The sequence below is a fragment of the Anser cygnoides genome, chromosome 5 (assembly GCF_040182565.1).
Source record: "Anser cygnoides isolate HZ-2024a breed goose chromosome 5, Taihu_goose_T2T_genome, whole genome shotgun sequence".
In the NCBI taxonomy this organism is placed as follows: Eukaryota; Metazoa; Chordata; class Aves; order Anseriformes; family Anatidae; genus Anser; species Anser cygnoides.
Window position 1 is genome coordinate 36,334,830 of NC_089877.1, and position 269,978 is coordinate 36,604,807.

Here is a 269,978-nt window from a genome sequence, read left to right on the forward strand (position 1 = left end):
CCTTCCACCCTTGACGCAGAGGAACACGTCAGAGCAGATGAAGCACAGTGCTGGACCTGTTTAGGGTACTGGGTGGGAAAAAAATAGTTCCTCTCTCACTGGGACTTCAGAGAGGGCAGCCATGGTCATTGCCCCCACCTGGGACATCCACCTTCAGCCACACATCCACACATCTCTTCAGTACCTCCAGGGATGGGGACTCCACCACCTCCCCAGGCAGCCTGTTCCAATGCTCAACCACCCTTTCCGTGACTAAATTCTTCCTGACATCCAACCTAGACCTCCCCTGGCACAACTTGAGGCTGCTTCCTCGCATCCTATCACTTGTCACCTGAGATAAGAGACTGACACCCTCCTCACTGTGACCTTCCATGGAGGTGCAGAGAGCGAAGAGGTCTCCCCGCAGCCTCCTTTTCTCCAGACTAAACAGCCCCAGCTCCCTCAGGCACCCCTCATAACTCTGGTTTTCTTGTCCCTGCACCAGCTTCATTGCTCTTCTCTGAACACATCCCAGCAACTCAATGCCCTTCTTTTAGTGAGGGCCCCAAACGGCAAAATGCACGAAATGCTCCTCATGCTGGGCAAGACCATCTAGTGCCCAAGCTGAGAGTAACAGAAGCTTTTGTGAAAGGGTTTACAAAGATTTTCAGTTTGTTTTTCTGTGTTTGCCTCTTGTGAAGTGACCCCTGCTAAGCTGGATGCTCCGGGCATATTTTACTTTATGTTATGCATCCACACAGACTTTTACAGCTGAGAAAAAATAAATAAAATAAAATAAAATAAAATAAAATAAAATAAAATAAAATAATAAAATAAAATAAAATAAAATAAAATAAAATAAAATAAAATAAAATAAAATAAAATAAAATAAAATAAAATAAAATAAAATAAAATAAAAAAAAAGTTGGGTTATTGTTATAACCAATGCAGTGGTTATGCTTAGGTCATGATCCCCATGGACATCAAAATAAATCACAGTCACTCAACTATGTAGCATCTTGATAAATACACCAGAGTACAGCACGTACACTTACTGCCCTCATCACCTGATCACTCAGTTTCTCTGCTCCCTTTCTCTTCCCTTACTTTCCACGGCACATCCTCCTGGAAGAAAATGAGATTATTTTCTTGTAGTTTGCAGAAGTGAGGCTTTTTTTGGTTATACCTCCACAAAGCCCTCCAGTTCTTGAGCTTGCTCCTGGAGGGATCACTGCTTGAATTAGTGCAACTTCTTATGAAACTAAGGCTAAAAGGGAGAATCCTTTTAAGCTTATTTTTACCACCTTCTCTGATATTACCTAATTTCTGAATAAAGCAAGAGGTGACAAGGAAATGCTTATGAGACCCATGGAGACAGGATGTTGGGTAACACGGAGTCTCTGCAAAATTTAAAGCAGGGTTAAAATTTGCTGCGTCTGTTTCTCTACAAGTATGTGACTCCTTACTACTCTGTAGAGCTGATACAAACCTCTTGCTGCTTTCCTTTTACATCAGCTGATAGGGGTCAACTTGGTCAGTGGGCAGCTCGCAAAAATGATTTTTGCTGTGGCTCTTCTGAGCACATCCTTGACCTCCTTGTTCCTCAAGCTGTAGATCACAGGGTTAAGCATAGGGACGACCATGGTGTAGAAGACTGCAGTGACTTTCTCCATTTGCAGTGAGTACTTGGAGCCCGGCTGCATGTGGCTGAGTCCGGCGGGCACGTAGAACAAGGCGACGGTCAGCAGGTGGGAGGCGCAGGTGGAGAAGGCTTTGTGCCTGCCTCTGGCAGACCTGATCCTCAGGATGGAGACGAGGATGTATGCATATGAGATGATGATGGCGAAGAGCACGGACATGGAAATGGTCCCGTTGAAGGTTACGAGCAAAAGCTCATTGAGGTGGTCGTCAGCGCAGGTGAGTTTCAGCAGAGGGTTGGTGTCACAGAAGTAATGGTTGATGACATTGGGCCCACAGAACGGCAAGGGCAGCAAGCAACACGTTTGGGTTAGGGAGTTCAAAATCCCCCCCCAGCTACGACCCAGCCACCAGCTGCACGCAGACTCTCTTGGGCATGGAAACAGCGTAGAGCAGGGGGTTGCAAATAGCTACGTAGCGGTCGTATGCCATCACAGCCAGCAAGAAAACCTCTGTGGTCACGAACACAAGAAAAAAGAAATGCTGAGTGAAGCAGGCAGAGTAAGAAATGGTTTTATTTTCGACCAGGAAGACAATAAGCAGCCTGGGACAAAAGACAGAGGAGTAGCAAAGATCAACGACAGACAAATTGCAGAGGAAGAAGTACATGGGAGTGTGCAGCTGGGGGGTTGTCATGATCAGTGTGATGAGTCCAAGATTGCCCATCAGGGTGAAGAGATAAATCACTGAGAAGACTATGAAGAGAGGAGTCTGCAGCTCAGGCTCACTTGTCAGTCCTAGAAGGATAAACTGGGTCACCACGGTGCTATTGCCTTCAGCCATATCACCACGTATCAGAGTAGCGTACCTGTTGGAAGGAGGAAAGACTGGGAAGTACAAAAAAGCAATGGCATGGCTTGCATATGATGCTGCTATCAGCAAGTACCTTATGTTGACTGCCCACTAAATGTACAAAGCTTCAATAGTCGAGGCACCAGCTAACTCTGGTTAGGTTCCCAGCAAGCCCCCACGGGCAGAGCAACTCACCCGAAGCCCTTCAGAAGCTGCATTTTGTCCTCTTTAGTCATGAGGCTGAATTTAAAAATGAGTTTTCGTTTTCAGAAAAAAAGACAGTAATGCATGATTCGAAAAAGCATTTGGAGATGCTGTGGTATATTTGTGAGGACTTTACAAATGTGCTGCCTCCTTTCATTACAAGTGGCAGCAGAAGAGGGGAACATGCTGCTTTGCCCCACGAGAAGGCTGAGTGTGCCGGGGTCATGAAGACGTGGGACAGAATAACTTCTCCCTAACTTCAGAGAGAGAGGAACATCCCCCAGCCAGTGTGGGAATTCAGAGAAACGGGGCTTTGTTACACTTAACGCGTGTGTCTGCTCCAGCTCAATTAGCATTTAAATGTTTTTTCTCCACTCAAGATGGGCATTTTCAGGCTGGGCTTCACCATTGCAGGACTAAGACGTGACTTGTACGTAACATGTATTTAGTAGAAATCTGTTAGTTGTATCCATGGGAATCCAGGAGGTGAGGAACAACAACAAAAAATAAATCATGTATTAGAAGGGTCCATACAGCAGAAAGAAAATTGATGCCTTCACTTTTCAAACCACAAAACACTGTGCACGTAGTGTTTTTCTAATCAAGACCCTCCAGTCCCCATTACTCACTCTTTCTAGTGGAGCACAGCAGATTTCAGGAATCCTTCCTATGCCTGGAAGCCTGATTTCTGGTATAAAAAGCTGTTCTCCTGTTAATTAACAATAACATGATTGTGATAAACTGCAGTGGAAAACTTTGTGTAGGGACACGTAGGGAAAAAGAAAAAGGTAGTGGAATGAGATGACCCAGAAGGCAGGCAGGTGGGTGGCACTTGAGATGAACAGCAAGGAAAGAGGGGCTCTAAATCAGAAGCTCCTGGAAGCAAACCTCTATCACCGCATCAGGAAAACCTCCACTGTGTGTCTCAGCACCCTCGTACCCCTCCTTCTGCTTCTCTGCAGTACTGAGACCTCTCCCTAATGCTCAGCTGTCTCACAGTTTTCAAAGACCCTTGTTCTCCCTTATTAAAGGCATGATTATTACCTACCCAACTCGAGCGTGCTGTTCTCTCTACAGCACATTGCCCCGAAGGGTGGCAGGATGCAGGGGGCAATGCCTGGTGGTTCTGCTCATGCACCAGGCATCAGTGAACGTGTTACTTAAACACCTGCGTTGTAGTGCTTCCCACCAGGGAAACCAAATTTGGGAGCCATTACCACATCCCACTTTTCCTGTATGCAGCTAGAGTCCTACTTACAGTTCCACAGCAGATACCGTCCTCCGTTTACAAATCCCTTTGTGAGTTGCCAACAACCACAGATAGCTGGTAGGATATTTCTCAGTTTTGACTGCAGCTGCTTTTCCCTTCCACTAAATGAACATCTTCCTGAGTGCACCTGAACACCCTTACCATATAGAAAATCCACCCCACCCTAATGCTGGGACCAAGTTCTCTCTTTCTCAAGCAATGATCAATATTCCATCGGGAGTTGCTCCAGGCACTGCTGCACAGTTTTATTCTGCTTAGAGAAAAATCCCGATGGCCAAAAATCCCCCAGCACCAAAAGTCGTGCCGATTCCTCACGGGCTGAGACCTGTGCAGGTCTCCCAGACTACACGGCTCCTTCATAGCATGCTCCTGCCCTTGGCTTCCCTCTGTCTGCTCTATTCATTTTATGTGTTCAGGGCAGGAGAGCAACTCTTCAAATGTTTTCTCTGAGATTTTGTCCCAATGAGATGGTGACACCTACACAGGGAGCCTCCAGGTAACACCTAGCCATTAAAATTTCAGATGTACGGAAAATGTAGAGTCTAGGTATAGTTTGCTAATAAGCTTTTGCTATGTATCAGTAACCTTACAAACTTGAATGCTGTGATTTAACCCTACACTGGATTTGAAGCGTGTGCCTACAGTCCTGCTTTCCCTGCGTAACACCGCGCTCTTACCCAGCATCCGAACGTGTTTCTGCGATTTACACACCAAACGTGCATGTTGTCCTAAGGTAGAAAGAAGAAACACGATCCATTTTTCTCCATTCTTAGAAACATTCTGATGTTACACGCGGAGGGAAGTTTGCAGACGCGCCGCTGAGAAGCGAGGCAGAACGGCCATGGCAGCCCTGCCAGGCACCAGCCTTTTGACCAGGGCGGGTTACGCAGCATCCCCAAGGGCTTGTGCAGGGGGACAGCTGCGGGGTTTATTTACTCCTTTGGCCCTCATTGATAAAATCCCCAAAGTAAGTCGCAGCTCAGCAAAGATTTTCATGCCAACCACAAAGGGGATCATTAGAAACTCTCGTAAGAGTCTGGGTAAGCATGGACTTAGGTCTGGTCTCCCCCGGCTAACCATGTGGAAAGTGCTCATTAACCTTCGTTTGCTCAGTGCTGGTGTGGATGGGGTGAGATGAGGTGGGGGGAGGAACCTTCATTTTGGCAAAGCCACAGGGGGGAAAGAAGCCATATGAGTATGCCAAAAGAAGCTTAATGGGATGCCAAGGTTGGGCAGGTGTGCTCCCCAATTCATGTGTTAGGAAGGTGGCTCCTAGAGAAGTGGAAGTCTGCTCGAGATGAAAGCGACTACTGGGTGCCTGCCTGAAGGCACTGATTGGTGACGTAGGTGCCCAAGCTCCTTATAATCTAATCGACAGTCTGATCTAGCTCTCCGAGCTGCTTCTGCAGGCAGCGAAGGAGAAACACATTCTGCCCTGAAAATGTGCATCAGAAGATGCATCCCATCTGCAACTGCAGATCAGGTTCCTAACATTTAGACAAGCAAATGAGAACAGATTTGTAATTGCTAATAGGTGTGGGTTTGTTTTGTTTTCTGTAGCTTCTTCATTTTCGGACAGCAGTTACATTTGTTCCCTTCAACATGAAATCTTCCCCGTGATTTAAGATAGCAGTGCCCACAGCCAAGGAGATTGGCACTGGAACCTTTGTCAAATCCCCCAGACACTATGGTTTTGAGCACACCAAAGATCACGAGTAACAAGGCCTTTCCAGCCCAAGCAGTGGCTATTTGGCAGCTATTAGGTATATCATTAGCTTTGAGCACTGTACGTAGCAAGAGCACTTGGAGCACCTGAAGCTTCAGATTAATTTCCCTACTGAGTGTTGGAGGAGGCTTAAAAAACAGGGTTATCTTAGCGATGTTAATAGAATCCCCCTCTGAAACAAGCCTGGCTTCTTGTTTTGTAAGTCTGCAAAGAGCTGACCCACAGATCTGTTGTCTACAAATCTTTCAAGTCACTGTTAATACCTGGATTAAAACATGAATTTCCTGTATTCAGGCCTGAGCTTGATTTGTCAGCTATTGTCAGTAATGGGTTTCCTTTTTAAAACTGAGGTTCTACTTTAGCTGTGCAAGCTTCAGCAACAAGGTTTAAGCTATCACTCCAGAGAATTTGGTAAAAGTATTTGTATATAAATTTTATTCTGGAAAGAAAAAAAAAAAGAAAAGCACATTGCTTCTACAAGTAAAAGGTTACGCAAAATACAGAACAAAATTTAAAAAAAAGGCATCTTTTTTCTCCTTAGTCTGGGATCTATGTCTCTGTGTGCACAATGTAGAAGGATGTGTTAAGAAATCAAGAGGGTGAGGAGGTTTCCATTTTAGGTTTATTGACATTTTTCTTTTTAAACATAAAATTGAGCCTAGCGGGAAGATTTGGGGTTGGAGAGCTGCAGTTTCAGGTCAGCTTATCCTCGGTTTATGCATTAAGAGCAGGCCAGGGCTTTGGAATCCACAATACAGCTTTTTTTTCCTTTTTTTTTTTTTTTAAACAAAGAAAAATGACTACAGTAAGAGAAGGAAGCCAGTACCTGAGGTCCTCACTAAAGGGAGAAGCTTACGTCATTATTTCAAGTCTCCTCCCAATTCCACCTTGCCTTCCATTCATGTCTCCTCATTTTCTGACTCTGCCGCTTGCACCTTACCTCTTTTTAGATGAGCTGTGTCAGGGAGAAACCTCTCCTCCAATACCTGTGCCTGATTCGCTCTCTAGTGTTCAGCTTTTTACCTCTTAAATCTGAAGGGATTTGTGGTTGGGTGTCACCTCCCATCCCTGAGGCCTCACTGTCAAAAGCCTCCAACCGACAGAAGCTGCAGCTGAAATGCTGAACGCAGCCCCCTCATTCCTCACCCACCAGCTTCTTGCCCCTGCCAGCTCCCCCAAGCTGCAGATCTCAGCCCTCTTTGCCCCCTAGCCTTATGCCTTACTACTGCTGCTGAAGCACTCGCATCTTTCACTAGCCTAGCCTTGTTGGAAGGACTTTGACAGCAACCCGCACAGCATCCTTCCAAGCAGTGACACACAGGACAGAAAGACGACTGTTTGTTATTAGCCAAAAATTCCCAGTTGAGCATAAAAACTAACGGCCGGGGTTTGAGTCTGCTTATTTCCCCTTTTTGAACTTGGCTGCGGCATTGTTGGTCTTGGCTTTCTTCTTCGCCGACCCCTTGGACTCAGGCTCCTTGCGCTTGGCCGACGTGATGGAGCCCGTCACCTTGAAGAAGTCATCCAGCCGGCCCTGCGTGCTGCCCTGACGGCTTTTGCTCAGCCTTTTGACACCGTTGCGGACGCGCTCCTCGTTGAACTGTTTCTCCACGCACATGAACTGGACGAGCTGCTCTTCGTTCGGCTCCGTCCACTTCAGCTCGATGTCGTCAGGGTTGACCACGTCTGGCTCTAGAAAGAGCTTCTGGGCCTCCTTGTGCAACCAGTTCTCGGGCAGAGGGTACTTATTGGTGTCTATGTGCTGAACGATCTCCTCAATGGTTTTGTGCTGCCTGATGAGCTCAACGGCACGCTTGGGCCCGATGCCACGGATGCTCTCGCAGTAGTCGCAGCCCAGGAGGATGCATAGATCCACAAACTGCTCCCAGGTCAGATCGAGGTCCTGCAGGATACGGTTCAGGTGGAACTCCTGGATGGGCAGCTTCTTAGCCTCGCTGGCAGTAAGATGCCGCATCAGCACAGGACTGCCGAAGGTGAGGCAATCCATATCTTCCGTGGCGGCCGCATAGACCTTCCCTGCCTTCACCAGGGTGGCGCAGCTGGCTTCCGCCTCCCCCGGGGCCTCCACGTAGGGGATGCCCATCAGCATGAGCAGCTTCTTGCACTCGTCAGTGTGCTGCTGGGTCACCTTGACCAGCCTCTTGCTGAACTTCTCGATGTTGGTCTCCTCTCCGGCCTGCTGGGCCTCCTGCAGGTGCTTCTCGGCCTCAGCCCTGCGCTCGGTCCTCTTGGCCAGCTCCCCCGACTTCAGCTGCGGCGGCTTGCCGTCGAAGACGTACACGGGCTTGATGCCGTTCTCCACCATGCGGATGGTGCGGTAGAACATGCCCATCAGGTGGCTGGTGGTCTCGCCCTCCTCGTTCTGCAGCACCTCGGCGCCCTGCCGCACGGCGATCAGGAACTGGTAGATGCTCATGGAGGCGTCGATGGCCACCTTCCGCCCGAAGTACGCCTTGATGTCGTTCTCACGGATGGCGCCGGGCGCCACGTCGGCGATCAGCTTGGCCAGGCCGTGGATCCCCATCCTGCGGGGCACAGGGGCTGCGCTCAGCGCCCGCAGGGGGCTGCGGGGACCGGGCAGGGACAGGGAGATGGGGACGGCTCCCCCCAGCACCGGGAATCCGTGCCCCACAGGCTGCAGACCCCGGCACCGATCCCGGTTCCAGACCCTGGCCCTGGCCCCGATTCCATTCCCGGTCCCTGGTCCTGGTCCTGGTCCCGGTCCCACCCCTCAGCCACAGTTCCAGGCCCCGTCCCCATCCCCGGTCCCGGTCCCGGTTCCAGCCCCCGGCTCTGGCCTCGGCCCCGCTCCCGGTCCCGTTCTCGGCCCCGCTCCCTGTCCCTGGTCCCGGTCCCGGTTCCAGCCCCCGGCCCCGGGTCCAGCCCCCGGCCGCGGGTCCAGCTCCCGGCCCCGGGTCCAGCTCCCAGCTCCCAGCTCCCGGCCCCGGCCCCGCTCCCGGTCCCTGGTCCCGGTCACAACCCCCAGTCCTGGTCCCGGTTCCAGCCCCCGGGCCCCGGCCCCGGGTCCAGCTCCCAGCTCCCAGCTCCCGGCCCCGGCCCCGCCGTTCTCCCCCCGCCGCCATTACCCGCCCCGTTCCGCCGCCGCCGCTCCCGCGCTCAGCCGCGACGCCCGCCGGGAGCCGGCGGAGCCAATGGGGCGCGGCTCCCCCCGCTCCGTCCCCCCGTCCCGGCACGCACCGCTCGCGGTTCCGCTTCCGGCGGGGGCGGGCAGCGGCGGGAGCCGGGGCGACGTGTCGGGACGGGACGGGACGGGACGGGACCGGGACCTGGGGCGGCATGGTGGGGCCGGGACCGGGACCCTGAGGAAGGGAACCGGGACCGGGGGCTGAGGAAGGGAACCGGGAACGGGGCCGGGGCCGGGGAGGAGAACCTGGGGCGGAACCGGGAACGGGAACCGGGGCCGGGAATCCTGAGGAGGGGAACCGGGACCGGGACCGGGGCCGGGGAGGAGAACGGGGCCTGGGGCGGAACCGGGAACGGGAACCGCAGCCGGGAATCGGGGGCTGAGGAGGGGAAGCGGGGACGGGGACCGGGGATCCCGGGAACCGCCAGCCCCGCTGCCCGTCGCCGTGCCCCCGCAGGAGCTGGAGGCGATGAGCCGGTACACCAGCCCGGTGAACCCGGCCGTGTTCCCGCACCTCACCGTGGTGCTGCTGGCCATCGGCATGTTCTTCACCGCCTGGTTCTTCGTGTATCCTGCGGGACCGGGGACGGGGACGGGGGTGGCGGTGCCTCGCTGTGCCCCCGTTGTCGCCTTAACCCCCGGCCGGCAGCTATGAGGTGACCTCCACCAAGTACACGCGGGACATCTACAAGGAGCTGCTGATCTCGCTGGTGGCCTCGCTCTTCATGGGCTTCGGCGTCCTGTTCCTGCTGCTGTGGGTCGGTATCTACGTGTGAGGCCGCCCGGCGCCCCCCCGACGGCTGTAAGCTGCCCGAGACCTTCGTGCCGTGCGTGATGTCTGCGTGCAGGGGGTGCCTGGAGACCTGCCCCCAGGGCAGCTGCTCTGTACAAAACCCAGATTTCTTCGGGGGCAGATTTAGGGCATGTAAAGGGCCGGGCCCTGATCCCAGCCTCCGCAGGGCAGCCCCGGGGTTTAAGCAGTGCAGCTGCCTCACAGCACACACCTCTGCCCCCTCCTGCTTTTCCTCCATCAGCTGCGCTTCTGCCAGCCCTGAGCTGCAGCACAGCCACTGGATGATTTTAGTGGGGAGGGGTCCTGTGCCCCTCTGTTAACTGCGGTCAGAACTGGTGTTCATCCCAGTTTGAGGCAGCGAGGAAGTGCGTTCGCTGTGCGCACTCCTCTGCTCAAGGCGTGTTTCTGCCCCAGCAGCATCTGGTGGGGGATCTGCCCCCTCGCTGCGTGAGGCTTTCTCTGTGCTTGCCTAGCTGCACAGCCCCGGCAGGCTGTGGTTTGAGCAGCTACAGTAGCGTCCAGGGCTGCTGTGGGTAAAGCTGTCTCACCTCCTTCCTCTCTCCTTTGGTTCTAGGTGGGAGGCCCTGCAGAAGCTCTTTTTATATTTCTTTTACACTTCTACAAGGAAGCCTGTGTCAGGCATGGACTGTGCTCCTGTCAGGTGACTGCTGCCAGCACAACAAACCAAACCTGAATAAAGCTGGCTTTGTGATGTACCTGCCTTTGGACTTGCGGTTTGTCTTTCAGATGCTTTTCACCTGGCTTTTTGAAACAGCCTTGATTTCTGCACAAAATCCATGAGCCCTGGGATGGTCCCTGTATTGCACCTGAAATTCCAGCAGCCGTCTCCTTGGCTGCTTTCAGCAGCTGGAACAGCTGTTTGTAAGGAATCGAGCACAGTTTGTATTTCCTTCTAGGCTATTGAACACGCAATTGGAATTGAGCTCGACTTCCTACTGCAGAGAATAGTTAATGCTGTGAAACTGCAGCTGGTGGTGTGTGACACATCCCTGGTGTCAAACTTAGGCAGCTTGACAGTGGCTGTCTTTGGTAGTGGAGTTCCTGGGCTACAGCGAGTGTGGGAAGCCAGGGGAAGCAGCTGTCAGATGTGGGCAGATTTCAGTGGTGAGAGGGTGTTATGTTGGGGAATTCGTCAGCACTGTGCTGTGGCCCCAAGAGACTGGGGTCACTGATGTGACACGATCAGAAAGGTGCAGCACAAAGACCGGTTACTTCCTTTCAGCAGCATGAGGAAGGTAAGGAACAGAGGCTTTCTCTCCAAAAAGTCGGCTTTTCTTTGCTAGGTGGGTGTACTTACCTTCGGGCTGTGCAAGAGGAGCCTAAAGTTGTAGTCCAGCTTTCAGAGCAATTAAGAGTTCAAAGTTGGAAATTCAACAGATTCTGTACAGATTTAAAGCCCTAATTTCCTATTTGGTAAAGAAGCTTTCCCTCTGTAAGTATTCTCGGGTGCCTCTGGGTCTGGACCTGGCCTTTGAGGCATGAGCCATGACCTTACATCTGGTCAAAAGTGTGCTGCATAGCAGTGAGCAGCCACAGCCTGCAGTTGTCCTGACCCCAACCTGTGCACGTCTGGAAGCTCACGCCGAGCAGGTGGCGCTGGAGTTCCTCGGTCTTGTGACAAGCAGCTTATAACTACTGACCCGAAAGGCTGTTTTTTCATAGCAAGGGAGGAACACAGCCAGGAGCCATCCTTGGATACAAAGCAGTATTTATATATTTATTTATATGGGCATATTTACCTCGAGCATAAAACAAAGTCTAAATAAGCCAAACAAAAAAGTGGGGGATCCGGAGACTCAGCACTCAAATTCGGCAAAATATAAATATAAATCAGAAAGAAAGGAGGGAAACCACGCTTGTTTCCCACAAATAAAAACCGATAATCAATAATACCTGCTAAGAAGGCAATTCTACAAACTTGCTGGCAATATACAGTGATTAAAGCTGTGACAGCAACATTTAAACCAAACAAATTAGTGCTTTACTTTTTTTTTTTTCTTAATTCTTGCAGTGGTGGCATAGTCTCTATTTACAGGCTTTAAGCTCTAACAGTAGGACAGAATGTTTGTGAATTTGCTTTTGAAACAAACTCCGAAACAGCCAGACTTTGGCAAGTGGCCTCGTATCCATGCTCGTCTTCCTTCCTGCCAAGAATGTCTAGAGAGATGAAGCATCTTGTTTCCAGCTGAAGAGAGGGTTTTCCCCAGGCTGTAAGGCTGGAGACATTGGCTCAGAGCTCCCTCCGTCTCATGCAGGGAAAGGCCTGATTGTTAACTCTCTTGTTACTGATTGGGGATGGGGAACACATCTGTAGTTACCGGTGGGTAGGGCGGGAACCTCTAGGGGCAGTCTGTGCAAACAGCTGTTTCTGTGGCCTTAGAAGCAATCCTATGACCCTTTCATCGCTACAAAACCCTTCTGAGCTCGTTCCTGCCTTGCTGTCATACTGCTGTGCAGCTGCCTGTGGAGCTGGTGTATGATTTGTGATGTACTTTAAGACAAAAGATACGGTTTTCAGCAACATAAGATGCCAAAGATGGCATTCTGAATCTCTGATACTGTGGATCGCTGTCAGCCCATGTGTTTTTCTGCTGTAAAACAGCTGTATGGGGGCTCGGACCACCCCTTGCACGTTAGGTATTGCCTCCCCTCATTTATTGAGCTAACTGGCCACTGTTTTTGAGGCACGCAGCATTCAGTACACGCATGGGAAACCACCGTTCCCTTGTACAGTCCTGTTAGCAGAAAAAGGCACTAGAGATGTTCCCATAGCCCTTAGGCACTTGGTTCGCTGGGGCCCTCGTAAACCCCTTGGCTAAGCATTGCAGGGACACCTGAGAGACTCCATCTCCTCCTGGGCCACCGCTGCTAGCGTTTCCAGTGATTGATTGCTTCCTTCCCCCTCGGAGCAGCTTCCCTTGTGGCAGGGGAGAAGCTCGCCTGGCTCTCGGCTGCCCTCGGCCATGACCATCAGTGAGGGGGGTCGGTGGTGGGGATTGCAGGCAGCGCTTTCAGCTCTGGCCCTCACGGCACCGCCCGTTGCCTCTGTGGGGGCTGAAAAAGAGCACGGGCCTCAAGCCCAGTTTGGCAGTAAGGGAAAACAGTGGCTGGGTCTGAGAAGGCTACCTCTCAGCTGAGCAGACCTCGAGGAGCACAGGGCATCGCTCGCCTCAGTAAGGACTTGCCAGCCTGGGCCACTGATTGCCGACTGGAGAGTAAAAGCTGCCAAGAAAGCAACTTCACGGGTTAAGGCTGGGCAAAAATGCCTAGGGCAGGTGGAGAGAAGAGCATCGAGCATCCTCTCTGGAGCACTACGGAGGGTTTCCCTACCAGCTGCTGGCAGCAGAAAATCCTGCTGGAAATGGAGCTGACTGACCTGTTTGTGCATAGGTACTCCCATGCCTTTGGACCTCTTGCTCTCTCTCCAAGCTCCCCAAACTGGGGCAGAAGGCCTCCGTGAGCTTCATTCCCACTTGGCTGCCTGGCACTCCCTGCTCACCCTCCGTTTCCTGGCTGCCCAGGCTTCAGTGCATTTTAGTAACTGGAGCGCATCACCGATGTAGTTCACTGTTTGCTGCCCACAGGCACAGCATGGGAATGAAGGCCTGACCTCGAATCTGCCCTGCAAATAAAGGAAAGGGCCAGGTCCTCTGGAGGCAGGGACACAAACTCACAGTGATGCTGCAAGGAAGTGCAAGGCTATGGCTGCTCTGCTGGGACAAACTCAGAAGGGAGCTCTGAAGCAGGCTGGGGAGGGAAGGCAGGGTAGGGTCCCACGAGGTGCACGCAGGAACCATCTCTCTATCGGCTAAAACATCTTTGCAGCTTCTTTCTCTGGAGCAGCCGAGCCAGCTGGTGGTGGCAGAGGGATTGCTGCATCCATCTCCACTGACGGGAACAAAATGCAGCAGCCAGAGCCTGATGCAGTTTCCCAAAAAACAGTTCGGTTTGAGCTGCCTGCGTCCAGCGACGGGACCGCAAGGGCCAAGGTTGCTCTTCTCTGAAGCCAGCTTTAGAGTTTCCTTCAGGACTGGAGAGTGGTGTTTCCCCCTCTCTGCCCTTCCACAGCAGTGGCTGCTGCTTTCTTAGAAAAATGAGTCACGGCTGTATGGACCTGGTGGTGGCTCAGCCTCCAGGAGTGCAGAGGGCTCCTTCTTCAGCGAGAGGGGCTGGGGCAGGACGCATGAGCGCTGGTCGCTCCGACACGTCCCGGCACCGCTGTAGCAGTCAAGCTTTAAGGTGGAGCTTAGCAGTGGCCCCCTTTGGTTTCCTATGTGAGACACACATAGCTCAACAGGGACAGGATTAAGAGACCCATTTTTATACGGCTTAAAAAAAAATTCAGTAGTTTAGCAAGTTAAGAACTTGTAACAGTAAAAATACCCAAAGTACACTCAACATCACTGCTTTCTGAGAACGGTGACAGCGAGGACCCACAGTCACTGCTGTCTCCTCCTTAGTGGGAGAAAATCAGCCTCTTTTTGCCAGTGCCTGGCAGAGATCCGTTAGCCTGGTGGTGCAGTGAGACCACACCATGCATCCCCAGCGACCCAGCCTGGCTCTGCAGGGCGCGCTGGGTGTTGCCGGTGGTCGTTCTCAGCACATCTGGGTGGAGTGGCTGCGTTGACTCACGAGACAACTGGGCAGCTGCACACGCACTGTGAGAGGCCACATGCTGCTGGCAAATGAAGGAAACAGGTCCCCACGACACTTAACACAGGTGGCTTGGGGTAATTTTTCTCCCATGGGTTGATAGCAAGCGTCCCCACGTGTGGTTTGGCCTGGGCACAGCCTCAGCAGCATCTTCAGTGGGGTTCTTAGGTTTATCCATCCAGACCTGGATACGGTGACAGAGTACAGTGAGGAGAGGGGGACAGGCAGGGCAAACGTGGAAGCTGCGCCTTCTCTTGCTGTCCGCAGAGAATGGTCTGTTCAGGGGTCCTGGGGTCTCCAGGGGTCTGTGGAGGGGGGCTGCAGGGGATGGCCCTGGGCCAACTAGAAGGAACAGAACTCCAGTGTACAACTTCCAGTACGTCCAGGCACAGCCTTCCTTTCCTGGTGAAACTCCAGCGTTTCCCTCTTGGAAAGGGCTCCAGTGTTGAGCAATTCCAGTGTTGCGGAGAACTGATGTGGCACATCTGGGACCACTAGGCCAGTACAGGATGGAGCTCCCATCTGTGCTCTGGGATGTGGCAGCCCTGTCCACATTCAGTCCAGCGAAATGCTTTCAAATCCAGTGTCAAAGGGGGCAGGAGAAGTGACGGGAGACACAAGCGTCCCCATAAGGGATGGAGAGGTGTTCGGGGCGTTGTGGGGTGGCGGGAGTTGGTGCTAGGTGAGCCCAGGAGACACTGCAAGGCTGGTTGTGTTTCTGTGGCTTAGGTCCTATGTTCTGTGTGTGCTGTGCTTCAGTGTCTGCATCACCAGCCACAACCAAACCAGCTCCACGCCTGAAGCAGGTGATGGGGGTAAGATGGGGCTGGGGGCTATTGGAGGAGGGTGTACGGGAGTCTCCCCAGTGTCACCAGTCCCCCTCCTCTCTCCAACCAGAGGGCACTGGTGCTGCCAGGACTCACTCACAGAGCCAGTAAAACTGAAAATAATAGTCAGTGAAAAGGTGTCCCATCTGTTCGGGAGTAGTGCTGCAGTTGGCTCGGCCCTATGTGAGAAAGCAAGAAAAGAGCTTACAGACAGAGGCAGGATGCATGCTCCAAGGAGGGGGGGGGGAATTGTGCCTGAACTATGTGCTGGCACAGACAAAGATCATCATCTGTTCTAGGCCTGTGTGTGAGCAGCTGGCTCTATCGCACCGCCCTTCCCCATGTGTGGCTAGGCACTTGTTCCCCGCACCCCCCGAATTACATCTCTCTACTACCTGTGTGCCTTGGAAGGGAACAGCCATGATAGAAAGGGCTGTGGAAGGCTCTCCACACAATGTGGACACTAAACCTGTGCCATGATGATGCCACATTCCCATTGTTCTCCTTCCACTTAGCCCTGGACAAGAGGAAAGGCAAAGCAGCTGCTTGTACTCACAGGCTGTGCTACTCTGAAGTGGTAGGTGAACTCCCTGAAAGACATCATCACGAGAGGCCAACGGTGCGTTGTTTCCTGGGGAAGAAAACAGAGCGGGGGGGAGGATAAGACCAGGGCTGAGCATCCCAGGATGTCCTCCTAGGGACTAGCAAGGAAATGCACAACCCCTCTCTGTCAAGTGACCCTACAGCTGTCTCTGGAGCAGAAGCAGCACCTCCAAGATCAGCAATAGAGCTGGATTAAGAGTGGGGCAAGGAGGCACTTAGACATTTTATCCAGATCCACAGGCATCAAAAGCACTGAGCACTACGTGATCAGCTGGTGCAGGGATGTCTGAGGTACATTTACATTTACATTTACAATAGTCAGTGCAGAGTACGGCTATCAGAGCACAAAGTCCCTTCAGCAATTCTTGCACTGCCCTAGCCAGACTGCTATAGTCCCTTCTGGAGGCATCTGTGTTGTGTTGGGGTGACAATTCACGAGTGTGGATTCTGTAAGCCCAACCCTACCTACCTGCGTGTCCGTGGCATTGGTGGGGCTGTCTGTGCTCACGGCATCCTGGCAGGGGTCGCTGTAGACAAGGCCACAAAGGGAGACGGTCAACGTGGAAGAGGAGCTGGGGAGACAAGATGTGGTGAGACCCTGGAAGGCACCAGCCTCTGCTGTCTCTTACCCAGGATGGGCAACAGACACCACAGTGACATGGCACAGTATCCTGCTGACTTCAGGGGTGCAGAAACACCGAAGAAAGCAGCCCTGCCCACTCACTTCATCTCCAGGGTCAGGTTGGTGTTCACTGCTGTGAGCTGGCTGACAGGGATGCGGTAGGTGAAGTTCCCAGTCCTAGGGAGAAAGAGAGTGCATTAGATCAGATCACAGCATTGCAGCTGGCTGTGAGATGGCCGGGACAGGACCCAAAGTCTCTGTTGGGCTCAGACTTCAGAGGGGAGGGCTTCCCAGGCTAGTTCCCAAGGGCGAGCTCATCATCAAATGCAGTCTTCCTGCACTCTGGGTGAAGGAGCAGGGCTGGACCCCGAGCCCCAGCTCCTCTGTCCAAGGAGCGGCAAGGGCTGCCTCTGGGTGATCGTAGGGAAAGGCCCAAAGCTCCAGGAGCTGCCCACCTGCTTCTGGAGCTCCCCAAGATGCCACCGACGTGCCAGCAGCTATCCCAGCCTTGCTCACCTGCATGTGTTGCTGGCTGTGCAGTACTGGGACTGGATGGCCATGTCGATCTCCACGATCCGGATGGAGTGCAGCACTGGGCTTGGCCCTGCAGGTGGGAGACGGGCAATGTAGGAACGGCAAAGGGATGACAGCTGGGGCAGCCTGGGTGAGGAGGGCTGGCAGGGACGCCGGGCACTGAGACTGTCTTTCCGCATCCCCATGCCATCAGAGAGAAGGCCCACACTGCCGCAACGCTGCGCTAACACCACGACCAGCCACAGAGAGGCAGGAGCAAGGCTGCCTCAGGCTCTGCCAGTGGCTGGTCAATGAACTCCTTTCCCTCTGCTACCAACATGACTGAACCTGTGTGTTTCTTCCTCTAAATCTAATTTGGAAAAGGCTGATTGGTGGGGCTGTGAAGGGAGTTGCCTAACGGCAGCCTCAGAAGGGAACCAAGGGACTAACACGACCAGAAAGCGTAGGGCAGCAGGGGAAGGAAGCGCAGGGCTGGAGGTTGAACCTGGCTGCACTGGAAGAGCTGAGGGCGAACAAAGCCACAGCCCAGGGACACATCGAGGGAACCAGATGATGGAGGATACCCCAGAAGGCTGCCCAGGGGTACGTGCTGCTGTGGGGATGGAAGAGGAGAGGGCCCACCTACCATCTGTGCTGGGATCCTCTGTGCGGGGCCACTCGCTCACCGGCTGCTTGACGCTGCGCTGCTGCCGGGCCTGCCCCAGCGGGGAGTTGCTGCGGGAGAGCGAGAGGTTGGAGATGTACTTGGATTTGCCCTGGAGGTGGGTGAAGGGGGAGGAGGGGCTGGCATTGGGGCTGCCGAAGCTCTGAGACCTGTCAGGCGTCTTTGGCCACTTGGTGTAGGAGGTCGCTTTTCCGGTGACGCCCCTGGATTTGGCTTTGATATTTGTCACTGGCAGGAGTGAAGTCTGACTTTGGTCTGCAAAGGAAAGGGAGAGAGGTTGCGCTGAGAGGCAGAGGCTGGCAGCATTCCTGCCTCCAAGGCCAGTGCAGAGAGAAGGGCTGTCAGCTCTGGGCTCGTCCTGTCCCAGTGTCACCTCCGGCATTACACCCCCATGTGTAACAGCCTCCATGCCTGGAGAGAATGGTGCAAAATCCTTGCAGCACAGGGAAGCTGTGACAGGCTGTGGGAACAAAGAGCGGGCACCGCACCGCCCTTGCATAGGGCAGTATTTAAGGCATGACTCCAGGGCTGTTACAGCTCTGCTCTGACTGCCTGAGGTGCTGTTGCTCCTACAATGGTGATAGAGTAAGAGAGCTTGCAAAAGCCCTGTTTGGGCAGCCAAGAGGCAGCACAGCTCCTGGCCTGCCAAAATCCTGCTCAAAGCAAACACAGGCCTGAGGCCAGACTGCAAGGTATGGCTGCTCGGGCACACTGGCCAGCCTGGCGTAGCCTCTCATGGCCCTGTCCTGGCTGAGCTCCAGAGACCTTCCAGTCCCCACTTACCCTGGCAGTGTGATCAGGGATGTACAAAACCACACCACAAAGGAAGCAAAGGCTGCGCAGCCTGGCAGTCCCACTTTGTCCCCGGCTGCCTCAGCCCCTCCAGGCAGTGGGTGTGGAGGAAACCGGGTACCTTGTGGAGGCTGCATGTCATTTTCATAAGGTGCAGAGAGAGGTGAGAAACCAGGTGAGGGATCTGAGGTGACACAGTGGTGGGACGGACAGCGCAGGGTTGTCCCAGCACCTCCTGCTGGGCTGGTACTTACCTGTCCTGTTAGTGGCATGAGTAGGGCTGGTCTCAGAGAGGGCAACGGAGGAGACGTTGGTGGGAGCAGCAGAGCAGCACATGGAGAAACAAGGTGGGTTGAAGCATGCTAGCACACTGTGACCGGGTGAACTGCTGAGCAAGTCAAGCACATTTGCTGTGACTGCAGGGCAAAGAGGAGAGATGCTTGGAATAAGCCAAGGGAAGGAGCATCACACGCCGTCAGCATCCCGTCCATGAAACCACAGCCCGAGGACCTCCCAGCATGAAGACAGCTCCATGTCACTGAGCCCGTGGCATGGAGGTACAGCTGTGACCATCACCTAGCACCACAACCCCTGTGTGTCTGCTGTGCCCGCTGCTGTGCTGTGACCTACCGTGCTGTGTGGGGGTCTTGCTACTGGCTCTGTCTGATGCAGCTGTGGATCGCACCATCTGCGTTTTATCAAAGTTCTGGCTTGCCCTGAAATGTAGGGAAACACGAGTGAAAACCTCTACTGCAGGGAACCATAGTGTCACTTGTACGTGAAGAGAGAAGCAGCTGTAGCAGTGAGTGGGTCGATGGGACCAGGTACACAGAGCAAGAGCAGGCATAGAGTGCAGTGGTGAGGAGCAGTAAAGACTGGAGTGCTCTGGGAAAGGAAAGCAAGGCAGGAGAGAGGCACACAAGCCACAAAGACAGCTAGGAGAGCTAGGAAATGTCACAAAAGATGGTGTGGCTGTCCCATGGCATGGACAAGCCTAATCTGGTTCAGAGGACACGAGCAATGCTCCCTTGGTGCTCACTGTGGAAAAGACTACTCAGTGAATTTACTTTCTAATAGTGATCTCTGGGGTGGATTTACATGCCTGGGTCTCAAGATATGAGATACTTCCTCACCTTGTGTTTTGTGTTGTTTTTTGTTTTTTAGAAATACACACAATCCCACCTAGATTTGCCCTACTCAATTTCAGGCATTTCACTGAAGCTGAGGAAGCCACAGGCACCTCATGTGGATGGTGGGGCAAATGTGAAAAGTGAGGAACCACTGCCTGGTGCTGTTTTTCTCCCCTTTTTTTTTTTTCCTGGCACCAGCTACTGCCTGTGGAGAGATGGGATAAACACAGCCTCTTGCCTTCACAGACTGCAGCTGCCCACCAGGCAGAGATTCCTACTCAGTTCCTAACAAAGAAATTAAAGATTTCACCTGTCCAGTCCCTCCTCGGTTCAGTTTGCTCTGTCCCACGTTTTGCTTGTCCTGAAACAATGTCCTATCTGTCCCCTTAGCATTGCTCAAGGTTTATCAAAGATAAATGGAGCCTTTGTTCATTTAGAGAAACCCAAATACCACTGTCACCTGCAAGACTTAACTTATTACATATACTTTTTTTTTAGTTAAAGGAGACACAATAGTGGTCTCCTGGAGGACACGTGGACACCAGCCTCTGGAGCCAACCTTTATCCCAGCTGAAGATCTACCTCTATCCCTCAAGGTCCTCCACTGCCTTTGTCAACACTTTCCATGCCTGGTTTTATCTTGCGTCCCACGAGCAACTACTTTTTTAATAGCTTCTTGTGAAATACTGCTGTGTAGTTCTAAAAAGAACAAATTAACATGCCTTCCACTGCTCTTTATGCAGCACTTTGTTCAAAGGGTGCTGACAGACAAATAAGACCTGTTTTCCTTTAAAGGGAAGTATGTTGCTGCAGCCCTGCAGATCACATCAACAAAGATGCTTTAAGTGTCTGTTCCCAATTAGTAGCTCAGCCAACTTTCCTGGTGTTGCAGTAAGATATTTAAGGCCATACCTCTCAAACATGCTTTCTATTTATTTTTCTGAAGATATTGCTTTTCCTGCAGTGGCAAAATATAGGAGTGGAGTTTATAGACCAGTTGGACACTTCAGTAACTTGCCTGTTAGTGAGTCAGACACCAGGAGAACTGAGTCAGTAATTCTCAAGCACTCCCGGTAGTAACGGCTCATATAAAGAAACAATTAAGGTTTTGTTGTTGTTATTGTTCTTGTTGTTTTTTTATGTCCTTCTTTTGCACACTAAGCTGTCCTATAATTTAGAGTGACCCTTCATAATAAAACTACTCATATATGAAGAGAGGGTAGGAACATCTTTTGGGCTAATTCTTCAGTCTCCATCCTTTTCAAATACTCCCTTCACTTCTTTCATACTGCCCACTCCTGCTCTACCTGCAGTATGAAACTTCTTTATTTAGCCTTTGATTCACTGCTTCTTCAATCCACTATTCCTAATTTCCCTTTCATATTGCCTGACAGGGTCCATAGTCCTTCCTCCTGGAGCTCCAGCTGCTGAGCTGTATTTGTATCCCTTTCTTTGCCTTCACGTTTTGCCTAAGATTCTTTGTCTTCTGTGGTGCAGATGGGAGAAAGAAGAGGAACTGAGAGAAAGGATGCAACAATTAAATAACAATAGAATGAAAGAGTAACGTACCGTGGGCATAGAGCGACCGGGACCCCAGGACCCCTGTGCCGAAAGAGGGCCAGGAGACAGGCAGTGGGCACAGCAAAAGAGCTATAGGGCAGTGAAGGGAGAAGGGAAGAAAAGGAGGGTTGGTAGAAGTGAGGAAGGGCAAGGGGGAATGAAAGAGGGCATGGAAGATAATGGAAATGGAAAGACAAGAAAGGGAAAATTAAAGTGAAAGTAGAAAGAAAATGGGTTGGATGGGAGATGTAACCAGAACAAGAGGGAGAGAAGTAGGACAGGGAAAAGAGAGAGAAAAAGAGACTCATTATCTGGTACTGTGAGCTCCCAAAGGAGTGAAGTGTGCTGAAACTGAATGCCCAGCACAGGCTAACCGTGTGCACACTGTGCTGGGGCCATTCCCTCGATACTCTCTCCACATTAAGGACACTGCTTGCAGTCTGCACCCTTGCCTCATGACGGACTGGTCCAGCCCCACCAGAGGCAGTGGGACTGTGCTGTTTCAGTCCAGCAGAAGAGGCATCCAAATAACATTCAGACAGGCCATGAGTATGTGAGCAGCCAAACATCAGGACATTTTCTTTTTCTTCTCCGTTCCTCACTTCTTGCTGTGAACAACGTAAGGCTTGGATGCATGGATACATTTGGCTGGCTTTACAGCATGGCTCACTGGAGCTGTGGTTAGTAACCCCATGGTGGCTGCTCTTCCTGCCTCAGACTGCCCCAGGCACCACATCCTTCCCACAGAGCCCAGAGGTACCTACCCATCGATGTCCACAAGGTCCTCCTCACTGCGCAAGCTCAGCACATAGAGCGTGGACATGGACACCACACTGAAAAGACAGAGAGAGGTACAGGCTGAGGACAGGCATGAGGATGGCACATCGCATGATGCTGACCTGCTTCCAAGGGATTTCAGCCCATGAAAGAAACTGGAGGTCCACAGCCCCTCAATGTCCACTTCACAGATGGTAATAAAAGCTAGACGTCCTTGTTCTGAGGCACCCGTAAGCCTCCCTACCACCCCATGGTGCTGGGAAGCCTCCAGGAGGCAGTAAGAAGTGAGACCACTCCTTGGAAATGAAGCAAACTGTGTTTCCAGCACTGCCTGTTTGGTTGGCCCAGCCTAGACCAAGCCGATGAGCTGGAGGGAGATGGTGAAGCAGAAGCCTGGGTGCATGGTCTCACCTGAAGGCCATGATGATGACCAGGGCAATGATGGTGCCTTGCAGGAAGCGCTGACTGATACAGGCCTGCTCCGGGACAACCGATGGTGACTACAAGACAGAAATCCCAATGTCAGCTCAGGACTCTTTATCACTCCGGTCCTCTCTGCTTCTGAACACAGATCCCACCCATCACATTCCAAACTTTCCTTCTGCTCCCCTGCAAGCCCTGAAACCCCTCAGAGCAGAAGCCAGATAATGCCTTCATTAGGCATGGACAAAAAGGAAAGAGAGATGAGGAAAATGGGAGCAGTCCGGGTCTCTCCCTCTGCAGCATGTGCAGGAAAACACTGGAGAACCATGCAGAAGACTGATCCCAGGCAGACCACCTTCCCCTGCACAGCAACGCTTGGTTGGGAGCAGTCCCTTACCTTGCTGGCTACTTTGTGGGGCCTCTTTTTGTGGGGCATGCTTCCTGCACGGCTGAACTGGCTTCCTGCTTGGCTGCAAGGAGAAAGGGGGAATCGAGCTGAGCTGTGCAGGGACAGGCCCTGCCACTGCACCTCGAGTGGTTCTCAGGCAAAACCGTGATTTCTTTCCCGCCAGGGAAGAAATCTCTGTGTGACACGACAGTCACAAACCCTTGTCACTCAGCCTGCTCTGGGGGGCAGGTGGGTGCTGGTGCATTGGCCCAGAAAGCCTGAATTCTGCCCCAAACCTTCATAAGCTGACATAGGTCAGTATAACGATTTTGGAAGCGCAAGAAACTCTTTGCTCTGAGAATGCCACTCACTAACTCTGGAAAAACGTGGTGATGATTTCATAGCGTTTTTTTTGGGGCTGGTCGGAGAGCAGGATTTTGGTATGTGTATGCCAGATCCTTCAGCTCTCTGAATCTACTGCAGACCACATAACAACTTGCCAATGCCCCACCACTCCTTCCCATCTCCTCTTTCCCCAAATGGGCTGCCATTCAGGGCTGCCCAGGCTTGAAGAAGACATCCCTTTTGGCTCCCTTGCCCTCATACCTGAATGTCCCAGAGCTCACAGTTGATTTCATGCTGTCAAGCCGTTTGAGCTTGGCCAGTTTGTGACTCCACCTCTCTAGCTCATCGATGCGAGTCTCCAGGTTGTCTGTCAGTTTGCACAGCTCCTTCACAGCTCCCACGTTCTCCATAAATATGCGCTCCTGCCAGGGAACAGGTCAGAAGTCTGAGTGGCCAGGCACATGGAGGCACTCCTTCTCCCCACTATGGATCCATCCACTCTGACTGCTTTCCCGTGCCCTGTTTCACGGGAAAGCCTACACAACACCCCCCCAGCACTGGGGGAGTGGAGACAAGACCCACCCAGTAAGGCACACAGCCCCTGGATGCGAGAACAAGAGTTCTCTTAAAATCCAACCCAAACAATAAGTGTTAGCTCATTGATCCCTGAGAACTGTGTCCTCTGCTGGTGTTACTCCAAGGAGTCCTCCTCAGTCACAAAGGACAGACACAAAGTACTCATCTTCGTCAGGAGCCCTTGGTTAAATTAAGAGAGGAATTCTCCCCACTTGCCCCTTCTCTGCCCCTTCCCAGCCCTCCAAGACTGTCTCCTGCTTGTGGTGCAAGCTGTTGGAGCTATTTTGCATCATTATCCAAAAGCCAGTGGATTCAGACCAATGGAGAGCCCAAATTCAGAAGCTTCTGGAGAGCAGCCTTCCCCCTGCAGCCCCTCTGGTAAAGGCAGGGCTTTCCAGCACAAGCACATCCCTCTGGCGCAAGCACAGCTACATCCCACATACTGCTGCTGGCACTGTGGCATCACCCATGCCTCCTATCCACCCTCAGGCTCTGCTACTCCATATCCCTGTGCAAAGCTCCCCGAGGCGAGGCAGCACATCTCATTGGCATGCTGGTACAGCACTGAGCTCAGAGGGTTTTGGACACTATGGAAAAGTCCATGGTCCTGGCTACTGCTCGTTAGTGATGTAACTGCAGGGATCTAGGCTTCCACAAAGGATAAACATGGCACTAAGGTCAGTCCTGGCGATTCATACTCTGGGCACTGAGGACAGAGTGATGCAGGAGAAAACCGGCAGCTTTGGGAGAACTTTAGGGATGTGTGCTATAGGAGGCTGTCTCCTCAACGCCCAGAGCAGCAAACAGGCTGCCACAGGTTATGGTGAGGTCAAGTAGCCAGGTGCTCCTGGTTATCTTGACATAACCACCTTATCTTATCTAGAAAGGAGAGATTATGACTAAGAGCCTCCCTGCAGGCAGCTGCCAACAGGGAGTCCTTCCCGAGGGAGATGCTGCCAACTTTCACCAACATCAGGCTAGTTCCTCCCTGCAGATGTCTGCTGTCCACTCAGGTCTGCTCCTGACATCTGAAAGATCAGACAGGTCTGAAACTCGTACAGGTGGTATTGGCTTAGGAACATTTCCCAGGCACCATTCTTTCCTTCTTCCACTTCCAGCTCCATAACTCCCTTGACCCAGGTTCAACAACCTCCCCGGCTTCCCCACCCTTCCTGTCCCTTCGGGCTGCCACTGACCTTGTTTACTACCAGGAAGTTCTCGAGGGTCTTTCCATTGGAAAAGACCAGGTCCCCAGTGTCCTTCACAGCTTCAGGAAGGATCTCCTTTACCTCCTGTGCAATGACACCTGCGTGGAAATGACACAGTGGGTCACAGGGATCTGGACAGCGCTCCTCCTGCCACAAATCTTTTTCTTGCCAGAGCAGTTGTTGGCAGGAGCCCTCTGTGCTGGGGATAAAACAAAGGCTGTCTTCCCCTTCACCCCAGCCTGGGCAGGGCCAAGCAGAGCTCATAAAGAGGCCTCATTGCCTGGGCAGCCCATAGACCACTGAGTCTCAGCTGCGGAAGAAGAGGCTGTTCAGGCAAGGCTGGTTCCCAGATCATGTGGATGGGTATGTGCATTACCCTGCTGTAGCACATGGCTGTGTCCAGGCTCCCTGTGCACCCCTGGAGGGGTAGGTACTTGGAGGAGCCTTACCACAGCCCAAGTGAGGGGCTAGAAGCCACCTATGGGAAATGCCACCTTTTTTCCAGCTCACTAAATAGAGAGCTTTATTAAATGCCTATGCTTCAGAGAGGCCCCCCCTCTCCAGCCCTGTGCCTGGCGGGGCTGCCCCATGAACAAAATGCTACTGTAGGTCATAGAATATAAGGTCTGGTGCTGCAGATGTAAGCAGGGTACCACAGCAGGGTGACACAGGGCCTGTACCTGTCTCAGAGGTGTTGTCAATGCCCACTGTGGCTGCAAACTCGGGCTTGTAGTTGTAGTGTACTAGTCGCATACGGGAGATCCTCTTCAGCTGCTCTGTGGTGTCCACCTGGCACAAAACAGACATGTGCAACTCCTAAGTGGGGTGTTGCTCCTTAAGATCCCATGACTCTGACCCCAGGCAGCAAAACCCACTACAATTCATGTTAATGCCTTTACGACAGGTCCCAAAGGCAAGAGGTACTTCGTGAAACAGCCCTGAACCCTACTCAGACCAGCCATGGAGACAAAGAACATTTGCACTGGGATTAATCTCCAGTTCTCATCATTGGATATGTTCCTTGGGCAGAGAAGCCAGGAGGAAACCGAGCCCCATCGCACAACCAGGCACAGGGCAGAGGCAGTTTTCATAAACATGAGACACAACTGGACCAAGCTTTCCTGTACAGAGACATCCAGCTGAGAGGACTTTGGAGCAGAGCTGAGCCTCTCAACCAGGCTCTGGCAAGCCCCAGTGTGCTGCCTGAGGTATTCGTTTGTTTTCAGGTTTGTCAGTTTTGCATGTGCTAGTTCTGGTTAACAGTGGAAGTGCCAATATTCTTTAAGACATAATGGACAGGCTGTGTTTGGGACATACAGAGAAAGACAGACTGCTAATGTCATTTCTGTCCAGTCAATAAGAGCTCAGGCTTCCTATGACTTTGTCAAAATTAGCTGCTGAAACAAGCTCACAAGGACACCTACGCTTTCTGCAGTGCCTTTTCAGATCCCTGATCAGCCAAGCCTAGCCTGGTTTGCCTGGCTCTTACCTCCTGGATGTCCTCCTTCACTCGGACGTCTGACGGGTGCATCAGCGAACCCATGACCTTCACATTGCCATGGACCACAAGGGCTTCATCGGGGCGGTCTGTGTTGATGCCAACCCGGCCATGGTGAAAAACAGTATCAGGGAGCTGTGCCCGCTGCCAGAGCACGTCACTGTCGCTCTCAAACTGGCCAGGGTTGGAGGCCTGTAGAGAGACAGGAAATTGGGAACTGGAAAACAGCAGTAAGTAAACCAAGCAGCAAAATGCTGCAGTGCTGCCGGGCAGAGGCATTCTGAGACATGGCCAGAGGGGTGACATCGGGAGAGCCCCACAGTCCTGTCCCACTATGCACCTTGCAGAGGAACTGGTTTGAAGGGAAGGCCACAGGGAACTGGTGGACATCAGAGAGCTCCAAGCACACTGTCCCCCTTAGTGTGGGTGGGAAACAGCTAGGAAACAAAGCTGGGGATAAGCAGAAGCACCCCAACAGCATGGCTGTGTCCTTGCTCTGCAGAAGGGAGCCAGGAATAGGGAAGATCTCAGCTGAAATTGGGGCATGTTGATCCAGGTGGCCTGAGAAGCCAGAGGGGACTTTTGGGATGAAGAGTCCAAGGCACAGGATCTTGGCAGGGATGCCCTCTCCAGCCCGCAGCACACCACATTATGGCCCCAGGAATATCTCAAGGCCAAGCTGTGACAGCACCAGCCCCGCAGGAGGGACAGCAGGCAGTTGGGCAGACAGTCACAGCAGAGCCAGAAGAGGACAAGCAAGGCTACAGAGGTGTGAGAGAGAGCTTTGCAGCAGCACAAAGGAAAGTGGCAGGGATCCACTGTCAGCTCTGGGAACAGATCCCAGCCTGCCCTTGCAACCTTGGCATTCATCTGCTTGTCCTGTCTAAGCCTCTTCCAGCAGGAACCAAATTTATGCCCACTCTGCTCCTCTCTCTAAAGGATAGTCCTTGCCTTTTTGAGCTGCCTGTTATCTCGGCTTTCAGAGCTCTCCCAACAATTCCAACCAGAACCATGCAGGACAGCTGGAGACCATAAGTGATATCGCTGTTGCTCCTGAGCCCCAAATCCTGGGGTTCTGGTCTGCTGCCACAGTTCTGTGACCCACTCACAGGTTGGGAGGGGGTAGTCCAGGCTGCCTGCAATTCCCTGAAGTTCTGGGCACCCTGGAGGCTGTTTAACTCATCATGCCCTTGTCTGCAGACTCCAAGGCCCCTCTGTGTGTGTGTATTTTACTCCGTGCCTTCAGGCCACAGAGCTGACTGCTCTCCTAACAGAGCCCTGGGAGGGTCTGGGGATGGTGCCTCTCTGTTCCTGCTCCTCTACATTCCCAATTGAGCACTCCACCTTAGTATGTGCAAAAAGTGCAGCCCTGAGAAGGCACCCCGTCTTCCTGCACCTGGAGGTCTTGTCCTTGCTACGAAGTCCTAACAACTGTTCTCCCAACAGCTGTACCTGGCACAGGGCAGGGCTGGGACAAGGGGACACCCTCCCTGTCCTGCACCAGGTTCTTGCATGCCCTGAAGCTGCTCTCACCAAACAGATGTGGAAAGGCCAGAGTGAGAACCCAGGTACAGACAGGGATAGCTACAAGTAAGGCAGTGACAGTTTGGAGAAGGTATTCAAGGGCAGGGTGGGGAAAGCCAGAAAGAGAATTGCCCAGGTCACCCAGCGAAGGGCTGGGGACACCCACAGAGGCTGAGGGAGGAGGGAAGGACTTACTCGGACGATGATGCGCTCAGAAATGTGGGCTGCGAGCGTGTAGTTCTGGTTCTGTGCGTGTGCTTGCAGGGCTACCACGAGCATGAAATACCTGCCAAAAGGGGGGAGAGGTCAGCGTGTCGTCCTGCACTGGGAACTGCTGAGTCTGCCCCAAGGCCGAGGCACCAGGCTGTCATAGTGGGCTTAGCACATCCCCTCTCCTGTCTGCAACCCCTCACAGAACGGGGACAACCATTCCTGTGGCCACAGCAGACATCTCTTTTCCTCCACACAGAAAAGGAGGGCCAATGCTGGACCTGCCACTCCCCACGCTGGGGACTGGGACATCCACAGGCCTTGAGAACTCAGAACAGCTTGAAGAAGGTGTCTTTGCTCCTCACCTCTGGTCTGGGTTGGGTTTGCCTTTCTTCCGCATGTTGTTGGCTGTGGTCTCACTGAAGTGCAGCCGCCCCACAGTGACCTTGGTGACCTGTTCTGGAGGCAGGTTGACCCTGGGGAAGGGGAAACAGAGGAGAGAGTGAGGATACTGCTGGAGAGGAGGGTCCTTGGGGAATGGCCATCTCCTGGCCTGTTCCACCAAGGTAGGTCTATGAGCTGGGCACAGAGTGGAGTAGGGAATGTAAAGAAAGGAAAACTTTGCCGTGGGCAACAGAGGATAAAACTGGAGGGTGTGCTACCCACAATACTGTCCCTGAGGCCTCCAGCTCAGCTCCCTTCCCCACCCTCTCCTGCTAATGCTTATTCCCCAGGAGCAATTCCCCGACATGAATGCAGCCTGGGCAATACTCACGTGACAGGGTTGAAGGGCCGTTTGCTGCGGTCTGACTGCGACTGCTCTATGTTGATTGACTGGTTCAAGGCCTCTAACTGAAAAGAAAGGTTTGGGTACGTGACAAAGAGCCCTTCCCCTTCCCGCCGCCTCTTCCCCAGCCTCCACACATGCCAGCTGTCTGCCCAGCCCCTCTTGTGACTCAGCACAACTAAGGAGCAACGCCAAGCTTGGGTGCCATTCTTGTCCAAGCACAGGTGCCTCCCTTGGCAGGGATGAGGTTGAGGGTGAATGGATCTTCCCAAAGTGCCTGCAAACCTCTGGAGCCAAAGGTGAGTGAGAGGCAGCCCTGACGACACCCAGGGGGCAATTGAGTCTGTCTTAGGCCTTATATTTCAAGGTCTGCCTTGTTCTGGCCTTCAGCACTCTCCTACAATCACCCTTATGACTTAGCACGTGAAAGACATGGTGTTGCCTGACCCCAGCTGTTTGCCAAGCTCCCCTTCTCCCTACTGGATTTGCTACTGGCCCTTAGCTCCTGCTTGCCTTCACTCCGTGCAGCTTCAGGTAGAAGCACTCTAAGGGTTTCAGGCCCTCAGGGGTCTTCACATACTTGGGATCTCCAAGCATGCCGATGTAGACCGTGACCTGGAAGTGATTCTTCTTCTGGCACACAAAGGCGTCATCACCCACTGAGAAGTTGAACCCCTTGTCAGCATCGACGCGGTACGTGAGCATGGGGCTGTGGAAAAGGCAGCAGGTGTTAGACCAGATCCCCGAGCACACCACGAGAGGCTTACGTTTGTTGGGGGCAGGATGAGCCATGCACCCAGAAACAGAGGCAACAAGGGGTCTGCAGGGCACGGTACATGTCCCAAGTAAACCACCCCGCCTGGGAAGGTCCCTGGGCTCACCTCCACGTGCCACCACAGACGAACAGTGACTGTTCATGAACGGTCCCACCTCAACAGACTGAGGCCACCTCTACTTACACATATGGCCACAAAATAATCCTGAGGCACAGCAAGCACAAGGGAGGAGAAGGAGGGTGTGTTGGGGCAAAGGAGAGAGCGTCACATAGCTGCAGAGCACCAGCACGTGCTGTGCCAGTTGTGCAGGCGGTCCGTCTTGCTCTGCACCAACACTGCTCTGGGGTTCCCAGGTTCAGACATGAACCCAACACCTTGCCCAAGCCCTGCACAGCAATCTGTCCTGCCATGCAGGATAAGAGGCCTGAGAAGGTCTCTATCATCCCCTTAGAGCTGCAAGCATCGCTTGGACAAAGCTTGAGTCTTCAACTGGAAAGAAATGTGGTTCCTGTGACTAGGATTTGATGAGGATGCTGGGGTAAACATCCCTCTATATGCTAAACTACAGTACTAACACAATAGAAGAGAGAAGTATACAAGAAGTATAAGAGAGAATAAAACAAGCAAACAAAAAAACAAAAAAAACATGACAGCCATGAGCCAGCAGCCAGCATCTCCTTAGCCCTGGCTCAATGCATGCTGGTGACACCGAGCACAAAGCAGCAGCCTGCCCAAAGCCTGGGGCAGACCCTGAGCGCTGCTCGCTGGTGCAGCACCTCGGGCTGGTCCCACAGCTCCGCTCACTCCACCACCGCGCTCCGGATGCTGCCTGTGCTGCGCCGCTGCCAGCCGGTGCTGCCTGTGCACCAGCCTCCTGCCGACACCGCCGACACCTGCTCCGGCTGCTGCCAGCAGCTTCCAGCTCCCACTGGCACGGCCAGAGGAGGAAGAGGGGGCCCTGGCTGCCCAGCCAACACGCACCAGCTGGGGAGGTTTAATCTGCATCTCCCTAACAGGCTGGTGGCCATGGGAACGAGGGAAATATGTGGCCTTTGCAGCAAGTCCCTTTTCTCTCACCATCCGAGAGCCCTGACCTGGGCTGGTGGGCCCCCGGGATGTGCTGCCTGCCTGGAGGAGATGCCTCTCGGCTTGCCTTCCCATCAGCAATTTCTAGCAGAACACCAGAATCCCACCTTTTTGCCTTTTTTTTTTCTTGTGCCTAAAGAAATATTCAGGAGGTGAAAGGTAGCTCAGCCTAGCCTTTGACATAAGTCTTAAAAATTACTGAGTACTCTTCCATGAAAACAAACTACCTCTGACTTCCACCTCTAGGTCTCAGTACAGACAGATGGACACTGGGGAGGAGTACAGACTGACAGTGATGGATGGGGCAGACCGCAGCGAACTCCAGGAAGCAGAGACATGCAAGGGCTACTCTCACCCCCCCCACACGCCTGGCTGCCACCTCCTTTCCTCTGCGACAACAGCCCTCCATGCCCTCGCACGGTTACTGCCAGGTGAAGTCTGGGGGGACTTTCCAGGCTGTCATGGATGCCCGTGAGCAAGCAGTCATCGCTTGCACCCGAGGGACCGAGGCCGCCCGTGCCGCCCCTGAACACAAACCAGACGGTGGGAGCAGAGCGCTACCTTAGCCTAGAAGCACGAAAGGAATTCCCCTTTGTGGTCGCCCTCCTCCTGGCCACAACCCCGAGTTCTTCATCTGGCTCTTCTCGCTTGGGCTGGCCCTGGCACCTTCTGTGCTCGCCCGTGGGTGCTGGAGCCCTTTTCCCAGCTGCTTCCACCAAGACGCCCTGCCCCTGAGCTGCCTCCGCATGCCCAGGATCCCAGGCATTAACCACTTGCCTCAGGGGTTTGTAACAGAGAAAGCAGAGGAATGGGAAGGGCTGGCCGAAGTTCCAAACCGTGGATGCTTCCAAAACATGCTCTGGTTAACGTCACTCAAACTGATGGCTGCTAAACACATGCCGAAAACAAGACGACAGGCTCCCCCTGTCTCCAGAAACACTCGGCCCCTCCACAGGCCCGTTCTCAGAGGCCCCCTTTCCCCGAGCTCCCAAAGGACTGAGCTGTCCCGATGGCCGTGACCGGTGCCAACCTCCAGAGTGGGGTCCCTGCTTTCAGAGTGCACCTCACTGCAAATGGTGCACGGGCTGGGGTATCCACCAGATTGTAAATCCCTCCTGGAAGCAGCAAAGCCATGTCCCCACTGCCATGCAGCCTTTCTTTTGCCCCAGGCCCTATCCTCAGGAGGCAAGCTGGCAGCAAGTCTCTCCCAAAAGATGCTCTTCGGTGGGTGGCTGCTGCGACCACAGCGGGCGGAGAGGGAAGGGCAGGTGGCCCCGGGCCAGGAGCTGTTCCTGGGATTAGGGACAACACCAGTCAACAGCTCGGGGACCGTTCCTGGGATTAAGGATGACACCAGTCAACAGCTCGGAGCTGTTCCTGGTATTAGGGATGACACCAGTCAACAGCTTGGGGGCAGCCAGAGCAAGGCTGGCTTTTCCCAGAGAGACCTCAAGGGCCAGAGGGCAAAGCGTCAGGAATAAAAGGTCTGGGGTCAAATGGATTATTTTAGCCAGAAGGTTCCCACTGACAAAAGCAGATTACCGCAGGATTCAGGAGGCCGGGATCAGAGGAGGGGTGGTTTCAGAGCTTTCTCCCTGTGCCAGTTGAGGGTGAGAAGTTACAAACTCCCCACGGACCATGTCTGGCATCCACACTTGGAGGAGCAGGGAGTGCCCACATCCACTACGTGAACGTGCAACACTAAGGGAAAGGAAGTGCAAGGAAAAAACATGTCTCTGACAGAATGGGACCTGTATTTAGATCCATGGCAGAGAACGGGATTGTCAGAGGGATGTTCTCACCCCATCAGCCGTTCCCCTTCTGGAAGGAAAAATCTCCCCCATCTCTCTCCTTTTACGGGTTCCCCAGTATCTCAGCCACTCCTAAGGCATGATGTCTGGAGTCCCCCCTAATTCAAGGACCACGAATTTCACAGTCTCTGCTTTGTTTCTCTTCCAGGACACAAGCACCAGGATGGAGGACAGGAACCCACAGTCGAGCAGCACCACTGTGCCCTCTCAGCCAGTCTGTGTCAGACTGATACAGCCACGGCCACACTGGTGTGGCCAGGGCTCAGCACCCATGGATGGTCCCTGAGACACACGGCGTGAGGAGGTGAGACTCAGTGACCCATCACCAAGGTATTTCCCAGGCTGGCCAACAGGACTTGGCCCAAGCCACTTCTGTCACTCAACCTAAAACACACCCAGCAGGACGGGACCGTGTCACACTGCTCTCTGTCCCCTGCGGGATCTGCAGCAAGGATAAGCTCAGTGCTGTTTGTGAGGACGGTTCATCCAAATGAGGCTTCTGAAAGCCTGTGGGCATGGAGAGCACTGGTCTGCTTGATGGGAAGGGAACGGCACCAGCCCAGTTCCCAGAGCACAGAGGCAGTGGCCTCAGTGTAGAGAGGTTTCTGTTGAGCGCTGCACTACCCTTCCCCAGCTGCCTTACCTCAAACCGTAAACAAATGGGGAGAGGGAGGAGGGAGCCTGCTGGCATTTATCAGAGCACACTGTCAGGGAGATGAATTACTCCTGCTCCCAGGAGTAAATTAGTGAACTGCCTGGTTCCAGGCCTCTTCAGCACCGCTGCTGGAAACTAGCTAACCCTTTTGAAGGTTCAGCGAGTCTGAAACCACAAGACCAGTGCAAAAGGCCAAGGAGAAACATACTATCAATAAAACTAATCCAGAAACTTTGGTCTCCTTCAACCAACACAGATTCCTCAGCCCACATAACCAAAGCCTGAGACATAAGCCCACCATGCCAAGACACAGATTTCCAGACACTTCCACTTAAATCCATGCTGCAACCCTTCCTTCCTTTCCTCCCTTTGTCCTCTCCTTCACTTCCTTGATCTAGCCTGCTTCTAGGAGGACTGTATACCGAAACGACACACGTGCAGCCCAGGTGAGCCTGGCTCATTTTTGCTCTTCTCCCAGCAGAGAGGGCTGCTGCAGCCCCTGCCTGGGCATGGGCATGTGTTACCATTAACAAAACAATATTCACTGGTGCTAGGTGGGTCTCAGAAGGCAGAAATGCTACCCAGGCAACGCAGGATTAGTTCCAATTCCCCCTGTGGTGTCCCCATGTCATCAAGCTTAGTCAACGGCTGAGAAGGAGCCTGGCCCCAAGGTATAGCACAGAACAGCAAAAAAAAAAAAAAAAAAATAGAGAAATAGCTGAAAGGCCCCTACTCTGCAGCTTTCTCCAGGAAAAAAACTGAACAGAGATGAATTTTTCTACATATTTATAAGCAAGAGGATGCAAATATGATCTCATGTGACAGCGTCCACTCACTGCAGAAGAAAAAAGAGCTGTTAAATGAGCCTGAATGGTGCTGATATGAGCTGGAACAAACTCTCATGGGGCTACTGATCATTACGAAACATAGTAGGAAACTTCTGAGGAACAAAAATCTTTCAGCATTGGTTATTAGAGCCTTCACCAAGAGCAGCATGAGTAGGGAGAAAAGGTCTCCTCATGTCCCATCACCAGCCAACACTAACGGCAGTGCAATCAGTTCTTCAGGAAGCCTCTGCGCAAGGAACTGGAAAGAAAGGCCAGAGTGGCATCCACATACGTGGAAGGACAAACAAGTGGAAGGGGGCGGCAAGTGGCTGCCGGTAGATTCATAGGTGAGCCTGTGCAGCTAGAGCGCTGGATGCAGCTCCTTGTGTGTGCAGAACACACTGCATGACAAGGAGGTTGCTGTGAATTGTGTGCAACATGCACGTGTTACTCATCCTCAGCCAAAGAGTCTGTGACCACGAGAAGAGGAGGCTCAGAGGCGACCTTATCGCACTCTACAGGTACCTTAAAGGAGGCTGTAGCGAGGTGGGGGTTGGTCTGTTCTCCCACGTGCCTGGTGACAGGACGAGGGGGAATGGGCTAAAGTTGCGCCAGGGGAGGTTTAGTTTGGATATTAGGCAAAACCTCTTTACTTAAAGGGTTGTTAGGCATTGGAAGGGGCTGCCCAGGGAAGTGGTTGAGTCGCCATCCCTGGAGGTCTTTAAAAGACGTTTAGATTTAGAGCTTAGTGATATGGTTTAGTGGAGGACTTGTTAGAGTTAGGTCAGAGGTTGGACTAGATGATCTTGGAGGTCTCTTCCAACCTAGGTGATTCTGTGATTCTGTGAACTTTTATCTGTTCCCAGGAGACACTGCCAGATCAGACAGCTGGTGGGCACAGTGAATGTACGTGCAAAGTCCTGACAGAAGGCTGGCAAGAGCCCAGCAATTTGAGTTCCTCCCCAGAAAAGCAGTACAGTCAGAGAAGGTGGTACCTTTGGTTGACACAGACAGACTGCTGGATCTCCAAGAAACTCCCAGATCCCACCAGGTTTCAGCATCTCACAGCAAGACGTTCACAGCAGAAAGACAGTCTCATCTATATCTCAAATCTGGAAAAATCTTCTCAGCTAATCAACCTCCAAACATAACAGACTTTGAGACACTTCTGTCCTGCTGTTGGCAGGGGGACCTGCTAAGGGACCCAATTTTGTGAGCACAAGAGGAGCAGCATGGAAAATCATTTAGCTGTATTTTTTGCCCTGTAAGATTGCACTTAGCATGGAACATTATACATAAATCCACAAGCATTCTATTCTGTATAGGTTCAGAAATATACTAGAGTACTGACAAAGCAATCACTGCACTAACCCAACAGAAAGTGTTGTACTTAGATGCAGGAGCAGAGCCAGGAGCAAAGCCGGGTCTCTTCCAGGCAGCAGTAAGTGCTGGACTGGCTTTCTCTGAGGCAGAACAGGAGGAAGATCAAACACTATGAACCAGAGAAATTTGCCCCCATGGAGGCTGTGAGCAGTTGCCCTGCCTCGTGGAAACACTGTGGGTTGGATGCAGGTTCTTCTCCCTTACGTCAGGGTGGATTAGAGTGACTGCTTTTGAGAAGTCAATCTCCTGCATATGCCAGGGCTCAGAGCTGCTCTTTGTGTGCAACAGTCACTGCTGAAACACTGGCAAGCTCTTGACTGGTGAGAAGCCATGCCAGGGTAAGAACCTGAACAGCTTCCTATGGGCTCGTGGCTCAGTCTCTCTCCTTAACGTGCCTTTCTGGTCTCTTTTCTTAAGAACAAGAGTAGGAAAAATCAGATGATTCAGATGATTCAAATTCCTGGGGCTGTGAATAGGTTGCGGGCACCTGGATGACAGGGGGGAAAATATGTTCCCTCTAGGGGCAGGAAACTATAATAGCATATACAAACTGCAGGACAGCTTCCAGCAGAAAACAGACCAGGAATGGCTGGTCTTTGCTTAATGATCTCAGAGGGAATTAAATTGTTGAAATATTCATGGATCTCAAAGAGACACAGATGCCTGCTCATTTGCTGAGTATACCCAACAGGCAGAAAGGAAGAAGGAGACTCCTACCTGCTAAAACATGAGTTGGTTGACCAAAAAAAGCTCTTATAGAAGAAAGAAGGGAAAGTTGAGCTTTTGCAGTTCCTCACAGATCTATTCTGGTGCAGCGCTGTACCAAGAGAACTGTCTAAGTGACTGTCCACTTCGAAAGAGATGTAAGCTCACCATGCACTGCCTCTCCTAGAGCTCCCTGACTGCTAAGCCACCAGAAAAGAGCTGGAGCCCACTGAGGTAGTGCATAACAAAAAAATGTAATCGATCAATCCTTGACCTTAACTTTTTATTTGGGTCAAATCCAGCTCCACACCAAACCGCATGTGAGTTCCTAAAATCTACATGAAGTCATTTCAAAGGAATTTATCCATTACACAACTGGATGATGACCTAAATGCTGCAGAAGTAGGTTTGTTCTGGCTTTCACCCCAAATCCTAAAAGCAGGTATTAGCAAGTGACCCCAAGCAGAGATCCAAAGAACACAGCAGTGCAGAGCTGGGTTTGTGGGAGTTAAAAGCTGTGGTTCACAGCAATCCAGCGACTTCTCTGCACCCAGCAGTAAATACTGTGTAGTCTGCATCTGCCATTGTGTCTGTACAATACCGGGGTGCGTGGCAAATCTCTGGAACAGGAACCGTAACATCTGCAAACGGTCTGTGACAAGCTGAAAGAGCTGTGACGCGTTTCAGATGAGAGACCGTTTACCCAACACAGGTAAACAGTGAGATGGAAGGAAAAGGGGGACTCTTTATGTCAAAGAGAAAAGTGAGGCCGTGCAAGAGGTCTGCTCCACAATGCGTGGAGCTCTTTGGACCCTGCTGACTATAAAAGGTGCATTCATGCTTCTGCCACACAGTAAAAACCATGCTGAGACTGACAGTGGAGGAGAGGCCACTTCAAGGACCAACAGGTTGTGACCAAGCATTGCCCAAGTCAGAGAAGGGGAGATCACCTCTCTTGATCTCCCTTCTCAGAACCCCTTTGACATGGGGTAAAGACACTGAGAGGCAGTACTGGCACAAAAACAGCCCGTGAGAAGCAAAACAGCAGCAGAAGCCAAAGGTGGCTTTGTCAGGTGGCAAAACCTCAGCACTGTAACTGCCCAGTAATGGCCAGGCCCTGGTTGAAAACCAGGAGACTGAGAGGATGTGTCCAGGCAGCGTGCAAGGTGGTGGGGGCCAGCTACAAACACTGCCCTGTGCAGAAAGCAGGAGCTTGGTATGGGGGCTACAGCATGCACATACGTGGTCAGCGAGAGGTGGCCGGCTTCCCTCGTCCCACAGCCTGCAGAAAAGCAAAGTGAAGGTGGAGAGCAGAGGAAGGGCTGCAGGACTGGACTTTGGAGCTACTCACGAGTTTCTAGAAGTAGCCCTCACATCAGTGCAACACATGACAGGAAAAGTTCAGCACTTCGGCAGGTGCCAGGCCATGGCACCCTAAAGACAAGATCTCACACCATGAAGGAAACACTGAAAGTAGAAGAAAAGCTCTGCAGAGGAGTTGCCCACTTCAGCAAACTACCAAATACACTGGGAAAGAGGATCCCAGGCTACGTCACGGATTTAAAACTACCGCACAGGCAGAAACCGCATGAACTTGCCTACACCACACAGTGAAACACAGTCACAAGGTAGAAAGCAGTGGAGAAAATTACCAGGGAGGGAAGAGGAGCAAAGTCTAGTGGGTAGCAAAGAGCATGCTGCTGTTGGTGAAGAAGGCAGCCTTGCGTCTCAGGGTAGAAATCACTAATTATCACGTTATCTCCCTTTTTCTCCTTCCCCCACTAGGAATAGGTCAATTGGGGTGTTGACATTCTACCTGAAGGTGGGAGATGCTTCTTTTATGGAAACAGTTTAGCAAAATGGAAGCAATCACCTCCCCACATTACCCCTCTCCTGCTGTGCTTGCGGAAACAACCACAACCAGAATCTTGGCAAATGACAGGATGTCACCAAAGAAGTAACCACCTAATGGCCACTTCTCTGCAGGGCAACAACCCCCAGCACGCTATGTTAGCAGGAGTCTGAATTAAAGGCGGTATGAAGACGAGGGCAGACTGAGATCTCTGAGCAGGAGCTCTGGGGCTTGCAGCTGCAGCCTCCCTGCACATCACAGACCCTTCCCTGCCTCCACAACTGCTCTCGCCAGGTATCCTCGGCTCCCACCCTGAGCACAATCTGGGCAAGCTATGATCATAGTCTTGGGTTATTTGGTATCACAAACAACAGAGCACCCCCTCCTCCACGTCCCCTGAGAGGACCCTACCAGCCCCTGGCTGTCCAGAAAGAGGAGGAGGGGAAATGGGGGTGTTTGCTCAGTTCCTGGAACCCAGCCTGCTGCTTGCCAGCTCTCTGTCACCTCTGAGGAATGCAGGGAGGATCCACAGCGGTTTCCTCCTGAGCACTCTTTCCTACAAGGCTCATCCATGTACTGCCCCCACCCTCCTCTGCCCCAGCTTCTCCTGACAGCTCCTGACCCCCCCTTCCCACCCAGCCGCTCTCTGCTTCCCCATCTGCCTTGGCCACCCCAGGCTTTCCTCTCCGCCTGCTCCTCTGGCCTCTCTGGCCCTCTGGCTTCCCTCAAAGCTCTCCTCAAACCCTTCTCTCTTCCTTTCTTTCTCTCCTCTTCTCCTCTTCTCCCCGACTACTCCCACTCCTCCTCAAGCTCCTTTCTGTGCTGCTCTCAAGCTGTGCTGAAGTGGCTCTGGATTACATCCAGTCTTTCATGCTATCTATTGTCCTGTAAATCCTAACACACATTTTAAAATCCAGGACATTTTGTAAGCCTGGGAAGGGGAAAAGTGTGCTGCGGGTCCAAACCATGCTCAGGCAAGGCTCTATTTGCCAAAACAACCCCCCATGGCAACCCAAGGTCTGAGCGGCTGCTGAACTGCTTTCTGCTGGCTCCTACAGAACAGGCCCCATTTCTTAATACTCCACCATCCCTGTAGAAGTGCAGAGAAGTGACTTTACCAAAGGCACCGCAGGGAGAGTATCTCCACCACAGTGCAGGCAAGCAGAGATCAGCATGTGATAAAAGACAAGGGGAAGCCCAAGGTGAACTTTGTGAGTGGATCCTCCCAGCCTCAGTCCCTTGACACCGATAAATGAAAGGTGAATCTGACTTTGGCTGAATTACTCACAGTTCTTTGTAGTTGGCATCATAGAGAGTTGCCCATTTGTTTTGCTGATGCGGCTGCCACTTTATGGACTGGTAGTTGGGATCCAGGTAGGAACCATTTAAACTGTCATTGTCCTGAATCAGGCCTGCAGCGAGGGGGAAATACGTGTTTCAATTGCACTGACACAGCATCCACTCGGGTTAGAGCACAAGGAAGCAGCTTGCATCACCCGTGCTGCCAGCCTCCTGATGGCCAGGGCACTGCCATGGCGCGAGGTCTGGGCCCCAAGGGATGCAGTGCCCTGCCCTCCTCCTGGGGGCCCAGCTGGGAGGAGCCCCACTGGCTGGCACCCTGTGGCCCCCACGTGCCCTCCCACTGGCACCCTGGCCCAGCAGGGTGCCCGGGCTGGCAGCAGGGCTTTGCATGCCAGGGGTATTAAGGGATGGGGGGGTGAAAACCACATACCTGGTGAGAGCGGTCCCGGCTGGTGCCAGGGAGGCGTTTGGACTCTGTCAGGGTTGAGCGGCACGGACCCCATACCTGGCTCCTGCTTTATCAGCCCATTGAGCATCTGTGCATTGAGGGTGTTGGGGGGCGACTCAGAGTGTTTCCTCTTCTTGGCAGGGTGCACCGGGAGGCTGCGAGACCAACAGGAGAGCAAAAGCTGAGCGGGAAAGGAAAAAGCTGCCATCTCACACAAAAACCAAGAACCTCTGTGTCTGGAGCCATGGGCTCTTTCAGCACCCTCACCTCCTTCTCCCACCAGGCTCTGCCCACCCGCCCAGTGACGGCCAAGCCCTGTGCCAGGCGTGCACTGAGCCACATCTTGGCTTTTCTCTCGTCTCTCCCCACCACCCAGCTCCAAGCTATGCACTGCAATCCCTGCCCCACATTCTGGGTCATCTCCACCTCGACACCTCCCCAGCCCGTTCCCAGAGAACCAGGACACGCCGGTTAACTTGTGGTTAAACCCAGTGGTTTTGCTCACGCACTCCACAAGCCTTCATCTCCCATTTCCCCCCACACCGCCAGGTCCCCAAACCTCCCCAAGGACACAAAGCCCCAGGGCCCCGAGGCCTTACTCTGCTCCGTGCTGCTGGAGTAGCTGGTGCAGCATCTGCGACTGCTGGGCATGGTGCAGGTCGGCCGGCGCCATGCCCTGCCCGATGCCGTAGGGCGGCATCAGGGGCTCAGCCTTCATGTACATGTCCCGCTGCAGGCTGGGGAAGTGAGGGTTGTGCTGGGGCTGGTGCGGGTGGGGAGGAGGTGGGGGGGGGCCCTGCAGGTGGGGGGGTGGCGGCGGAGGCGGCGGCGGAGGGGGGTGCTCCAGGCGAGATGGGGGAGTCATGTGGCACATGTTCTCGGGGGTCATGGTCCGAAGGAGGTGAGGGTCTCGAAAGAGAGAGAGAGAGAGAGAGAGGCACGCCTGTTAGAGCAGCAGGCAGGGCCACCACCGTGCGTCCAGCCCGTGTCCAGCCTCTGCTCCAAAACCACCCCACCAGAAATTGTTACCAAGCACTCCTCTCCCCTCAAAACCATCCCAACCCTGGCTATCTTCACCAACCCATACCTCCCTACCTCTTCTGCCCAGCCTCAGCACGGCTGCATCCCCGCAGCCACCCTGTCTGCTTGCAACAGCTGCCTTGCCCTGCGCTGACTTCTCCTCTCAGGCCCCGCAGTGCTCCTGGCATCCCAGGCACCTTCAGGGATACCCAGCATGAGAACTGGAGCACATCTTCCCTTCTCGTGCCCACAGCACTGGCTCGGTGTCAACCTCAGACACTGCCCAGGCGAGCGTGTAGCCAAGTGCTATCTCTGGTGCAAGGATGCAGCAGGGCACTGGCTGGCCAGCTGACGGGGGGACACACAGCCCCACCAAACCTGCTGTCCTGCACTGTCCATCTTCTGCAAGGAGGTGAAACTGGAAGCACAAAGGAAGCAAGCAAGGCCCAGCATCTTGAAGCTCAAAGAACCAAAACTCAAGGGAGAAATAGGTTCTCAGGCTGAGGGAAGATTTTCACAAACATTCCCGGTATTTCCTAAACCTAGCTACCCTGCATGGCCGTTCTGTAGGGAAAGCATGCCTTTAGAAACTCCCAGGCAGCTTTTGTGTTAGCTTTGTATATCCCTTCAAGCAGAACAACCACCAGGCACAATATTCCTGCAGCACCAAGGAGCTGCACAGGCCAAGAAAGTGCAGTGGGGGATAAAGGCCCAGCAGTCAGCAAAAGGCTCTGCCCCAAAGCCTGTGCCTGGAAACACAGAGCTACAGAGAAAGCACCTGGACTTTGCCTAATTTTACTGGTTCTAGGAGTGGCCCAAGGAACGTGCCCAGCAACATGTGCATGTGCCAAAGGCCAACAGTGCCCAGGGCTGCCCAGAGAGCACGGCCCCTTGCACAAAGCCAGCCGGGCTGCCCAGAAGCCAGGGGTGCCTGGACCGACCCCTCCATAGTCCCTGCAGAGAGATGTCCCAGGGATGTCCATACCCTGCTTGGGCCAGGGGCAGCAAAAAAGCCTTGTTGATGTGTTAGAGTGCTACTACGCACTACTAAGGACACTCACTGTGCTCTTCTCCGACAGCCGAGGCAGACAAGGGAACAACTAGAGAAGAGCAGGGACAACTGAACACCTCCAGCTCATCAGCATCACCAGTGAGGATTTCTATGGGGGCAGCACTTGCTTGTTTTTTATTTTTTATATTTTTAATTTAAAACAGAATGAGACTTCGATCTCTAAATTTAAATAAACAAAAAAAAGGCATTCAAATGTGATCCTATCTTCCTCCTCCTCTATGAGAAACTGGACACTAAAGTGATGCCACGATTAGGGTTGATTTGACTATATCACCATCAGAATAAATGCTTGGTGTCTACAGTGGCACGCAAATCCATCTCTCTGCAGCTGCTTAACCATAACGTCAATGCCCAGCAATGCCAGTGCACAGCAGAGGGCTTTAACTAAAACCAAAACCCTTTGGGATCTAAGAGCAAAAATTAAAGTGTGTAAAGTAAAGATGGATGATTGAGTATCACTCAACTTGTCTACGGAATGCCTAGAAATTGAACAAAGTAAACAGTACTCATAGCTGTACTAAAGAAAACTAAACACATTGGTAAGAAAGTTGGTGCACTGGCAAACCTGAACAAGTTCAGTGCTCATCTCAGAGCAGAAAATGACTTCTGTGTTCTCTGAGCCCAGGTGCGTTTGTATGACACTGCCTTCAGAACAGTCCTTCCCTTCCATCATAGCATTGAAACAGAAGATCTTAGGTCTGCTCCAAAAGCCTGTACTTGCTAAGGAAATCAACAACAAAGCCCTTGAAGTGACAGCAAAAAGACCACATAAGCTCAGGCTGCCCTCCAGGGACCTCCCCAGAGCCCAGCCCACCAAATCCGCCCCAACACAGCACACGCAGACAGCTTTGGCTGAAAGCTGCGAGCAAGCCAGGTGCCGATGTCCGGCTGAAGCACTCCACCTGAGAGAAGCTGGGACTGAAAGGCCCCAGCAGCCCCAAAACGCACAGCTGAGCCGCTGATGGAGAACAGGAGCCCTCTGCTGGGCCCCCGCCTGGGGAAACGGGCGGCCTGTTCCCCAGCCCCACAAAACCAGCCCCCACTGACCTCTACAACAGGACAAAGCTCCTCTGTTTTCATAGCCTGTGCTGACAGCCGGGGGTGTCTCTACATTGGGCACGTCCAGGTGTCCCCACAGGGTGCCAAGGTCCCTGCGGAAATAAGGCGCTTGGCCCCAGGGTGGGAAGGGACAGTGACTTCCAAACACCAGACAAAGCTTCTCTGCACCCTGCTCTGGACATCTGGACATGTAAGCTAAGAACCAGCACGTTGCACAAGAGAGAAAACACATGCAGGGACCAGCCAAGGCTGTTACAGGCCACTGGGACACGGCGGGGATAGCAGGGAAGATGTCTGCTTGGTCTTTGCTAGGCTGCTCCCCTAAGCAGGTGCCACCGGCCAGCCTTGAGCCGGACACTGAGCTGGGTGGACTTTGGTCACTCAACCACCAGCCAGCGGCTGACTAATGCGGCCCAAACACTTCACCAGAAATCAGAAAACTCCTCCCGCTGCGAGGTCTGGGAAGGAAAGGTGCACTTGCGCAGAGCCCTCCTACCGAAGGCTGCTGGGAGGAGGGCTGCTGCCCGTTCTGCTCCCTTCAAAGGCTTTCTGCTGCTCGACGGGATCCCAGGGCCTTTCCCAGCACAGCTCCAACCGGGCTGCTCTGGCCAGGCTCACAGGCAGCGCTTGTGCTCCCCTGCCTCGCTGGGGCCGCCTCAGGGACAGCCCAGCTGAGCAGCAGGGCCCTGGTGCTGCTGCAGACAGGCCGGGAGCTCTCCTTCCTCAGGAGCCCAGGCCCAAAAGGCAGGCTTGCTTTAACACAGCGGCTGGGGCTGACAGGTGACATCCCTGGGACGGAGCATCACTGCTTTTCAGCTGAGCACAGAGGGCACCGGGCACGCCATCCCCCTTACCCAGCTCTGCCCCTGCCTTCCTGACCAGCACTTGGCTTCCAGCAGTGCCACCTGGGGCACAGACCGGCACGGCTCAACGACGCAGCCACCAGGCAGCTTTGGTACCGCTCAGCCGATGGATGAAGCTTCTAGGAGCCTCCCAACAACCCGCAGACCGAGCCCCTGCAGACAGACAGCTGCTTCAGGGCTGGCGCAGGAGCCTCGCACCCTCCCCACAAAGCACTGCAAGGAGCAAACAGGTCTTCACAGCGTCCTTAGTGACTGTCCTGTCCCTGCGGCGTGGGCGGCCTTGGCACTGGCAGCTGGGAGGCCCGTGCAGCTTTCAAGGGACAACCCGCACCCGCGTGTGCAAGAACATGCCCTCACGGCAGACACTCTGGACACCACATCTTCACCATCTCCACAGCACATTGCAATTTCCACGGGCTTCCAACCCAGGGAAGGGACCGGGGCTGATGCGTTTGCTGAAGGCAGGACCTGTGCTCTGTGCTCCCAGCTCGGGTGCTCTCCACAGCCTCCTCTCCTCCCCAAGCAGAGGTGCTGCCGCTCCGCCAGTACGTCAAAGCAGCTCTCCCCGTGGTGAGCAACCCGGCCTCTTTGTTATATTTAAGGAAGGGCCAGGAGGAATTCCAGGGATTTTTTTTTAGCAAGATAAACAGAACTCTTGACCTCTTCCATCGAAAAAAAAAAAAAAAAAAGAGCAGGCGCTGTTCCTGGTGGGGACTGGGCTGGAGCCTGGGGAAGAGGGTGCTGCTGATGGGGGGGAAGGGAGACCAGAAGCAACTTTCCCTCCTCACCAAGGAGTTTCTGCCACCAAAGAGCAGTGAAGGTCACCACAGGGACTGAATAACGCTCAGTGGCTTCCCTGTGGGGAGCCGGGAGGGCCTGGCAGCGCCTCTGGCTGTGCCTGGCCGAGTGGGAACTAGCTCTCCCTTGCCCTTTGCAGGGGCAGCAGAAGACCCCCGGGATCAGCTGGCCCCACTGGAGGGGAGGGAAGGGCTGGGAAGGAACTTACTGCTGAACGGCGGGTTCATTTCGGTCTCCCCGAGCCAGGCTCCATTTCAGGGACGCGCTCACGCTCCTTGCCTTTTGCTCACCCAAGGCAGAGGGCAGGACAAGGAGGCTCGCAGGCTCCACATCCCACCCTCCTGGGGACAAGCCACACTGCCGATCTCTCCCCACGTAAGTGGATTCACACCTCGCCTTCTCTCCTGTTCCCTCTCTTGCTCGCTCTCCCCCCTTGCAAAGACTAGCAGGCGAACAATAGGCGAAAGTCTAGGGATATTTACTAACTGATAATATCCCCACGTATTGCAGCCGCCTGTTTTCTCCCGTCTGATAAAGATTTCAGAGCCAACCACTTTCACAGAACAAGAAGGGGGAGGATGTTGGGTTTGGGGTTTTGATTATTAAACTTTTCCCCCCTCTCTCTCTTTTAAGCACTTACCATTCACCTGCTGAGGGGAGTAGGCTTCTGATCCAGAGTCCGGGGGAGAGTCAGGTAAAGTGCTGCAGAGCGATCGGGAAAGAAAAGGGAAGGTCATTTTAAACCAGCTTCCAGCACAACCGATAGGGTCCAGTTTGATAAAGTCACCCTCCAGGCTCTGGTTGGAAATCCCAGAGTGGACCCCCATCACCACGAGCGTGGCCAGCTGGCAAGCTGGGGACTGCCATCGCTGGCACCACTGCCCTGCTCTCCGCAGTGCTGCCCTGGACCTTGGCCACAGGGACAGACATTATGTTGGCATGCCTATGAGACCGCTCCTCTGCTCAGCGGCTCCTGTCCAGTTGAAAGAAGTCAAACAGAAATGCATCTCTTCCCCTGAGAAAGACCCTGTGCTTCACCATGGGTAAATGGGTGGCTCTGGGGGAGCTGGGATCTGATGCACGAAAGCAAAAGCTGGGAAGCCTGTGGGCTGGATTCTGCCGTACGACCTGTACGCACCTGAGCACCACCACAGCTGCCGGCTGTATCACCCTGGCTCTACTCCACTGGCATCAGGAGCAGGATTTGGCCCTGACTGCAAAATGCAACCAAATAAAAGTGGGAGCTCTCAGCTGCGTTCTACAGCACACCCACGGCTTGGAGACTGCAGGACTGATGACTAGATCCCCCTGTGTGCAGTGTCAGCACAGGTGCACGGCAGGGAGCTTGTTAGCTTCTGCTTCCTCCCTTATTTTACCTGAAGCCAGAGCACACTCCAGGCAGCTGGGCCCTTTAGCCATTTCCAAAGCCCCTTCAAAATTAGTCTGAACCATTTTTTTCCTTTTCCTTTTCCCAGCCCCTCCTCAACATGCATGCTCCTGCAGAAGAATCTTGGGCCTCGTACATCTTCAGGCCAAGATAAATCTTCCACTATGCTGGTACACAAGTGAACAATTTGCTCGTCTCAGATACCAGTTCTTCTTTGGTAGTATTTTGCAGATCAAACGTATGGAAAAAATTGAGGCCCTGACACCAGCTAGATTGAGCCATGGTCGCCACAAACCGAAGCTGCAGCAGGGATGAGCAGGGAGAAAGCAGCTCTGGTGGCTGAGCAAGCGTTGTCTATGCTGTAGAGAAAGCCCATGCAATGTGCTCTCTGCCCCTGTGCAGGTCCTGTGGCAGGGAGATGTCGTGGCAGGGAGATGTCGTGGCAGGGAGATGTCGTGGCAGGGAGATGTCGTGGCAGGGAGATGTCGTGGCAGGGAGATGTCGTGGCAGGGAGATGTCGTGGCAGGGAGATGTCGTGGCAGGGAGATGTCGTGGCAGGGAGATGTCTTGTCTGCCCACTCTGCATCCTGGGTGACATCCAGCCATGGCAAGCCCTGCCATGTTTCAGCAGCCCACCGCTCTGGCAAAGCCTGTTCTTTCTAAGACAGAAATGGCTGCTTTCCTCCCTATCTCCCAACGCCAAGCTCCTCATCACAAGCAGATTTTACATGGGGATCCTTTTCCATTCCCCCATCTTACAGCATCAGCTTTGTGGCAGCAAAACAGTCCCAGACAAACCAGTGCTTCTTGTACAAAAGCTATCCAAAAAGCAAGCGAGAGGCTTAGGGCTGCAGGGGAGGAAAGCTACAGCGCACCATGCACACACCATTCTGAAACCAGATCCCGCTGCCCCTGAGGGCACCCACAACAGCTGTGAACCAGGACACCCACCAGCATCTTCCTGCACCAGAGGAGTCCACGACACAGTAAATGGGTTCTCCATGACCAGCTGGTGTGCAGCAGTTGTTGGAGAGGGATGGACTGAGGTAACCCCGACAAAGAGCCCTCAGTACACTTCCCTCATGCTCCACCTTCATTTAGTGGCACCTTTCCATTCCCCTCCTATGCTTGGTCTAGAGCATCCATCACCAGCCTTATTTTCAGGCCCTGTCCAAGCTGTCCACAATGTCCTATGATATTTCCTGTGAATTTATCAGGATTTGTGTCTCAGCAAGCCTCGTTTTGGACAACAACAAAAGGGTGAGGGACAATTCAGGGAACAGTAGAGACTGGAAAAGGAGTTGGAACAGAAAGATGGGCACTATCAAACTCACGCAGGCAGGTTGTGCAGGCACAGCCAGCCTATGGACAGAGTTTGCTGGTGTTCAACACTGAGACTGCTTCTCTGGGAAAAGCTTAGTACAGCAGAATGAGTCATTCTGTGATGCTGAAGAAATGCTGCCATCAATGCTGAACCAGTTCATCTACACCCAAACCATCTCCATCTCCAACAGTAAGGATTTGCTATGAACCCCACTTCCACTACATGTGATGATCACCAGGTCCTGGTGGAGCCCACTCACATAGCCATATGATCCACCACAGACAAAGCTGCATCTGTCCCCAGCAAATGCCCCAGTGACAGCCTTAAATGATTACAGCGTTCTTCTCTTGGCCACAGCGGTTCCTAATGTTTCCATGAGAGGTTTGCTGTCCTGGTGCAAGTCAAGATGACATGTAGCCAGCAGACAGGTAATCTGGCCTGGTTTATGAATGGAGGAGAGCTATGATCTCACTCATGTATTCTCACATCCTGGAGAATGCCAGATGTATGCAGAAGAAAGGGATATGACAAAGGCATCCCGTCATACCTTTGGGTATAGTTCCCCCTCAGCCAGATGCAGCCTTCTGGGTATACAGCAACTGGAATTTATTCTGGGAATAAATTACGTGCAGATTTTGTTTAGATTGCCACATTCTGGAAGATCTTTTCAAGTTCATGCAAAGGGCCAAAGTCATCCCAGTGGAGCTATGTTAGAGCTGAATCATTCGTTCAGTGAGCTGGTGGCTTCCGAGCCCGGGAATCACCACGCCGTACTGGCTGGCAACACTAGAGGGCACACAGCAGAGGGAGAAAAGCCAGACAAGGGCTTGTAGAGATGAGCAGTCCTGGGCCCATCCTCGCTTCTGTGTCCCTTACACCCACAGGCTCCACTGGAGAAGGCACAGAGACTGGCTATGCAGAGAGCACAGCATGACCACCCACCTCCTGTGCCACGGGGACGGGTTGGACCACGACACTGTTCCCTGAGGTACAACCACCACCAACGGGCGAGGCCTCCTGCTGATGGATATGCTGTGGCATGCTTTAATTTCCATCTGCCCTGTTTCAGATCACCTTCTTGTTTTGCTCCCCCGTGGCTGGGGAAGAGCAGCATGGACCAGAGGGATGAGGAGGAAGAAGACACAAGACATAGTCTTCTGTGTGGATCTCCAGGCAGCAAAACTTCATGGAAATGACAGCAGCCTTAGAGAGGTCCCCCTCCCACCATGCCAGCTCCTAGCCCAGATGCTACTGCTATACTCTCCTGGCACACCACGCCGAAGTGCTCTCCACTGAGGTGATCACTGCAGATGGCAGCTGCCATGTCACCATGCTCTCGGCAAGGCCATCACACGGAGCAGGAACCGCATCCTTCCTCCTCCCAGGACTAGTTCTCCAGTTGAGTCCATCAGCAGTACTAAAACTGTTATTCTCTTCCCCTTCACCAGGGCTGCATCCACAGCTTGTTGCAAAGGAATATAAATCCAGCTCAAACACTCTCTCCTCTTGAGTGGAGTATCTAAAACATCAGGCCAAGAGAAATGCATCTCTCTGCCCAACTTAGTTAACACCTTTCCCTGGGATAGTCATGGGAAAATCCTGGAAACTGAGTTTTATTTTGTTCAAATGTATTCTGCATCTCTTCCTTCTTAAACTGGACGGTACCACAATATTCTGATTAGTATTTTTTTTGGAGGGTAGTCCTTTGGAGACCCAGGAGTTGGACTCAACGATCCTTGTGGGTCCCTTCCAACTCAAATATTCTATGATTCTGTGATTCTCCCATCACATGCTTGCAGGTGTAGAGCATGGACAACCCAATCATCCGTCTACCTGCAGAAGTGTGGGATGTCACTGATCCTCCCTAAATCCATGCAGACAGACAAGACCAAAACTGAACAACCTGTCATGAAACTTCAGGACATACGCTTGTGAAAAAGCCTCTCTCTGTGAAGCAAGGGCTTAAAACAGACCGATGAGGTCAGCAGTTAAGGCACTGTGGGAAAAGCTACCTCAGGCCTCCGAACACCACCAGCCTGGAGGAACGCCGGTACCACCACATGCCCTCGTTCTGCCACCCCAGCCCCACTTACCCAGGTGCGTAGGAGGCCTTGGGCTCTGATTTGATTGGAGGGACCACGTTGTTTAGGCAGTGGCCACCAAGGTAGCCCTTGGGCACCACCATGCCATTGTTGTTATTGCAGTTGAGGTGAGCACCGTAGCTGGGTCCGCAAGGGTTGGCCAGAAGAGGACCATGACGGATCGGGATCTGGCCGCCCGGGGGAGGAAGGTGGAGGGAACCGCTGGGAGCGGGGTTGGTGACATGCCCAGCGCTGGCGACGGAGCTGGGAAGAGGCGCGCTGATGGCAGCTGAGCTGGAGGGCTGGGGGTGCGCATAGCCAGCTGAAGCAGGGATGTCAGGGAAACAGCTGAGAGAGAGAAGGGGACAACCTCAGCAGCAGGACAGGCAGATGGTATTTTCCACCCGCTACCCAGCCCTTCAGCAATGGGGACGGAGCCATTCGGGTGATCTGGGACACCCAGAAGATGAGTGAAACAGCCAGCATTGTGGTGGCACGAGCAAGAGCGTACAGGTTGGTCACCCAGGTCAGTGGGACTGACGCAGCCCCAATGCCAGAAAATCCACCCATGGAGCTGTAAAGGCCAGAAGTGCCCAGGAAACCAACCTCAAAGCTTTTGAAGGCACCGGGAGACAGTAGGATCTGTGCTGCACCTTATGGACCAGCACGGGAAAGCTGCTTTGTCGCGTCAGCCCAAGACCCTGCTCCCAACCTATGGCCCAGACCCCACTGGCTGCTGCCCAGGTCTGCCTTCCCCCCCATTTGCCAGTGTACACAGGGAGACCCTTCCCTTCTCCACACTCATGCTGCACTGGGGATTTAATCTTTCACACCAAGCTGCTAGTGCTTGCTTTCACATTGCTCAAATTCAGAAAAAGTCTTTTGCAGTGCCCTCAAGGAGGGAGAAGAGAGGGGACAGAAGACACTGGCTAAGAGACAAGAAACTCAAAGGCAAGAAGCAGGGAAGAGATAGGAAGAACTGGAAATAAATAAGGGAACAAAGAGCTATAAAGGAGGACTCTAGGAGGGACAGTAATACAGCTAGAGCACACAGTGATTTCCAGATTATTTCTCACATTGCAGGACTGGAAATTGCTCAACACCTCTCCACAGAAAACATCAGTGAATACTGTTTCTGTTGTGGAGCAAGGGAAGCACTTACATATCTGGTGAGTCCTCCTTGCTGATGTACTCTTCCAGGATGCTAGTGTCGATGTTAGATGGCTCCAGAGCTCCATTAATGTCATGGCCTGCAAGGGGAGAGGAGGCAGAAGCAAGAGCCATGAGAAGGACATGAAAGGCAAAGGCCCTCACCATGCAGGTCAGAAACACCACCAAAGACCTTTGCCAAGTCAAGAAACCAATCTGAGAAGATTAGTAGATCCTTTGTTTTGAAAAGGACCGTCTGTCCATACCCATTTGCACCCCAGCGTAAAACCAGACAGGGACAGCGCGTACGGGACAAGTCAGGGTGGTGACACAGCCTGGGAAGTTGGACACACAGGTGGGGCTCATCTGCAGCATCCTGCGGGGCACACTCCAACCGTGGGTCAAGGGGGCTTTGTAGGGGCTGGGTTCAGGACACATGGGAGAAGGGAGGTCATGGAACCAGGCCTGAGCTCCACGGAGCACGAGACCTAGTTCTTGCCCAACCACCACCAACTTGGCCCTGACGCAGCCCGCAGCAGCTTTGTCAGCAAAGCTACAAGAGCCGCCGGCCTTGCCGGGGCTGCAGTTAATGGCTGATGGAGGGGCCACAGCAGAGAGCGATCTGTGCAGAGGCCAGGGCCCTGAGGCAGGACTCGGTGGTGCTTTGGGAAAGCTGGAGTCCTTCCCTTTGGACCCTTGCCTCCGCTCTGCAGAACGTGCTGGAATTTCTCCACCGCTGCCATGATGGCCCTGGAGCAGCTCTGGATGCTGCAGGAGCCCTCCTCCCTCTCCTCTCTCCTGCGGGGGCAAGCAGTGGACTTCCCTCTCCTTTCTCCTGGAGGGCTCCTCCTCCCCTCTCCTGCTCTGGGGAAGCTGGGCCGGGTTTTGTTGACAGAAAGTGCTTTCTTTATCTGTCTCTCTGAAGTGGGAGTCTGCAGCCCTCTGGGGTCGGTGCCAGTCCTCGGTGCCAAAGACACTGCCAAGAAAGTGGAAGAGAAGGCCCGCCCCCCCCGCCGCCCCCAGCTCCGATAACGAAGACGGGCCCTTCCCAAGAGGCCCGAATGCTTCACGTCCAAGCACAGTGTCCCCGGCCCAGGAGGAGACCCGCTCACGGCCCCCACCTCCCGCAGGCGAGGTGGTGGGGAAAGGTCAGCCACTGAACCGCAAAACCGAAAACGGGGGGTTTCAGCCCGCACCCGGCCAATTGCAGCACTCCCCTCTGCAAATCCCTTTCATACCAAGACAAGCAAATCGGCAGGAATAAATCCAGCCAGGAATTCTGCCAAACGGACAGGGTGTGTGTGCGGATGGGGGAACTCTCCTTTAGTAACCCTGCCTAGGGGGGACAATCCCGGGCATCCGTTCCCTTGCAGGACACCTAACACTTTGTGCACCATGTGCCTCCACGGTAGAGCCCGGGGACTCCGGGGACAAGGAGGTGACACTCTCCCATGTGAATCCTTGTTACAAAGGGACACATCCAGAGCACAGACATGCAATGCTAGTGCCGGGCTGGCAGTGCAGTGGGACGAGAACAAGGCAGGCAGAGCCTGTGAGGTCCTGAGTTGCACCAGCACCTCCCTCGTAGAGCTGCAGATGCTCCTTCATGACAGCCATGTCCTCTCAACTCCTGAAGCGGCAGAGATGTGGTAGTGACCATGCAGTTGTCCTCCTTCGAGTTGTGGTTGGCTGGAAAGGCTCATCAAGGGCCAGCACCACGGGTGCTTGTGTCCCTCACTCAAGCCCCAGGACCTTCACTATACCCTGCACCTGATTCTTCACCACCTATGGCTCTACCAAGGCACCTCTTGTGCTAGGAGCCACCCCTCGGCTTCCCCCCTGTGAGCATCATCATTGGCCAAAACCTTCTGCCAGGGGTGAGCACTGCCCCTCTCCGCCACCTCGCCCTTGGTCAGACACCAAGCTATAAATCACGATGTGTTTGGCAAACATCCACCTCAAAAGCTATTGGAAGGCCCATCTTCATCCCAAGGCTTAGGGTGGGGACCCAGATTCAAGGAAGCAAAAAAGGCACTTGACCGATTTTGCTGCTTTTTTTCACAAGCTACTGAGCCTGTCCATAAAAAGATCTCAAGATGTCTGACCCCAACAGGATCCCCTCACACCTACACACTCCAACAGCTTCTCCACGGTGGAAGAAGAACCTGGGACCTGTCCAGAAAGGATGGGAAGTCCTCAACAGACAGCAGAGCTGCTGGGCTCACATATTTTTCTGCTACCTTCTCTTAAAAGTCACCTTCAGGAGCGCTCAGCTGAGACCCAGGCAAAGGGTGCGATAAGCAACCTGACGCGAGAGGTGCGTCAGCTGTGCCGCTGTGATAACAGCGTGGCGGGGGGCCGGCTGCGCATGTGTGATGGGAAAAATCTGAAAATAAAGGACTTTCCTCGGCCTGCGGATGGAGGCACTCACACCAGCGACAATGAAGCAGGAACGTTGGGGTAGTGGGACTCGCCGGTGTGCCCGCACGAGGAACATCCCACCACCCGTAGCTTCCATGCAGGCCGGCTCTAACCAAAAGCCAGCTTAGGTGATTAATTAAAAGCTAATACTTCTCCACAGAGTCACGAGCTCCTAATGACACTAACAACACTCCCTCCCCCTCCAACGTGGGGATTAGGAGGGAGTAGGAAGCCACAAAGCAGGGACCCTGGGAAGCATAACACCCACACGGCCCCACATGAGACGGACTCCTGCATCCCCTTGTCCCAGCAGGAGAGAGATGGAGGAGCCCAAGGAGGCCCCAAGTGCTCCTGTGCTGCCAACATTCACCTCCTTGCCACGGGAAGAACAACAGCAATGCCCATGTAGCACCTCCTGCCCTACGGCCCTGCCTCTGCACCAGCACCCGCTCCAAAATGTTCACTAGAGCTTTTGTCACCTGTAACCCCGCCGATGTCCCTGAAGCTCAACAGGACAAATTCTGCCCTCCAGCCTGGAGCAGTGAGCCTGGAGAGGTGCTGCAGTCCCCCGCAGAGCTGCCCAGAGATTACCTTCTTGCAGAGCAGCTTATTAGCATGCTCTGCACACAATGAGCATCGTGGGGCAGGAGGGCACCAGGGCCAAGTAATTCAGCCACGCTGTACAACCCCCCTGCTAACATGCTGACCTCCCTGTACAGACACGGAGAGGCTCCTCAGGTCAAACTCTTACAGGAAAACCTTCCATTTCACCACTCCTTCAGTCGGTGCTGCAAACAAACTCCCAAACCTGCCAGATCCCTTTGTCCTGCCTTCCTCTTGACCCCCACATTTCCACCCCTTCCTCACAAGAGGAAGGAGGAGACCCCAAAGGTAAACTCTGCCAGAAAAACAAGATGTTAAACCCGCAGCACCCTCCTTGTGAGCAGCGCTGGGCGAGCAGAGGCCCCTGTACGTGTGAGAATGTCAGGAATCCCAATGTTTGGACTGGTTTTCTCTGCCTTCCCCAAACCTCCAAACACGATCGACATCCAAACGGAGGTGCTTCCTGCACTGCCATCTCCCCACTGCTCTGTTTGAATGGCGTGGGTCTGCCAGCTCGTCTCTTCTACTGACATCCTCTTGGCTCAGGGTGCTCCCTGTCCCCTTTTCAGGTGCTCTGCTGCATCCTGTTTTCGATCTGAGATGGGCATGCAGCCTTGGGGCGCTGAAAGAGTTAAAGGTGTCTGGCCCCTGCAAGTCGTCATATTTACAGGTCTGAGAGATTAAACCCAGAATTTACCTCGAGTGATAGGCTGATAAGTTTATGGTATTTCTATTTATAACAGTCCCTCCCCCACCTATTCTTGCTCTGTTGCCTGTCTTCTAATCGCCCATAATCCTGCCTGGGTCACCTGCGGGTGGGAGGAAGGGAGAGAGCTGAGGAACTTCATCCTGGGATCTGCTAACGAGAACCAGATGTGGGAACCTGGAGATGACAACGAGGTCAACTGTTTTCACGGGCTGGGGAACATCAGCGAAGGGTGGGGGAATGCCAGCGATGAGGAGGAAGAGAAGAGGTTGTGCCAAGCCGAGGGCCTCCCCGCAGCACTGTAGCTGTGCAACAGAGGCTGAATTTTTGTTCTCAGTTTCAGGGACCCACCGCAGGGGTGCTGGTTTGAATTAGAAATGAAGCACTCTGCTCTGCCCTGAGTGCTGTGAAAGCCAGTGAGAAGAGGACTGCAATGAAGACAAATGAAAACCCACAGACACTGGTGAGTGTTTGCTGCACGCTTCCATTCCTCTGCTGCCATCTCAGCACTGTTTGGCTCCCAAAACAGAAAGGCTCAGGAAAGGTACCTGCGACGGCCTCCGCCACGCCTGCACTGAAGGTCTGCCTGTTTCCCCAGACACTTCTCCTGAAGTGCCGCAGACGTCAGGGCTGTAGTGCTGCTGTGCACTCACTCCAGACAGGACAAGGAGCTCCCAAGGCGCTGTGGAGGCCAAGCCCTGACCCCATGGCCAGGAGGGGGGCAAATACCTGTGGTCTCCAGCATGCGTTGGAACAGGCGCCGAGCCTCAGGAGCACACCAGCCTGAGCAGGACAAATGCTGCCGGGCACTGCTCCCAGCAGCGAGGCATTGCCCGATTCAGCACAGCATCACTCACAAGCTCAGCAGCGGCACACCATGCCCAGGCGGTCAGTGCCGCAGCGAGGCGAGGCGCGTGGCCCAACCATGTTCCCCCCAGGTTGTGCAATCGGCAGGCTGGGCTGCCGCATCGGCACATTCCCGGGGCCCCACGCCGCTCTGCACCCCCTTCGCCTTCCTCCCGTGTTTATCCTTCGGCCCTGGAGGATTGGCTGCCGGCCGGGCCGCGAGCACGAGGAATCCAGGCCACGGCTCGCTAACCAAACACCGCCTAAGCCCGGGGAGCTGTGGGGCCAGCGCTTGGCTTCAGATCCGCTCCTTCCAGCCGGCTCTGCCCAGCACAACAGCTCTGGCCCACTCTCGCAGGGAATGGCATCCCCCTGTGCCTGCACTGCTCTGGGATGGGACACTGTGAGGGATGGGAGGCCACGACGGAGTTCTGTCCCTGCCCAGAGGCCTGGGTGACACAGTGGCCAGCTGGGGACAGCGCGCGCCTTGCTGAAGGGACAGCGGGATGAACTCCCCCTCCTGCCACGCTCCCAACCCAGAGCTGCCCAGAGGGTGCGGAGGGGGGACACATCCCCTTCGGCAGGAGGGAACGCGACCCCGCAGCCCTCGCCTCCCCCCAGATACCGGCCCAGCATTCCTCCTTAATTAATGCTCTTTATTACCTGACTGTAACGATAACCAGTCACTCCCGGCAGAAGTGGCTCCTGTAACCCGAGTGGGACGCCAAGCCAGACCTCTCCCCCATCTCCCCTAAAGAGCTTTCGGGACCACCCCGGAGCGAAGCCTCTGCTGCCCACAGCACAGAAAGGGCCCCTGGGGCCCCCTCCCCGACCTGCAGTGCGGCTCCCCCCCGGGGCGAGCCCCTCCTGACACATGGCTCCCCTTCAGCCCCTCCAGGACAGCCTGCTGGGGTCTGCACAGGCTGCCAGTAGGGGAAACATTTATGTGGTACCAACCCACACAGCTCCATGACTTTGGGGACCTTCACTTGATCCAAGAGCGACGGAGCTGACCTGCACCAGCTGGTTACTCACCCCAACGTGCCATCACCAAGTGGCTCCAGCTGAGTTAAGACACCCTTCTCTGGCACACACAAACCCAGTGCATGCCCCTTCCCACCACAAAGGGCAGCACTGCCTCAGTCGATGCAGAAGTACAGCCGCTACCCCACACCTCCTCCCAGGGACATCATGTTGTCAGCCCACCGCCAAGGACATCACCTGCCCTCCTGAAGCAATGGGGCAGCTCCTGCATCCGCACTGATACAGAGGTGGGGTTTAGCTAAGGCCCCAGATTCCAAGAAAGAGCTGTAGGGTCTGCAGTGGCCAGAAGGACCCTGGAGCAACAACCGGGCTGAACGGCGAGCCAGTGGCAAACCTCCCAGATTACAAGGTGCAACCAAACCATCACTGGGCTGCAGCCCAATGCTGAGGCAGCAGCAGCATCGCCAGCAGCATCCCCGCATCGCCTGGAAAGACCCCCTCTGCTCTCACACAGGCCCACATCTCTTTAGCTTACGTGCGCAGAATAGATCTTACAAAAGTGCCTTCGGATAAGCCAGGAAGCGTCCCTAAGTGTTTAACATGTCCTGTCTCAGGCCCACAGCAACCCTTCCTCCCATACCTGTTGCTACTCCTGACCTCCTAGTAGGGAGGTGATACGAGCCAGTATATGAAGCCTGTACAGGTATACAGACAGAGATAATGCCCTCTCTCCCAGGCCCTGGGGAAGACAAGGTGTGTGGTCAGACATCCCAAGGCAGAAGAGGAGGCAAAGGAAAGCATCACGCTACGCAACAGCAGGGCAAGGGCATGTCCCTCAAGGAGCCTTGCAGAAAAAGGCAAGTGGCTCCATACAAAAGAGGTGAGTGAGCCCCATCCTCCCTCCTGAACCCTCTTCTTCCTCCTCCCGCCTTCCTTCTGGCCTCTCCACCAGACACCTGTCAGCACCTTCTCCCTCTTCCAGGCCCTCCCAAATTTCCCCAGCTCCCATCTCTCCTTGTCCGTTCCCTCTAAGAGCCGCTATCCCTCCGGACCCGAGTCCCTTCTCCTTCCGGCTCCCCACCCTGGTCCTGGCCTCTCCTCCGCCCTTGCCAGCTGTGAACCTTGGCTTGGATAGAGCCATTGTCCTCCGGGCATCGGGGCCGAGGAGGAGGAGGGGAAGGTGTGAGAGGGGACACAGTGGAGCGTTTGTGTGTGTCCCCGCTGCCGTCAATGCCCTGCTTGTCAATTCATGCACTAAGATGGCAGAAACAGCAGCACCCACACAAGCGTCGCCATTTGGCGGGTCCAAGGTGCCTGCCCAGGGGGGCACATTGCCCTGTTTGTTTGGAGAACCAGAGGCAGAAGATAACGCCTTTATCTCCCTCCCCAGGCTGAGGGTGCTGGAGGGCTGGGAGGGAGGACAGCAGGACCAGAGAAGGCCACTCCATCTGAGCGCGCTGGCGGCTCCCACAATCGAGCTGAAACAGGGGCACCGCCATGTGAGGCTGGCTCTGTGTCCCTCGCGCCCCCGTTCCCTGCCCCAGGAGGAAGATGGAATGGAGAGAGGCCTTCAGCCTCTGGATGCCTTCGCTGAGGCTCCTCCGTGCTGCTGGCTGACCGCCCCACGGCCGAGCAGCACCGCGCGCCCTCCTGAAGCCCTGCTCTGGCTAGGGTTACGGCACACTGGCCACATGGCCGCTCTGCTTGGCCAGCCTCAGGTGAAAGGACAGGGCAGAAAAAAGGAGACCTCTAAGCCAAAGCTTCCGCTCTGGCACAGAAACCCCAGCTGTCCTGCTCCTCTCGGCCACTGGCTATACATAGATTGCAAGTTTTGGGGACAGGAGCTTCTGCCGGGTGACGTCCGTGAAGGCCTGGCTCAGCTCTCCTCCCTGTCCATGTAAACTCTCTTCACTGAGAATTATTATCTGAACATATTGGTGATACGTGAAAAAAAAAAATAAATAAATAAAGATTGCCAGCTACATATTGACATTAAGCAGAGACTATGACCCACTGCCCCAGGCCACGGTCAGCAGTGACTGGGAAAGGAAATAAAGAGTCAGGGAGGCAAAGGGACTTGACAAGAGTGGCAGAAGGTGCCTGTGCAATGTCACTGCCCTGCTACCGCCAGGCAGAGCGCCCCAGGGACACAGCCCCGGACACTGACCTCGCTGCTGGGCCACTGACACTGCCGGGCTCCTGGAAAGGCTTTGAGGAAACTCAGTGGCCTGGGAGCCACACTGGGGCCCACTTTCAGCCCCGTTGTGAAGACCTGCACAGGAGACTTGGGACTTGGAACTGCGCTGCTTCCCCTGGAAAGCTGCCCCCCCCAGCACAAAACAATCCTTGGGCGTGAAGCTGAACAATCAAACAGCAACAGAATACAAACCTACAGGCAGCCAAGCATCGCCAGGAACACCATGTCCAGATCAGGCGTCTCGTTCCTCCCTTCTAGCTGGGAGGCAACAAGGTCCCTCCTGTCCAGCCTGGACAGCCTCCAGAGGAGGCTGAGTGTACGAAGGCAGAGCTCTTTATCCAGATGGGACTTCTGCCAGGGATTGGGGAGGGCCATCACTGCTTTTGTGCAACCAATCTTTCACAAACAGGAGCATCGGGTCATTGAGATCTTCCTTCTCACACTGCTGGGACATGCAACTGTGCAGCATTTGCTCTTGGCACTACATGGCAATAGCATTTGCTCCAGAAATACTCCTGCAAACACCACAAAGGGCACCAAGAGCTTCTTTTATCACTGGTTTCCCCTACCATCACTTCAGGAAGTCCTCATTCACCTCTGCTTCACTGGTGGCACAAACCTCCCAAGACCCAATACCACTTCCCAGCATCCAAGAGCAGAGCAGCATGACCAAAAGAAGCAGACCAGTCAGGCAGACAGGTTCAGGGCAGTCATTTCTTTCCCCAGGAAGGAAAGAAGAAGATTCACGCATCCTGCTTCAGCATCCCAAGTCTTGCTTGGCAGCCACGGAGTATGAACGGGATGTTTGTAGGTACTGCCATGGGTGCACGCTGCCCTAGAGAGCAGTGGTGGGGTTGCCCAGCGTGAATCTTCGTGCTCTGCCACTTGGCTCCAGTTCAGGACTGGTTCATGAGCTGATGTGCCGTGCTTGTGAGTTCTTGCCCTCCTTGTGCTCTTGAAGGAGGGATGGACTGAAGGACACTAAACACTACTTCTCTGACTTCATCCATCTTAAGACAATACAGACTTATATCCCTGAGTCCACAGAATTTTACCCAGTGTCCCCCATCAAACCCAGAACTTCTCGCTGCACTGGACGCATCCTTTGGACAGATGCAGTCCTGAATTAGGCTTCAAAGGATCAATTCATCTCCTGAGAAAGGAGAGACACTAATAAACCTGCACCCTTTTTTTCCTTGTCCCAGTTTGCATGATGCATCTCCATTCCCTTACCTACTAAAGAGCCTTCTGCTCTAAGAAAGCTACTTTTCAGCAAGACGTTCATGGACTAGCTCAGTCACCTTCATACTTTGCCTTTTCCTGAGCTAAACTAAACTTCTCTAGCCAATAATAATTTAAAAAAAAGGCTCAATTAAAATGGTTATTTAAAAAAAAATCTTAGAGATTATTGCCATACTGGCTATTTCCTTATAGGCTTTCAGACAATGTTGTTTTTGTTTTGTTTTTAATTTTATTTTATTTGCTGTTTGCATTTTCTAACTGTGAGCTTTCTCCTGCACTGGAACATAGCTCCTGCACCAGGGATTTAGCAAACAGTTACCAGACAATACAAATCAGATATGAAACGTCCCGCTTGGATCCCATCCACCCTGCAGGCTCTCTGTGTGTTCTGGGTCTCACTTCAAAGCAGCACGCTGTCCGGAGCAGTGCAAGCGAGGAGAAAAAAGGTGCCTGGCATGCTGCTGGAGGACGTGGGGTGGGGAGGGCAGTGCAGAAGTATTCACACGGACTGGAGGACGAGGAGGTCAGCCTGCTGGGAGGCACTGGCTGCACGTGTGCCTGGAGGCAGAACGGCTCCACGGGCTCTCAACGCACAGAACGAGCAGTGTCCATGCAAAAGACAAGTGGAGGCAAATTCCGGCACTGAGAGGAGGGCGAGATGTACCCAAAGCGGCAGAACTGTGAGACGAATGTCATGGCAACATGGCCTGGGCTGCGAGGGGCAGACAACAGCAGATGAGAGGTCCCCACCAAGTAATGAGTGCAGAAGAGATGCACAGGGAAGGTCAGGGACCTGGGAACCAAACCGAGAGCCCTCTCCTGGCACCTCAACCTGGGCAGACCTCTGGGAGCCATCCCTCCTGTCCTCAGCACGGAGGCCAAGCGGCAGCAACAGCGGCTGCTGCCCAGCGCCGCTCACCCAGCTCCTGCCACAAGAGCAGAGTTCACACGCAGCTCCCGTGCCGCAGCACCTGCTGGGAAAAGCAGGTCACAGGCGAACCAGGCAGCCCGCTGCCAGTGCTGTGACAGAGTCAAGTTACGACGGAAGGCAAATCACACGAATCGCGTGAGTCATTAGATCAACAGATTAACAAAACTCTTAGAGCCTTCTGTCTAGGCCAGCACAAGGTCACTCACTCCCAGCTTGCCCTGCGGGGCTCCGTGCCGTGCGTCTGGACTTTCATCGCTTCCATTTGGGAGACAATGCCGCAGGCCCACACTCAAAGTCTGGCTGCTCTCCTCGAAGCCTGACCTGAATGCTCCCTTTCTTATCTCCATTCACTGCCAGTGCCTAAATAGCACAAGGATCTCACAGCTGGGCCATTCACTATCTCCTAGCCACAACTGCTCACAGGCCAACTCCTCCGGTCTCGACTGCCATCAACCTGACATCAAAGAGCAGTGTAGTTACTGTCAGAGCCCCCCAGGACTGGTACCAGCACCAAAGCCATTCAGCATTTCTTATTGCTGATCTCCGCCTGGCAAAGTTTGACGGTGGCACACTGACTGGTGGGATAGCAACAAAAAGGAAAAAATATATATATTCATTCTTACAAAGCGTCCTGAATCACCACTTGAATGCAGCACGTACAGGCTGGGAAACACATAAAAAAAATTCCTAATAGAAAGGCTCCAGTATTTAGGACTAACCACAGCCGCACGAGCCCTTGACATGACATGGCATCTGTGGCGGTGACTGCAGAGTTCCCTGCGCACAAGCAGGCCATCGAGCAGACATAGGAGAAATGGTCCTGGCTTTCTGCACACCACGGCTGGAGTCCACAGCCCGCTCGGTGCAGAGGAGGATATGGAAATATTGGAGAGGTTTTGGAAAAGATTGAAGTAATACTGCCAGGGATGCATATAAGAAGCTTTACAAAAGCAGGTCCCCGCCTGGGCTATTTGCTGCCGGGAGGCCGAGTGGTGGTGGTTCGGTCCTCACATACAGGAGCTCACATTTGGAGAAAGCGGTCTGCTGGGGGCACGTTGCAGCTTCACAGAGAGGATATGGCAGCTGGTGTGGGAGATTTGACAGTGACAGCCACGAAAGGAGATGTTGTTCCTGGCAGGGAAGAGCAGCTCTCCACGAGGGGTGAAACCCATGGGTCGGGGCCCATCTGCTCCTCCGTGCCTGCTGCAGCCGCAGCAGGCCCAAGGCCCTCGTGCATGACTGCAGTACAGAATCCTAACGTTACTGGTCACCATCTTGGGACCTGTCAAAAACTACCCTCAAAGAGTTGCTCTAGGAGCAATTATACTTCTCAGATATCGTAGAGGCCCCTTCTACTTGCAGGGCCCACAGAGCCCTGAATCCCAGACTGCAGAGAGGCAGCAGAAAGCTTCTCAGCAGAGACATAAGAAGTTCAAGGAGACAAGACCAACCTTGCTCAGCACAGAAGGCCACCACCATGGCCTGCTCACTGACTGTCCTTCAGGTTCCTCACGTCACTGGGTAAAAGGTTTCAGAGGTAACTTGGTGATTACAGGTTAATTTAGGATTTTCCGCTCTACAGGAACAATCTGGAAAATATTTTCCTATTTCCTTATCCCCACTGTAGCTCACCAGTCCTGCCAAGGGACTACTGTTGGCTAAATTCATTCAAAGCACGTTACTGCAACTCCCAAGCTCACAAACTGTCCATGCAAGGGGAGCAGAGTGCGCTGACTTCGTCCCGCTGCCCCCAGTGCCAGCACAGCGCGTGGGGCTTGTCCCTTGCCCGAAGGCTGCCAGTTGCCAGCTGTGACGGGAGCTTGCCTGGTAGCTGCCACACAAGTGACAAAAACATTCCTTCACCTCACAGGAGAAGTGCTAAAATCTACCACAGACCTAAGCTCCCTCCAAGGGCTGCAGGACAACTCCTCGCTGTCTGTGAACAGCAGCAGGAGCTACGAGTGAAAGGTGACAGAAGAGGCTGGAACGGCTGCGGTGGTGGCTGTGACCAGTTCTGGGGGGGAAGCTGAGCCAAGAGCATAAGCGATGAGAGTCAGCCACCCACCCCCAAGGCAGCACAGCCACTCTGCTTTATTACCCCACTCTCCTCTCTTTTGTGACAGACCCCAACACACCTTTGGAACAGCACTGGTGTAACCCGCAGCCAGGCCCTACCCCACCAGTGAACTTCTGTGCTTCCTTGGGGGGCTCACTGCGTGCTGGGCTCTGTCACTAAACAAAATGCCCCTTTCCCCTTTTGCAGGTTCCTGGGTCTCCCCTAGCAGTCCCTTCACACACTAGGAAAGAGCAATACCACATCACCAGTTGTGTATGTCAGCGCTTTTGCTTTAGGTTGAGAGCTGAATTAAATCGGACGTTTGGCACGATATGCCGCCCTCTCAGTGCTCAGGGAACTCCCCGGAGCCCTTCCACCCAGCTGCACCTGCAGATTGGAAGCAGGATGCCTTCATCCCGGAGAGGCTGACCATCCTGCTGCCCCCCCCCGTGCCATCCGTCCCTGTCCTGCTTGCCGCAGCAGGAGGGCCACGAGCTGTGCGGGGACAGCAACTGCTGTCCAAGGTACCACTGCTCCCGCACGCCCGCCGCCGCGCTGGAGGCGAGAAATGAGATGTCTCTTTCCCTGGACTGTCCGCACCCACCGAGTGAGCACAGCGATCTCCATAGGTTGTTTTTACAGTACTGGCTCAAAGAGCGTCGGACCCCACGATGTCTCTGCTCACAAGGGGAGAAAGCAGTTCCCAAGATCACTCACCTCTCAAGTCTTCACAGGGGACTACACCAATGCAGGTTTTTAAAGGTTACTGCAAATGAATATCTGACGGTGTGTGCTAAGTCTCTTTGACTCAGTGTCCCCCAGAGAAGTCCTCAGCCCAGGCAGACTCCCAGGGCTGAGCCAAGGGCAAAGGCTATTTTGCATAGTCCAGTGGGATGTATTCGTTCCTGTAAAAGCCCCCAACTACAGCTATATTTTTATTTATTTGTTTGTTTTGTTTTTTAACAGCTGAAACACAAACCCACAAACACACATGATGAGAAGTCCCACAGTTCTCCCAGCAAGGCTAGGATGTGAAGATCAATCTCATGGGTAAATTCTTACTGGCAGCAAAAACAACCATCCCGTTGTTCTTCCACTGCTTTACCTGGAGGTTGCGCTGCTCAAGGCTGTTGCATGGGTCAGGCTAGAAGACCTGATGGTCCTCTTTGGCCTGAAACTCAGTTAAGCCTCGTTATTTTAAGAAAGGTAATTCCAGAAGGTAATTTCATCAGAAGATGCTGCCACTACCTGGGCCTTATGAAATTAGCAAGGAAAGAGGAACAAGCAGTGCTAAGAACAGAGGCAAGAGGTCACTTTACCCCAGGCAGTCCTCAGCTGCCTCTGTAGGTGGGGAGGCCCATCCTTCCACCCAGACCATCACAACTCGAGGGCAGAGCCTGCCTCTCACCACCAGCCTGAAGAGCTGCTATGCAGCCAGCGGTGAGGGCAAGCACCTCGAACTTCCCAGAGGCTCGCTGACACGAGGCTGCTGGATTTATTAACAGTCCCATGACATTGCAGAACAGCAAAACGAGATTTAACACTGCTCTCCTGTATTGACAAAAACCAACAACCAACACCCTGACCCCTTTAAACAACAGGTCAGCCAAAGCACAAATTCTACAGAAGTTGGGCTTCAGCCCTGCCGAAAGAGAGAGCTCCACACATTTCCTTCAGTGACCATCATCCGGGAGCAGCCCGCGTTCCTGAAGCTCATGTCCCCTTCCCATTTGCTAACATGAATTGTTCACTGGCTGGTCTTCGCCAGCTCAAAGCACAAAATAGGGACACATCCGACCAACTTTCTCCATCCTGTTCCTATCTAGCTCTCAGCACTCACTCTGTGTGGTTTAGTTTCCCAAACTGCAGAGAAGAGGGCTGACATAAAAAGCTAAATAAAGCCTCACTACCACTCCCGCTCAGAGAGCCAACTGAAAGCACGCCAGCCTGTGTATGAGGGGCCAGACCTCTGCTAGTAAAAAGCACTGTGAGTGCCTAGTGAGGCACTGCTCTGCAGCAGGGGGGGCAAGCGTTTGTGGTGTCTGGTACTAGGCTTGCAAGCCATCACAGCTCACTGTCACCAGTACCATCCTCATCTCTTTCAAAGCTAAACTTGGCTTGGGTGAAAACACTGCAGGTTCTGGACAGCCCAGTGGTACAATCACCAGCTTATTTGTGCCTTGGCTATATTAAAAGAACTGCGCTGAAAATTCACATAAAAAACCTGTAAAAGTTCAGTACAAACATCTATCAGTGATCATCCATGATGTTTCAACCACAGATGCCTCCTGGGTATAACAGGGACATAGTGTCCGTGTCTGAAAGCAGGGGAGCAGAAAAGGTCCCTGCCCTGATGTTCCAGAAGAGCATCCTGTTAGACTGCGTTGACTTTTGACCAGTTTCCCCTCTCAAGCCCCTGCACAACCTCCAGCAGCTGAACATTTCATTCTGGGACAAGAAGCCCTGTCTGCAGGTCCCGCATTGGTCTATCTGGTGTCCCTTCAGGCCCCGCAATGCCAACAATGAAATTAGTTTTGAAACATCACTTATCACCCCTCTTTCCCCTCTATGTTTTCCACTATGCTGCATGTGAAAACTCATCACCACCCAGCTGTCCATCCCAACAACCCCTCATGAGGGCTGAACTAAAACAGGGGAGATGGACAGATGCTCTCCTACTGCCCAACCAGAACTCCCCACTGACCTCAGGTTTCGATTCGGATGGGATCTCATCAGGGAAAGGACTGTTTCTGCTCTTACACTGAGCTGAGCATGGATCATATTGTCAGCAAGCAGCCAACTGTGAAATGGCTTGATGGCCCTTATAATGCCCTTCTTAGGCTTTTGCTTTACTTTAAGCAGGTGTTTCATTTCCAATAAAGTCAAAGCGCGCTTTTTAGTGCTTTATTGAATCAATGTCCATAACCATTGCTTGTCATAACAGAAGAGATAAGCCAAGATCAAGCTCACTGATAAATTGTTTGGTTTCCTGTTTATCTGGATTTCCAGCAGTTAGCTGTAATCCGCACAACGGAGTAAAAGTTATAAATGATAGCTGCTTATTAATAAGTATTTTCAGGCATACAAAATAAGTGAATCTGCATGTTCCAAATTAAGTTTTATGCTCTCATTATGCAACGTTCACTTCTCAAGGCTGCAAGCAAGAGCAGCTCTGCATGCCCTACAGTCCTTGCCATTAAAACAGACAGACAGCTTATAGGACCTAGGCTTCCAACTCTTTGGGGAACCCTGCCTGTGTCTTCCCCAGATCCTGTCCCATGCCCACCCCACACCTTCTGCATCATCACCTCCCCATCAAGTACTACCATCTTCTCTTTGGAGAAGGAAATCGGATCTGTTTGGCACTCCAAGTCTCAGGAGGCAATACACCACTGCAATGTTAGGGTGATAAGGAGACCCTACAGAAGAAAAATTCAGTCCCAGCAAAAACTGCTTTCATCACCCTTTTATAAAAATCAGAGACATTAAAGGCTAGACCACGGCTGTTGGCACTGCATGTGCCTATCAGCTCCTTATTTACTTCTGGTCCCTTCCCACACTGCTTCAGCTAGCCTGTTCAGTCTCTATTCACACTATGCACTGGTTTGCAATCACAGCCCCACTTGTTTTGCTCTTCCCAGTGATGCGGTTTGTGACTACTTAGGGCATAATTCAGTACATCTCCTTCAATACACTGCAAATGAATAATGAGAGCAGCAGAAGAAAAGAGGATTTGATAGAGCAAAAGGGATGAGAGATGGGGAAAGGGAAGAGTGGGGAAAAAAGTAAAAGCTCATGCAGTCTAGAGAGGCTAGGAAAACCTTAACCCCTGAAGACTGATGCCAGCTCTCCTTCTACTAAGCCCATCACAGCAACTGGGGTGTGAGAGAGAAGCAATGATGCAGCACCAGAGGGAATGGCTCCCACCCCTGCCTGCATCCCTGCACACAAGCCCTAGCCCTGGACACGTCATGGGTTATAATCACAGCCGTGCGGCACCACACCAGGACCTCTTCCCCATGGTTCTCCCTAGCCTCTGCCCTCAAATCCCGACACCAAGCCTATTTAAAACCCCAGTCTTGGCCCTTCCAACCAGCCCTCCTCCCCAGCAAAGCCAGTGAGTGTTTGCTCTCATTCCCCAACAGGTCTGGTACCTCTGCTTTGCCACTCTCTCCAGCCCCGCGGCCCTGCTCCTAGACCCCCCTTTCTCCATTTTCCGTAACCGCATCAAAACAGACGAAGTTCAGGGAGATAAGCGCGGACCCTGAGTATCACGTTGCACTTTCCCTCAGGAAGGAAGCCTTTCATTCAAACACGCCTTGAACGTGCCCTGGGGCATGCTAGAAGGAAGGCATGCTGGATGCGCAAGAGTTTGCCAAAGCATGCCAGTCAGGAGGAGCAAGAGGTTTTATCCATAAGACCCAATGTGGGAGCCAACAGGTAGCCAAGCGCGGTGTCCAAAGCAACCCACCCCCTACATCTAGAAGCACCCCTTCCCACGCACAACGGTCTCCTCCATGGGCTCTGCACCTCCCTTGCTGATCCGACAAGCTCATCTCTCTCTGTCTACCCCGAGCTCTGGAAAAGCCCAAGGCGTCACGGTGCAGGATCTCTCTCCTGCAGGATGCTGCCCCCTGAGCGGGCGCACAGGAGAGGCACCCAGCAAGCACCAGCTTGGGCCCAAGAGCCACGAGCCCCTTCCTGTTTGTGTCTCCAGTCACAGCTGCTCCCCTGTCCTCTGGCAACGCACATGCTAGTTAATCATTCCTCAGACACATTTAGCTTATCGGAGAGTGCAAAGTCCAAGCCCCTACCAGTAATACCACTGGAGAGAGGCAAAGGGGTTACCCAGTGAGCTCTGCCACAGCAACACCACCCCGAGCAGGGAAATCCCAGGCAGAGGTGCACCGTGAGTACACCAAGCCAAGGCCTGGGACCCTGTGAGGGTGGCACCAAGGACAGGCAGACTCCAACAGCACTGCTGCAGGCCAGGGGTCCGTAGGTCACACAGCCTTGCACCATCCTGGCACAGCTCCCAGCTCCAAGGAGTGTTTCGGTCTCACCCCAGCCACAAGGCCGCAGAGCAGAGCAGGACAAGTGCAGCAGGGTCCCATCTCACTTCCATCTTTAAGAGGCCTCTTCTGGTTTTATTTCTCACTAAACGACCAGGGGTAGAGAGTGACAGCAGGGTAGAAAGTGGCGTGGAAGCAGAAAACAAGAAGAGGCCACAACCGCTCAGGTAGGGACGTACGTCTGGGCAGTGCCCAGCTCTCCGCAGCGCTAACCCAGCGGCCGCTCCGTCCCAGGGTCCTTGCAGCCAGCAACACAGCAACCGGGCTGAGTCCGGCCCCAGACAGCCAGCCCCAGCAAACGCTTTGCTCTAGCAGAAAAGTGAGAGACAGCAGAGAGAAACCCTGCCTCGCCTACAGCTCTGTGCAGCTGGCGGGTCGCTGGTCACAAGAGGCGGCTCCAGGGCTCCACGGAGGCTTTCATCATCTCTCCTCAGCCCCCAGAGTACATCAGGAAGCTGCTGAGATGCTCTGCACTTCCAAGTGAATGTTTCCAGGTCACAAAATCTGCTTTGCCTCCTTACCTTGCAAGCAGCCTTGATTCCAGTGAAGAAGCCAAAGTGCCCCTGCTCTTCATAGGGTCCAGACACCAAAAAACATGGATGGGCAATGGGGGGGCTTTTGGAGAAGTTGTGGTGCTGGTTGTGCTGAAAGCTTTCCTCCTCCAGACTCTACAGTCCCTTGGGCCTCTCTGCGAGATACCACAGGACAGATGCCAGCACACATCCCAGGTTAAGCTCAGTGAATGATTCTCAAGCACCAGCTCCTGCTTTGTACCTTAGGGGGAAGCTGGTTTTAACCTCCTGGACAGGATCCACAGCCTTAGATCCTACTCACATCAACAGTCCTAACCCTTGTGCCCCCCGAAGCCACGTGAGAGCTTCCACATCCACATCTGCTCTCCAAAAGACCAAGCTTCCACTTCTGCCTTCTCGCACTCATGTCTGTGCCCGTGGGAAACCCAGCTCACTGACATCCCAGCAGAGAAACGCTCCCCCTGCAAACACCTCTACGAAAGGGCAGCACCAAGGAAAGCAGAGATCACGTCTGTGCTCCAGGGCGCAGCACCGAAAGAAGAAACACCTCTCCACAAGGCTCCTGGCCCCAGCCACCCGTTGAGCCCAGTGTGCTAGGACCAGACCAGCGCCGCAGCCGCCTGCCCCTTCAGCTCACAGGGCAGGGCCGGTACCTTCATTTCACAACAGGCTTGATGGGGTCAGTGCCAGCACCTTGCAGTGCCTGCCCTCATACGAAGGGATACGGAAGGACCTACAGCTGCGCTTTTCCCTCAGTCGAGCCGGACCCCCCCGTCCCACCGCTCCTGTCGGGCATCTCCTTCCCGCAGCAGCCCTTGTGCAATCCCAGCCTGGGAGCAGCCCGGGTCAGCTCTGAGTCACCAGCATGCCCGTTTCCACCAGCCCGGTCACACCTCCACGCGCCTCCCTTCATCTTCCCCAATGGCCCCCTCTCGCTGCCACCTCCTCTCCTCCCAAGCCCTGCCTGGTCCCTGTCCAGCCATGGCTCGCAGGACGCCGGCCTGCGGAGGACACATTAACCAGAGCGCGGACAAAGTACCTCTCGCCGACCCCACGGAGCCTCCGCGGGCGTGGGCACACGTCGCTGTCTGAATCACAACCCACCCCTTATCAGACATCCTCAGGGACCCGCCCTCCTACCAGCAGCTCCCTGGCCTCGCTCCATCTGGATGTACCCCATCCTTTTCCCCCAGGAGCTTTGGGGAAGCTGAGGAGTGAGGGCTGCCCCCAGAGAAGTTCCAGCACACTCATGAGGCCACTCTGGAGGCGCTAGCCTTGCTCTAAGAAGCAGACGAGGACAAGTGCTTTGGCTGAAGGCTCTCGGGACCTCCTGCTGCTGGCCCTGCCGGGATGGAGGTAGCAGCTCCCTCTGCCCAGGAACACCTCCCAGAGCTGCAGAGGGCTGCTGATGAGCTCAGGGGAAAGCTTTTCTCTCCTCTCTTCCTCCCTCCTCTGCGCAGGGCCTGGGACGGAGCCATGCTCCCCAGCAGCCTCGCGTTACCTGCCCTCGTTCAGGACACGTGCTGAGCAGATGCGGACACCAGGCTGGTCGGGCAGGGGAAGCTGGAGATGGAGGGCAGAGACGGGAGGTCCAGCAAATAAATCATGCTGGGAAAAGAGATGGAGAGGGCAGAGAGGAAAGAAAGCTGAGCTGTGGAAGGTAAGGAGGGATCTGTGCAGTTACCTGCTCGGATCCAGCGCATCCTGAGCATGGTGAGAGCAGATGTCAAGCTCCCGCCGTGTCCCTGCTCTCCCCCTCTGTCATTATGCTGCCTAGCTCAGCTTGTCCAGGTCCCAGGGCTGCTGCCTGCTGGTTTTTCTATTCCCCCAGGGAAGAGTGGGAGGGCCAGGGAGGAGGCTGGGAGGCTGCTGCTGCACTCTGGGATTTGGGCCTGCGAGGGGATTACCAGGAGGGATGGTCATGTGTTTGTGCTGTACCAGGTTCCCCAGGACCACTCTGTCACGGGCTAACTCTGCTCAGCAAAGGGCTGCGCACAAAGCCTCTTACCTTCCCCGCTGCGCCAGCCCAGCCCCAGAGAGATGGTCACACTGCAAAGCCACCACTTCCCCGGCCAACCCTCCCGAGAGCCGGGTCTCGGCACGGAGCACCTGGAGCAACACGCAGCAAAGACCACGCCGTGCTTTTCGTGTGGAGCCTGTGATTCTCCGCGGCCTTTCACCAGTGCTTCCCCTCACTCCTGTAAGGCCAAAGAGCTCTGCACAAGCACTGCGGGTCAGCCTCTCTCCAGCACAGCGCCAGAGCTCCAGGATGCACTCAGGGATGCAAGGGCAGACAGCAGCTGGACAGGCAGAGGCTAAACAGCGGACATGAAACCCAGCTCACAAAAAGCCGTTCCACTCTGTAACTCAAAGGAGCCACTCTGATCCTCTGTAGTTACATCGCTACATCAAGACCTGGTGTCAAAAAATGCACGTGGGGATGGCCGTCCTGGCCCATGGCTGGCTTCTGTCCCTTCTGCTACCACTGTTCTCAGCCACAAGAGACCACCAGTCTCCCCTCTGCACTCCTAAGCAGCCAGGAAGCCTCCAAAGCAGCCCCTTCTTTCTCTACAACTCTTTTGTGCACTCCTCCAAGGTTTGTCCCCCGGCAGAAACAAGGTCGCCATGTGCTCAGCAGTCCCTGGTGAGCTGTAACTCACAGCGGGGGTCACCAGCACTGCCTGCAGCCAGAGCCCCTCCAGCTCAGGGATGCTTTCCCCCCACCGTTTGGCCAGCTCTGAAGAAGAAAGAACGATTCCTCATCCCTCGAGCTCACCGCTTTGCAGTTTCATGTTGGCAAAAGCTTCACTGGTGGAGTCCTCTGCTGGTTCCTGTCCATCAGCAGATCCCCATGTAGGTGTGCAGCACGCCCAAGCAGCACGCAGACACAGCCCTCATGACGCAGCACGGTGGACGGGGTGCGAACCCACAAGTCCTGGGTTCAGCTCTCTGCCTCAGCCCCCTCATTTCCTCTCTCTGCACCCAGGGAAGACAGGGTGATGGCCCTGACCTCCTGCAGGGCAGCATTTCCTATGCACACGTGGAAAGCGCTCCATAATACACAATAAAAGTCACCAAGAAAGGAACCAATACCATTAACACACATATGCAAGCACTCCTACGGGTGAAAACATTCACTAATACAAACACACTTGCTGCCTCACTGATAAACTGCCCGGTGCTCGCCTGCTCCCCCCGAGCCGGGAGGCTCCCGCGACCGCCCCAGCAGCAAGCACAGCGCCCTGCGCGCAGGGGCACACGGACACACAGCCGCCCCGCTTCCAGCTGCTCCAGCCACTCGTGCACAGCAAAACATTGTGAGGACCAAGATAAATCTGCTGGGTTTCACGGCTCTCATTGAAAATCCAGCCCCTTCCTTTTTACTGTCTTTCCCAACTAGAGTTCAACTCAAAATCCTCTAAACTTTTTGCGTTCGCTATTCTTTCTCCATCTCTTGCCCTATCCCCGTGCAGCCATCTGCCAAACCGCCCACTCCCCTGCCCCCCAAGCCCAGCTCTGCACATCTTTCCCGATATACATTCTTTAACAACCTCTTATCTCATAAATTAGCCGAGAGAGAGAGGGATCCCGAATAGCTGAGCTCTGTCGTAACTGTTTCCCTTACGCGAGTGGTAGGCAGGGAGGAAGGTAAGGTTTCTAGCAGGATGCCAGCCAAGGGTCAGACACTTTCAACTCCCTACTTTTCCTTTGATACAAAATACAAGCGCTCTGGATAAACACTCCCAATACTATGGAAAGACCAAACTGAGCTCCTTTACCTCCGTTGCCAGAACCCCCAGCATCCCACGCTCTCTCCTCGAAGCTGTCCCAGCCGCCTGCCCGCAGCTCTCCTTGCCAGCTGCGGTACCAAGCCAGGGCAGCAGTGACCCCAGGCCCAGCTGGAGGACGCTGAGGCCACGCTGCCAGCGGTGGCACCCACAGCATCTTCATCCCCGGGAGGGCATGAACCTGGGTCCCATCCACCTCCCCCCTCCGAGGCCGCGCACACTTCCTCCTAGTCCTTTCCCAACATCAGAGCAAAGTCCTAGACGGTTCACATCATTGTTCCACTTCTCCTTCCTTGCAAGTCTCAGATCTCACTGTCACAGAGCGGACAACTACACTCCAGGGAAATAAGGATACCCTGCCCCAGCAGATGCCCAGAGCCCACTTTATGAAAATCAGGGCCCGTCCCTTGCAGCTGAGAAGACCTGAGCCAGGACCCCAGATCTCGGGTGCGCCTGCCCCCCAAGACAAGCCCTGCTCTGCAGCCAGGACCCGCAGCACCGTGGCCACAGCCACGTGCCAGGATTTGCCCTCGGCAGACACCAGCTCTCTGCCGCACCTCGGGCGAGCACAGCCCCCACTCCCCAAAAGTCTGCGAGAGACCAGTTAATCCTTGTCTGACACTTTGAAATACCGAGCGCTGCTCAAGCACTAAAGGATTACTCTTAAATATGGTGGGGTTGCCTGCAGCAGACTCAGGTATTGTGCAACCAGCTTCAGGCAAACGAAAGGGAATTCCCTAATTATTCCAAGGCTTTCAGTGTGCAGGAAGAAGAGCCTTTAGCGTGAAATCTCCACTTGAGAGAAGGTGATCTGTGAGAAGAAAAAAGATTTTGCTATAAAAGAAAACTGCAGCTTGTACATGTGTTCCCTGCAGGAAGGGGAACAGCACACACCTTTGAAGAAGTTACAGGGTAGTGAGGAAGCTGGTTCCACTAACGAATTTAGCCCTCTAAATTAATAAACTCGAACAGGTCCATTGTTCATCGTTATATTACGCATCCAGGAACTATTAATCCTTCTGCACACTGAGATTCCAGGGCAAATCCAACTCCGCGCTGCAGAACTGGCCATTTCAGGCCAGTTTTCACTTCCAAATAACCGGGTCAGTTTGGCCGCTGACTCCTTCGGAGCACCGCTACTGGAAGCTTGCACAAGAGGAAAGAGTCTCACTCCTTCACCTCGCTGCACCAACCGAACAGCAACCCTTCGTGCCCAAACTTTCTCCGTTTCCCTTCTCGCCCTCAAGCACCGTATCGTTAACAGCCGCTCTTTAACAGCACCACCAAAGGGACCGAAGGAAGTAAGGAGCCACGTTGGGCTCTGCGAAAAACCTAAGCTCAGAGAAGTTCTTCAAAGGAAGTCACCGAGTAAGCGAATAGCAAAGATGGAGAAGTCTCCTTCAGCCCTGGTTTTCCTCACTCTCTGTTTTTACATAGACAAGATGCTTTTGGTTCAAGAAGGAGAAAGACAGAGAACTAGAACGACAGAAAGAAGGAGAAAATCAAAGAGAGAAAGACAAATATAACAAAGAGAAAGAAGGAAAGAGAAAGAGAAGAAGAGTCCCAGGATAGTTGAGGCTGGCAGGGACCTCCTGAGGCCATCTCGTCCAACCTTCCTGCTCAAGCAGGGTCACCTAGAGCACCTGGAAAGAAAGCCAGATGGACAGAAAAAGAAAGAAGCCCTCCAGCCTAAGTAAAGATGCTCTGGGAGAGAACGAAATTCCACTTTTACAAGCAAAAACAAGAGGCAAACGGCTGAAGCCTAATGCCTGTGGATGATGTTGGGGTGCTGAGCGAGGGCTGCGTGGGGTGCTGGGGAGGCGCACGGTGCGCCGAGGACAGCAGGTGGGTGGGCAGGGTTAGGAGCTTGGTCCCAGCGGCAACCCCAAAACAAAACGAGCCCCCTGAAGGCTGAGGAGAAAACAGGCGGGGAGCACATGATAAGAACCCGCGTGGCGAGGCTTCCGTCCTCGCTAATCCTGTCGCTCCCAGGAACCCAGAACCACGGCTGGAACAAAGAGGGGATGCTTCGGCCTCTGAGGGGACGCATTACTGAGGACACGGACACTAGGAGAGGGGAAAGCCAGAGGTAAGCAGCTCGAGCCACGGCTCAGTCCCAGCTTCTCCTGAGAGCATCTTCTGCTTGTGGCGCACCTTCCTCTTCCTCCACGGGTCCAGTCCTTTGGCCAGCCAGAAAAACGAAGGGGCTGTGGTGCTCCCACCCCGGTGGAGCGGAGCGAGCGCAGGCAGCACACTGCCCAGCGCCCCTGCAGCCAAAGCACAGCACAAGGACCCCTGGGGGAGTCCCATGCTCCAGACCTGACCCATGCATGCAGACAGCTCTCTGCCGACCGCGGGCCGAGCCACAGGCCGTGCTGCCACCAGCACCGGGACCTGTTGATGCAATGAAGCCTCGCCGGGACGGGTGTGTTGTCGCCCCTCGACAGGCCCACGGCCCACACAACCAAAACGTCCTCCTGGGAACGGGCCCACCAGAGAACAAGGGGCACGCGGCGTGGGGCGCAGCACCAGAAAGACAGAAACAAAGACAGTGAGCGGGGAAGAGAAGCAACGAGGGTCAACCAGGAAGAGAGGAACGTGCCAACAAAACCGGCCCAGGGAGAAGCTGCGCTGAGCCAAGGGAGGGACAAGAAAGGGCAGGAGGGTCCCAGCGCCTCCCCAGCAGCACGGCTCAGCCCTACGGACTCCCCAGCTGCTGCGAGCAACCACGTCTCACCCCTGCGTGACAAATTCTCTTAGCAATCACTTTTCCACCCCGGGCTTTGGTAAAAGCTGCCTCCAGTTCGCACTCACGTGAAGGAGGCTGCGCTCTGTGACGGGGTCCGGGCTGCGGGCGGACAGCAGAGCCCTACAGACACCGGTTGAGGCACCGGCTGTTGCGGGGTCCTCTGCCAGCCCCCCCCGACGGGTGCCGAAGACGGGCGACGTCCCCGCTGAAGCTGGCAGCGGGGAGCCCGTCCCGGCGGCCGCAGTGCGTGGGGAACACGAGTGGGCAGAAACTCGGCCCCGAGGCGAGCCGGGGGCGGCCAGGAGCCGCGACCCCTGCGCCGAAGTGGCTGCCAGGAGCCCGGCCCGAGGCACGGGGACGGTCCCCGCGGGGCAGCGGGCGGAGAGCGCAGCGCTGCCAGCCCCGGGGCGGCTCCGCGGGGCCCGGAGGATGCGAGCCGGGCCGGGAGCTGCCCAGGCGGCTCGGACCTGCCCCGGGGCTCCGCTTACCTTCAAAGAAGCGCTGCAGAGCCTCCGTCTCGTCCACCACCTCCATAGCTGTGCCATGCACCGGGCGGCCGGGCTACTGTCCGCCGCGGGGCATCCCCCGGGGCCGCTCCGCAGCGCTCCGCAGGGCTCCCGGAGCCGCCGGCGCCCAGCGCGGCCGCCGCTGCCCACCGGCCGGCCCGGGCTCGGGCTCGGGGCTGCGGCGCCGCGCTCCGCCTCCCTCCCTCCGGCCCCGGCCCCGGCCCCGGCCCCGGCCCCGCTCCGCCCCCGCCGCCCGGCGCCCCCCTGGCGGCCCCGGCGGGCAGCGCAGCCCGGGGGCGGCCCCACGGCGGCCGGGGGGCGGCCGGCGAGCGGAGCCGGGGCGCGGGGCGTAAATGAAGTCACAGTTGTCCGAGCGCAGTTAACCAAACGCCGGGCCCCTGCCAGGCGCAGACTGTGGGGCCATTCTCTTCTGGGCAGATAAAGCGCACAATGCGGTTTTGTCCGTCCCCACAAACCAATTCAGAAGGGCAGATTCTCTTACATATATAAATATATTTTTCTCGCTCCCACAGCTGTGCAGTGACCAATTCTTCTCTGGGGAGGGGAGGGGGGCTGAGGTTTGGGGAGAGTAATAGGTCTATTATTTCAGGGATGGAAAGAAAGAGCTCAACAGCCCTTTTTTCTTCTCTCTCCCTCTTTCCATTAAGACAATTGTTATTCTCCGTTACCCCACGGCCCTTGTTCCTGGGCACACGCACTCACATCCCCCCATCTTCGGGCACAAGCTGCGTGGGAAGGAAGCAAAACATTTTCTGTGTCGAAGTTTATTCTCGCCGTGGAGCCCGAGGGCCAGCCCGGCCAGACCCACATCTGCTCGGGGCCAGGCCAGGCACTAGGCCCTACCAGGTATTAGACCTCAGAATTAAATGCTCCTGGATCTAACGAAGGACCCCACCAGCTCCAAATGCAGCCAGGGCTAACTAGTGACTGGGTTCCTCTCCTGCCCCTGAGCTTGCCAGGACGTCTGGGAGGGAGGCATACATGTTAAAGATCACCTCCAGTCTCCTATGCACACAAGAAGTAGCTACACACAGGGTAAGATGCTCCTTGCCGTAAATAAGGGTATGCAAAGGAGGCCCTTTAGGATCCCTCACGTCTCGCGTGCATCTCTTCCATGTCCCTGTGAGTTCCCAAGCATCACCCGGACCTCTCTCCTGTAATAATTTACAGGAGTGGCAGGAGGGAGCCGGAGCTTCAGCTGCTCAGGCACAATAAAACAACAGGGGAAGGCCAAGGCTATTCTGGGTCACTTCACTGGTGGCTGCCAAAGCCAGCAAGAGAACCTGTAAACAGGCTGAGCTGGCAGAAGATCAAGTCCCTGCCAGATACGGCATTAGACCCTGAAGTTCAGTCCAAAGATGATCCAAAGACTTGAAAGGCGAATGACCCTCAGACCGATCCGCCTCGGATCCGTAACCCTCTGGATCACCTGCTCCATTCCCTGCCTGGGATTCTCCACCCCAAGGAGTGAATTCCCGTGCGGCGACCGGCTTCAGGCAGACCTCGGTGACCTCTCTGCTGTCCCTCAGCAGCCACACCACAGGCTGGGGCATAGCAGAGCAGCCAGATGCCGTCGTGCCCGCTCCCAGCCCACTGCCGAGCTGGGAGAGCCCTCCGAGAGCATCCCAATAGCGACTGGGACTCAGCAGAACAGCTACCAGCCTCGGCAAGCTGCCTCCCAACAAATACCCGGTGTACTTACGGGGGGAGCAAGATAAACGAATGCTCGGCTCCATTGTCCGCACCACAGAGTTATCATAAGAACAAGCAGGCCGATGGCTCAGAAATAATTTCTGAAATAACTCCGTGTCTTTGGGCAATAGCACGAAGCTTGCCAGGTATTTGCGCACTGCGCACAGCCGGAGTATCCCAGACTCAACGTGGTTTTACCTGTGTGGTGCCATTACCGTGGTATCACACACTTCATTATCTTAGTAGTAAGAGGCGTCAGTGATTAATAACCGCTACTCCCACTTCTCACGGCGAAGGCAGAAGTCCCAGCTGGCAACCCATGAAACACAAGCCACGTCTCCTGATCCCAAGCCAGTGCCCAGTCCCTTGGACCAGACTTCCCCCCAGGGCTGGTGCACCCATCTTTGCTGTGTCTGGACCACTCAAGGTATCGGCTGTCCGCCCTTCTCACCTTCGTTTTTTTCCTGCATGTTTGGATCTCTGTCCCAAGGAGTACTGCTGTCTCATTCCTGGACCTAACTAAAGGGAAAAGACAGTTTGGGCACGCGCTCCTGATGGCACCGAGGCACGCACTCAGGCTCGTCCCTTCTGGAAACGGGACAGTGCACCTGGCCCCTCACTGCAACGAGCTCCGACCCTGGCATGTCAGGGTCGTAATCGTGCAACCCCCAAGAAATACTGGAGAGTTTTGAGCCCAGAAACACTTAAAGGTATTTGATCTACTGTTGTTGCACACTAAGCAGCACCAGGGGATAGAAATCCAGCCCCCATCACAGGGGGCTGCTTTCCTTGCTGCCTCCCCTCTGCCACTCTCCCTCCCGCTCAGCCCGTGTCCTCCTGTTTCCCCGTCTCTCCCCCTCGGATACACACACACACTCCCTTCCTCATTTCCTCCGGGTCACGCTCTCTGTAAACACTGCTCTCTCTATGCCATGTGGTTGGTCGGGAGCTCGAGCCAAGGAGGGGGTGGAGGGATATTACTCATGGAAGGTGTGGCTGTTGCTCCCTCCAGCGCTAAATTTCAAAGTCCAATTGAAAAGAAAAAAATAATTCAGCAGTGCCCCCCACCCTGCCTCACACCCCGGCACCCCATCAAGCTTCTCAGACACAGCCCTAAGTCTTCTGGGTCTCCTATTACCTTCCCTTGAGCCACTGTCCCGGGGGCCAGGTTAGCAGGCACGAGCCCCCAGGAGCCAGAACCAGCAGCCCGGCTGAGGTGAGGTTCAGCGGAGCAGGGCGCTTGGGCACCAGACGTGGGGGTGCCCTGATGCGGCTGTGCCATCAGATGCCAAAGGAGATGCTGGAGGTGCTGGAACATTCGGCCCCTCACACTAATAGTTCCTGTGTTACGTACTCGGCGCGCGCACACCCACTGGTTTAGCACCTTCACGATATATCAGTTTCAAAGCTGGTTTAGAGCCCACTCTAGTTACAAGAAGCGACGGTGCTCAATTTCACCACAGAAAAAATCAGGGGGCAATGGGGTGCGCCCGTGTCGAAGCGGTCGTACACCAGCAGTCTTCGCGCCTTGTTCCTTTGTGTCCTCTTGGGAAGTGGGCTTACGAAACCGCCCTGTGCGTGCAGCTGTGCCTGCCCTGACTTTAGCCTGTGCTAGTCTGCCTCACCAGCATTTATCGGAGGCACAATTAGGGCAAACTCTACACATTTTACATGTACTAAATAGGACATACTGACACTTCCCCATGGACCCTGTGAACTGTGTTCAGGTGGCCTCCTTAGCTACGCAGTTTCGGAATGCTTCCTGTTGGATATGTCAGCCAGGACTCAGATTTAGTCACACTGCACACGGTTAAAAACGAAGATAAGGCACTACACATGCAGCCCCTGTGCCGTTTCCACAGGTTGCTGTAGCCACTGGGCTTAAAAAGCAGAGAAACTGTAATATGGCCAATTTACTGTCACCCTCGAAGTCTGCGAAGAAGGGCTGCAGAAAGCAGGCAATATTATTGCCAGTATTAGTACTTGTATAGTGTTTGGGTGGGAAAGGGGCTGCTGCGTAAGGGCTTCATGTGGGGATGGTCCATGCAGCCTCCCCTGCACTCTGCTCGGGGCTTGGAGTCAGCTCAGCCCCAGGGGCTGTGCAGGACTTGTATTTCCCATGGTTATTTGGCTGCACCAGGGGACGGGGAAACTTCTCTCCTTGACCCTACCTGACTTCCCTGGGGAAGAGCTGGTGCTCTTATCTGGTGTGACAATGCTTCTTTGAGCCAGCCAGCGAATTCAGTGTGATCACACGGTGATCCAGAACCTTCAAGCGAAGACTACAGCTTCGATTAGTAACGCCACGGGAATGCAGGCAATGAGGGGAGCCAGAAAGCTGGTGACAAAGCTCCCTCTCACGCAGCGCTGGCCTTGTGCACCCGTGTGCTCTGCCCCAGCCACGTCCCCGCAGGCTCCCACCTCCTGCACCCCACCTCCCCGAGCCCCAGTGCTGAGCAAGGCCACCAGAAAGCCAAGGGCCTTTCGCTGCCGGCAGCAGGAGCGTCAGGGAGACATCACTACTCACTCACTAACAGAGACCCCATTTGGGAACGAATCCTTTTGCGACTTCAGAGGTCTCACAGCAAGTCGGCAACAGAACCAGGCTCAGCTCCGGGGTTCTCTCGGTTGTTTTACAACGCTTAGTTTGCGGGATGGTGCTGGCAGGCAGAGCTGGGGAGCTTGCAGATCTCACCAGCTAACTGGTTCGAGGCACTTTGGGAAACCCTCAGATGAGCTCGGGAAGAGCTCGGGAAGAGCTCATCAGATTGACTGACCTGATTAAGGAATTCACAGAGCTCACAGCTGGATTTCAAGGGCTGCAAGGCAAGTGACAGTGCTTAGGAAAGACTCTGCAGGCGCAGGATTCAGACTTGCGTTCCATACAGCATGCTGCTCCTCTGGGATGCCGTCAGCCACATAAGCTGCGTGCTGCTCCTCTGTGCTACCACTTAACAGCTATCGGCAGCGTCCATTTTTGATCCAACAAAAGAAACCGCCAGAGAAGATTACAGATTTTAAAGCTGTAAACCTTAGCTTGCTTTAGAATCGCAGCAATCTAAGTAAGTCTAATATTTCCAGTATTTCTTGATTTATCAGGGCAGAAAGAATGAATTTAGAACTCTGAAGAGTCCAGGAATCCCGCCTCCCTAGTGCACCAGAGAAAGCACCTACTTCCTTGTTTCACAAATCCCTACTGCTATCCTGTATAATGCTTTCCAACCTTACTATTGCTCCTGAAGCGTTCTCTCTCCTGACATGTACGTAAGGACGAAGTTCCGATAGGAACCAACCGGGGGTTGGAATCAATCCCCATCAGTTTTCGGTTGGAACCGGGTGCTTACCTGCCCCTTGTGCCTTTGAAAATCCAACCTGGAAGCAAGAGGAAAGCACCACCAGACCGCCCACGTCACACTGCAGCGAGGAGCTAAACCGCTGCCCGAGGCTGCGCTCCCCTGGTACTGCCCCTCCGCCAGACCCCGTCAGGGGCAGCGCCACACAGAGCCAGGTTCTGTCCCGCATCTCATCACAGACTGAAGAGGTCACACCGCGGGGACTGCGCCCTGTATTTGCCGTGGTCCGTGCCAGCCAGATGTCACAGAGAGACCGCTCACCTCAGCTGTGTTCTCTTGCTCTGAAATGAACATGCGGTGGAGTCTGGCTCAGATCCCATTGAATTTGACAGTGAACACATCTCTGTGCCACCCCTTCACGTAGGGCAGCCTGGCTTAACACTAAATTTAACCTGTGTGGGGAAAATAAGGATCTCTCACACCCTTAGCCAGCATTTGAGGCTGAAATCCCTTAAGGTAATGTAATGTAGTGGGGATGCAGAGAAGAAGGATGCTGGGATGGAGGAAAAAGTGTTTGGAAACCTCACTGAGACAGGATGCAGCAGCTTGAGGCTTGCAGCCAAAGGCTGGTGTATAGTCTCTTGGATGACCACGGCTGAGAAGGGGATTATTTTGTGTCTCAACAGCAGAAGGCAGGTGGGACGGAGGGTCAGGTTTCGACCTACACTGTGGTAGGCCAGCAAGATACTGCTGCTGGCATACATAAGAGCTGTGGTATCAAGCAGAGGATGCACAGCACAGGGTGTGAACTAGCTGGCAAGATTACAGAGCGTTTCAGATGCCTGCTGTTCTCTCCAATTCTTACCTCACTTGATGGCCTCAGGCAGGAGGCACTGTGATCTGGATGGCTCAGAAGGGAGACAAATCGGGGGAGCACACGTGTGACATTTCTGCTGAGCTGGGGGCACAGGGGAAAGGATGAGAGCCTTAACACTGCTCTGTTTCCTGCTACTATACTCTATCAAAACTTCCTTTTGTTGAACTCGGCACCTTCCTCCTGTTCCTGTAATTGGGCTTTGCCTGAGGACACAGAAAGGCAGAGGGAAATGCAAATAGAGCAGCAAGAGGTAACGCTAGCGCAGTACAAAGGAGAGTGTCATTCGCTCTGGGGTCATTGGCCTTGTTAGCTCCAACGCCGCCGATACGGTTATCATGGATGTGTAAGGTACATCCTAGATTGCTCTGCCAGCATGCCGGGAGCAGCCTGCCTGCAGAAGTGAACCCACTCCTCTCTGCTCTCACTCTGTTGCCAGATGCCCCCTGCCACACCACCAGCACTTCCCAGCTCAGCAGAGCTCGCCCTGCTTGCACGCGAGGTGATGCTGAATGAAGGCATGGTGGGAACAGCCAGCTCTGTGCTCCCTGACATTTCAAACCCATTCTCCCTTGAACGTTGCTGACGTAACTGGATTCAGCAAGTCTAAATAGGCCAGCTGAAGAACCAGGGATCACGCCACAAGTCCAGTCGGTTGATTCCTTTCCTCAGTTTTGCACTTACACAAATATTCCAACCTTCAAGACCCTTTCTCCTTACCCTCCAGCTTCACACAGCAAGCATCCTTTTCTATGGGTTCCTCTGAGGCAGCCAGCAGGCAGTCCTATGAAATCAAGGTACACTGAATTCTTCCCCCAGCCCCGACATACATCTCTTCCTCTCCATGGGTCTGGCTGTCTCTCTCTCTCTCTCTAAGCTGCCCAACAGCTTTCATCTTTGTGTTATAGTGTCTCCTTGCCTCAAACACTGCTGCAATTCTTCCCCTTCTCAGCAAGCGTGGTTATTCTGGGAGCCCCCTGCCAGCTGTGCAGAACGAAGGCATTTCATAATGGAAGTTGTGCGGCCACCTAAACAAAACACTGCTTGCTCGGGCTGCCTCTCACTTGCAACTCCTGCCAGTTTCTAGGCAAACTGGAACTCCAGCGGGCCTTGCTGGGAGCCGCCGCCTCAGCTGGAAGGATGCAAAAAATGCTCAGGGAAGAGCCTCCGTTCCCAAGAGCTCTGGTTTGTCTTCAAAACAGAGGAAAAAGATGAGCAGAGGTACCCCCTGTACTTTTGGGGCAAGATGTCTCAAATCAACACGCAGCCACAGAAAGCGACCAGTTTGGCTCTGTCAGCAAAGAACCACAGAGAACAAAAACGTCCCAGCGGTGCACACAGAGGCCTTGGCAGACATGACAAACTATCAAAGCTCAGGAACGTGTCCTCCGGCGAAGCCCCCAGAGATCAGTACTGATCAGCAGGGCTGGTGCACGAACACACACTCATCCAGGAACACTCCCCACGTACAAGCATTTTGGCACCCGGGGGTGCAGCCACCGCCATGAGGGCCAATGCAGGCCGGTGGAGCTCGGCCAGCCCAAGGAGATCCATCCCATAGAGTCCTTCTCAGGGCAGCCTCCTTCTGCTGAGTCCTCATGCAGAGGCTGGAAGCCTCCTTCGTGATCAGCCAGAGGACAGGGTGAGACGGCAGAGGATGCAACCTCACCCTTCCCCAACGCCCCGTACACACCCAAGGTAGCTCCCACACTGCTGGAGGCGGAAGCTGACTGCTGCAGGCTCGCTCTGTTATCTCCTCTCGGCAAGAAAATGGCACTGATAAATCCCTCGCTGGTTATTCATTAACTGCGAGAGGTTTGTTCCCAAGATGGAGAGAACACCACCATTGATTTAGAAAAAGGATAAAGGAAGGTCACCAGCGAGGGACACCCATTCCAGGAAACCTCTGTGCCCTGGCACCCCAGCTGCTACCAGGAGCACGGGGGCTCGCACCAGCACTGCTGGGATTCAGAACAACTAGGGCAGCACGAGAAACCTGAAAACTCCTTGGGCAGGTTGGGAAGGAGCTCCTGCTGCACTCATTTCTGGGGCTTTTCCCCACAGAGCTCGTGCCAGTTCACGGTACTGCTGAGGCCTGTCATCCCCAGGCCTGCACTCACCAGCAGCACAGCAAGCGCCGGGAGCAGGCAGAAAGCAGCATTTCGGAGAACCCCTACAGAGGGCAGGTGCCCAAGGCAGGCAGCACAGTGAGCACGGGCACAGCACCCTCTGCTGCAGCACGGCCGAGCGACACGGGACACCATGGAGCAGGCACACCAACCGCAGGCAAGCATCGTACACCAGCTTCTGCATCTCCAGACAAACAAATCCAAGCTTGACTGAGCTCCTGTGCTGACTTTCATAGGAACAAACGAACTCACAAACGCTGGGCTTGCCTTTCAAGGAAGCTCTGTTACTGGAAGAAGAGCAGCATAACCAGAGATCGCTGAGAAGGCAGGGAAATTCAGATAGTTAGTGTTATAGAAAAGCATGCGTATTCTGAGGTTTCAGAGCAACACATGCAGGCAACGCAGCCCTTCGCTCTATGAGTCGCACCCCTCTGCATGCCCAGCGCTGCTGTCAGGGCCTGACACACCACCACCCACCGCTCTTCCATTTCTACAGTTTTTCCAAGCCTCTCCTTACACTGGGGCAGGCTGACCTGGCTCCTGATCGCTTTGTACCCATCTGGCCTCATAAAACAAGCAAAAGTCACCCTGCAATGGCAAGCAGCATCCCTGTGTTCTCTATTGTACTATTAATTGAAAGAACTAAGTTAGCTAGAGCCATCACCTAGCTAGAAATCCTTCCAGACGTTCTTTTTATTTCCCTTAACATTCTTCCCAAGAAGGATCACTTGGTCAAGTAAGGCTTTATGTAATACAACTGACCAGACCATTACCTCTTTTGAAACAGTACCTCTTTTGAAACCTCTTGCACCTTGAATTTTTAAAGCATACTTTCTGCACAATCACCTCCAGATCTCTGTTTCTTAACCTTTTCTTTTTCCTGTTTTCTAACTGAAGGACAACCTAGCACATGAAAAAAAGACACTGAACCAGCTTATGAAGTGTTGTTACTGTGGTTGCCATTTACGAGTCATTTAAAAATTAGATTACAGCTTTAACTACTTACATATTTTCCATTAGTTGACACCCATTTTCTTTTTTTTTGCTTGGGAATGCATTAGTCTGGTTTACAAATCGTCAGAAAATTTGTTTTCAGGTGTAATTCTGGATGCTTTATGGGCTGCTGGTTGGAAAACTTTCCTCAATAAGCTGTAAATTTCTCCAACAGCCACCAACATACCAAAAAGCCAGAGAGTCATCTGGGAAATAGCAGCTACATCCCTCGCTATGTCCAATAGCTAAGGCTTTTAATAGCAAAACAGGTTTTAAAGCAACATCCGCAGTGCCTGCTGTGTACACATTCATATACTTTCTCCTTAGTAACTATATTAAAACAGGCACTCCTAAGCGTGGATTATTTCATGTTTATACAAGAGTAGTATGCAGAGTTTAATGTCTTTCTTTCCTCATGAGAGGAAGTGTTTATAGAAGTAATATCTTTTTATGAGACTACCTGATATAGTTCTGGGCAGGGGAAAAAAAAAAAAAAAAAAAAACAAGCAAAGCATCAGCAAGCACTTACACATACCATCGCTTTTTACAGGCATTTTTATAGGAACTCAGTAGTTCAGCCACCTTTGAGCTCTTAATTCCCTGATAGTACTTAGTCTCTTCAGGAACAACCACTACAACTATTCCATGCAGCCATTAATAGGATTATTTTCTTCCAGGCATTCCTTTTCCTGCATTTCTAATGGTTGGTCAGAAAGCTCCTGTTCCTCTGCTGAACCTGTTCCACTGACTTCCCTTATTTCTCCTTCTCCCTCTAACACCATAGTCACAGCGTTGCTTTTCCCTTTCTAGAATATATATTACTATAGCATTATTCATCTGTAAACAGCACCAGGCATAGTGCCGCCTTACAAACCTACACAAAGATGTGCCCCTTGCTCTGCAGGGCACTTACTGCCAAGCTTCTGTGAAACTTGCTCACCGATTTGAACTCACCTTCTTTGCAGAAAAATTCCAGCACCTTGCCCTTTTCCCACAGGGTAGGCTCCTACACTATTCTTGCCTGCACTCAGTCCCCCTCTCCCTGCCGCTTTCTCATACCTTTCCAAAGAATCACTCTTACTCAACTGCCTTTGTTCACACTAATGTCTTTGTGTACGGCATGTTGAATTTTAGTACTTGATAGCTAAAACCATCAAGCTAAGAGAAATTGCTAGAGCTGAGTCTCCTGCTGCTTCCACCCTTGGCTGCACAGGGCCACGCTGGAGCTAGTGACTGCCACACAGAAAGGCAGGGCTCTCTAGGACGTGAGGCTCTCTCACAGGACAAGAGGGAACGGCCTCAAGCTGTGTCAAGGGAGGTCCAGGTTGGATAGTAGGAAAAAATTCTTTTCAGGAAGAGTGGTTAGGCATTGGAACAGGTTGTCCAGGGAAGTGGTGGAGTCATAATCCCTGGAGGTGTTTAAGGAGAGGTCAGAACGTGGTTTATTGGGTAATAGCGGTGGTAGGTGGATGGTTGGACCAGATGATCTCGGAGGTCTTTTCCAACCTTAATGATTCTGTGATTCTAACATAAGTGTCAAGGGACAGAGATGCTTCCCCCATTCCATCAAAGACTGAGATCCAGAAGAGACAGAGCCAGCGAGGAGACAAACGGCCCCATTTGTCACCTGAATTGTTCCCTAGAGCCTTCCAGACAGCTGTACTGATGCACCAACATCTTAGGCCTCGACCCACTGCAATGAGAGAGCACAGTGTGGGTTTTTCCAACTCTCAAACTCACGCACAATCCTTTGGGACATGACCCCAGGCAAATCACAACTATCATTCTCCAGGTCAGACTTGGGAACAGTCACATACACCAGTCATGCTTCTACATCCATTTTATACACAGTGCCATACAATATACAGAAAAGTTTATATACATATATCTTTATATAATATGCTATATTAATCTGTATCTTTCTTTACAGCAATATTAGTTTAGATCTTTCATACATAGGTACAAAAAGTCACATGAGAATGGCACATGAAGAGTGCTTTAGTTTCCTTGTAGTCTTCATGCTGGGGCAGCTCGGAGCAGGGATCTGAAGGGCAGCATTCCTGGGACAGGCAGTGCCCTGTCAGTTGCGCATGGGGACACAAGATCCTGTGCTGTTTTCCCCCTGATTGCATATGCAAGTGCTCCAAGTCCTGCAAGAGGCAGTCAGAGCTCCCTAGAAGGGCTGCTTCACCCATAAACACAAAAGGCTTTACCTATAAAGAGGCAATTGGGGTCAAAGAGTTAATTCACAGCTACCCTAGAGTCTGAGCTGCCCCAGCACATGACGTGAGATAGGTGACAGCAGGCAGAAGGGCTTTTTCCATAGAGGCATTGGTGTCTGCTGAGAGAGAGAGGAGCGGGAGGCAAGGGAGTTGCTGTGTGCCATCGCTGCGTGGAGCGCCGCACCAGCAGACAGCTCCTGCCAGACAGAGGCCGTGCAGCTGGGCTCCACCCAGCACGGCTGGCACTAAAGAGCACGAAAAGAGGAGAAGGGAAACAGCTTCCCACAGCTCCTCTGGCCTTGCTGTCTCTGCTCGTTCACAGCCATACAGGAGGAGAGGCAAGACTAGTGGCTGTCACAGCAGGACATGGCAGCAGACAACTGAGCTAAAGGAAAGGGTCTTAAAGGGCAGAGCGCTCCTCTCCTGCTGTCCCAAGCATGCAGATATAATCCCTGTTGACATTAGTAATTAAGTTTACAACAAAGAAAGGAAGGAGCTTGAGACTATTCCCTGGACATCACCTCTGCCATCAACTGCAGTGTTTGTGGAGGGAAAGCTGGGAAGCTGCGTAGCCTCAGCAGCTGCAGATGATGCTGCTGGGCCACCAGACACTGAGCACTGTGGACATGCTGATAACGGAGGTAAGACCCTAAAAAGGTGCCTGGTAGTAGTCTAGCAAGCACACCATATTGTGATTGCTTTGCGCAGACAACACGCCTGAAGCTATGCATCACGGCAGGACAGACGGCACAGACAAGTGCCGCTCAGCCAGCCTGAGTGCTGCATGACGCACATGCTGCTTTGGGCTGCTCCCTCGTCCTGGTACTGCCAACACGCACCAGGTACCTCCAACTCTGAGCCATCAGAACTGCACAAAGCACCAGATGGAAAGCAGGGCAGTGGAATCCCAATTTAAAAAAAAAAGCTAATGCTTGTTTCTGTGCTGCTGTGTTAAATGTTCTTGCAGAAATAAGTAGCCAGATTAAGGTTCCCTCATCATACAGATATGCTGGGTGGATAGGAAAGTTCAGTAAGTGAAAAACAAAGTGCAGGGTGACGTGGTGAGGTCAGGCATCAAACACAGCAGTGACAGCTACAAGAATGCCCGACCCTCGAAAAATAGATTACCTGTGGAAGATGGCTGTTCCAGAACCAGTCTGGGAACGTCAGTAAAATCAAAACTGCAGTGGACAGTTCAGAATGTGTTAGGTCCCTTTCAGCTTAAGTCCTTGCAAAAAAAAAAAAAAAAGTCAGATCTTGAGTAGAGGAGTTTTACTCCTGAATAGACCTGAGAGGAAGTTTTACTCACGAACAGACCTGTTAAACACTGGCTGAGGTCACATACACCACAGGTCAGAAATGCTGGGAAGTCCTCCCTTCCTACCGCACAGGAGGGGGCTGCAGGGTAACTGCGGTGCGGGTAGGAGGAAGCATCCTGCCTCGGGTCAGGCTTTGCTGCTGGCACTTGGAGATGACACCTGAGTGAGCAGGGCACCTGAGTGAGCAGGGGACAGTGAGGAAATCTGACAAGTCCTAGCTGAGGCAGAAAGAGGGGGACCTGTAGCAAGGATGACTCTAAACCAGTCCCTGGACACACCACATCTCCTTTCGTACAGTCAGAGAAGAAACACCACAAAGTGGGAGAGGAAGGTAGTTGTCTGATCCCAAGTAGGAGGCCTGCACCTCAAGCCAATGGAAAACAAAGGCACAACAGGCATGAATTCAAGAGGATAAGCAGAAAAGAAACCAACAACAATAGAGACAGCAAAGTGCTCGTGGACAGCTGCGTATATTTCCTGATGCTTTTTAGGACTGCAAGTCACTGTGACCAAGCTAGGAACTGCTCCTCAATTCCTTCATATTTCCAGTATGCAAGGCCTTTAGCAGCCAAAGTTTAGGCTAGCAACATCCTCTCATACTATGTGCAGAGCATACCAGCTCTGGTACATAGCGCTGGATGCAGAAACAGTTGGGAGATGGTGAAGAAAGAAGCACAGAAGTTTGGCAGCCTGCAGTGCTCCAGCCACACAAGAAAGCCAACAGCCTTGCTGCTCTGCAGAACATACTGCTCTCCGCACAGTGGGCGACTGTCATACAATGAAAGATCTCCTTCCTAAACCACTTCTCAATTCTACCAACAGTTTACGAATTAGAAGGGTTTTGGCTCTGGTTCATGTAATACCCACCCACCTGGGCAGCGAAGGCCCTGCTCTGAACTGGAATATAAAACTCTGAAGCAAACCAAGCTCAGGCTGACCCCTGCCATCGAACCTGTCACATCTCACTGCAAGGGGCAGCAGCTCCTCCCTTGGAGGGAACGGAGCCGGCACACCACCCACTCTAGAGCTGGCAAGGGGAAAAGGACATCACCGAATATCAGTACGATCTGGTTCACATACCTCTCACATGAACGAACTATAATGTCAGCATGACCGCCTGACCAGAGAGCAAGGAACACCCAGATCAAGTCCCATCTCTCAGATGGGATCTTCCCTTCACTCCCTCTTCCCATATCTGCAGAGAAAGAGCAGTGCTTGCCTCCCAGCAGGATGCACTCTGCCTGTGACACAGAGCATAGCCTCCTCCACACAGGAGCACCATGAGGGGGAGCTTTGGCACAAGAGATGCAGTTCTTCCCTACATCCAGTTCTGCAGTTCAGTACTGAACGGGCCCTGAGAAAGATGTGCAAAAAGCCTGATTCAGACGATGCTTTCCAGTGCTTCAGAGGTGCATACTCCTTCATTCAGAGCATCAGAGCAGTATGCGCAAAACAACTGCTGAATTTCCAACCCTCCCTTTCATTAGGCGGGTAAGAAGGCACCTGTACACTGCAGACAGGGAAGAAGCCGATGTTTCACATGCTAAGAAACATATGCTTGTTAAATCTTTGTTTTTACACTGAGCTTTCAGGTTCAGTGTGTTAATCATTCTACCATTTTCCTTTCGCTTCCTGGTATTTCTGTAACTCATTACTTCTGCTGCTACAGAACTACCAAGGAAACATTTAGACAATAAATATTTACACACCCTATGCTTTTCCTATGAGAAAGAGGATTGCAGAGATTGTCTTTAGACTTCCTAAAGTGAAGAGGAGTTCTGAGAGTCTGTTTGCAGCAGCATAATTAAAGAACAGCTCAGCAAAAATCCAGCTTTGGTGGGGTAAGTTTAAACACAGGAAGGGATAACAAACAAGTGACAGCATAGAAGGATTGTCAGCAAAAGGCATCTCAGACTTCAATTGTCTGAGCAGAAAGAAGTGTAACGCTACAAAAGGGAGGAAAGCCGAAAGAGCTTTTAAGCAAAAAGCAAAGCTGCTAGGTTTGTTGAGGACCAGAGGTTATTTTAAATGTCTGCCAGTATTTGCATTACATTTGAAGATTTTTTAAAGGTCTTTGAAAACTTTTCAAGTATTTAAATGTAAACCACTTTACTGGCAAATTACCAGCCTGTGTGGCTTAACATGGTTGCAACTACTGCCTGCAGAAGATCATCCCGTTAAAAATAAAAAATAAAAAAAAGGAGATCAAATACTACTGCTGCCCTTGCTGCCAAGCAAGAAAAGCTGCTGCAGCCACAATGTCCTCTTACTGCTGAGGGAAGAGAATATTCCAGCAGTGGATATACATAAGCACAGCGGGAACACAGCACCAAGCAGAGCTCCAGGCTAGCCAATTCCTGGGTTCTGGGTGAACACAGAAGTGCTTCTGCTGAGCGTGGAAATGCAACAGGGTAGGCTAGAATGCCCTCCAGTGTCCCAGGCCTCATGACATCTAGATGTGGTCAGCACTGACAAGTATACGCAGTACTTGCATATGCAAATGGCATCCAGCAGAAACAAGCAGGAGCTTGTAACTCAGTAGATAACTCAGCAGATAAAAGACACCCCCACAAATTTCACTACACTTAGAAATCCATTTCTTCAGATTTTAAAATCCGTAGAAGAGCCCAGGCACTGTTTGCATAGTCAGGGTAACATGCATCCAGTTTTGCCACCAGACCTGACAAGTATCCTAGGAAAGTGGCAAGTATCAGGGTGCCAATACGATGAAAGGGCAAAACATGCATTTGGGGCTGGCTGAGACTGAAGCTCCTTCTCCCTGTCTTCCTTGCAATGATATAGCTACAAAAGGAAAGTTCTAAATACACCAACACATGCATTTCAGCAACAATTAATATCAGTTAAGTGCACGAAGAATATATTACAAGAGGACATTTTTACAACTCAACAGGATGCTCTCAAGCATGTAGAGATCTCATCACTCAGTCTGAAAACAGGGTGCGGCAAGGATTAAAATGAATTTAAAACTGGGAAGCAATATTAATCAAAAACATGGAGGAGCTTCAGAGAACATTAAGACTGAGACCACTGAATCCAGAGCAGTGACTAATCAAAAAGACACCTGACAACAAAACAAAATCATCCAAGATATTAAGGGAAGATTTTAAAAACCCTCCTAATTAGGCCCAGATTACAAACACTGAAACTGAGCAGAGGGCAACCTTACTAGGAGTACCTTAAAAAGTACCTAAAAAAATACCTAAAAAAATAGTGCCATATTCATTCAGTTTGTTGGGCTTCATACACAACAGCCCTGTTCTCTTTCCTCTGATGGAGACCAGGTACAGAGTAACAAAAGACTCCTGCAGCAGGAGAAGCTCCAAGGAGCACACGCACCAAACACGCTTGGTGCTTCGCCTTTCTCATGTGCCGTTGTTCACTGGCAGCAGCAACTACTTCCCACTTAAATCCTACTGCTGCTTGGGATCTGCAGCTGCTATTGCAATTTACGTAACAGCATCATAAAAGCACATAAATAGGAACCTTTGGATTTGAATACCTGTGCTCACAACTAGCTTTGGCATCTCAGTCCACAGTAGAGAGCAACATGTCTCATACAACTGCAGTTTACTTTGAATGAAGTTCTGAAACTTGCAGAAATTATGAACAAACACTGAAAACAGTGACCAGAAACGAGGTAAGCAAAGCTGGAGATACCACATTTGCATCTAACGACCCTCTTGGTGTTGAGAATGCTTTGACCTTTCTAGATAGCCTCATCTGCCACAGAAGGCAGCAGCTTTCTCAAGTGCATCAAGAATATCCTGGGAAGACACACAGCATCTGGAATCCCATTCACCCATGTTTTGGGTCATCACGAGATCATCGGGGATAGCTTTTTAAGTGGTGCTTCCAAGGATGTGGACCAAGACACCACTGACACCATCATCCTGAGATGGTGTAACCACAACGACAGGTAAGGTAGCTCCTCGTTCAGTAACAGGAATGGAGAAGAGGAAAGGTTAGAGCAACAGCTTTAGGAGAAAATGCACGTACCAAATGGAGAGGGAAGCTCCACAGAGAAGGAGACGGGATAATGCTAGGTTTTGGGCAAGGGCTGTCCTTTTGTTTAGCACTTGTGCATATAAACACAGCAGAATTCTGTCTATGTTGGCACCACTGCAATTAAAACAATAATAAAAGCAATTATTATTGATGCAGAAGAGCCTCCAAAAAATGCAGCCAGCCAGCATTACACGTTAAGGGCTTGGTTATCAAAACTTCCTAGAATATCATCAAAGATTTTCTTCCACAGTGGACACACCCAAAGGGGTTGGAGGACAGCCTGTAGACGTGAAAACCAGACAACAGTACTGAACCCTTCACAACCTCTGAGCAAGTTCGGGGCGGGGTCGGAGGCTGTTCCCTAAGCTGTTGGACAGAGTTCAACAGACACCTAGCTAACGGCCCTCCTTGCTGCCCCCGAGTGTTTCAAGGCCTTGGGATCACATTCCACTACTGTCTGCTGAGAACATCATGAACAAACACATCAAGTCCTGTCCTTATGCAGTCAGCTGAAATCTGCTGCACCAGGGGATTGTGGAAAGATTGTGCTAGACTCTTTGGCAAAGCTGCATTGGTGTATATAGTTTCACTTACTATGCTTTGTTTTTAAGGTGCACAAAGCCCACTCTCTGCTCTCCAGGAACCTGGTGGTCTTAGCTCCACTCCTCTGCCAATAAACCTCAGGGGATTTAAGGATGTGCTATTGAACTGGATGAACTATCATCTGCTTTACTGAGGTTCAGCGTGTCAGGCACTACAAACTGCTCTTCCAGCACTGCCTCCTCACGGGGTGGAACATCCCACTGAAATATCAAGGAAGCATACAAACATTAAAAGGCACAAAGCTTAAGAGTAGGAACCAGAAGCTGAGAGGTTAAGAAATCCGAAGAAGCTTCATGTTTCCAAAGAGAGCTACACATCAGAGTGGAGTGAGGGCAGAGAAAGCAAGCAGTAGTATGCAGTATGAATGAAGGAGGTAGCTACAGATTTAGCATGCATTTGTACCTTTCCAGATATACTTTGTCAGGATAGAATAGGAGACCAGCCTGTCCAAACAATCCTACAGCATAGGAGGGATAAGAATGAAGACACTCAGCCATTTAAAGCAGAAATAATGCAAAGAACATGGAACTACTTAGCAAGGGCTTTTTGTGAGGACTGGGAACAGATCTGTTTGTCAATAGAGTAATGGAAAACAAGAATCACCCCCAATGCGATGCAACTAGAACTTTAACTTTGAGGTTTCTCTTGTACCTTTACTGCCTTGGTATATGGCAAGGCCAGGTCACAAGCATTAGGCATTTCCAGGCTTTTCAAAAGAAGCCTAATAATCACAGAGCACAAAACGGAAAAATCCAGCATGCCAAACTGTTTCCTGCTACAGCTGGTCGGGACAAGGTCAACCCATTCCCCCAGGACGCAGTTCCAATGGCACAGAGAAGGAAACAGTCACACAATGATTGTGTTTTCCAGGACATAAGGGAGGTACCCAGGTCAGAAGTGACTTTCTAGTGCAATATTGCGACCCATTAAACATCATCAGGTCGCTACTGAAACAACTTTTTTTTCTTAAGAGGGAGGCTATCCACCTTCCTCACCTTGAGTCATCTCCCCACCATCCTCGGGTAGGGCACCAGTAGTTCTACCTAGTCTCAGAGAGACTTCTCCTAATACCTCACTGCCAGGGACAGAGATGATTCTTTCATCAATGTTTGTAAAGTGCTTTGCAGATATAATGCTCTGCTGAAGTGCTAAGTGTTATTACTACCCACCTTCTGCCAAAAATTAAAGGCAGAAGTGAAGATTGAATCCTTTTCCCCACTGTACGTGCATGTCAGCAGTCTGCATCGGGAGCTGAGCTAGCCTGCTAGCCTTAGTCTCCCTATGCTTCAGCTCCCTTTCCCCTCAAAACTACCCAGTTCATTGTACATATTCCTGGACACCACCTTTTTAGTGCTTCTAGTCGTGCTTCTAGGCTATCTGCAGCAGTTCAGCCTTACCCTGTGGTCTGCAATAGTGGATGACCTGATGGCACTTCCACAGCTGTTCTGTGTGAGCTCTTGAACTACACAACCTCTCAGCAAGGGGAACACTGCTCTGTTCTGAAGGACCTACAAACCAAACAGTAACTTCTTGTTGCTCAGAATGAAATGTGTTTTCTTTTACAAATTACATTGAATTCAGAGGGACTTCTTCCCTCCAATTCAAGACTGTATAGAAAAGGTCCCCTTTGGAACCCAAAGCACAGGGACAATATTTTACTGCCCGTTTAACAAAGTCCCTGCAATTCTAGAGGCCCTGTAATTTCTAAGGAGCAGGGGGTACAGTATCCCACATTAAATTGAGTGGGAGATCAGCACTTGGACAAAGTCCAGTTCATTTCTGTGCACCTGAAGTCATTTACATCAATGCACACTGGCTCTAAAGGGCTCCTGTTCTGATGTGATGGTATCTGATACCACTCGGGCCTGGTTTGTGCAGCACCCAGGCCAGCAAAGCCCTGATCCATCACTGGGGCTTCCAGAGGCCACTCAGCAAACGCAGCCAGAGGCTGAGGGATACCGGGAGCCCAGGGAGTCGTCATGAACCAAGCTCCTGGGAAGCACGGCATCCTCCCACAATGGAAACACCACAGCTAAAGAGGGGGAAGTAACATCCCTGGCATTACAGGGAAGTTAAGAGAGGATTTTCTCTTCCACTGAGGGAGGACAGAGCTCCACTGAGACTGACTGGTAACTCCGCTGAGCTTTGCTATGAGGGTGTTTTGTCAGTTAAAGGATTTCACCAGGTCACAGTACGTTTAACTTTCTAGATAGGTAGTTTCTTTCATGCTTCCACCATCAGAAATTCACTGCTTAGATAGCTCTAGCAGGCTCCTCTGCGCACTGAGGCTCTGCACAGCAGTGCTCAGGTAGTTTTGCTAATGACTTGGTCCAGCTTTGTAACACATTGTGCAACAGGGAGGTGGACAAGTGAGGGTGGGCAAGGGACGCGCAGCTTCCCCCAGACTCTGATCCAAGGGGTTCTCCCAACACCCTACTCCACTTCAAAAGCAGGGGATTCGCAGTCATACTTGCGCACCCTCTCTCCCCCTCAGTTGCCAGAGGGAATGGCACAGGAAGGACAGAATGAACATGCTTCTTGCCTACAGAAAGCCTCCCTGTTTGCTTAATAAATACCTTCCATAAAGCTTAGCAGCTCTGTAAACATACAAAAAATTTCAATACTTAGTAAAAGTTCATCTTTTCCCTGAACTCCCAATGACAGAGGCTGGCACTGATCTGTGATTACTGCATACGGGTGGTGTGAAGACCCAGCGGGGTCCAGGAGAGGCTCCCAGGCTCCGCAGGGAGCTAGCAAATAATGCTGGGTGCTGACAAGCTTTTTTAAATATTTTTAAGTTGATCCATCCATGAAGCTCTGAGATGAGAATCCTGTCAGTCCTGTAGGAATGTCGCCAGCTCAGAGCAGTCCAGGGAACTGAGAAGTGATGATGATGGCATCCACAGGAGGACTCTTTCCAGCAAAAGAGGGACATGGCAGAGGGCTTTTGGCTCTTCAGAACAATTTCCTTTCCTCTCAGGAGCAGCCTGGTGGTCATTGAACACAGAAGTACTCAGGGGAGAGAAAATAGTGCCAGACCGATTCTTGCTGTGCCTGGCCAGGGAAAGGGAGGCTGCATTTGGAGAGAATACAGCCCCAATGGCTTTAAAACAAGAGTGTGTCCTAGGAAAGCAATCCCCATGGAAGTGTGACGAATTGGATCTTGGGCCAGATCCGACATGGTAGTGCAACAGGGCCCAAAGTCTCAATCCGCTCATTTCCAAAACTATTGAAACGGTACCAAGGGGGTGATCTGGCCTGGCCCCCTTGCTTCTGTCTATCTAACCCTCAAGCTTCAGAGAAGCTTTACCCCAGAGGACTCCCTGAAGCAGGGCATCTCACTCCCAAACTCAGCAGGTGCCCTTGGGCAAGGAATCTGCCTCTTATATGAAATGAGACAGGCTGAGGTAGGGAACTTGCATCTACCTTTACTGACTCAGACCCTCTCCGTGTAGCAGGCCTTGTGAGGCAAGGCTTCTTATCCCAGCTATAAGCATGGGACTCGAGCACAATCCATCCTCCAGATAGTGTGCCACCACCGTGTCACCCCAGAAGGAATGTTTCCAGCTGTCTCTGCCGATCTGAACTGCCTGATGACCACCTCCTCCAAGTATTATCCCAGCACGCAGCCTACGGGATCAGCTCTCAGAGCCGCACCCCTTTGCCCTGCACTAAAGGGCTGAAATCATGAGGTCCTCCTGCTTGGCAGGGCTGGTTACATGCCCAGAGGGGGTGGAAGTCCGGATTTTGTCAGTGGCCAGGCACTCCTGGCTGCTCACGCCTGTGGGAGTGATGTCCATGAGTTCTCCAGATGAACTAAGGGGGAAAGAGGGTGAGACAGAGATGCCCGATGAAGGATCTGTTGAGCCTGCAAACAACCTTGGGGGCTTTGGGACTAAGTTGGGTTCATATTGTGCCCTCAACAGGATCTCCTGATCACTGACAGACTTGGGCATCTCTGCAAAGTCACTGGAGCTATCAGACACCATCATGCAGTAGATGTCCTGGAAGGAGCTGCTTTTGCTATCCAGATTGAAGAGGCTGTCTATGAACTCAGCAAACTCCAGCACTTGGGGACTGGGAACATCAGTGAGCCGTCCGTTCTGGAGGGACAGCTCCTCACGAGGGGCTAAGGAAACACGGTCCCCCTCACTGCTGGCCCCCTCCTCGCTGCAGCGTCGCTGGGGGGTAGTGCCACCACTGTTGAGTGCATTCTCAGGGGGCTGAGTCTCCTGGGAGTGCTTGGAGAGGCTATCAGCAGCCAGCAGCTCTGTCCGCGAGCTGAGGGAGGGGTTCTCCTCGGGGATAGCAGGGTCTATATAAAAGCAATGCGTCTCGTCCTTCTCCATGACAGCATGGAGGCTGGGAGAGCCCCGGATGCTACGAAAACCAGAGGAACGCCTTGAATCAAAGCTGTAGATGGATTCATTGTCAGAGAGGCTCTCCATGGTTGCAAGAGGAGCACGTCGGTCCTGTAGCTCCACAGACAGACGTTCCTTTGTATCCAGGAGCAGCAGCTCCACAGGGTCTTTCTGCACAGGAGAAAGCGGCTTTGTCTCATAAAACCCCTCCAAGCTAATTTCAGAATGGGACTTGCTCCTGCAACGAGAAACAGAGACAATGTGAGACTGCATCACTCCTCAGAACCAAAAGCTGCCAGAAGAGCCAAGCCTGGGGCACAGACTCCCTTGTGCACACCGAGGGCACCTCATTGCTCTAACCAGAGTGGTCTACACCTGCAGTACACGTCTCTTTCAATTTCAACAGTAATAACGTTCTGAGAACAGATTTCAAGAATCCCAAAAAGAGGGAGTCTGAGGCAGTAAACTAACTTTGATCTTGAATTAAACTTAACCAGGCTACAACATTTCCCCCTAACAATTCCCCATAGCCTCTCTGCCCTCTCCTCTGTTTCTTTCCCCTTCATATCTCAGGACTCCTCTGCTTTCACTCAGCTCAGAAGGAAGCAGTACCTTGGGTCTGCTGTGATAGAAAGCACCACTCCTGTCCCTGCTGCTTGACCTAGTTCATTTTCTCAGCCTTGCTGTAGCCAAACATTGGCTGATACCTTCTCTTGCTGTTTCATCATGGCCTCTATTCTGCTCCTGTCTAAGCTCTCCTTCACCATCTCTGACCACTCACTCTGCAACAAGAGCCCTATCATTTTTATATCATTTGCTGTTGTCTTTCTTTTAAATGTACATCTCACTCATGTTATCTCAAGGACACCCAGCCGTGCATCACACGACAGACCATATAACCCTGCCTCCTCCAAAACCCTACCCAGATACACACAGCTTCGTGTTGGGTCTCTACCTGAAATCTCCATAGCAGAAGCTCTTCCCTTGCAAAGAAACAATCCTCTTGTGTCTACAGTGCCATCGTCTGTTTTTTGTTTGTTTGTTTGTTTAACAGAAGCTGTACAACAAGCTGAGTCTTACTGTTAGTTCTATAAATCATGACAAAATTGAGTTTTGTAAACTTGTTCTTTGTTTGAGGAACAGACAGATTAATTTTGAATGGTTGCATCACAGAACTGAAGAAGAATCAGCTAAGGACACTTTGAAGTATGAATGCACAGTTAGACTTAGATGTGGAACGTGGGCCGGGAGACTGCTTTTCTCTAGCAAGTCCTTAATATCTTCTTATGAGCTCATTCTGCACCTCACCCTTGCAGGGCGCAATTCTTACAGAGGGGAAAGCAAGCAGGAATGTTTATAGCAATCAACTGCAAGAATACACAGAGCTGTTTTCACTTTACAAAATTATTAAAGGTATGAATGCCTCTTAAGATGGCCTTCTGTTTCTATCATGATTCCTATTTGCTCTCCAACTACAAACCATCGTAGAATCATAGAATGGTTTGGGTTGGAAGGGACCTTAAAGATCATCTAGTTCCATCCCCACCATCATGGGCAGGGTCACCTTCCACTAGACCAGGTTACTTTGTTCTCATCTTCCCACTTCCCTGTTTCGTCTGCATAGTGGAATTCTGACATGAATTCACATGTTCCGATTCTTTGGCAAGTCTTTGACCACTTTTTTTTTTTTTAATATATTTGCAAGAAACAAAGAAAGCAAATTTGTAGTATTCTGCATGCCTCAAACATTATCTGAAATTCTGCAAGGAGTCTCCCTGCCATTCACTCCTGGATGTAAAGCTGTTTACGTACCCTACAAGCTCTTCCCCAAAGCCAATCCTTGGTATGCCTTCAAGATGTAACCTCTAACTTTTGGCTGTTGCCAGAATACCAATGTCACTGCTCAAAGCAGTGATGATCCAGCTTTAAAAAATAAATCCCTGCAGGAACGCTTCCAGCACTCGTGCCTTTCTCCCTTGCCTGCTTTTCACCAGACTGAGCTTCCTGCTTTGTCCTTCACGAAAAGGACATCAATTGCTCTCCCCTCACATTACGTTGCCTTTGTACTTGTCCTGTACCAACACACTTGAATCCGTATCCATGTTCCCAGATTCTCTAGTTTTTACTATTATGCAAGTCATTTTTCATAAAGTAACTTTACATGCAGATGTTCTGGTAAGCTCATGGCTGACACTGCTGCTCAGCTTTCAAGAATCAGTGCCGCAGGCCAACTTTGAGCATTTAATTCAAACAGGAGAACAGAGATTTGGCTGCAAGACTGCAAACTTCGTCTTTGTGATTCCAGGGAAAATCCCACTTGCCTTGATAAGAAAAGGAAGTTTCCGTACCTTCAACTTCTAGGTTCTCCTGACCTTGCTGCACTAGCAGAGTCTTAAGCAACACAAAGGATCATTTTTCCCCTAGCACAACACAAGACATACTGAAGCAAAGTGGAAGTCCCATACAGGCAGCCCTTGGATCTATTCTTCCCACTAACATCTATCACAGTGGACCCACAGGGGAGCCAACGATCCTACAAAGAACTCAAAGATATAGTCTTACTTTGTACTGCTGTTCCTTCTGTCCACTGTTATGGCTCCAGTTCCAATCTGCACTGAGGGTCCACTAGGTAAGGGCTGACTCTGGAAGATCAACTCTGGGGTGAGATCCACTTCTGTAGGACTCACCATCACTTTGGCAGCAGAAAGTAAAGCTGTTTTCCCCTTATTGTAATTCTCCAAGACCTATAACAAGGCAAGCAAAGGAACAGTAGTGCTTTACTGGAGACAGCAACTTCGCTGTTCTCAGCTCAAAACTTCCAAACTGCTGGATCTGCCTTCATTTCTTACTGAGGTGTTCCACAAGCACAGAGCAAAGTCTTGACATAAATGATTATATCAATGAATTTTGACGTACTCTATCCTGCCAGGAATCTAGTGCTGGGGAGATGCCCAGAGATGCTGGCAGGAGCAGCTTTCAAACCAATACAGTAGAGAAGATTTGGCTAAATCTCTATGGCAGAGCTGCATGGCTACAAACTGTAGTTTAGGAGCAGAGACTCATTCCACAGCCATTACACATAAGCATAAGTTCAGCCACCCTGCAGACTAACAGAGCAGCTGCAACAGTAGCATGGAGGACTTCTGAAATACCCCATGCAGCTGCATGCACAGACATCCAGTGCTGTCACAGCTCACTAAATTTCACTTGAACTGCATGCTGTAACAGGCAGCTTTGAGAGACTGAACCGAACACCACCCAACCTCATATTATTATGGCATTAAAATTGGAGAGAGGACCTAGTCTGGGACTCTGAGCATTGGGATTGAAGTCCACATTCAATTTCCAGACCTCATCACGTTTGACTCAAATAGCCTGCGCATAAATGGCCCAGAGTACAATCTTCTTTCCTCCGACCCCTCAAAGGGGAAAGGTCTTGTATATTTAAACAGCCAGCTCTCCTGGGTGAGGACTACCTGAATGATAAGGCACTGATATTATTAGGGCATTTTAAGTGCTCTTGCATTAAGAGTGAATAAGCCCAAACCCCACCAAAAGGATTCCTGGCTCTCCAGTACACACACAGAACTTTGGCTCTGTGGACATTTCGTGTCTACAGCTCACCTCAGCAGCATCATCATGTCAAGCCTTTCCTGCCCAAACCCAGGTCTTCTACGCATTCAAGCCAAAGTCCACACTACTGAACTGAGTGACCCCTCCCCGCCCCCTGATCCCAATTTTCAGCATTACCTTGTTGAGCCCTTCCATGACCACGTATGGGAGGTGTTCGTGCAACATCGCTGGTGAGATGATCACTTCATTAAACGCCTTATTGTCACCCCAGATAGCAAAGTAAGTGGGATCCTCTTGCTCGCAGCAACTAAAAGAGGAGTTGGGATCCAGAGGAGAAAATGGGGAGCAGGGGATGAAAGAGCAGGCAAATGTTTTGGCATGCAAAAGCGCAAAACAGAAGGTTACAGAGACAGAAAAAACAACAGGAGGAAAAATAGAGGGAGGAAATATTAAATACACATGCTACTGCTATTCCTCTAAAGCACTGCACTAACAAACAGCAACACAAGTATCTTTCTATCCTCACAGCACAGACACGATCACTGTCACCATAAGGCAGTGAAAAAAAGTCACCTCCTTCATAGATGGATTGCTCTCTTGGGAAGTCTTTTCCAACAGAAGTTTTTCAACCCCCCATCCATAGGCTGGCTTTCACAGCTCTGCGCATACTCACCAGCACTGCTCTGCAGGATGATTGTGCACCACGTGGATGATGCGGCCAGGTGGGTAGAGCGGCGTGCTTGCAGACAGAGCAATAGTCAGATCACTGGGATGGGTCCAGAGGCGATTACTCGTTACTGAGTTTTCTTCTGTCTCTTCAGGGAGCTCTGACTTGGGTATGCACTTTGTAGCACCCACAATGATTCGCCACTGTCCAACACAAGGGAAAGGAAGGAAAATATGGAGAAGAGAAAAAGATCAGAGAAAAAGAGCCATCTCACGAGACGCTATAGGTAGGTTTATTTAAACTGAATATCTAATACCAGAAAAGAGAAAAACAGAGCTCATGTACCTGTTGCTTGAATAGTAGATCTAGAAAGAGATAACAACCTTGCTCAGAAAAATTACTTCTCTCTCCCTTCCTTTCACAATTTTAACCTTATAAGTGGCAAAATCTTGTCCATCTTTTTTTTTGCTGGATGTTTTTTGTAGAGTTAGGGATCTAGAGCAAACACATCTTTGTCCACCAATGGATAGCTTATCTTCCAGGATAAGCAAGGTAGACAGAATCTGAATTTTTAATGTACCAATAGAAGCAAGACTATTCAACTTAGGCAGACAAAAATTCCCTTTATGTCTGTCTTTATGCATAAAAAGAAATCCTAAAATCTGAAAAAAATGCCAAAAACCACAGAATTCTATCAAGAAAAGCGTTAGCTCAGTTTTTTACCCTCAACAGATCATTTATAAAATATTTTACCCCTAAGCATCTTCAAGTCTTATGCTTTTCCCATCTCAATGTAATGGTAAAGAAGACAAGGGAAGAACAAATTTACACATTTCTTATCTCCAAAACATTAGCAGGCCACTTGTCCTAGGACAGCACCACCCAGAGAGCACACAGCAATGCCCAGAAGCAGGTAGCTGTCGCGCTTCCCAGCCTGTTACCATTTGTTGTTGGCCAGGAAAAGCTAGGCTTGGAACAGAGACTTCAGAACAGGCAGAGATTAGAAAACTTCCTGCTCGGTTGTTTTAGACATGTTAACAGTGAAGTTATAGCACATGAGCCAGAATTATCACAGAGCTAGAACTCAGCCTGCAAACAGAGTGTAGCTCCTAACCCAGACCTCTCTAGGTGTCTTCTTGCTGTTGCTATCACTCCTCTGGTTACCTCAGCAACACTCTTGGTGGACCTGAGGAGACCTAGGGTGCAGGAGAAGTCTGCAACACTGTTAGGTGACATGGAGCTATTATCATCACTGCTCAGACGCTTCCCTTCACGGGTCTGTTAATCTTCATTCTTACCTTTGGTTTGTTACTCCTCTGAAGAACATCCAGAAGCTGACGGCGAAATCCCTCCAGCTGAGAGAGACCAATTCTGGAAAAGAGGAAGACGTGTTTACAACAGCTGGGCAAGGAACAGCAGACAGGTAACAGGATAGTAGAGACATACAGCACAGAAGAATGAGAAATTATGCTACAAAAGAAACAACAATGCCATAACGTAGATCACTCCAGAGGTGAGTTGTGGCATCACCTGGGACCAGTAACCAGGGTAAAAGGCCACAGAAACCACTGTGACAACAAACAAGTATGAAATGCAATAGCAGACTCAGAGTGGTGAACACAGATATGAGAGGTCAATGAACAGATGAGGAAAATGATGCAATCAGAGAAAAAAGTGAGCAAGAAACAAATGAAGCATAGGATGCTACAGAACACAAATCAGAAAGATGGCACAGAGCTATACAATGCCATGAAGCAGACTTCAGAATAGACAGGATTTTGTTATACAAGTTAACAAGAGGTATATTGAACATCGTAGTAGTTTTCCTCCACTGAACTCTACGTGCCTAATATTGTACATAGAGAATTTATCTGAAGTCACACAACAGGAATGTGTGTATAAATAAATAAAACTGAGGTTGTTTGGCTCCTAGTTCAATGCCCTGTTTGCCCCCTAGTTCAGCAGAATGTCACAGCAAACAATGAGAGGTGAGAAATGCCAAGACAATAAATGAGGGAGATGACAAGAAATCAGCACATGTAGTTCAGGGCAGAGTAAAGAGGTCTGAGCTAACACAGACAACCAAGAAGATAGCATTGACACATCAAATACCACCATGAGTATTATTACAGAGGCAGGCTATTCACTTTTTTCTATCATACAGGCAACTGATTCAGAGATGGAGAGGGATATGCCTATAAGAAGGTGTGTGAAACACCAATATAGGTGTCCAGGTAAAAGACACAGCTATACAGGTAAACTAGGAAGACAAGTGAGAAGCATATAAGGATAGGTAAATGAGGACACAAGACAGGTATGATCTGGGTGTTTCTGAAAGGAAACAGGTGACTTTGGTACAGAACAGCAGATATTTAATCAAGAAATTTGGACACTTCTCAACTTGCCTGGGCACTAGATCTTTGCCAAGCACGACTGCAGTCACAAATTCTTTTGAATACTCCATGGCATCCTCACTGGAAGAGAAACAGGACCAAGAAGAAGCAAACAGGGTTTCACTAGCAGCAAACTGCACTTCATTCCCAATTTGCCACTGGTATCTGACAAGTTACTAGACAGTGAACCTGGGTCATAAAACACACAACCCAAGCTGCTCAAGGCCCTCAGGACTTGCACACTTTAAAAAGATGAGCCTGATATTCACATCCCATGCCCCAAGCAACACTGCTCTGTAAGGGTATAGCTCAAACAGCACACCTCCTCCTTCCTTACCTGGGAAGAGCTCTGCATATGCTTAGAAACAGAAGTTTCTCTAACTCAACACCTCATAGCGGTTTTCCTGTGCTTTGGGAATGGCCAGGTGATCAGAGAGGAAGAAGATATTCCATGCTCTTGAGACTACTCTAAAAAGACACCGTAGTAGAACTAAGATGGCCACTTCCTGCAGCAACCTGAGCACCAAGACAAGAGGGAATCAAGGGTTCCACTCCTTGAGCTCATTCTGTAGTCAGCTACCTTCTAAAGACGTTTCTTCTGAATCAGTCACCACAGGTAGAGGCCGCCAGCACCACTGACCTAGAGATGATCCTGGGCACGATGCACAGTGCAACAGAAGTGTGGCAGTCAGAGGCACCTCCTTGAACTCAGACAGTTGAGGTGGCACAGTACGGTTTGGCCTGTGCTATCAAGGGAACTCAGGAGGGAAAGCTCTGAGCAGAAAGCTAAAAAAAACTCCCAGGAAACATTCTGCAGAGCAATTCCTCTATAGCTGCAGATGACTAGGCATTATTGTCACAATAAGGCATGCTAATGTCCAGAATCATTAGCAGGATGGTTAAAATCCCTTGGCTGCTGCTGGAACATGATGCAGTAACTACAACGAGAAGGTTGTAATCCATAGGTCCTTCTAAGTGCACTCACGGTGCCCATCACGACTGGAAAGACCTTATTTCACAGCAACCAAGTGAGATGTCATTTGGCTGCCATGCAAATAACACTATCTGCAGGTCTGCTCCAGTTTACAGCAGGAGAAATTCAATACCTCTCTTCAGACATGAGGCAGCTACCCTAGATTCCCCCTACAACCAAAGGAGAGAAACAGGCAAAGCAGCACAATCCCCCTGAACTACTTTAGGCACCCACTTTAAAATGACAGAAATCACACTTTGGAAGTGCCAATTTCTTTGTCAGTTGCAAAAGGAGCCCAAACTGATCTGATGTTTGACCAAATGTAAACGCCTCCATCTCCCATTCTGTACACCTATTCACAGAGGATGGGGAGAGGACACACTGTCATTGTGCAAACAATAAGGAAGGAAATTGCACTCTGTCTACTCAACTTGCGTTTCCCACTAGTCAGGGTTAAATAAGAGCTACAGAAGTAAACAAAGCTGAATATTTGGGAGTGGTCACCTGTGATCATATCCTAAACTCTAAACTACAGCAGAGAACAAGGGCTGCCAACAACCCTCAGGTCCTATAAACTGACACTACATTTTCCTACATGCTTCTCAGGGCAGAGACTTTCTTTTACTACTCATCAGAACATCACAACCAGGATCTGATCCAGCTACAGCTACACCCCCCACCCTATCACCAGACCTCCTTACCCAACACCTACCTCAGCAGCCCACCTGGGGGAGAATAGGCAAAGCACTTCAGTGATGGGTACTGCGGACGCAAAAGGAAGGACAGGATGGCAGCTGTGCCAGCCCCTAGGGAATGGCCAACCACAATCAGGCCATAGTGTTTTGTTCCTCTCCCCTGAAAATGAAAAACAAAAGAAATTGAAGTCAGACCAAAAAGAAACTTGACAAACCCCCAAATCTGTCCCTTTCCCCAGCTTCTGAGTCTTTGCTATACGTGAGCACTCCACATTCCAGCTAAACAACTCCTCCTCCAATGGGATCTAGTTATGCTATATTTTGAAACAGGAGCACAGTTTCGATTTACACTGGTTCATCTATGTCACACAGGAGCTGGGCACAGGGCACATTCCTGTCTTCCAGTAGCGCCTGTTTTGAGGGGACACTGGAATTCATTCTCTCCTACACTTTCATGAGTCAGCATTTGATCTACTAGGTCTTCCCTGAAAAAAAAAGGCAATGTACACTCAAGTTGTTTGAGTTACTTGGAATCTGATGAGCTTTTTGCTCCTCCTCAGATCTGATAACCTTCTGAAAATATTCAAATCCAGACTCACGGATTAGAGGTCTCCTTGGTTCTAGAAATTATGACTTGCTCTCATTAATTTCACTGCTTGTGAATGCTGAAAAACAGAAATCCTAACCTGCAGTTGGAACAGCAGTCTTTTGAAGTTCAGATGCTCCCAAGAGCTGGCAATTGTACAAGTAATTCAAAGACAAAACTATTCTCTAAAGTTTTCTACTGTTCTTGTTATTCAGAGGCTAGAGCACTAGGCATGGCTTAGACTCTAGAAGTTCATTAAGACAATGTTTGAGAAACTTTGATCTTGTTTTAATACAAGATCTCAGAGCTCTGGCAGTGCCCTGTAGGCTTTACACAAGGACAGAGAACCCAGATCCTACTCTCCACAGTATCAGGTCACCACAGCTGTGACTACAGACTTCTGCATAAGGTGAAAAAAGAACACAGACAAAGCGGCAGGAATGAAAGATCTTTGTATCGTTCTACTTCTAAGTCAGTATCATGCCTGCTACAGTCAGTGAGGTTGAGGTGCACACTTGGAGAGAATGAAGAATTTATACATTTCACTTGTTGCAGTTTTTCCCTGAACATCTGTTACTGGCAACTGTCAGAAACAATCTACTGGGCTAGACAAACCTTTGGGATCTGGGACGGATGGCATTTATGTTCTACCCATACCACTTCTTTATATGTTCTTCAAAGTTCAACTTCAGACAGTACTTCATTTCCTAACCCAAGCCAGTAGTTCCATCTCATTAATCAAGCTCTCTCTCCACCTTTGTGGGTCAGGTCCAGCTAGTAACGCTATATTACATCAATTAGAAATTGGACCTACCATACATAAAGCCAGCTTCAAACAGAACCAGACATGTTACCTATCATCACACGCAGAAAGCACCCGAAGTATAGAGCTTGAAACGCCACCACATCCTTACCAGTCAGATAGTAACCGAGCTCTATAGGAGAGCAGGAAAAAAATCTTCATGAGCAACAGCTCACTTAAAACCAGTGAGTTTTCTGGGCATAGAGGAATAAAGCATGATAAAAGAAGTCAGATGTCTATGCATCTCTTCTTTCACCTACTGAACATCACAAAGCAGACACTTCTGCACTGACTTAGTGCAACACCAGTTCCAGGGAAGCGTCAGGCCTTTTATAACCCTCTTCTCCTTTTCTTTCTCCCTTGAGCAGTGCCTAATTTCCCATGGGCCTGCTCAGGCCAAGACATTATTTGGGCATGAGAAAAGGACAGCTGTCTGGCAGCAGGGAATCAGGCAGTTCAGAAGATCCCTCCCCAGTGGGGACAGTGACTGTGCCTTTAGTGACACAGAAGCTAAGGTAAGCTTCTTCATAACGTCTCTCTTGGGTTTTTCCTACAGCTTTCTATCACAAGAAATGTGCGCACACAGACAGTCAGCATGGCATCCCACTGCTGTCTCCAAAGAGAATCTCCATAGAGATGGGATTTTAGTTCCTGTTGATTTGTTTTTAATGCTCCCTGTTACTGCAGTGCCAATGAATGGGACTTCCTGCCTTAGCTTTGCCCGAGGAATAAAAAAAAATCAGGAGCTCTACAGTACTGTTGGGTAGAAGGCTTCAAAATAAAAATAAGCTTTCTGGGAATAAGTAACTCATGGCCCATCTGGAAATCCAGAGGGACAGGAATTGGAAGGATGATTTTAGAAGTTAGTACAACAGATTCAGGGACATGGAGGTTGAAAAATCAGCATTTTAGGAAAATCTCAACTTCTTTACAGCCTGCAGTGATTAAAAAAACCTAATGCTCACCAAGTCTCGTCCAAAAGCTTGAGAAAGCACCATTTCTTGCTCCAATTTCTTCTTGATGTACTCGGCGGATAGCACCATTCCCTGAGGGCAAACACAAAGACAGAATAGGACATTAATGGCTGCAGATCAGCACTGGTGTAAACACCTAGGAGGCACCAAACTGCCCTGACCTCTGTGCAATCTCTAGAGTGCCACAGAGCACGTGTCAAGGCTGAGGAGGAATACTGACTCCACTCCACATTTAGGAAAAGACTCCATTAGAGACACGTCTTGGCTCATTGATTACCAGAGCCATAGATTGTTTAAGAGTAATGACAGCTCTTAAGTTATGACAACCCTCACAGATCCTAGGCTTGTGGTGTAAAGGCTGGAGAAAAAAAAAAAAAATACCCTAACTTAAACACAAGGCTGTGTATCTGGTAGTTCAGCTCACATTGAGACCTGCAGTAGAGCAGGAGAACCAAACTTTGATTTTCTGCAAGTCAGTATCTTAACAACAGAACCGTACTCTTCCATAGAAATCTGCAAATCAAAGCATGTGCTAGCCTAACAAGTTCACAGGGCAACAGCACAAACACCAAGACATAACTGGAGGGAAAAAGTGGCAGCTCTGTCTGTGTAGGAAAGAGTTACTGATGACTGCAGGCAGCAGCAGCTATTAAGTGGATTCTGCTGTCAAAGGACATTAACTGCAAATTTTTAAAGGTTTTTATTTCCTAGAAGCTAAGAACTGCTGGAAGATGGGAAAAAAACTGATAGTCTGGTTCTAAACATCTACCCTCTCTCCCAGCTGATGGCTGCATTTAAAGAGTTTGTCTCCCTCTGCATAATAGAGATGCAGTTAAACTCTAATATAAACAAATGACTAGAATTTGGTCTGTCGCATAAATTCTTGGTTATGCCTTTATTATAGTTTATATTCAATGGTGAACAAGCCTGAACTGCAAAGGCTAAAAACAGTGATGTAGTCCAGGGTGAACGCAGGTAAACAGAAGTTGGCTACTTCTAATTCGTTGATTACAGATCTCAAGTAATTCACACTGCCTGGGCTGGCCAAAAGCCAGGGAGGATCATCTCCTCTGCTATTTTCCATTACACTCCTACCTGACAACTGTACAAAACAGTACAAAATGAATATTATTGAGCACCGTTTAATCTCAAAGGCATAAAAGAATTCACAGTCCCCTCAAAAAGCAAAGAAATGTGGAATTGTCAAAGTCCTCAATATCAAACATACCATCAAACCCATCTGCCTATTGAAGAAAAAGACACAGGTGATTTTGCTGAGCCCAGAAATGGGACATCTGTAATGCTACTGTCATTATCAAAAAAAAGCAGATGCCATGATATTTCATGCCTGTGTTCAGATCTCTCAGCAGCTAGCCAGCTTCAGATGCATTCAGAAGAGTCTCCATTTCTAACTCTAATGAGAAGTGACTGGCAGGCTACTTATATAAATTTCTAACATGAATTTAGGATCCTATTTTTGAAAAGCATGACCTAAATCCGCGGTGATATCACTAATGGGCTGTTAGTCAGCCTTATATCTATATTTTTGATAATTACATTACAGCACATTCTAACATAGACAGTGATTTTAACATTATGGAATGAGACTTACCAAAGTTGCATTTAGGCTTTCTGTTAAAGTGGATATTGTTTCACAAGTTTCAAAAGAATAAAACTAACTGGGTTTAATTTTAAACATGTAAATAACCAAACAGACTGGAGGTCTAGGAAAAGTAGGAAACATTCTGTATTCCTTCACCAATTGACAGCACAAAACTTCTCTATAATATTTGAATCGTGTGTGTGAAAACCCACAACTGAGGGCATTTATGTGGTAGAAAAGAACTTGAAAGTTATTGCTATTACTGATTGTTCTATCAAACTGGTGAGGGCTGCTATCATGGCTGAGCTTTCAGAGCTTCCTTTTTAGCAGCTACTCGCTGTCATCCTGGCTGGCTCAACAGCATGAGACAAACCTCCATAACGTCATCACTTCAGCAGCTTTGATCTATACAGGTTCAACAGAACTAACCATGGATTCATGCCCTTCACTTATGATTATTTTTAAACGATCTTTGTTATAAAAATAAATGGATTCTATCTCAAATGGCAAAGTTAGATCTTTTTGTTGTTAATTTCCTCTCTAAGTTGCAATAATCCCCTACTTATATTTTTTTTTCTTGGCACATCAACCCATAAACCTTAGTTACAGCTATGATTTTTCTGACCCAAAATAGCTCAGAGACCTAACAAATGTTAACTGTGGCACTCACAACAACCCAAACAATCAAACACTTTCAGCTGTGGTACCAGTGGAGTGATGAGAAGGCTCATGTAAACATCAAGAGTTTTAATTTGTAAGATGTCTGATCGACACTGCGTGAAGCAGCTTGACAGGCTGGCTCCCAGACTGCTGGGTGTGCAGGACAGAATCAGCAAGAAAAATAACAGAAGCCAAACAACTTACAGGAAGCTCCCAAACGGTCAAATACTTTTCTTCAAATTAAATGTGTTAGCAAGATACTTCATCTACTTTTATATTAAAGTTGACTTCTGGACATTAAAAATGCATTAAAACAGGCATTTTTAAATTCTATTATCTTCATTAGCTTCCCTCAGGAATCAACAGTACATTATTGTCTCAAGATTAATATTGATAATAATTTGCAATAAAGCTGTATTTCTGTACGAGTAACAATAGAAAGAGAAATAATACAAACACCAAATAAAAATTCAATATACAACACAGGAAGTGATCTGATAATGTTTCATAAGTTATGGGCATATGAATATTGTCACACAAAAGAGATCAAAAAGGGAAAACTAACTTCTGCAGGTATTACTAGTTTTTCTGCACATTTAAAATAGAACAAATTTCCCTTACTTTCCTTCAGTTTCCTTTTTTTTTTTATACTTGTGAACTGCTTATCACAATGATTATACAAAGCCCTTTTGAACTAAATGAATTAGTATAAAACCAAGTAACATTATCTTCAACTGCAGACGTAACACTTCAGAAACGTTAAATGAGTAGTAAAGGCTCAGATATCTAAATATCAATTATGTGACAAAACACTTCCTCATTTATCTGTGTTTCTATATGACGTCCTGTGTAATCACTATGTCAATTCATTTTCTCATTTTTGGGAAAAAAAGAAACACTCATTATCCAAAGAGGAGCTACAAAATACTGCTTTCAAGAACACACTTTCTGGAAGTGTGTCAGAAATTCCTTCAAGACCACAGAGTCCCAACAGCTCTTTCTTGGGTATCTGGCTTCTTTATCAGACCCATATCTAAGCATCTGAGTACGCAGTTATCAGCTACTAATGCTCCACTTCCTAAAGCAACGCATCAAAGCACAGAAGAGGTGATCTGGAAGGACATTGGGAACAAAGCAGGAGCTCACAGCTCACGGCTGCCGAAGAGCTGAGCTCAATATCCTGCCCTGAAGAGACCCTGACCGGATATCAGCGGCATCTTGTCTGCCTGAACTGCATTTCCTAGCAGCCACTACATTCCTTCCAACACACACAACCTCCAGTTTGTATTTTTCCTTCCCAGTCTGGCATGGCATCTTGAGAGGCTGCCAAATTCCTGATAATCTTAAAACTCGGCACGTGTGTCATTACTTTGCTGGACTGGGGCAAAGGTGAGCTCTATACCAAATTGATTTAGTCAGCCCACTCCCGATCATTAACACAGATACACAGCATCAGTCTAATTACACAGAAGCAAGTCCTGCCAATATCGTTTTACGAGGTTCAATGACTATCCCATTGCAACAGAATTTTAAACATATTGTTGGGGTTTGATTGCAAATTTTGAAAAGGTCATTGGAAGAAAAAGTAATTTCAATGACACCAATAATTTTGTTCTAGGTCTCCACGGATTCCTTTTGCAGCTTGGTTTTTACTAATTGCATGTTGCTTTTTTTTTTTTTTGATGTTTTATTATTATTACAGATTGATTTTAACTGTTACAATTTAATGATTTATTTATTTTACCTCTCATAGCCATTTCACTGCAGTTACATAACACCCTTAACACCTCAAGCAGTTTAATATTTTTTTTTCCCCTGTATTTTTTTTTTTTAATACAAAACATCAAAATAAGAAGTGTTTTCTTACATACCTTGTGTCCCAGCCACGTCCCATGGTGACCCTCCACTGGAAGGCGCTCTGCATCCCCAGTTAGGTCAGTCAAGGCATCCTGAAGAAAAGAAGTCACCGTGTTTCAGATAAGTCAAACTGCAAGGGCAAGTCAGGAAGGTCTCAGACTATCCTGAAAGTTTGCTAGGGTGGCCAAGGGTAGATGAGGTCTTACAGTGCACTTACTTTTGGAGACAGCGTTCCTCGGATACTAATGACCACCTTCTTCTTATCATGGTCCACAGCCACATAGAAAGGAGTTTCATAAACCTGGAAAAGATCCACTACTGTAGCGCTCAGGTGAAACATTCCTGTTTACATATTCTCCTGCTCAGGGAAAAGCATGCACAGCAGCTTGACAGACCACGCCTTACAGGTAAGCACTCCTCTGAACGATCTGATTTTGGCAGTAACAAATATTTCTGTCCAAAGGGCAGAATTTCTTGGCAGAGAGACAGGAAAAAGTTCAAGTTCCCTTCTTTTGTACCACATCTGGAAGCATGTGAGCCCCATTAGGAGGGACCGTAGGAGCAGGCCCCAGGTATGAAGGGGGATGCAGACTCCTTACCGCATCATGACAAGAAGTATAAACGATGTCCACCGAGGTCATATTCTCATCCAAGAAGTGGCGCCGGATGGCAATGGCATTGCAGCCACAGCAATTATCCTCCTCAATGGTGACGCTAGGTGCATAGCGGGGACGTGAGGGACAGAGACAGCAACATCTGCAGAAGAAAAAAAAATGAGAGAGCTTTGAGGAAAGAGGAATGTGGAAGAGACTGACTTTTAGAGTGGAATGCCTAGAGATGAGGGAAAGGAAGGGGGACCCTGCAAGACACACTGGCCTCATCTTGACAGAAATGGTTTCCTTCAGTTGCTGAAGCTCTTGCACAAAACAGCACACAAATCATGTTTCGGCATCAAAAAGGGGCACTGGGCTCTAATGCAGTTTTCTTTCTGGGCACCAGAGAGAGCTACAGTGCAACCAGTCTCCAAGGAATCACTCCATGGTAGGGCTGGGATCTCTCCTAAGGGAATACTGTGCTTAATGGCACAATTCCTCTATTGCTTCAACACACAAGCAGATAGCATTTATTAGATGTATATCTATTTATAAGAAACAACAAAACAGGTCTAGAGTCATCCCAGAACCACAACGGAAGCAGATTTTTTCTTCCTTTCCTTGAAAGATGTTTCACATGTAAAAGTGAAAAGAAATTGCTTGCATAAGTGCAAAAAGCTCAACCCCAAAGAGAATCTGATGACAGCATTACAGCAGCTAAAAGCAAACATTTAAAACTATGCAATCCTGAACTGTACTACAGCATTGCTTCTGTGAGGTGAGAACTGTACAGCATGGCAGAAAAAAACAATTAGAGAGAGCACAGCACAAACTCTGGCCAAGTCTTATTGATGCTTTAATAAAGACCCAAATGTCAACTCCCTGCATATCTGGGCTTGCTGATAAATCTGATTTCTGCACTCTAAGACAGCTATTTTGACTCAGCATGAAAGCAGTCAGATGAAAGCCAGATGAGTTCTCTCCACTGGCTGTCCAAACTGCACAGGACTGGCGTGATCCTTAGTGCACCAGAGAGGATAGAGCATATGACAGTCTGGTTTATTTAACGAGGTAAGAAGATAAGCAACTGTAAGAAAGACAGAAGAAAGATATGAGAATGAAGGAAAAGAGATAGAGACAGCATATGAAGGGAAACAGAAATAAAAGCAGAAGAGCAAAGGAGAAGGAAGTAACTGAAGAATAAGGGAGAGAGCAAACTGATGAAAGAAAGGAGAATTCTAAATCAGGGAAAAACAGAAGGGAAGAGGAAAGAAGAGAAGGCAGAGCGATAGACAGGACGGCCACTCACGAGCAGGATCTGGCCAGGCGACAGAGTCCACATGTGGGCTTCCTCATCAGGTATATGGGCCAGCCATAGGCCGCCAGGGCAAACAGCATGTAGTAACACACCTCTTTGTATCGCTGCATCTCTTGCTGAAAGAGACAAGAGACTCACTAAAGGCCTTATTCTCTTAACACGTTGATTTGTTCCCGTCTCCCTTTTTCCATCTTAGACTGCACCCTTCTTTCTGAAAATCAGCGTTCTCTCTTACCACCACTAGAACAGCAAACACTGTCAGCATTTCCAGGGGGCTGCAGGAGAGTGCGCTGGTTATGCTCAGAAAGATCCTCTCCCTCCCCTCCCAGTATAGCTATGCCATTTTTGTGATCAGAGGAGCCCTTCTAGCTGCTTAACCAAGGCAGAAGTTAATTCTATAGGCATTCTCCTCTATGTATCAAACACCCTGCTGCAAAGGAAGGCCATTCTCTGTGGGTTTTGCCCCACCCAACCCTAACTGAACACTGGAGAAACTAGTTTAAGTCTCAAGAAGATGAGCTCTCTAAATATACTGCTCCACATGGGCACAGGCCATAAGGAAGATGCCCAGAGAGGACCATAAAGACAGTGTGGGGCCACGTGCCCCAGTGCTGTCTTCTATAAGCCATGCTGATATTGCTCCCCAAGCACCCTGTGCAGAAGGAGACAGGCTGAACACAAGCAGGATGTTAGCATTAAATGCAGCAGAGTACAGCATAGCCACAAGCAGGTTAATCACAGAATTGCTTGATCAGAGATACTGGGATTGGGTCAGTCTTGCATCTCTTGCAGCAGTATCATCTAATCAAGGAGTGTGAATATAGCCAAGAGATGAAGGGCTGCAACAGGAGCATGCCAGGAGAAAAGCCAAGCTCAATTTACATAAAGCAGACTGCAGCCATTTCCATCCTGAGAACTGCTGACAGAACCAGCCCCAGGAAGGAAGGCCATCTCGCTCCAGGAAGCTCCCTTCCCTCATCATGACGGAGCCCTGCCTGCTGGGCTCCGTGAGCTCTGCTGCTGGTGCCACCATATGGAGCTCTGCACAACATTCCTGGCTGCAGCACTGAGCTTGTACATCTGGCTTTGGAGACACCTCACATTGTCTTTCCCTATCTGAGTGGAAATACTACCACTTCCTGCCACGTGGAGGACAGAGACAGATAATGCTTTAAAAGTGATCTGAACACAAAGCTTCAGGAAAGCAAGCATTTTTATTCTATTGTACCAGTCCTAATTTCTGTGATAATTCCAGAGGGGCAGAAGAAAAGAGAAACCACTGGAAAAAAAAGAATACAGGCTACACGGGAAGTATGGTGAGTTTGCAACATCACAGTCCAATGACTTACCGTGTTTTTCAGATCCAGATACTTTGTGTTCCTGGTCACTGGCATCCCAGACAGAAAAGCTAAAATGTCATTGTTTGCCTGTAAGTCACAAACAGACAAAAATTCTTCTCTGTGACACCAAGACAAAAATCTATACAAGAAAGAACTACGTAACACGGGACAAGATAGTTAGCAAGCATCTTGACCAGTCTCCTGAATGGGTTCTGATTTCTGCCCCATTTGATCACCGCTGTCTGAACATCAACTCTGGGAAAAAAAAAAAAAGAAAAAAAAAGAAAAAACACCACAACTTCTCTATTGAGTTAGCAACCTGGAAATCTCAATGCCAGTAACAGCTTGAGAATTCAGGAATTTTTCCCTGACGTTCCTGCTGCAGTTCTGTCCAAATGCTGAAGTCTTCTCTACATCACTGTATAGAAGGAGTAATCTTCCTATTCACTTTAAAGTAACTGCCTCCTTCTTCAAGGCAGTTGCCCATCTGGGGTCTAGAGCTAAATCTGTAGGTATCACCTGCCTAGAAAAGACAACAGGTGTCAAGCTCAACTTAGCGTCATTTGGGCCCTTTTGGGAGTCTCGGAAAAAGCTGCTAAAGAATAGTATTTTTATTTTACAGCTCCGTGACTGACAACAGCCCCTCACACAACAGAAACAAGGTGGGCAGAGACACGCAGTTCTCACACAGTAAGTCACAAGAGCAACAGGTTAAGTCAGAGGCCAAGTGAAATGCCCACCACCTCCGCGCACAGCAGCACGCCCCCTCCACCCACCTCATCCAGCACAGCATTGCGCTTTGCCCGTTGCCGTTGACGCAGAAGAACCAGGCCTGCAATGATGTCAGATGGGACGATGTCAAGGTCTCGGAAAAACTCAGCAAAAAGGTAGGCGATTTCAGAGTAGGCGTCCTGCAAAATCCACGGAGAGACAGGTTTAGGAGGAGTTTGGGTGTGGGGAGCCTCAAAACAGGACACAGAATGAAAACCAATGCGGCAGCAATGGCCTCATTTCTGTAGCTCTCTCCAAAACATCCATGGGATTCCTTCAGGGAACACCATATCTGGCCTAATCATTATTAATACCCTTCATATTTTACATAGTCGCACGCATAGGTCTCAGCTGAGACTGAATTTGCACTGTGCTGGTTGCCTACGTGTGGATAAACAGACCACCTCAACATCAAAACAGGCAAGGCAAACACAAAGGGAGGGAAGGGAAACATTTTCGTCTCTACATTGTAAATAAGTCACAGGAAGTAAGCCAAGAACCAAACAAATCCCAATCCAATGTCATCTCAGAGTCCTACTTTATCCTCAAAAGCAATTTCAAAAGAACAAACGCAATTCAGGAAAAGTGCACCAATTTTGTCCTATTTAACAGTCTCTTCAGTTCCGTAACTCTGTCCTGGAATCATTTTCCCCATCCTTAAGCTAGACCTCACCATCCCTGGTACATCACAGAGAAAGTGAGAGGGGATTCTGAGAGGGAGAGTGAGAGGGATTTCTGAATCCTGCCACTGAGCTGTCTCTGTAGCTTGCATTGTTTATTATCACGCTCTTTGTTATACGATTTTAAAGAGTTAAATCATGACAAGCAGGTGTTACATATTACAGCTTTTGGTACTGAAAGAGCTGAGCAAGTTACCAAGCTTTTCCAAGTTTATCTTGGACCACACCCAAGCAAAAGGGCCTGAAGAGAAAAACCTGTAAAAAGAGATCTGAGTCATTAAATGCAGAGTTCCAGCAGAGAAAGTGACCACCCCCCCAAAAAGGAAGACACCACAGAAGGGAGGGAAGTGGAAGTGATCTTCGAAAGTCACCCAAAGGCTCTGAAGCAGAGTGACACAGATTTTGACGAGAAATGTTATTTCCCCTTTGGCTCTGTACCATGAAAGAACACAGGACCTCGAGTGAGAATGGTTTGGGAGGTTGGAGATGGGCTGGACTGCGAGGCAATGCGTCTGGCCATCGCTCAGAACAACAGACTTAAAGGCAAAAGTGACCCAAGGGCTAAACAAACAAAAAGTCGGACTTAGCAAGTGCTGTGGGACACAGATAGTCAGTATTTTCACTCACGCCATTGCTAAACCTTTCCTATGAAGATTTAACAGTCTCATCCTGAACTTCCAAGCCTGTATTTTCATAGCATCCTTTACACAGAGTTCAGGCCACGAGACTGCAGTCTTGTCTGTAGAAAGCCTGGGCTGTTCACTTGAAGAAAGGCCGGTCTTCAGGTCAGAATCTCTCCATCTCTTTGACAGGCAAGAAAGTAAGTCCCTTTTCCCCCTAGCAGGCTGGCAGGCGATGACCTACATTCATTCATCTCTGACAAACTCCTGGAGTGCGAGATTACTTTCTGTATTTTTTCCACATGCCTACCAGAGCAAGTTAAATCATCGTTAGGAATGGGACTTCAGGTGCCAACTGTGCAGGTTTCCATACCAGCTGTGCCTCTGAAGAGCAAATGGACTTGCATCAACCTCTCCAACATTACAACCACATAGTCCTCAAAGTACTGACCCTGTAAATCCTACCACCGTTCCAACAAGCATGCAAGAAATGCAAATGGACTCAAAATAAAATATGACACCCACTAATCCAAAATAACAACCCCTCCATTTAACACTCTGACCAAAATAAAAGGTCAAAACAAGAGTCCAACATGCGTGTTTTGTTCCGAAAGAGGGGTTTCTGCTGGAGCACTTGATATGACACTGTAGGATTGTCTGCAGTGTTCTGCTACAAACCCTGGAGGCTCTGGGGCTAGCAGAGCCTTAGCGTTGCAGACTTCACTCCAAACCCTTAAAACAGATTCTTGCCCTGATGCCACGTCCGCTCAGAAGAACTCTGTTTTCCAGCTCAGAGGACAATCATCCCCTGCTAGAACATTTTTTCCCATGAAGCCTGGGAGAGGCAGCAAAGGATTCATTTCTGATCCATTACATATGCATTCATTCCACACACTGCCATGCCAGGACACACAAAGTCAGAGCTTGTTTCTTCAAAGAAAAGAGCCTGGAAATCACACAAGCTGAATGTAAAGTGGAAATTCAATAGCACGAGGAATTTGAAGATTCTGGTATCTGCTTTTATGCTCAACTAGAAAAAAAGCAGAAACCAACAGTCATGGCAGAATGAGAAGTTTGTTTGAAAAAAAAATCCTGACATGAGGTGAAATATGTTGCATTCCTAGATAAAATACATTTGTTCAGGAATCAGGACATTTGGCTGCCCCTCAGGGCTCCCAAGCCAGGCTGCAGTGCCCATGCTGCCCCGCGGGCAGGCAGCTCTGGGTACCCGGGCAAGGCACCTGGCGGTGCTGCCAGGCAGGAGGGAAGCTGGTGCACCCAAAAGCAGAGCAGCAGAACGTAACCCTTGAGGGAACGCCGCTGTTTGAGCTGCCACGGCACAAAGCTTGTTTCGTTGCAGTTTTCCAGACAGATTTTCCTAAGCAGCTCTAGCAGATCTGTGAAGGTCAGCAGTCCTGGGCCGTTCCTCCCGAGCAGGACAGCAGCTCGGGGCCGGATGTCCCCCAGGAGCCACGAGGTGTTTCGTCCAGTACTGCAGGAGCGCCGGGCAGGACCAGCACGCCAGAACACTTGCTGGATTTCTGCAGAAGGGCTGTGACAACTCCTGCAGCCATCCACACTTTGGAAACCGCACCCTGAGGATAACTACGCAGCACTTACCAACAACCCTTTTTAATCTAATTCATACTGGTTGCCATCTGTGATGAACACATGTTCAGGTAGCCTTCACCTGACTCTCCATTATTTTTACACAGCTTTTCATCTTATTGCACCTTTCCCTTTTGAGGTTAAAGTCCCAGTCTTATTTCTCTTGCTATACAAGCTCACGTCCCTTCCATTATGCTCCTTTTTCTGCTGCATCTTTTAGGAGATCAAACTATATTTAGTGAGAACATCACTGATGTGGCCGGTCCCTTGATGGCTTTCCTGTCATTTTCTATGCCCTTCCACTGAAGTTAAATGTTTTTTTCTGGGTGTTTTTTTTTTTTTTTTTTTGGTCACTGCTGTGCACTGATGTCTTTGTTGAGGTGCCCTTGATAACTCCTAGCTCTTTTCCTGAGAGGTTGTAACTAATTCAGAGCCTATCAGTGTGTGTGAGTAATTTGTTTCTTCAGATGCGTATGCATCACCTCATCCTTTTCTATTACGACTTTCGTTTATCATTGATAGTTCCCTTGTTCTGCTTGGTCCTTCAGGAGTTCTAAGATACTCTTAATTCTCACCAACCTAAATAGTAAAATCATCAGCAAAATTCTTTACCTTACTATTCACCTCTCCAGCAGGTCACTGGGAGTCCTGTTGAATACCACCTTAACATATAAAAACCTGCTCCCACTGCTTTCAATAGGAATGAATGGGCTGCTAACTTTTATGGAAGCAAAAATCAACCCCTTACCCTCCTGTGTTCCCTCTTCCCCACCCCACCCCACCCCCCCTAGCTGTTTTCTGCAAGGGAAAGTACCAGCTGTAGCACATAAAGACTTCAAAGTGTCAATCTTCGTTTGAATCCATGGATTAGATGATAGGTTTGGACCAGTTGGTATCTAGAAATAATCCTTTGCCAATTCTGACAGGTTTACATTTTCCCCACCTTCAAAGAGGTCTCTTTTTGAAGCATAAAAGACAAACTCAAACAGTAAGAGAAACTGCCTAAGCAAAAGGAAACTGAAGCCGACCAAAGTGCTGTCAAGTGCTGAACCTAAATTGATGAAAAATATATCTTTCCACCAATATCTTCACTTAAAATCACCCCAGTTTGCCACAACAGCAAGGTAAAGAACAACTTCAGGAGAAGAGCTTAAAACTGACAAACAACATTGCTTTTCTGTGCTATTACCTGTCCTAGAGAGCATCCTGTAATACTCAAAACCAGAAGGTTAAGACTGGCTCTTTTAAAAAAGACAACTGCCCTCCCCAGCAATGTTGAAAGGTGAAAATCTGCACCTAAAGAGAAACAGCAACTTCTGTTTTTGCATGGGATACCCAGGTTCCCTCCTGCAGAAAAGGAACTGTAAATTCAACCCACTCAGGCTGAAAGAAAGGAAAAGGAACTAGCATACAGCAAAACTTCAAGCCTTTTCATTCTGGGAGGCAGCTCAGCTTGCTGCTTCTTGGAAGACATCTTCGATCCCTGCATGCACTGCTGTCAAGGCTTACTGGACTCATTGTGGCTCCAAATCTCAAAGAACGCTCACAGGGAAATGCGACATGTCCAGGTTTGACAGCAGGAATCCCACACTGCTGTGCTCTGCTGAGTCCCATGTACCGTCAGCCACACACGGAGCTTGCTCTCTGACAGGAGACACTTGGTACCTACCGACTGAGAGTCTTTTGTCCGCGTGCAGCAAAGAAAAACTTTGAGTCGGCGAGTCCAGCTGCTGGCCTGCCCTTCTTCCAGGCGGTGTCTACAGTAAAGAAATAAAGGGGTAGGTTGGCACATGAGGACAGGCAGGAGAACATGACAAAACAACAGTATGATCCAATACATAAACCATGTAGCCACAGGTAAAACGCATCCTAAGCCATACTTTTACTTTTATGTTGCTCTAGCAGAGAAAAGGAGACCTCACACAGTTTAAAGACTGAGCTCATTTCATAGGAAAGTGAGCTTATCAATGTTCTAGCCAGGACCAAGCCTCTGTTTTTATATAGATGGCATCCTTCCTGAGCAAGATGGTTGTTCTATATCACCTGCTGAAAGCAGCATGTCCAAGCACCTGGCGGTGCACAGAAGAGGTGTTCCACCTCTTTGGAACTAGATGATCTTAAGGTCCCTTCCAAGCTGAGCCATTCTACGATTCTCTGAATGGAAGGAGTTTCTACTGGAAACTTGGTAGCTGCATCAGAAACTTGGTAGCTCTGACGTACCACCACTCAGTGGAAACACTTTACTTTTTTTTTTATGGGGGGGGTACAAAAGACACTGAGTACTTACAATAACAGCTGTGCAAATCTTTCCAATAAATTGCTTATTTGGATATATATATTTATGCTAAGTAATGCAGTAATATAGAACTGAAAAAAGTCTGTTCTTTTTTCAAGTACGGTGCATAACTTTAATCTGAAAAAGGAAAAGCAAGCTAAACGTTCTCTTTCAATTTATTAAAGGTTAAAAGAGCCTAAATACAGAAGGTTTCACTCAACCCACATTTGGTTTATATGACATTTCAATTTCAGTTCAAAATTAGCTAACCGGACAACCCTATTTAAAATAAACTACTGCTGAGTTCATTCCACTGTCGTGAGCTTGCCCTAGTTACAACACTTTGTAGGGTGACAGTCCCTTATGTTTAACTAGCATTCCTGCAGAACAAACCTGAGATCAAGTCAGACTTGGCGCTGTTGAAGCAGGTGACTTTTTTTTTTTTGCCAGACAGCCATGCCACCTGCATGTGAGAAAGTCCACAGCTCTTCTAACGCAGGATCTTTTTAATGTGAACACTAACTTAACATGGGTCAGACCCATGTTAATTAATCAAGACCAAATCAAGAAGACCACCAGCTTTCTGCCAAATGATCACATCAGGAAGATCCCAAGCACAAAGAGTGGGTTGCACCTGGCAGAAAAAGATGCTGGTAAACAAGTATCTGCCTGCAACAGGAGGAGGAGATTCTGCAGGGCTATCCATCAGCTCATGCCTGAACATTTTAAAACTACCCATAACCTCCAAGGAAGATTCCAAAAAGTGGAACAGGAATACGTGGGTCTTAAGACAGAGTTGGCAATGCCAGTTTGCTCTACTAAAACTCCAGAGAACTCAGACAGCAATGCGAAGAACTTCACAACTTCACCGCGGGGGCTGAAAAGCCAGTGTGCTCTGAGCTATTTTCACTCCAACTTTTCCCAAATTCTTTCTTCCTAACACTGAACTTCCACATGTTTATTATGAGCCCTAGAGCGAGTTTCTTAGAAAAGTCTCAACACAATTAATTGAGTCATTTGTTTTGTTTTGATTTATTTTGTTAGCTCTGCAAGACTGTAAAAGCCCCCACACATCAAGATGCCACTAGTAAAGGAAAACCACTGTGTAGCGGAGTCCAGTAAGTTACAGAGTACCACAAAAAGGAAGCCAAAGTCACATGTCTCCTAAATGTGACAAACCAACCAAGTACTTTCATGAGTTAAAACAGAGGAAATATGGCTCAGATTAAGGTAATGCAAAGGTCAAATTACTGCTGTAACGTCAGAAGGCTCTATCACTGCAGACCGGGGGACTTCGATAGGAATGGCTGGTCCTCAGCATCTTGCAGAATCACAGTCCAGAAACAGGCAGAAAATTTCAAAGCATATTCCTCAGAAGGATTGTTTTAAGTGGAGAATTTCAAAATATACTCTGGAAACAACTGCTTTAGTAGCGAACACGTAGTAATATTTTATGTTTCCCTTTCACATTACAGCCCACAGCATTTTGCTTGTTAACATCTGTTAATGCTCCCCTTTCTACAGTAGAAATCTGCAAACAGCAGGCACAAGCTCTCTGAAAATGTTACAGGCCTGGAGGGAAAAACCTGGCCATGGCCCAAGGGACAAATACCTTCACTCAGTTGTCTGGGATCTTAAAATTCCAGAGGGAAGATCATTTTTGGTGTTTTGTTTTATTCTACCTTAAGTTCTCCAGCAAAAAGAACTTCGTAACCTGTGGCAGTCAGTTTTCCCTTTGGAAAAAAAACCTGATTAAGCCCAACAGTTCATATTTTTTGTGGGGTACTAGATCCACAGTATCTTCATAGTATCTTCCAGCTTCTCATCCAGATCTGCCTGGGAATGTCTTTATCATAATGCAGCAACTGCACACATTAGGCTTACAGGGCACTAACTGAACATCCAAGGACAGCGTTAGTAACATACTGGAAAGGTAAGAAAGAGCATCATATATTCTGCAGTAAAAACCAGGCTCCTTCAAACAAAGCTTGCCTTCAAACAAAGCTTGCTGTGTGGTCCTTAGAAGAGTCTAAGGACTTTTTTTCCCTACAGAAAAATACAGTCTGAAGTATCCCATTTCAAGACACTGAATGAGCACATATTCAACACACTCCTTGAATATACATTCCCAATGAGAAATACAAAATTTGCAGAATATTTTTTTAAAAGTCTCATTTTTAACATTCAAAACATAATGCCCTCAGTCCTACAAAGCCACATTCCTTGCTGACAGTTACATATGTCAAGACTGCATAATAAAACAAAAGCCTGTTTGTGTTGTCCCACTACTGGAAAAAGCTTCTGAAAAATGCCTTGCTTGGTGAAAAAAGCTTTCACATCCCCATCTGGGTAGCTCAAAGATGCAATCAATTCTTAATTAAAACATCTAGCTTCCAACACAAAAGAAACTGTTTCCTGGCCAAAACCAAACACAAGAAAACTCAGGCCAAAAGGTTCTATTTTGCAGATAAAAATAAAGGAGGAAGTGGGCTTTGGAAAAAGATGCCTCTACCTAAGCAAAATCTAAGCATTGCCTTGCTGTTACTAGGCAAAACACAATGTTACAGGACAGACAAACAAGCTGTTATGATCAGCACTGTGGTTCAAGGGGCTAGCAAGTATTTACAAAACCAGTGACTAATGCATAATCCATCCAGATACCTCGTTGCTTTGCCTCCTTTAGATACAGATGCCCACACACAGCACCTGACAGTCTGCGCTGCGTTCCTCCAAAATCACCCTCACCAAAGGGAAGCAACGCCTGAAGCTGAATGCTCCCTGAAGCAAGGCAGGGAGAATGCCAAGAACCAAAGAAAGCAGGGCGCCCTTCCAGAAATGCTGCTTTACCGCAGGTTGTATGTCCTCAAGTTGCGCTGTCTCCGCTTCGTGGCACGCAGTTTGACAAAGGTCCGGCCTGTCGGGTCGAAGACGCACAGGACCGTGATGCAGACACTCAGGATGACAACCCAGTTGCACACAACCATTCCTACAAAGAAAGGAGAGGAGTCAGGTGCACTGCCCTTAAGTCTTGGCAGCATCGTCGTTCTCTGCTCTTCTCCACAGACATCACACGTACCTCTCCGTTGCTGCAGGGCAGACAGAGGAATTTAACCCAAATACTTTTGCAGCCAGGTGCAGCACAAGTAAATATCCTCTGCAAAGGCTTCTGACCACAGCTAGGTTTTCCAGCTGTTCTAGGAGATTGCCCGTGCAGAAGGCCATTAAACACTCATTGAGTACTGTACTCATTGAGTACTGGTGGACTGTAACATTACCATCGGCCCCCAGTCAGTCCACTGAGGGATTGAAAACAAGTTCTAGAAAAATGGTAAAGCCATTTTGAACAGAAGAGGAACCAGGTCTTTCAGACTCCTCAGCCAGACCCTTCCATGGGAACATGAATCCTTGCCTCAGTGCAGACAGCACAAACAAATGAATAGAACAACTGTTCTGAGCTCTAATGTCTCAGGAAAACAAGCACTACATTTACAGCTATAATCCACTTCCAACAGTCAATCCCCACATGCATGAATGAATTAGCTCTCCAAGGCAAGAGGATGTCTGCGCATACACAGGAATGCACACAAACCACATTCCAAATACATACCCAAAGTGACACTCTTTGCGGTGATATCATTGCAGGAAGTGTAGTACTGCGTTAGCCAAATGATGCCCACAATAGCATACACAAACTCAATCACCAAGATAGCTGAAACAAAAGGAACACAATGAATAGTAGCAGCATCTCCCTAAGGATTAATGACTGCCTCTCCTCATCTTCTGGAGAGGAATCTCAAAGACAGCTTCTTTAGAACAGTGGCACAGGCTAAGTGATGGCAGGACTGGGCCCCAGTGCTTTGGAAGGAGTTATTCAAGAAAGCGAACCAAAAACATAATGCCTCCTTAACAGTAACTACTCCTAAGTGACACAGGGACCACACAGCTCTGTATGTGCAAGTACTCTGGCTGCAGAGGTGTGAATCAACCTTCCACCCATGACAGTGGAAAGACTCCCAGGTAAGAAGAATCACCACACCTAGGTGATTCTCAACCACCTCAAAGAGCCGGCCTGATTCAAAGAAATGGAGTAAATAGTGATGTGTACCCAAGATTAATTCTGCTTACTACACTGAGCACATTCCCATCACCTCTGTCCTTTGCAGTCCTTACAGCAACAGTTGCCAGGGTGCAGTCCTGAAGGAAGCCTTTACTGGCTCCTCAGTTCTGCACGATACCCTGGCAGTGAGCAAGAAACTGGGGATTGACAATGGCCTAAAGAAGTTGGGGAATGCTACGAAGTGCCCATCCTCACTTTCTCAATGCATTACAACCCCAAAGTACAGATGGGGAGTCAGGTACCGAGAGGGTAAACAGCTTACTTTGATACGCCTAGCATGCCGTTGGTGGAGCCGAGACTGAAGCCACGTTCCGGCCTGATGCCTGACCATCCACCCTCCTCATCTACACATGGGCACGGTATCGGACCGCACGTGGTCTGCTAGAGACTCTCACCATCCCAGAAAGACTAGTTCAAAGAGCCAGGTAGCAAACAGTTTGCAGGAGCGATGGGCCAGAAACCAGAGCTGGACCCAGCTCCTCATCAGCGCAAACTATGTTCTGAAGTGGAACTCGGCTTTGCCCTCCTTAGCTGACCTCCCCTCTGAGAGTACCAGCTGCAGAGCAGGAGCAGCAGCAGCACAGACAAGGCCGTTGTGGGCTCACATCAGAGCTATATCTTTAGGTTTGTAGGCACTAAATATCACATGCTGAAACAGGACAATCACATAGACCTTGCCCATGAAAAGGTCACGGCCCTATGTCTATCATCAGAGCTGACAAAACTGTTAAGAGTAAAAAACATCAGCTAAACATACATAAGACCCATGTTACAGTGTTAAAACAGAATCTGAACATGGGTATGGTTTAACACAGGCAGGAAAGAAATCTGGATTATTCCTGGGTAGGAAAATGGCTCTTTGGATTCTCTCTCCCTCCCTTGCCCCATTTAGTCTGTTTTTAACAGTGTTACTCAAGCTATCAGGCTCTACGTGCTTCCCTAGGGAGACCGCAGTGTGTCTGGGAAACTGGAGAGAAATATTTGTTTGCTCTTCATGATAATGATTTGCACTTAGCACTCAAAGGCGGAAATGTCTCCCAGACAGAGCTTTCAAGCAAGGTTACCCATATTTTAGCAAATTTTGCATGAAAACAATCCAGCAAAAACATGCGATGCAAAAACATGCAGTGCTTTGTTGGAATGGACTTGACTCTGCCTCTCCGAAAGATTCTCTTAGAATCGTCACCTAGCAAAAAAAAAAAAAATCCAATCAAGTTTCTGTATCTAGAAGAGAATAGCAGTATTCTATTCTGGAATACCAGAGGAGAGAAGAAAAACTAAAATGGAAACCCTGAATGACAGACTAAAGAACAATCCCTTTTCCAGCCTAGTTCTTGGTGAGTGAGCAAAACAGGAAATGTTTTTAGGAACACAAGATAAATATGCACCCTAAGAGAGAGAATGCAACCAGTGAGCAGGTGGCAAACCTATTTATCTCCCAGTGCCTGGAGGTAGAGTATCAGAGTGCAGGTTGCTGGATGGAGAGATGCATCACATGTGAGTCAAGAGGTCAGGTACGTCTCGAGGTAGGTGGATGCAGATTTAAGTATATATATGACAGGCAAGGACATGCACATGCCTCAGGGTGAGAACAGCCATGATTTACAAAAGCATATGCCTGTATCATAGGAAAACTTGTGGAAAAAAGGTGGGAGAGAGGTGTAGATGCATCTCACTGTGGCAGATCTGTGTTGCAAGACAGAAGGGGAGCATATTTTCTTAGAGGAAAAGGATGTACCTGCATCGCAATGAGGATGACAAGTTAAAGGTTTGCTAGAAAGATATTTGGGGCACTGCATGAGAGTCTTACAGCAATGACAGGGTGCAGTATATGTGATGTATTCAGATGCATATCACATACAAGTGGCCATCTGGATGTCTTTCAGAAGCTGTGTGTTTGTCAGGGTGTGGGGAGAGAAGTCTTCTGCGATAGCAGATGGCAGTGTGGAGGCTGAGTCATTAGGAGGCCTCAGGCCGCTGCCTCTTACCCAGTCTGACATAGAGCACATACTGCATGGAGTCCCGGGGCTCTGTGTACAGGATGCTGCCTCGCATGCTGAGCCAGATGATTGCCACCTCTGCGATCATACAACTGAGCAGGATGCCCAGGTAGCCTCTGCCGTGGTCCACCAAGTTAAGCGAGCAGGTCTCGTTGGGGTTGTACACCAGCCCAAAGAGCACCACGGAGAGGATCACAAACCTGCCAGTCACAAACCAGCTCGTTACCACAGGAAGCCAAAGAAAGCCACATGCAATATCCCACACCTGCTCTCCTCCAAGTTACTGAGGATCCTCAGTGTCCCACCTAACTTGGCTGCTGACAATTAATATTAATTTGTTCTGGAAATCCCCTCCCTACAAGCCATGCAGAAGCCTTGCTACCCACCCCCCCATCAGAACAATTTGATGATCTGTGTCAAGACACATTATCCCATGGGATCTACTACTCCGATTGCTTTTCCTGTGCCCCTGTCCACAAACATAGCCCCAGACTCCAGTGGTCAGGCTTCTTCTTTGGAACTGGAACTTGGAATAGCACTTCTCCAAACAACCAACAGCTGGGAATATGCTGGTGTCCATCAGAAATAGCCCATAGAAGCCTTCCAGACACTTGTATAAGTGCAGGAAGAATTACAGCTGCAAGAAACAGGAGCAGCAAAAAAAAAATAAATAAATAAATCATGGAATAATTCAAGCCATCATCCTGCCTTTCTCACTTACCAGGTGGTATGCAGGAGGAAGAGGAAGACTGCTGGCAAAACGAGGTCATCGCTGCCTACAGACCAGCGACGGCGGAACACAACAATCCCTGGCATGGCTAGTGGGTCTGAGAAAGTTCAGCAGGCACGACACTCACCTCCTAGAAAAGAACAGAATCAAAGACACTGATGATCCTCTTCACCCCCAACAGCAGAGCCCCGCAGCCCCATGCCAGCAGGACCACACCTGAGAGCTATCCTATTCTTACACCAAAGATGGCAGAGCTTCTTCCTTCCAGCACCAGGGGGCATGGCATGCTCGAGAAGGAGCACGCAGGAGAAGAAGGTACAATTTGAAGGGTGGGAAGGATTCAGTGACTTAAACACCTGCTTCACCCGACAAAATCACCACTCACCCAGCTCCACTTCACAAGATTACCGGGAATCCTGTTGGAGCTCTGTGTCAGTAAGTAGTCAGGTGCTTTGGACAGGTTATGCGGGGGCTTCAACCCTGAACAAGGTCCTATTACCGTGTTCTTCCACAGGCGTACCTGCTGCAGCCTCTTCTCTTGTCCAACAGTGCCCTCCCTCACTTGGCTCAGCAAGCCGAAGTACCATTAACAGTTAGCAGGAGCATTTGACAAAGCTATTGACTGACTCCCAACAGAAAGCACTCAGAGCAGAGGGAGCAAACTCCTAGGAGATCTCTCGCTCAACCACAAGTTGCACAGAAGCACCCTGCCAGCTCTACATCTCCTTTGTGTTCACGTTGGCCCTGACGGGGACTAGCAATTAAAAAGGTCGAAGATTGAGGGGCTGGCTGTTCCTCCTCGCATTTTGTTTGTGCTCCTATTTCTAAAGCTTCACAAACCCTTTTTAAAAAAAGAAACAGCAGTGATATAAGTCACAAGACTCCACAGGGCTATCCAGACACCTCCTCCCAGCAGAGCTCTCCCACACCACTTCAGTTCTGCTGTGCACGCTCCAGCCTGCTCCAGTCCAATCCCGCGGGGTCAGACCAGTCCCGCCTGTCCCCACAGCACACCCTCTCCCTCTGGCATTTCTGGTACAACACACTCGGACCCTCACCAGCAGCCGTGCCTTCTGTACGCTTTTGCCCACCTTCTGTTTCAGAGATCTCGCCTCTGCGCGGTCTGCCCACAGCCACCAGAGATTCGACTGCAGCGATGGTCGCTTCCTCCCTCCTGTGCTCCAAACCCCACCACGCTCCCGACCTGCACCCTCCTGTGCTACCACAGACCGGGGCACCACACGCGTTGGCCTCCCCGCTGTGCGTCCTCCCAAGGCATCTCAGTCCCAAACTGCAGCACGGCCCCCAGCCCCTGCCCACCCTCCACCAGCACGTGCCACAGCCGGAGCGCTCCGGCCACGACCTGTGGTCACCACGCTGCTCCACAGATGTGTCTTGAAAGAAACAACAGCTTTTCATACTGATCTGGCAATTTGCTGCTAGGCAAAAAGGAAAGCGTCCCCATTTGTTACCTCTGATGTAATCAGGACTTCCAACTGCATTTTACAGGGAGTATCTTCTGCTGCTCCTCACACGCCACACAAAAAACTTAACTTGCACATGTCTCTAAGTGCTCCGAGTTTAAAAAAAACACAATGGGACAAGTGACATGGTCACATTTAAACTAGTTTGAACTTTCTTCACAGTAACACGAGTGTTGGTTCTGTGACAGACCAGACTGTATCACAGCACCAGCTGCTTCAGGTAGAGAAGCCTCCCCGTCCCACCAAGGCGTACTCACCAGGCGCATGTGGTTACCCCATCCCTTTCCCACGGTGCAGACCCCCCCCAGAACAGAAGCCTCCCTGCTGTGCTGACACCCAGGGCCACCGGCCCAGCCCCACCTACCTGCTTCAGTCCCCAAGCACTGAAAACACGCACAAGTCTTGCGCACTTTCCGGGAGACTCCATAGCGAACAGGCTGACGCTTCCAGCACGTTACTCACTTGGGTGAAGGAAACGCTCTATTCCACAAACATAGCGAATGTGAAATTACAACACCATTTGGATTCACACTTCCTTAGCACATAATAATCAGAGCACTCGGTACACTGCAGCTCTACCTTCAAACTGCTCACTCCTCTGGCCATCTGGCAACTCCTTCCAGCCTCGCCGTGAATAACCCGCCTGCCTATCGCGCGCCGCCTGCACGACAGCCCCTTTATCTCGAGTACCGCTAGCCCCGCTGCATATACGCGGACGCACTTTCCAACATGCTCGCTCGCTCTGCCTCTGGCCAAGCTCAGACCTTGGCTCCCGTCATTCCCAGCTCACAGCCGCGTCCCACCGAGGCGCTTTCCGCAACTCTCGCACCCCTCCAAGCGCAGGCAGGCACACTCCGCCTGCTCTCACCGCCCCGCCAGCTCGGGGCAGGGTATCAGCAAGAGCAGCAAGCACCTGAGGTGAATTCCTTGGGCAGAGAAACAGATGGGCCAGAGCACAGCAGCCCGGCACTCACCGTCACACACGGGACCGGTCACTGTGGGGCTGTCGCTCCTAGCTGTATGCTTACCGGGCAGCCAGCACGCTGCAGAAAGAGTCCCAATTAATTTTCAAAGACTGCCTATGCCAAACCTGAACTGTGAGGCCCAGGGCCTCGCCCCTGGTTTGGAAAGAAAGGAGATGATAGAAGGCCTGAGACTGTAAAGCCCACTAAAAAAAAAAAAAAAAACACCACCATAATGCTGTCACTGTGAAGACTCTGGCTTCATGCCAGAGTAGCAGATCCCAGAAGTTACATTTCCAGAAGATGAAGATGGGAGTTCCAGCAGGGAAACCGGGAGGAGAAGTGGGAGGTCAGAGTGCAAACAGCCCTGAGACCACTGACCCTAGTTTGCAACAAAAAGAATCCCTTGCACTGACCCAAAAATTGCTCCAAAGAGTGGAAAAATTCCCAGGACCTTGAAATCTGAACCCTGGTGCGAGAAGCCCCAAGCTCCCAACGTGAAATTCGGGGGAGGCACATGCAGGAGCGAGCTTTGCGTGCAAGGAGTCCAGAGCCCTGCCCCTCAGATCAGAGGCAGATCTATGGAAGCAGAAATCTTACATGGCCCGCGGTCCAGCCGCCGCTCATCCTTCTCTCCCGCGAGGGCGTTTCAGGAGAAGTGCACATCCACGGAGCCAGGCATCACAAGCGAAGGAGGGAGCAGCAAACTCTTCTTGCAGCCATTGAGAATCCCGGGCGGCGGAGGGAAGGACAGCGCGGTGCCTGCCTGCCGACGGAGCCGGGCATCATCCTCACGGCAGCTCCCTCCCTCCGAGCCGGCCGCCTCGTTTGTTCATCGGGGCTGCCGAGAGCCGCCGAGGCAGGGGTCGTGACTCCCCCTTCCACACCCCCGGCACCCTCTGGAAGGAAGTGACATCATCCCTATTCTGAGGAGATTGTGTGCGAATTGTGGGAAGGACGGGGAGCGAGAGCGGGCGACGCTGTCAGATGCGTGCGGGGAGATGGGAGGGAAGGGAAGGCTCCAGCAGCGCCAACCTCGAACCTCCTCCTCCCGGCGGCACCGGGAGCGCCGCGGGCACGGCCGCGGCCCGGAAAAGCGCCCAGGCGCAGCGGGTGGCATCAGGAGGGTGCTGAGCCCGGCCGGGAAGGCCCTGGGCCGCCGGCCTCTCCTCTGGCAGGCACTGAATGACCAGGGGGAGGGGAGCTGGACGGGACACAAAAGGGGCACACAGAGGGGGCCACCCGCAGCAGAAAGGAGAGCCTGTTCCAGAGGAGCAGCCTCTGCCGGCCTTTTCAGCCGCTAATTCCTTGTGACATGCTCTGGGGTATGACAGGATGTGGGGGAAGGGGAGAATTAGCTGGCTGCAGGGGAAGGCTTAGAGAAAAGAGCAAGGGAGAAAAATGCTACAGCGAGACAACATTCCAGCTAAACCTAGGAGATTTAGTCTAATCCAACATCCCATCACGGCTGACATTAGCCTGGGAAGAAGGCGCGCGAGCACAAGCTGAACCCAGCCCCAGCCGAAGGAAAAGGGCTGCGCGCGCCCCGTGCCGCAGGAGACCACCCACGCCACGCCAACGCCCGCGAGAGAATCAGCGACTCCCGGCTCACCGCACCAACGCAGGCACCCGAGGCACAGCTGCACCCACGCAGCCCACGCTGACTTCCCGTGAGCCCTCTCCAGAGGCTCCCAGCCCCGGACCCGCCGGGCCGGGGGCTCGCTCAGCATCCCCTCCTCGGCTGCCCCAAATGCTCCCGAGGTCCCCGCTTCCCTGCTCAGCCTCCCACGTTTCGGACCATGACCTGCTACTCCTGCCAAGCAGAAGCTGCGAGGCCAACTGCACGCCAAAATCAGATCCCGCACAGCGCCACGAGTTTCTTCTCGCTCTGACAGACCGCTGGTGATGTCCGCACGGAGACACCAGCGGGGGGAAGCCCTGCTAGCCTGACACGCTCATCATCTTCCCCCTGCACGAGGCGGTGACCTGCATGCGACAAGGCACCGTGCAGGATGATGAAGCAATCCCCCCTCCTCTGTGTTTTGCACCCGCCAGCGCCCTTCTTCCCGCTAGACTCCCCAAGCCCTGCCCCAGCACCAGAGCCCCGCAAGCAGGAGCTGCCCGGCAGGGCCGTTCGGAGCCCAGCAGCCCGGCCATCCTCGCTGCACGGGGCTACGGGGTCCCAGCCCGAAGGGCAGCCCTAAGGCTGGCTCTGCAGACACGCAGCAGTCACCGCAGGACAAGGCCCCTCGCTGCCCCAGCACCGGTCCTCCCAGGCACTCCTGCAACGCTGGACGAAACACCTCGTGGCTCCTGGGGAACATCCAGCCCCGAGCTGCTGTCCTGCTCGGGAGGAACGGCCCAGGACTGCCGGCTTTCACAGAGCTGCTAGAGCTGCTGAGGAAAATCCGTCTGGAAAACTGCAACGAAACAAGCCTCGTGCATTCTGCCCCTCCACCGGCCTGCGTGGCCTCAGCAGAGGCGGCTCCGGGTACCTGGGCAAGGCACCTGGTGGCACAGCGCCTTCCCTTCCAGAGGGACGTGTTCCAGAGATGCATCCTCTGCCTCCCACCACGCAGGATGGTAATCACGAGTACTTCCCCGCAGCGCTGTGCAACTTTCCGCGTCTCCTTGCATCAACAGGAATACATTCTGCCCCTTGGCAGCGCGCCGGCATTTCTTCACCTTCCTAAGTTATTTATTAGAGCTATTGAAGCTTGCTGTATTTCTTGTGGATGCCAGTGATTTTTTTTTTATACTGAAGTGAACTCAGAAAGCAACAACACTGTAAAATAACCACGTTTGTCACATTCAGGTGACCAAAAACGCCATTCAGCATGATTAACCAGACAGCTCCCGACCCTTAAGCGTGTGCTAGTTCATAAAATCCGAACCCTTCCCCTGCAATAACAGCACTTGGGGAACAGGCAGGGTTCCAGCCCTGCCTGAAGCACCCAGCCCCCCTTCCCCTCCTCACAAGCACATCCCACAGCCACCACGGGCAGCCTGCCCCACGTCGGGTCATCACCCCTGCGGCTTACAGAAGCCCCCTGTTAACGCTACGCATGCCTTTCTTAAGCACTTACTGTACTTGACGGAAATCATCAATTAGAACTTGGAACAAACTTTATCAATCCTTGGCCAGCTATTTTTAAAGGCCTTAAATGAAGCTTTCTGTTTCTGAGCTTGGACCCTCACAATCTGGGAATTGTTCCTTGCAGCGAGACACAGGGGATGTGGTTTCATCCCCACTGAGATGTCCCGAGGCTGGTCAGGCATTTCCTTGCCGGTGTTGGCACGCATGCAAACCCATCTGGCCCCATCCAGGACCTGGCCTATGGCAGGAGCTGGACAGCGAGGTCAGTTGCCGTCCGACTCCCCTGCACAATCCACCCGCTAACAAAGAGAGGCAGGAATGAGCCAGGTGACAGATGAAAGATGAAAGAAAAGCATCCGGACCTTCAACAAGTGCATCCCCTGGATGGGAATACCTCAAAGCGTCTCGTAACAGGGAGGGACACCTACTGAGTGCACGAGGTGAAACAGACGCTCGTACTGTAACAGGAAGACAAGTCCCACAGCACCAGCGGAGGACGAGTCCTTCCAAGACAGGGCTGCCTTCTGCAGGCAGCAGCAGGTCCGTATTGCAAGCAATGCCTTCAAGAACTGCAGGGAAAGCTCTTTCCCTGGGGGGAGATGGAAGAGCGGCTGCCAGAAGGCTGTGAGGACAGATCTGCCACAACTGAACAGGCTTAAGGGAGCAGATTTGTATTTTGAAGAATATGACACGTATTAACGTAACGTCTAGGAGCCACGTTTACAATCAAGTCACAAGCTGCTCGGCACGAGCAGACAATGCAGGCAAAGTCATGGCTGTTGGAATACCAGTCTCACACCTACTTTGAAGATCCTCCTCCGTACCCTCCTATTTTCCAAGCGGAAGGAAATACAGCGAGGCAGTGCCAGTGCCACGAGGCCAAGTCATCAGGTCTGAGCCAGGAAAGGTTCAAAAAGCCTCCTGTGGCCCGGCCCGCTTCAGGTGGGGCTCCCCCGCACCACACTGTCACCGGCAGGGAACTACTGCGATTAGGTCGGACCCAGAACCACGACAGTGCCCGCTGACACAGACACCCAGAGCACACGCTGAGTACAACCTGACCTTCAAACCCCATGCGTGGGGCAAGCACTTACCGTTACGCCCCACCGATTTAAATCACAAATGCGGGCATAATCGCGCCCTTGGAAATGCAGTAGTGATGGCCACCAGACTAGGCTGCTAGTAACAGAGCAGCCAGTCGGCCCAGCACGCTGGCCTGTCCCCAGCTTTTCGTCTTCCTCCCTAATGCTTCTTCAAAGCCCCCACCCTGAGGCAGAAGCATCAAGGTGTCTTCAGGTGATTCGTCCCATCAAGGTGGGACAATTGGACAAGATGATCCTGGAGGTCTTTTCCACACTTAATGATTCTATGATTCTAATTCCGTGTGCTCCTTGCTTACATCCATCCCCTTTGTCTCTTACCCCAGACACCTCTCTCCTTGGGGAGAAATTGCTCTCGTGAGTCCTGCTCCATCTTCAGACAAAGAACTTCTCCCACCCATTACCTTCTTGAACCTCACAGCCTTGCAATTTACACCTGGGAATTTCAAAAGCCTCTTTATCAGAGAGTTGTTCTGTTTCGTTTTAAGAAACAGTGCCTCTCCTCTAACAAGGAGAAAAAAAATCAGCTCTCGAAACCTTACTGCTGAAGCAGAGGATGCTATCACATCTGCTACGCACTCTGAAATGGCTATTTTCCTGTAGGATGATGCCGTACAGAGCACACCACAAAGGGTCTAAGGCGGAACTATCACCCGCTTCTGAGCAACCGTATTGCTAGTCCCAAGTGATCAGAGCCATTAACTGAGATTTAAAAAAATCACGAGTATATTTTCAAAAAGAGCTGCTACCATTACCATACTTCAGTTGGATTTCAGGGTTCTGCATACAAAGGGTTCAAGTTTCCAAGCATTTTTTCTGCAACCGCAAGGACTATAACTTCTTCCTGTCTAACAACACGAGAGATAACAAGCATTTAAGAACAACAACAAATACACTGCAAACTGGCAGCGTGTCTGCCTCCCTTCACAGGAGCCTCACACAAACACGGAGCGTGCGAGGGAAGACCAGGTGACGTGCTCACCCTCAGGCTGGGACAGTGCCTTGCTTCTTTGGGAGGGCTGGCTACCCGTGCTGCTGCTGCCTTCAGGAAGAAGGCTATTCTTTACCAAGATTAATACATTTTCTGAATGGTTTTCTGAATGATTTTTCTTCTTGAGACACACACATACAGACACTGGAACGACCAACATATCTGCATGGCATGTGCTTGCCCACAGTGCTGCTGTTCTTCTGGAAAAAAAAAAAAAAAAAAGAATTCTACTGACTCTCACTGTCTTTAGTGCGAGAACATGGAAAAGTCCTAAGCAGAGCTGAACGATACCAAAACACTACTACTCGCAGCGCTCGTTCACAACTTTACAGCCAGCGGTTAAAAGCAGGATGAGGAATCCACCGAATCGAGAAGAAAGCAAAGACACTCTCCCCCTGGCGAGATGTTCCCACGAACCTGCTGCCATGCCCGTGGCGCCCCTGGCATCAGCCGAGCCCGCTCTCCTGGCTGTGCTCGCAGCACAGCTCTCCTGAGCAGAGCAAATGCTCCCAGCGAGCGTACTTCAGGGGTGGCTTCGCCAAGGGGGCCGCCCGTCATTCTCTGCTGCAATTAGCGAGATGTGTGTAAATAGGAGAAAAATTGGCAGGACCTAAAGTTCCCCCCCCCCCCCCCCCAGGTTGGCATACCCCACAGGCCAGGATTTATCCACGGGCAGGCAAGGAACAACTTGGCAGGGGTAAGCACAGTTCCCTTAAAAGCGTCTTCAAGTGCCAAACGAGTTAGCACATAAAAACAGAGATCCCCGTGAGAAACGTGACTGCCCAAATTCGGGAAGAGCGATGTTCAGTGATGTTCTCAGATGTGAAAACAGCCTCATCCTACAGCCCCAGGACGACCAGGGATTTTCCCCTTTACCTCAGGAGGTCTTACCACAGTATAGCTCCAAGCTTCTGAATTGTCAGACTACAGAACGTTAAAGTCTTCACAAATAACTGGTCAAGAAACAACAGAAGTCGACAGACAGCCTCACCTTAAAACGAGCCACTTTACTGGAAACCTAGGAGTAGAAAAGGAGCACAATCCAAGTCTGCTGACATTAATTTAGTTAAAAACAACACCCCGTCGTTGTATCAATGCCGACATATCTGCAGCCACCTACATTTTGTGCTAGCAAAGCCCACAATCTGAGCTTTTTGACGATTCCAAGCTTGAGCAAAAATAATGTCCAAGTTGCTAGGGGAAAAAAATGTATTAAAAAGTGAAACTAATTTTGTATTTCAAATAGAACTTACTGTTCTACAGGGTAATAAAACCTGCTAGTGTCTAATAGCCAGCAACCAGTGACAAGAAAAGCTTGGCTTGATCAGGGAAGGGAAAGGATGCTGGAAGGTATCACTGGCACGAGCCAGCACAAGTCTGTGGGCGCAGCCAAAACGCCGGGCATCCCAAGCCCGAGCGGCATCAGCAGGCAATGCCAGCGCAACCCCGGCCAGCCCATGTTCACATACAAGGTACAGCAGTTAACTTTTCCTGGATCCATCCACTAGGGATTGAAGTTATTTGTTTCTTGTTGTAATGTCTCATGGCTGCCTTCAAAATTTGGTAATTCACAGCTGCAGACCACACAACTATTAATTTGCCCATAGCAAAAACAACCAGGGCTGGGTTAAGTCAGCCAGGACGAGAAAGTGGTAAGTGGTGCTTTAAGGAATATTTTGGATGTAATCAACCGCTGCCAACCTGCCACCCTTGTTTCTCTAGGCAAGCTATTTTTCACTACAATCCTGGCAAATTCAAATCTGTCAGTTTTACTCCACCCTGGAACGCTTCTCAGATCAGCCCCCTGATCAATCAGGAGAAAAGAATCAGGAGCAGAGTACCTCCGGGTGAAAGTAAAGTCGGTGACGGTTCCCTGCTGCAGCTAACCTCCAAGTGGCCTGTCCTTACGAAGAGGGGACAACTCCAGCCACCCTGAAAAACAGCTGCCTTTCTGCGGTAACACAGCCAGGCTCCCCGGCTTCCTACTTTACACTAGTGGGCAAACAGTTTTCCCAATAACTTGACTCATTGCTTCGGGAATTCCCTAGAGGATGAGTCACATTACAGGGAAAGCCACCAGTCATTCTACGGGAGCTAAACGGACCACCGCTGCCAATACGAGAAGAGTGAAAGAAGTGGGAGAACAGAAGATCAGTGCCAAACTCTGGAAAACTATGCGGTCAACAGCGCTCCTTGGCACTCCTTCCCTGCTCCCCTCCCCAAAAAGCACGCCAGCGTGCAGGAGTGCATGCGCCTGGCTGCGGAGAGGCAGCAGCAGGCTCCCGAGCCTCACGGTGGGGCACGTTCCTCCGCGTGCAGCTGCGGGCTGGAGGGAGGAAGCGCTGGCTCTGCTCGCATCAAGGAGTGCCTGACAAAGGAAGGTGCCTCTGGCCAGGGAAGATGCTGAGAAGATAAAACCATGCACCGTGGGGAGTGGAATGGCAGCACGAGGGGCACAGAGAGAGCTGCAGGGCCCCTCGCTCCCCCCCCCGCTCACTGGGGGTCTCAAACAGCGCTGCTTCTGCTGCCTCATGACCTGCCGCAGCTTATACTGCAATTTTTCCTTCCCTCCCATCCCATTAGTACGTTCTTAAGTGCATCCGTGCTCCAGTCAAAAATGCCTAGAATGACTGCTGCACAGCAAGACTGTATCCTAAAGCACCTTTTCATAATACCACTTGCAATCGTTAAACGTGGATGCTAATGATGCGAAACTGTCAGGCTCATCTGTGCTGGAAATTCACTTCAGACAGGCTAAGGCTTACCTGGCTACTGCTGACGCTCATCTCGTGGAGCTGCATGCTCGCCTGTTTGGTTCAGTGATTTTGCCCTCAATCGTCCCTAATTGCAGGACCTGGGCTGACAGATCGACAGCTCCATTTCTGCTCAAACAGCAGGTTCTGGTGTTGTTTCTCTGGTCTCTATGTTACATTTGCACTAAAAGGTGGCATCTGTAAGTCTCCTTGAGCAGCATGTGCCTCCACCTGGGTTCAGCTCCCCCCTTTTGTCTCACATTCTTTACCTTGGGCAGGAAAAGCACGCCTGTGTCTTACATTCCCAGAAACCAAGCTGAAAGTATGGGGTCATCATGGTCATCCACCCAAAGGCGTGCGTATTCAGTCAGTCCTTAAACCACCCAGGATGAGACCTGAACTTAAGAGCTCGTGATTGTTGCAAACGACTCCAACAACTAAGCTCCCATCATTTCTCCATGCCGTTCACCACTAGGGCGAGGCACTGCGTGTTGTAAGAAGCAATCCCTTTCCTAAGCCTTCTCCCATTGCACCTCTACTCCCACGAGCCACCCCGTACACGCTGCTAACCCACCTCACGACCTTGTTTTCATGAGTCCCCCCAAAACCACGAAGCCCGGGATCCCGCCTTCCAATAGCTCATTCCTACACAGAGCAGCAGTATCATACCTTTTCAAGCAGGAGCTCCTCTTTCCCTTGCCACAACTTGGGATTCCTCAGAGCCTTCACTGAAAATTAATCCAACATTAACTGATATTTCTGCTTGCAGCATATCCCATTCTTACAAGCAAATTTAATAAAACAGAACCTAAATCAATATTCACGGCATCCTGTTTAGGAAAACCTAACTCTCCTACTGCCACCACTCCCCCTCCTCAGTTTTTTGGACTCCTGCAGGGCGTTATTTATGGCAGCAGATGCAAAAAAACTCTGGCTTCACAGAAGTAATATCAAAACCCAGACCCCCCTAATCTATTTTTTTCCAACAAGATCTTGGGAAATTTAATAATCTCCTAACATCGCAAGGACCGTTGCTTTCCAGAGGAGGCCTTCCCTCAGCAGGAATCCAGGCCACCCACCCATATCACAAAGCACATCCAGTTGCACTTGAGTTTACCCCAGGGCATTAATGAAGCAGAGATCAAATACCTGAGGCGCTCGATCTGGTGAAAGAGCTACCTGTGCAGCTCCGGACGCGTGAGCATGTGCACACGCAGGCACTTTTCCCGACACAAGTGTCAGCACAGCAGCGACTGCCTTTAGCGTACATCCCGCACGGCACGACCACCACATCGTATTTGCTAAAATCCTATAGCAGAGCTGTAAATTGCAGCTCGGAAGTTTCCTTGCCTGGGGCAACGCCCGCCATATCGCTTGGTACACGCGCTGCAAGAGACCTCTCAGCGGGACACCAGAGCGCTGCCGTCGGCCGCCATGCGAACGCGGCCGCTCAGCGTCCGTATCCAAACGCTGACCCTCTGCTGCTCCCCGTCTGTCGCCTGCGGACTCAGAAGCCTTTCAGATGTTAAAGGAAAGGCACTTTTGAGGTAGGTGACAGCAGAACGGCTTTATATTGAGTTACATGCTCTTCTCACCCTAAACCAGCCCAAATCACACAGGTGAGAGTCTCTCCAAGCCTTCCCCGCTGCACCTAAGCTCACAGGGAACCTCGAAAGCCGGACTGAATTCTCAGACGCGGGCGTTTGTCGCTGCAACTTCAGAAGAAAAATCCGTGATTCTGCCCCTCCCTTCTCATGGCTTCCACCTCAGTGCACGAGAACAGCCCTTGGAATAAAACAAAGGATTGAGCTAAGTACTCCCAGAAGAAAAAAAATGTTTCCTTATTCCTGCCTGGAGAACACAGCCTTCTAAAGAAAGCTGCCAGCCCTGACCCAGCTCATGTAAAGCGTGCTAATTACAGTGAAAATCCAAAGAAAGCAAGAGCGGGAGGGAGGGAGAGCCAGACTCCAGCTCTCTGGCTCACACAAACGACAGCTTGAGCAAACTTTCCCTGCCCGAGTGGCTGCTGCCATAAATAACGCCCTCCAGGAGCCCAAGCCCCGGTCATGGTGCGGGGACAGCAGCAGCACCTCGCCGCCCAGAGCAGCCCCACTCCTGCACCACTTTCTGAAAGCCACCCTTGTCTCCTCACCCCATCCTTCAGATTTGATGCATCTCTCGCCTCTGGCAACCCACTCCCCCATTATGCTGTCATTCTCTTACTCCCTTTCCTTTTTCAGTCTCCGCATTTTCCGTGGCTTCCCTCGATGACACTGCTCTGCAGCTCTCCATCGATTTCTCCAGGGCTTTGTTGCTCTGGAGGATGCCGACAGGAGCCGGGCTCCTCCTTCCAGCTGCCGACAGCTGCTCTCCAGCCCCAAACGCTTGGCTATTACGAGCCTAAAGGCAGTCACCGAGGAGCGCAGCACGCCTCACGAAGTGAACCCCTTGACCGGTCGCTGCACGCAGCTCCAGCCCTCTCCTGCTTCAGGAAACTAAGTCCCAAATTCAGACACAGGGGAAATCAAATGGGTAGTTCCCCGTGAGTCGGCTCGCTTTTCCTCCAGCCTTTCTGGTGATGCCATCCCAGTCGCACGCACGCAGCGCTGCTGCAAGAGGCTCAAGTGACAGCGTGGGTCCCGCACCTCCGTACGCCGCCAGTCGCTGGGACAAGCGGACCGACAGCTTCCTCTTCCTCCTGAATGCTCATGGCTTTCCTACCGACACGGGAAGATTAAACTGAAGCTGGGGCTGAATGCAGCCGTGCTCTTCCAGAACCTCAGCCCTGGATGCGTGTGATAGCCAGCAGTAAGCCTGTTTTCATTTTGGTACACACGCAAGGGTGAACGGAGCCCAGGTTTCTCTGATCTTGCTTCATATTTAAGCCACACCAAAGTCATATTTAAGATAGAAATATGTAACCCTAATACTCAGAGCTAAAAGCCCTTTAGCTAAAAGCCTGCACCCCGCCGGCAGTCACCCAGCGCAGCACTGGGGCCGGACCCCCACTGCCCCGCCACGCGAGCAGAGGAAGCGCTTCCTAGCTCCTTGTTTAGGTAGGCAACTTGATTTTAGAAGATCGCCCGTTCAAGCTGGATCAGCCTCTACTTTTCCAGCTGTAGGTCCTGTGAGCACTCTTACTGTACCATACACGTATTTAAACTTTTTTTTGCCTGCTCTGTCACAGAGCTTATGTAGGCTTCTGCCACTTTTATCTGCAGGATACAAAAAAAAAAATAAATAGCCCCTATTTATTGCTGTTTCTAATACACCAGAAGCAGCCAAATCATTTGGGAACAGCAGAACATGACCACTTCGTTTGACAATTAATTCTGTTCATCACCACAGACCCTGGAGTTGCAACAGCTAATTCCCCATCCCGTCCTCTGCTCTCCAAATCTGAAACTCCACGCTCCAGGCAGCACAGCCACGTGCTCCTGCCTTCGGCCAGGGCGCCTCCCTCTGCTCCTGACGTGCCCGAGTTTCCATGCTTGTTTGCTAAACTGTCACTGCCTTGGTCGTGGCTGTCTGTACCTCTCTGCCCCTGCACAGCCCTCCCACACACCCCAGCGTGCTCCCCGCCTGCCTCTCCTCACGGCTCCAAGAGGAGCACCAAACCACAGGCGGCCTTGGCTCTGCCTCCAAAGAGGCTACACAGGGGGCCAGATGCAGCGGGCCTTCGCACTGATGTTTGCACGCTGTAGCTCGGAGCTAATTGCATAGGACCGCAATGTCATCAAAGCATTTCTAGCCCAGTCCCAGGGCTGCCCTGACATTTTCACAAAGGCAAATATTTTCTCCCTGTTGCCACCATCCTCCTTGTTTTCGTACACTCCTCGCCTTCTCTCATTAGCAGCTGCTGGAGAAGTTGCCGAGCACACGTTGGCAGGAGCTAGACGAGCGTGTCAGCATCGCTATCCCCCTGGCCATCCTGGAACCAGGTTAGCAAAGACGTACAAAAGAGAGGTGAGGAGGAGAGCTGCAGCAGTAGAATACCCCGGCAGAACACTCCTTGGCTTCATGCAGTTGTACAGACACGAACTCCACAACATGGATTATAACTGTCTGCTTCGGTGGCTAACAAGTGGCTGCACTAGAAGAAAATCAGGAATAATCCTTCCCCACGCTAATGGAGCGCAGGAAACACAGACCAGCCACGCACAGGAGACCCCTAACCCTGGTGCTGCAGACTCAGAACTACTGTAGGAGGTACGAAAAAAGCAGGGCACTATTCAGAACATAAATCAAAAGCAAGGTTACTAAAACATAGATAAGCACAAAAATAAAATGAAAGGGATCAGAGATCACAAAAGAGGCACTGGGAAAGGAGCAAGGTATCTTCTCCCTGCCAAAAGAGAAGTTAGACAGAATTCAGTTACAAGCTTCATCTAAATGTCATCAGCTTGGGGCCAGTGAACTGCCAAAGAGACGGAAACAAGACCGGCCATCTTATCTGTGAGCAAACAACACGGAGAGATCCGCCAGACTAAACAGCTCAGCTGCGCCACTCGCCTGGCGAGCAGCTGCAAACCCGCCTGAAAAAATGCACCATGTGCCCCACGTTGGCTCGGCTGTGCTACTCTTGTTCGAGAGGGCGATCCCACATAACGTGCTCCTCCTAAAACTGTCACCGAAGCCCACATCTGTCAGAATTAAACCAGAAAAAAAACACATCGTCTTCCCCGAAGAAAATCAGTAGGGTCGTCCTCAGAGCTCTCCACACCCTTGATACCAACTGCCAGGTACAAGCAAAGAGCCGTGAGAATGAACGCGCTGGGAGCTGGCTGCTCTACGCCCTGGAGGAAAGCCTGGTGGTCCCAGCTCAAGTTATCCACATGGAAATAACACATTCTGGAAACTCGAAGCATCGGGAACTTCACAGCTTTGGCAAAACAAAGGAAAGCAGTATCGCTCTTCCATCGATGAGAAAGATAAAGAACAGCAGTTGACCCCAAAGCTCACCTGGAGAGCTTCCCAACAGAGAGGGGGCTCACGCTCAGAAAACAGGAGGCTCCACCAACTCCCCGGAAAGGAAGCGTTTTGAAGTTGACTTCTGTAAGAAGCCACCTTTCCTCTAGTCTGGCAGACGAGAATTTCAATAGCTAAATGAGTCTTCACACTTGAATTTATAATCCAAACAGGATTATAAGAAAAAAACGCTGTTTATTCAGATGTATTCCAGGACAAGCGATTGGCTCTGAGCCGACACACAGAAAGACAGATTTAGACTATTAGAAGAAAAAGTACTTCTTCCTCTCATGCTGTAGGCAATATATCATTATCCCTGTAATTAAATTTAGTGCCTTTGTGGCAATGCCTTCTGCAGAATTTATCTAAGTGTGGACTTTTTTTTCCCCCTTTCCTTTAATTATAGTACAATTAACCATGAAGCGTCCGGTCATTTAAAGCTTTTCAATTGGGCTTCAGAAGTAAATGCCTGAAGCAGGCTTCAGTGGGAGTGCTACAGTAATCTCAGAACAGATCATGAGCACAAGACCCAGGGTTTGGCTACTAATTCACCTTTTGTTGTTGCAAGTGAATTTTCAAAGCTTGCAGAAGATCTTCATTTCATCTTTTGCAGTTACAGCACCCGATTCAAATCCTCATCCTTGATTAGAGCTCAAAGGCCTCAGAACAGTATTAAATTGCAATTAACCCAGCTGATGAAGGCGTAATCAAGCACCTAAGTATCAGGCATAAGCCCAGCCCAGGCCTGAGCTCTCCTGCATCATAATCCCATGCTATTTTTTTCCCTCGATTTCTTCACTGTCACTTAAATTCTGGACATAGGCACAAAGATTCAAGCTGAGATTTCCTACAGCTCTTTTCTGGGCAACGTGGGAAAATGTTTCCAGCCTTTCTGAAGAGTCCTTACAGAAATTACGCCTGCATTCTTGCAGAAATGTTTTGTCTGACTTACACTCTGCATGGACCTCTCAGACCACAGAGCCCAGCCCGCAAGACTAGCAAACCACATTTGAATCAGAGATCTTCTGCGCATACAACAAGACACAAGGGCAAAAGCTACAGAAGAGCAGTGTCTTGTCAGATGGCTCCACTTCTTTTCCCAAAATAGGACTGTAATAATCTCTGAAAAGGGGATCTCCTGAGTACTCATTAACAGATCACACAATGACTGCACTGAGATGCCAGGTAGCTTCTTGCAGACCTTCGCAGCATTCCTGAAGACAGCCTTTCCCACAGGCGACGTGCTTTCCCCAAAGATCTCTGCCTCTAACACCTGACAGTGTTAGACCTGACACAACCTGACAGTCATGGGGACCTCAGGAACCCATGCTGGGTCAAGCACTCACTTCTCTCCAGCCCTCCCACGCCGCTGAGCTGCAGGTAGCTATCGGTCCGCTTGGTTTTCTGCATTCCTTTCCTTCCTTGAAGCTTGTAGCATCAGGGGACGTCTCAGGAGCTGCTCTACAGAAAGATGACTTATGAAAATATTGAAGTATTTTCACTGTGTGGGGAATTCATCATCAGAATCAGTGATTAGGCTATGGCTGGAAGTGAGAGGATTAAGAAATCTTATTTATCCATATTAGTGTCATTATTCATATGAACACCTGACCATTTTGTACACCTTCGGATGCACAACATCCCATACGTCATGTGGCAGAAAGCTGCACACATAACTTAAGATTTTATTTGCATGGCAAAGAAAAGAGCAGAGCAGACAGTTCCAGAAAGCGTAGTCTGCTACAGCACGCAGCTTTGAGGACTGACTTGCGCAACACACGGTGAATTTGAGCATTCTTTCAATGGGAAAAAATGAATATCCATAGGCTTCTTCTTTCCTCGGCACTCCTCGGTCGCAGATCAGAGCGTCCGGCCAAAGAGCTGGACACCCTGCACACCGCAGTGTGCTGCACACAGCATCCTACTTGAGGCGAGAGAGTCATACCAATAGGCCAACGATCACTCTGGAGTAAGGAGACAAGAATGCTGGCAGAATGACACTATAAATAATTCACTGACACTTCAATGATCTCTCCTGGCACTGCTGAAACTTTAAAGGTGCTCCAGCTGCCAGACTGAAGTTAATCTGGACAAGGAAAAAAGTATACAAAGGACATAAGAATGACCCCACTGCCTTTCCTCAAGTACTCTCCAAACTGAAGCATCAGCAGCTGCACATCTTCCTCCCTCTCTCCTTCCTCTCCCCAGCTCCTCTGCTTTACCCTAATTAGCCAGGACGGAGACAAACACAGGAAAATGGAAAACTTATGCATTTCCAGCACTGGGAAGCTGTGTATGGGAGAAGCAGGGGGGGTGCAGTGAGACAATCTGGTCTCTGAGATGTGGTAGGTTACAGGATAATGTATGTGTAACCTATCTATACCTGCGGGCCTACGGGGACTTGCACGCTCAGCCTCGCTTCTGGCTGGATCTGGGACAGCGCTGAAGCCTTGCCACCGCTCAGCTACCGGATTTGGCAGCCCTGGCCAAATGCACAGGAACAGCTCGCTCTCTGACCCCGTCAGCTGGAAGGAGTTAGGGAACAGTAATGTCATCAGGATGGGAGTCAAAGAATCCAGAAATAAATCATCGAATCAGAGACAGGAAGGAAAGAAGATAAAGACACCGACGAGTACCACAACAGCCTGCCCCCTTAACGCCCCTCCCGCGGCTGCCAGCAGCAGGCATCACGTTCTGCTCCCTGCTGCCAGCCAGGCCCGCAGCGACCTTTCGCCACCCGCCCCCAGAGGACACGAGAGCCACACACCAGCACACTACACCCAATTTTCCTTCAAGTGCCCGCTTCTTCAGCACGTCCCAACTTTAGGGCAATCTGAGATGAGATTCCGTGCTGCCTTTTGCAGTTCGGAACAGGAGCTCGTAAGAAAAAGAACTGAAGGTGGGTTTTTCTCCCTCCACGAGGAAGGTGGAAATCATGCTCTTTAAATAGTTCCAAGTCCTCAGCGAGCGCCCTCAGTATAAACGCTGCAGAGAAGGCAGAGCTGTCCTTTAACTCAACCCCTTGAAAAATGCTCTGCACATGTAACTGATCTTAATTCAAATCGCATTTTACTATGCTGGCAAGGCACAAAGTAGAAGGACTCTGAAGAAACAGCACTGCTTCCCACTCACCGCAGCGGAGCAAAGTTTGCAGTTACACCGCAGGCACTGCATTCCACGCCAGCTACCGCCCCGAGTGAAGCCCGCAGCGCCGGGGGCAGAAGACTGGTCGGCTCCTCCCGAGCAGGACGAAGCCCTGCCCCGGGGCCGCGGTCCCCAGGCGCCCGAATGTGACTCGGACGGGGAGCAGAGCTGCTGCAGCCGGGCGCCATGGCTCCAGAGGTGAGCCACGCTCACGGTTTTGCTCGGCGACCAACTCGCATTGACTTCGCTACAGGTCAAAGAACCAGGATGTGCAGCTACAAAGTTATCAGTGGGTGAAAAAGAGCATTAAAGTGAGCTGTTTTTAAGAGGTAAGTGCAAAACAGTGGGTTTTACTCATGCAAGAAGGTCCATCCCCAAACACTTGCTGTCCCCGAGCCTTTCGCTGCCCTCACAGACTGCTAAAGCCCCCAGATTTCCTCCTTAAGCACGCCACCGCCCAGCAAGCAGGTACGCACCCATCTGAGGGCCAGCAAGGCACCGCCCCAGGCAGGTGCCTGCCTTCCACTGAATTTCGTTGGAAAACAGCACTACAAAACTAAGCCTCTTCGTTAATCCTTTTTTTTTTTTTTTTTCTTTTTGGTATTTCCTTCTCAACCCTCAGAAAGAGCAGCGTAACTTCGGAATTGCAGCTCCTTTCTGGTCGCCAAGTGCAGGTTTCCCTGATCCCACATGGTTTTGTCGCCAGCCTTTGCGCGCAGGGAGGTCAACTGATCTCCCAGAAGAGAGGAGTGCTGGGCGGACTGGGCAAAGTCCCGCAGTTAACAGAAACTGCAGGGGAAACGACAGCAGCTGTCTGCCCTGCTTTAGACAGGGAGGTAAAAGTGGATTCAGAAATATTTCCTCCGGCCCATCTGCTCGGATGGTTGCTAACCCCGCTCCCCAAGCACAGCTGCTCTGCAGAGGCCCCCGGTCTTTTTGCTGCCCCCCCCGCGCACAAAGGAGCGCTGAGCTGCCGACTTGGTCAAACAGCAGCAGGGCGGACTCGTGCATCTCGCCGCCCGCCTTGTAATTAACTCTGTGGCAGCAGAGCAGCGAGGCAGCCTTGAGGACGCGGCACAAAATCCCATCTCCTCTTCAGCGGAGAAAAACTCTAGTCAGGAGCCAATCGGGGAGAGAATGAAGCATATTAGTTTCCCACTCCAATCAAAGTAGAAATCTTTTTCCCACCTTTCTTGACAAATCCCCTTATAGTTGAGAATCCAAGCCCTTGCATCTCCTAGCTGTTCCCATAGGAACCTAACAGCCACAACTGCTTCCAACCTCATCGTTCTCCAACAGCAGAAATATCTAATGAAGTCTCGGTAGCCTTGCTCCTCTGCAGCAGGAATGTTACGCGTATTTGAAGAACAGATAGAGATCACGCTCCTCATCTCTTCTACTCCTGCTCCCTGCAGAAAGGGTCGCTGACCCTGGGATAAGCCTATCTTCCTCCCTATTCCCCTCTGCTAATCGGCATCTGCCACGTTTTCTCTCCAAAAAAATCTAGAGTTGGAACAAAAACTCCATTATGAAATGCCAGCTCCAGGAAAACTCCTGCAGAGAGGCAGCAGCCAGGTGCAAGGCACTTGAGCAAACACCACCATAATCAGCTAGAGTACAAGGAAGCCACCAGACACTTTTCGGGGAAGCAGAACCTGCTGATTCTCCAAGCTCAGACAAGCAGGTTCCAGTGTCTTCCTCTCCGGCACCGCACCTTAGCAAGAGGCTCGTGTGGCCAGACGCAGCAGACCGACGTGCAGCTCCTACTGCCGACACGAAAGCCGTAAGCGCAGACATCCCGGCATGACAAAGGGAACCCCGGAACAGAACAGGAAAAGGGGCTTCACTCACATTTCCCACCCAAAAGATTTCATATTAAAGATTTCAGCAAGTAAGTCAAACGTTAACTTGAACGAAGCCTGCTGGAAGGACTGAAAGTTCAACTTACTCTCTTCTTCGGGAGCGTTCAGCCCTTGTGGTTTAGGCCAGAGGCTGCAGAGCTGTATTTTCTCATGCTAGTCAAAGGGAGTGTTTTGGCATAACACCAGGTAACTTACAGCCGAATGGTTTGCAAAGCAAATCTATGTTAACATTGAGATTTTCATGTCATAAATCAGGTAATTTAAAGTGAAAAGGTTCCTGATTGCTTTAGCCACACCCTTTTCTGCATTTGCACTCAAAAGGATTTCGTTTCATGGCCACAATATATAAGGGGCAGTGACACGAAATGCAACTGACCTGCAGCTACGGCAACAGGGACAATTCCTTCCCTTTCTGCTCAACGCTGTTGTTTTCCAAAAGAACATGCCTCCTTGTCTAGTGCTGCGCTCACATGAACAAAAACTAAAAAGGCCTTATTCCTTGTGAACGCATTGAAGTGGGAAGCAAGACTCCAGCTTTCGTCTTTTGCTCTCTTCTGTTCAATTAAAAACCGATCCATTACGCTGCTTTCAAGTCTCTTTTTGTTTATTACAAATTAAGAGTTCACTAGAGAAATATGAGCTGAGCAACTGGAAAAGCAGAAGTTTTCATAGGATAAACACAAGAGCAGCTCAGGACATAAAGGCCCATCCTTCGCACATCATTAGTGTTTTAAAGAGTGATTAGCTCAGAGGACAGGCCAGGATATCCAGTGTTGCAGAGGCTTCCACGTTCCTTTTGGCAACCCCATCCTCCCCCCACACTAACCAAGCAACTCACCTCACTCAGAGAGCTGGCAGAAGCATCCCGTACACGTCCTGCAACTTGCTTTATATTAACGTGCATATTCTGAGAATAGGGTGAATTTCCTTCTACCTTCTTGATGCAAGAAATACTTTTGAGAGCTCAGAGTCATTAAAGCAGCCCCAGAACAAATCTGCTGTTTCACCTCCCTGGTTGCTACAGCATCGTCTCAAAATACGCAGCAATGCTAAGTTCTTATCAGGCTTTCAGTTAACACTATGCTAAAAGTTCAAGTCCCGCAAAAACTCATTTCCTCATCGTGTCCTTGATGCTGAACACTTTGTTCACCAACTCATTTCTCTGATGATGGCTATTGTCTCGAAACATCCATTTAACCTCACCCCACCACCATCTGCAGACCCAAGCGCACGCAGGAGCGCAGGCAAACAAGGAGGCGACAAGCTCTGTGGGATGAGAGCAGCGCGCAGCAGCAGGCTGAATTTCTCTGCTCTTTGCTGCTCCCAGTAGAAGGGAGATCACTATTTCTGTGGCCCCAGAAGCTGGTCAGAGTAGCTCATCACAAAATAGGTGCTGCATGTCCCAAAGAACATGGACACAACCATTGTACCTTCGAGCTCCTAACAGACGACTCTCAAGCCGTTCCAAGGAACAAACACCTGAGGAGCCAGGAGGATCAGGGACACAAAAACGGAGGTTTCTCACACTGAAGAGCACAGTTTGCATTGTTTGTTTCCTCCGTGCAAGTCTAGCGACTCAGAAGCATGTGGGCCTGCACTACACAAATACACGTCCAGCAAATTTGCACACTCAGTTACAGGAATAGACGTCTCTTCTCCCCAAACACCCGATACCCACCTCACGGTGGATTTTCAGGCTCCCTACCCACCCCTCCCTGAACAAGCTTATGCACATCACCCTTCACTGGCACAAATTAAACATACTTGATACTTCCTGTGCTTGCGTGCAAACTCACACACTGCATACTCCAAATTCACCAACTCTGTAAATATTACCAGCAGGCTCCCATGAGGCACTTGAGATGCATGCACCACACTTACTCAGCCGCCCGTTCGCAGAGGAACGAGCATTTTCTGCAGCGTCCCACATGGCTCCCACCTCCAAAACCGCCTGTACTAATTCCTCCACCTTCATCTGAGAGAAAGTCAGACCAAGGCCTCGGGGAATTGATAGATTCTCTTCCCCACCAGCAGCGAGCTGCGGTCCTATAAAAAGCAAAGTAAACAATTAACTAGCTAGCTACATGCAGCCCACAAAGATCTTTATCTCAGACTCTTCAGAGCCTGCAGAAGGCATCCAGGACAACACCGCATTTGTGGATGTCCCAATTTCCCGTGGAGTTAAAATTGATCACGGCCCCTGAGGCATTCAAAAGGGTTTGCTCTTAGAGATCTGGAAAAACATGTGCTACTTTTTCTTCTGTCCACAAAAATCAACAGGGATAAAAGACCGGTTTCCAAAAGCAAAGCACTGAACCAGGAATAAGCATGACATTTGGAGAGGAAAGGGCTTCTGGTGGAAGAATACCATGGTTTCCTGCAGAGAGAAATTTTAACACCACAATTATGCAAGGGCATTTTGCCCTGCACTCCAATAATGTCACTGAAGTTCGAGGAAAGCTCTGCTCTTTCCGGTTTTAGAACACGCACGTAACGTCTCAGGAAAAGCACCTCTCCCTCCCTCTGCACTTCATTATTCATGTGCCAAGTAGTTCCAGCCCCGTATTAACCTTGGAAGGAAGACTTGAAAGAAAGAGCAGCCTCTTTCTCTGCTAGAAAATAAGTGAAAATGACAAAGGTGAGGGGAAGAGCAATCCCGCAGCATGCAAATAGAGAATCTCTCATTACAGAAATCTGTCGTTATTCTGTCCATTCTACGCAGGGAAGAGCATCCACTACAACAGGAACGTAACGCAAGTCACAAAGTGCTGCTGCTTCATCTTCTTTTAAGGAAGAAACTTACCCACCATTCAACAGAGCAAACAGGAACTTTTCCCTTTCCTCTGATGGAGGATCACGGGCACAGGTTACCCCTAAGTAGAAGCTGAGGTTGGTACCTGAACGCCCTCCTTTGGGGGAGCGGCTGTCACCAGCAGACACTGGGATACCACAGAGACGGTGCCAAACAACCGAAGCAGGCAGAGCACAGTAACAAGAAGGGCGCATTGGTTTACAAGGTTAAATCCGGCTGAGAGGTAACGCAGTCACACGGGACCTTCAAAATGGAAGGACAGATTGTCTCGGTGGGGATATTCTGGGACACACGAGACAGGCCGCTGGGCTAGAAAAACTCCTCCGTTTCCAGAGGGTCAGAGGCAGACGCTCGAGGACTGGCAGGCACGCTTTTAAAAGAGGGCTTTTGCGAGTTCAGCAGCAGATGAGCAAACAGAGCGGCCCGCTTCCTGCTGCCGAGCCATTCGGCAACAGAGAGCCACACGGAGTTCATTTACTACTTCTCACATCTGGATCGCCGGAATCTGAGCTGCATTTCAACAAGGAAAGAATATAAATTTTGGCCATTCACAGGCATGCTAAGCATAAAGGGAAGTTATAAGATGGTACTAGGTTGAATTTTCAGGAAGAATGCACTTTTGACAGGTCCTGATACGCTCTACTAATGGAGTATGCAAGACAACAGAAGACAGGATTTGCCTTATTCAGGATAATCGCAGGCTGACCGAGATACTGCGAACTCCCAAAAACGCATCTGACTTGCTCTTCTATTATGGGAGATGAAATAGTTAATTTCCCACCCGAGAAAAGAGCACAGTTCTGCAAGATCATTGAGCAGATCACCTGGGGAAAAGGCAAGCCTCCAGACTTTTGAGCTGGAATCTATGTTCCAAAAATGCATCACGGCTGTATCTACAGCTGTAAACACCAGCAAGTATTGTGCCAAATCGTTTTTATTCTTCTTCCTAAAAGACGCAGAGCTCTAAATTCCAACTATATACATAAATCTGATAGGAGACCTTTCAGGGGAGAAATGCACTTAAGAGTTTTTATCCCTACCAGCCTGCCCAATTCTGTTGTACTTACTGCAATGACACAGTAACGAGATCCTGAATTTCCCCATTTCTTCCTATTATCCAGTTCAATTTTATTTAAGCTGGCCTAAGGGATTCACCATTTCATTTGCACATCTGTTGTTCTTCAGAAAAGACTGACTCAGTCTAGAAGCCTGCCTGGATCTGAACTCGGGATCTCCCAGGTCTGTGCCGACAATCGCACCTCTAGGCCAACAAACCCAACGCAGACATTACACAAGACAGACACAGCAAAGGCTTAGAGCACCTACGCACTTAAGGTAGTCCTTACACATTTCTTGACTAATGACTCCTAGGATCGACAAACACTGGTTAAAACTATCTCGCCACAGCTCCACAAGAGGAAGAGGATCTGGCACAAACCACCCAGTACCAGCGAGTCTGCCCTTTCAGCAAGGAGCACAGTTAGGAGCGTAGCTCCTCACGAACACAACAGACTCGCTGCTTGGATGCTCCAGCAAACCTCCCCGCCTCACGTGTCACCAGGCTGCACCACGGAAGGATCCCAGCAGCGAAGGTGGGCAAGCAGGCTACCATAAGGGATCACCAGCGCTCGCCCACCCCTAACGCTGCCCATGCCCTGGCAGGAGCCAGGGCCTGGCACAGACGCCCTGAGCACGCCTGGCATCCGTCTCGGGGCCCCTTAGGGCACAAGGATGCTCCCACTCCGCACTCCGAAGATGGAAGCGCGCGCAGCAGCACAATCCTACCTCTTTTTTATGCACCTCGTTTGTGCATAAGGTTAGGGAAATGAGAGCAGCTTAAACAACTCCATAGGAGACGATGCACCTTACTGTTAGCTTGCTAGAGAAGTTACCGCTGCACCAGGTTTCTCCCTCTATTGCTGCCTGCTGAATAGCACCTTTGCCTGATGAAATGGTATGTGAAGAGCACAAGGAAAATTACAATTTTTAAGGCTCTAGATTGTATCTTGCTCCATCCTGTTTGCAGGGAGAAATTCTTATTAAGGTCATGGATCTCACTGAGGAATCTACTTGTAGTTTTAATTCCACACACAGGGAATGCGCAAGAACCAAAAGAGGGCTGCCTATCGAGTTAACTTGACTGAACTAAAAGCCATGAATTCTCATGCAACTCCCCCAGACATTTAGAGGCAACCTGAGGGAGACCAAGAGGAGGGGCAGAAACCGCAGTGCAGGAGAAGGGAGAATTTCCAGGGGGCTGCCAGAGCCCCACTATCTGCAGGAACATGCGTCCAGTTAAAGGAGCATTCGTGCAGAAGCAGACTGACTGTACGCTTGGCGGTTAAGAGCCCACAACAAAACTCCTTGTTCGACAGGCAGTCTCTGCTTGCCACGCACATTTTTTACTCTTGCTACAAGGAAGAGTAAAATAATCAGCAATCTTTTTTATTTCATCTTTTAATTTGACATCTTTTCAAGCAAATCCAGTCTATGAGGTAAGGAACTTTCAACCTTTTGCTGGACGGGGCAGAAGAAAGAAGGAGGATGGAAAAGAACAGAAAAGAAGAAATACATGACTGAAGAGAGAGGGCACATTTCTTCCTTGGGCTCAGTAGGAATTTAATTCAAAATCACCAACAAGGTACAGCAGCGTCATGCTCTGCATTTAAAATCAAACTGTGTATGCATTTTATATTAGGATATTCCACTTTACTGGATGTTGCTTCTCAAATATAAAAATGTCAGTTTTCACGTTCATTGTTATCGCTCTTTAAAGCTTGCACTAGTGCTTCAAATAGTTAAGTGACTTCTTAAGCAGATCACTTCAGGGTACATTCCTGTATATGCTCAGTTCTATAACGCGCTTAGGATCCAGATGCCAGGCACCATATGACAAACTCACGCACCCAAACAAGCAAGCAGGATAAGAAGAGCGCTGAGAATCTTGTACTACAGAATTACACATAGAGCAACTGCACTCGGAGGAGACGAAATACATACGGTATTACTGGAGAGCAGGCTGAGATCTAGCAAACAGGATCCTAGTTTTTACTTTTTCCAGCATACGCTTTTCTCCATTTCTTATTAAAACCAGAAAAAAATAGTTTTAATTTCTTCCTTCTTAAAAGTTCAAAGCTAGAAAGACTGTGCAGCAGGCTTTTAAAAAAAAATATACATACATATATTCTTCCTGAGATTTCTCTTCGAAAACACAAGAGCCAGCAAGCGTTAGCTTGAAGCTGGAGGAGTGTAGTTCTAACTAGAAGTATCACAACCATTCCCACCACCATCAACATGCACCACGCGTGTTTGTTCTGGCAGACGTGCACTTAAGCTAGATTCTCATATATGTACACCGAAGAATAAAGATATCAGCACAAAGCAGCTAAAAGCTTGATTTACTCTTGAAGAATCTATTCCAGCAGGAATAACCATCCCAAAGCTATCCACTAATCTCAAGAGTCCCTTTGTCACAGTCCTGATAGCACAAAGGGCACTTTCATAATCCCCTTCCCCGCCTGAAGTCTTCCTTCGGAGAAGTAATCGGCCCCACAGCTCTCTAGAGGAGAACCAAAATAGTTTCACTCCTCTAAGCATCTCCACTGCTGTCTCTTTAAATATAACTTCCTCAAACTGCAACGCTGAATCCAGCTCAGGATGTACTTATTCATCAGCTGGATCATTGTCAGCACCAGACTCTTAGCTTTAACCATGTATTATTAACTGCTACCTAGGTGGCAGGCTGAAAAGCCAAGTGTGGTGTTTCCTTAGAGGAAAAGCAGGGTGCAGGCAGACTGCCCAACATAAAAACTACGTGTTCCAGAGGAGATACAGGACTTCGCTACTCAAGGAAAGAAGTCTCAAACAACTTTCCCCTGCCAGCAGGCTGAACAGAACCCCTGCTGTTTTAATGCAAGGAAGATCATGAAATTATAGGCAGGGCCGTAAATGACTCAAAGCGCCACATTACCTAGCTGAAGCTGCGTGGGGTACCGAGCATCACGGGGCTCGCGCTCATATGTTTCCTACATGTCCCCAGCTTGCTGGTCCTTCCCTGGAAGGCACCCACAAAAGCAAAAAGATTTAGATTTGCATTGCTTTAGGAGGGTTTCATAAGCCACAAAGGCTTGGAAGAAGTGCACGAATCCTGCTTGTGAATTCATACAATTTTATTGCAACTCAGAAACCAAAGTGACCTAGTTTTCATGATCTATCTCAAAATTAATTCACTGCTGGAATGAGGCTGCATATGAAACACCTCTCCGCCCGGTTTTGCTCTTGGCACTCTAAAAAGCCATGGAACATCTGCATCTTCAGCACCCTAGGATTAAAGCTTGCATCCCAAAGAAACAACCTGAACTTCCCTTGGATTACATGACAATCCACAGCTGGCATGCTCAGATCCCACAGGGAACGCCAAACTTTTGCAGAGGGAAGCAAAGACAGGCGGGGCTGAAAAAACATGCAAATTAAGTGGGTCTGTCAAAGGGTAGCTAGACAGCTTGCAAGTCTTCTTCGCCAGCCTCTGGTTAGATGCACACAGCGCTCAAGGGATGCATAAAAATCTTCTCTGTGAACAAACTGAGGTAGACATGGGACAAGGAACACAGCATCTCTGTTTCCACACGAAATCCAAAAACACATCCGCGCACTCACGTACACTCCAATTTTTCTGTTGTCATAATTATTTGCTCACAGGAATTTTGAGTTTCATAAAAATTAAAGCTGCCACGATTTAGTAGAACGCACTGAGAGACAAGTCTTTTCAACTCTTTTAAACAGTTTCTTATCTACATTCATTTTTTATCAGGCAGACCAACGAGCATTTTCATTTACCCTATTTCTCCTCTAGTTTTTACCACAACTTTGTCATCAGAGTGGCTATTTTTGACCTTTCCACTTTTCTGTGACTAGTAGGTTTCTCAGTTTTAACCATTCAGATCATGTTGTTGCGCAACTGCTCCTTCCTAGGACTTGAGAAGAGGAACTGGTAGACACAGCCGAGTGAAGTTTGCCTTTTTTGTTGCCCATTTCTGGCAATGATTGAGCCATCAGGAAGTTACAGAAATCTCAGTTTCTGATAATTCTGATTTCATTTTGCAGACAGTGATCAAGGGGATCTAGCCCGATGCCTTACGTTCAAATAGAATTCTGATCAAATCTCCTTTTACAGGCCAGCGCCATCGAGGTTGGCACAGCAGTACGTACATAGCTCAAAAGGTCAAGCCCAGAGCTTCATTCCCTTCATAACATGCTATAGAGTAAAAGTTTTCGTAAAACAACAGACATAGTAAGTCCCAAGTCTGTTATTTAACCACTGATTAAAAGTTTTTCTCTTTTCCAAAGAGTTTTGGTTACAGAGGTACTGGACTACATGCCTTACAGCATAGCAGGTGCTGTTCGTGTTTCTCTAAGGATCTTGCATTTCTCTAAGGATCTTGCCCTGTAGCCACCACAGGGCTGCACAGACACGCGTTCACTAGGCTGAGCAGTAATACAATCAGCAGCTTGAAGAACCCAATGCAACTTTTATGCCACAGAAAGCTAACACCTAGCACAACGATAACCGGGTAACTTCATCCAGACCACGTATCCTACTCTGAAAACCTTCCAGCAGTGCCTGATAGATAACCCTTCCTCCCCAGTCACAAGCAGACCTCCTTAACGGTGTAGACACTTCCCCACTAGACACACATTTCACTGAAGCAAATGTCATAAAACCCAAAGATTAAAGAATCTGTCTCTACAGAAGCCACTTCCTACAATTTCATTATCTCCCAACCACGACTATTTTAAAGACACTCAGCCTGACCGCAAGAGCTCAGACGCTTCTCCCTGCTCAACCAGAGAACGACAGTCAGCGGGATGTGGCAACTCCTCACCAGGTAGCACAAGGTTTTATCCTCGCAGGCGGGTAATCTCCTTCCCACCTTGGCAGAGGTTATGCTTTCCTCCAGACCCATTTTTCTTTTAACGAGCTGGCTAATCCACCCAACAGAGATTTGCGGCTTTCAATACGCAACGCTTACAAGCGCTCCGGCGTCCCAGGAGCTGGATATACTATCTCTGGCAATCCCTGTGCTATTTCCCCGCTCGGAACCGGCTGCAAGCACCACGCTGCCTACACCAGGACCTGCAGACTCTGCAACCACCAGTTCTATATTCCGAGCGGCAACCGAGCCCGTCCCGACCGTACAGGCACCAGCTCCCGGAACGTGCCCAGCGTGAGTCGTGGCCGAGCAGCCTGGCAACGCCCCAGCTCTGGGGTCTCAAGGCGATGCGTGCGCCCTTTGCTTCGCGAAGCACGCGGGTCTCTGACCTTAGCCGCGGATCCCTCCGGTCAGGGCTCGCCCCCCGCCGTGGCGGACGCATGTCGCAGGAGCGCTGCCAGAGCCGGGAAACTTTTCCACGCGCCGGTCCCTGCGGAGAAGCGGTAACGGCTGACAGGGAGAAAGAACCCGCGCGCCACGCCCGCCACCGAGCCACCGCCGGTGCCCCCCCCCCCCCCCCCCGCCCCGCCCCGCGAGGCACCGGCACCTCGCCTTGACGGGCGGGGCCGGTACCGGGGCCTGCCCCCGGCGGGCCCCAGGGCAGCACGGGGAGGCCCCGCCGCCGGCCTCGGGGCCCGCCCGGGCTGGGAGCCGGGGGCTCGGCTCCGCCCGCGGCAGCCCCGCTCCGCTCATCCCCGCCCCGCGGGCACGGCTCCGCCGCACCTGCCGGCCGGCCCGGGCGGGACGGAACGGGGTGAGGAACCGGCCGGGGCCCGCACCTGCCGCGGGGCCTCCTGCCCGCCCCGGTGCCCGCCGGCGCAGGCCGCGGGGGGCGCCGCCGCCCGCCCTCACCTCTCTGCCGCCGCCGCCGCCGCCAGCGCCGCAGGCCCGGGGCCGCCGCCGCCGCCTCCATCCCGGGGCCTCGCGGCCCCCCGATTCTCCAACGCCGCCTCCGCCCGTGCCGGGGCCGCCCCCGCCCGTGCCGGGCCGCCCACTGCGTCAGCTTCGTAAGGGCCGCTACGCACCCAGCGGTCACCATGGCGACGGCTGGCAGGGGAGGGGGAGCGGGGAGGTCGGGGGGAGGCGGCGGCGCCCCCTGGCGGGCCCGGCCCGGCCGCGGCCTGAGGCGAGCGGGACCCGGGTGGAGCCGGGCCCGGGGGCACCGCGGCAGCCCCGGCACGGCCGTCCTCCGCCTGCCCCCCGGGGAGGTCCCCCCGGAGTCCCCCAGCGCTGCCCCGGTCCCCCCCCCGCAGCCCCATCCACCGGCGGTGCCCCCCGGGCACCTCTCAGCCAAAAGCTCCCTCCCGGTGTAGCGGGACGGAGAGGGAAACGAGGCCTCTGCGAGGCTCAGAGGGGTGCCCAAGGACATCGCTTAGAGGCTTTTACTGCAAAAGAATAGGAAAGTAGCAAAAGCCATCTCCGGTGGTACGAGTACAGGTCCCAGAAAACAGGCAGGTTCATCCAGCAGGGGTTAGCGGCACACACGTTTCTGTCCGTTCCTCCTCAGAGCAAGGGGAGCTCCTCAAATGGCCCACTCGGTGCACGCCGCCGTACCTGGAAAATAAAACAGCCCAACAGAACTATAGGTGGTGGAAAAACTTCCAGCAAAAGCTTTGAAGCTCCGGTATTCATTGATGCTGAGATCTTTGTATACTGCGCAGGCAAGGGAATTGCACTCATGCTCATTTTAAGTCCCTTTATCTTGCCAGACAGGTGTAAAGTGGCTCCGGTTTAGATGAAAAGCTGGTGCCAAATATAGCGTTTGGAGAAATCGTTTCACCCCGCGTTGTGGCACTTCCAAGGCCTCCTGTCAGCACGAGCCGTTCCTGGCAGAGCTGAGCCAACGCGGTGGGCAGGCGCCCCTGGGAGCTCCGAAACCTGCAGCAGACAGAAGCAAGCGTCTCATGAAAGCTATACCTGACTTTTACTAATGAAAAAGCAATCAGCTGCTGTCCAAGACTTTCAATTCAAGCAGTGGTAAGGAGTATATAACAGTCCGGATGCTGCCAATTAACCTACACAACTCATCACAGGCAATTAGCTCAGGTGTTCAGCACGAGCAGCCCCAGCCATCCGTGCCCGACTGGAGCTGCTCCTTAAGCAAGGATCTGACCACATTTACAGCCCAGCCCCAGCAGCAGAGCACATCACAGCTATTGCCAGCTCTTCATCAAAACTCCTGTGGCAGTGACACAATTTGCAAACAAATTTGGACTTTTTGTGTAATGATGTTTCCTTAACACTCCCTCGAGTGTTAAGGGAAGGACTCAACACCCCCCAGAAGTCCCCCATCTCTGCCCCTGCGCCACACAGGCATCGCCCTCTGTCCTCCTTGCGAGGGTGGGTGGAGGAGCACCGCGGGTAATGACTGCTTGCCAGAAAATCTGCCTGATTAAGATATTAATGGGAGCGCATTATAAGAGAGATGTTTGCTAAGCCTCAGAGAACCACCTCAGCCCTGCTGAACCTGATCCTCACTTACATCCTCTGTAGCAAGTACATTACCTTACAAGCTTCCCAGCCTGGGGAAAATGAAAGAGTTCGGCTTCGAGTGCCCAGGGCGATGGCACAGAAACGTACATGCATCAGTGACAAGCCCTACATCTTAGAAGAGATATAGGAGAGCAGAGTTACAACATCAAAGATAACATACATCATCTGGGTCATCATCATGGATAGCTCAGACACATGCCTATTAGGGCTCACTTACACAGGCTGCTTGATTGCCTCTTCATCAGGAAATCAAATCCACCGACACAACTGCTGGTTTCTCAAGAAAACCTTTAGCAGCAACTCTGGCTTAGTAAATTGCTGCCCCTTACTCATGCTTGGACTATACCCCACTTTGTGCAGTCAAGCTCAGCTGAAAAATAACCCAGGGATAAAAGATGGCACAGAGGTGGTCTGTCACCACGCCCCTGGATCGCCAAATGACAGCCATCCAGGACAAGCAAGGAGTCCAGACCGCTGCAGCCAGCCTTGGCTGGGTGCTGGCAAGCTCTGTGACATGCCAGCAGTGCACAGGAAGGATGTGATCAGCGGAGAACCAACAGCTCTGCTGATCCGAGGGTCCTGTGGAAAGCCAGTGGGATGCTGGAGTTAAGGATCACATCATCCTAAACCTTAAAGCAAAACAAGATCCTCCACAGGAAATTTGGAAAAGTATCAAGGCTCTGAAGTGTATAAACCCAGGAGCCACCAGCTTCTAAAAATAGCTGCCTACATGGGAAGCTGTTTTATTATTATTATTATTATTCAGTTTGTTTTAGTTACCACCACCCCCAAGCACAGCACATCCAATTGAACTGCTCTTAAATCAGGCTCCTGCTTGCCTCACAGAGCCAGACAGCTCATTACTCCGTGGTAATGAACCCCTCTCCTTGGTCCCAGCCCTACCCGTTTCCCTGAACTTCTCCATAAGAGTTGCTGTAATATCATAGGGGCCAGGAAAAAAAAAAAAAAAAAAACCACCACATTAACAGAAATCCTACATGGGATCTTCCGAGAGCACAGCAGCCTGCTTGACACCAGGCTTCAAACACCCAGGCGCCTTCTGCCTCCTCTTCAAGCCCTGTGAGACCCCAAACCGGGGTAAACCCCATCACCCGGCTTTGTGCCAGGCTCACCTCCACTTCCCTGCAGGTTAAAACTGCCTCGAGATCACTTTCAAGGTCAGTTTTGGGGGTCTCACCACCAGATGATTGTCCCACAGCTTCTTCCACCACACGTGCTGGGAAAGCGAGCCATCTCCAGCTGCTCTGTGGTGCCTGAGCTGCATGCAGAGAGAAGCCAGGACCCAGCCCCTGCGGAGGACCCCGGTGCTGGGTACAGTTTTGCACAGCTAAATTCAAGGAGAAAGCCGCTAGGACAGGCAGATGAGGGATAACGTTGCCCCGGTGTTCCCCTCGGAGGAATGCCCCCCACACCTCACCTGCCATCTCTCACTCCGGGGAACGTCGATCAACCGCGTTTCCACAGGAGAGTGCCTGCAAATCAGAGAAACGCCGCACTGTTGCCAATGCCAGATACAACCAGAATTGGAGAACTTTAAAAAACGAGCCAGTAGGGTTCCCTGGCCCCCAGTTCCATCGTATCAAGTGCCTGTCTTCGCTTTCAGCACCGCCATAGCCGTGCCTCCCCAGCCTGGCAGCTCTCCTTCACCACCCAGTGTCATCTCCTGCCTGCAATCAGCCCGAGCCATCAGCTCCTACTACCCAAGTGTTTCGAAACCAGTGCCTTCAGGCTGATTCTACCCAGTTTAGGAGAAGCTCCCCACAGACTGGCCGCCAGGTCTATCACTATCCATGACCAGAGCTCCCTGAAAACCTGCTCTGCCTCGATGGTCACAGAAACAGCCCCAGTCCCAACACACACAGGCACCACATCCCAGGAGAGATGTTGGGGTCCTGTTGGGGACAAAACCACAAACTCATTCAATGCAAGCTCTGTCTTGTCCCCATTCATGCTTTTCAGAAGGCTAGGGTTGCTCCAGCCTGGAGTAGCCCGGCATCTAGATCTGTTCCTGTCCCATGCTGTGTGCTCGAGTCCCTGAAACAAGTTCCTTCCTGCAAGCTGGGGCTCACTTCGGAGATCAGAGCTCCCCAGCCTCAGCCACTCTAACCTGGGGACAAATGTTCTGCAGATGGTGGGAGCACAAAGCCAGGCTCCTAGAGGGACACGCCAGGGTTTACAGGCCGCTCTGGAGCTGAATCCCCAAATCAGGCAGGGCAGACCGGGACCTCTTCACTCACAGCAGCATCTGCCAGGCACCTGAAGAGGCAGAGCATCACCGAGGTGCGGGGCTGCAGCCAGGTCCCAGCAGGACAAGCCGGGCAGTGCGCTGCCAGCAGGCTCCCAGCTAACCCAGCAGCTCCTTGCCTCATCGCTGCTCCCCGGGTTCTGCTTTGCAGGATCCATCCTTCCTGCCAGCCGCCCTCCACACGGGCAGCCACGGCACCACACGCCTTCAGTGCTTTGGGTTCACTTTCGGCAGGGTAAATACACGTGTGCACACACAGTTATTGTACCGGCCTAGACAAAAAGCCTAGAAACCGTTTTCCCCCTCCCCAGGGTTGCGCTTGGTAATTCAGCACAGCCCTCGCTGCTAATGATTCCAAGCACAAACTCATCCTCCAGCTGCTTTTCTAAATCTGTGCCAGATCTAACTATGGAAGCCAAGCCTCAAAGACTTGCTATAAATCCCGCCAGCGCTTCCCCCTCCCAAGGACATTATCCAGCATTACCCAAGCTGTGACTCCTCAGCCCAGAAATTTCTCACTGGTAAATAGCCATCTCCACTGAAGAGGAACATTAAATAACGTTTCACTGGAGCTCTCCCTGCTGCTGAGGCTGGTTAGCAATGCTCAGGGCCTTTTCCTGGCCATCAGTTGCAGGTGGCCTCTCCATCAGAGAGGAGCTGGTGGGTGGTCGGAGCAGTGCTGGGGGCTGTTGATACGTTGGCCATCCGCCTCCCTCCTGGAGGAACCCCTCAATCTCAGCAAGCTTTTTTTTTTTTTTCTCCGCGTTGAAGCTTGCCTTGGATTATAAAGCCTCGTGGCTTTGCAGGAAAAGGAAGCAGAAATGAACCCTAGAAGCTGAGAGGGGACAAAATGCAAGCCCAAGAGCTCCTCATCCTGGGGGCCTAGCTCGAGGTGCTGTGCTTACAGTGCTGGCAGCCCAGCAGAGGACCTGGCTTCAGCACGGCGCTGCCTAATTCGGGTGCAACAAATGCCGCTTTCGTCTGCTCGACCCCCCTGAATTCCTGTGTGCTCTAATTCCTCCCCACCGCCCACCTCTCAAATGCCCTTGGCTCCATCCTCCTTGCTAAAACCTCACTCGGAAGGAGAGCTCCAGCCCAGAAATGAATCAGGATTTTTAACAGGAGCTTTAAGGGACGTGGGATGCATTCACCCCCACAAGCAGGAGAGTTGGCCTTTTCCCAGGGCCCTGCGGGACTCAGTCAGGTGGCATGAGCACAGCTTCCCTGCAGAGGAGCAGCAGCCAAGGTGCCAAACCACGGGCGCTCACCCCACAGGCTGACCAAGAACGAGCACCTTCCCTACTGCTGGCGGCTTGCAAAGCTCCTGCAATGGCAATCATCACTGCAGCAGGATAGAAAAGTTTGCAGTTCAGCTGTGTTGTGCCTGTCTGTGACAGAGAGAAGCGGCCGTAAGAGAGCACTGAGCCTGCCACATCCTCACCACGCAGCTCCTGCAGCCTCCCAGGAAGCAAGGGGCTGCGAGCACTGCTGTCGGATGTGGGCACTGCACAGAGGATGCCACTGCTCCCCAGTTGCCTCGCCTGGACATCAGTCAGATGCAATTAAAAAACAGCAGCTGGAGCCAGGGCACTTGTATAATTTCATTAGGCCAAATGCTCTCCTGTCTCTGCTAGCTTGGGAATCCGTGCTGGTTTCTGGAGGTGATCATTAGCAGGACGTAGGCAGTTGTACTGAACAGAGAGCTTTCACATCAGGGATTCCTCTCTGGCTCTGCTCCTGGCTCCTTTCCCACTCCTCACACCAGGCTGCGGGGCCTTCCCTCAGTTCTCCAGAACCTCAAAGACCTTTCTAACACACTTGGCTTCAGCCCAGCTCTGACCTGATGGAGGGGAAATCTCTGCTCGCGCCTGGAGAGTGCTCCCCAGTGAGAACCTCACCCAGAAATATCCCAGAATAATTCCCCCATGGAAAAATTCCCAATTTTCCCTTGCAGGCAGCAGCTCCCATCTGTACAGGCAGCACAGCAGCACATGAGACTCCCTCAAACACAGGTTGCTCAGCGCTTCCAGCAGCAGAGGTGTCACCCCTGTGCCTCGAGTGCCCGAGATGGCCTTGGCTTTGAGGAGGGCAGCCTGCCTCTGGGGATCTCTCCTTCAGGTGGAATTTTGGGTTCGGTGGTGCACCAACAGCCTTACCCTCAACCCCAGAGGGGCAAGATGGCCCAACCAAAGCACTGCATCCAGGTGGCCTCCAGGAGCTGCCCTCACTGCCCAGAACCCATTTCTGGTGGGAGAAGAGCTGCAAATCCCCAGCCGTTCCTTCTTTGGGCACTGAACCACAGCCTGGGGAAGCAGCAGAAAGACAAAAAGCGGCGAGTGGCCAGGGTGAGGCGGCAGGGCTGTTAAGCAAATGTGGAGAATCTGCAGGGTGCCAGGTTCCCCCGCCTGCTCATGCTGTGAAGCAGAGGCAGCACGAGGACGGGGAGCCTGAGCAGGCAGCGCCAGACACCCCGATTGCTCAGCTGCACCCGGAACAGGGCAGAGGAGCTGGGGAGCTGCGATCACCCTGAGCCCCAGCTGTGTACATGCACCTTGGCTGCTGTGATTTGAGCTCTTCTGCCCTGGCAACTGCCAATTCAACACCCACATCATCTGCTAAAACAGCAGCCATCAGATTAACGCATGGCACAGCTCTGGTTCCACCTCTCCAAAGCCACTTCCCTAGAAATTAGTGTCTCATCTTTGCCCTGCGGCAGCAGCAGGCAGGCCAGGGCCCAGACGTGCTGCAGGGACACGAGCAGTGCCAGCCCCCAGTCCCTGCGCAGACCTAGAAACACGATGCAGGCTGAGGAAGCAATGTGTGGATCAGGACGAGGGAGCTGGAAAAGATCAGGCTGTAAAGAAATAGCCAGCACGCAGGCGGAGACACCAGCGCCCGCCCAGAACGTGAGCAAACGCAGAGCTGTCACAACACGAGCGGGACACGTCCCCGCGTGGGACGGCATCATGCTTCTAGGTGAGGAGCCTGTGCGACAGCGACAAACAGGAGCAGTGATCCAGAGAGCCGAACGCAGGAGAAAAGGGAGCCGAGAGAGGGTCTGACAGTCGGGATCTGCTTTAGCTACCTAATGAAGAAGAAAAGGACAAATGGTTGCTAGGGGAAATGGGACAGATGGCTGGCACGGGGAACTTGCTGACTCCTGGAGACTTCAAACTCTTTTTGGGGGGTGGCAGAGGAAAGCAGGCAAACATGCAGCGGCAAAAGCAAGAAGATGACCACCGCCTCCTTCCGCTCCGCCTCCAAGTGTCAGGGCAGATCACTGCGTAACGAGAAAGGTCAGACAAGCAGCAGGAGATGCCGGGCACTTGCACATCAGCCCATGGAGAGCTCTGCCCCCGGCAGCGCCCCATTGCCCTCCTCAGCACCGGGGGCCAGGGACACCCACACCCCCCACGCTGCGGGCACAGTGCTGCCCTGCCACAGGACGGGGCAAAGTCACCGCTCCGAGAGGGGGGATGCTGGCTCCAGAGTTCAGGCTGTCTGCAAAATGCCATCGCTCCTGGACATGCTGTCTCTGAGATGCATTCACACCTCTCCCTGACATTTAAAACCATCTGAGCCTTTTGGCTTCTGCTGCTGTCAACCCGGTGCCAGGTCTTTTCTGGCTCTAGAAGTCTCCAGCTCGATTTCCCTGCAGAGGCAGCCGTCCCAACAGGTCCCAAACCACAGCGGCAGGGCAAGGAGAAGCGGGCGAGGGCGGGAGGCTCTGCTGCCATGTCATCTGCTGGGGGTGGGAGAGGTGCCAAGAGCCTGTCAGATCCTGACGGCCATAAACAAGTCTCTGAAGGGAAGAGCTGAGAAGGAAAAAAAAAAAAAAAGCTTTGGCAGCAAAGGCGGCAGAGCTCAGCCTGAGACACGCACTGCCACGGCGCTGAGCAGCATCTCTGCACTGGGGTGCAGGGGTCCAACAGGCAGAGCACCAGGACTGGGGAGCCCGAATCAAGCTGCCTCCCATCCACACCACCCACGGGGCAGCACGAAACAGAGGGACCTGCAAAACACAGCAGGGTTCCAGGGGCAGCGAGCGTGGCACCACAACCCAAACCACTGCCACGGGCACTTCTTGGACCAGGAACTACCCGGAAGGTCCACCAGGCGAGGCTGCTGCGGGCCAAGATGGGTTAGCAGGGAGGAGGAAGGTGAGGATGGGCGCGGGCACCAGCCCAGAGCCACTCGCCCGTCCCGTCCCGCTGCCTGTGTGGGCAGCTACATCTCGGAGCTACACTCGGAGAAGCTGCACATGTCAGCAGCTACCATATTGCGTGCCAAACTGCCACGGCTGCTGTTGAGATAAACCCACACAAACAAACAGACGCTTAGGCAAGCCAAGAAAATATATTATATCAATGCCGTTCGCATGCCACGGGCTGTCCCCGGGCTGGCTGCTCTCCAGCTTGTCCCCTCCCTGTGGTCCTGTTGGGGAGGAGAGGCCACTGACATGTCTTATCCCTGTGCAGCAGGGCAGCGGGAGGGGGGGTGTCTGCAAATGACACAGCCCCCTCCTTGCCAGCCCCTGTTGTGCCTGGGTGACAGCAGCCTGGATTGAAGCTCAGGCATGCAGCAGCCAGTGTGCAGCCCCGTGCTGTTGGCAGAGCCTGCAGAGGGGTCACAGCTCTCCTCCAGCCTGGGCAGCCCATGTTTCCTGCTGGCTGGGGACCCATGGAGGGTCAACTCACTCCTGCTGGTCACGTCCCACGTGGCAAGCTCAGCCTGGGGCAGGTGGATGAGATGTGCTCTCCTTGCACACCTCCACCCACCCACTTCCACGCAGGATGCAAAGACCCCAGGGTTCAAAGCTAGCTTGTGGGACACAGCCGATGAAGACCACGGCCACGCCTGGCCTCCCCGCTGACCATCAAAACCACCCACCCTCCAGGAGACACAACACCTCTCACTGGCAGAAAACTGCCCTAAAAGCAAGGGAGTAAGTATTTCACAAGAGCCTGGTAGAGCCCACATACAGCTGGCTGGGCGTTCAAACACACCTGGAGCCCAAGCCCAGAAAAGCTCAAGTAGTTTCTCTGAGTCCCCTCTCCTCACCCCACTTCCAAGGTACAGAGAATACACACTCAAAATAAACACAGAGGATAGGGGGGGAAGGAAGCTGTCCCACTCCATTTGCTTCCCTTTGCCCCTGCACCCAGAGCTCTTCCCACATCCACTAAGGGTGCCAGTGCCCTCCAGCCCCTCTTTGGGGGCTCAGCCCTTGGGCACGAGCTGGGGGCAGCTCTCCTCCTGCACAGGGCACTGCCACAGCAAGGGGACCCCTCAGCTGGGACAGATGCGCTCTGCCCATTTCTGGTGGCCTCAGGGCTGGGGACAAGCGGGCAGTGTGGCACGAAAGCTGGCAGCTGCCTAGAATTTGGCACAGCAGCTCCGACTGCGAGATGGCTGTCCTGCAAATGAGCCTGGCAAGAGGTTAAGAGCCTGATTTTCAAAATTAGGCTGGTGTAATTACTCACATCCTAAAAGCACCGGGCTCAGCTGCTCACGGTGACACCAATTACACACCCATGGCCACACAGTTGCAGCCTGCTGCTGCCGGCGGCTCACCCCAGCATCCTGCTACCGCAGCTGCTCACAAGGCATGGAGCACAGCACAGCCACTGCCAGCTCCGAAGTTTCCCAGGTCCGGGCCAGCAGCAGCCCGTGCCACCAGCACAGGGACAAAGCAACACTGCAGGGAGCTGGGAGGGCTCCTGCATGGTGCCGGGCCAGCCCCCCGGGGCCTCAGGCAGCACGTCCCAGAGCAGGGCGGCATCCTTCTGATGGAGGGACGCAGCCTGTGCACCGCAGTGATGCCGCAGCGGGGCTCGGGCCAGCCCGGGGCCACAACCTGGGGTTCAGCACATACCTGGACCTGCAGACCCAGCAAGGAGCCAGAGGCTGCCCAGCTCCAAACAAAAGAAAAGCTGCATCTGCCCCGGTCCTGCTCCTATCAGGGCAGCCCCACGCCAGCACCCCTCCTCTGCAGCCGTCAGGCTGATGCAGCACACCTGGGGTCCCACCATCCATCCCTCCTGCACGATGCCGTGCCTCCCCCTGGCGTTAGCCCCCACGTTTTTGCCCCAATCTCCTTGTAATAACAGGCCTGCCTGTCTTTCTCTCCCCCTCGGGGGCTCCCAAGCCCCCTCCTCATCCAGGCAGAGGCCGATTTCCACACCTTGGCCCCACGTAGGTGCAGCGCGGAGGCAGCGGCAGCTAATGAGGGAGCTCATTTAGCCGCTCACACCGCTGACCTAGATATGCCGCCGTTCTCTGCTCCCCCGCCTCAGCGCCTCTGTAATCCGGGGGGGGGGGGAAAGCCAGCCCCCTTCATCCCTGCGGGGATCCCCGCTCCCCACGGGGCTGCTCCTGCTCCCCGCAGCTCCCTGCTCCCTGCTCTGCCCCCGCTGCTGCCCCCCTCCTGGAGGGGGAAGGGGGGGCCTCCGTGCGAGGAAGGTGGGCCGGGACAGCGCAGGCAGCGGTGGAATATTCCAGCACGGCCAGCCTCACCTCCTCGTTTTTGGCTGCTGCTTTTTAAAGCCTGCTTCCCCCGGGACGAGGCAGCTAATTTAGCCAGAGGTCGTTCTCTCTGGGTCAGGGCTGAGGAAGGATGCAAATGGGGCAGCTTGCTATAAAAAGCGGCGCGCCGCTACCTTTCCGTGCAGCCAGGTATCGATTTTTCCTTGCGTATCTCCAGCCGGCGGCTACGGCGTGGCGGGGACACCTCTGCCGGCCTGGGAGCCCCCCTCCCAGAGAGCCTGCATCTATCGGGCATCTTTCGGGGTCCCAGCCCCCGAAACGGCCCCATCCCCTCCTCTCCTCCCTTGCTGCCAGCTGTGCCCGTGCTGCTCCTGCTCCTGCTCCTGCTCCCCGCGCAGGGAGCAGCGAGGAGGGGCCCCGGGGGGGCAGGCGCTGTGGCAGCATCTCTGCAGCTCCCCGGGTGCCGCCGCCCCCCGGTTCCAGCCTCCCGCGGAGGAGCAGGGTCCTGCCGGGCCGGGGACGCGGAGGGTCTGGCAGAGCCCACCCGGCATCTCCGCTGGGCGTCCCGCCGCCGGTGCCCGGTTGTTCTCCGCGGGAGCCACCAGGAGGAGCCTTCAGACCGCGCCCGGTGCCCCAGGCGCATCCCGCTGCTCCCGGCGCTGCTGGGGATCCCAGTGCTCCCAGCGCGTCCCGCTGCTCCCAGTGCGTCCCGCTGCTCCCAGTGCGTCCGGGTGCTCCCAGTGCGGTCTGCTGCTCCTTAGAGCATCCCAGTGCTCCCAGAGCTCCAAACGCTCCTGGTGGTCTCAGCGCCTCCTGGTGCTCTCGGGGTTCCTCGTGCTCCCGGTGCGTCCCAGTGCTCCCAGTTCACCTCGGCCCTTCACACTGGTCCCTGGTTCTGCCCTCCCAGAGGTGCTGCCAACCCAGCAGCACTCCAGCCCCATTCCCACTCTCACCCCCCAAGACCCCACATCCCACTCGGCTGTCCCATGGGAAGCCACCGGGAAGGGCCAGATTCAGACCAGAGCTTTCCCAGAGCCCTCTGGCGGTCCCCAGAGGACCTGGGGGGCTGCTGCTGTGGGTCTGATTCCCGAGGTGGCAGGACAGCAGTGGGATGTGGGGCATCGCCATCGGGCGGGTGGGTATGAGGGAGATGAGTATGAGGGAGCAGCACCTTCATCCTCACACACTTCTGGGCAGGGATGCGCATGGTGCTGGAGACGGATGCTGTGCTGCTGGGCAAGGCTCCTGCAGGCACTGGGATTTGAGGCAGCATGGACTTCTCCCCTGCTGTCGGGGCGAGTTGCTCCCAGCAGCCCCGCACCATCCTCGCCGCTGGGGCTGGGGGCGTCCGATTCCTCCCGCCACCCCCCATAAATCCCATCCAAATCCTGTGCCGGCGCTGGGGGTGGGAGGATTTGCGTCAGCGGGTGACACTCAGCCGCGGAGGGGGACTCCGTCGGGGGAGGCAGCTGCGGTTGAGTCACACAGGGAGAAGCTCCCCAGGGTGGGACGGGGCCTGTGGCAGCCCCAGGATGTGCAGAGAAGATGAGGGTGGAGGGAAGGGGGAGAGGAGCGTTTTGCTGTGCTCCCCCTGCAGCAGCACTTTGCCAGTTCCTGGCTTTGGAGCTGCTGGGCTGGAGCCATGCATGGGGACCCTGCCAGAACCCCCTGGCTGCTGGGGCTCCCCAGAGCCCAGGAGGGATGAGCCAAACCCCTCTGCTCCCTCTGTACCACCCAGTAGGTTGGGGTGTGTTTCTGCTGGCCGGGAGGGATCATGGGCTCACCCACGCTTGGAACCCCAAAATATTGCAAACAGGACCAGAAACACCCTGTTTAGATACTCCTCAGGGGGACACTTTAGCCATCCCATCCCATCCCATCCCAGTCCGACCCCCTATCCCATTGCCTGTCCCACCGTATATCCTTTCCTATATCCCACCCCATCCCCTGCCTGCCCGGGGGCTTTCTTCCAAGCAGGTGGAGAAGACTAGCCCCAAAATCCCAAGGGGGCAGAACCCCTTCCATCCCTGGGCTGAAGGGGTTGTTCTGCCTTTCCTCTCCCTTTGCGATCAGGCTGCCTCTAACGAAGGCAAGACATACCAGAGCCCAATTAAGCACTGGCACTGCCCCAGCACATGCACATTGGTGCCTGAAGTGCCTCCTTGGGATGGCGTCGTGAGCCCATCGGTGGAGTGGAGGAGAGAGAAATTAGAACAGCAAATCCTTGCGCTGCTTCAATCCGTCCGCCAGCTCCTGCCTCTGCTGTATGACGCAGCCCCGAAGTGCACAATCCTGCTGCCTGCACCCCGGCCCCACGCTGCTGCTCCCCCCAGGGATGTCTGGGGACTGGGGAATGCCCAGGGCCCCCTGTACCCTCCCCAGTGCTTAGGTGGACACAGGGGGAGTGGCAGGCACTGCAAACTCACGCTTGGGTGACGAAATGGCCTGATCTCAAAAAGATGCTCAAGGCTCACACATCCAGGCGAAGCTGGCAGCTGCTCGACAGCCAGACGCTGTTTTTAAAGCGCCTTTGGGAATTCAGGCTGTGAGCGTGGGGACGGGAGGGGGACGGTGTCAGGCAGCAGCGGGTGCCGATGGTACACGAGCAGCCCCAGGGCCCGCTGGCAAGCGGCGGTGCAGCTGCTGGCATCTGCAGGAGCTGCTGGGAGCTCTCCGATGGGTCCCGTGTCTGGCGGCGGCTGGTGTGGAGCAGAGCCACTGCCTGGGCAGCCTTCTCCAGCGTCCCCATCCCCAGACGAATGCAAATCCTCCTACCCTGAGAAATGCGGTGCTGGAAGCTCCTTTCGTGATGTTCAGGGGGAAATCGGGTGCCCGCTGATGCTGTCCCCATTGTGGAGGGGACGGGGTGAAGCCTCTGTCCCCGTGCTGGCTTGGGGAATGGCCAAGGACGGACACCTGTGGCCCAGGGAGGTGGCAGGGAGGGGAACGCCTTGGGGGCACAGTGGCATGGCCTCATCGGGGTCTTGAAGGTCTGTTGCAGACAGGACATCCCCAGCCAGGGCTGTGGGACCGAGGGTCTCTGCCCTGGGTGCCACTGCCAAATCCCCTTGGCAGTCAGTGTCCCCCTGGCCCTGTGTGGGCAGGGGGCTGCCGGTGGGGGCTGCTGGCAGCCAGGATGGACAGCGGCATCTTCATCCACTTGGGCAGGGGCCAATTTCTTAATGCGTGTACCATGGCATCGCTGAAAGGCGCAGAGCCGCTCTGCCCTCCGCTCCCTTATCTCCTTCATCAGTGATTACGTTTAAGGAGGCTATTAGAGGGGTTTGGCACAACCTGTTCTTAATAAACCCGTGTTGCTCGCTGGCTATTAGAAACCTTTCTCCTAAGCACTCGCATTACCGAGTGCACTCCCCACGGGCAGCTGTGCCTCGCCGGGGCGGGATGGCCAGCTCATTTCCCACCTTCTCTCCCTGTGCCCAGGTGCCTCTTTGTCCCCTCTCCTCCCCAGCTCGGGGCCAGGGCTCCTGCCTCCCTCCTGGGCAGGTGCTGGGCCTTTTCCTGCCGCACTGGCCCGATCTCACTGGTGGTGGTGAAGGAAACCAAATTTGTTGGGTTTCCAGCCCTGTGCGGGATGGAGCAGCCGGTCCCATGCCCACCCTCGCAATGTGGCCACCAACAGCAGTGGAACCAGCGAGTGTAGCCCCCCGCCGTGCCCCCGCTGCCCGCCGGCCATCAGCCCATCCCTAATTGCACAGCTACTCGGCAGAACCTGGCTGCCTTCCTACCCACCAGCGAACCCGACGATGTACTGCAGGAACTCCTGATGGGGCTAATAGCATGCCTAATAGAGGTCACTGTTCATTACGGCGCCGCGTACCACAAATTACGCGAGCACCAGGACGCAGAGAGCTTTTCTTCGGTGCGCAGAGAGAGCCTGGGGCCCGGCTCGGCGTCCAGGAGCACTTTGGGCGGGCAGGAAGGGCAGCGGCTGTGCCTGCCCAAGGGCAGCATCTTCTCGCAGCGCTGCTTTTCCCAGCCATCGACCGCCAATGCCTTCCAGCGCTCATGAAAAATACATGTCCCGGGGGCAGCCCTGAAGGGCTCGGGAAGCAGCAGGGGGAGGACAGGGTTCAACAGGCTTTGGGTGTGTGCTAAAGGGGAGAGCAGGAGCAGGCGCTGTGGTGAGCTGCTCTCAGGCTGTCCCCAGTCCAGCAGCACTCATTCCCCTGCGGCAGCCGGGGACACCTCCGTAGGCCACCTTCTGCTCTGTCCCTGGAGGTGGGAGCGCACGTCACCCTCAAGCCCCTTGCCAGGGCGCCCTGGCGCCAGCCCTCCCGGTCATGTCCCGAAGGCGCAGCGTCCCATGCAGGGGCTCGGGAAGCCGCCGGCACCCAGGCACGACCGCGGTGCCCGGCTCTGCCGTCCGGCGGGGCGGCGGGACCTGCTGAGTCAGGCCAGCGGGGCTGGAGTGAGCATTTTCTAATTGATCGCAACCTGACTCCCAAACCACAAAAGCTGTGCTCCAGAGACTGCTGCTTGCTGCACGGCCGCTGCGTCGCTGCCCTGCCCTGTACCCCCTGCCCCTGGCCTGGTGTGAGACACAACCACGTCCTTCGTGTCAGGCTAGGAGCTGGAGCAATTACCCATCCCTTTATTAAATGGCAACTCAAACAAGGGAAGGCACCGCCCGGGAGTAGGGCACGGTGCAGCCGTCAGCGCGGGTGGAAGGAGGGGGAGAGGTTTGGCTGTAGCCGGCAGCAGGGGAGGATGCCGGCACCAACCAGCTTTTGGCTTGGTGCTCCTGGAAAGACCGAATGTGGGATTCAGGGGGCAGCACCGCCAAAATGCACTGCAAGGATTCCTGGGGCACCACTGCAGGATCCCTTTCGCCTTGTGGCTGCTGCTGCGGGGGCAGCGGAGCCTCAGCGCTGTGCCACCTGCCGAGCAGCTGCTGCCAGAGCGGGCAAAGTCTGCGGCGCGACCTTCAGCCCCCACCTGCCACCTCTCCCGCTGGCCCCGCTGCTTGGCAGCCACCCCACCGTGTCAGGTCCCTCGCCAGCACTGCCAGCTGAGCACCATGGTGCCGAGCATCACCCCTGCAGCACCGAGCGCCATCCCCAAGCAGGGAGTTGCAGCAGCACCAAGGGTGCTCGGGGTGAGGCCAGAGAGGTTGGCCAGGAGCAGGCAGGGATTTGGGTGGCCCCGTGCACAACTGGTGCTCTCTCTTCTCGTCCTCCCTTGCATCATGTTTACACGCTTCGAGCCAAAGGGGCATGAAAATGGGGTACAGCCCCGAGCAGAGGGCACACGTGGGGCTGCAGAGTGGCTGGGTGACAGTGAGGCTCCATCATCTTCATGGCAGCGCTTATCTGCTCAAGACTCAGCAGGGAAGAGGTGCCCAGTCCCGTCCAGGTGGAGGAGAGGAGACGGGGGCTGTGGCGGGGCTGTCCTGGTGCCCCTGGCTCAGCCAGCCCCAGGCTGTGGGAACGGCGCCGTGGCTGCCCCGGCTTGCATCTCTCCAGCCACGCCACTGTCTGCAGCATTTCACATTGATTATAATTCATGGTTCTGGTTGTGTTTCTTTTGTCCTTTTAACAACATTTGCTGCCTGGGAGAGGAGAAGCAAGGAACTCCTCCAACCGGAGCTTGCACCGCACCAGGGCCAGAGGGATGCAGTGCAGCACCCCACTGCCCACAGCCCCCAGTGCTTGCAACTGCCCTGGAGCTGCACCCAAATTGGGAAAAACCTTTGTGCCATGGGCTCGTGCTGCAGACAGCACTCTCCATGCCGGGGTTTCCCAAGCTCACCACCCAGATCCCAGAGGGCTTCAGCCACCCCAAAATCCCCAGTGTGCCTTCTTGGGGAGCCACCACCTGGGCTGAGCTGTGCCCAGGGACTTGCTGTCTCTTTGCACTGGTGTGGCTGGTGTGGCACGGCACGGCACGGCAGCGTGCATCCCAAAGGGCTGGTCTCTCCGCTCCAGTCAGGCAAAGCAAACAGGCAGGCTATGCCCACAGCAAACAGCGCCAGCCACGACGGAAATCTCCTCCGAGCCCAGAGCAAACGCGGCGCCCAGCATCTGCGCTGCAGGAGCAGCCCATGACGGATGCTCTCCCGGTAATTAAAATACACGCCAGGGCGTTCGGCCACTGCCAGCCCAATTATTCACATGCCAGCCTCCCCAGGAGAGGCAGCGCTCATCTGCCCCAAAGCTCGTGGCTGGTGCTCATCTCCCCACGCCTTTGGGGCTGTGCGGGTCCCCGGGGTGCAGGCAGAGCCACAGGGGCAGCTCGGCAGCGCTGAGCCCGCTCAGCTGCCCGACTGGTTCTGTCCTGCACTGTTTGCACAGGAAGGCAAACACCGCGCCGTGCCGCCCGGCTCCGCTTCCACCTGGCTGGCGGATGAGGACGGGCAGGGACCCTGTCCCCTCTCGGCCACCTCCTGGGGCAGGGGCATGGTGCTCATGTCCCCTGCCCTGGGGTCCCCCTTCCTTGTCACCCCTGGGGACAACGGCAGAGATTCGAGGTGCCTGAAGGAGAAGGAAGGAGATGGGAGGAACAGGAGAGCCGCCTCGTTGCTGCCGCTTCATTAACATTTTTATTAGCTGTAACAAGTGCCAGGTCACAGCCTGCTCTTGTTAAAGTTGCAAAATAGTTTGCTTTCTAACCCCCTGTAATTACCCCCATTAGGCTCTGAAAATTTCATCATTTTACATGAAATTTCCCCAGGCTTGGCCTCCGCCCAAAGATTAATTTGTATAAAAGGCTGAAACGAGGGAAAAGAAAAGAAAAGGTTCTCCCCTTTCAGTGCAAAGGGAGAATAAGAAATACCCATCTTCTCCCCATCGACAAAATAAAAGAGGAGGCGAGAAGAAAAGCGTATAATGACCCTTTTCCAAACAGCGCAAGAGACGAAGCGGCTGGGAACTGAAAACTGCAATTTGGCAGCAAAAGCTGCCTTTGCTGGGGAGCCCTGTGCTGGCACCTCCCGCAGAAATTTGGGTTGGTTTGGCAGAGCCGTGGCCGGGTGGGAGAGGTGGCCCGGGGATGGTGACACTGGTGCAGGACCAGGAGGTCGGAGAGGGGCTGCTGTGTCCCCACGCTGCCAGCATCAGGAGCTGGAGCCGCCCCGCTCCCAGAGCTGAGCCCTGCCAAGCTGAGCCCTGCCAGCCCGGGGGACGCAGCGGTCCCCGCAGTGCCCAGAGGGGCACGGCCAGCACCATAGCAGAGCCACAGGGGCATCTCCCTGCCCCATGGCCCCGGGAGAGCACAGCCACAGGGCAGGGGGGACACGCTGGGCTTCACTTGGAGACCATGGGGTTCGGGATGGCAAGGCTCAGGTAGGCCAGGGGTTTGGGGTGGCAGGGGTTTGGGATGGTAGAGCTCTGATTGCCCAGGGGCTGGGGCGACCAGGGGATTGGGATGCCCATGGGGTTGGGGTGGCAGGAGTTTTGGTTGCCTGGGGATTCAGGCTAGCAGAGCTCTGAATGCCCGGGGGTTTGGGATGCCCAGCGTTTGGGATGCCCAGGGGTTTGAGGGAGCCAGGGTGTGCAGCACATATACCAGGAGAAGGGCTGGAGAAGATGGGGCTGGGACTCATATCTCCAACGCAGTGAGGCGGAAAGCAACGGGGCCCTGGCTACGAATCAGGGCCCACCTGCACCACCTTGGTTGAGCCAAGCCTTTGGCCAACCTTCTCGCTCCCCCCTGGCTGGACGGGAAAGGGAAAAGCTCCCCGGCGCTGCTCAGCACCCAGCCGGTGCCGCGAGGTGCCGGGCCCGGCCCCGCCGTGAGTCAGCAGCGCCGCACACCCACCCGGCCCCGGTGGAAGTGACGGCGCGCGGCGGCGGCGCGCGGCTGCGTGGGTGCGGGAGGTTACGGCGCTGCCGGGACGTCTGCGTGCGGGGACGGGGATTTCAGCGCTCGCTGAAGAGTGCGTGGGAAGCGAGCGGAGAAAAGCGGAGTGAAAGCAGGGGTTTGTGCCAAGGGCTTAATGAGAAGGTTCCCACGGGGGGGGGCGGGGGGGAATAACAAAAAATCAAAATAAAGCTCTGCACTTCCCCGTGACGAGGCTTTGGCAGCCCCTGAATAGAGGGGGCAGAGGGTCGTGCCGGTTGCTGCCCACTCCACAGCCTGCCCCACAGCCCCGAGGCCCGCACCCAGCTATCCCCTCACCCGGCTGCGTGCACCGAAGCCTGCCTGGCAGGCAGCCCCCGGCCAAGGGGTGCGCATGGGCTCCCACCCCGTGCCAGGCCGTCGGGCCAGAGCGGGCTGCAAGGAGCCCGGGGTGGGAGCTGGGCGCGTGAGACCTGGTGCCCTGTGGTCCTCGCACACCTCCGCCTGCCCCCTGCTCAGTCCCATCCCCAAACACAGCCCCGCTGGGGCAGGGTCTCCCCCGCAGCCTCTTTTAGGAGGGGGCATTCCCTGCTTCCTCCCCTGCTCAAAACCCAGCCTGCGGGCAGGGCAGGTCGCAGTTTGGTCCCAAGAGGTTCTGAACCACCACGGCACCGGGGCCTGGCTCTGCCCGGCCCAGGACGGCTGCAGGGAGCACCCACCTGAGCCCCTCCGTCCCACGAGGCCAGCTGGGGCTCTGCCCCTCGGGGCTCCGCGACACCCCGGCCGTCCAGGTGAGCATCCCACCGCTCCCCCGGGGGGGGCTCCCCCTGCCCCGCAGCCCCCCGGGGGATGGAGGCGGAGGTGCCGGTGTTTGCACAGCCCCAGCGCTCCGCAGAGCCGCGCTCCCGTTTGTTTGCTCTTCTCCTGCATCTCTTTCGCAAATGGTAACGAGGCAATAAAAGCCGGGCAGAAACTGCCTCTGCGTGCTGGGGGGGCGGGGGGGAAGGCAGCGAGCGCACGGCTCGCACCCGTTCCGCGCCTCCACGGCTCCGCTCCGGGTTTTCCTCCGCCCGCCGCTGCCGCCCTGCCCGCAGTGCCCCGGCGGCGGCCGCCGCGCCCCGGCACCGGGAAAACCGGGCCTGGAGTCGTCCGGAACGGGGCCGCTCGGGGAAGCTGCGGGGCTGGGGCGTCGTGCGGGGCGTGTGCGCGCGTGGGTGCGCGCGTGTGCGCAGCCCCGTGCCCGCGCCGCGCCCGTGGGCCCCCACGCGTGTGCGCCCCGTGCCCGCGGTGCCCCCGCCGTGGGCGCGCTGCGTGGGGGCGCGCGGGCGGCGCCCGGCCGCGGTTCCGCGTGGGCGTGCGGGGGCCGGGCGTTCCCGCGTGGGCGCGGCGCCCCGTGCGCGCCCCCGCGTCTTACCGCGCGTGGGCGTGTGCGCGGCGCCCCGGGCGTGTGCGGCACCCGGTGCACACGCGTGGCCGCGCCGCTGCCCCCCCCCCCCCCCCCGCCCCCGCCCCCTCTCGCCGCGCTCACGGCACCGACACCCCCCCGTCCAAACCCCCCCCCCCGCCTCTCCCCGGCGGCTGCAGTTTCCTCTCCCGCCAGCAGCGAGCAGCAAGTGGATGCGCGGTCGGGGCACACGCGCGCACACCCGCACACACACGCACACGCACCCGCGCGCCCGGCAGCAGGCAGGCAGCGGGCGGGCAGCACGGGCTCCGCGGGGCTCCCGGCCCCCCGCCGCCGCATGCGGGCCCCCGCGGCCCCGCCGCCGCCGCCCGCGGCCCCCGCGCCCGCCCCGCCGCCGCCCGCCGCCGTCTGATGAGCCGCGGCCCCGCCGCGCCCCGCCGCCGCCCGCCACCATGTACCTCGACCCGGAGGCTGCCAGCGCAGGTGAGCCCGCCGGGGGCACCGGGAGGACGGGGAGAGGGGGGGGGGGGCACCGGGGGTCGCCGCCGCCCCCCCCCCGCCCAGCCCCGGGTTGCCCGCACCGCTCCCCACCACCGCCGCCGCCGCCCCCCGCCGCCCTCCCCGGGCTGCCCGGCTGCCCCCTCGCCTCCCCGGCTGCGGCTCGGCCGGAGGTCCCGGCCGGGAGTTACGGCACTTTGGGGACAAAGTCACCGCCGCGGCTCCCAGACGAGTCACCGCCCTGCGGAGCCGCTGGGGCCGGGGCTCCCCGGCCACCCCCCCGCCCCCCCCCACCGGCACTGCCCCAACCCTCGGGGCCGGCGCCCCCCAGCCCGGGCAGCGCCCGGAGCCCGAGGCTGAGCGCCCGGTGCCGTCCCCGCAATCCCCTCCCCAGCCCTCGCCTCCCGGGGTCCCCCGGCCCCTTTCCTCCAGCGCCGCCACCACCGCGCCAGGGCTTGGGGAGGGGGCTCTGGCCTCCGCCGTTTTGCTGAGCTCATGCTCTGAAGGCATCGCTCGGCCTCGCCTCGAGGGCTCCGGGACACCGCCGGGGTGGTCTCAGGCGAGGGTGGCAGGAGGGATGCCGCTGGCACGCGGCGGCTCGCCGGGTGCTCGCACCCTTGGGGTCCCCGGGCCCAGGGAGAGGGCAGAAGGACGGCGTGTCCTGCGGTGGCAGGGGACGTGCCGGCGGGGATGTGGCGGAGCACAGGGAGCGCAGGAGCTGCCGGCGCGCCTTGCTGGGGCGAGCTGCAGGCAGCCGGCAGAGCCAGGCCTGCGGGAAGCGGCAGCGTGGGGCCACGCCGGGGACCGCCACGCACCCGTCACCCGTGGCGGGTGACAGCGCCGGCGCTGCCCGGGAGCTGGCGGCCCCGGTGAGCAGCCTTCGAGTGGAAGCTGTCATCTCCATGGGGCTCGGCGCTCCCGCCTGCTGCGGCACGGGAGCAGCTCGGTCCCACGGCGCTCCATCCCCACAGCCTCACCGGGATGGGACGCCCTGCGGACAGGGGAGCGCGACACCGCCAATGGCCTGGCCAAGGTCACCCGGCAGCGTGGTGGCAGAGGGGGGACGTGAGCCCGGTCCCCGCCGGCACTATGCGTGGCCCTTCCCTCCCAGAGCCCGAGCTCTGCGCCCGAGTTGATTTTCCCCCCGAACTTTGCACCTGCCCCCAGTTTGGCCCTGCCCCTTGCCCCCACCATGTGTCCCCCTTGGCACACGCTGGGCCACCAGCTGCTGTGCCAGGCTGCGAGGTTGCACGGCAGAGCCTGAGCTGCTGGGGTGGGAACAGGGCGCAGACCCCTTCTGTTCCCCCAAATCTGTCCCTGGCTCTCCCCGCACACAGGGGTGTCCCCACAAGGCTGGCTGCGGGGCAGCGGGGTGCTGCGGTGCCCAGCAGCAGGACACCATCTGCTCCGTTCATCGGTGCCCCTGCTTCCCTCTGCGCTGCTGCTCCGCTGGCACCCGCGTCTGCCCCTGCTCCTGGCAGCCCCTCTGGGTTTGGGAAGAGCCGGGCTGCGTAGGGTGCTGGGGGGCCATGGAGAACATGGGGGTGCCCTGGTTTTGGGAGAGACCCTTCTTGGGCAGAGGGTGTCGTCAGCCCTCCCAAGCCCGGTGCTGCGCTCGTCTGTGGGCAAAGCCCACCCGGGGGGCGCGGGGCGGTGGCGGTGGCCCCCGGCATTCCCTGTGTGTTTTGGGGGGCGGATGGATGTCTGGGGTGATTCGGGAAACATTGCCACCATCTGTGACGTGCCTGGGGCAAAGGAGCCTCAGAGGGCATGGAGCTGCCGGTGGGTGATGGGGGGATGCCCGAGGGGGCAGCTGCAGGGGGTGTTCAAAATCAGGACCGAGCCGGGGGGGCTTCCCAAAACAGCCACATCCTGCTGGGGGGCTGGGGGGGCTGCGCCGCTGGCAGGGCCCTTGCCCGCGGTACCGCGCCCTGCGGCGTGTCAGGGGGGCTGCGGCCGAGGGCAAAGCTTTGGAGATTTGGCTTTGAAGCCAAAGGTGCCCTCTGTGTCACGGGGACGATGTCCCCCACGCCGGTGCCCCCCCTCCCCACTGCCCTGCCACACGCCGTGCTGCCAGGCGAGATGTCCCCCCCGTCCCTGCTGCCAGTGCCAGCTGTCCCCTCTCCGGGCAGCGGCTTCATCCCCACACACCAGGCAGGTGCTGGGAGCTGCGGCCGCCGGTCCCCACCTGCGTCCCCGTCCCCACGGGCTCCGTTTCTGCTGGCCCCTTGGGAGGCGGTGGATAAATAACCCGGTGCTGCGTGCGCCTTCCCCCGGCGCTGTCTCGGGGCGGGCTGCGCGCTGGCACGGCGGGTGCTGGGGGACGTCGGAGCGGGTGCCGAGGGTGGGACAAAAGCTGAGAGCCGGGTTAGAAAGGAGACGAAATGCCGTCAGGAGCACGGCTGGGGGCGGGCGGGGGGGCTGGCGCGAAGGGGCCGTGAGGAAGGGGGGAGCGCGGAGCCGGGGGAAGGCAGACAAAGAGCGGAGGGCTGGCAGCGCTCGCGGGCTGGCCAGCCTCGCTGGGAGCCAGGCACCTGCTGCAGCCACGCGTCCCGCACGGCGCGGGCACAGCACCCTTGTCCCCTGCCTGTCCTGCCCCCCCCCCCCCGTGTCCCTGCCTTGCTGGGGTTTGGGGCTCCCCTCTTTGCCGGCCCCCAGCCCCTCCAGAGCAGGCTTCGTGCTGCTGCCTGTGCCCCAGAGCATCCTCTACAGCCTCACCCCATCGTCCCCAGCTCTGGCAGCGCCCATGTTCCCCCCCCCCGGTGGCTCCATCCCATCCCCCATGGCAGTGGGGTGCCTGTGGGGGTGCTGAGCCCCCCGGGCTCTCGCTCACCCCTGGGTGCTGCCAGCTGTGGCTCCCTGCCCACCGCCCCCGAGCAGTTCAGCTGCCCACAGAGGCGGCGGGACGGGGACGGGGACGGGCAGGGCTGGCTGCGGGGGGTGCGGGGACGGGGACCGGGAGGTCTGGCTGATCCCCCCGCGCCAAGGAGCAGGAGAGGAGCTGGAGGCGGCTTTCCTCTGCCTGATCTCGCGGCTTTTCAGCCTGCCGGGGAAGGGCGGGGGAGAGGGGAATGAAGACAGATGCAGATAATATCGCTGCCACCCCCCGGCCCCTGGGGGCTCAGCTACAATATCTATTATAGATGAATTCAGCAGGGGAAGGGCTTTCGAAGAGCCGACAGCAGGGCTGGCGCGCAGGGACTGTGTGCAAAGGCAGAGCGCCAGCCGGGGCGTCGAGCGGGGGCCGAGCGGGGACCTGGGCTCCGGGGAACAGGGCTGGGGGGCCGGGGGCTTGCAGGGGTGTCCCTGGAGGGCTCGGGGGGCTCCTCCCGTACCCTGCGGTCCCGGCCTTCTCGCCGCGCAGGGCTGCCGTGCGCCCACCCGTGGGCTCGGGGTGCCCCGTGAGCGTGCAGGGTCCCCCTGTCCCCTCGCAGCGTCCCCGGGTGGCTCGGCTTGCGGCCCTGCTGCAGGAGGGAGCGGGTCACCTTGGGGGGAGTTAATGAGGTTTGAAAGGGAAGCGGCCGGTGGCGCTGACGGAGACGGAGCCGGGGCGATGGAGGAGGCTGGGGCGGCGAGGGAGGGAGGGCGCAGCGCAGCGGTGCAGGGCGCGGTGGGATGCACGTCGCCCCGCCTGCGCGCCGTGGGACACTGGAGGCTGGGGGGGTTGGTGGGTGGCAGCCCCCACTGCCCCATAGGGGACCATCCCTGCTGTCCCGGGGTCTCAGCACATAGCTAAGGGTGCAGCCTGGGGTCTCCCAGTCCTTCCGTGTCCCCAGGGCGTTCCTTGGGCTGTCATTCCCTTCCTCTTTCCTCCCCTCCCAGCTGTGTTTCTTCTCCTGCACTTTCCTTCCTCCCCCAGCACCACCAGCCTCTGTTTTGGGGGCTGCCACCATGCTGAGCATCCCTCGTGTGCTCGCAGCCCCTGGCACCAAGCCCTCCAAGGGGCTCCCATCCCCACGCTGGTGGCTAGGGACACTGCCTGGACAGTGCCGGGGGCTGCCAGGGGGCTCGCAGGGGTGAGGAGGAGGAGGGGGCGAGGCCGAGGCTGTGCATGCAGGTGCTCAACCGGAGTGTGCCTGCGTTTTGGGGGAGATGGTATGGGAGAAGTCAAGGTGGGGGAAGCTGTGAGGGACGGCACAAGGATGTCAGGAGGTGGGCTTGAAACAGGGAGGGTGACGCCTCGTGCGATGGATGGAAACCCACGGGCACAGAAAGTCCTGAGGGGCTGGGGGGGGCGGGCACTTGTCGGGAGGAGCAGCACGGTGGGGACCACGAAGCGCAGAAACCATACGCGTCTCCGGAAATCCTGAGCCAAAAATAGCCCGGACATGGGAGACCACTGGGGGAAGAGTGTGCTCATGTGCCAGATTCTGCCTCTACCACAAGCTTCTGCTCTGGAGTGGGGCACGGGTGCTCCTGGCTGCCGTGGGCATGGGGACATCGTGCCCTGGGGGCAGCAGGACCCGGCCTCACCGCCCTGCACGTGCCGTGTACGGTGGCAGTGCCAGTGACCGTGCCGTGCACACAGCCTGCACGCCAGGAGGGTTCCTGGCACCAGGATGGAGCAGTGCTGGTGTTGTGGGAGGGCATCCTCGTCTCCCAGAGCCAACGGTGCCACCTCCGGCAGCAGGCACCTGCCAGGCCCCGGTGTGTCGGCATCGCTGCAGCAGCAGGCATCTGAGTGCTGGGGGAGAGGGCTGGAGAGGTGGGGGGGAGGTCCCCGGGGGTCTGGAGACAAAGCCCCCCAGGGCAGGCTGCTCCACGTGGGGGAGGCAGAGACGGACAGATTGACAGCTCCGGGGGCTGGACAGATGGCTGGATGGAGAAGCAGATGTGTACGAGGGATGGATGGTTGGAGAGATTGATGGATGTGTTGGAGAGGGGGACGCACGGATAGACAGACAGATGCACAGATGGAGAGCAGACGCCTGTTCCCTTCCCTCTCGCCCCGGGCGCGCCTGGTGCGGTGAGCAGCGGCGCTCGGCGCGTTGTCTGTGCAGACGGGTGCCGGGTGGCAGGACCACGGCCAGAAACCTGCCAGGGTGGCGGGACGGCCGCAGGGCTCCAACATCCCTGCCACGCAGCCATGCTCCCCTCCAGGGACAGCGCTGGTCCCAGTCCCCTCCTCAGGGGGTTTCCGTCCCAGCACCCCGGCCGCTCTCCCCCTGCCCGCTGTGGGGTCCGGGTCTCGCCGCCCGCTGTGCCCATCCCACCCACGCTGCGCCCGGCATCCCGCACAGGAGCGAAAGCTGCAAATTCACAGCTTCTCAGCTGCAGCCTAAAAATAAGAGGTTTGGGAAATATCTAGCAAATGAGTGGGAGGATGAGCAGAGGAGGAATTAACGGCCTGGCGCCAGGCAAACAGCATCTGGGAAGCCCCGGTGTGGCAGAGCGGCCACCTCGCTCCCCGCCCCGCGGCCTCCGGCACGGCACGGCACAGCCCTCCCGCGGAGCACAGGGACGCTCTGAGACTGTGCCGGGCAGGATCACGCTCCCTTTGCTCCTCATCATTGCCGTGTCCCCTCTCCGTTCCCCCCATTTGGGCTCAGCATCTCGTCCTGCTGAGGCTGCAAGGCACGGCTCGCTTGGCACCCTCGCCCGCTCCCCCTCTCCGAGAGCGCGTGCGCTTCCGCTGCCGGGCTGGCGAGGCGCGGGGCTGGCGCGGGGCTTGGCGCATGGGGCGGGCGCGCTGGGCACCCGCGCCGTGGCGGAAGGCGGCTTGGCACGCGGAGAAGTTTCTCTGCGTGGAGCTGTGGCACGCCGGCTGCGGGAGAGGCTTTGATGGCGCTTCTCGAGAGCGCAGCAGGCGGGGTGGGGTGGGGATGTATTTTGGAAGCGGGGGGGGGGGGGGGGGGGGGGGGGAAGCTCTGCACAGCTTTGGTTTCTCCTCCCCAGGAATCGTTTGGGAAATTGGCTGTTCCCCTGGTTCTGCACCCAAAAACAAAGCCCTGCGAGGCTGTGCAGGGTGGGCATCCACAGGGCACCTGTGGAGCAGGCACCGGAGGTCAGAGCCAGCCCCGTGCCCACAGATGCTGCCGGCTCGCGCCCACCGCTCGCCCAAGCCCTTTCTGTCCCTGGGAGAGCTTCCCAGCTCCTTCCACCGGGGAGAGTGGCCAGGAGCCGCGATCCCTCCAGGTACCCCTCGCAGGTGCTTTGCCCACCCGCTGCCACGCGGGAGGCACTGCCCAGGGCCAGCGGTGTGTGGTGGCAGCTTGGTGACCCCGGGGGGGCTTTTGGTCGAGTCTGGGTCTGGGTCTGTCTGTGCCGAGCTCCAGCAAAGCCCATCTTGCAGAGCTGCGGTGCGCAGGGCCACGGAGGCATGCAACGCCACCCGGGCCAGGGAGCACCAGCACCCGCTGCCGCCCTTCCCGCCCCCCCGGCAGCACCGGTGCCGCCGCTCCGCTGCGTGTCAGATCCGTTGGCATCAGCACTTCTCGCCTCCGCCGGGCCGATCTCACGGCATCTCCGGCTCACGCAGCGCTTAGGAAACCATCATCCCTCTCGCATTTCCCTGCGCGCTCGCTCGTGCTCGGGAGTGGCTGGCAGCTCTGCAGCCCCCCCACCCCCCCAGCCCTGGCCCCCTGCTCCCAGCCCTTTCCATCACCGGCACACGCAGGAGACCCGTGGAGAAGGCAGCGCTGTGTTTGCCATCCACTCGCGGGGCTGCATCCCCACCCGTGCCACCCCCCCGCCCCACCACCCTGCTGCGCCCCAGGCAGCGCCCGTGGCTGGGGACCAGCCAGGAGCTCTGAGCTCAGCTTTTCTGTCTAATTAAGCGGCGCTAATTGCCCAGAAAACAAGTCATTTAAACCTCTGCTGCAGCGGAGGCTAGCGTTTCCCCATTGGTGCTGGGGGCGCGTGGCCCCACAGGGGGGGCAGGTCCCCGCTGGTGTCACCGGGGCAGGCATCGAGCATCGGCACTGCGTGGCGCCGGCAGGAGCCAAAGTCCCCTTGGTGACAGCACCCCCGATTTCTCCTGCCTAAGCAGGATAATCCTCACAGCCCTGGCTCCACGGTGCAGGCAGCACGCATCCCTTCCCGCTTTTCTTCTCCCCTTTTATTTCCCTTTACCGGATTATACTGGAGATGAACTTGACCCTGCGAGCACCGTGGCATCTCCTGAAGCTGCTGGCTAAGCCGGGGGGGTCACAGCCGCCACCGGCACGGGGTCGCTGTCACCGCATCCATTAGCTCGCCTCTTTTGGAGCAGCTGAGCTGGCATTTTCCAGCCTGGCCTTGCTCAGGGCGTGCTGAGCCTTCCCAAAGCCCTTCACTGTCCCGCCTGGCTCCCCCCTCCCTTCCCCTGGGGACACAGAAGGGACATGGTGGCCGGGAGCATTGCAGGGATGAGACAGAAGCTCAGCCCCAGCTGCTGGGGAGGCCAGCAGGGCGCAGGGATGCTGGGGACTGGGAGCACTGGGATGCCACTTCCCCTGCCCAGGGTCCGGTGCAGCGGCAGGCGAGGTGTCCCGCGTGTCACCGTGTCACCAAGCAGGTCCCAGGGCCATGGGGATGAGCAGCAGGGTGAGTTGGGGGGCAGAAGGAGAGCTCGCCCCCATCCCTGCCCACACCAGGCTGCCCCGTTAACCCGTGCCGAGCGCTCTGCGCCCCCAGCAGCTTCTCTGGCTGCAGTTTATAAATGTTTGAAATTAAGGGCTGGTCCCAAATTCCCTCCTAGGCAACAGTTGCTAAGCGAGTTTTATTCACGGGTCCTCGTGACCGAGCGCTGGAGCCCCCCCGGCCTGGTTTCGGAAGGAGGCAGCGTGTGTGTGTGGGCTGGGGCTGCCGGTGGTCCCAGGACCCCAGCCCGCAGGGAGCCCCCAGCCCCGTCCCCACCGCCCCGGGGCTGGCACTGCCACCTCGCAGCCTCAGCAGGCGCACAGCTCCGTCCGAGGCAGCCGCTTCTGGGGCGTTTGTAAAACTCCTCTTCATTGCCACCGTCACCCCTGCCTCTGTGTTTTATTCCCTCCCGAGGCCGGGGGCCACCGGTGCTGGGGCCGCTTTGTCACCCCTCGTCCTTCTCCGGGCAGCAGGCGTGGGAGCGGGGTGCTGGAGTCCCTGCCACGCACCGGGGGGATGCCGGGGCGCTGGATCCTGCCTCTCTGACTCATGCGAGCGCCTGAGCCGCTGGCAAATTTCATTACAATAACAAGGTCTGCGGGCGAATTAATTATTAACGATTATTGTTTAATATTTATACTGCAGCACAGCTACGGGCACGCTCGCTCCGGCCTCGCTGCTTCCCACCGCTGGCTGGGGCGCGAGCGGCGGCCGGTCCCCACCCCCCGCTGGCAGCGGGGATGTCACGGCACGGATGCCACCGCAGGGGGGGTCCTACACAGGGGTGGGCCTGAGTGGGGCTGGGGTCCCACCAAACCTCCACGCTGCAGCGGGGAGAGGCGTGGGGAGGAGCGGGGTGGCACCAGGGGCTCTCGGCCAGGGCCGCCACATGGCCCCGGTGTCTCCCTCCCCTCTTGTGCCCGGGTCCCCATATCGCATTTATTGCTGGGGGGGAGCTCCCTGCGCCATGGCCCCCAGCGGTTTGACCAGAGGGGTGAATGCGGGGGGCTCTCGGGCTGCAACGCAGGGCACAGAGCAGGGGGACAGAGCGGGGGTGCCCTGGGGTGGCCGTGGGTGCCGTAGGGCGGCCGTGGGTCCCCAGAAGGGCCGTCCCTCCCCGTCCCCACCTCAGCTCTGCTCTGCTCCCCCACAGGGGCCCCCTCCCGCGATGTCATCCTCGTCTCAGCCATCATCACCGTCAGCCTTAGCGTCACCATCGTCCTGTGTGGCATCTGCCAGTGGTGCCAGCGCAGACTGGTAAGTGGCCCTGGTGCTGGGTGCCCACGGGGGGGGGGGGACAGCGGGGTGGCCGTGCCCCATGGGGGGCCGAGGGGTGCGGGGCTGCCTGCAGGCAGAGCCCATTGCCGAGCACAGTTTGCGGCGATGCCGGCTGCAGCTTTTATTTTGCTCTTTAGGAAAGGCGATAATTAAATGTTTGGGTGAAACTGTTTGTGCGGCATGGAGGGAAGTTTCCAAATACGTATAGATACACGCTTGTGACAAGCTGCAACGATCTGGCCCCTGTCCTGCTCGGCGCGCTCTTTCCTGCTAGAGCCCGGCGGGAAGGCAGCCAGCCTGTCCCCGTCCCCGTCCCTGTCCCCGTCCCCGCCGTGGGCTGTGCCCCCCAGCACCTCCTGCACCCCGGGGCGCTCGGCGTCGCTGAGCCCCCTCGCCACCCTGCCCGGCCCTGACTGCATTTCCTTCACAACGAGATCCAAATCTGGGTCAAGTGCTCCGAAGGCAGCGGTTTCTCTCTTGCGGCTCTCTGCACGGGAGAACCCCCCCGGCCAGAGCCCCCGCGGCGTGGCGGGGAGGGGGACCCAGGCCTGCCCGCAAAGGGAGGCGGCGGCTCCTGCGAGCGTGCCCGTGTGTGAAACGTGGGAGGCGAAGGGCAAAGCTGGCAGAGGAGCAAAGAAGTAGAAATCGGCCGGGAATACGTCCAGGCTGGGAACTGGAAGCCGTGTCCCCAACCCTCGATGGCACGCGGGAGCCATGGCCAAGCCGGCTGAGCCGCCAGCCCCGTGCTGGCAGACCTCGGGGGACGGTGGCGGCGGTGCGCCCGTGGGCACCGTGCCATGGACAGGCCCCGGGGTGCCGTGGTGGGGGCTGGTCTGTGCCCCCAGCCCTTCTCCCGTCCTGCTGCAGTCTCCGGGCACCTGCAGCGCTGCTCCTAATCGTTCACTAATCAGCATTAATTGCGCTCTTGTCCGCCCTGGAAGAGAGCGGCACGCCGAACCCACCGTAGGAAATCACAGCGCAGCGCCCTGATTACAAGCCCCAGTTAGGAGCGAGCGCGGCTTTGTTAGCATATGGCACCGCTTCCCTTCTGCTGGGAAGGTGAACTCAATTAATCCAACTTCAATTAAGCCTAAAATTACACACTCCTGCCCTGTGGCGGGGTGCAGGGTGCAGCTGCTGCTCCGTCCTGGGGATGGTGCCCAGCGTGGGGACAGAGCCAGCCGCTGGGCAGGAGGCACCCACGGGAGGCCGTGAAGGCGAGGGTAAAATTTGGTGCCAAAGCAATGGAGGGCACGAGGTGGAGCCCCCCCAGCCATGGTGGGGGCTCCATGCTGCCCGTGACCCTCTGCTGTCCCCATAGGGAAAGCGTTACAAGACATCCCTGGAGACCGTGGGGACCCCAGACTCCAGCCGAGGCCGCAGCGAGAAGAAAACCATCAAGTACGTGCCAGGGCGGGAGGAGAGGGGCAGGGGCTGCGGTGCCAGCGGGGGTCCCGGCACAGCCACAGCCCACACAGCGCCCTGCCTGCCGTCACCTGTGTGGGGACACCGGGATCGAGGTGCCCCGACCCACCCAGCCGCGGAAGGACCCTCCTTGGGGACAGAGGTGGCTGTCCCCTCTGCTCCCAAAAGGGCGTCAGCGGACGCTTGCCCAGCTCTCTCCCGTGGGCTCGATTTTAGGTTGGGGAGGCTGGGCGCTGGGTGGTCCCCCTGTCGTGCCAAAGCACCCCCCACTCCTGCAGTCACCCATGGGGAGTTATCGGCCTTTGGCGTGGGCGTCCCCAGCGGTGTCCCCGGGCTGGGCGTGCTGAGCCCTGCCCCACGGATGGAGTGCCCCGCAGAGCTGGGACCACCAGGGGCGTGTCAGGGAGCGCGGAATTGGGGTGCATATGGGGGGCTGGCAGCCAGGGGCCCCCGGCTGCGCTCCTGCACCCCCTGGCACCGTGCAGCGCCGCGAGGATGGAGCGCGCTTCGCCCTGGGCAGAAAACAGCCACGGTCCCTACCAGGGCTGCCGCAAACCCCAGCCTCGGTGGGGTGCAGACACCAGAGATCCCGATCCGGGACGGGGCCACATCCCACACGGCTCTGCCTGTGCAGCCGGCAGCATTTTGGGAGCTGTGCGAGGACCGAGCGCTGCTTTTGTTGCTCGGTGCCAGCAGGAGGCACGGGATCCGCTCCCATCTCCCCACACTGGCAAAAGGGAGGGGATGGGGGGGTCCCAGCATCGAGGTACCCGGGCACAGCCCCCTCCCGTCACCGCCGCTCGTCTCCCACCCCCCTCTCAAGGCACAGCGTCGGCCTCTGGACCCGGCTGCCGAGGATGCCAGGATGCGGCCCCCGGCCCAAGCCCACGTGCGGGGTCGCAGCGCCGGCAGCTCTCTCTAACCCCTCTGCGTCCTTCTCTCCTTCCCAGCCTGTCTCTCCGCAGCTCTGCCCCGCTCCATCCGTCCATCCGTCCGCCTGCCTGCCTGTCCGTCTGTCCGTTTCTCTCCGCAGGGCTCGGCCGCAGCGGCTGGCCGGGGGCGGGGGGCTGCGCTCCCCCCGGCAGGAATTCAGCTTCTCTCTCTTGTATTTCCCTCTTCTTTCTCCCCTCGTCTCCGGCCGCTGTAGCGATCTAGACAGAGACTTTTGGAATAACAATGACAACACAGTGCAGCAGAAATGGAGCTCGTACCCTCCCAAGGAGTTTATACTAAACATTTCACCTTACGCCCCGTATGGTGACCCGCGCCTTTCCCTCAAGTGAGTTTCTCCTTACCGGGCTTGCTCGCGTCTAGTGAGTACATGGGCAGCACCCACGCGCCTTCCTCCTCCTCCTCCCCCCGGCCCCCCATGGGCAGCCCCATGGAGACGAGCAACCCCCCCCCACCCGCTCCCCGGTGCCCCGGGGCCCCCCGGCAGCACGGGTTGGGGTTGCGCGTTCGGGACAGGACCCCGGCCCGGGGCCCCTCCGCCTCCTCCCCCCCTTCATTTTGGATTTTTTTGGTTCTGCCACCTCCACAAGCCCCCCCCCGCGCACCCTCCGGCCAGGGGCCTCCCTTTTCTTTTTTTTGCAGTGCTGATGTCTCTCTCTCTCTCTCTCTGTCTGTCCGTCTCTTGTCTGTCTGTCCACCTCTGGCTCTCTCTCCCCCATCCTCGTCCCCCCCCCCCCACCCCGTTCCCCATACAAAACGGCTCCCCCACATGTCCGTCTGTCCGTCCGGCCCCTCTTCATGTCTGTCTGGGGGGGTCCGACCGCCGGCCCGGCCCAGTGGCTCTCTGTTATCAGGGGCTAAGCTGACAGCGTCGGCCACCGCGGGGTTGGCGGGGGAGCGCGACGGCCGCCCCGGGGAGAAGCAGCGCGGCGGCGAGGACGGCATGAGGAGCAGCATCTCTGCCCACAGCGAGCCCAGCATGGGGAAGGCGGCGAGGGGCCGCTGGCACACGGTGCAGAGCCACTTGGCTGCAGGGAAGCTCAGCCTGTCCAAGTGAGTGAGCACGCACGCTCCGGCACAGCACCCCCCCCGGATGGGTGCCCGGGCTGGGGGCAGCAGCTCGGTGATGCCCCTGGGGCAAGAGCCGTGTCCCCACAGCACGGGGACGTCGTGGGGATGCGCGGCGCCGCCAGCCCCGTCCCCACGTGGCGCTGCTCCTACCCGTGGTGCTGCTGCGGGACCTGGCACCGGCACCTCGCCTGCAGCTCTGATGCTGGGGCAGATCTGGGCAAAGCTCGAGGATTATCAGGGCTAGGGGAAAAAACGGCCTTCGTGTAGGACTCACCAGCCGGAGAGGCTGGGAGCACGTCGGGCGTCCTCAGCTTGCGACCACCGACGTGGCCGTGCGGGTGGGACCACGCTTCTGGTCTCCGCGCCCCCCACACTGGGCTGCAGCAGCCCCTGCTCGCTCAGGCGCTGAGCCTAGCACCGGGCAGTGGCGAGCATTTTGGGCATGCTGGGACGCACCGGGAGGCGAGAGGGGAAGGAGAGCGCAAGGAGATGGTCCGGCACGGGACGTCTCCCTGCGTGGTGCCAGCAGAGAGGGGAAATCCCCTGGGGCAGCGCCCAGCTGCTGTGCAAGCGCGCGCCCATGGGTGGCTCAGCACCGCCACGGCAGGGAGTCAGGCAGGGGCTGCGGGTGGCTGGGAGCCAGGCAGACGGACGGATGGACGGACGGACAGCTGCCGCCACGGGCTCCGCTCGCACAGTCTGGCAGGGGCAGGGTTAAGGGGACGGCTGTGATGCCCGCAGGCTTTTTCAGCATCTTTTCTGCAGAGCCTGCTCGTGGTCATGTTTTGCTGCGTTTCAGGTGTTTTGGGGGGGGTTCTTTCATGCTGGGCATCCTGGGTATGATCCGTGCCGGCAGCAGGCTGCTGTGCCAGCCCGGTGCCACCATCCTACGGCCGCTCGGAGGCCCCAGGGGATCCCAGGCTGGGGACAGGGGGTCGATTTTGGGGGGCTTAAGGGGGTTGCAGTGCCCCGTCCCCAGCCGGCTCCCGCATGGCATGGTGCTGGCAGAGCCCGCGCCTCCAGCTGGCTCGGGGCCGAGCAGAGCCAGATTTAGTTTCCTGTGACGGAGAGGTTGTAAATTGAACTAATTTAGGATTTGATAGGAAACCGAAAGGAGGTCGGCGGCAGGCGCGGGGGAGGCTCAACACCCCGTGTGCCTCCAGGCCCCGGCCATGGGGCCGCATCTGTCCCAGCTCTCCACTCCCCTCCCTCTCTCTCTCTTTCTCTCACCTCTCACTCTTTCTTCACCTCTTTTTTTTTTATTAATTTTATTTTATTTTATTCTCCCCCTCTCTGTTTCCCCACTGCTGCGATGCACGACGGCACAGCTTCGCCCCACGGTTGCAGCCATCGCCCGGCCAGCCCCAGGGCAGCGCAGAGACCGGGGTTGTGGTGGGGGGGCTGCTGCTGAAGGCGACTCTCCTGTGCCGGGGGGGCTCCCCGTGCACCGAGGACCCCCAGAGGGCTTTTGCCAGGCTGGTTGGGCTGCACACCCCTTGTTCTGGTGGGCTGGGCGGCTGCTGCAAAAACCCGCTGTCAGCGCTGCGTCTCCCTCGAGCCGCTCTGCACGCCAGCGGTGCGGCCAGGCGCGCACCCGGCCACGCATTTTGTCCCCGTCCCTGTCCCACCGCTGGTACAAGCCACGAGCTCCGCGAGCTCCATGGGCATCGCACTCCTTCCCGGGTCTGCGCTGGCTGCGCCCCGTGTGCCTGCAGCCCCGGCACGGGGCTGGCTGCGTGGGCAGTGATGGGCATCCCCGCCGCTCGCCTGCTCGTCCCCCCTCACCGGCGGGGCAAAGCCCATCCGTGTTCCCCGGTGCTGCGTCCCCACCGCCTCCCTGCTGCCTGGCTTGGCCCCGGGGACACCCGGCTTGCTGCCCTGGGGCTCAGTCCCCATCGCTGCAGGGACCGCAGCCGGCACGGTGCTTTGGGGACGGTGAAGCTGTGAGACTGGAGTGCTGGGGCTGGGTGCTGGGCTGGGAGGGACGGGGACGGGGCTGGCTGGCTGGCAGCACGTGAGCGGGCGCCACGCGGGCACCGAGGGATTCGCCTTCACGCAGCAGCCTAATTAATTAGCTCACAGACGAGGTCGGTCGGCCGGCACGCTGGGAAGGCGGCGCGGCAGCAGGAGGGCACCGAGCCCCTCGCCGCCGGCGCCCGGGAGGCAGCAGCGGGGCGGCCGGCGAGATGGCGGCAGCGCGGGAGCCTGGCACTGCCGGGGAGGCCGTGCCGCGGCCGGGAGGCAGAGGAACCGCTCGCTGCAGCCGCTGGCCCCTGCCGGAGCGCTCCCTGCGCTGGGGCATCCTCTCTCTAACTCTCTTCTTTTCCTTCCTCCAATTTTGCCCCTTCACCTTCTTCTCCTTTCTCTCCTCTCCTCTGCCCTTCCTCTCCCTAAGTTTCGAGGACTCCACCTTGTCCACAGCCACTACCCTTGAGTATATCCCCACCTCAGCAGGCGACCCCAAATGCCAGAGGCCCCGCACGCTCATGCGCCAGCAAAGTCTGCAGCAGCCCCTCAGCCAGCACCAGCGAGGCAACCACAGCCAGCCCACCACCAGCCAGAGCCTGGGCCACCTCCAGGCCCACAGCGGCTCCTCCGGTGCCGGCAACCCCCGGGGCTCCCGCGGCGGCCAGGGGCGCCAGGGCATCGCCGCCGGCTCCAAGCATCGGACAGCTGGTGGCCGGAGCCGCTCCAACCCCGGCAGCTGGGACCACGTGGTGGGGCAAATCCGCAACCGCGGCTTGGACATGAAGTCCTTCCTGTAAGTTCGCTCTCGGTCCTTTCCTCTCCCCGGCGGTGCCTCCAGGCTCGGGTAAACGCTGCGCGCGGCTGGCGGCGAGCGCCGGGTCCCCCCTGTCCCATCGCTGCCTCCCTGGGGGCCGGGACTCCGTCCCCAGCGCGGGGGGCTGGGGAAGGGGGTCCCAAACTCCCCCGGCTCGCCTCCCACCCTGGCTTTGCCATCTGTGGCACCCGGGTACCCTTCGCTCCACAGGGAGCACGGGGATGCAGGGATGCTCCGGCTTCGTCCCCGGGGCGGTGGGGGTGACACTGGGGGGGCAGCCCCCACGCAGGGCGACCGGCTGCACGGCCCCGATATCGCCGCCTGCCCGCCTGCCTTCCGCTGGCTGTGATCTGCACGGGCAGCCGGGTGGGAGCCGCCGGAGGCGTGTGATCTTTAATCTGCCTCAGACGCAGCTCCCCTATCAGCGCTGGCTTTTCAGCCTCCAGCGGCGAGGACTAATCTGCGCCCCGCGCTGTCCCCATATCTCGGCACATGACATCGCCGCTGCTCGGCACACTCCGTCCCCTCCTTCCTCCTCTGTCCTCCCCACGGTGCCCTCCGCTGGCCCCTGACGCCCTGGGGGGTTCCTCCCAGCTGCGCACCCCCCCCCCTTTTATTTGTCCCCTTCTCACCGCTGGTGGGGACACCTCCGGCAGCCCCGCGGCCCCTCTCCGCCCCGCCGCGCCGCGCAGCCTGTTTTCTCCCACCGGCAGCCTCCTCGCCGGCTCCATTTGCCGGCTTCCTGATTTATAGATGAGGCTCATTAGCCATCCCCAGGGTCGTGTTCCTCTCTGTTTACCCAGCCTTGCCGCCGGTTCCAGCCCTAATTGGCGGGGGGGCCCCGCGGAGCAGGGCCGTGCCGAGCGTGCGGCGCTTCCCCGCCGCAGAGCCGCTGCCGTTGACCGCCGCCGCGCTGCGGAGCCATTAACTTCTGCTGCTTCTGCTCTTTGCTCTGTTTACCCTCCCGCCCGGCTCCCGGCACCACGGTGCGGGCGCAGTTTTGGGCCCCGGGATGCCGTGCTGGCGGCACCGGCCGAGGACAGGGGTGGCCGTGGTGCTGGGGGCGAGTTGGGCAGGAGCCAGCACCTTTCTCCCCGCAGCCCTCGCCCGTCCCAGACGCCGTTTCCTCCGCAGGGGCCGGTGGTGGAGTGCTCCCCACGCTGCCGTCCCCGGCTGTCCCTGCCCGCGGGGCCACCGCTGCAGCGGGTCCCCCGCCTGACGCTCTGTTCTCCTCTCTCTTTCTCTCTCTCCCGTTCTGCTTCCTCCCCGCGTGCGGGGCCGCCTGGGCAGGGAAGGCCGGATGGTGGTGTTATCCCTGGTTTTGGGACTCTCAGAGCAAGATGACTTTGCCAATATCCCCGACCTGCAACCTGCTGGGACGCAGCCGAACCAGCCGAACGCTCAGGGGGACAAGAGGTATGAGTAAGGAAGAGGGCAGTCCCGCAGCAGGAGGAGACCAGGGCCTCACCCAGGGTGGAGGAGGAGGAGGAGGCCGGCCTCGCGGAGCGCCCAGGTTGGAGCGGCCAGGCAGCGGGCACGGCGACGTCTGCAGATGCTGGCAGCTCTCCTCGCCGGCCCCCGCGGTCCTGCCACTGGAGCGGCGACGCCGAGCAGACCCCGACCCCTTCCTCCCCCTCCTTCCCTCCCCGCCTTCCCTCCGTCCATCCCCATCCTCATCGCCGCCAGCGTCGTGCTGTCTGCATGCCGGGGGGGCTTGGGGCGGCCGTCGCACCGAGCAGGGCAGAGACGCCGTGCCAGGAGAACGGGGGCGTGCAGGGAGCGGGCACGGCGTGGCCAGGCTTGCAGGGACCCCATAAAGCGTTGCCAGCTGAGACGCATCGCATCCCAACGCGCTTCTCATCCGCCACTGGTGCCCAGGGGTGGGCAGCACTCCCTGGGACGTGCGGCCCCACCAGGCTCCTTGCCGGGGGCCGCCCAAAGCTCCCGCGGCTGGCGCCGGTGGCAGAGCCCGGCCGGACCCGAGCGGCGAGGAGCAGAGCAGCCCCGGGCGGTGTCGATGCCGTCTTTGGGGAGGTGCGAAGCAGGCGGGTGCTGCCTCCCCGCGTGATCAGCGTGTTAATGAACCGGCACCGTTCTCGCCCACCGGCTATTTTTACCCTGCTCGGCTCAGTTTCGCTCCATGTTTTAGCACTTCCCCCCCTACCCAGCGCCGCGCAGCCGCTCGCAGCCCCGTCCCCGCCATCACAGTGCGAGCATGGCCGTCATGCCTCCATCTCCTTCCCCTGCCCCCTCGGCCCCGTGGGGCTCGGCCGGCGGAGGGGACAGCTCCCCACCGGCACTCCTCCGCCTCGAAACGTTTCCTCCGTCCCCATCTCTTGGCTTCTTCCTTCTAGCCCATCCCCAGCGGCTCCAGCCAAGCGCCTCAGTTCGTCTCCTGTGCCTTTGGCCAAGCTCTCTGTCCACCCTGCTCCTCTCTCTCCCCTTCCCTCCCTCCAGGCTGGCCATCCCGTGGTGGAAGACGCTGCTCCTCCTCCTCTCTCTTGCTCTTCCTCCCTTTCTCTTGCTGGCCCACGACCGCCGCTGGCGCACATCGCGGCCCAGGCAGCTCCAGCGACACCACACCTGCCTGGCCCCGCCGCCGCTGTCTCCTCCGCCTTCACTCTGTTTTTAACCTGACTTTGCCTCTCCAGCTCTCAGTTTCTTCATCCTCCCCGTGCGCCGTCACACCTGTGTGAGGGGGCTGCCCACAGCCCCCGCCACCCGCCCACCCCCCCGGCGCCGCCTCCATCCCCACTGCTCCCAGGTCTCCGGCGTCTCCATTGGCGTGTGCCTGCGTGTGCTTGCCGTGTCGGTGGGCGTCCTGTGTGCATGCGTGGCTTTGCCACCCCGGGGTCAGCGCTGCCAAGGTCCGTGCGTCCTGGTGCTGCGCCTGTTGTCCGTCTGTCAATTTGTCCCCGTGCCTTGGCTTGTGTAGGAGTTGTGCCATCCCCGCGGCCAGGGCGCAAGTGCGTGTGCACGCGCACGTCCCCTCCTTCCTCAGGTCTGTCCCCACCGCCGTGTGCCTGTGTCCCCCGTTGTCCCTGTGCGTCACGGCAGCGTGGTCCCGGTGTGTGCCCGCCCGCCTCCATTGCTGCTCTGTCCGTTTGCAGCTCCCCCCGGCTCCGTGCCCCGCATCCCCGCAGCCGCCAGGACAGGCGCCCGAGACCCGTACGGGGCCAGACGGGGTGGGTGTTCCGGCTGCAGAACACCAGGGAAGGTGGCCCTGGGTCAGCGGTGACCAGAGAGGGGATGGTTATCAGCCAGGCACTGAGCTGCAGCACAAAGCGCCGGGGCTCGGCCACACAGCCAGCACTGGGTGGGCGCAGCCAAAGCTGGGGGTGCTGGAGAGGACCCCTGGGGCCAGGAGGTGGCCGGGGGCGGTGGCTGCGCCTTGCTGGGCTGACGGTGTGCCCGCTGAGCTGGCCGTGAGGGACTGACCTGCGCACTGGCACCGGGCTGGCACCGCCAGGGATGCCCACAGGCTGCTGTGGGTGGCCGGCATCTCCGCAGCCCGGCTCTGCCTGGATCCGGCCCACCGGGGCACCCCAGGCTGCGGGCATCTCCTCGGGGTCCCCCCGGCCCCGCTCTAGGGCGCTGCTTCTCTTTCCCCAGGTTGCCAGCCGGCGGCAAGGCGGTGAACACCGCACCCGTGCCCGGGCAGACGCAGAACGACGAGTCCGACCGCAAGACGGAGCCGCGCTCCTCTGTCTCCGACCTGGTGAACTCCCTGACCAGCGAGATGCTCATGGTGGGTGCCACGGGTGGGCAGGGGTGCCAGCCTCTGTCCCTCGCCTGCGCCCATCCGGGCATCCCCTCGCACCCCCCCCGGCAGTCCCAGCCCGTGCTGCTGAGTCCCCGTCACGGGGAGCTGTGCCGGGGCCGTGACGGGCGGGCTGTCAGGAGGGATTTGGCTAATTGGTGCTCCCCGTCCCCGCGGAGCGGAGCCAGGAGTCATCCGAGGGGACGGTTGTGGGTGAGACGGGAGAGGCTGATGCCCGCTGACAGCTCCCGCCGCAGGGCCGGAGACGCCGGCGCTCAGGGCCCTGCACACGCAGCTCCAGGGCGGTGGTTGTGGCTCCAGCTTGGCACGGCGCGGCCAAAATGGCCACGAGCTAGACGTCCGCCACTCACGACCCCTTCTTCCCCCGCCACAGCTCTCCCCGGGCTCCGAGGACGATGAGGGCCACGATGGCTCCAGCCGGGAGAACCTGGGCCGCATCCAGTTCAGCGTCGGCTACAACTTCCAGGAGTCCACCCTGACCGTCAAGATCATGAAGGCCCAGGAGCTGCCGGCCAAGGACTTCAGCGGCACCAGCGACCCCTTCGTCAAGATCTACCTGCTCCCTGACAAGAAGCACAAGCTGGAGACCAAGGTGAAGCGGAAGAACCTGAACCCGCACTGGAACGAGACCTTCCTCTTCGAGGGTAAGGGCCGGGAGGGACCGGGATGGCAGCGGAGCGGCTGCCGGGCCCCGCCACCCGGGGCAGGCTCTCCGGTGGCTGCCGGTGGCGAGAGGGGCCGCCAGCTACTGTCGGTGCGAACCTCTCCCAGCTCTTGGGCTGCCTCCTCATCGCCTCCGTCTCCGTCGCAGGGTTCCCCTATGAGAAGGTGGTGCAGCGGGTGCTGTACCTCCAGGTGCTGGACTACGACCGCTTCAGCCGTAACGACCCCATCGGGGAGGTGTCCATCCCCCTCAACAAGGTGGACCTCACCCAGATGCAGACCTTCTGGAAGGACCTGAAGCCGTGCAGCGACGGCAGCGTAAGGCCCGTGGGGACAGTCCTCGGGGGGGGCTGCCCCCGTCCCCGCAGTGTCCCAAAGGGGCCAAGTCTTGGGGCCACCCTGGGGGCGCGTGCTGGCTCGGGTGCTCCCGCGGGGTGTCAACACGGGGCTGCTCGTGCCACGTCGTCCCCATCTAGCAGTTACAGAAAGGCATTAAGTAGCCCAAACCAAGCGTCTCATTTGGGGTCAGGCTGAGATATTTCAGGGAGGTCTAAAATTAAAGTTTTCCTTTTCTCCTGCCTCTAACAGGAGCAGAAAACATCCCGCAGGGGGTGGCCCCAAAAGCATCCCACTGGGGATGGCCCCAAAAAAGGTCCTACTTGGGACGGTCCTGAGATGTCCCACTGGCGATGACCCCAGAAATGTCCGCCCCCGAGGGTGGCCCCTTTTTCTCCTGCCCAGTCCCAAAGTCCACCTTTGGGGTGGCTCTGGGTGTCCCCAGCCCACCACCCCGGTCCCGTGGTGGGACACGGAGGTGTTTGTGCACCTGGAGGGGCTGGGGCCAGGCTGGGCGCACCGCAGCGAGGAGCGGGCGCCTTTGGGGAGCCCGTCTGGGGGCGGGGGGGCCCTAACGGCCTCTGCGGCCCCCCCAGGGAAGCCGCGGGGAGCTGCTGCTGTCGCTGTGCTACAACCCCTCCGCCAACTCCATCGTGGTGAACATCATCAAAGCGCGGAACCTCAAAGCCATGGACATCGGGGGCACGTCAGGTACGAGCGCCCCGGGCATCGCCCCCCAACACCCACTCGGGGGGTGCCGGGCCATGTCCCTGTGCCTGGCAGGGGCTGAGCGCCGCGTGCTGTCCCCCCCGGCAGACCCCTACGTGAAGGTGTGGCTGATGTACAAGGACAAGCGGGTGGAGAAGAAGAAGACGGTGGTGATGAAGCGGTGCCTGAACCCCGTCTTCAACGAGTCCTTCTCCTTCGACATCCCCACGGAGCGGCTGCGCGAGACGACCATCGTCATCACCGTCATGGACAAGGACAGGCTGAGCCGCAACGATGTCATCGGCAAGGTGGGTCCGGCCCCAAAAAACGGACGGGTTTGATGGACGCCGAATCCATGCGGCGCTCGGCTCGTTAGGGTAACGATGACAAACGAGCGCAGTCATCCCCGTTATTGCCGCAGAGAGGCAATTAGCCCCTGGCGCGGCAGCACCCGATCGAACCCGGGGAAAGGGAGGGAGGGGGGGAACGACACCGCGGGTGAGGGGCGGAGGTGCCGGTGTCCCCGAGGGGGCAGTCAGAGGGTCGGACGGACAGATGGACGGCGCGTGACGGTGCGTGTCCCCGCAGATCTACCTGTCCTGGAAGAGCGGCCCCGGCGAGGTGAAGCACTGGAAGGACATGATCGCCCGGCCCCGGCAGGCGGTGGCACAGTGGCACCAGCTGAAAGCCTGAGCCCCCCCCCGGCCCTGGGGCAGGACAGGGGCGGGACGGCGGTGGCCCTGCGGTGGAGGGTGGGGAGCGGATGGACAGATGGACGGAGCGCCCCCGTCCCCATCCCCAGCGCCGGGCAGGTCTCCTGCGAGTGCTTCCAGCCACCGTCCCCAGGGCCCCGCCGGCCCACCCCCACCAGTGTCATCCCACATTTTGGGAAGCTGCCGGTGCGAGGGGGGGTCCTGCCTCACCCCCTTTCAGCCCAGTCAAACCTCTCCCAGCCGCCAGCGTCGCCCCAGCGGGAGCCACGTCCTGCCCGGGGACGTCCCCGCACCCTGCCCCGTCCCATCCCGCTCCCCCCCCAACCCCTGGGGCACCCAAGGGATCGGAAGCCATGCCACAGTTCGTTAGCCAAAGCGGGCACATCTGTCGCTGCCTCCAGCGGGGTTTGCTGCTTTACCTCCGTCCCGGCACGTCCCCCACACTCCTGATGCCACTGCGTCCCCCCTGCAGTGGCACCCAGGGGTGCTGCACCCTGGCCGTATCCCCACGGGGTGGCCTGGGGCCCGCACGAGTGCCCAACGGGGGGGTCCCGCGTGAGGATGGAGCGGGTGCCACCGTCCCCACGCCATGCAGAACGGTGTCCTTGTCCTCACTGTTGGCTGCCGGGGGCTGGCACCCAGCGGTGGCGCCCCCAAGGTGCCCGCGCCTCCCCATTGGCTCCCCGCTGTCACCACGGTGGGTGTCCCCCATGTGCCAGGGACCGGTGGCGTTGGATGCAGCAGGATGGCAGCAGCGCTGGCTGTGACACGTCCCCGGCAGGTGATGCCACTCTGTCCCTCCCCAGGGCTCCCTGCTCCACCAGGGATGCCGTGACCAGCGTGTGCATGTATCCTCGAGGTGTCCCCATGCCAGGGACGTTGGCCAAGCCCTCCCGCAGCGGGGCTGCTGCCACCTCCGCAGCCATCTCAGGTAGGGCACGGCCACCCCCTGCCCACCGCGGGGACACCGAAGGGGCCGGGCTCTGCACCCCAGTCTTCCTGTGGCCACCACAGTGTCACCCAACACGTGCCAAGGACACCGCCCCGCCATGGGGACCAGCCTGAGACCGGGGTGCCACCACCTAGAGCACCACGAGCATCGTCCCTGCGTCACAGCGTCCCCGGCACAGGCACCCTGGGGTGCCCCGCCGCTGGGACACCCCCACGAGCATCGGTGCCATCCCTTCAGGCTGAGCCCCAGCCACCGGGGTCGATTCATCGCATGGGGGAGCCTGCGCCAGACCTCCCCAAAAAAAACAAGGAGCAGCCATCAAGGGGATGCTGCCCCCCCATGTCCCCCGCCCCGGCTGCCTGCCCTCCTTCTGCCACAGGGGACTCGCTGGGGGGGGACAAGTGGCCCTGGGGACACGGTGGCACCGTCCCTGTCCTGCCGCCAGCAAGTGTCCGGCAGCCACCGGAGACCCCCCCCCCCCGTTAGACCATTTCGGACAATCTGGAGAGAAGTCATAATTCTGCTACTACAGTAATAATAATGCTTTTAGGGACATTTGTATTTTTACCACATTTCTCTCTTTTTTTAACATAACAGAGGAGATTCACGCACCTGGGGAAGGGGCTGCAGCTGGGCTCGCGCACAAAGCCAAGGGGTGGCAGGGTCCCCAGTGCCAGGCACTGCGTCGGGCTGTGCCGGGGTCCCCAAAAGCGGGGTCTGTGGGCAGGGGTGCCCGTCCCCCCCTGCCCCCCCTGCTCCTCGGGGAAGGGTGGGCTCCCCGGGGCTGTGTGTTCATTTTTAACTCTAGAGCTCTTAGCCGTTATCTTGTTCAGGTATCTCTCTTCTTCATGTGACGGTAACATCCAACTGGTGTGTAAAATAGAGAAAAAAAGAAAAAAAAAATGAAAAAAAAATGAAAAAAATGAAAAAAGAAAAAAAAAAGATGAAGCCCAGAGCGGCCGGCGAGCGGGTGTGCTGCGGATGGGGCGCACTGGGTGATCCCAGGAGGCGGGGGCGGAGGGGGGGCACGGCCCCGGCGGAGGCAGGGGCGCCTCTTTGCAGAATCCTATTTTTGGGGAGCGGGGCCCCTCGTTTTCTGGAGGCAGCCCCTGCTCTCAGTAATAAAGGACAGTCAGAACTGCCAGCGTGCCTCGTCTCTGGGCTGGGGGGGCCGGCCTCGCGGTTCCCCGGTGGCTGTGCCAGCAGCGGGTGTGGGTTGGGGGGGGGGGGCAGGCTGGGGGTCCCCAGGGGGCTTTGTACCCGCTGGGTACAACGCCACCGTGCCCAGGGCCATCCCGCCAGGGCGCCTGTCCCCGAAGCGGGGGGTACACAGGCTGACTGCGAGCCCGGGGCGCCAGCAGCACCACAAAGGCTCGAGTTGCTGTGATAAATAATTGAGCGGGCGCTGGTCTTGAATAAGTAAAGGAAACTCCAGACGCGGGGCTGGCAGGGGGCGACGTGCTCGGGGCAGCGCGGTGCTGGATGGGGCCGGGGTGCTGGGGGGGACGCCGGAGCCTGGTTCTCCTCGTGACTGGGGTCTTTTGAAGGAGGAGAGCGGGTGACGCGCTCGGTCCCGGTGCTCCCGTCATGTGGAGCCCGTCCTCGCCGCAGCGCTCCCGGTGCCTGCACCTTTGTGCCCGCAGTCAGCAGGAGCAGATGGAAATAGCAGCATGCTCCCAGCTGCGGCGAGGACACGCGGCGTGGTGCGCGGGGAGCTGCGAGGAGGCAGGGATATATATAGAGGCAGACGTATGGATGATGCACTGCACACACGCCTCCCGAAGATGCCAGCAGCCCCAAAGGCTCGTGCGTAGCAGAAACGTGTGGGGTTTCTGCCACCCGCGGCAGGTCCCAGACACCAGCCCCATCCCGGGACAGGCACAAATCCCACACCCAAGCTGGGAATCGGGATCCAGGGTGGGAATAGGCACCGGAGAGGCAGGGACCCCCTCTGCAAGCATTGCCTTCCGTGCCATTTCAGTGTCACCCTGTCCGTGGATCTCGTCCCTGCTGCGGGGAGAGGCTGGTGGCACCCCCGGCTGCCTGCACCCCTCGCCCTGCGGCGGTGGCACAGCCCTGCTCGAGGGAAAGCAGCTTCTTAATGGCATTGCAAACAGCCCGCGGTTCCTGCTGCAAAGAGAAGGAAAAAGCCCCGAAGAAGGCAGAGGATGTGGTGGGCACGCGGGCTTGGCCGCCGGCCGCCCAGCCCAACCCCTCGCAATTAAAAGCGGATGCGCGGTCTGTGCCCTCCGGTGAGCTGAGACCTCAGAGGCGGCACGGGGTGCGCCAGGAGGGCTCGGGGGTGGGCAGAGGGAACGGGACCGCATCCAGCCCGAAAAATACAAATAAGCTGGCCCTGCTGCGCAGCATTGACAGGCTGAGTTCAACCCCCTTCCCAAATACCTCCCTCTTCCCTGCTGCAGCCGCCCGAGAGCCGAACCCAAAGCCTTTCCACACCAGATTTGCTGGGTTTGTGCTTTTTATTGCCAGGGTTTGGTACAGATGGGGCTCGAGGAGGGGAAGAGGGACGGTGAGCCTGCAGCCCTGTCTCCAGAGCCTGATTCTGGGCAGGGCATGGGACTCCTCTTCCCACTGCAGACAGGCAAACCCCTTCGCAGGCTTGAGAGTAGGTGCACAGGCGAGGCTTTCCATCTTCCCAAGCCTGGAAGTGGCGGGGGGGGGGGGGGGAGTCTCTGGGTGCAGAAGAGGTTTGTGCGTTTGTGTCAAACCTTGACGCTCTTCAGGGCAACGGGGTCTGCATGCAAAGATGCAAACAGCGTTGCTTCTTTCTGTCTTGCCCCATGGAACCAGGAGCAAAAGGCACCCATGGAGGCGGTGGGGCACCTGCAGCTGGTTGTGGGAAAGTCCCCAGAGCTGTGCTCCTGGGACACCGGCTTCTCAGGGACGCCTGGCTGCCTGTCCCGTGGGTGAGCGGGGTCTGCAGGGCCACCCGTCAGGCAGAGGGAGGTTTCCCTTGTCCGATGCTCGAGCCCCATGCTTACGCAGGGCGCTCTAAGGTGGGCTTGCGGATGCTGACGGCAAGCTGCGAGCCCCGTGGGTCCAGGTGGCGGCTCCTTGCAGTCCCAGCAAACTGTGGGCTGTTTTCCCTTGTGCAGAGGTCGCAGGCTTCCCGTTCAGCCTGCCCTAGGCGGGAGACGCTGGTCCTTGGCAGCCCCGCAGAGGCTCCCCATCCCTTTGCAGCGCATCCAGGGGGTGTCCGGCTGCGGCGCAGCGCCTCACGTCTCGCCCGGGGAGCCCGGCAGGGCCGCGACACCGCCCTCCGCGTCCCCCAGCAGCGGGGAGCCGTCCCTGGGGGCCGCCGGGGAGGCCTCAGCGCCTTCCTCCTCCTCCTCCTCCTTCTCGTCCTGGCGCCGGAGGCCCTGCAGGCGCTCCTCCCGCGCCTCCATGAACTCCTGCGCCCCGTCGCCCACCAGCCGCACGGCGTCGGCCACGCGGGGCGGCTGCCGCACGGGGTTGTGGTCGTAGGAGAGCAGGCGCAGGCCGGCCAGGCCGGCCAGGTCGGGGAAGCGGGCGATGCGGTTGCGGTCCAGGTCGAGGACGCGGAGCTGGCCCATGCGCAGCAGGGCCGGGGGGAACTCCTCGAAGCGGTTGCCGTAGAGCCAGAGCCCGCGCAGGCCGGCCATGCGGGGCAGCGCGGCGGGCAGGCGCGCCAGGCGGTTGTCGCCCAGCTGCAGGCTGCGCAGGCCGGGCAGGCGCAGCAGGGCGCGGGGGAAGCGCGCCACGGCGTTGCCCTCCAGCCAGAGGCAGCGCAGGCTCTGCAGGCGGGCGAAGGCGGGCGGCAGCCCCCGCAGCCCGTTGCGGCCCAGGTAGAGGTGCGCCAGGCGCGGCAGGCGGCACAGCGCCTCGGGCACCTCCAGCAGCTCGTTGCCGTCCAGGGCCAGCGTGCGGAGGTGCCGCAGCGCCGCCAGCTCGGCCGGCAGCTCCCGCAGCCCCGCGCCGCTCAGGTACAGCTTGATGAGCCCGCGCTGCGCCCACAGCGCCGCCGGCAGCCGCCCGCCGCGCACCTCCAGACGCTGCTCCGCGCCCCCGGGGCCCTCGGCCGACGCCGGCCGCGCCGAGCCGCCGCTGCCCATCGCCCCCGGCCCGCGCGGCGCCGCGGCAGCCCGGTACGGCGCGGGCAGCGGGGAGGCGCGGGGCCACGCCCCCTCCGCGCTCAGGCCACGCCCCCTCCGCGTTCAGGCCACGCCCCCTCCGCGCTCAGGCCACGCCCCCGAGACCGGGACCACGCCCCCTAAACAGGAACCACGCCCCCTCCGAGCCCAGGCCACGCCCCCTCAACCGGGACCACGCCCCCCGCTGATCGGGACCACGCCCCTCCGTGCTCAGACCCCGCCCCCGACGCAGAAACCACGCCCCCATCGCGCTCAGGCCACGCCCCCCGAGTTCGGGACCACGCCCCCAAAGCCGGGACCACGCCCCCGAGCCCTAAGACCACGCCCCCTCCGCGCTCAGACCACGCCCCCACCACCTGGGACCACGCCCCCCACCCGTGCTCAGACCACGCCCCCTGATCGTGACCACGCCCTCTTGATCGTGACCACGCCCCCTGATCGTGGCCACGCCCCCTGGACCCGGGACCACGCCCCCCGCGGGACCCGCGCCTTTACTCCCCCTTCCGCAGCCTGTTTATGGGGGGGGCGCCGAGAAGCGGGCGCCGCCGCCGCCCCCCAGCCCCGCACGCAGGTTGTTGGTGCCGAAGGCGCTGGGCCGCAGGGCCTGGACGCCCCCCCGGGGCCGCGCCGTGCAGCTGGGCCCCGGCTCCGCTGTGAAACCAAGGGGCGAGGGGTCACGGCTGGGCCCCCCCGGCCGTTATCCGCCCCCTGGCCCGGTCACACTCACCCGGTGCTGCGGGGCACGGGGCCCACGGGGGGGTCGCGGCCCGGCCGTGGTTAGTGGTGAACCCCGACGGCTCCTGGGGGGGGGGGAATCGAGGGGTGGGTGCCCAGCCCCGTGGGACCGGGGGCACGGGGGGGTCGGGGGCACGTACCCACCATCCTGCTGCTGCTCTGCCAGCCCCGCAGGCGGGCCTGGGCCGGGCGGGGGGCCTGCAGCCCCCGGGAGACGAGCAGCAAGGGGGGGCGGCGGGGCGAGGCCTGCGTGGGGACAGCGGGTGAGGCCAGGGGGGGCACGCGGGACGGGGACGGGACGGGAGCCACTCACCGGCACGCTCAGGAGGCCCGGGGCCTCCCGGCTGAAGCCGCTGCTTCTGTCGGAGCCCCGCGCCAGCACCGGGAGCACCCTGCCGCCCTGCGGGGGACCGGGAGGGATGGGACGCGGGGGTCACCTCACCGCCCCGTCCCGCTTACCGTGCGGTGGGCAGGGGGCAGGTAGGCCGTCGTGGTGGTGCTGGCCCCAAGCTGCAGGAGAAAAAAACGTGTCGGGTGTCGGAGGGGGAAGAGGGGCTCCGGGGGGCTGGGGGCTCACGGGCTGGCCCAGCGCAGGTGGCAGGATGGTGCCGCTCGTCGGGGTGGCCCTGGCGAAGCCCGTCTCCTCCTTGGCGCCGACGGTCATCCTCTGCAGGACGTCTGCGGGGGGGAGATTGGGGGGGGGTGCTCAGCCCCGCTGCCCCAGCGCTCACACAGCCTAGGGCGTCCCCCTGCTTTTGGGGGTGGCACGGGGCAGAGGGCTTCTGGGACCCCCAAACCCTTCCAGGCTTGGAGCTGGCCCCCCCAAAACTGTACCAGTCTGGGCAGGATCGGCACCGTGCTCCCCGGAGGCGGGCGGGGGGCTCACCGCCCCAGCACGGAGGTGAGGAAGGGGCTGCTGGCGGCCGTAGCCGCTGCCCGGCTGGTGGACGTGCTGCGGCAGCAGGCTCCGGCCGTCGGGGAGCAGGAGGGGCTGGAAGCGCTCGGCGGTGGTGGACGTGGCGGTGTCCCAGAAGCGGCTGCGGCGAGAGGCCAGCACGGCTGTGACCAGGGGGACCCCCAAAAGGTGCCCCCATCCCTGCCCCGCAGCGGGGGCACGCACCCCCCTGCGGCGCTGCGCGGGCGGATGAAGCCGGCGGCATCGGAGCGGGTGTTGGAGACGAAGCCAGCGCCCACGTCGGTGGCCGAGGTAGGGACAGAAACCAGGGTGACCTGGGTGACAGAGGGGGGCTCAGCCAGGCCCCTGCAGTTCTGGGGGGGGGGGGGGGGGGGGGGGGGGGGGGTCAGGGCTGCCCTGCGCCCCTACCGTAAGCCACCGCGTAGGTCGTGGCGTAGAAGTCCATGAGGTCCCTGCTGTCCCCTGCACGTCCTTTGCACAGACGGTGCCCGGCCCCACGGCAGGTGAGCCCCAGGGCAGGGACTGCAGCTTAGCGCGGGGACAGACAACCGGACGGGTGGACAGCATGCTGCTGGGCTGCCCAGTGTCCCCCTGGTGCCACCACAAGGCTCTGGAGGCAGTGGTGGCTGCAGGACGTCACTGCGGAAGCGGATGCCGGGGGCGCCGTGCCATCTCCAGGTAACCGGCACAGTGACGCGCGGTGACCGTGGCCGCACAGGGACTGTCCCTGCTGCCTGGGGACACCGGCCCGGCTGGGACACCCTGCGGAGGGCGCTGGGGACCAGGCTGGATGGCACTGCGGGCTCCCCGGTGCCCCGTGTCGGGTTGAGGAGCACCGGGGGTGCCTGGGTGGCCGAGGGTCAGCAGGACACCGCCTACCGGGGACCAGGCAGCCCCCAGCTCAGCACATGCCACGAACCTGCACGCGCTGCCAGGGCGAGGAGCCCCGCCTTGCCCACGCGTGGGGCCACCTCCCGGAGCTCCCTGAAAATTGGGTTTGGAAGGAACGGACACGAGATGGGGGCAGCCGCCACCTCCAGCCAAGAGCAGAGCCCGGCGTGCAGCAGGAGGGGCAGCCAGGCAAGGCGAGCGCCAGGGCTAGCAGCCACAGCTTTATTCATCAAGCCCTGAGAGTCCACGGGAGCCACTGCCAGAGGAGGAGGGCAGCAGGGAGGGCGGCAGCACTGGTGTTTCTGCAGGGCCCCCGGTGCCCCTCCTCTGCTCCAGGGGACGGGGAGGGAAACGACAGCCGCCGGTCAGCGTGGAGGCTCGAAGAGGTACTCCAGGTCCGGCTGCCGCAGCCTCTGCTCCCTCTTCTTGTTCTTGGCAAACTCCCTCAGCATGGCCATCACCTCGTTCTCAAACACGGCTGGCGTAGGCTTCGCTTCTGCGGTGAAAACAAGAAGGGACCGCGTGAGGAGAGCGGCCCCACGCAGTCCCAACACGCCCAGCACACCAAGCCCAGCTCCCGCAGCCCGGTGCGGTGCCACCTCGGTGGCCGCGCGTACCTGTGGCCCAGTAATAAATGTCCCAGTCGTTGCTGGGCTCGTTGATGAGCCGGTCGTAGAGGTTCAGCTGCCGTTCACTCATGCGGTTCAGGTTCTCCTTCGCAAAGAGGCTGGAAGGGGGATGCACGAGGATGAGTGCAGGGTGCTGGAGGAAGAGCAGGGCTGGCACAGTGGCTGATGCCTGGCTCTCTGTGTGACACCAGAAGACTGGGAGGAGCTGGTGTGTGCTGCCTCCTGCCTTACACCTCGGGCTACGCTTTGTTACCTACCACAGGAGAAGCCCAGGAGGCCCCAAAAGTCCTCCCAAAGGATTTTTGGCTCAGCCACCAGCTAGGAGCTTCCTCCAGACCTCTCATGTGCTTCCTCTGGCACTGTCCTGCCAGCAGCCGCACCGACCACCGCACCCTAAACCTACGCAAGCGGTGATTTATCTGACAGCTCAGTGCAGATCCTCAGATGCTTGCCACCTCCCCCCCAAGCAACACGACATCTCCTCAGGGCTTGGATTCTGACCGTGCCCTGCCCCATCAAGCTGATTCCTGCACCGCCCAGAGCTCTTCCTTGCTAATTAAGGACCTGTGACGCAGTAGCGAGCTGAGTTGCGTGGCAGCTACGCTCACCTCCTGACGGCCCTTACCTCCGCAGGGCTGCTATCGCGCCTCCCGTGAAGCATGCCCCGTCCCTGCCCGAAGCGCGCCCAGGGTGCTGGCGGGGCCGGGCAGCCCGTGCCTCACCTGAGCAGGATGCAGTTCTCCAGCATGCCCCTCTTCCTGCTCTCGTACAGCAGCCGGGCCCTCTTGGTGGGCAGCGGCTCGTCGGGGCGCTCCTGCCAGGGGGGCAGGGGGATCTCCAGCACGTCCTTCCCCGAGTCGCTCGGCGAGTCCCCGCGGTACCCGCGCTGGGCGCACGGCGGCACGGGCCGGCGCAGGGCCCATCGGGGCAGCGAGCAGAGCTGCGAGGGGGGCCGGGGCAGCACCGGGGGCGTCAGGCACCAACCTTAACACAGCCCCAGGACCCAACACCCCCCCGCACCGAGCCCCACCGGCCCTAATCCCCACCCCACCCCACACACAGCGCCCCACCAAGCCCCGCTGCCCCTAATCCCCGCCCCACCCCCGCAGGCCCCCATCCCTTACCCCACATGCAGCTCCCCCCCCAAACCCCCCAGCCCCCAAACCCCCCAGCCCCCAATCCCCACCCCCCCACGGCCCCCCGCTCCCCCCCCAGCCCCCTAACCCCCCCCCGGGGTCCCCCAGGCCCCCATTCCCCACACCGTGCCCCCGCTCCCCCCCCCGCCCCCAATTCACCCCTCCCCAGCCCCCCGTTCTCCCCCACCCCCCTCCCCTCTCACCCTGCCCGCCGCCATGACACCTCCACCCCCCCCCCCAGGGCCGCTCTGCGCCCGCAGCCCCCCCGACTCTATGGTAAGACCGGGGCGGAGGCCGGAAGGGGCGGGGCGCGGCGGGCGGAGGCCGGAAGGGGCGGGGCGAGGCGCGGCGGCGCTGGCGGTGGCGGTGAGCGCGGGCGGCGCGCGCGGGGCCTGCGGGCGGCACCGGGAGGGGCGGGGGGGGGAGGGACCGCGCCCCCTCCCCTTGCTCCCGGGTCCGGGGCCAGGCCGGGACCGGGGGGGCGGCACCGGGCCGGGGGGGGCGGCACCGGGCCGGGGGGGGCGGCACCGGGCGGGGGGGGGGCGGCACCGGGCAGGGGGGGGCGGCACCGGGCGGGGGGGGCGGCACCGGGCCGGGGGGGGCGGCACCGGGCCGGGGGGGGGCGGCACCGGGCAGGGGGGGGCGGCGGAGGCTGGGTTTGGGGGGTGGGGACCGGGGGTCGGTGTCCAGGCGGGGGGGGGGGTTTGGGGAACCGTGGGGCACCGGGGGGGACCGGCAGTGACAGCCGCCCCCCCCCCGCAGTGCCCCCCCTTGGTCTGCTGCTGCTCGTCCCGGTCCCGGTCCCGCCCCGGCCCCGGCCCCGTCGGGAACTATGTCCGAGGGAGTGGACCTGATCGACATCTACGCCGACGAGGAGTTCAACCAGGTGAGGGGCTCCCCGGGGGAACCGGGGGCGGGGACGGCACCGGGAGGTGAGCTGGGCGGCGGGCCCCTGCCCCCGGCACCCAGACGTTCCCCGGGGCCCGGCGGGTGCTTCCCGGTAGGCTCCCGGAGGGAACCCCCGGGCCCTGGGACGGCAGAGCTGGGGGGCTGAGCGCGGAAGGCGGGGAGGAGGAAAGGGCCCGGGGGGCGCCGGGCTGGAGTTCAGGAGCGCGCGGAGCAGGAGGCAAGGGACTCGGTTTCCCGCGCTGACCCCGCACGGCAGGGGGAAGGAGCTGAGAGAAAGCAAACGCGACGCCCGCAGAGCGGCGGCGGCGTGGCGGGGAAGGCCGTCACGTCCCACCGGAGGAGCGGCGAGCAGGTGGGAGCACCGGACGGCACAGCTCCGCCGCCGCCTCGCTTCTGAGCCAGCCCCGTGCCGCCCGGCCCGCCCGCGAGGCTCAGGCACCGGGCAGCCGCCGGCGGGGTGTACGGCCGGGGCTCGGGCACGTGGCTGCTGGGGAGCCGGGACGGATGCGGCAGGGGCTCGGCGAAGCCTCGGGGAGCTTTGGGAGCGCAGGAGCGGCGTCGAGAGAACAGCGCGAGCCTGGCCGCACGCAGCAGGAAGCAGCGCGGAAAGGTTCACCCGGAGGGTTTGGGGCACGGGACACAAAAGGGCTTTGACAGAGCCAGCGGCCGGCGGCTTCTTGGAGCTGGAAGTGATCACGGCCGGCTGGCCCGCGGCAGCAGGGGGCAAGGTGCGCAAGGCCTGTGCGGCGTGAGACGGCGACGGCGAGAGGCTGCCGGAGCGCGCCCCGAGCGCCGGGACCGCGAGCTGCGTGCCGTCTTCCGGGAGCACGGCAGTTCTTAAAAAGGCGAGCGCCGAAAGCTGAGCGGAGCCGGAGGATCCCCAGCGGCTCCCAAGGTGCAGCGTCCCCTCCGTAGCGCAGCTGAGGGCTTCCGAGGGATTTCTGCCCCAGCCGCCTCTTGTTCTCCAGAACTCGCCGAAAGTTACCTCTCAGGCAGAAAGCTTCCAGCCTTGGGCCTTGCCGGGGGGGCAGCGGCGTGGGAGGCCGACGAAGCGAACAGCTGGGCTGTTTTGAGAATGAGGACGAAAATACCTCTCCCTGTTGAAATTCCTGCGACCTTTTTATCAGCTCCGCAGCCGAAGTTGCCGGACGCTGAACGTTACAACTTGCCTCAGGAACGGCCGTGGCTGTCAAGAGGGCGGCTGCGGGTGAAGGGTTTCATTTCGTGCCTCCGCGAGCCTCCGAGGGCTGCGTGCTGAGCACCTTTCCCCGGCGGCCCCGCGAGCTCCCGAAGTGCCGTCTTGTGGGCACGCAGCTCCCCGGCTGTCAGCACAGGGGATTTCACCGCCTCGCGCTGGTGTCCCCAGCGCTGATGGGTCCCCAGCGCTGATGGGTCGGGCCGCCCGCGTCGCTGGGGCAGGGTCTCCGGTTTTGTGCTGCCTGGGGCCCGGGGGCAGTGCTGCTGCAGCAGTGAGGGGCAAGAAACGACGCTCTGTGCACGCTGAATCCGGGCGGGCCGTTAGCACGGAGAGACGTAGTAAACACGGCGCTCGCCGTACGCTCCCAATTAAATATAGCACGGAGCAGGAGTGGGAACGGGAAGGCGGATCTAGGACACCCGAGTTCGCAGCTGAGGAGCCGCTTTGGCGGCTGCTCATCCCGCGCAGGGCGGCGGTGCTGCGGGGGGGGAGCGCTGCGCACGCGGCCCCGCAGGAGTTCGGCCAGCCCAAGGGGGAGCGGGAGGTGGCCGCGCTGCCGTACCCGGGGCACAGATCGGCCCAGTGGGCAAGGCGGTGCTTATTGAGTTTGATTTTCCGCCGTTGAACTCGTATCGACGAGAGCTGAGCTTCTTCCTGGTGCGAGGAGCAAGCTGAGTCCTGCCCGGGCGCGCAGGTCGCGGCGAGCCAGCCCTTTGCCCACGTGGGGGGCGCGGGCCGCAGCCGAGCGGAGAAGCGCGTGGGGAAGGCGAAAGGCTTGTCCTCGAAATCGGGAGGGGGAGAGTCGGGCCCGCACGGGCTGCCGGCGAGGCGCAGCCCCGTGGCTCTGCTCCGGGGAGCATCCCTCCCTTCCCACCTCCGCACATGCGCCGTCGCGGCAGGGTTACGCCGAGCAGCGGGGAGCGGAGCCCGCTGCTGCTCCTCCCGGGCACGCTGCTGGGGGTTGTGTTCACGCGGGGCCACGCACGAGGGCGGGTCAGGGATTTCCGTGCCGGCGGGGAGGAAGCGCAAACACGGGGGTTTCCACACGCCGAGGCTTTTTTTGTTTTGCAAGCCCAGGGTGCCGCGCGGTTTTTGCAGGGTGGTGGAGTAGCAGAGAGGGGCTGGCTGGGCCCGGGGGAGTTATCGCTGTAAAAATGAAGTCCTGAAGGCGAACGCACCCTCCAGGAGATTGCTTCACTCGTGGCTGCGGTTCGCCTTCCTCTAGCTGTGAACAGACCCGAGACGAGCGGTCCGAGGGGCACGCCGTCGGACGGGGTGGCCGCAGCATCTCTCCGGGGCAGCGTCCCGGCTTGGGGGGCGTCGATTCTGCCTCTGCCCTGGCAGGAGGCGGCCCTGGGGACAGCAGGAGCCTTGGGACGTGAAATCCCGGAGGGGGACGAGAGTTGGCTTCTGCTGGGGGGCTGTTGGAGGACTTGAGCGTGTCAGGGCAGTCCTCCAGAGCCCCGTGCGTGGCCACGGGCCCCTTCCCGAGCCACGGTTCCACCCCCGGGCCTCCGCTGACGGTCTCTTCCCTCGCAGGACTCTGAGTTCAGTAATGCTGACCAGATGGACCTGTACGACGACGTGCTCGCAGCCAGCTCGCAGCCCCCCGAAAGCCGCACCAGCAGCTCGGAGCCACCCCCCGAGATCCGCCAGGAGCCGTCCCCCAAGCCCAACAACAAATCCCCTGCCATCCTGTACACCTACAGCGGGCTGCGCAACAAGAGAGCCGCCGTCTACGTGGGCAGCTTCTCCTGGGTGAGTGCTTCGGGCGCGTACGCCGATGAGGGTCCTCCAGAGAAGCCCCTGAGGGCTGCAGAGCTGCTGGGAGGTGCTGGTTCTCCTCAGTCCACATCGACGAGGCGTTCTGAGCTGGGCTTGACCCTAGGGTGCGAACGGGAACGGGATTTGTAGCCCTGAGAGGCTGCAGGTCCGAGTGGGATGGGCTGCGGGAGCTGACGCCGGCCTCTGCCCTGCTGCCCGCAGTGGACGACGGACCAGCAGCTGATCCAGACCATCCGCTCGGTCGGCGTCTACGACGTGGTGGAGCTGAAGTTTGCAGAGAACCGGGCCAATGGCCAGTCGAAAGGGTGAGAGCCGAGGGGGGACACGGAGGAAACGGGGCGGGGGGGGGGAGCCAGGCCCCTGCGGCCACATCCCGGGGGCAGCCGGAGCTTTCCCCAGCGGGCACGGGGGATGCACGGCCCGCCCGGAGCAGGGGGGGTGACATGCAGGCTCCCGGCAGCGCGAGCACCTGGGAAGGGAACCGATGGGCACGTGTGGCTCCAGGCTGGTGTCAGGCGGTGGGGGGTGCTGCGGGGGGGCGGGCTGGGGCTCCGTGGGGGTCCTACCCCTGCCAGGGGGAGCAGCGCTCGGGGCCGGCTCCTGCCCGCTGACCGCCGGGCTTCCCCGCAGGTACGCAGAGGTGGTGGTTGCCTCTGAGAACTCGGTCCACAAGCTGCTGGAGCTCCTGCCCGGCAAAATCCTCAACGGGGACAAGGTGGAGGTGAGGCTGGCCACCCGGCAGAACCTGTCACAGTTCGAGGCGCAGGCTCGCAAACGTGAGTGGGGCGCAGGCGCGCCGCGGGTTGGGGGGGGCCTCCGCGCTGCGCGGCAGCTCCCGCAGGACCCCGCCGAGCTGTCAGGCCGAGCCCCCGAGCCCTCGGGGTGGGGGGACACTGCCAGCGGCCTCTGGGGGTGATGTCCTATTGCTGCCGAGTCCGATTAGATCCTGACTCGAGTCTTTATGATCCCCTTTTAGGTGCTCACACACTGCGAAGATCCCTCGTAGCCTCCTCCTCCTCCTCTCCAAACTGAATGGGCTTAAGCTCTTCAGCCTACCAACATAGCTAAGACCCTCCATATCTATTAGTAGCTCTTCTCTGGATCTCCTCCAGAATTTGTCCATCCCTGCGGAGGTAAGGTGCCCATCACTGGACACAGTATTCCAGCTGGGGCCTGGCCGTGGGCTTTCTACAATGGCAATAGGTGGTCCTTGCCTCACTCCGCAGCGATGTGACACCCCGGCCCCGCGCCGGCGGGCTCTGCGGAGCCGGAGGGACTGACTTGGCAGGAGCATGTACGAGGAGGTCTTGGCCAGCTGTGGCCATTGTAGATCCGTGACCCGTTTCATGCAAGGAAAGCCCTTCTTTCTGAACGCTCTGGCCGAGGCTCAGCGGGGTAGCTCTGCCCTTCGCCCCCTCCCTTCAGCTCTGGTCACTGCTCGGCTGCGCCGTTAGACGGCGTCCCCGCCTGCCCTCGTGGCTTGGTGGAGCAGAGCGCATCCCCTTCTGGAGTTTTGGCCTCCCTCAAGAGGCTTTGTGGTGGTCTCGGCAGCTCCCCCAGGGCTCCTGCCCCCTCTTTCCTCTCCTGGCTCATCCTCAAAGCCTCTTCGGACACGGCAAGGGTTCCTGCCCGTCTCTTCTAGGGCAGACAGGCACCGAGTTTTCCTTCCTCTAGCTGTCAGCGCTTGCGTTCTGTCCCCTGGCGTCCCTCCGTGCCCAGGCTGGTTTGAATCCATTCCCATCAGCAGGCCGCAGGTGCTCTGGGTTGTTTAACAGCTCCTGGGACTGGGGACTTGGCCACCTCTCCCCGTTTCTTGGGGCTTTGCACCTCTGTCCGTGTAACCCGCTTGCTCTGCGACCACCGCAGAGCCCCGCCGGCTGAAAGCGAGCGTCCCTGCGACGCCGTGCAGGCGGCCGGCGCCCTGCTGAGAGCGCAGGACCCTCCCGGAGGCACGTGGAAGCGGAGGCTACGCTTGGCTGGCTGGATCTGTCTCTGGGCACCTCGAGCTCGTCAGAGACCGGACCTCGTGTGGGCGGGCGGGGAGGAGGAGGAGGAGGAGGAGGTCTCCGAGGCGCGCGGGGCCTCCGGCCGCAGCTCACGGCCCTTTCCCGTGCCACTTGCAGGTGTGCCGCCACGGGCCCACTCCCGGGACTCCATGGACTCCGTGGATGGCCGCGCCACACCGACGGAGAACGCGCTGCCGCCCGCCCGCGTGGAGAAGCCCCCCTCCATCCTGCCCTTCTTCAACCGCCCCCCCGCCGCCCTGCCCCTCATGGGGCTGCCCCCGCCGCCCATGCCGCCCCCGCCACCCCTCTCCTCCGGCTTCGGCGTCCCCCCGCCGCCACCCGGCATCCACTACCAGCACCTCATGCCCCCGCCGCCCCGACTGCCCCCCCACCTGGCCGTGCCGCCCCCGGGGGCCGTCCCCCCAGCCCTGCACCTCAACCCGGCCTTCTTCCCCCCGCCCAGCGCAGCCCTGGGTCCCCCGCCAGACACCTACGGCAAGGCCATGGCCCCCTACAACCACAGCAGGTGAGCGGAGGGCGAGGGACGGGGGGGCTGAAGGCCGCTCGGTACCAAACGGGGCCGGGGGGGGGATGGAGCCGTGCCGACTCCCCCCGCGTGTGTCTCCGTGCAGCCGGGAGCTGGGCCCGCCGCCACCCGCCGTGAGCGAGGTGGAGTTCGAGGAGATCATGAACAGGAACCGGGCCATCTCCAGCAGCGCCATTTCCAAGGCGGTGTCGGGCGCCAGCGCAGGTAATGGTGACCGCGTCCCCATCCCCCCGCCCTGCCCCGACCCCGCAGCTCGCCCGCATCCCTCAGCCCCGCTCCGCTCCCGCCCAGGCGACTACAGCGACGCCATCGAGACCCTCCTCACGGCCATCGCCGTCATCAAGCAGTCCCGCGTCGCCAACGACGAGCGGTGCCGCGTCCTCCTCTCCTCCCTCAAAGACTGCCTGCATGGGATCGAAGCCAAGTCCTACAGCACAGGCGCCAGCAGCAGCTCCTCCAGGTACCGCTGCCTGCGGGTGGCATCGCGGGCACCCGTCTCAGGGTGCCGGTCTTGGTCTCCGTCCCCTCTGCGGGGAGAGACCCGGCCAGGTCCCCCCTGGGAGGTGACCAGAACCCTTTGCTCCTTTTCCCCAGGAAACGACACCGGTCTCGGGAGCGCTCTCCCAGCCGGTCCCGCGAGAGCAGCCGGCGGCACCGGGACCTGCTGCACAGCGAGGACCGGCACGAGGACTATTTCCAGGAGCGGAACCGGGAGCACGAGCGGCATCGGGACAGGGACAGAGAGAGGGACCGGCACCACTGAGACAGGTGAGCCGGCGGCAAGGCACCCGCGGGACTGGGGCCGCCAGTGGGGGAGGCGCGGGGTCCCTGGAGCAGCGCGGACCACCCCTCTCCTCTCTCTCCCCTGCAGGAGTTCGGCAGTAAGTGTTTTTTAATGGACTCGTTATCTCCTCACCTCGACCAGGACTGTGCCACCGAGGCCGCTCCACCCCCTGCCCCCTCCCCGCCGCCCCCGGCTCTCTCCGGGCACCCGAGGCAGGGCCGCGCTGCGCCCCGCGGACTCCCTCCAACACCTCGTGGCCTTGGGGCCTGAGCCCTCGCCCGCACCCACCGCTGCTGCTGCTTCCCGGGGAGAGGCTGGAAGCCGGGGAGCCTGGGGCCGCCCCGCTCCGCGGATACTTGGACCCAAAGAGAAACGGTGCTTTTATACCACGGAGGGAGGTTTGTGAGCCTTTTCCTCTCTGCAACCCTTTGGGGGCGTCTGGAAGGGGATGGATCCCCCCCAGGCGCGTGCAGTGGGGGGGCTCGGAGGCGTGCAGCTCGCGCCCTGCGTCTGGTTTGGCCGGCGGGGGGCCCCACTCTCGCCTTCCCAGCTGGGGCGGGGGGCGGCGTGCTGGGGTGGGAGCTGGGCAGGGGTCCCCCCCTTCCCCCGCCCCGACTTCCCCAGCGGGATCGCCGCCTCCGCACACGTCTCCCGAAGCAGCAGCTCCGGCCAGCAGGCGCCAGCGGGGCCCCGCGTGGAGCCGGCCTCTCCCGCAGAGCCTTCCTTGTTTTAGAGGAAGCGGAGGAGGCAGGGCGGGCTGCCACCCGCAGCCAGCGGGCCTCCAGCCAGCGGGACAGGGGTGGTGGGGACAAGGCTGGGAGGTTTGGGCGCCTGGCGGGGCTGCGCAGAGCTGTGCGCTGCCACTTCGAGGCCAGGGAGCAGCCCCCAGCCCCGCACGGGGGGTCCCTCCGGCACAGGCCGTGTGCTGGAGGAGCCCCAGGGGGTCGGGGCGAGCTAGGGAGACCCAGAGTGACTTCCAGCCCCCAGGGATGCCAGCCGGGTGGTCTGGCCCTCTGAACTGTGGCTGGACAGGAGAAACCCGGCTCCAGAGGTCTTTTTAGGCTAAAATCACACAAAACAAAAGGAAAAAAAAAATAACTCTGTAAAGTACCATGAGGTGCCGGCTTAGCGGGTGAGTGCTGGGGGGAGCATTTGGTGGGAGAGTTCTGTTTTTTTACTTAAATGACACAAATTTTTAGTTTCTTTCCAAATAGTGGGGAAAAGTGCAGAGCAAACCCCTATTAACCACCCAGCGAGGCGCTGCCCCTCCTGCTCGCAGTGACTAGATTTGTTTGTCTTTCTGATAGGTTGGAAATTGTGTAATAAACTTGATGACGTTGTCAATCTTTTATATGGCGCTGCAGGGAGCTTCTGTCAGGACTTTTAGGGGATGGATGCGGTGTGAGTGTGGTACGGAACAAGGAATAACAAGCTGTGGGGAACAAGGCCGCGTGGGAGGGAAGGGCAGCAAGAGCCAAGTGCCCCCCTGTCCTCTGGCACTTCCAAGGGGCTCCTTGTGCCCCCCCGGCGAGCTCTGGGCACCGCCGTGGGGCAGGGGTCAGCACAGGCGGTGCCGTGCTGGAAGCTCCCGAGCGCTCTGTGCCCAGCCCGCTGCCCCGTGGGACGCCACATGCCCAGGCACCAGGTAAAAATAAATATTTATTGGAAAATAGTGAACGATTCTGAGAACACGGTAGAAAAAAAAATAATTCTCCGTACCTTGAACTGACCTGTGCGTCACGAGCCCCGGTGGCCGGGTGGCAGCAGGGCAGGTGCTGCCCAGCGCATCGCTCGCTCGCACATGCTGCGGGCGAAGCGGAGGGGATCGGGCAGCGGGGAGACCGCGCCTCGGGCTGCCCATGGGTGCCAGCGTGGTCCTGGGAGGTGGGCTGGGGCCGCTGGCTCACTGCTGCCTCGCGTACCTGTGCCTCGGGTCCTCTGGTGCAGGGCCTCAATACACATCAACGCTGCGAAGGACGCGGGACGTGTTAGCACCCGGCAGCACGCGGCGCCCCGGCGCTGCCGGTGCCCCGCGCAGTACCTGGAGAAGGAGAGCAGCGCGAGGACGCCCAGCAGCAGCTCCGCGGCGTAGAAGAGCAGGAGGATGGCGCTGAGGATGGCCTCCAGGCGCAGGGCGTAGGTCTGCAGCAGCAGGTAGTAGGCCGCCATCACGGCCGCCGGCACGGTGAGGGCCAGGCTGACGGAGAGCGGCACCTTCCGCTGGCACAGGTTGCCCTTGGAGCCTGCGGGGCGCCCGGTCAGCGGGGCGGGGGCCGCCCCCGGTCCCCCCCCCCACACACCGACCCCGGGATGGGGCGGGGGGGGGGGGGTTGGGCCGTGGCTGGCGGCCGCCCGCTCCCCACGACTCACCGAAGAAGATGCGGGTGGCCTCGGTGCCCAGGTAGAGGAGCAGCAGCAGCGCGTCCAGCAGCAGGTTGCTGACGGGGTAGGGCAGCAGCAGCGCTGCGGGCACGGCCGGCTCAGCGCCCCCGCCCGCCGCGGGGCTGAGGGGGGCGTGAGGAGGAGGAGGAAGGGGGGGGGGCTCACCCTTGTAGGCGAAGATGAAGGCCTCCGCCACGAAGTAGGTCGCGCTGTACCACCCGTTGAGGAAGAGCAGCACCTGCAGCGGCGCCGAGGAGCGCTGGCGGCCTGCGGGGGAGCGGCGGCCGTGGCCGGGAAGGGCGGGGGGGGGGTCACGGCACCGCCCCGCGCCCCCCCCCCGCCTCCCCCTCCGGTACGGCCCGGCCCGGCCCGGCCCCGCCGCGCTCACCCCTGGGCGCCATCTTGCGTCTCCATGGCAACCGGCGGGGAGCGCGCCCGCCGCTCTCGCCGCCCTCTCTATGGCTCCGGAGGACTGAGGCCAAGGGTCGCGGGTTCGAGTCCCGCGGCCGCCCGGGGCCGGGCTTCCCCGCGGCCCTGCGCCCGTCTGACCGCGGCCCCCCCTGTCCGTGCGTCTGTCCGAGCCGCCAGCAGAGCCCGCGGGGCCCCACACGGGCCCACCCGCCGGCACCAGCCCGCTTTGTGACTCCCCCAGCAGGCCAGGGCTGCGTGAGCTTCCTGCTCTCCCCTCAGTTCCAGGCACAGGCAGGGACGCTGGCCGCGGCAGGAAGGGAAGGGCAGGAGACGCCAGGGCCGCACAGACAGACTCTGGAAAACGCAGCCAGTTTATTCCTTTACTACTCACAAAAACTCCCAAGTCCCACCAGGGGCTGTGGCGCAGGGGCGGACCAGGACGCACCGCGAGCATCCTGCCGCTCCCTGCTGTCCGCGTGAGCCGTGCCAGCGCCAGCAGGAGGCCCGGGCACCGGAAGGCTGAGGAGCACAGCTGGGCCGGAGCTTAGGGGCCTGGCCAAGTCCCCCCGGCCTCTTGGATCCGTCCCTCGGGGCGAGGAGCTGCAGAGGGGCCGCAAGCTGGAGCGGTGCCGTCAGCCGCGGAACTGCGCAAACTCCTTGCGCAGCCAGAGCGAGTCCTGGTAGAAGAGGGGGTCGCCCAGGTGCACCGCCGTCCTCTTGTAGAAGTAGCAGTAGAGCACGGCCGCTGCGGGAGGGAGGGAGGTGAGGGCAGGCCCCCGCCTTTGGGGTTACGGCCAGAAGGGCCGGGGGTGCCCACACGGCCTCCGAGAGCCCCCAGTCCCCCCAGGCAGGGCTGGTCCCGCTGCCCCAGCCAAGGCGAGCCCTTACCCAGCCGCTGGAAAACAAAGAGTGTCTGCAGGCCCTCGGTCCAGACGAAGCGGCTGGAGTCCCTCCACCGCAGGTTCTGACACGGACAAAGACACGGAAGAACCCGTGCGTCAGCTTGGGGGCAGCACCTCTGGCTCCTGCGGCCTGGCACGCCGCTGATCCCAGCGGGCGGGGGCTGGACCTGTGCCCCGCGGGTCCATGTGATGCTGCTGGCTCCGGGAGCACCCGCACCCCAAAGGTTAAGCAGCTCAGGGGATTTGGCCAGCGAGCCAGGACCTATTCTGGCTTCACGCTTCAGATCCCTGCAAATCCCCATCAATCCCCTGCCCGGACAGCGTGGGCAGGACAGCCCCGGGCCAGCCCCGGGCACTACCCCGGTCCCGGGGCAGCAGGGTGGGGACAAGCCCTCGCCCCAGCCCTGCAGAGGAGGGGCTGGGCAGGGCCCGGCAGCTGCTCGTTTTGGGAACTGGCAGCTGGGACAGGGGGGCTGAGACGGGGGAGAGAAGGGGACAACGCTGCTTGGACAGAGCGGGAACCCCTGGGGCTTGATGCCAGCAGGAAGGGGGCTGCCCCCCGCCTCCCTGCGTGGGCGTTTGCTGGGGATTAATCCCAGGTAAACTGGGAGCTGCCGCCACAGCCTTCAGCAGGGATCACTTCAGCGTGGGCTTCTGTGGCAGCACGCAGCCAGAGCCAGCACGCTTTCCCTGGGGAAAGAGGATTTTGCAGCAGGTCTCAATGCTGAGGGCGGGGGCCGGGATGCGGCAGCTCCCTGCCAGCCCGATAGCTACGGCAGGGGGCAGGCGGGGAACCCCTGGGGGACAAAAGGGATGGGGGCACACCATAACGTCCCCAGCAGTGGGAAACCGTGCCCTGCCTCTCCTGGGAGAGAGACAGAAGGCAGCAGGGGGTGGTGGCTGCTGCCCGCATGCCCTTGAGAGAAGCAGGCAGCCCCCAGCCTACCATGACCCAGACGTGGAAGGAAATGCTGAGCGCCAGGTAGGCTGCGGACAGCAGGATGGTCCCCTTGAACTTGTGGAAGAGGAGGTTGACGAGCCCAGCCTGGAAGACGAAGGTATTGAAGAACATGAGGAAGATGATGATGACGTTGAAAAGAATGGCGATGTCCTGGATGCTGAGGGAGAGGAGAGGCGCGGTGAGACCCCGGTGGCGCAGGAGAGCCCGGCCCTCCTGCCCCGCCGCCCTGCCCGCCCAGCGCTCACATGAAGAGGACGAGCTGGACGGCGGGGGCTGTGCGGAGCAGCTCTGAGAAGGAGTTGACAAACAGGTCGTAGAACAGCAGCAGAAACTGCAGGAACAGCACGAGGCTGTAGTTGCTGGTCTGGAGCATCCTCCTTCCCCGGGGGCTGGAGCCCTCAGCCCCGGCATCCCCAGAGGTGCAGGCAGCTCATGGTGTGGCGCCGGCGGCTCAGCATCGCCGCTCCCTACAGCTGGCACCTGAGGGGGGAGCGGAGGTTTTGCTTGGTAGGGCTGGACGCAACCCCCCACAACGGGGGTGGGGGGGCAGCTCCTGAACCCTGCGACCTTCTTCAGCCAGGAAACCCAAAGCAGCGTCAAAGCCACAGCACATCCTGACGGTTCCTGGCACAGATGCCAAGCTTTGCTCCAGCCCCTGTTCCGCCAGCTGGGCTCTCACAAACAAGGTTGCTCTCTCCCACCCTCCAGGGCTTTTGCTGCCCCCGATTTCACGGAGCAACCAGGAAAAAAAACGCAGGGACGAGGAAGACGTGCGAGCCCTGGCGGGTGCGGGCAGGTTACTCACACCTCTCCCCGGCGGCGCTGAGCAGGCCACGCTGCGGGGCCGGGCCGGGGCACGCCGTGACCCAGCACCGCTCCCTGTCACCTCACCCCGCAGGACCGCGCTCCCCGAAGGAGCAGCTCGCCCAGGAGGAGCCGAGGAGGCGGCACAGGAGCGGGGCTGCCCGGGGACGGGCAGGGAGGCGCGGGTGAGGCAGGGGCCGGGTGAGGCAGGGGCCGGGGGCGCGGGGCCGGGGGCGCGGGGGGGGCCCTTCTCTGACAGGGGACCCCCGGGGCTGGGGATCGCCCCCCCGGCCCGCAGCTCCCCCACCCCCGAGCGGCCCCGGCCCACCCCCGAGGGTCCCTCGGTGCCGTCCCGGCGGTGCGCGGCGCCCCCCGGTGCTGCCGCTGCCGGGGTGCCCCCGCCGCGCCCCCCTCCCGCTGCCCAGCGCTCACCCGCGGCCGCCATCTTGCGTCTCCATGGCAACGGCGCGGGGAGGGGGGCGGAAGCGCGCGGGGGCCGCTCTAGCCGCCGCTCTCGCTGGTTCTCGCTGGCTCCCGCCGGCCCGGGGCGGGGGCACCACCGAGACGGGCGGCCAGAGCGCCCCCCCGCCCCCCCGCCAACATGGCGGCGCCCAGCGAGGGCGAGAGCGAGGGGGCGGCGGAGGGAGCCCCGGGGCTCCTTCCCCGCAGCCGGTGAGGGGCGGCGGGGGCAGGTTCGGGGGGGGCCGGGCCGCGGAGGGCGCCCGCAGGTGCCTGCGGGGATCGGGCTGCAGGAGCTGACGGGGCTGCGGGTGCTGGGGGCACGGGGGGGGCACCCGGGGCTCCCCCCCCCCCCCCCCGGGAGGTGTGTTCCTGGCGGCCGGGCCGCCCCCCCCGGCGCAGCGGGGTTCCCCTTTCGGGCCGGCTCCTCCCCCGGGTGCCTGCCCGCGGCCCGGAGCCGGGCAGGGAAGCGCCGGGGAGGCTGACGGCACCTCGCTGTCCCCGCCAGGCAGTGCCGCCGCCCCGCCGCAGCGATGCTGGCCGTGCCCTTCCGGCCCTTCTGCGCCTTCCTGGGCGGCCTGGGGCTCCTCTGCCTGGCCTTCGTCGGCGCCTGGTGCCAGCACTGGCGCGGCGGCTTCGCCTGGGACGGCAGCGCCCGCATGTTCAACTGGCACCCGGTGCTGATGGTGGCGGGCATGGTGGTGCTGTACGGCGCAGGTGAGTCGGGGACTGCGGGGCGGGGCGGCTCCCCCCCCCCCCCCCCAGGCTCCCCCTGACCCCTCTCGCCCGCCAGCGGCCCTGGTGTACCGCCTGCCCGCCGCCTGGCGCGGCCCCAAGCTCCCCTGGAAGGTCCTGCACGGCGCCCTGGCCCTGACGGCCTTCGGCCTCACCGTGGTGGGGCTGGTGGCCGTCTTCGGCTTCCACAACGCCTCCAAGACGCCCAACATGTACTCGCTGCACAGCTGGCTGGGGCTGGCCACCGTGCTGCTCTTTTCCTGCCAGGTGGGTGCGTGTTCCGGCCCTCCCCCCATGTCCTAGCCCCCCCAAACTTCCCTTCGTCAATTCCTGTCCCCGCAGTGGCTGGCTGGCTTCAGCGCCTTCCTGCTGCCCTACTCGCCCCCCTGGCTCCGTGCCCTCTACAAGCCCGTCCACGTCTTCTTTGGCTCCACCATTCTCATGCTCTCTGTGGCATCCTGCGTGTCGGGCATCAACGAGAAGCTCTTCTTCAGCCTGTGAGTGTTGCAGCGGGTGCTGGGCTGGGCTCTGCCGGACCGACCATGGGGAAAGTCCCCGCAGGGAGAGAGGCTGGGCAGCTCGGGCTGTATTTTTATCTCTGCGCTTGCAGTGGTATCAACCGAAACTAAGCACGGGCTTAACTAAGGGAAGTGAAAACTTTCCCCCCAGCCCAGGTGCGTGGTTAATTACCACAGCTCCCTGCTGCAGGGTGGATAAAGGGTGATGTGGGCTGAGGGGAAGGCTGGACGTGTCAAGGAAGGGTCTTAACCCTCCAGCTGTCACCTCCAGCCCCGTGCTGCTTTGTATACCAGCCGCTGGCAGCTCCTTGCAGCAGCACCCTCAGGGGCCAGGGGACTGTCACAGCCTCAGATGGGACAGGTGGCCATGGGAGCGGTGTTACGGGGCTGCTGGCGTAGCGGGGTTGTTCCCGCTGTAGCACGTGAAGCTGTGCTGGGGGCACGGAGCCAGCCCGCAGCCCCCGGGGCGGCACGCAGCAGGCACAGCGAGGCGAGCCTTGCCATTCTCCTCCGCAGGAAGAACGGGACAGCAACGACGCCGTACAACCGCCTGCCCCCCGAGGCCGTCTTCGCCAACGTGCTGGGGCTCCTCATCGTCCTGTTCGGGGTGCTGGTGCTGTGCGCCCTGGCCAAGCCAGACTGGAAGCGCCCCGAGGACGACTCCACGGACACGCGCCAGGTACCCGCAGTGCTGCAGGGCTGCGCATCGGCTCCCAGGGGGGCTCTGAGGAGCCAAGCCGGGGGTCTGCCTCCCACCACGGCCCCAGCTGGTCCGTCCCCGGGGTGGGCTGGGCAGGGGAGCGCAGGCTCCAGGCTCACCCCCGTCTCCCTGCAGCCCCTGCTCGGCACCGAGCGCTGACGCCTCCGAGATCTGTCCCTGCCGTCCCGGGGCTGCCAGCCCGGAGCTCTCCGACCCCGTTGCTGTCCCGCCTGCCCCGACGCCTTGCCTTCGCCGGGCTGCCTGTGCCCAACGCTCTTCTGTTGGTGGGAAGAACGGGGTCAGCTGCCTTACAGCAGAGATGCCGCTGCGGTGGGGACGTCTCTTTGCCTCCCTTGAGGCCCAGCACTGGCCTCCTGCCAGCCTCAGGACAAGAGCAGCTGCAGCGCCGCGCTCCTGCCTGCGTCCTCGTGCCTCTGCCTGCCAGCTCCTGCGGGGTCCAGCTGTCCCCTCGCGCCTGGACCGTGATCTGTGCCAAATCGGCTGCCCCTGAGCCCTGCGGTGCCATCTCGGGCACCTCGTCAGGTTGGAAGCCGCCAGAGGAGCACCCCGTGACTGGCGGTGCTGGGACCCAGCACAGCGTGGGCTGCCCCAGCCCGGTCTCCTCCACGGGGACGGCAGGAGCCCTCGCGCCGTGCCTTACCCTTTGCGGGGATGTGTGTGTGGTGGTGGGACCAGCTCAGCAGCCCTCAGGGACGCCTAATAAAATGCTGGCTTCCGCAGCGCTCTTGCACCTGTGTCCTTTGGGGCAGCCCAGGCCAGTCCTCATGTTCAGCCTGTTCTGGGTCTGCTGTGTGGTTCCCCCAGCCCCGCGCTGCAGGGCAAGCTCTGCCCCGGCCCTCAAGTTCCTGTTTTGCCCCCCTCCTGGAGCCTCCTCCAGACCCCGTGAGTGCAGCCATGTGAGCCTCATGGCTTCCCCACCCAGCCACGGGGTAGAGATGAGGGCTCGTGGGTAGCCCGGCAGCTTCCTTCCTCCCCAGCCGTCACGCTCAGGCTGAGTTCAGGGCTGGCTGCATCCCCCCTTGACGTGGGGACGTGGCCCCAAGGGTCCAGCTGCCTCCCCCCGGGCCCAATCCCCACCACCCGACCCCTCTGCACGAGTTAAAATGCTCTGGGCCAACTCCGGGGGACCGCAAATATTCATTGGGGGTACACGGGGCGTGCTGCCGCGTCTCCCATCGCCCTGGGGAGCCGGGGGGATGGGGGGGGGCAGCCACAGGCCGGCCGCCCCCCCTCAGCCCCGCAGCCCCTCCAGCACGGCGCGCAGCACAGCCGCTGCCGCCACCGCCCCGGGGTCAGGCTGCAGCAGCTGGGCCGAGCTGATGTAGCTGGCTCTGCCCGCGCCAGCCTCCATGTGCCGGGTGGCTTCTGCCGCCGCCTCCGCGCTCTGCCGGGGGAAACGGGGAGCGCTCAGGATGCGGCCAGCACGGCCCGGTGCAGCCGTCCCCAGCCCGCTCTGCCCACCCTAGGTCCCCCCCCGGTCCCCGTACCTGCACGGCGGAGGCCAGCACCGTCAGCAGGTCGGCTCCGGGGCTGCGCAGGGCGTGCAGCGCCTGCGCCGCGGCGCACAGCGAGTCCAGCTGGGAGACACGGGCAGGGGGCTGAGTGCCAGGGCCGCCGACAGCACCCACAGCAGGCGGGCAGCGTCGGGGCCCCGCCACGCTTCCCCTTGCGCGGCGGCACTCACCATCGTCCTGTCCCCCGGGGCAGCTCCTCCGTACCTGCGTGGCGAGCATAGGACTTGGCAGGGGCCCGCGGAGGGGCTGTGGGGAGGGGGGTCCCGCGGGGGTCCCGCCGCACTCACCGCTGCATGGCTTCGATGCCGGCGTCCATGGCGTCAGCCCACGTCGGGAGGTCGCTGCGGTTGTGCAGGGGCCGGGCGGCCGCCGTCAGGAACAGCCCGTAGAGCTGCGGGGACACCGGCCCCGTCACCGCCCGCGGCAGCAGCGGGGGGGACAGCGGGGGTCCGCATCCGCGCTCCCTCCTCTCGCCCCGCACTCACCACGCCGGAGGAGCCGCCCATCTTCTCCAGCAGCAGGTCGGCCAGGGCCGAGAGGAGCTGGGCTGGGGCCGCCGGCGGGGGCCGGCTGCGCACCCACTCCTGGATGGCTGCGGGGCAGAGGGGATAAGAGGGGAGGCTGTGGGGACCCAGCAACGTGGGGGGACCCTGCCCCCAGGTGGGCAGAGTGGCCTGGGGGTCCTCACTCCCCACCAAGGGACATCGTGGAGCGGCCCCCGCTCCTCCGAGGGGGCAGCGGGGGTACCGTGGCCCGGGCAATGGCTGGCACGCACCTCGCGCAGCCCGGGCATGTGTGTGGCCGCAGTCCCCGTCGCCCGCCGCGCGGTCCAGCTCGTTGAGCTTGTCCTGCAGGCCCAGCAGGGTGCTGCACACCCGCTCCAGGACCAGCTGCACCCACTTTGCACCAGGCCCTGCAGGGAGGAGACGTCACCCCCTGCCTGGCCTTGAACTCAGGGGAGGCAGGGAAGCTGAGGCACAGGGCGGTGACGGCTTCTTCCCGCAGCTGCCCTGACCTGTGCTGGGCGCTTGCTGAGCAGTCTCTGGTCCCTCGTTCGGTGCCGGCACCTCCGGTCTCTGGCTCACGGCAGGCCCCGCAACCAGGTTGGGCCAAGCCACGGCCGTGGTCTCGGCATCTAGAGCAGCCGGAGAGGGGGGAGGCAAGTGCCAGCTCAGCAGGAGCCGCTGAATCCATGACACCGCATCCAGCAGCGCCAGCGGCCGGGCACCGGTCCCGTGTGCCCACGAGTGCCGGCATCCAGGGCCACCGCGCACGTCCCGTGCCACCTCCCCGCCTGCGGGCGCTCACCGATCAGCCCCACCAGCTCCTCGTCTGCCAGCATGAGGGTGAGGGAGACCCCGGCCATCTCCAGCGCCGTCATGAAGGAGCCCACCAGGGCCCGGGCGATGCGGACTCCTCGTTTCTCTGCAAGGGAAGGGTGGCCATGAGCGAGGTGGCATGGCAGGAAGGGTCCTCAGGAGCAGAGGGCTCAGGGCAAAGCCAGGGGGGGCTCCAGGGTGCCCCCACACTCACCCAGCCCACGCACGGCAGCGCCAGCCACGATGCCCAGCTCCAGGCAGGACAGCCCGCCCAGGTTGTTCACCACCAGCACCACAGAAGCACCTGCGAGGCAGCGAGCAGAGTGAGGCCCCTGCCCTGCACGTGCAGGGGGTGCCCGGGGAAACACGAGGGCTCACCGCGGCTCAGGGGCAGATGGGAGGCGTTGGCAGGGTCTGTCATGTGCGCCAGCATCGTCTCCACCGCCTCGTCCGCCGGCATCACCTGGCAGGGGTGCAGGGGACCATGAGGCCAGGGCAGGGGGGCAGGGAGAGGAGCAGGGCGAGGGGACGCTGCTCACCTTCATCCTGCGCACGCCCGCCTCGCCGTGGATCCCTGCAGGGACAGGGCAGCGTCACCCCATGCTGACGCCCGGGGCCGAGGGGCACGTGGCCCCCATGCCCGCCAGCAGCCTGGCACAGGGGGGAGGCAAGGGGGCAGCTCCTCACCCAGCCCCAGCTCCATCTCATCGTCAGCCAGCTGGAAGGTGGGCTTGGACCCGGGGACGCTGCACGGGGACAGGCTGAGCCCCAGGGTGCCTGTAGGTGGCGGGGAGAAGGAGGGATGCGTGCCAGATTTCGGGGCAGGCGGTGGGCACGCAGGCAGCCACACGGGGAGGCAGGAACGTGACCATGCCCCAGCCACGCTGCGGGCACGTGGGATGCCCGGCTCGGGCTGAAGTCCACCACGTGCCGGTGCCTCTTATCTGCCACTGGGGAGGGTCCCGTGCACGTACCCATGGCCTTGGCGACCGCCGACACCCTCTTGACAATCTCATCCAGGCTTGCCCCCGCCTCAGCCAGGGCCCCGGCCACCTGCAAAGGGGGCAGTGATGGGTGAGGGACCCCTGCGCATCGTCCCCCCTAGGGGCACCAGGGGACCCCACGGACCTTGTGCACGAGGACGGTGCCGCACAGCCCGCGGCGCCCAGCTTTCTTCTGGGTGGTGAAAGCGCAGTCGTCCCCCACCACCACCATCTGCACGTCAGCCCCCTCTGCCCGTGCCCGCTCCAGCGCCAGCCCGAAGTTCAGCCGGTCCCCAGTGTAGTTCTTCACGATCAGGAGGGTCCCCACTGCGGGGAGGGGCAGGGGGTTAGGTGACGGCACGGCCGCCAACCTCCCCAGTGCCCCATCGCGTCCCCATACCTGCGCCAGCCTGCGTCACCGCCCGGATGGCCGCCAGGATGCTGCCCACGGCGGGGGAGGTGAAGACGGCGCCGGCCACCACCCCGCTCAGCATGCCCTTCCCAATGTACCCTGTGGAGGAGCAGGGACAGGGGGTTCGGGGGTGCCCGGGGGGGCACCGAGCCCACGGCGGGGCTGTGGGCACTCACCTGCATGGGCGGGCTCGTGGCCGGAGCCCCCCCCGGAGAGCAGGGCCACGCGTCCCCGCAGGGCGGCCAGGTCAGTGCGCAGGGCCACCCGGTGTCCCCGCAGCAGCCGCAGCCCGGGGTTGCAGGCCACCAGCCCGGCCAGCGTGTCGTCGGCGCAGCCGGCCACCGAGCTGACCAGCTTCTTGGAGGCCTGCGGGCACGGAGAGGCGGTGTCACCGGGACGGGGAGCGGGGCGAGGGGCTTCGTGCTGCCCCCGGCTCACCTCCATGGCAGCGTGGTGGGGCAGCGGCTCCTGCAGGTCCCGGTGGCACTGGGGGGGACGCGGGGCTCCCCGGCTCCGTCAGCTGTCCCCGCGCTGTGGCTCCCGCGCAGCCTTCGGCCTGGGTCCAAACTCTGCCGGGGGCTGAGGGAGGGCAAGGTCCAGACCCCCCCGGCAGGACGGGGGCGTCCCGGCTGGGCTGGGCTGGGCTGGGCTGGGCCGGGCGGCTCACGGGGAGGGCAGAGGAAGGGGGAGTGCGGGGGGCCTGGGGGAGCACCCCTAAAATGGGGACCCCTCCTGGGACGGGGGGTGCCAGAGGGCACACCCCTGCACACGGGGACCTCTCTTGGGATGGGAGGAGGGTAACGGGGGGCACAGCCCTGCACATGGGGACCCCTCCCAGGGTGTGGGGGGGTAACAGGGGGCACGTCCCTACACATCGGGACCCCTCCTGGGATGGGGATGGGGACTGGGGGGCGCCCCCCTACACATAGGGACCCCTCCTGGGATGGGAGGGGGGTAACAAGGGGTGCACCCCTACACATGGGAACCCCTCCTGGGGATGGGGATGGGGGCCGGGGGGTGCAGCCCTACAAAGGGGGACCCCTCCCAGGATGGGGGGGGACCAGGGGGCGCCCCCCTACGCATGGGATAACGGGGGGCGCCCCCCTACACATAGCCCCCCCCCCCCGGGATGGGGGAGGACCGGGGGGCGCCCCCTAGAAGCAGGGACCCCTCCCTGTCCGGGGGGGGGGGGGGGGTCCGGGTGCCGCCCCCCACCTGCCCTCTCGTCTGCTCCCGGCGGTCCTCCCGGCGGCGCAGAGCGGCCCCTTCCGCTGGCGTCACGGCGGCGGCGGGCGGAAGGGGCGGCGGTGGCGGTGGCGGCGGAGAGGCCCCGCGAGGCCCCGCTCCCGGTGCGCGCCGCGCTCTGCCCGGCCGGGCCCCGCCGCCGCCATGTCCTACAACTACGTGGTCACGGCCCAGAAGCCGACGGCCGTCAACGGCTGCGTTACCGGTACCGGGGGCGGCGGGGTTATGGGGGGGGGGGGCTCCGGGGGGCGCGGGGATACGGGGGGTGGGGGGCAGCCGGGGGGGTGCGGGGCCCCCGGGGGGGCTCCGGGGTGCGGGGCGGGGGTCTGGGGGTGCTGAGGGGGACGGGGGGGGGCTCGGGGTTCCTCGAGGGGGAGCTGAGGGAGTGGGGGCGCCGCGGGGGGGGGCTGGGGGCGGCTTGAGGTTCTTGGGGGGCTGTGGTTTTTTTGGGGTGTGCTGGGGGGGCAGCGGTGCCCCTCTCGGGGCGGGGGGCTGAGGTTTCAGGGAGCTGAGGGTATCGGTGGGGCGTTGGGGGCTGGGGTGCTGCGGGGCGGCGGTGGTGGCTGGCTGGCAGGGTCTCGCCTCGCTGCGAGGTGTTTTGGGGGGGGGGGGGGGTGGAGAGGGCCCGTGGCTGGGGGGCTCCCTGGGGAAGGACGGGGAGCTGGGGGAGAGGTGGTGTCTGCGGTGTTGGGGTCTCGGGCTGGGGTTGTGAGCTCGCTCGGTGAGAGCACCCCGAGCTGCCGCCCCGCTGCGGTGGGGGCTGACGGCCTCTCCCCCTTCTCTCTCTCTCTCGCAGGGCACTTCACCTCGGCGGAGGACCTGAACCTGCTGATCGCCAAGAACACGCGGCTGGAGATCTATGTGGTGACGGCCGAGGGGCTGCGGCCCGTCAAGGAGGTGGGCATGTATGGCAAGACCGCCGTCATGGAGCTCTTCCGCCCCAAGGTGGGTGTGCTGCTGCGGGAGGGGGCTGCCTGCCATGCGGGTGTGGGGCCGCTCCCTGCCACCCCCCCCTGACGGCACCCCCCGGCCCTTCCTTCGCAGGGCGAGAGCAAGGATCTGCTCTTCATCCTGACGGCCAAGTACAACGCCTGCATCCTGGAGTACAAGCAGAACGGGGACAGCATCGACATTATCACCCGCGCCCACGGCAACGTGCAGGTGAGCAACGCTGCAGCTCCTGCTTGGGTCTGGGAGGAGGCAGGTTCTCTTCCCTGGGGACAGATTTGCTTTGTTAGTGGCAGAGGTGCATCCAGGTGACAGGCGTCCGCCTGGATATTTGGGATTTTTCACCTACAGGGGACCCTAGCCGGGTTCACCTGCTGGCGCTGTTATTTCTAAAGGTTTTCTGATCCAGTGAGCAAGCCTCAGGGACTGAGGACACAGCTCCAGTTGTGTTCTTAGAACAGTTTGCAGAAGAATAAGGTTGATTTGAGATGCTCCAACTTTAAAGAGGTTTAGTACTCAAAACTCAATGTCAGGTAGTGTTTTTTTTTCTCAAAAATGGCTCTTCTGGTGTTTTGTGACCAGTACCTACATGCTGCGTACCAGAAGCACGACTGCTGAAGTTACTTTTGCCTTTGTGGCTGTACAGTGAGCTTAATAACTGTAGGTGTGCTCCGTTCTGTTTTTTTTTTCTGGTTAAAATCACGCCTTCCCAGCAGGTCAAAGATCCACGTGTCCTTTTGGCTTTTTGTTATTCTTTATCCAAATGATTTCTGTCAGCTGTCAAGCCAAAATATCTCCCATCTGTTTCCAGGTGCTGAGCTTCTGCTGAGGTACTGTTAGCGAAGCTGAGCAGGGGGTTACGGGCAGGAAGCGTAGGTGGGCACGTCCTGTCAGTAAGGTGTTGGTGTGTTTGGGGGAAACGTACTTAATCTTCCCGTGCCATGGTTCTTCCTCGTGATATGTGGAGATGCTGATATCAGCCCCCGCCAAGCAAAGCCGAGGGGTCTGCGGGAGGGCGATAACAGCGCTGGATTTTCGGAGGGTGGGTTTTGGTCACGGATATCAAAGCGCTTCACACCAGCGGGGAGCGCTGAGGTCGTTCCGCAGAGAGCTGGGGTTACAAAGCCAGCTGCGGGTTCTGCTCCTGGAGCGCCCATCTCCCGCCGCCCTGGAGGTGCTCCAGGAGTCAGTGCGGTGTGATCGGGGTAGCCGCGTGCAGCGGGAGCTCTGCTGGGCTCCCTGGTGGAAAGGACCTGCTGCTTCAGAAGACGCGCGACTTGCCTCTGGCTTGCCAGGCAGTTTTAAATCCGCTGGAGGTGTGGGGGGAGCCCTTCCTCAGCGGAGGGGTGGTAGCTCTTCTACCTGCTGTTCCCGAGTCCCGTGCAGGGATCTCTTTCTAACGCTGGTCACTCTGTTTCCCATCTCCCCATGTCTCCTGCTCAGGATCGCATCGGTCGTCCCTCGGAGACCGGGATCATCGGCATCATTGACCCGGAGTGCCGGATGATTGGCCTGCGGCTCTACGATGGCCTCTTCAAGGTCATCCCCCTGGACCGGGAGAACAAGGAGTTAAAAGCTTTTAACATCCGCCTGGAAGAGCTCCAGGTCATCGATGTGAAGTTCCTCTACGGCTGCCAGGCCCCGACCATCTGCTTTGTCTACCAGGTACCTTGTTCTCCATCGGTGACTCGGGCAGAGGGTGCTGGAGGTTGCTGGGCTGACCTGCATGAGCCAAGGTCTCCAGAGGTTTTCCAAAGTGGCTGGAGCACTCGTGTTGTCCTGGAGCCTGCGGAAAGCAGTGCTGTGGCTGAGTGGGCAGGGTAAGAGACACTGCTGGCTCCTGCAGGCTCGTTTCATAGCTGAGGAAAACCTGTGTTCCTCTGTGCTGTGCTTTTCCATTTCTGGGAGAGGCAAAGAAATGCTCTCCCCCAGGAGAGCTGGGCAGCTGATGCTTCCGGGGGGGACTGTTTCTGTGCTAAAGGATTAAGAGGAGCACGTGGGTCCTTCCAGTGGAGGTGGATCAGATCCTGCTCAGTTGCTTCTTACAAACACGGCTGTGAGACTTCATCCTTTCTCTTCAAAAAGGCAACGTGTTGTCTTTGGTGGTATTTGAGAGGCTACTCCAGCAGTGAAAAGAGGGGCCGTAACCTCTGGGTTTTCACAGAGGCAGTGCTCGTCAGCCTCTCTCTGAACACTTTATTTTGAACCAAAGAGGCTTTGCGGTGCTGGCTGGCCGAGGGATTATCTTTGCTTTGTCAAAGCCGGCGCTAGCTGGTGCCTGGCTGGGAGCTACTGCGACAACAGCACAGGACCCGGTGTGAATTCAGTTCAACTCCGCTGTGGTCGTGGGGGCAAACTCATACCATGGGAGCTGCAACCACATGGTAGCAAGGGTCTGATTTTTCCCTGTTTTCAAAAGCCCCTGCTGTTATTTTCAAGAGAGGTGGGTGCTCTTGAACCCCACTGAACAGTTAGTGAGGAAAGACCTGGGAGACATCGCTTTGTTGCTGTGTAAGTAAGGGTTCGGGAGAGCAGCCCGGACCCCCTGTGTCAGGCCAGTGCTCTCCCCCTGCCCTGCGGCTACCTGTGCTCTTTCTTCTCATCTGCACACTTCTCAGCTCTCCCTTGGCCTCCAAACAAGCTTTCAGAACACGTGGCAGTCCTTGTTTGTCTGAGCAAGGAGCGTGTATGGAGCCCTATTTTTATCCCATGACACTTTGCAGCTTGGTGTCAGAAGGGAAGCTCTTTTAGCCTGTCTTCGCTGTAGAAATACGCAGCAAGAGCGGCTGGCGATGCTCTTCGTGGTTTTGACTTGCTTCACGGGTGACGTCCCCAAAGCTGGCAGTGGGGGTGCGCAGCTCGGAGGAGTGGTGAGCGCCCCTGTGGGTTCGATTTGTGCTGCTGCCGTCGTCAGGTGGGGAAACAGGCAGAGAGGGACGGTGATTTGGCCAAATTCTTAAACTCTGTGTCAGAGCCTGGACAGAAGCACAAGTTTCCACTCGGTCCTCAAGAGCATCCTAAAGGAGGAGCTTGGTCATCCTGCAGAGTCAGCTAGTAAAAAGGGTCTTATCTCAAGGAATCTGGCACATTTATGTTACAGACGAACTGGCAGCAAATTCATTGGTAGTTATAAACAGGTATTGTACAGATAGAGTAAATTATCCATTTCCATGTCTAATAGATGAATTTTACCCTTGCAGCAGGAGTGAGATGCGAGTTCTGACTCACGAGGCCTTATGTAAAACGCTGGGTTTGCTTTGGTTCCTGGGAGTCCGACTGTGTGTGTGGGGAGGGGGGAACATTTCCAAGCTGCTGCTTTCCCTGATTCCTTCTCAATTTATTAATCATTATCACAGGATTTGGATCAAGTAGAACAGCATTGAGTGTCTGAGATGATTCTTGTGTAGATACGAAACCAGAGGAAGATACAAAAATGAGCAAGTTTATTAAAAAAAAATAAAAAGAAAAAAAAGACTTGAGAACTTCTGTTGTGTGGAGTAAAAAGGTCCAGAAATGCCAAAGTCACATTAACAACACTTCTGCCATTCTAACAGCCTCGCTTCAGCTTTAACACGTACAGGATATGCTCTGGTTGTGCTAATTCCTCATCTCTCTCCTCCACGTGGATCCGTTTCTCCCCCCGACTTCCCCTTCTCTGTCCGCTGGCGCTGCTCTTTGCTTCTTGCCGCACCCAGACGTCGGGCTGCCGAGTGCTGTTGGTGAGGGTTTGCTGAGCTCAGAGGCTTTGAGGGGTGAGCCAGGAGGTACCCGGCTTTCCTGTGAGTGTTTGCTTACAGGGCCAACAGCCACAGGGAGCAAAACCCACTTTTACTTAGGTCTGGAAAGTGGTAAGGCATAATAAATAAAAAGATGAACAGCTCTTTTAAAGTAGTTCTGCGAACGACGTCTCTAAGGAAACCTGGTTCCTCGTGGCTTAGAGCCTCGTCTCGGCTTTTGAGGCGTGAAATAGGCCAGTGGGTTACGATCAAAGACTTCTCTGTGCCTTGACTGCTCGTGTGTCCCGTTGTGGGCCCCGGAGAAAGGGATTAATCAGGAGGTAGTGAGTGGTTTGGGCATTGGTCCTGTGTGTCCCCTACATGGGTTCCCAAGTGCCTGTTAGTGCGGACCTCCTTTCCTATACCCTTTATTTCCACGTGGACTCTGCCTCCGAGGCCTCTGTTCCCTCTCAGGTTTGGTTGAAATTGCCCACCAGGGTGGGAATTGCTGGAACGGCAGAGACGCCGGAGGATTGTTCAGCAAGCAAGCAGATTGTTGCCTCAGGAAACCAGGCTGAAAAGGCTGAGGAGCATTGAGCTGGGCACTCAGCTGCTCTGGCACCTGCGCCATTAGAGCAGAGCTGAATTCCTGAGCGCCTTGCTGGAGCTGGAGGCGGTGGCAGTACCGTGCAGTGCCACTCATACCCAGATCTGCAGAGAGCCATGCGTCAGATGAGTACGAAGCCCAGAAAATCACTCGTGGGTATAAAAATGGAAAAATCATTTCCAGTCTCTTTTGGCACAGGGATTTATCTAAAGGTTGTGCTACATACAGATAAATTTAGGGAAAATGCGGATGAGGGTGCGTGCGTTCAGACCCACGTGCAGCTGCAGCCTGAACTGGTGGGCAGGATGGCAAGGCTCAGCAGCTCTGGTCGCTGGGCGATGGTGTTCTCGTGGGAGACGGGGCAGCGCTGCCTTGCTTTGTGGTTTCTCATCAGCTCAGCCTCAGGAGCCTCTGCTGTTGTGCGCACAAGGCTGTTGTCGGTGTCCGTGGTCATTTGTGCCTTCTCTTTCAGGACCCTCAGGGTCGGCATGTCAAGACGTACGAGGTGTCTCTGCGCGAGAAGGAGTTCAACAAAGGTCCTTGGAAGCAGGAGAATGTAGAGGCTGAAGCCTCCATGGTCATCGCAGGTCAGTCCTTTGTGTAAAATCTTCCCTCCTGTTCGATCCTTGAGGCTGAACACCTCGTTTGTGCTGCACAAGTTCTCTGGTAAGACATTTCTCTTCTCCCCTGCACAGTGCCAGAGCCTTTTGGAGGTGCAATCATCATTGGGCAGGAGTCCATCACCTATCACAACGGAGATAAATACCTTGCTATAGCTCCACCTATCATCAAGGTGAGCAACTGCTGACGTCTAGAATTGTCTCCTGTAGTTCCTCTGTTTTCAGGCATGTCTGCAGGTGCTGGGAGGGTGCTGGGCCACTTGTAGTCAGGAATTTAAACTCTTCTGGTCTCCAGGTGTGGCCAAGTAGGGCCACTTACTCCCAGAGCTTTGGTGAGCCTAGGCGTTTTGCACGATGGCTGATCTGCGTTTTGGAGGGCTGAGGGACCCGTGTGGTCCCTGTAAGGATGTCAGCGTGTGCTTGCACTGTCGTATGTGGCTCTGCTCTCTGTGGAGTACTCGGAAATGGCTGCAGTAAAGCTGAAATCCCGTTAGGGCCCCAGAGAAAGGGATTAATTAGGAGGTAGTGAGTGGTTTGGGCATTGGTCCAGGCCAGAGCCTGGTTTCAGTTCAGGCAGCGAAAGATATGAATGAGCCCCTTGGAGACTTGAGTCCACCGATGTATGATTGGGGCACTTGTTCAAAGGAAAAAAGACTCACACAGTTTGTGATGGAACTTGAGCTTGTGGTTTCTGTCAGCGGGACGGGCCAGCTCCCACATTTAAACGGTACAGGAAGCACAAATGGCACGGCTGAGGTGCTGCTCAGGGCTGAAAGAGCTATGATCAAAAGGTCCTTTCAAGCGGGAAATAATGATGGGCTAGAAAAGAGTTATAAATCTTAGGTAAAAAAAAAAAAAAAACTAATTGTTGCGTGAACGCCTACAGGCTACTGGACCACTGCTGGGGCTCTGTGCTGGAGGGTTCGTTATACTGGAGTGAGTAGAGCAACTCTCCCACACTCTGCTGATGTACAAAACTGCCTTGACCTGCAGTCAGAGTGCAGGCACATTGGGTCTTGAGGCCAGTAGAATGCTTGCATCCAGTGAAGATCTGCAAGATCAGGGTTTTTAAACCAAAGACGTAAGCAGGAGGCCAGGCAGCATCTACCCCGCAGAGCAAAACGTCTGCAGAGCTTCTGTCCAGAAATGGAGCAGGCTCAGAGCTCTTCGGGTCCCAGGCAGCATTTCTGCAACACACCTGTGAAAGGCTCAGCATTAGAAGAACAGGTGTTCTGATGGCATCGTCCCTGGGCTATGAACGAGTTAGGGACGTGTTATTTAGGAACATGAAACGCTTTCTAGTTACCGAAAGCGAGGCTGTTTGCCCACAGCTTCTGGCTGTGTTTGCTGCTACAGTTGATTACGGGGTGAATCCAGCCCTCTCCCTCCATGCAGGAAGAGTGCCCTGGTGTGGGATTTGGCTGTGGTTCCAGCAAGCAGCTGGTGTGCTGTGGATGTGGTTGTTCCCCTCTGGCGTGTACAGAGGTGGTGCCGTTTCAGTGGCTTCCTAACACTTCCTGCTTTGCACGTAGCAAAGTACAATCGTGTGCCACAACCGCGTGGATCCCAATGGGTCCCGTTACTTGCTGGGGGACATGGAAGGACGCCTCTTCATGCTGCTTCTGGAGAAGGAGGAACAGATGGACGGCACGGTCACCTTGAAGGACCTGCGTGTGGAACTGCTCGGTGAGGTAGGACTCTGCCACGTCAGCGCAGTGGCCCTGCTGCTTCTCACCACAGGGTCGCGGGGCTCTGCAGACAGCCGAATGGCAGGAGTGGTGTCTCTTTGGAGCCCAGGTTGGAGTGATATTTCACTCCCCACAGCTGTTAGCTCCAAACTTTCAGTTGCTGGATTTGGCCTGGGGAATTCCTGATTTGGGCACTCGAACATTTACAGCATTTTCATGGGTTTTTGCAGGGTGTTTGCACACCATCCCTGGGAGAAGTTTGGACACTGGCAGTTCTACAAAGGGCTTAAATTCCTCCCCTGTGTCCAGGGTCTTTCTGTTTGGCTGCAGTTCAGATGTAGTGCTTGGGAGGCATGGCAGAGCCCTTTTCATGCTAAGGGTGGTTCATCTGTCTCTTTGCAATTCCCAGACATCCATTGCAGAGTGCTTGACCTACCTGGACAACGGTGTGGTGTTTGTTGGCTCTCGGCTTGGGGATTCCCAGCTTGTGAAGGTAAGTGGGGGCCTTGTGCTGGCTTAATTGCGTGTTCAGACAGGATTCGTACATCTGCTTTCATCCTGTTTGCAAGAGGTGTATACGCTGGGTGGAAACTTTCCTTTCTTTTCCTTGTCTACCCTCTGCTTTCCACTTGACCTTTCTTGTTGGAAACCAATGACTGTGTTTGTTCGTAGCTCAACGTGGACAGCAATGAGCAGGGCTCCTATGTAGTGGCTATGGAGACCTTCACCAACCTCGGTCCCATCGTCGACATGTGTGTAGTAGACCTGGAAAGACAAGGCCAAGGGCAGGTAATGTTGATTCTGCCTTGAGGTTCTCTGTCCCAGGGATGTCTGGGCCTGCAAGGTGTGTGGAGGGTGTCCATGAAAGGAAAAGACTGAAATCCATTTATTGGAGATTTAAAAGTCTTATCGTGGTGCAGGGAAGGCTTTGAGGTCTTGCACTGAAGAGTGGTTATGAGTGGGAGGGCTTCTTCTTGGGCACCCCTGTTAACAAGGAAGGGTTTCCTCTCCTGCAATGGGGAATGGTCAGCTGCCAAAGAACTTCCTCTGAGAAGCAAGGAAGATGGGGGCCCCATCTTGGCCCGAGTCTGTCACTGCAAGGAGTGGTGGGGGTGCTTCCCAGCAACAAGTGGTAAATATCTGCTTTTCTTCCAGCTGGTCACGTGCTCAGGTGCGTTTAAGGAGGGTTCGCTACGGATCATCCGGAACGGCATTGGGATTCACGAGCATGCCAGCATTGACCTGCCGGGCATTAAAGGTGCGTGAGCTGTTTGGTGCTGTCTGATACACCCCGTGACCTGAGAGGGCCCAGTGGGGACATTTCTTGTGAGCAGACTGAGGTTTGGGGTGTGGGTGGGGGACTTCCACCCATCAGCTTTTGTAATATTTACTGTGAGCACGTGGCCTCTCTGTTGCAGGCTTGTGGCCCCTGAGGTCGGATTGTCATCGTGAGACGGACAATACCTTGGTGCTGTCCTTTGTTGGCCAGACCAGGTAAGGTGGGGTTAAGGCTGAGCCATGCTCTCGGCCGCATGTTGGAGCGTGACCTAACAGGATCTCCCTTTCCCTTTAGGGTTCTTATGTTAAACGGAGAGGAGGTAGAAGAGACGGAGCTCACAGGGTTTGTGGATGATCAGCAGACTTTCTTCTGTGGCAATGTGGCACATCAGCAATTGATCCAGGTAATTCTCCTTCTAGAGGAGACATCTTTTTCATCTTCACTCCATAGCCCTTCTCCTCTGTGGAGGTAATTTATATCTGTGCTGCGCATCATGGCAGGGGCTGCAGTACTTCCTTGGGCAGATGTAAACAGTGAGGTGTTGTCCCGGCTCCGAGCAGAAGTGTTCTTTCTCCTCAGATCACCTCTGCCTCTGTGAGACTGGTCAGTCAGGAGCCCAAAGCCCTGGTGAGCGAGTGGAAAGAGCCCAACGGGAAGAACATCAGCGTGGCTTCCTGTAACAGCAACCAGGTGGTGGTGGCTGTGGGACGAGCCCTGTACTACCTGGAGATCCGACCCCAGGAGCTCAGGCAGATCAGGTGAGTGCAAGTCTCCTCCTGCCCCACAGGCTCTCAGCCTCTACTGTCTGTCCTCGGGCTCCAGGCTGACTCCTGTCTGATTTCTCCTTCCTGCCAGCTGCACAGAAATGGAGCATGAAGTCGCCTGCCTGGACATCACTCCTTTGGGGGACACTAATGGCATGTCCCCACTGTGTGCGATCGGGCTCTGGACTGACATCTCCGCCCGCATCCTGAAGCTGCCTTCATTTGAGCTGCTGCACAAAGAGATGCTGGGCGGAGGTAGGGCTCTCCTGGGGCTGGTGGCAGCAGGGACTGAACTAGTTGAGCCGTGAGTGACATCAGCCTTCTTCTCTTCTTCTGTTCCCTGCAGAAATTATCCCTCGCTCCATCCTGATGACGACCTTTGAGAGCAGCCATTACCTTCTGTGTGCCCTGGGAGATGGGGCGCTCTTCTACTTTGGGCTCAGTCTCGAGACAGGTAACCATGGGGCCTAGCACCGAGTGGGCTGCCTGGGAAGGTGGCTGGATGTATGCCCTCTTACTTGCTTGATGTACTTTTTTTTTCATCCTTCTGGAGATCTCGCTCTCCTTCCAAGTTACTTCTTTCTCACTGTGAGATGGTTGTGCTCACGTGGGACTGGCTGTGGGTACTGTGAGTTGGTGGATTTCTCTAGGGGACTGCAGAGAAAGGAGATTGATGCTTATATCCATTTCTTTGCTGCCAGCAGGATGGATTTACTCGCACTCATTTCTTCCCAGCATGTCACAGCCACATTACTCTCTGCTGTCCTGCTCCTGCGAGCTCTGTTGGGGCAGCTCCCAACACCGGTGCTCCTCTTCTGCAGGCTTGCTGAGTGACCGCAAAAAGGTGACCCTTGGGACCCAGCCCACTGTCCTGAGGACTTTCCGCTCTCTGTCCACCACCAACGTGTTTGCCTGCTCTGACCGCCCCACCGTCATCTACAGCAGTAACCACAAGCTGGTTTTCTCCAACGTCAACCTGAAGGAGGTGAACTACATGTGTCCCCTCAACTCGGATGGGTATCCCGACAGGTGAGCCTGCACCTTGCCTTGCGTGACACAGCGGCGGGGGGAGCTTTAGACTCTGTACTGGCATAAACGAGGCGCAGGGTGGGCTGCTCAGCCTTGGAGCTCCATCTTACCAGGTCATGGATAGAAGTATGCCTGACTCTGATCAGTGGGAGAGCTTTTTCCATCAATACTCTCATGGCATACAGCAGTCCTGGCCCTGGATTCTCCCAGGGTAATGATCAGTCCCTTGTGCTGCTTGTTGGGTCTCACATGAGAACACAGGTGTGCGTGGTCCTGTCTCTTAAGCATTTGTCCCTCTCTTCTGTGCATCAGTAATCCTAGATGCTGCACTAATTTGGCCACCCTGCTTGGATCTGCACAGTATGGGAAGGGGATCCAATGACTAGCAATTTTGGGGGTGGGAAGAGGAGGGAGATTCTTGGCTGCACTGCCTGCCTTACAAGCCCCATTGCTGAGTTTTCCTCCTGTACAGCTTGGCACTGGCCAATAACAGCACTCTGACAATCGGCACCATCGACGAGATCCAGAAGCTGCACATCCGCACGGTTCCCCTCTACGAATCACCCAGGTGAGCCGAGCAGTGGAAGGGAGTCTGGTTCGAGGGGCCCTTGTTCTGCTGCACAGGACAAGACTGGGGGGAGATTTCGCCATGGGGAGAGGCAAGCTCTGCAGTCAGTGTTCCTGTTGCAGGCTCAGTTTAGCACACAGACCAAATCAGTGGCATATGCTGAGAGTAGTCTGTGCAAGGAAGCGGCTCTTTCCTTGCAGTTTCTCCTTGGAGTGGCCTGTCCTGGCACTGCTGCTCACACAGCTCTCTGTCCTGCAGGAAAATTTGCTACCAAGAGGTATCACAGTGTTTTGGCGTGCTGTCAAGTCGCATCGAGGTGCAGGATGCCAGTGGGGGCACCACTGCGCTCAGACCCAGCGCCAGCACCCAGGTGAGGGGTAACTGCTAGGTCGTCCCTGAGCTCTGGGCTGTGGGTACTGTAGCTCCTTAGGCCAAACCATGTTGCAGATTTTCCTTGACAATCTTCTCTTCCAAAGCTCTGAGTACAAGCTCTCCCTCTGGCAGCCTGGGAGGAGATGGGGTGGTAAGATGTCTCTGTGGTGGTGTCAAGGTCTCTCTGTGCTGCTCTCTGGCAGCCTCAGCATGCTCACTGTTCTGTCTGATCATCTTTGTTTCGAACACAGCTCCTTCAGTCCCTTGTATAGGCTTCTCTTTGGTCTCGAGTGGTTTCCTTCTCTCAAAGGTGCAGACACAAGTCCCCTTCAGGCAAAAGCTGTGGTGGGAGCTTCAACACTGTGTAAACTGTTCTATTAATGCTGTTGCTCAACAGTGCTGCCTCTGCCTTGCATATCATGTAAATCCACTGGTGCAGGGAGTGTGCCCCATTCCTCAAGCCCAGGGAGCTCCTTCTCTCCCATTCATCCTTCTGGTCCCCAATTGTCTCAGCCTTCGTGGTGCAGCATGAGGACGTGCCAAGTAGCATGAGGATGTGACCTGCCTTTCTGTGTCCTAGGCCCTGTCCAGCAGCGTCAGTACCAGCAAGCTGTTCTCCAGCAGCACAGCACCGCACGAGACGTCCTTTGGAGAGGAGGTGGAGGTGCACAACCTGCTCATCATAGATCAGCACACCTTCGAAGGTACCAGCCCCAAATGCTGCCCACGCTCTCATCCAGTGTTCCCCTCCAAAACAAGCTCATCAGCGTGTGGCTGATACCTGTGACCTTCACAAAGCTGTGATCTCATACACTTCCTTCAGTCAGCATTTTTTCTGGAAGATCATCAGCCACACGTCATGGGTTTAAGGTGTAGTGATTTGTTGATGGCATGAGGTGGTGGCAGGGAACAGGTGAGGGGATCTCCAGGCAGCCATTGACTCTGCACCTTGTTCATGTCCTGAGTTTCCAGCCGTCCCTAGACAAACTGCTCTGCTCCTGTATGGGGGTGCTGCCTGTTGGGACCCAGGGGACCCAGTTGTTTCTGCCTTTCTCTCTTTGCACAGTGCTTCATGCTCACCAGTTTCTGCAAAATGAATATGCCCTCAGCCTGGTCTCCTGCAAGCTCGGCAAGGATCCAAACACCTACTTCATTGTGGGCACTGCCATGGTGTATCCTGAGGAGGCAGAGCCCAAGCAGGGCCGCATCGTTGTCTTCCACTACTCTGATGGTAAGAGCAAGGTCTTCTTGTGTGGCCAGGTCTAGCTGCATGAGGGCAGTCAGAGATCCAGCTGTCCCCAGACAGGATCTGTAGCGGTTTGTCACTGCTGTGGGTCATCACAGCATGTCCCCTTTCCCCCGTCTGCCAGAGGAACCCAGGAATCCCTCACAAGAACCAGATTCTGGGATTTGCTTTGTGTGTGTCTGCCCCCTGCTGTCCTGCTGCTCCTGCGTTACTTGCCCACAGATCCTCTGAGACAGTTTCTAGAGAGAGCAGTATTTAAGGCAGCTTGTCTGAACCCCACCTCAAGGCCTCCTGGCCCCTGGGAGCACGATGCACATAACTTGGCACTCTGTGGATTGATTCCAGGGAAACTGCAGAGCCTGGCTGAAAAGGAGGTGAAGGGAGCTGTATATTCCATGGTGGAGTTCAACGGGAAGCTGTTAGCCAGCATCAACAGCACGGTAGGACTCTCACGAGACCCTGACTTGCTTCGCGAGCACGTTTCAGAGCTGGAAGCTGTCCAGCCCTGTGCCTGTCAGCTGGGTCCCCAGTCTCTGTTGGAGAAGCATGTCCTGGCTGGCATGGGTGTCCATTCTAGCTCAGGAGTCGTGTCCCTTCCTTCAGGTGCGCCTGTATGAGTGGACAGCTGAGAAGGAGCTGCGCACAGAGTGCAACCATTACAACAATATCATGGCGCTCTACCTGAAGACCAAGGGAGACTTCATCCTTGTGGGAGATCTGATGCGATCTGTCCTGCTCCTTGCGTACAAGCCCATGGAAGGAAACTTTGAGGAGGTACCAGTGGTGTTGGATAGTCATAGAATCATTTAGGTTGGAAAAGGTCTTCAAGAAAGAAGAGGCCTTCACTTCTCTTATCGCTTCAGATGCGTACGTGCTGTAATTTATCAGACAATTCCAAAGATACTGTTTTCTGTCAGCCATCAACACAAGGGGTGTTTTGGCTGAACTGCAGTTTTAAAACAGATATGACAGTTTCTGCAATGGTATCTAACTACCAAACATTAGAACTTAGAACATTAGTCATATAGACAATTTCAGATTACAAACAGTAGAGTTCTAACAGGTACATTCTTCAGGAAGAATGTTCACTTGGTCAAAGAGGTGCTGGGAGTCTGCATTACCTGTTCCAGAAGACTGGGCAGGTGAAATGGTGTTGATGGCAGTAAATGGAGGAGCCTGGCTCACCACACTTGCCAGCCCTTGGAATACAATGATGTAGGTTTGTGCACAGAGAACAGGGTCACCTGGTGACATTCTCTTAGGCAGATCTATGTGGTTCTTGGAGGGACAAATCCCTGGGCTCCTGAGGAGCTGAGCTGTGTGCCAGCAGCCTTGTGAAGTGCAGGCTCGGGAGGTGTGCTTGTCACCTGCCAGGAATGGGAAGCTGCCACCCAGATAGCCTGTTGTGCATTCGGGATGGCTCACTGAGACCATTGCTGCGTCTGTCAGCAAATGCAGCACAGCTGGGGGCTGGACCAGGCAGTGGGGCGATCCGCGCGCTTAAACTGTGAGAACGGCTTTGGCATGGGCTTGTCAGTATTTGCCCTGGCATCATCTGAGTGCCACTTAGGCCAGGGCTGTCTCCACCAAGGCAGTTGGTGCCTTTTGCTCAGCTTCTTCATCCAGCAGCAGAGAGCAGACTGGATCCCACCTTGCTCCCAAATGTGGGTGTTGGGTGGAATGAGGATGTTTGTTAACAGGGCAGGCTGTCTGTGCACCATACTGCATCTCCTTTTGCCTTCTTCCAGATTGCCCGGGACTTCAATCCAAACTGGATGAGTGCCGTAGAGATCCTGGATGACGACAACTTCTTAGGAGCAGAGAACGCCTTCAACCTGTTTGTGTGCCAGAAGGACAGGTGGGCTGGCTAGGAGGGGGATGTGGCAGCGTGTGACAGGAGGGACGGGGCAGTGGGGCCTTCTGGTCCCCTCAGCATCACAGCTACAGAGGCGTGTCAGGCAGGAAAGTGGTCAGAAGCATGCATAGCTCTGAGGAGATGTGAGACAGGAGCGGGGGGAGTTCACCTGTCACCCCAGCACAGACTGAGCAGGGTGCTTTGGGTTTCAGTGCTGCCACGACTGACGAGGAGCGCCAGCACTTGCAGGAAGTGGGGCTGTCCCACCTGGGAGAGTTTGTCAACGTCTTCTGTCACGGGTCCTTGGTCATGCAGAACCTTGGCGAGACATCCACTCCGACACAAGGATCAGTTCTCTTTGGCACAGTCAATGGCATGATAGGTAAGGCTCAGGGAGAATCACCTCGAGCAGGAGGGTAGCAGGTCCCCTTCTCTGCTGCTTGACCTGGTCTGGGGTTTCCTTGTGTCTCCGTTCTCTGTCATCAGTCTAGCGGTGCTCTGTGCCATACTGTCCTCAAAAACCTACTTTTCTGTCTGGAGAGCTTCCGGAGAGGAAATTGCTCTGGATTTCTTTGAAAGCCCTTGCTTATCCCAGCCCTCTCAGGCACCACCTTTAGTACAGCTCCAGTCCAGCAGCATCTGCTCCCTGCCTGCTGGCAGCCGCAGCAGCGTGGCCCCAGGTTCCCTGGGATGCCCTGGGTTGAGCCCTGAGCCCTCATCACCATTTTGTCCTTTGCAGGCCTGGTGACCTCGCTGTCGGAGAGCTGGTACAACCTGCTGCTGGACATGCAGAACAGGCTGAACAAAGTCATCAAGAGCGTGGGCAAGATCGAGCACTCCTTATATCCTTCTGTGGTCCAGCCAGGGGCCTGCACCAGCAAATGCTGGGGGCTGGCTTGTGAATCGGGGCGGGGGGCGTTGAAGGCCTGTCTTTGTTGGGACACCTTGGGGAGAGCATGTGTCAGCTGGAGAGGGGGGTGGTGTGTCTGCCAGGTGATCAGGGCATTGTGCTGCAAGAGACGCCCATGTGGTAAAGGGGTGTATCTTGAAGGGTTTGACAAAATTGGCTTTGTAATATTGCAGATTTTGGGGGTCTGATCGCAGGAGCTTACTGTGCTTGAGGAACAGCACGTGCATTAATATCAAGACCCCAAGGTCTGCTGTGCATAAAACAGCCCTAAAAAGCGTGGCACAAATTCTGTGGTCCTGTTGAGGCAGTGTGGTCAGTCTGCCTCAGGCAACTGCTGTGGACGCAGTGGGGGGAGGTTTTTTCCAGCCATGGTCTGGGGTTGGTGTTACTCCGTGTGGGTTTGGCTCCTTGACAGTGGCACCTGGAGGTCATTTCACACGGAGCGCAAGACAGAACCAGCTACGGGGTTCATTGATGGTGACCTGATCGAAAGCTTCCTGGACATCAGCAGGCCCAAGATGCAGGAGGTGGTGGCAAACTTGCAGGTGAGATGGGTGATACGAGCTTGGGCTCATGAAACTAGCGGTAGGAACCCCGCTCAGAAATTCAGCCTGCACTGAAGACGTGCCCTCCTACGAGGGCATGCATTCTTCTGCACCTGCTGCTGTCTCCACGCTCCCATGCCTTTTCTCTCCATGCAGATTGACGACGGCAGTGGCATGAAGAGGGAGGCCACCGTAGATGACCTGATAAAGATCGTGGAGGAGCTGACCCGGATCCACTAGCAGGATTCGGGGTCCTTCCCTAGCACCTTCCTCCCCATCGAGCAAGGGAGGCTTTTCCCCGCCTGCAGCTGGAAGACCCCTGACTGGCTGCACTGAACACTGGCGGGTGGCACTTGCCCAAGGGGAGGTGGGAGAAGGAGTTTTGGAAGGGGAGCCAGTTTGCTAGGGATTTGGGGGGGGGGGGGGGGTGGTCGTTGGCCAGGCACCACGTCATTGCCAGCTTGGATTCACAAATCCTACGGACTCAGCTGCTGACCCAGAGCTGGGCTTCGCTCGTCGCTCTTGTTGGGTGACCAGTAGCACTCGGCTGATGCGATGCCCTTGCCTGGATTCACTCTTCACTGTTGTCTTTAGTAATTTTTTTCCTGCTTTTGGTTTCATTTTCAATTCTTTTTGATCCGTTGTATTTTTTTTGGAAGGGGAAGCAAAGCTGCCTCTAGGGTGAGGGCGAGGGCTGGAGGATTCATGAGGGGCTGGTGAGACCTGCAGACGTGGAGGGGGAAGATCTCTTTACATCTGGATAAGGAAGCTAAGAGGGACAGCACGCTCCTCTCTCTCCACAGGATCTGTGGCTTGCTCAGGGAGGGAAGTTCTGGGAAGCTCAATCAGTTGTGGAGTCTGAGTTTTACCAAATAAAGTAGTCCAAGAGGAAAGGTCTGTCTCCTGGCGCTGAGCTCCTCATCGGCACAGCAGGGGTGGCAGTACCCGCTCTGCATGCCGCTGTGTGCAGCTGTGTCCGCGTCCAGCCAGAGGAAGCCTCCTTCCCCAGCCAGCGCGGTGCCCAGAGGAGTTTCCTGCACTGAATTGTGTTCCTGTGCTTGGTGGTGGTGAGAGCAGCACAGGGGACAGCAGGTCTGGCAGATCAGCAAAGGGGTCAATGAGCCCACAGGCGCTGGGGAGCGTGTCTGCTGTCCAGATGTATTTTTATGGCTTTTCTCTGACTCAAAAGAAACTTGAGTTTCACTTCTTGGTGGTGACTGGTGCAAACTGGCTGACAGTGACAGTGCCAAGTGCCTCTGCCAGGGAGGCACGTCCCTTGCCAGGTTTTTGAGGAGACCTTTCCAGACCGTGTGCATCCCTTTAGAGGAAAGAAAGCTGCAGCTTGCCTCTCCCCTGTAGCCATCTCTGGAGCAGCGCTTCTTGGCAGCATATGAGAGCCTTCTTGTGTGGCAGCAGCCCTGCAGAGGTCAGAGAGGAGGAAGGTGTAGGGACACAGCACTGCTCACAGCCTTCCTGCGATCATCCCGCAGGTGCCATACAGGCAACCCACCGTGACCAGAGAGCCCCTGTGTGCTGATGGTTTATCCCTGCAATAACCTTGACTCCCTCCAGCAAGGGTGGGTTACAAAGAGGGGTCCTGGATTTCCGCAGGTGTAGCAGCCTGCTCCTATGTGCCATGTTCCCAGAGGATCAGTGGGATGGGATTCCTGTTTCCCAGATGCCCAGCAGGCAGCCCTCCAGCTCAGCGCTGCCAGCCCTTCTGCACCAAGGGCTGGTGCTGGGATCACAGAGGGGCAAGATCAGGTCAGGCTCTGGCTTCACGCAGTCTGGGGTCCTGCCCGGGCCAGGGCCAGAGCCAGCAGCTGAGCAGGCAGCAGCCAGAAGCTCTCCAGCTGCCCTGGCCCTTCCTGCCCTGCTTGCTGCAGCTTTGCAGGGCTTCCAACTGCACTCAGGTTGGTTGGAAGCAGACTTTGACTGAGGTTGATGTGCAAGGTCTTGGGCTGGTCCTCAGGCATCATTTAGCACGAACCATGCTCAATTCTGTTGCTGGTAACTTGCTCCCTGTGGGGGGAATCAGAGGTACCCCTGGCTCTGCAGGTCTGCGTGAGCAAACAGCCCCTCTGCGAGCACAACGTGGGCGTGCAGGAGAGTGGTTCGCTCCCCTGGGTGGCAGCTCCCTATGCTTAAAATACAGATTAATAATTATCCTCCCAGGCTCCACGCAGCTGTAATCTGTCCAAGCCAGGGGCTGCCTGGGCTCGCTGCTGCAACCATCCCTGCAGTGTTGCCAAAACGCACAGGAGGGGGCCGGGGCAGTCCCTGGCTGCCCTCTGCCCCGTGGTGTTGGCTGTGCTGGGGTTATCCTGGGCCTCTGCTTGGGTCCAGCCGTGCTGGGCTGCACCTTACTTGGTGTGTGCATCCCATCCGTGACGAACCGAGTTCCTGGAGCCTGGGAGCACCCCGGGGAGCTCCTATCCTGCACTTGGCAGGATCTGGACCACAGCTAGAGGGGAGAGGGGGGCCAGGATACAGCCAGGATACCGGGACAGGTCCTCGCCCCTCTCCATGCACCTCTGCACCTTTTGCTCAAAAAACTGCAACCCTCTGTGAGACCAGCACGGCCCGGCCATGTCCTTGGCAGGTTTGTGCCAGCATAGGTTTTCTCCCATATTCTTCCTTTCCTCCAGCAGCACTGCCAAAGAGGTTAGGCAGCATCCTGAAAGGCGAGCTTGTGCTGAAACGGGAGCTGGGCTTTCAGCAGGTCTGAGCTGTTGGGCAAGCCCTGCTTTCTTCGAGGAATTCACGTGGAGCCTATATTTGGACATCTCTGCTTGTGTTTAGGATGGGGGAAGTGGACTGTGACCCTCTGCAGCAAGCCTGCATCGTGTGCTCGTGCTCCCTGGGAGCAGGCGGCTTTCATTAGCTCAGGTGCTCGGTTTGCCTGCCCAGAGCTGCTCGATTCCCTGGCCTACGGGGCTGAGCCCAGTTCTCCTTCCCCCACAAGCAAACCTGGCTCTGCCCAGCTCCCCAGCACCCTGAGCAGCGCGGGGCTGCAGGTGCAGATGCTCACAGCCTCCCCGCAGCGGGGATTTCGGCATCGTTGGTGCACGGCCCTCCTCCTGCCGTGGCTTAAAAACCCTGCTCCGTGTTTATCCCGTGCCACTGGCCACGCTCCAGCGTCCTCCTCCCTCCACGTCCCCTACATGTGGCACCCCAGAGCCCTGCACCCCATGACGACGGCCCATGCTGGTGCAGGGGGTGACCACGCTTGGGGCGATGCCGCAGGGGAAGGGTCCTGGGTAACCCCAGGAGGGTTTTTGGGGGAACCCCGCTGCGAGGCAGGCACGGAGCTGCGGGCAGCGGGCGGGTGCTGCCGCTGCAGGGACTGACCCCCTCTGACCAGGGGCCAGCCGCCCGGCCCTTTGCTCCCTGCTCAATCATTTACCTGCCCGCGACCTTCGCTTCGGGGCAAGGCCGGGGGTGTTTCGCGCCGGGGGGGCCCCGCAGCACCCCTCGCCCCTCGCTGCGCCCTTCCCCACCGGCCCCGCTCCACTTTGGCCCCTTTATCTGCTGCGTGCTCCTCTTTGGTGGGTCCCCGCGCAGGGCTGGGAAGGCAGCCCAGTGCCGCCAGGAGGAGGAGGAGGGGTGGGGAGAGGCCAGGCCGGAGCTTTGCCAGATGTGGGAAAGGAGAGAAGGGGGGACGCTCGCCGCTCGCTCGCTTCCCACCCCCCCGCCCCCCCCAGCCCCAGCTCCCCGCAGGCGGTGGGGCGGCCCCGCCGGGGACCCGGTCCCGGGGGACACGACGGTGTCACCGGGCCGGGGGGCGAGGCCGGGGCTCGGCGAGCCCGGGAGGCGCCGGGTGAGCATCCCCACGCGCGTCCCCCCGCGCGGGGTGGGAGGAGAGCCGGGTCCCCCCCGGCGCTCCCCGCTCTCGCCTCCCTCCACCCCCCGCATTGTTCCCGGCCCGGCGGGCGGGAGGAGGAGCAGGGCCAAGGGCCAGCATGCGGTAGGCGCCCGTGCCGCCGAGGAAGGCAGGCAGGAAGGCAGGCAGGAAGGCAGCGCTGCGAGCGTGCCGGAGCCGCCTGTCATGTTGCTCGAGCTGCTCGTCCAGGCTGCCTGTGTGTCCCTGTTCCTCCCGGGCGGCCAGGGCAGGGTGTACCCCGGGAGGAAGAAACCAGCCAGCTTTGCCGTGGAGAGGTAGCCGGGTCCCCCCCTTTTTCCTTCTCCCTCTCGCAGCTGCACCTGGGAGCGGCGGCACGCCGAGCCCTGCCGAGCCCTCGGCTGCCTTCGGGGCTCCCGTCCCGGCCGGAGGGGCCGGCACCCGCTCGTGGCTCCGTCCGCACGGGGGCAAGGAGAGCGTGACCCTCGCGGGGGTCTCGCTCCCCGCGTCCCTGTCCTCGTCGGGGATGTTTCTCCCCTGTCACCACGTGCTGGGGTGCTGGGACCGGCTGGGGCGTGAGCCCTCGCCTGCCGTCCCATCTCGCTGGGGGCTCACTCCACACCCTGGTGCGCCCCGAGCCTGCCTTCACACTGATCTGTGCCGCGCGGGACGGGGCGTCTGTGGGCACGTGGGTGCCCGCTCCCATGTGTGTCCCCCTCCCCGTCCTCATGGGCTCGGTCCCGGGATGGGGCAGGGCGTCCTCAGCCTCTGTCCCTCGCTCAGGCGCCGCGTGGGGCCCCACGTCTGCTTCTCAGGCTTCGGCAGCGGATGTTGCCCCGGCTGGATGCTGGCTCCGGGCAGCGGGCAGTGCACCCTGCGTGAGTACAGGCGCCCCAGGCCCCACTGCGCTCCCCAGGATGGGATGGGGGGGTCCCCGTGCCCCTGACCGCTGCCTGTCCCCGTGCCCTGCAGCGCTCTGCCCCTTCGGCTGTGGCAGTGGCTTCTGCATCGCCCCCAACCTCTGCTCGTGCCCGGATGGAGAGCAGGGCATCACCTGCCCAGGTAGGGCCCCTATCCCCTCCCAGGGCAGGGCACAAACCCTGGAGGTGGGGCAGGAGTGAGTGGGGGGGAGCGTGAGAGGGCTCCAGGGGTGGCCCCGGTGCCCCGCGGTGCCCCTGCTTGCCTTTCAGAGCCACCGGGGACATGCGGGGAGTATGGCTGCGACCTCTCCTGTAACCACGGTGGGTGCCAGGAGGTGGCCCGCGTCTGTCCCCTCGGCTTCTCCATGGTGGAGACGGCCAACGGCATCCGCTGCACTGGTGAGAAGGGGGGGTGGCGGTCGAGGCGCGGCGGGGGGCCCGCAGCATCCCCCAGCTCCTAGATGTCCCCTCTCGCCCCCAGACATTGACGAGTGCCTGAGCGCCGCCTGCGAGGGCCTCTGCGTCAACACCGAGGGCGGCTTCGTCTGCGAGTGCGGCCCTGGCATGCAGCTCTCCGCCGACCGCCACAGCTGCCAGGGTGCGCGGGGCCGGGGGTCAGGCGGGGGCCAGCGGGGCCGAGCTGGGCCCGCTGAGCCTCAGCCTCTGCCCGCCAGATACGGACGAGTGCCTGGCCACGCCGTGCCAGCACCGCTGCAAGAACAGCGTGGGCAGCTACCGCTGCTCCTGCCGGCCCGGCTACCACCTCCACGGGAACCGGCACTCCTGCGTGGGTGAGCGCTGCACGCCGGCCCCTCTCCGTGTCGCGACGAGCCCTAGCCTGCAGGGACAAGGTGGCCGTCAGCACGGTGCTGCTGCCACGTCCTCGTCCTTGCTTGGGCCGTGCCCAAGGAGATGGCGCACCGGGCATCCCCGTGCATCGCGATGGTGGGGGTGTCTCTCCCCCGTGAGCCAGCTCCTGCCTCCTGCCTGGGCACTGATGAGTCCCCGTGCTCCCCAGATGTCAACGAGTGCCGGCGGCCGGGAGACAGACGCGCCTGTCAGCACGCCTGCCACAACACCCCAGGCAGCTACCTGTGCTCCTGCCGCCCCGGGTACCGGCTCAGCGGCGACAGGGTCTCCTGCGAAGGTAACTGGCTGCTCCCCTGGGCCAGGGCAGGTGAGCAGGACCCCACGTGCTCCCTGCGTGATGCCTGCTCCTTCCCTTCTAGGCTTCCCCAAGTCCATCCTGGCCCCCTCACCCATCCTTCAGTCCCTGCAGCATCCCCCCACCCTCGTCCTGCTCCCTCCCGGCCCTGGGGGACCCCTCCTGGTCCCCAGGGGCTCTCCCTCTTCCCACCTCCCTGCCGCACCTCCGGGCACCCAATCTCCTCCCTCCTCGCCCACCACCGTGTCCCCGGTCACCGAGCTGTCCCCACGCGGGGAGGGAGCCCCCGGTACCGCCGCACCAGCCCCTCGCTGCTGGTACCGGGGGGCCCTCCGGGAGCCGGGCACTCGCTGGATGGAGCCGGGGTGCCGGAGCTGTGCCTGCCAGGTAAGCGCCCTCTCTCCCTGTGCCGCTGCTCGCCATGCCAGCTGGCCGTGGCGCTGAGCTGTGCCTGCCCGGCAGGGAGGACGAGTGCTCTGCGAGGCCGTCAGCTGCCCCGTGCCTTGCTCCCACCCGCTGCCTGCCCCGGCCGGGGGCTGCTGCCCCAGCTGCACAGGTGAGCCCTGGCAGCCCCAGCCCTGCGCCCCAGCATGGCCTCCCCTGACCCTCCCCTGGTTTGCAGGCTGCTTGCACGAGGGGGTGGCCCGTGCCGAGGGCGACGTCTTCTCCCCATCAGATGGCAACTGCACCGTGTGCGTGTGCCTGGTGAGTCCACGCCGTCCTGCACTGGGGTGGGCTGGCAGTGGGGCCTGGGTCCCATCTCGTGGCACTGCTGGGATGTCTCAGGCTGGGCTTCATTGGCACTGGGTGCCCATTTTGGGGAGGTGTCACAGTGCTCAGGGAGACAGCTCCGGAGCCGTGGGGCAGGGGCCAAAATGGGACCTGCAGGTCAAGACGGGGGGTGGGCGCTTTGGAAGTGTCAGCCCCTTTATGCTCAGCGTCAGGAAGACAAAGCCATTTTCTCCCTTGGGGAGCGGCTCCCCAAAACTGTCACCATGGTGGTGTTTATCACTGCCAGGCCCTGCTAGGGGACTGCAATTCGTGGGGCAGACGCTTGCCTCCCCATGACCGCGCCGGGCTCTGCTCTGCTCCGCAGGCTGGAAACGTCTCCTGCATCTCCCCCGAGTGCTCCCCGGGCTCTTGCCCCAGCGCCTCGCCGCCCGACTGCTGCTCCTGCCAGCCAGGTGGGACCCCCAGGCGGAGGGTGGCGAGGGGCTGTGGGTGGTGCTGCCGGGGATGGGCCGAGGGGTCCTGGCGAGGCAGGACCGTGCTCTGCTCCCCATCCAAGCCCTGCCCTCACCGCCTCTCTCCTGCCCAGCAATGTGCAGCTTCCGCGGCCGCACGTACGTGCACGGAGCCCGCTTCAGCTTGGACGAGGACGACTGCACCACCTGCGTCTGCCGGGTGGGTCTGGGGATCCCGTGGCAACCTGCTGGGGGTCCCGGCCTTTCTCTGGTGTCCCGTGGGGCGGAAGGGCGCAGGCAGGATGGGTGGCCCCAGCACGGAGCCGGTGCATGACGCGTCCCCCTCTCCGCAGGGTGGCGAGGTGGAGTGCTCCTTCGCCCCCTGCCCGGCGCTGGACTGCCCACAGCACCAGCGGCACCTGCGCCCCGGGCAGTGCTGCTTCACCTGCCGGGACCCCCCGCGCCCCTCGGGTGAGCCAGCACGGGGGTCCCTGGGGGCTGGGAGGGTGGGATCTGGGGGAGCTTCACGCGGGGGCGCACGGGGATGGGACGGGCGTTTGGGGACATAGTCACGGGGTCTGGGGGCGGCGAGCGGGGAGCGGGCACGTGCACAGCAGCACCCACGTGCATGGAGAGGCTGGTGGGCTGGGTGCCTGCATCCCTGTCCCCACCCGTGTCCCTGTCCCCACCAGGCTGCTTCGTGGATGACAACGGGGTTGAGTTTCCCATCGGACAGATCTGGTCTCCGGGCGATCCCTGTGAGTTATGCATCTGCCAGGTGAATGAGAACCTGCTCTGCTTCACTCTTCCTACCCGTCCCCATCCCCGTCCCCGTCCCCATCCCCTGCATCCCTGGGTGTGCGTGGCATGGAGAGACCAGGTCTGGGAAGGAAAGAGGTTTAGACACCAAAGCCAAGTCCCTCTCCGGCTGCCTTCTGCCTCGAACGTGCTGCCTCTGCCTCTCCTCCAGCCGGGCTCCCGGGACACCCAGCCCTTCCCTCGGGACACCAGGCTGCTCATGGACGTGGTCCCCAGCAGCTCCCCAGCTCCGTGGGCTTTTGCCCCTTCAATTTTGGGTTTAAACCCGTCAGTTTGGGGTTTAAGCCTGCCAGCACGGGCCCAAGGTCCCTGTCACGTGCTTCTCCCCCCGCAGGCCGATGGCTCAGTGAGCTGCAAGAGGACGGACTGCGTGGAGACGTGCCCCTACCCCATCCACATCCCCGGGCAGTGCTGCCCCGACTGCTCGGCAGGTGACAGGGACCAGGGGGGCAGTGGGGGGGGAGGCGGGCTGAGCCTGACCCCCCCGAGCCAGCGAGCCTGGGGGCCTCCAGGGCTGCAACCCTGCTCTCCTCCTGGCAGGATGTACCTACATGGGACAGATCTTCTACAACAACGAGACCTTCCCGTCCCTCCTGGACCCCTGCCTCAGCTGCATCTGCCTGGTGAGGGCTGCGGCGGCCAGGTTTTGGGGTGGGTGCCTTTCCCCAGGGTGGGGGCCGAGGCAAGAGCATCGGTGCGGCATTTTTGCCCCGGAGCACAGGGTCTGGGCGCTGCAGGATGCTCTTGGCTCCCGTCCTTCAGGCTTTTTCCCATCGTAGGAAAAAGCTGCTGAGCCTCTGGGGGCTTCCCCACCCCCCCACCCCAAGCCCGCGCTAACGCCCATCCCTCGCGTCTCTCCCTGCCAGCTGGGCTCGGTGGCCTGCTCACCCGTGGACTGCGCCATCTTCTGCACCTACCCCTTCCACCCCGAGGGCGAGTGCTGCCCTGTCTGTAACGGTGAGGGCCGGGGGGGAGGGCACAGGACCACGGCCCCCACCCTGCCAGTGCCCCCCAGCCCCACGCTGAGCGCTGCTGCCCCCCCTCCCCGACACCCCTAGACTGCAACTACGAGGGCAGGAAGGTGGTGAACGGCCAGACCTTCAGCCCCGAGGGACAGCCCTGCACCCGCTGCACGTGCCAGGTGAGCCCGTGGGGCTGCGCCGGGGACCGGGCGGCTCTCCCGCGCCTCCTTCCTCTTCATCCTCCTCCTCCTCCTGCCGCTCCAGCTCGGGGAGGTGAGCTGCGAGGAGAGGCCGTGTCCCCACTCGTGCACCGAGCCCCCTGCGCTGCCTGCTGCCTGCTGCCCCGCCTGCCAAGGTACCGGGGGCTCGGCACCCCCGCGCTGCCCCCCACGTTTGTGTCGTGGTGTGCCTTTTGTCCCCCCCCCCCCCCCGCGGCGGCGCTGGGCTGGTGGTGATGTTAACCAGGAGCATCTCTCCCTCCACTGCAGACACCCAGCTCCCACTGCAGAGCGGCGACGTGTCCCCGTCCCCATCCCCGTCCCACAAGGAGCTCGTGCCCACCGGCACCCCCCAGCCTCCCCGCCACCGCCTGGCCCAGCTCCTGCTCCACGCTGCCCCCTTCGGCCCCTCTCCTGGGGGGGAGCCCCCTTCCACCACCCCGAGCCCCCCCCAGCACCGTGGGGGGCTCTCAGCTGCTGCTCTGCCCCCTGCTGCCCCCCCTGGGGAGGCCACGGGACCCCCAGCTCCCACGGGCAGCCCTGGGTCAAGGCGGGATGCTCAGGGGCATCCCGGGGACGCGGACCCCTCGGTCGTGCCAACAGCTGGCAGGGAGAGCCCCAGCAGGCACGCGGCTCCCTAGAGCCACCCTGCCAGGAGGAGGAGAAGGAGGAGGAGGAGGAGGAAGGCTGCAGGACCAGCAGGCCTGGCTGGCCAGGCGTGGCTGGGGACGGGGCGCTGAGGCACGCAGGTGGCCGTGCCGAGCACCCAGGGATGGCGACACGTCCCTGCGCCCCGCTCTCTCGGGCGGAGGGCACAGGGTCCCCCAGCTCCTCACCGCCCCATGGCGCAGGAGGCTGTGGGGCCAGGGGGCCAGTGCCAGCTACTCCCTCCCCCAATAAAGTCACCCTGGTATTTATGCTCCCTGCTCCTGCTTGCGCCCACCAAGCCCAGCACTGGGGCTTTCCCCAGCTCGGGGCAGTTTGGCCCGGTCCCGGAGGTGCTCGTCCAGCCCAGCGTGGCTTTGGGGACAGGAGGGACCTGCCCGTGCTGCCCGGCTGGGGACTTTATTGTGGCCAGACGCTGTGGCATGCATCAGACAGCAGGTGCCAGCCCCACCATGCCATTGGCCCTGTCGAAGACGCTGTAGTAGTGGCGCAGGAAGATGTCCCCAAGGATCCAGAGCTCGCTGGTGGCCGTGGGCAGGGTGTAGCCTTCGAAGCCGCTCATGCAGGAGCCATCCTCCTGCTGGTGGGGACAGGGTGAGGGGCAGCAAGGCCACAGGTGCCGGGTGCCAGCACTCGGTGCTCACCTGGAGGATGTAAGCCTGGGGTGGCAGCGGGAACTGGGTGCCGGCAATGACGAAGACGATGTCAGGCAGGAGCCGGATGAAGCTGCAGCTCACCAAGTACTGCAGGGAGGGGACAGCACGGCCTCAGCCCTCGCAGGAAGCCACCAGCACCCCGTCCCCATCCCCGTGTGCTCACCACGCCGCTGGCGCTGCGCCTGGCTCCCATCTCATACTGGATGTTGCCCACGCTGCGGGTGGGGCCGGCCAGCAGCGAGGTGCCGCTGTCCACGATGGCCTGGCAGCCGTACGGGCAGGCGATGGGGCGGCCGTACATGGTGATGCTGGGGACACAGCGGGCTCCCTGAGGCCAGGTGTCCACCCTGGTGCCAGGGTCCCCCTCCCCGTGCCACGTCCCGGTGCTACCTGTCCACCTTGATTTGCCAGTAGGATTGGGCGGTCAGCGGGATCCAGCTCAGGTTCCCGGTGAAGTAGGTGTCGTCGATGCCGCCAAACAGCACGAAGCTGCCATTCCGCTTGTTGCTGGGGCGAGGGGGAGTTGGGGGGGGAAGAGCTGTGGAGCTGGGGATGCTGGTGCCCCCCAGCCCCCCAGTAGGAGCTGTGCACCTCAGAGGGCTGCTGCCAAGAGCCCGGTGCTGTACGCGTTGTTCCCAAAGTGGGTTCTGAGTTTGCCTCGACGAGAGGCTTTCCCCATCAGTAACATTTGCACCCAGACGCTGGCACCGTCACCGACTGCGTGTGGCCACCAGCTTGCCCGGAAAGCACGAGGAGGGGTTTGCCTGGATCCTGCCAGCACTTACGGGGTCAGGTAGATGGAGAAAAGGTCCTGAGACACCAAGCCTTGGCTCATCATGTTGTCAAAAATCGGGGTAGCGCCGGAGGAGGAGATGTTGGGGAAGGCCAGCCCCAGGAAGCCGTCGAAGGGCGCGTGGGCAAGGAAGGAGCCAGGCTCCGCCTGGCTCAGCCCAAACACCTGGTTCTGGACTTGGATGTTCCCAACCTGGTGGGGAGAGTGGGGAGGCTCGGGGATGCCCCTGCCTCACCCCTACAACCCAGCTCCATGCCCCAGCTCGCCCACGGGCGCTCACCGTGACGGTGTCGTAGCCCAGGACGCCGACCATGCTGCCGGTGCCATACCAGGTGGCCACGCTGGTGGTGGTGCCGCGGTAGGTGGAGGAGCGCGCTGGGTCGAAGCGCCGGTGGTTGGCTGCAGCAACGGGAGACCTGAGCAGGGCGGGCAGAGGAGCAGCCCACCCGGGGGTCCCCAGCATCCCCCCGCCCAGCGACACTCACTGCAGGCCCGGCTGGAGCAGTACACCGAGGGCACCCACAGGTTGGCTGAGCCGGTGTCGAAGATGACGGTGAACTCCTGCGGTGGCGTGCCGATGGAGATGGTGCCCACGTACTCCAGCTGCCAACAAAGGGCACCGAGTGTGTGTGTGTGTGTGTGTGTGTGTATGTCACTGCCTCCAGCCACCCCCCCCCCCCAAACTGTCCACGTCCCCCCACATGTCCCCGTGTCCCTGCACTGAGGTTCCCTGCCAAGCCCCCCAGCTCTGCCCGCACTCACGTCCATGTAGTTTGCCAGGGGCTCGGTGGCAGTGGTGGGGTGATACTTGGCTGCTGGGGAGGGGGACTGCTGCAGCAGGATCCTCCCCAGCACCCCGCCATCCAGCAGTGCTCGCCGCAGCGATTTCCCCCGGTGCAGTTTGATCCTGCATGACAGGCTGATGCTGAGCACGGGGACAGAAGGGTTTGGGTCCTGGGGTTCCCCTGCCCCGACCGCCGGTGTCCCCCTCACCTCACCATGGCGCGGGCAACCACCACCATCCCCAGCAGCCACAGCCACCTCATGGCGCAGGGATGTGGTGCGGTGGCACCAGGGCACCGGTCTCTATACCGGAGGGCACGGAGGCGTTCCCGGATGAGGCGTGCCAGGTACCCCGATAAGCCAGCCCATGCACCCCGGTTGGTGGCATGGCTCGGCACTTATCGGCAGCCTGCTGCGGTTGCCTCCGGCCCCCAGCACACGAGGTGCAGGGTGTTTGCACAGCCGGGGGCACTGCCGGGAACAGGCAGGAGCCGTGCCGCCGGTGGGGCAAAGTGGGACCCAGAGGTGACACCGGGCAGCATCTGCCACCGTCCCCTGCATCCCCAGGGCAAATGTGCTGGATGCCCTCTGCGCACGCAGGAGCCGTGTGTGACTTGCCAGGGGCTGGGGGAAGAGCCACCCAAGAGCTCTCGGGGGCTCAGCAGCCTGTGCTGGCCCTCCTGGTGAGCTGTGTGCCAGGAACAAACACAGCAAGGGCGAGTCGTGCCAGCGCGGCGGCGGCTTGTCCTTGATAAATAATCAGCCAGGAGCACTCGTGGGCAGCATCCGCCGTGGCAGGGGGTCACCTCCCCACGTTGAGATCCCACCCAGCAGGACCTCAGCCTGACATTATGGGTGGTGACGCTACGGGGCCACAGCTGCCGGCACAGCCTGCCCACGCCGCAGGGAAGCGGGGCCCGATCCAGCCCTTTCCAGAGAAACTCAGCACGCAGATGCTTTTCCATGGCTTTATTTTGCTCAGTGACAGCAGCAGGGGGGGCCGGGAGTGCAGGGGCCGGCCTGGCTTGGGGGAGTATGCGCTCAGGCCAGCGGGGACAGCCCCACCTTGTTGTTGGCCCTGTCGAAGATCACGTAGTACTCGCGGATGAAGACGTCCCCGAGGATCCAGAGCTCGCCCGACTCGGTGGGGGTGTCCATGCCTTCGAAGCCGAGGCTGCAGAACCCATCGCTCTGCAGTCCAGGACGTGGATAGAGATGGTCACCAGCTGCCTGGCCCCCCCCCCCCCCCGGACCACCCCCTGCAGGGTCCATCCCTGTCCCTGTCCCCGCGGGGTGCTCACCTCTATCACGTAGGCTGTGGCTGGCACGGTGAATTTTTTGCCATTGATTTTGAAGGCGACGTCGGGCAGGCTGCTGACGTCGTTGCAGCTGATCTGCGGTGGGGATGGGGTCAGCGGCCACCCCGACGGAGCCGTGTGTCCCATGGGGACCAGCAGCCAGTCTTTGGCCATCGGAGGGGACACCGAGCCCCGAGGGTCCCCAACAGCCCCATGTTCCCCTCCCGCCTCACCTCGCCGTCGGAGTCAGCACCCAGGGCATTATAGATACGTTTGAGGGCGGTGGTGGGCACAGCCAGCAGCGAGGTGCCGGTGTCCACGATGGCCTGGCAGCTGAAATAGCAGGCGACAGCCTTCTCGCCGACGAAGACTCTGTGGGAGATACAGGGTGAGCTCCTGGAGGGGCCAGGGGCCGAGTCCCCATAGCGTCACTGCCGGGAGTACCTCTCCATGGTGATCTGCCAGTAGGTTTCGGCAGAGAGCGGGATCCAGGTGATGCCCTTAGTGGTGTAGGCAGAGTCAATGCCACCAAAGAGGACAAAGCTGCTGCTCTGGTCGTCCCTGAAGGGGGGAACCATCAGACACAGCAGTCCCGTGGCTCAGAACCCCATGCTGCCAAGGGGACACGGGTACCGGAGCCTCCCCAAGGGGAGAACATCCCCTGCCAGGGCTGGGCGGCTCTGCAGGGCTTACTTGCTCAGGTAGACAGAGAAGAGGTCCCTGGCCACCAGGTCCTGGTTCATCATGTTGTCAAAGACAGGGGTGGCCCCGGAGGAGGCGATGCTGGGGAAGGCCAGGCCCAGGATGCCGTCGAAGGGTGAGTAGTAGAAGGTGATGCCGGGCTCAGTCTCAGCCAGCCCAAAGATCTGGTTGGTGACCTGGATGTTCGAGACCTGGTCGGAGAGACAGGGAGAAGGGGACGGGCTGGGTTGGGGCGCACGGTGCCCCCGTGTCCCCGGTCCCACAGGACGGGCAGCCGGCTGGCCGCTGCCTTACGGTGACGGTGTCGTAGCCCAGGATGCCAGTCATGCTGCCGGTGCCGTAGAAAATGGAGACGCTGTCGTTGGTGCTCACGTAGGTGGAGGACTCAGAGGGGTTGAAGCGTTTGTGGTTTTCTGAGGGTACGGGAGAAGGATGGTCATGGCCTGTCCCAACACCATGCTGCCACTGCGGCACGGGGCTGGCTGCGTCCCCAGCGCTCGGCACCCCCAGGGACGGGGACACCTACTGCAGGCCGGGCTGGAGCAGCCCACCCAGGGGTCCCCAGCGTCCCCCCGCCCCGCGACACTCACTGCAGGCCGGGCTGGAGCAGTACACCGAGGGCACCCACAGGTTGGAGGAGCCGGTGTCAAAGATGACGGTGAACTCCTGCGGTGGCGTGCCGATGGAGATGGTGCCGTAGTACTCGTTCTGTCAACGTGGGGCAGGTTAGGCAGGGGGACAGGAGGGTTAGGGGGGACAGGACAGGGGCGAAAAGGGGGACGGTTAGGGGCCTGCAGCCCCATGGGGGCCATGCTGGTGCCATGCTCACGTTCATGTAGTTCTGCAGAGGCTCAGAGGAGGTGGTGCCGGCAAAGACAGGGAAGTATTTGGAGGCCCGGTTGTAGGGGTGCTGCTTCAGGAAGTGCTCCAGCAAGCCATGCTCCTCCAGCCTCTGCCGCAGGGACTTCAACCTCCTCAGCGGGATCCTGGGGTGCAGGAGGGGACAAGGCTCAGGGCAGGGACGTGCCTGGGGGCTGCACTGTGCCCTCGCTCTGCGCCTCTTCCTGCAGCCCCTCCTACGGACTGGGGCCACCTGCACTGTGCCTTGGCCATGGTGATGGCTGGGGGCTGTCCCCCAACCCTGCCATGCACCACCCCAGCCGTGACCCCTTCACGATGCCTTTACTGCCCAGTTCCCCCCACTTCATCCCCGGGGGGGTCCTCGGGACCCCAGCAGCATGCCCACCACCCCACCAGCCCAGCGCTCACTTGGAGAGGTGGCATTGGGCCAGGGCCACCAAGCCGAGGAGCAGGAGCAGCTTCATCGTGGCTCTTCGCAGCGAGGCACCAGTGCCAGCGGAGAGGCGTCGAATGTGCCCGGTGCCCGGGCTGAGCTCCCTATATACAGCGCCGTGCTTGTTTGGCCGGCAGCCCCGATAAGAAAGGCAAACGGCAGGGTGGGCATTATCGCAATGTCTGCAGAGGACACCGGGGGAATGTCAAGCTGACGGCTCGCCATCTTCACCCGGGAGCCGCACGGCCTGGCCGTGGGGTTGCTTGGTGCAGGCTGGGCTGGGGAAGGAACATTTCCTGGTGCCCTGCGGTGCCACTGGGAGGCCCTGGGAGTTGTGGGGCCAGCGTGGGGACGTGGGGCTGGCTGCGGTCCCCAGGCTGCTGCAAGGCGCGGGGCGAGGACCCCCCGGTGCCCCAGCCCCAGCGGGTGCTGCACCGACCCCTCCTGCACTGGGTGGGGAAGGGGCATGGGGTGGCCATGGCCCGGGGACAACGCGGTGGCCGTGAGCCTGTGATGGATGCAGGGTCTTGTGCCAGGGGCTCTGCTGAGCGCCGGTGCCAGGGGCTCAGGAGCAGCGCTGGAATGTGTTTGCTTAAACAGGCACCGACCTCCAGCAGGCAAATAAGGGGTTTTCCTTGACAGCTTCACCAGCACGGGTGCCAGGTGCTTTTCCCTTAGCACGGAGGTGTTTCTGTCCCCTTCCCTGAAGGCTCCCAGCCCTGTTCCCGACATCGAGGAGGAGCCGAGACCCGAGGCCCTGCCAGCAGCCACAGCTCCTCGCCTTGCCCAGGGTGAGAGCACCTGATGGCCCAGCGCCGATCCCTTACCTAAGCAGCGCTAACTGGGATCTTGGCTTTGGCTCAGGGACATGCAGGGCTCCTTCTCTGTCACCCCCTTGTCCCTGTGCAGGGCCATAAGGGTGATGTGAAACCCCAGTCCCACACAGACCATGCTGCTGGGGTCCTAGTTCATCCCCATCCGTCTGTCTGCAAAACTAGGACCAGCTGGGGGATGAAACTGGGACCAGCTGGGGGACAAAACTGTGACCCACCGGGGCAAGAGCTTCTGGGTATGCTGCCGGCCAGGACAACGCAGAGGTTGCCTGCGCTGGCTGCATCAGAGGCACTCGGCTCCGGTTCAGGCACCGCAGTGCCACACGCGTGAGCTGTGGCTGCAGGCACGGTCACCTTGTCCTGCACATGGGGCACAGGAGGAAAACAAAGAGGGAGCCTGCACCAGTGAGCACCAGCCTCAGGCCAGCTCCGAGCAAGGTGAGAATGGAGGATGGATGCTATCTGCACGTGGGAGAGGAAGGAAGAACAGCCTGGTCTTGGCTGACCCCTGGAATGGAAAGTCTGGACCCAGCGGGAGCTGCAGCCTCCAGCCCTGCGTGGAGCCCTGGCATCACGCTCCCAGCTGGCCCTGTGCCGCCTGCCCCTGCCCACGTCCTGCCAGGATTTATGGAGAAAAACAGAAATGTTCCCAAGCCGGGCGGCTGGTCCCACTCTTCTGCCCTCAGCTGGGCTGGAGATGAAAATAAGAAGCCTTGCGAGCCATTTACCAGCTGAGCTGGCTTTTTATGAAATATTTGTCACACTTGGCACAACGTTGCTGGGGAGACCCTGGGAAGCAGAAGGCAGGGGACTGCCACACGCTGGCATGGCAGTCTTCTTGCTGGGGAAGGAGCAAGAAGAAAATGGGCAAATGCCATTATTGCATTTAAAAATTAAACTGGGAAAGCCTCGTGTTCAGGATGGTGTTGTAGTGAGATGGCAGTATTCTGTAACCTGGTCGTCCTTGTGGTGATTTCTTTTCTAGCAACCGAAGCTCCAGAGCAGCAGTAAACAGACCTGAAGCTGAAAGCCAGCCCCACGAGCAGGTTTTGTTGTACCCTAAAAACGTATGTGCTGTGTGTATGTGCTGATATACAGGGCTCTGGGTGAGAGGGCCTCTTGTGAACACATGCAATTATATCCCGAATTCTGCCTCCCCCTTTACTGTGTCATGCAATAAAGGCTCCAAGCAATTTTCAAACCTTTTATTCTTACTGCAGACCCGTTACTGCCCAGAACCGTTGCTAAAAGAGCCAGACGAGCGAAGCCACCGAGGATACGGATTTCATTTTTGCAACGGAAAGAAATCATTTGTCAAATTATGACAAGCTCATTCCTCCGTCAACAGACAGCGGCGCCGGGAGCCGACGAATCTGCAGGTTGTGGAAGCCCCCAGCACGCCGGGCTCGGTGCAGGGGGCGTGGGGGTCCCCGGGGGAGTCAGCACTGCTGCACCGCCGGGGCTAAGCCCACCCGGCGGTGGGCTCTGTCAAAAACACTGTAGTACTGGCGGAGGAAAACCTCACCCAGGATCCAGAGCTCCGCAGGGATGGCGATGCTCTCAAAGCCGCTCTTGCAATAGCCGAGGTAAATCTGCAAATTCAGGGCAGTGAGCCTGAATCCCCCCCGTTCAGCTAGCTGCAAAGCTCAGGAAGCAGCACAAGATCCTTTTAATGTGTTAAAATCCTTAACGTCCATATCTCGGAAGCATTAAGATGGATCACGGCTTAGATGAGAAGTCTTGAAATACAGCTGGTGATCACAGGGAAGTTTAATAGCAAGTGCTGACTTAATAGAAGTTAATAGCAAGTTAAATAACTAAATAATAATAAGCTATTAATAATTAGTAATAACAATAATAAAGCATAAATGCTGTCCATCTAAGCACTGCGCTGGCATCGCTGCTCCCTTCCACCTCATGCCCTGCTGACCGCCCTCGGCGGCCGCAGCTCTTTCCTGACCCCTTTCCACACAGGCTCCCCTCGGTCCTTATTATTCCTACTGTTGCTTTTGGAGTTCTCAGGGACAACCTCAGGCACTTTGCATTTGGTGACATGGTGCAACCCGTCCGTCATTTATGCCCTTGTGCCTTTAGGCGGGGGAACAAGAGCTGCCCCCAGGCTGGCTGTTTGGCAGGCACTCACCTGCTGGATGTAAGTCTTGGCAGGCACAGGGAACTTGGTTCCCCCGATGACAAAGACAACATCAGGCAAGCTCTTCTTGGCTCTGCAGCTGATCTTGTACGGCAAGGGAAAATGGAGCATCAGGGGCTGAAAGTAGCACACCGCGGGCGATGCTTCCAGAGAGCATCACATCGAGAGAGGAAACCTGCAGGTACGGCTGGGGGTGGATGGTAACTTCCAGACAGCAAGCTGCCTTCACGGAATCATGGAACGGATGAGGCTGGAGGCACCTCTGGGTCCACCCAGAGCAAGGTGCCCAGGACCACGTCCTGGTGGCTTTTGGAGATCTCCAAGGAAGGAGCCTCCACGAGGAGGGAGCAGAAGTGGCAGCCTCTCCAGTGAAGGCAGGACCTGCCCGGTCCCAGCCACCCGGCTCCTCTCCCCCTGCCCTCACCTGGCCGCTGGTGTACTCGGAGGCCCCGATGTGGCGCTGGATGGCGGCAACGTCTCGGAGGGGTCCGGCCAGCAGCATGGTGCCGCTGTCAATCACGGCTTGGCAGCCCCTCGGGCACGCAACGACCCGGCCGCGCATGATGATGCTGGAAAACGGCCCCAGAGTGCTCTGAGCACCTCTAGGTGTTGCCCGCACCCCAGCGAGTGTCCCGCTGCGATCAGGAAGCAGAACTTCTCCCGGCTGGTGCTCCAGATGCAGGAGGAGGCAGCAGTAATCTCCCACCTATCAGTGTGGGTGCACTGCCCACCAGGGCATGAGTTGCCGCAAAGCAAAAGCTGTGAGCTGCTGCTCGAGAGAGCCTTCTGCCTATGTGCATGCGAGGAATTCGCATGGATCCTGCCCCGTCCCTTATATTTTGTGAATTTTCTAAGCTGAACGTTTGGCGTTTGTGACAGACTTCTCCCCTCTACGAAAGCTTTGGGTTGTGCAGAGCAGAGCTTACCGGTCCACAGCAATTTGCCAGTACGTTTCGGCAGAGAGAGGGATCCAGCGGAGCCTGCCAGAGAAGCAGGAGGAATCCATGCCTCCGAGCATCACGAAACTGCCCGTCCTGCTCTCGCTGGAGGTGAGAGGGGACAGCAGAGGCATGCTGAGCAGCTGTCTCGTTGCAGACCAAGGGGGCTCCGCTGGTCCCCACTTACGAGCTGAGGTAGATGGAGAAGAGGTCCTTGTCCACCAGGCCCTGGCTCATCATGTTGTCAAAGATGGGGACGGTCCCAGAAGAGGCGATGCTGGGGAAGGCCAGCCCCAGGATGCCGTCAAAGGTGTGGTGGGTCAGAAAGGAGCCAGGCTCCTTCTTGCTGAGGCCGATGGCCTGGTTGCTGACCTGGATGTTTCCAACCTTGGTAGAGAAAAGAAGGGAACAAGATGTGCTGCGTTCTGGAAAAACACACACTTTGCTACCAAAGAGAGCGGGCAACCCTCTGGAGCACTCCCCGCATGCTCCGTCCTCGCCTGGGAGCCCTGAGATAAGCCAGCACGGAGCTGTGAGGCGTGCACAAGGCAACGCTCAGCTCCATCCTGCCCTGCAGGGCTGTGCCAGGCTGGTGGCAGCAGCTGCCCGCTCTGCACGGCGGCAGAGGGCACCAAACCCCACGCAGCATCCCCACGTCCTCCCCGGGAGCCAGACAGGGCTGGAGGGGAGCCGGGAGGCTTTTGGTCCTGGTCTGCTTGTTATTGACGCAGCGGTGCCTGGGATGTGATAATTGTTCGATTAAATCCCCAAGGAGTGCTGCTTGTGCTCAGCTCTTGCTCCAGAAAAAGGTAAGAATTCAATGTTCTGGTGTCCAAGCAAGGCTTGATTTGCCTCCCTGCATGCAGGAACCTTACCTGGGCTCGTAGTGAGCTCAGGCTACGCAGGAGGGCTAAATGACTTGTACAGAGAAGCACCCAGCAACTCCAAAAGGCACCCTTGCTAGAAAGGCTCCAGTTCACCTGCCGACACCTTGCACTGGCACCAGAGGGAAGGGTTTTTAATTAGCCTGCTGCCAGTAACTTGTGGATGACTGGGACTCCATTAATCCTGCTCAAAAGCAGCTCGCAGGCTGCTCAGCATCTGTTTTGCTCCAAGCAGCTGCAGCACACAGTGTTTGTGGTCCAGCTGATGGGAATGGCGAGAAGGTCTGAGAGCCCTGAGAGCACAGGATGGGGCTGGAGAACCATCAAGTGGGGACACAGCGAAGAAGCTTTGGAAATGCAGGACACGGCCCCTTGAAGGAATCAAGCTTTGGCTCTGCCCTGTTTCTATTCCAGCTCGCATCGCCCCTTTGGACACTGCAGGTGCCAGGAGCTGGACTCACGCGTACGGTGTCGTAGGCCAAGACCCCGGCCACGCTGCCGGTGCCGTACTGGATGGAGATGGGTTGGCCGGTGGCCCGGTGGGTGGCGGACAGCCTGTGGTCGAAGCGTTCGTGTCTGACTGCAGGGGCAGAAGGGTTGGCTGGTCACAACGCTGACCCTCCGCGGAGAGAAGGGCCAAGGCAGAGGTGCTGCTGCTGGTAGGACTGGTGGTGGGGACGTCTCACGCTGCGACCGGCCCGTGATGGGACAGTCCCACTAAAGGCTTCTGTAAACGAGATGCACCGGAGCGAACCCACAGGAGGATTCCCTGAGCTCCCTGGGTCATCGACACGGGCAGGCCCCGGTACCTACCTCCAAGGGCTGCTTTGGCCCTAAAATGGGCCAAATCCCTGTCCTCTGGGCAATATCTACTCTTGCCAGAGGAAAGAAGATCTTCTGTTTCCTCTGCTACACGGATCTGAGATGCTGTTTCCCTTCTAGCCTGCTGGCACCCACTGCTGTACAGAACTAGCGCACTGCTAAATGACCATTTGAGCAGCACCTGGGCCAAGCCGTGCCTCAGGCTGTCTCTACCTGCCCTTCAGCATGGCTTTGGGACGTACCGGAGCTCCAGGTAGCAAATGGACAACGTGCTTCACTGGCATCCACCCCATCTCCTCCTCGCACGTCACTCTCTGGGCAGGCCTCAGGGCTGCCTCGAGGCACCCGCCGCCTCCGAAGCGAAGCATCTCCCCCGGCCTGCAGCCCTGCTCTCCTCAGGGAGGTCCTCAGCCTTCTCCCTGCTCACTCTCTGCCTGGCGCAGCAGCACCATGACGGCCCACACCAACAGGAGGAGTGTCAACACCCGACACTTGCTCGAGCAATGGGCACAGCGTGGGCAATGCCAGCCAGCCCTCGCCGGGAGCAAGTCCCACTGCTCACCACAGGCCGGGCTGGAGCAGTCCACCGAGGGCACCCACAGGTCGGAGGAGCCGGTGTCGAAGAGCACGAGGAACTGCTGGGGTGGCGTGCCGATGGAGATGGCGCCGACGTACTCAGCCTGCCATGGGGGAGAGGGAGGGTTTCAAGGGGAGCAGAGCTATTAAAAGCAGAATTTCCTCTTTTCTAGGGCTGGGACTCCTCAACGGCCCCCCTGAAAGGAGCAGACCTGCGGACATCAACAGCACGCTCCGGCCACACTCACATCCATGATGTTCTCCAGGGGCTCTGTGGTGACACCACTCGTTAGCCCGGAGAAGAACTTGGATCCCACGCGGGAAGGCAGCATGTTCGGGAAGGCCTCCAGCAAGCCCTGCTCCTCCAGCCTGTGCCTCAGGGACTTTGTCCTCCTCAGCGGGATCCTGGCCAGCGAGGGATGGCAGAGATGAGCAGGGGGTGAGAGGCTGGCACCACGTTTGGATAAGCCAGTGCACGCAGCATGGCCACGGTGCCACAAGATCATGCACCGTCAGCACCAGTCAGATGTTATGGGGACCTGAAAGCTCGTGGATTTGGGTGTACATGTCATTTTGGAAATTATATTTCAAAATGGTTGAAATTGAACTCACACGTGGCTACCACTACAACTAACAGCAAGCAATGAGCTCCAGCAGGGTACGCTTCGTTGGTCTATTTTAGATGCTTGCCTTAGAATCAAACTTCCATAGCTGTGCCCATGGGAGGCCTGGGTCCAAGCACGGGTCTCCCCCAGCACCTCAGCTGCCAGACCCCTTCCTAGGCATCCCCGTGGCCATGAGGAGCCAGCCAGGCATCTCCCCCCGCTCCTCCTGCTGCCACGAGGGAGAGCCACGAACCCCGCCGCACTCACCGGACGGCGCCGTGGGCGAGCAGCAGCGCAGCGAGGAGCAGGACCAGCCTCATGGCCAGCTTGGGGAGAAGAAGGAACACTGCCAGAGGGGGTGAGGCCCCGGGGCTGCTGCCTGTTTGCTCACACGTCAAGATTTTTGCATGTGGGTGGCAAGCTTGATAAGAAATGCAGGTTTTTTCCACCAGGAGCCCTCAAGGAAGTTTTTGGAAAAATGCGTTCTTCCCCACCTTTGCAAGGTCTAACCATTTCACGGTCAGATCTTTTCCTGATGGACAGCAGACTGTGAAGGGGCAGAACAGGCTTAAAACAGAGCGTTTCTGGTCATTTTAATTAAGAGCAGAGGGAGGAAATGGGTCACGGGGACCTCACATCACCGTTACGGGTCATTGTTTTTCTGGTGTGGTACCAGAAATCCCCTGCGTGGACATCCCCATGCCGTAGACACCAGATAAACCCAAAGAATCAGAAGCATGCAGTTACTCAGGTAGACGCAAGGCCAGGAGGCATCTCACTGGGTTTGAGAACAGCCTCTGCAGCAATTCCCACCTTTGTCCCAAGTTTCAGCCCAGACGTCATAGGGGAAACAGGCTTCTCTGTGGAAACTGGAAGGGAAAGGCTGCTCTGCATGGCGGTGCTGGAGCCATTCACCCCGTCCTACAGCAGAAGGGCTTCCTGACACCAAAGTGCGGAGGCAGGATGTGGGGCAGACCCCTGAGCTTTGCCATGAACTAGCTATGGCCAGGGAGGAGAGGCTGCTCCCGATGTGCCTCTTGGCAGCTGCTATCTTCCAGCTGGGAAAGACACAACTGAAGAGGCTGCACCTCCTAAGGCATCATCCCCGCTGGGAAACCAGGGTAGGAGGTGTCCTGCTCTTGAAGGTTAGGATGCATGGGATGTCCTGCACGGGAAGGTTAGGAGACCTGGATCTGAGGGACGATGAAGCCTCTGTGAGTGGCAAATAACCCTGGGTTAAATCCCTGTGTGCATGCACAAATCCCCGTGCAGCTCTGCCAGGAAGGCAATGGCCACAAGGCTGGAGGCAGTCGCAACAGATCAGTCCCGATAGCCAGGTGCCCAAAAAAGTCTCTGTGGGAATCGCGCAAGATTGGGCACTGACACTTACACTGCATTTAACTATCATATGGCTCATCCCACGGGACAAACAGGACTGTAGATGGATTTTCAGGCTTTGTGTGGCAAGGGACTTTGCTGATAAAGCTCAAGAACAGCCCTGTCAAATGGATCTGGTGCTGGGCAGAACTATCCTTGCTGTGTTTAGGAAAATACATCAATTCCTAGAACTCTTATCTGTGCCAGCTGGAAACGCTCAGCTTGAAAAAAAAAAAATAAAAATCTTACTGATATACACTTTATCTTGGTAACAGCAGATTAAGGAAGCAAACTTGTTTTCCTGTCCCTGTTCCCAGTCTTTCCTGACCCTTCTGTAAGGGCAGACTGTGAGGAGGAAAGTCTGGTTTGATGCTCCTGTGACTTGAAGTAACAACTTTTGATTAACTTCCCCACTATTAAGGCAGGCCCGAGAGATGTCAGCTCCACTGCTGGGTGTACTTTTGAGGGGCAGGATGTGCAGGTGCTGAGGGCAGATCTTGCTATCTGCTGTGATCACCAGACGGGGGCAACCAACACAGCCTCTGTGGCTGAACCGTGCGGTTTGTGAAGCCCTCTGGTTACACAAAAGCAAGTACAGGAAGAGAATTGGTTGGGTTGTGGCTTGACAGATGGACAGCCAGAAGTACATGTGTGACATGGTACCAAGGGCAAAGAGAAGTACTTTTTTCTCATAAACTCACAATTAAAAGATGGGTGGGATTCTGAGAAAGGCTCTTCTGCTGTCTGAACCCTTCCCTGTTCAGGAAGATAACACTGTCTTGAAAATAAAGTGTCACATAAAAAAAAAAAAAAAAAAACCAAAAAAAAAAAAAAAAAAAAAAAAAAAACACAGCACTATCTTTTTTTCCTTCTACAGGGAAAACGCCCCAGATTTCCTATGACTGTTAAGCTCAAAGGGACAGTCAACCAAAACCACAAATGAACGTGGCCAGACAATAAACCAAAGGCAACATCTGACAAAGGATCAGGGCTGCTGAGTTGACCTCCTGTACACTTCACATTTTTTCAACCTCGCACAGATTGTGAGTTACTTTGGTCCCTAGTCTTGCATTGCCACCCTCCACCTCAGAGCCCATGGAGCCACGGGCAACATCGGCTGCAGTCACTCAGTCCTCCCTCGACAGCAGCACCCGTGGAATGTTTCCATTTTACTCCAAAACACTCACAATGTATCACAACAACCAGCCGAAAACATCTCTTACACAAACTAAGGAGGCGGATAAACAGGCAATGGGCGCATCCTTCCACATTAAGCAGAAAACACCCATTTTTCAAACTTTTAATTGCTGGGATAACACTTTGCCATTGGCACTGCATGCTTTCCCATTCTGTTTCTTACGTCATTGCAAAGAACAAATTGGAACACAACCTTGTTTATCCTCTACTCAGTCCTTATAGCTTGATAGAAATTGTGAACTGGATGTGCTCCAGCCTTTCCACTACCCTGGAGACTGCTCCTCAAACAAGCCTTGGAAATATCGATCTCCCTTTGAAATGTCAAGTCCCTTTCCTGCAGTAACATTGGGTCTCAACCTGGTTATCAGCCCCGCTATGAACAAATTGGACCACAGGGCACCGATCCGGACCCA

At 56.5% G+C, this 269,978-nt stretch overlaps 18 protein-coding genes and 1 pseudogene across 41 annotated transcripts; 6 read left to right on the forward strand and 13 right to left on the reverse strand.

Moving 5' to 3' along the window:
- Positions 1-922: 922 nt before the first annotated feature.
- On the reverse strand, positions 923-4,961 carry LOC106048307 (olfactory receptor 5J3-like; annotated as a pseudogene).
- Positions 4,962-6,273: 1,312 nt separating this feature from the next.
- FEN1 (flap structure-specific endonuclease 1) lies at positions 6,274-8,876 on the reverse strand. The gene is made up of 2 exons (XM_048053085.2): positions 8,777-8,876; positions 6,274-8,215 (listed from the first exon to the last, which is right to left on the reverse strand). The coding sequence occupies exon 2, from the start codon at positions 8,212-8,214 to the stop codon at positions 7,069-7,071; it is 1,146 nt and encodes a 381-aa protein (XP_047909042.1). The 5' UTR covers position 8,215; positions 8,777-8,876; the 3' UTR covers positions 6,274-7,068.
- On the forward strand, positions 8,862-10,344 carry TMEM258 (transmembrane protein 258). Its single transcript, XM_048053086.2, has 4 exons — positions 8,862-8,990; positions 9,293-9,402; positions 9,485-9,637; positions 10,203-10,344. Exons 1-3 carry the CDS (start codon positions 8,988-8,990, stop codon positions 9,609-9,611), a joined length of 240 nt encoding a protein of 79 aa, XP_047909043.2. The 5' UTR covers positions 8,862-8,987; the 3' UTR covers positions 9,612-9,637; positions 10,203-10,344.
- A 992-nt stretch (positions 10,345-11,336) lies between these two features.
- Positions 11,337-75,200, reverse strand: MYRF (myelin regulatory factor). Of its 5 annotated transcripts, XM_066998804.1 has the most exons (28): positions 74,985-75,200; positions 50,382-50,469; positions 49,232-49,567; positions 45,068-45,129; positions 40,215-40,524; positions 39,598-39,770; positions 39,154-39,277; positions 29,284-29,479; positions 28,759-28,835; positions 28,349-28,459; positions 27,969-28,059; positions 26,241-26,441; positions 25,432-25,540; positions 24,740-24,849; positions 23,229-23,389; positions 22,632-22,704; positions 22,223-22,311; positions 21,799-21,867; positions 21,044-21,124; positions 18,975-19,060; positions 18,599-18,760; positions 17,702-17,807; positions 17,514-17,602; positions 16,871-16,958; positions 16,457-16,531; positions 16,202-16,304; positions 15,686-15,760; positions 11,337-15,308 (listed from the first exon to the last, which is right to left on the reverse strand). In XM_066998804.1, exons 1-28 carry the CDS (start codon positions 75,028-75,030, stop codon positions 15,222-15,224), a joined length of 3,378 nt encoding a protein of 1,125 aa, XP_066854905.1. In that variant the 5' UTR covers positions 75,031-75,200; the 3' UTR covers positions 11,337-15,221. The 5 variants fall into 5 exon arrangements, with proteins under 5 accessions (XP_066854905.1, XP_066854903.1, XP_066854906.1 ...); XM_066998802.1 differs by having other exon boundaries at positions 17,514-17,807; XM_066998805.1 differs by lacking the exon at positions 21,044-21,124 and having other exon boundaries at positions 74,985-75,199.
- Positions 75,201-85,434: 10,234 nt separating this feature from the next.
- On the reverse strand, positions 85,435-156,969 carry DAGLA (diacylglycerol lipase alpha). 5 transcript variants are annotated; one of them, XM_066998820.1, is made up of 21 exons: positions 135,896-136,022; positions 130,417-135,204; positions 127,362-127,500; positions 126,629-126,840; positions 124,131-124,232; positions 123,371-123,509; positions 119,918-120,005; positions 115,346-115,480; positions 114,579-114,656; positions 113,221-113,345; positions 111,918-112,074; positions 111,536-111,619; positions 111,333-111,410; positions 107,190-107,270; positions 104,854-104,996; positions 103,181-103,249; positions 102,074-102,146; positions 100,782-100,978; positions 100,286-100,415; positions 99,098-99,279; positions 85,435-96,773 (listed from the first exon to the last, which is right to left on the reverse strand). In XM_066998820.1, exons 3-21 carry the CDS (start codon positions 127,454-127,456, stop codon positions 95,846-95,848), a joined length of 3,096 nt encoding a protein of 1,031 aa, XP_066854921.1. In that variant the 5' UTR covers positions 127,457-127,500; positions 130,417-135,204; positions 135,896-136,022; the 3' UTR covers positions 85,435-95,845. The 5 variants fall into 5 exon arrangements, with proteins under 5 accessions (XP_066854921.1, XP_066854922.1, XP_066854923.1 ...); XM_066998821.1 differs by having other exon boundaries at positions 130,417-134,861; positions 134,996-135,947; XM_066998822.1 differs by adding an exon at positions 129,219-129,334 and having other exon boundaries at positions 130,417-135,947.
- Positions 156,970-177,171: 20,202 nt separating this feature from the next.
- Positions 177,172-200,842, forward strand: SYT7 (synaptotagmin 7). Of its 7 annotated transcripts, XM_066998832.1 has the most exons (13): positions 177,172-177,463; positions 186,192-186,295; positions 187,638-187,717; positions 188,889-189,020; positions 189,530-189,745; positions 192,159-192,524; positions 193,836-193,961; positions 196,158-196,293; positions 196,700-196,970; positions 197,138-197,307; positions 197,922-198,036; positions 198,142-198,341; positions 198,622-200,842. In XM_066998832.1, exons 1-13 carry the CDS (start codon positions 177,193-177,195, stop codon positions 198,724-198,726), a joined length of 2,292 nt encoding a protein of 763 aa, XP_066854933.1. In that variant the 5' UTR covers positions 177,172-177,192; the 3' UTR covers positions 198,727-200,842. The 7 variants fall into 7 exon arrangements, with proteins under 7 accessions (XP_066854933.1, XP_066854934.1, XP_066854935.1 ...); XM_066998833.1 differs by lacking the exon at positions 193,836-193,961; XM_066998834.1 differs by lacking the exon at positions 189,530-189,745 and having other exon boundaries at positions 177,173-177,463.
- A 398-nt stretch (positions 200,843-201,240) lies between these two features.
- LRRC10B (leucine rich repeat containing 10B) lies at positions 201,241-203,799 on the reverse strand. The gene has a single exon (XM_048053130.2). It carries the CDS (start codon positions 203,790-203,792, stop codon positions 202,935-202,937), a length of 858 nt encoding a protein of 285 aa, XP_047909087.2. The 5' UTR covers positions 203,793-203,799; the 3' UTR covers positions 201,241-202,934.
- A 1,140-nt stretch (positions 203,800-204,939) lies between these two features.
- Positions 204,940-206,049, reverse strand: SAXO4 (stabilizer of axonemal microtubules 4). 2 transcript variants are annotated; one of them, XM_066998890.1, is made up of 5 exons: positions 205,891-206,049; positions 205,687-205,796; positions 205,401-205,603; positions 205,144-205,244; positions 204,940-205,076 (listed from the first exon to the last, which is right to left on the reverse strand). In XM_066998890.1, exons 1-5 carry the CDS (start codon positions 206,047-206,049, stop codon positions 205,005-205,007), a joined length of 645 nt encoding a protein of 214 aa, XP_066854991.1. In that variant the 3' UTR covers positions 204,940-205,004. The 2 variants fall into 2 exon arrangements, with proteins under 2 accessions (XP_066854991.1, XP_047909088.2); XM_048053131.2 differs by having other exon boundaries at positions 205,000-205,244.
- A 532-nt stretch (positions 206,050-206,581) lies between these two features.
- SDHAF2 (succinate dehydrogenase complex assembly factor 2) lies at positions 206,582-208,499 on the reverse strand. The gene is made up of 4 exons (XM_066998898.1): positions 208,342-208,499; positions 207,725-207,942; positions 206,991-207,100; positions 206,582-206,869 (listed from the first exon to the last, which is right to left on the reverse strand). The coding sequence occupies exons 1-4, from the start codon at positions 208,354-208,356 to the stop codon at positions 206,739-206,741; spliced, it is 474 nt and encodes a 157-aa protein (XP_066854999.1). The 5' UTR covers positions 208,357-208,499; the 3' UTR covers positions 206,582-206,738.
- Positions 208,445-216,718, forward strand: CPSF7 (cleavage and polyadenylation specific factor 7). 2 transcript variants are annotated; one of them, XM_066998852.1, is made up of 10 exons: positions 208,445-208,504; positions 208,901-209,024; positions 211,785-212,003; positions 212,232-212,335; positions 212,661-212,806; positions 214,154-214,562; positions 214,669-214,787; positions 214,875-215,043; positions 215,178-215,351; positions 215,455-216,718. In XM_066998852.1, exons 2-9 carry the CDS (start codon positions 208,971-208,973, stop codon positions 215,344-215,346), a joined length of 1,389 nt encoding a protein of 462 aa, XP_066854953.1. In that variant the 5' UTR covers positions 208,445-208,504; positions 208,901-208,970; the 3' UTR covers positions 215,347-215,351; positions 215,455-216,718. The 2 variants fall into 2 exon arrangements, with proteins under 2 accessions (XP_066854953.1, XP_066854954.1); XM_066998853.1 differs by having other exon boundaries at positions 215,509-216,718.
- Positions 216,719-217,013: 295 nt separating this feature from the next.
- Positions 217,014-218,369, reverse strand: TMEM216 (transmembrane protein 216). 2 transcript variants are annotated; one of them, XM_048053071.2, is made up of 5 exons: positions 218,138-218,369; positions 217,915-218,016; positions 217,738-217,805; positions 217,409-217,610; positions 217,014-217,334 (listed from the first exon to the last, which is right to left on the reverse strand). In XM_048053071.2, exons 1-5 carry the CDS (start codon positions 218,161-218,163, stop codon positions 217,319-217,321), a joined length of 414 nt encoding a protein of 137 aa, XP_047909028.1. In that variant the 5' UTR covers positions 218,164-218,369; the 3' UTR covers positions 217,014-217,318. The 2 variants fall into 2 exon arrangements, with proteins under 2 accessions (XP_047909028.1, XP_047909027.1); XM_048053070.2 differs by having other exon boundaries at positions 217,738-217,830.
- Positions 218,370-218,513: 144 nt separating this feature from the next.
- Positions 218,514-221,395, reverse strand: TMEM138 (transmembrane protein 138). The gene is made up of 5 exons (XM_066998897.1): positions 221,260-221,395; positions 220,269-220,503; positions 220,009-220,180; positions 219,049-219,124; positions 218,514-218,905 (listed from the first exon to the last, which is right to left on the reverse strand). Exons 2-5 carry the CDS (start codon positions 220,394-220,396, stop codon positions 218,793-218,795), a joined length of 489 nt encoding a protein of 162 aa, XP_066854998.1. The 5' UTR covers positions 220,397-220,503; positions 221,260-221,395; the 3' UTR covers positions 218,514-218,792.
- On the forward strand, positions 220,563-223,540 carry CYB561A3 (cytochrome b561 family member A3). 2 transcript variants are annotated; one of them, XM_066998861.1, is made up of 6 exons: positions 220,563-221,012; positions 221,795-222,003; positions 222,080-222,288; positions 222,364-222,518; positions 223,056-223,218; positions 223,375-223,540. In XM_066998861.1, exons 1-6 carry the CDS (start codon positions 220,657-220,659, stop codon positions 223,396-223,398), a joined length of 1,116 nt encoding a protein of 371 aa, XP_066854962.1. In that variant the 5' UTR covers positions 220,563-220,656; the 3' UTR covers positions 223,399-223,540. The 2 variants fall into 2 exon arrangements, with proteins under 2 accessions (XP_066854962.1, XP_066854963.1); XM_066998862.1 differs by lacking the exon at positions 220,563-221,012 and adding an exon at positions 221,367-221,499.
- Positions 223,541-224,378: 838 nt separating this feature from the next.
- Positions 224,379-228,832, reverse strand: TKFC (triokinase and FMN cyclase). The gene is made up of 18 exons (XM_066998849.1): positions 228,704-228,832; positions 227,927-228,067; positions 227,665-227,854; positions 227,477-227,587; positions 227,222-227,403; positions 227,068-227,146; positions 226,781-226,870; positions 226,633-226,667; positions 226,472-226,556; positions 226,308-226,397; positions 226,083-226,199; positions 225,790-225,909; positions 225,550-225,687; positions 225,260-225,366; positions 225,062-225,165; positions 224,945-224,978; positions 224,748-224,837; positions 224,379-224,644 (listed from the first exon to the last, which is right to left on the reverse strand). The coding sequence occupies exons 2-18, from the start codon at positions 227,930-227,932 to the stop codon at positions 224,492-224,494; spliced, it is 1,731 nt and encodes a 576-aa protein (XP_066854950.1). The 5' UTR covers positions 227,933-228,067; positions 228,704-228,832; the 3' UTR covers positions 224,379-224,491.
- DDB1 (damage specific DNA binding protein 1) lies at positions 228,805-245,773 on the forward strand. The gene is made up of 27 exons (XM_066998808.1): positions 228,805-228,938; positions 229,530-229,678; positions 229,778-229,894; positions 231,125-231,346; positions 234,477-234,591; positions 234,700-234,797; positions 236,157-236,315; positions 236,722-236,805; positions 236,985-237,101; positions 237,468-237,570; positions 237,731-237,806; positions 237,886-237,994; positions 238,171-238,349; positions 238,447-238,610; positions 238,702-238,809; positions 239,177-239,384; positions 239,857-239,952; positions 240,211-240,322; positions 240,905-241,028; positions 241,391-241,555; positions 241,916-242,010; positions 242,174-242,344; positions 243,319-243,428; positions 243,638-243,807; positions 244,165-244,267; positions 244,757-244,880; positions 245,037-245,773. The coding sequence occupies exons 1-27, from the start codon at positions 228,878-228,880 to the stop codon at positions 245,118-245,120; spliced, it is 3,423 nt and encodes a 1,140-aa protein (XP_066854909.1). The 5' UTR covers positions 228,805-228,877; the 3' UTR covers positions 245,121-245,773.
- Positions 245,774-245,917: 144 nt separating this feature from the next.
- On the forward strand, positions 245,918-254,908 carry VWCE (von Willebrand factor C and EGF domains). Of its 6 annotated transcripts, XM_048053040.2 has the most exons (20): positions 248,559-249,038; positions 249,505-249,599; positions 249,694-249,783; positions 249,912-250,040; positions 250,123-250,239; positions 250,316-250,432; positions 250,660-250,788; positions 250,871-251,193; positions 251,269-251,362; positions 251,429-251,511; positions 251,903-251,990; positions 252,125-252,210; positions 252,344-252,461; positions 252,683-252,768; positions 253,144-253,240; positions 253,350-253,432; positions 253,676-253,766; positions 253,868-253,950; positions 254,036-254,126; positions 254,260-254,770. In XM_048053040.2, the coding sequence occupies exons 1-20, from the start codon at positions 248,929-248,931 to the stop codon at positions 254,628-254,630; spliced, it is 2,481 nt and encodes an 826-aa protein (XP_047908997.2). In that variant the 5' UTR covers positions 248,559-248,928; the 3' UTR covers positions 254,631-254,770. The 6 variants fall into 6 exon arrangements, 3 of the variants coding, with proteins under 3 accessions (XP_066854925.1, XP_066854927.1, XP_047908997.2); XR_010832103.1 differs by lacking the exon at positions 254,036-254,126 and having other exon boundaries at positions 245,918-249,038; positions 252,683-252,748; positions 253,350-253,460; positions 254,260-254,387; XR_007159751.2 differs by lacking the exon at positions 254,260-254,770 and having other exon boundaries at positions 245,918-249,038; positions 252,683-252,748; positions 253,350-253,460.
- A 147-nt stretch (positions 254,909-255,055) lies between these two features.
- On the reverse strand, positions 255,056-257,150 carry LOC106048276 (pepsin A-like). Its single transcript, XM_066997584.1, has 8 exons — positions 257,098-257,150; positions 256,590-257,011; positions 256,385-256,503; positions 256,097-256,296; positions 255,702-255,818; positions 255,475-255,619; positions 255,300-255,398; positions 255,056-255,232 (listed from the first exon to the last, which is right to left on the reverse strand). Exons 1-8 carry the CDS (start codon positions 257,148-257,150, stop codon positions 255,083-255,085), a joined length of 1,305 nt encoding a protein of 434 aa, XP_066853685.1. The 3' UTR covers positions 255,056-255,082.
- Positions 257,151-257,928: 778 nt separating this feature from the next.
- PGA4 (pepsinogen A4) lies at positions 257,929-260,876 on the reverse strand. Its single transcript, XM_048053072.2, has 9 exons — positions 260,157-260,876; positions 259,717-259,873; positions 259,478-259,595; positions 259,182-259,300; positions 258,879-259,078; positions 258,630-258,746; positions 258,419-258,557; positions 258,189-258,281; positions 257,929-258,078 (listed from the first exon to the last, which is right to left on the reverse strand). Exons 1-9 carry the CDS (start codon positions 260,210-260,212, stop codon positions 257,929-257,931), a joined length of 1,149 nt encoding a protein of 382 aa, XP_047909029.2. The 5' UTR covers positions 260,213-260,876.
- Positions 260,877-262,453: 1,577 nt separating this feature from the next.
- LOC106048291 (pepsin A-like) lies at positions 262,454-267,692 on the reverse strand. The gene is made up of 11 exons (XM_048053135.2): positions 267,665-267,692; positions 267,486-267,538; positions 267,259-267,317; positions 266,635-266,791; positions 266,373-266,490; positions 265,450-265,568; positions 264,292-264,491; positions 264,093-264,209; positions 263,591-263,735; positions 263,158-263,250; positions 262,454-262,606 (listed from the first exon to the last, which is right to left on the reverse strand). The coding sequence occupies exons 1-11, from the start codon at positions 267,690-267,692 to the stop codon at positions 262,454-262,456; spliced, it is 1,242 nt and encodes a 413-aa protein (XP_047909092.2).
- Between the last annotated feature and the right edge of the window lie 2,286 nt (positions 267,693-269,978).

Coding starts and splice junctions, on each gene's coding strand:
- TMEM216 (XM_048053070.2), bottom strand. Junction 217,831..217,914: donor CTTCATCTTCGCCTACAAGG/GTGAGCCCCCCC, acceptor CCGTGCCCGCAG/CGCTGCTGCTGCCCTACCCC. Junction 217,611..217,737: donor GGCCACCCGCATCTTCTTCG/GTGAGTCGTGGG, acceptor GGCGCCCCGCAG/GCTCCAAGGGCAACCTGTGC.
- VWCE (XM_066998824.1), top strand. CDS start 248,518: ATGTGGGAAAGGAGAGAAGGGGGGACGCTCGCCGCTCGCTCGCTTCCC. Junction 249,784..249,911: donor GCAGGGCATCACCTGCCCAG/GTAGGGCCCCTA, acceptor CTTGCCTTTCAG/AGCCACCGGGGACATGCGGG. Junction 253,767..253,867: donor GTGCTGCCCTGTCTGTAACG/GTGAGGGCCGGG, acceptor CGACACCCCTAG/ACTGCAACTACGAGGGCAGG.
- LOC106048291 (XM_048053135.2), bottom strand. CDS start 267,692: ATGGGGATGTCCACGCAGGGGATTTCTG. Junction 265,569..266,372: donor CTGCTCCAGCCCGGCCTGTG/GTGAGCAGTGGG, acceptor CTGCCCCTGCAG/TCAGACACGAACGCTTCGAC. Junction 264,492..265,449: donor TGGCCTACGACACCGTACGC/GTGAGTCCAGCT, acceptor TTCTCTACCAAG/GTTGGAAACATCCAGGTCAG.
- DDB1 (XM_066998808.1), top strand. CDS start 228,878: ATGTCCTACAACTACGTGGTCACGGCCCAGAAGCCGACGGCCGTCAAC. Junction 234,592..234,699: donor AGCCTCCATGGTCATCGCAG/GTCAGTCCTTTG, acceptor TCCCCTGCACAG/TGCCAGAGCCTTTTGGAGGT. Junction 244,268..244,756: donor GGCAAGATCGAGCACTCCTT/ATATCCTTCTGT, acceptor TGACAGTGGCAC/CTGGAGGTCATTTCACACGG.
- PGA4 (XM_048053072.2), bottom strand. CDS start 260,212: ATGAAGCTGCTCCTGCTCCTCGGCTTGGTGGCCCTGGCCCAATGCCAC. Junction 259,301..259,477: donor CTGCTCCAGCCCGGCCTGCA/GTGAGTGTCGCG, acceptor CCGTACCCTCAG/AAAACCACAAACGCTTCAAC. Junction 259,079..259,181: donor TGGGCTACGACACCGTCACC/GTAAGGCAGCGG, acceptor CTCTCCGACCAG/GTCTCGAACATCCAGGTCAC.
- DAGLA (XM_048053074.2), bottom strand. CDS start 127,456: ATGCCAGGGATTGTTGTGTTCCGCCGTCGCTGGTCTGTAGGCAGCGAT. Junction 124,233..126,628: donor TGTGCTCTATGTCAGACTGG/GTAAGAGGCAGC, acceptor CTTTTGTTTCAG/CTATCTTGGTGATTGAGTTT. Junction 107,271..111,332: donor GGACGTGGCTGGGACACAAG/GTATGTAAGAAA, acceptor GTTTGCCCTCAG/GGAATGGTGCTATCCGCCGA.
- CYB561A3 (XM_066998861.1), top strand. CDS start 220,657: ATGCCAAGCTTTGCTCCAGCCCCTGTTCCGCCAGCTGGGCTCTCACAA. Junction 221,013..221,794: donor GGACGGGCAGGGAGGCGCGG/GTGAGGCAGGGG, acceptor TGTCCCCGCCAG/GCAGTGCCGCCGCCCCGCCG. Junction 222,004..222,079: donor GGTGGTGCTGTACGGCGCAG/GTGAGTCGGGGA, acceptor CTCGCCCGCCAG/CGGCCCTGGTGTACCGCCTG.
- MYRF (XM_066998802.1), bottom strand. CDS start 75,030: ATGGAGGTGGTGGACGAGACGGAGGCTCTGCAGCGCTTCTTTGAAG. Junction 24,850..25,431: donor TGACAACACCTCTGAGACAG/GTACAGGCCCTG, acceptor ATTTCCACGCAG/GTGTCATTGCACAGGAGGTA. Junction 22,705..23,228: donor GTGAGCTCTGGGACATTCAG/GTATGAGGGCAA, acceptor TTCTCCTTGCAG/CCAAGCAGGAAGCCAGTTCA.
- TKFC (XM_066998849.1), bottom strand. Junction 226,668..226,780: donor TGAGATGGAGCTGGGGCTGG/GTGAGGAGCTGC, acceptor CTGTCCCTGCAG/GGATCCACGGCGAGGCGGGC. Junction 225,166..225,259: donor TGGGCGGCTCCTCCGGCGTG/GTGAGTGCGGGG, acceptor GTGTCCCCGCAG/CTCTACGGGCTGTTCCTGAC.
- LOC106048276 (XM_066997584.1), bottom strand. CDS start 257,150: ATGAGGTGGCTGTGGCTGCTGGGGATGGTGGTGGTTGCCCGCGCCATG. Junction 255,620..255,701: donor TGGCAAATCAAGGTGGACAG/GTAGCACCGGGA, acceptor CTGTGTCCCCAG/CATCACCATGTACGGCCGCC. Junction 255,233..255,299: donor CCCAGGCTTACATCCTCCAG/GTGAGCACCGAG, acceptor CCCCACCAGCAG/GAGGATGGCTCCTGCATGAG.
- CPSF7 (XM_066998852.1), top strand. CDS start 208,971: ATGTCCGAGGGAGTGGACCTGATCGACATCTACGCCGACGAGGAGTTC. Junction 212,336..212,660: donor GCCAATGGCCAGTCGAAAGG/GTGAGAGCCGAG, acceptor GCTTCCCCGCAG/GTACGCAGAGGTGGTGGTTG. Junction 214,563..214,668: donor GCCCCCTACAACCACAGCAG/GTGAGCGGAGGG, acceptor GTCTCCGTGCAG/CCGGGAGCTGGGCCCGCCGC.
- LRRC10B (XM_048053130.2), bottom strand. CDS start 203,792: ATGGGCAGCGGCGGCTCGGCGCGGCCGGCGTCGGCCGAGGGCCCCGGG.
- SYT7 (XM_066998832.1), top strand. CDS start 177,193: ATGCGCGGTCGGGGCACACGCGCGCACACCCGCACACACACGCACACG. Junction 192,525..193,835: donor TTGGACATGAAGTCCTTCCT/GTAAGTTCGCTC, acceptor CCGCCTGGGCAG/GGAAGGCCGGATGGTGGTGT. Junction 198,342..198,621: donor GCAACGATGTCATCGGCAAG/GTGGGTCCGGCC, acceptor GTGTCCCCGCAG/ATCTACCTGTCCTGGAAGAG.
- TMEM138 (XM_066998897.1), bottom strand. CDS start 220,396: ATGCTCCAGACCAGCAACTACAGCCTCGTGCTGTTCCTGCAGTTTCTG. Junction 220,181..220,268: donor GTCCAGCTCGTCCTCTTCAT/GTGAGCGCTGGG, acceptor CCTCTCCCTCAG/CATCCAGGACATCGCCATTC. Junction 219,125..220,008: donor CCTTCCACGTCTGGGTCATG/GTAGGCTGGGGG, acceptor TGTCCGTGTCAG/AACCTGCGGTGGAGGGACTC.
- SDHAF2 (XM_066998898.1), bottom strand. Junction 207,101..207,724: donor GAGAACTGCATCCTGCTCAG/GTGAGGCACGGG, acceptor TCCCCCTTCCAG/CCTCTTTGCGAAGGAGAACC. Junction 206,870..206,990: donor CATTTATTACTGGGCCACAG/GTACGCGCGGCC, acceptor TTTTCACCGCAG/AAGCGAAGCCTACGCCAGCC.
- TMEM258 (XM_048053086.2), top strand. Junction 9,403..9,484: donor TTCACCGCCTGGTTCTTCGT/GTATCCTGCGGG, acceptor CCCGGCCGGCAG/CTATGAGGTGACCTCCACCA.
- FEN1 (XM_048053085.2), bottom strand. CDS start 8,214: ATGGGGATCCACGGCCTGGCCAAGCTGATCGCCGACGTGGCGCCCGGC.
- SAXO4 (XM_048053131.2), bottom strand. CDS start 206,049: ATGCTGTCCACCCGTCCGGTTGTCTGTCCCCGCGCTAAGCTGCAGTCC. Junction 205,797..205,890: donor GACCTACGCGGTGGCTTACG/GTAGGGGCGCAG, acceptor TCTGTCACCCAG/GTCACCCTGGTTTCTGTCCC. Junction 205,604..205,686: donor CCGCGCAGCGCCGCAGGGGG/GTGCGTGCCCCC, acceptor CTCTCGCCGCAG/CCGCTTCTGGGACACCGCCA.